This window comes from Eleutherodactylus coqui, chromosome 7, assembly GCF_035609145.1.
Source record: "Eleutherodactylus coqui strain aEleCoq1 chromosome 7, aEleCoq1.hap1, whole genome shotgun sequence".
NCBI classification, from domain to species: Eukaryota; Metazoa; Chordata; class Amphibia; order Anura; family Eleutherodactylidae; genus Eleutherodactylus; species Eleutherodactylus coqui.
Genome location: NC_089843.1, coordinates 56,213,290 through 56,501,647, shown reverse-complemented (window position 1 = coordinate 56,501,647; position 288,358 = coordinate 56,213,290). Strand labels below are relative to the sequence as shown.

Below are 288,358 nucleotides of genomic sequence, written 5' to 3'. Positions count from 1 at the left end.
TAGAAATACAGGGAGAAAAAATAACAAAATCCTGATAGGGTTTTTTTTTATAGGTCAACAGAAGAAACTGAAATCTTATTAAGACAGATAGAAGAGGTGTCAAACCGCAATGAAGTAATTATTATGGGGGACTTTAATTATCCGGATATAATATGGGAAAACGAAACCTACAAATCTCACAAGGGTGATAAGTAGAGTTGAGTGAATGTACTCTGTTGAGCTTGATGCTTGTTCGAGTATTAGCGTACTCAATGGTGCTCGATACTCGAATGAGCATCAAGCTGTGTTCGACCCTGCCCCAGTTTTTGGCTCCTCCCCACTGTGCCGCGCCTGTTTTGGCCCCTCCCCAGAGAGGAAGAGACGCACGCGAATCAAGGGGGGAAAAAAAGGCTCGGGACCCGGCGTCCCACATACAAAAATGCTCGAGTCTCCCATTGTAGCCAAATGGGGTTCGTTACTCGAGTGCAGATCTCGAATTTTATGAAAAGCTCGACTCGATTAAAGCGGACCCGAGCATTTGGGTGCGCGCTCATCTCTAGTGAGAAGTTCTTGAGAACAATTAAAGTTACCTACCTTACCCAACTTGTGTGGGAACCAACGAGAGGGAGGGCCACTCTGGACTTGCTGTTAACTAACAAACCAGACAGAACAATGGGGGTGCAGGTTGAGGGACACTTTGGTAATAGTGACCACAATATCGTTAATTTCCAGCTGTCATTTAACAAGAAGCCTTTTCATGGAGCGACAAAACAACTTAACTTTAGTAAAGCAAAATTTGATCAGCTGAGAACTGCTATTGGGATAATGTCCTCGTAAATAACAGTACAGACGTTAAAAACAACCTAACTACCTCATGTGAGTAGTTCATACCCTTTAAAAATAAAAAATAACACAAATAGAAGGAAACCAATGGGGCTCAACAAGACTGTAAGGGGGGCAATAAACGAAACAAAGAAGGCGTTTAAATTGTAAAAACAAGAAGGCAGCGAAGAAGCGCTAAAACCATACTGGGGGGCGGGGGACAAATCATGTAAAGAAAAGATCAAAATTGCTTAGGAGAAGGCAGAGAGACTGATTGCTGAAGAGAGCAAAAAGAATTTGTACTGAAAGCAGTGGCCCACTAACAGATAATGCAGGAGAAACCATAGCTGATACTGCTTACCTGTCCGGTTTCGTCTTTATCTGTACTGCGGGAGCGCCTGCGGTCGTAATGGCACGCATGTGCATTACAGATTATGCTGCGCCGTCGCTAGGCAATGACTCGGATCCCACGATTCTTCTGCAGTGCTCATTGCAGAAGGCCGTGGGACAGACTGCTTCCGTCGACTTCAATTGAAGCCATCCAGGCGGATATCTGCACAGAATGGAGCATGCTGCGATTCTTTTTTTTTTTTCCCCCCTGCCACGAGCGGAAATTTCTGCTCACGTGTAGGAAGCAGCAGTTCTCCATAGGCGGCTATGGGCAGTATTTACTGTGGAATGCAGGGGCAGGCCCCGGATTCCGCAAATCAAATCTGCCTGTGCACTTGGAATCCACAAATTTCCTTATTCCTTTAGGCCTCCTTCACATGACTGGGTCGGATCTGGCATACGGGATCTAACCCTGTGTCCGGCCGATGAGACCACTTCCTTTTCGGGATTCTTCTTTATCCATCCTGCGGAAACACTGGCTGGCGCGCAATGTGGAGTACAGATTATGCCGTGCCGTCGCTAGGCGATGACGCAGATCCCGCTACCTTTCCGCAATGATTGCAGAAGGGCCTCATAACGGACGGCTTCCATTGACTTCAGTGAAAGCTATCCAAATGAAAACCGCACAGAAATGGAGCATACTGCGATTTAAAGTTTTTTTTTTGTTTGTTTTTTTTATTTTTATTTTCCGCTTGTGTGCATGAAGCAGCGATTCTACATAGTAGACTATGGGCAGTATCTGCTGTGGAATCCGGGGGTAGCCGCTAGCTCTGAATTCTGCAAATCAAATCCCGTGTGCAGGAGTCCCAAAGAGGTTATCCAGTGAAATACTATTGATGACCTATCGGGATAGGGCATCAATAGTTGATTGGCCGGGGTCCGTCGCTTGGGACTCCGAGCGATCAGCTGAGCAGGTGCAAGCTGTGAACACCGCAATAACAGAGGTCGGAGTGAAAGCCTTGAAATCAATAGGAGCTATCCTGCAGATACAAGCGCCGGCCACTATAAGGCGGTTTGCGTGGAGGCTTTTGCTCTGACCTCTGTATTTGGAGCAGAAGCCTCCATGCCGACATTCTGTGTAGTGGTCGGCGCTTGTAACTGCAGGCACGGCTCTCATTGATTTCAACCGGCCACTGCACGGAGGTCGGCGCAGAGGCTTTCGCTCCAATCTCTAATTGCAGCGCTGATTGCCTGTGCCCCCCACAGCTGATTGGTCAAGGTCCAGAGCGATGGACCCCAACCGATCAACTGTTAATGACCTATCCTGATGATGGGTCGTCAATAGTATTTCCCTGGAAAGCCCCTTTAAGGGCATGGCTTAATTTGGTCTTAAAGGGGTTGTCCCGCGCCAAAACGGGGTTTTTTTTTTCAACCCCCCCCCGTTCGGCGCGAGACAACCCAGATGCAGGGGTTAAAAAAGAACACCGGAGAGTGCTTACCTGAATCCCCGCGCTCCGGTGACTTCTTACTTACCTGCTGAAGATGGCCGCCGGGATCTTCACCCTCGGTGGACCGCAGGGCTTCTGTGCGGTCCATTGCCGATTCCAGCCTCCTGATTGGCTGGAATCGGCACGTGACGGGGCGGAGCTACAAGGAGCCGGCATCCAGCACGAGCGGCCCCATTGAGAAAAGAAGACCCGGACTGCGCAAGCGCGTCTAATTTGGCCATTAGACGCCGAAAATTAGACGTCCTCCATGGAAACGAGGACGCCAGCAACGGAGCAGGTAAGTGAAAAACTTCTTATAACTTCTGTATGGCTCATAATTAATGCACAATGTACATTACAAAGTGCATTAATATGGCCATACAGAAGTGTATAGACCCACTTGCTGCTGCGGGACAACCCCTTTAAGGGTGTGTCTATGTTTGGGGCACTTTTATTCTCCACTTTTCAAAAGCCACAATTGGGAATTATTTTTTATTATTTTTGTATCGCTACGCTCAAAGTCCCATAACTTTTATTCTACACTTTTATTACTTTTTTTGGCAGGTGAAAATAACAAAAAAAGAAGCATTTTGACTTTTTTTTAATATATATTATTTTTCATATTGTTTGCCGTGCTGGGTAAAAAGTGTGTGTGTTTTGTTCTTTGTTTTTTTTTTAGCATGGGTTGTTACTGATGCAACAATACCACACGTTGGTTATGGGATAACCGCTTCCAAGTATTTGAGGACTTTGTAATGCAGCTCCTCACCCATCACAATGATGGGGTGTGTTAAACGCTGTTGGATGCTGTACAATGCATTCCAAAACGCCACTCAAAATCACTGGCAAATGCAGCGGTTTAGAAAGTGGTGTTTTGCTAACGCCTGTGTGAGAGCCGCCTAACTGTTCCAATGGGGGCTCACTATATATTTGTATGTTTTTGCACACCTGGCGCATATTCAAACTCCCTGCAGATGTGCCAAGACCCCGGTGCTACAAGGTGACAGTATGGCACAAACTGTATCCAAAACTACAGGCTGAGAAAGAGCTGGGAAGTTGCAGACTGGAGACTAGAAGTGATTCGGCCCCCACCCTATCCCCCATAGCTTTACTATTACACGATGGACTGGGGGGGGGGGGGGGTGGATTGGGGTCTGTACTGTATAGTGAAGGTGCAGTGTATGGTGGAGTACAGCGTGGGATGTGGGAGAACAGCTTCTGGGGGAGGACAGTGTAGAATGTGTTTGGTAGTGATGAGTGGGAGAACTGCAAGTATATTACCTGTTTACATGAAGTTCATTCTGTAAGCCATTAGTGGTGTCACGACTTAATCTGATTTTGGGCAATTTTGTTTTTGTACTTTGCAGAAGAAGCTTTCCTGATGCCCCTTCTTTCTGTTTCACTCTCCTCTACTGGTAAATCTGTATGCTTAAGGCCTGGCTCATATGACCGCAGGGTTTTACCTGGGTAGGCATGCGTTTTTGTGCGCATATGTACTGTGCAGGTTACGCGCGCAGATATGAATGCGAGGAATGATGTCGGACGTCGCCCAACCCCCTGGAAATGCCCTTCGAGCACAAGAGTGTCATTTTCTTGGTGAGAGCTGCTAGCGGCACTCTGAGAACCGTGTCTTCACTAGAGAATGACGCTCCCCTGGCTTGGATGTTTTTTTGCACTTCTGCGCAGCCACGTCAATTGCATCAGAGTAGTGAGTTTGCAAGTAGCCATGGTATGTATGTAATGGCCTCCAATATCCAGACAACAGGTGGATAGGTCAGTGGTCCCTGGAGGCTTCTGCGCCGTCTGCCTACAACTCCCTGTTTTCTCTAACGTTCCTGTGTGTGTGTGTGTGTGTGTGTGTGTGTGTGTGTGTTAAAAAAAATAAAAATTGCAAATACGAAAGTCCGTGTGCCCCCCACGTTGACATGTGTTTACATGTCCTATTTCTTTTCCATGATACGGGCAATAATGGGACATGTACATCGCCGCATAGGCTATAATGGGTGCTTGTACAGCCAGTTAAAGGGGTTGTCCCGTGCCGAAACGTTTTTTTTTTTTCATTAGCCCCCCCCCCCGTTCGGCGCGAGACAAACCCGATGCAGGGATAAAAAAAAACAAAACGGGTAGTACTTACCGAATCCCCGCGCTCCGGTGACTTCTTACTTACCTTGCGAAGATGGCCGCCGGGATCTTCACCCTCGGTGGACCGCAGGTCTTCTGGGCATTCCATTGCCGATTCCAGCCTCCTGATTAGCTGGAATTGGCACACGTGACGGGGCGGAGCTACATGGAGCCGCTCTCCAGCACGAGCGGCCCCATTCAACACAGAGAAGACTGGACTGCGCAAGCGCGTCTAATCGGGAGATTAGACGCTGAAAATTAGACGGCACCATGGAGACGGGGACGCTAGCAACGGAGCAGGTAAGTGAATAACTTCTGTATGGCTCATAATTAATGCACAATGTACATTACAAAGTGCATTAATATGGCCATACAGAAGTGTATACCCCAACTTTGTTTCGCGGGACAACCCCTTTAATTATCACGCTCCCAAATACACTTGGTTTTAGTGTCTCAAGCTTTCATCTGTGCTGAATTTTATAGCGATTTCTAGTGTCTATTTGTAAAATGCGTTTGACGTCCAGCTGAGAACAGTACTAGGAAAAATGCTGCATTGTGAAAAAGAAGAAAATCCACACCCAAAATTCCACGGACGCTGTAGGAAGCCTTTTCTCCTTCGCTGTAGAGTGTAAAGTAACACTTGGCTACAGTGTTTTGATCAAAAGGAGTTGTTAAATGTCACTGAAAATGCTGCAAAATGCTGTGAGTGACTCTTGCCTTCAGGGCGGCTTCACATAGACATAAGTGCGCAGTACGCAGAGAATAGGACCCCTTGATATTAATGGGTCCGTTCTCATTTCCCCCAATGCTCATACAATGCTTTGCTCAAAAAACAGCGTAAAACTGTGGGACATCATTAGGCCAAATAGCCTTAAAAATCATGGCAGGGGTATCCTGCGTCCATTTGAACAGGCCCTGCATGCGCAAAAAGTACAGTAAAATTGGACGATGCGCTCCCATTACACTGATTATGGTTCAGATTGCCGTGATCCAGTGAGTCTGGACTATGATTGGGCTGTGTAAAAGGGTCCTAACAGAATGATGGCTGTCAGTTGATCTCCTCGTGTCCACGGTGCTGCCAACAATATTAGTGTATATGTGGAGGGGAAAATTAACCATCTTTCATTGCCGCCCCTCCCGATTACTGGCCTGTGAAAGTGAATGGAGAACAGATATCTGCCCGCGTACAGGGACCCAAAGGGCCCTTTTTTCCCCCACATAGGTGGAATTTTCCTGCGTTCCGCTCTGCAAACTGCGCTAAACTCAGCATCAAAATCTGCACGGCTCTATGTAGAAAATATGTAATGTGAGTCCAATGTATAACGGCCATATACGGGAGCTTACACACGTGCTGGATGCACCTGAAGATGCAGAAAATTCTGCACCGAAATCTGCGTGTAGACGTGCGGGGGCTCTGGAGCAGGAGGAATCTGCGTGTAGACGTGCGGGGGCTCTGGAGCAGGAGGAATCTGCGTGTAGACGTGCGGGGGCTCTGGAGCAGGAGGAATCTGCGTGTAGACGTGCGGGGGCTCTGGAGCAGGAGGAATCTGCGTGTAGACGTGCGGGGGCTCTGGAGCAGGAGGAATCTGCGTGTAGACGTGCGGGGGCTCTGGAGCAGGAGGAATCTGCGTGTAGACGTGCGGGGGCTCTGGAGCAGCAGGAATATTCTGCATCGGTGAAGGGTGCTTTATCCCGCCATTATACTGGTCTTTGGAATGGGATCACAGTACATACTGTTATCATTCTTAAGCAAGTATTATGTAATTTGTGGTAATTCCAGCTAATAATTCATGCTGTACTTGTCACACTGTACACGTCACTCGTACATTCAACTGTATATTACATCAGTTGCTTCTCATGCCGGAGCATGAAGGGATTCCCCTGCCGCAGCTGTCACCACCACGGCAGAGAATCACGGAGTTCTCCCATTGCTTTCAGTGTTGGCCCTATTGAAAATAATGGCAATATTGCAGGAAGATGAACATGCCACGATTTGTTTTCTGCTTAGCATCTCGGTGCCATGCAGGAAAACCTCGCTCACATGTATGACCCTATTCAAATGATCTTGCAACACACATCTCACATGATTTTCTTGGCCGTGTGAAACCGGCCTAAGTATGCTAACACAGCAGAATTCACAGTTGAAAAGTTCCATATAAAATCCATGTCTTGATGCAGGTTTCCGCATGTGGAATTTTGATGCGGAAAATCTCATTGGCCTGTCATTTCTTGATGCCGAAACTTGAATTTTTCCCATTGACAGGAAGATTCCCGGCTGAATTCAGCCATGTGAACATAACCGAAGGGATTTTTAGGCAGGCCAGTTGACAGGTACTAACACTCCTCCGACAACCTGGCCATGTGAGGTTGTCTGCCCACAGGCGTTGCGTATTCATGCAAGCGGATTTCCACCACGGGAGAACACTTAGTCACCGTGATTTTCTGCGATGAACCTATCATTACAATAGGTTCATGGCGGAAAATCGCAGCGTGCGACTATCTTTGTACGCCCGTGTACATCGGCCTGCGCTTTCCAGAGTTGGTGCAAGAAAATCAGACCGATATTGTACTCATAAATCTGTGTTTTATTCTCCCCCCCCCCCCCCACCCCCAGTGATTCAGTGACTACATGCAATTTTTAACATTTATAAAAAAACACGTAAACAAAAAACCCAAAACATGTTTTTCCAGTAAGGCTGCCTTCACACGGGTGTGAACATCACATTAGATTTGTGCATTGCGAGACGCTCCAATATAAACCCCATTCTTTTGAATGGGTCGTACACATTAGCGATATTCTACATGGTACTGCGATGCGAGAAACAAATTGCAGCATGTTCTATCTAGCTGCGAGATCTGCATTTATTTTCAATAGGGGTGGGGGGGGGAGACAGCAGCAGCGGCCCCATTGAAATCAGTGGGCATATTAAGTATTCTGTGAAATATGCAGGGTTTCCTTGGACCGAAACTACGTTTTCTGTGCGTGCTTTTTTTTTTTTTTCTCCTTTGCATACTCATTGTGGTTTTTTTTACACGCACTAAAAAAAAAAATCAAGATGGCCCCATTGATTTCATACTTAAATATGTAGTGAATATGTATCATGGTCATGATAGGACATCCTGTAATGTTTTTCATGCACGTAAATAACGCATCTGAAGTCTATAACGCAGATCAATGGGGTTTCAGCTCTCCGTATTGCCCGTGTAATACGGAGCACACCTACGCCCGTGGGAATGAAGCTTAATGGAAAGATTATTGTACCGCATGGGTCCTTGGAGCTTTCTTCTACTTTTAGGCCATTTGAGGCTTATCCCATGTCAGTGCAGAGGCCCGTGTAGTGCCACTCGCTCTCTTGGTGATACTTTAGGTCAAACTATGACAAAACCCTCAAACGCGCTTCTTCAGGATTATTCCACTTGGGGCATATTTTGCCATGATTCCACGGTAAAATCCACAATGAATTCTCCACATAATCCACATGTTCCTACAGGGTGATTCAGAAAGAATGGTGCAAGAGGAAAGCTGACTTCTTCATACAAGAAGTGACCTACAACAGCCCGAAAGACATGAAGACATAGAAGAACTCTTCAAGTGTTAATGCGCCTTACAGACACATGGTGTGGGCGCCATTGGTGACATGGCAGAAAGCAAGTCAGTAGTCCAGTTCTGCCCATATGTGTGCCAGCATGTCTTCTGTTACACTGCAGCGGAGATGTGGTAGTCTAGGCCATCTAATGTCACCAATGGCGCCCACATCCAGCTTCTGTAAGACACATTAAAGACTTGAAGAGCTCCTCTATCTTTTGATGTCCTTCTGGCGGTTGTATGTCATTTCCTGTATGACAATCGGCTTCACTTTTGCGCCCTTCATTTTGAATAGCCCTGTATTACAGGCACGTTTTCCACAGATTTCATCTTCTGTATTGTAAAGGGTGGAACCGGAAGCTAAAATCTGCAATATAAATTGGCATTCTGCAGATTTGAAACCTATGTTCACATTTTAAAATTCAATGTGTGTGATGGAGCCCCAAATGTGCCATAACACTACTGATTAATGTGTCTGAGAGAAGTGCAGACGCTGGTTATAAATGGTGCTGGTATGGGTATGCACTAACAAGTGCTTCAATGGCTGAGGTCAGGCATTTCACATTTTTTTTATTAAATGGCCACTCCGGTAAAAACACATTTTCCATCCCTGCGCCTCTCACCTGATTGCTTGCCAAACTCTGGAGGTCGTTTCTGTATACTCCAACCACTTCCATGCCTGCTTGATGCACTTCAGCCACCATCTTAATAGTGAGGGTTTTTTTTTATTTTTTTATTTTTTTTTTATACCTCTCACTCAATCCCATGATGCATCAGCCCAGCTGTAGTTAATTTAAGGCCATACCATTTCTACCTGCTGTGGGGACAGTTTAATTATCTTCTATAGTCACCTAAATAAGCTACAGAGCATAAGTATGCAGTCAGGAGGATGAGCTGTGATCTCCTCTATTATAACTGTGTGACAGGAGCTGTGTGATCATCATCAGTTACTGTGATAGGAGTATCTGTGTCCCTTGCAGGCAGTTTCTGTGGTAGATCCATATAACCGCATCGCACACAATTAAATATTGAGTAGAAAATGCATCTACAACCTCAAGTAGATCTGAATCGGTCAGAACTGAGATCCAAGAGTTTGAGACTGAAAGGAATAACGACCCAAGGTAACCCTAGCTCACTTATATATGCTGCGGGATGGCACCAGGGGAACATCACCGGAGTGGCCCTTTAATATGTGTACGTTTTTATGTTCAAATGTTTTATTAGAAATGTCATTGTGGGGGAAATGACATCAGTGTTTAGCAGTGTAAACTGGGGTAAGATGTGACATATTAACAAGGGTGCATTATAATTTCCACCAGTTTCTGGCATGAGTTATAGTAACACGTACATGGCCACAGGAGACCCCACTTTTTTAGAAGTGGTGAGAGAAGTACACACGGTCACTAAGTATTGCACAGCTGCAGTGTGCACCATAATGTAAAGTTTTTTTGTTTTTTTTTCTATTTCTCATTTTTTTTAAAATGCCTCAGTTGGATAACAGCCTGTAATTACCTCTAAATAAACCCGCTTTTACGTTGCTTATGGCAGGTATTTGCTGCAGGAGGCAGACGCTAGCCCTGGATTCCGCAATGCAAATCCGGCCGTGTGCGTTCGGCGTCAACGCTGCAAAAATTTCCAAGGACAAACCTGTAAAATCGCAGCCCAGAAATGGTTCTACGGCTTGTTTCCTTGTGTCCAGCTAATGGTTCACTTATAAAAAGTACTTCTTCTTTGCCTGTTATTGTAAGGACCCCTCTGAGCTTATTCCTGCATGTTCTTACCTTTAGGCTGCAGGAAACCTATTGATAAACTCTGTCTGTGGGCGGTCACCGTGGCAGCAGAGTTTTATAGCCCGTGTAATGGGCCATGTACACGAGACTGTTATCGCTCAAGTCGTTCAAATGAACCCGTTTGAGCGATGATCGCGCCGTGTGAATGCACAAATTGCACACTCTTCGTTCGCTGGTTTCTAAAGTCAGTTTAAGGCTGGATTCACACAAACGTATATTGGCTCGGATTTCACGACGAGCCGATATACGTCGTCCTCCTCTGCAGGGAGGGGGGAGGATGGAAGAGCCAGGAGCAGGAACTGAGCTCCCACCCCCTCTCTGCCTCCTCTCCACCCCCTCTCCGCCCCTCTGCACTGTTTGCAATGAAAGGAGGTGGGATGGGGCGGAGCTAAGGTTGTCTTCTTAGAATTAGCCCTGCCCCCATCTCCGCCTCTCCCCATTGCAAATAGTGCAGAGGGGTGGAGAGGAGGCAGAGAGGGGGCGGGATCTCAGAGCACTGCTCCTGGCTCTTCCAGTGCCATATTACAACTTGGTGCTAGAAGCCTGTAGGGAGATTTAGTACAGCCATGGGCATGAGCTCTTAAATGGGAAAATCTCCATTTAACGGGTAACAACTTCTGACATGTCACAGTTTTTGATCTATGGGTTTCTGGGTGCTTAGACCCCCACTGATGGCTAAAAAGCACGGACAGAAGTGTTCATCTAAATGCTGTCCCCGTTCAGCTACTTCCGTCACTGCTTCCATAGAAATGTCAGTACATCCTCACAATGACTGCCGAATGGGCACAGTGCTCAGCTGATTGCTTCTGCCAACTTGCTTTAGTGATCAGCAGGGGGGACCCGGCATCCGGAACGGCACATACCAAAACTTCTGACAAGTCCCTATAACATGTCTGAAGATTATAAAAAGTTTAGTTCTGCCTTTAGGGCGCCTTCGCACGGGCAGAAATATTACACGTTGCAAAACACCGTTTCAACTGTCGCTGTGCAATTCTGCACTATCTGCAGGTAGCCCTGTGGATTTTAGTGTGGAATTAACCACGTGTTGCCGTGCATCTGGCAGGCTAACTGCACCTGTGTGAAGGCACCTTTTAAAGAGTTTTCTGAGACTCTTTCCCCCCCCCCCCCCCTCTTCTATTGATGACCTGTTCTTGGGATAGGTCGGCAATAGATGATCATTGGGAGTCCATCACTTGAATCCCTGCCGATCTGTTGAATACCTGTTCCACTGTCACTATGGAGAGCGCAGGTAGCGGATTGTGTTGACCTTAGTGCAGTAGCCCTTGTTGGTATTGCAGGTGCAGGTCTACAATACCAATCGATAATGTTTGAGGGGGGTTGCATCTGTTGGGATTCGGCGCCCAATTCCTCTGAAGATAAACCTCTGCCAGAGTTGTCTTGCTGCGGCTTACTCCTCTGTGCCCAGGTCCGTAGATCATTAACATATGGGGGCGCCCCAGTTGTAAGCTCATTCATTCACTGCCAGATCAGGCGTAGCAAGTTAGGCTCTGACACAGGTGTTGGTGGAAATGCAGCATTTTCAAACGCTGCATTTACTGCAGTTTTAGTAGCCCTGGCATGCATTTTGCCAGAGTTTTGAATGCGTTTTTAGCACAGCTGAAAACCTAGCCAAGGATGCTGAGGAAAAAAAAGAGAAATACTAGCCTAGCAGGTGCTGTCGGGGTCCCCGCCACTGCTCTCCGGAGCTCCGGGGAAGCAAGAGATTGCTGTGATTGGTTCAGGAGCGCCAACTTGGCCAATCTAAGCCGGCACTCGATGAACCAATCAATGATGTCATTCAAATGAATGGCTATGATTGGTGCATCGAGCGCTGGCTCTGATTAACTCCTGAACCAATCACAGCAATCTCTTGCTAGAGGCAGGGATTTAAATGCCTGTCACCAGCAATAGATGGTCTATCAGCGCTGACAAGTGCCCGGCAGCCTGCCCGGAGCTCCGGACAGCAACGACGGGGACCCCAGCGGCACGTGAAAGGCGAGGTTTTTTTTTTTTGTAGGTTGTGCAGCTAGTACTTTGCATTTTAGAACTGCCAAAAACGTGGTGCACAGTTGTGCCACGTTTACAGCAGCGCTGAAAATGCTGCCCTTTCATTTCAATGGACGATGCACAGCTGAAAACGATAGAACGTGCATCGCTGTCAAAGTGCAACATTTTGACGTTTGTGTGAACAGCCATTGAAATGAATGGGAGTGTTGTACAGCGTCCAGCGCAGTGCTGATAAGTATACGTATTTTTTTTTTGCAATGGAACTAAAGGCCCATTTACACGGGACAAGTGTCGGGCAAGTAAGACCCCATGATTTATTTTTTTTCTTGGTGTACGAAAAGTTTTTTTTTTTTTTTTTTGCAAACAGCTAAAGAAAAAGTTGCCTCAGGAGTGTTTGAACAGACTCCAAATGTGCACTGGGTTTTGTCATGTAAATGGTTCTGCAATGTTTTTATTCTGCACAGTGGTCACAAAGTAACAGGATGTTGTCTGGCATTTGCATTTTAAGTACTTTGTATTGTGCCCCATACTGTACGCTGTAAATCCTCTTATTGCCGGCCTCTGTAGTTTCACTGCAGGTTTGGAAACTGGTGAGATTACTTCAGGAGAGGATGTGGATGAGTGACTGCAGAACTTCCTTCCCATCACGGAAACTGCACTTCATTTCCACTATCAGTCATGTCACGGACTATATGATAGACTGGGTACCGTGGAGTTTGGAGTTGTTTTTGTCTCCTTCCCCAATTTAGCTACATTCTCTCATAGCAGAACAGTTTGTTTGTTTTTAAACTCCTTTACCATGGAATCTACGCCCATCCACAATGTCAATTGGGGATGGCTGCGGATCCTATGGCTTCCATTGACTTCAGTGGAAGCCGTCTGCACAGAATCCGCGCTAAAATGGAGCATGCTGCAATTTGTTTTCCGCATGCGGGATCTGGAAATGCATGTGTAAATTGAAGTGCGGACGCCCATGGGTCCTTAAGGGGTAAATGGGCGTTTCTCCATATGCTGAAGATTTACTACATTTAGTTCTGGTAAAGTAAATGTTTGGCGCTGTTGACACAGCAGGTTTCGCCTCAAACTTGACATGTGATCTGGTGCAAATCTGCATCATTTAAAGGGATTTTGGCAAGTTATTCACAGCACACGGATAACTTTATGATCGCTCCAGGCCGACCACTTGGACACCTACCGGTGGGGAGAATAGTAGGCCTGTAGGTTCCCACATGGATGTCTTTCACACGCACCACGTTTGTGTTTTTTTTTTTTTTTTTTGTTTGTTTTTTGTTTTTGTATGGGAATGCTCGAAATTGCAAAGTACAAGCGCTTGGCCGTTTCTGTTGCTACAACTGACTGTGTATGCATAAACTCCACTTCATTTATGTATGGATGTTCAGGACCCATCCTCCTGAGTCGCTGGGGGTCCCAGTAGTAGGACCCCGCACAGATTATAAAGTTATCCCCTATCTTGTAGATGGGGAATAACTTTCTATGTTGGCACAAACCACTTTTAAAGGGAATGTGTTATATTCTCAAAACACCATAAACTAGGTTGCGGTGCTGCTGGAGGATGAGACCGGGAGCTGAGTGAGGTGTGTATGATGCCCTGCGTTCCATCTAAAAATGTACATGGTTTTTTTTTTCTCCTGAGTTTATGCCAACTTGTAGAAAGTGGATATAATTGATGTGCACAACTAAGGGCTTGTTCACACGGGTGAATTTGCGCAGCGTATTAAGCTGTGCTGGAATTTCCTTTTCTTTACATTGGGGCATTCAGACGTGCAAATTTTTCACGCAACTTTTGGTTGTATAAAAAAAATAAATAAATAAAAATATTCTGTGGCCTGCTTTTGGTGCTTAAATGCCGCAATAAGCTATTCAAGTCAGTGGACTGTGTAGTTGCGCATCTAAACAATAGCCCGTTCTGCATTTTTTGGCGCACGTAAATGTGTTGTGTATTTACACTGTGTTCTTTTTACACAAAAAAACACGCAGACGGACCTAAATACGCAGGCAATATGCATATTTTCAGTTGCATGAAAACACAGCATAATATGTGACAAACACAAACGCCCATGTGAATGAGTTGTAGGAGGTTTCATGTGCTCACGTGTGATGGAGTTTAAGATACTGTCACCATGCTTTGTAGCCCTCTCTGAGAACACCATACGGTAGTGCCTGTCACACGGATTATAGTGATATGTATCTGTGCAGTAGTTTGGGAGAAACTAGCATTTAATTAGTAGCAACCAGACACAGAACTAGTCCTGCATCTTCATGAGCTGCAGCCTGGCCACACCCACCCCGCTCTTCAGCCAATGATTGGCAGCCCTCTCACTATGCACAATAATAGGCAGACAGCAGCCAATCAGTGGCTGTGGGGTGGGTGTGGCTAGCTTCAGCTCATGAATATCCAGAACTACTTCCTGTAGTCCTCTATACATTTGCTGCTACTGATAAAATGTAAGTTTCCCCCAAAGTATAGCACAGATCCACACAGCAGACATATCACTATTATCAGTGTGACCGTCGCTGCCATAAGCTGCCCTCAGAAGTGTGCAAAAAAGATGGTGACCGTCTTCTTCTTGTCCAACACGTTTGTTCATAGAGCTGCTTCCTGTAGCATTGCTTATAATCATGTTTGAGCCATGTTGGGCAGTACCGCACCCCATACATATCTCTAGGTTATATTAAACACAGGGGACTATTACCCTGTCATCTTCGCTGACACATGATGTATACTTTCCCTTCCATGCTGTTATTTCCTGCTTTTCACAGCTGTTACGTGGGAGGAGGACACAAGTGGTGCACCATGGCTTGCTCTGATGTACTGCGATACTAAAGGGACAATTTACCAAATGCTGGCCTGTGGACTGGTTTCTGAGGGTATGGACTAGGTAGATCGCTCCTCTTTAAAACTATGGAACACCCAAACCAGTTTTGCACTGTTTAAAGATGTGACTCGCTGGAACTCTGCCACCATAATCATCTCCCAAGAGATGCATGGTCTTCACCCTTGACATTTTTATTCCTCTGGGGAACCTCCCGATGTAACCTGCAGGCTCAGGTCGGGGCAGGCAAAGTTTATGCTATACAGTAAACAGGTGGCAGATCAGGCAAGACGTAGTAAGTAAACAGGGCTGAGGTCAGGACATGTAGAGTTCGAGAAAGCTGGATATTCAGATCGAGGGTCCGAGTAAGAATCAATCAGAATACAGAAAAACGCCTTCACTGGAATGGGAAGGTGCCTTAAATATCCCAGGAAGCACTGGGGGTTAGGAATGCTGGAAACACGTGCTGTCCCTTTCGAGGTGAATTAGATGTTCATCTGAGGGGTCCATGAAGTGGCTTTACTGATTATCGGGCAGCAGCCACACAACGGACAGGGATGCCAGCAGCAGAGGGGAGCTGCTGGTTGTGGCTTGTGGCCATGACTGTTCCCATGTGGTCTTGGAGGTCTTTCTCAGTTGTTAGCAGATGATCCTCAGCTGTTAACCAGCAGCCCTGGTGCCCATTCAGCACCAGCTGACCTGGTGCTGAATGGGCTCCAGGGCTGTGGTCAGCTTATTGGCGTGGATGTTGAAGAGCATCGGAGCTGAGCTAGACCGGTCTCCTTGGCTCAGTTGGAAATAATCCACTCTTCTCTTTTATACTCTTGCTGCATCTACTCAGATGACCTTTTCATGTGCTTGGAGTACTTTTATGTAGCGTTAGTTGACTCTTGTACCCTGTTATCTGCCCTGGCGATGCTCACTAGTGATTTACCACAGCCGCTATCTCACGTGCATCTAATAGATTCTTCTTCCAGTACGTATGTTGATAAAGTGCCCTTGTTAGGATTTCATCCAAAACTCCATATCGCTAGTCGGCAATGTGTTAAACTCGAGACACAATTACAACGTAAAGTATTTCTAGACTTGCATAAACCGCTCTACGTCAGGCATGCACAACCTTCTCTGTTGTGAGGCCCACATTGGGAGATTGCAACCCCTTTGGGGTGATTCAATGAAGCCTAAAGGATGTCTGACACAATTTGTTTGGACTACTAACCCAATATATTTTTACACGTGCAACATCATGAGGAATGATCTTTTTTTATCTTTTTTTCCAATCTGGCTCCCATCTCATGATATAGCCCCAGATATTTTTTGCTTGCCATATGCTAATTAGCAGTAGACCAGCCGGTGGGAGGTCCACCTCTGTCAGCAGTCCAGGCCCCCTCCCTGCCTGTTCTACTAAAAAAAACACTCCGTGAGGTCTCCAACTCCGCCCACTGGAGGCGTTATTCACCGCACCTTTAATGCGCTTGCGCCGCTCCCAATGATCGGTCATATGCGCTGTGACTACATCTTGGAGCAGACCGATGTCGGGCGCGTACAGCGTCGGTACGGCACAAGTGCATTGAAGGTCATGTGCATCATGTCTCCAGTGGGAGGAGCCAGAAATATCACTGAGCAAATAAGGGGGTGGCTTATAGTAGAATAGACAGGAAGAGAGTCCAGACTGAGACTGGCCATTAGACTGCCCACCACTAACTAGCATATGGAGTGTGAAGAACTTCTAGGGTTATAACTCAGGATGGGAGCCAGATTGAAAAAACATAAAGGTACCTCTGCATTCTTCATGGCATCGTTCATGTAAAGTTATGTTTTACAAAGCCAAAAAATATGGTGACGGACTTGCTTTAACCCTTTGAAACACTTTAGACTATAGGACAAATATGTCCTTGGTCTTCAACTTGGATTGAATCAGATTTGGCCCAGTGCCCCGTCCAGGAGTCTCCTTGCCTTCTCTCCGTTTTGTACTCTACAAAGGGAGCAATCCTGCATGCAGCTCTCTATTATCTGAGTAGTTGAAGCTGCTGAATGCTCCACTGACTCTGTAAACTACAGTCTAGATAGTCCGGCACATGCATGGACACCTCCCATCTACTCCTTTCTGCCACACAGGGAAGCAGGAGATCCCCATGCTGCTAGTAAATGGGGGGGGGGGGGGGGGGGGGGGCAGAGATGTCAACATTGCATTGCTAGTACTTGCCTGTTGTGATATGCCCCACTCCTCTCCGATGTGGAAAACACAGATGAGACTGCCTGTGCCCAGATGCTTGGGGGCCAACCAACCCTACATGCTAATATAGAGGGCTGCAGCATAGCTACGATGGAGAGGACATGCTTTGAAAGCTACACCATTACCTGTGCAATGTTTGAACATGGTTAATAAAGATGAACTGCTCACTAAAAGGAAGCATCAGACTGTCTGCTGGCTTGTGTTCACTCATGTACATCCCAATGAACTATTCATAACCTTCTGAATAAAATAAGTCTATGAATATTTCATTGCCTGCACCAGTTCTACAAAATAACAGAAAATGTTTAGTGAAGTTATCCGTCCCTTGTGTACTTGACATAGAGAACTTGGGCAGTGAGCCCCAATCAAGCCAAAAACAACCGCTGATTTGGATTTTGGATCCAGATCTCGCCCTTTTAAGCACAATTCAAATTAACCCTTTGCAATCCAATTTTGGATTTAGGGTTTCCTAGAGGGCTTTCTCTTTCTGCCATCTCACAATGGCGCCATCTGCTGGCTAGAGCCAGTACTGCAGCATGGGACATGCTGGAGAGGCCCCCGACAACAGAGCGGCCAGTATTATACAGTAAGAATTCCCTGACGGACGTCTTCCAACATTGGAGCTGTGCGGCCTTCAATGAGAATGTCTTCAGACATCAGACAGTGGATTGGAAAGGGTTAAAGAGGTAAAATCTGCTATCGCTTCGCACCAAAAGGTGTCGATTTGCTTCAGATTTATTCAGCTGCTAAAAATCAATTTAGTGCAGTTTTAACACGTCCGAGAGAAATCTTGCACAAGTATGAGCCCCATTTCCCCGCATTCTGCCCTGCTCAATTGCTGCATTGTGGCGTGTGAAAAGATAGCGACATGACCTGTTTAACGGGGCAGGTGCGATGCAAGTCTTACCCATGGAAGAGTGATGTGAGGTGGTTTTAGCACAAAAATGCCTCACATCTGCAGGGACATCACAGGTCGGCAAGCACGATATCTGGCCACGTTTCACGGCCTGATCTCGCACGTATGAAACTAGTCTAAAGTTATGTTCATGTGTGGTTAAAGAGGTGGAATCTGCACCAAAAATATTATGCTGTGAAAAATTAAATCTATCACGTGGGTAGGACTTATGAAACTTCATCAACCTTGCTGCTCCTGTAAATGCTGTGAGGGGTCTGTAAGGAGAATTTGTGTTTATCAAGGAGAAGACAATCCCAGATCTTGTGTAAAAGTCTGAGCCCAGGAGAAATACAAATCACTCCAGCCTTGCTGCGGTATCAAATGATTTCTAATTTATTCTAAGGTGTATGTGGTTTATATACCATAAATGACATCACAGGAAAAGTACATGCCTCCAGGATTAATAATAATAAATGATGGGGTACAACTTAAATGCTTAACATGAGTTTCACCTTTTAAGGTGTAACTAGAACATACAATGAAACCGTTATGAATTCGGTGAAAAGGAATGCAGGGGGGGGGGGGGGGGGTCTGGAGGGCTATCTTATCTTCTGTTGGTCTCTAGTACCATTCACTAGTATAGAATAAGTTTTGTTTAACCCCTTCAATACTTATACTAGCATCATGCTGTATCTTTCCAGTCTACAATCTAATAGAAAACCCATTAACTGATACATTGATCTACAATTTTCTTAACAGGGACTGCCTGGAAAATCTGCAGCAAATCTACCCCCTGAGGGTACTTTTGCGTGCTGAGCTCGGACTGCATTTTATGCTGCTTTCGTAAAATTGGTGCAAAAGGAAACCCCACAATTTTTTTTATTGCACTTTGTGAACTTGCCCTAAAGGTCAGACCTCCGTTAGGACTGGACTGGTACAGAGAGATGTTCTTGTACCGTCTGCGCATCTTGTTTTGTAATTTGGGTGAGAGGAAACCATTTTTCAAGATTTTCCTAATCAAGTCCAGTTGAACTTTCCACAAGTCGATCTCCCCTGACCCGGAAGATTGGATGAGTCCAGTAACAGAGTTGTCCTTCGTCTAGAACAACAAAGGCTGGTCTGTGTCTGATGGTTTACAGCTGCACGGAGTTGGAAGTAGGGCAAGGCGCAGAAGGCTTCAGTTTCTTAGGAGTCTAAATGACTTGTGGAACAATGTATTGTACAAAGTGATCTGCTGAAAACAGACTTCTGTCTGCCAGCCTTCAAAGAATAGCGGCCATAAAAAGCATTCCGATAAGTGGTTCCCAGCATTAGAACGGAGACATACCTTGTATGCAACAATTTAATGCTACGCCTCTAATGTTCTCGTTGCTGGCCTGGCACACTAATTTGCAGGCCTTTTCTTCTAACGGCACAATGTTATTCTTGTGTTCAGCGTATTCTTTCATAGTTGGGGATTGTCACCCACAAGGGCTCTTATTTTTATTTTTTTGGCGTTTGGGCTTTTAATGGGGGACATTTGGACAGCACTTTAGGTTGTAAGTTTGCAGATTGATCGCTTAGGTTTCATTTGGGATGTCAATGAAGAGCATTTCAGAGACTTGTGCACAGTGTTTATAGCCGTATAGGGTTACGTAAGGGCGTTGTGTTTGGCAAGTGAAGCAACTGATATTTGAGGTATATGAGAAGAATGAGTTGAGTGCCAGAGTTCACGATGGATTGGAGAAGTGCCCATCTGATCATTGGGCCACACAGAAGGGTATTGGGGTCATCTCGTCCCCATGAAGCCAACTTCGCCGATACCGGATACAAAGCTCTGCTGTAACCAGAGCAAACCTTACAGCAACAACACTATAGCTAGTTAATGATTAGACTGAAGACGCTGAAGTGGTTTGCAGCGCTCCGACTGGCATTTCTCTCTTATCTGAACCAAGTAGAGGGCCTCGGCATGTCTTTACTAGCCACATAACGAAAATAGATGAAATCCCTTGTCATGTGATCCAGGCTGCAGCTGTCACTGCATGGGGGATCCAGGAATGGCCAAGTAAGCCGGTACGTTATCCCAAGTCCCTGCTACCCCACTGCGACAGGAGCACTCCAGGAAATCGGGATCATGAAGAGCGGACAAGACTTTAGAAATCAGTAGAGCTGCTCTCCTTGGAGGACATTAGACAGCACGGGAAATGGGGTGATTGGTTCTTTTTGTTAGGTAGACATATACACTTATTTCCTACTTCTGTGGTTTTGCTTTTCCTTTTTATATCGCTCAAGTGCATTTCCCTTCGTCTGTCCCAGGTGATGGCATGTACTTTTGCAATATAATACTTTGACTTGTTTTATAAAGCTGCAGAGATATCGCTTTACCTGTCGCCTCTCCCCTCTGCCCCGCTTAGTTCTCCATTGGTATCCAATGCTTACGGCCTGTATGCTTCTGTTTTACTGGTCAGGCATGCTCAGTGCCTTCACATTCTTTAATGTTGATACAGTTGTAACTGGCAATGGAGCATTGTGAGGGATATAATGGTAGATTTAGAAGGGCCCCCTTGGTCATTTGGTCCAACCCTCTGTTCAATGCAGGATTTATTAAGGCCTCATGTCTATGGGCATAATTCATTTAGCAAATCCGCAAACCATTTTTCCCCATAGGGAATCATTGACCATCTGCAGCTAGTTTAACAGCCACGGATGTGTTTGATTGCGATCTGCGGGGGGAAAAAACGCAGCATGCTCCATTTTAACGCTGATGGGCCCCATTGATCTCTATAGGTGTGGGAGATCCGCAGTGCATCTGCAAATACACTGAAGGATAAATTAAATTGGGAAGGTGAAGAAAAGGCTGTGAGGTGGGATTGCAGTTTTTCAGACGTGGATGATCTGTAGTGCATCTGCGTACATCCGCGTGTGAAAAATCTGGGATCTCCCGCAAGCCAAAAAAATACAGTTCAAAGATCATGCGCTGCGGAAATCTGCATCAAATATCTGCACGGGATGTACTGTGCCTCATGTCCACGGGCACATATCGGTTTCCACCCGTGCCTGCAGCCATGAGGCCAAAAATGACATTTACTCACCTGTCCGGACGCTGCAGAGCTCTCCACCGCCGTGGCTGGATCTTCTTTCTTCTGTCCAGCGCATGCGTACGGCGTGCCGCGCATACGCCCTGCTTTTTCTTTTTTTTTTTCGGTGGCACAGCCATATTGACAGCTGTGGCTGTGCCGTGGATATAACTGCTTCCATTGACTTCAATAGAAGCTGTCCCTGCGGGATCCGCAGAAAAATGGAGATCTGCACGCTGAGAAAAAAATCACATCCCCATGCATTAAATTGCCCTGTGGGTGTTAATGTATCCTTATGGGCTACTAGATCTGGTGATCGCACGCAAGGGAGATGTGCAGATTTTATAATTAAAATCAGCCTGTGAACATTCGGGCCTAAATCATCCCAGACAGATGTCTGTCCAGCCTCTGAAAGGGAGGAGACACAAATTGGATATTAAAAGTCTTCAGTCTCATCCCATAGCTCCTAGTCTTTCCTTGTGCAAAGGAGAATAGGGCTGATACCTCAGCACTGTGACGGCCCTTCAGATATTTGTAGACCGCTATGAAGTCTCCTCTCAGCCTTCATTTTTGCAAGCAAAACATTTCCAGGTCCTTTAACTGTTTGTCATGGTAGCTCTTTTCTGAGCTTGCTCCAGTTTGTCTGTCTTTTTTGAAGTGGGGCACCCAGAACTGGACACAATATTCCGGATGAGGCCTGACTAAGAAAGAGTAGAGGGGGATAATTACGTCATGTGATCTAGACTCTATGCTTCTTTTAATACATCCCAGAATTGTTTACCTTTTTTTTTTGCTGCTGCATCACATTGTTGACTCATGTTCAGTCTGTGATCTGTTGGTATACCCAAGTCTTTATTAAATGTGCTGCTGCTCAGCTCAATTCCTCCCATTCTTTAGTCGCTGCCCACTGTTCAAAGTTTATTCAGATCTTTTTAAATCATGTCTTTCTCTTCCCTACTGTTAGCTATCCCTTCTAGCTTTGTGTCGTCGGCAAATTTGATCTGTTTCTCCTCAATTCCCTCCTGAGATAATTAATAAAACTGTTGAACAACACCAGGCCACGGACAGAGCCTTGTGGTTCCCCACTTGATACATTCTTCCATTTGGATGTGCAGCCATTTATGACCACTCTTTGAGTACGATCACTCAGCCAGTTGTGAATCCACCTAACAGTTGCCTTGTCAATCCCATATTTGGTCATTTTTTTTCAATAAGCATGGTATGAGATACTTTGTCAAATGCTTTACTAAGTAGTCCAGATATACTATATCCACCGCATTTTCCTGATCAACCCAGTGGGTGATTCTGTCACAGAAGGAAATTGGATTCATTTGGCATGACTTGTTTGTTACAAACCCATGCTGGCTCCGGTTAATTACTCCATTCTCATCCAGGTACTTGCATACATGCTGTTTAATAATATGTTCAAATGTATTGTTCATGTAGTTTTTGCACTTCACGGAGGCCATTTTTATATGGAAATCTGAAGCTGACTGGTGCAGGTCAGCAGAAAAGTTACTGGAGTTCAGTTTGCTTTAGGCTGCATTTTTGCATTGCGTTCCCCGTGGCGATAATCCGGCCGCAGGGAATGCAGTGCATGCTTTCCATAGGGTTGCTGGGGAAAGCGCAGCCCACTTGTCCACGAGTGGAGAATCATAGAGATTTTTCTGCTCTCGGCCGGTAAATCGTAGCATGCTGCGCGTATTGCCGCGATTCTCCACAGTGCGCCTATCTGTCAGATAGGCTCACCGCGCAGATCCGTCAGCTGGTTTCTGCTCCCCGGCAGCGGCTCCCGTGGCGGAGATCTGCCGTGGAATACTGCAACGCCCGTGGACAGGCAGCCTTAGATGGATGTTTTGAATAATGGTAATAAGTGGAAACTTTGGGGAAATTTTCTCCAGTCTCTGGAATACCCTCTTTAAGGGTCTGTCCACACTTGCATTTTCAAGTATTGTCTATGTATGCCAGAAAAGTGCATAAACGCATTTTAGGCATATATTCATATTTTAAAAATCATATGTGCTTTTATTTTTTTTGTCACTGTAAAGGTTTGTAGTTCAGCTCTTTCCCCGGCCCTCCATGGGTTACAAACAATCATGTTAAGTTTATGGGAACTTACATCCATGTTTTCCATTGACTGCAATGTAAACTTTTTTTTTTGTGGGACAGAAAAGCGTGGCAGGCTTCACTTTTGATCCCACAAAAAAACAAACTTTTGTCAGGCAAAGAGCAGTCAAACCTATGCAAAATGTGACCACATTGAACTCCATTATAATATATAGTTCTGTAAAATGCTATGTTTTAATCCGTTTTATTTGGACAAATAAGTGGGTTTCACAGATGAACGTGCCATTATGGCTGGCATCAGAGCTGTGCCCGCCGTGGAAGAAGGGGAGGATTTTTGCAAGTCCTAATTTGCACATAGATGATATTCCTAGATACCCTGCGGTGGAGATGAGGCTTGTTGACAGGGTAAGTCTGACTCTGCTCTCAGTATTTAGAGGGTCAGAGTTCAGGGCTTACTAGGCTGTTTACTATAGAAGGTAGTAAGTACACGAGAGGAGATTAGGGCGATGTCTGAACACTTGAACCAGCTGTCAGGTCATGGAGGTTTGACGTTGTGTGACTTATGTGAAGTGCGTACAGCACATTCAACCAAGTCAAAACTGGTTATATATTCCATTAAAGGAAAGTATGGCGGAAAAATACTTGCCATATAATAGGAGCTATGAAGTGATGTGTATGTGACGTGCGGGAAGAGGGTCTATCGGTCCTATAATAGGACTGGTACCTTCCACTGTAGTGGCATACACAAGTTCAGAACAGTTATCCTAACTGCACAAGAGAAACTTATTGTGTATATGTGACCCTTTCAATCGGTGATATTCAATTCATGATACACGGTGAATGGAGGCAATGACAGTCAGTGGAGTTTCATTCTTCCATGCACGCCTGTGTGTGGACACAGCATATCAGTACGCAAGAGAACTAATGCCCAATGTCCATGGGTGGGCCTGATTTGCGGGTCACCCACGTAGAAGATCTGCAAATCAAGCCGCCGATAGGGAAGCATAGGCGTCTGCACATGCAGAATTGTTTTTGTTTTCTGACCAAAACGTCCGTAAAACAAATCGCAGCATGTTCCATTTCAGTGCGGTTCCCGCCTGGACGGCTTCCATTGAAGTCAATGAAAGCTGTCCAGATTCGCAGCCCATCCGCAATTCAATTGCCACAGGAGTTAATAAAAACAAAAACTACTGGGCATGTGAGGTGGGCGGTGCTTCTGCACACATCTGCGGTGAAGAAAATAGAAAACCCATACAGGTATGCAGAAGACCCGGATGGGTAAGCAGGGTCCTCGGCCGCGGTCGGATTCCACTGCGGGCCCCCGCGTGCAGAATCCTAACCGCCTGTGGACATGAGGCCTAAATCGCAGCATGCTCTACTTGTTTGCCCTTCTGTGGACTCTGTATGATTTGCTGTCCAGATGCAATACATTGAACAGTGGGGAATTACAAAAAAAAAAATTACACTGAGTGTCCGTGACGTGTGATTCGCAGGCATGCGCAGTGTCTTACTCAGCCCATACGCAGTCAATGCCGGCAGAGCGTATGGGCTGCAAGGTATAAAACTCCACGGGAGACCTGCAGCGTTTTATGCATGAGCCCTTAGTCTTGCCGTTTCATGTTAACAGTAGCTGCTTGTTTTCTTTTGGGTTGTACTATTTTGCCTCGATACACAATTCTTGACTTCTTCACCTGTACTGGGAGGAATGATCTGTGTGCGGCCGAGCATCAGCCTGCTGGAAAATACCTCTTGGAAGCCGCCATGAGTAGAACACATGTGGCTGCAGGACGTCCTGAACATATCGCTGAGCTACTAGGGGTGACCAACTGTTGTATGAACCCCCCCAGACCATCCCTCCAGCAGTGGGGGCAGAGTGCCGCTCTATAGCAAAGGCAGGATTGAGGTGCTCACCTAGGTCTTCAGACATGAAGACCTACATCGTCGGTGCCGTTGAAGCTGCTGGTGCTTGTCGGATAATCAAACAATCCTCTCCACTAGTGATCTGTTAAGTTATCTATGCCCTATTGCCTAGTGTGCCCTCACACATCCACTGCTCGGCCAATGAATGCAGTGCTTGATGAGTCAATCACAGCCATCGCTTACTGGAGGTGGGATTTATGAATCCCGTAACCAGGAAGTGATCTTCTGTGGATGAATGAGGACTGTGGGGGACACTGCAGAGCTCCGGACAGCTGCAGGAGGACCCGTAACGAGCCTGCTAGGTAAGTAAGGGTTTTTTTTTTCTTTTCATGTAATGCAGCTTGGTCTTATTTTTAGAGTAAGGCCCCGTGTCCACATACGTGATTTCGCTGGCAGTAAATCGCCGGCGAATCACGCCGTCTGAAGCTTTCCATAGCGTTGCTATGGAAAGCGCCGGCCCCGTGTCCACGTTCGGAGAATCATTGCGATTCTCTGCTCGTAGCCGGCAATTCTCAGCTATCAGGCTGACCAGCGAAGATTCGTCTGCCGGCTCCTGCGCTCAGGCGGCGGCTCCTGCACTCAGGCGGCGGCTCCTGCGCTCAGGCGGCGGCTCCTGCGCTCAGGCGGCGGCTCCTGCGCTCAGGCGGCGGCTCCTGCGCTCAGGCGGCGGCTCCTGCGCTCAGGCGGCAGCTCCCGCAGCAGAGATTCGCTGTGGGATACTGCAACGCCCATGGACAGGGGGCCTAAGGCTTATATTTCAAGCCTCTCCGAAAAGCCAGAAAAATCAGGGTAGGTCTAATTTTCAGGGAAACTAGGGACTACTGATATGGACGAAACCTTCAGAAGTGTAATTCAAGATGCTTCCAAGAAGTTAAATCTTTACATTTGTGCTTATCTGGCCGCATTTTTAGGAATCCTCTGGACTTTTCACCACTGTGCCCAGAACATCTGGTTTCACTCTTCACTAATCACTTACACCTGTGGATTGTGTAATAACGAGAAAATTGCTAAGTGGTTGTAATTGCTTTTCAGAGGAATCCTCCATGAAAGCATTTAAGAAATGACATAATGTGGCTAAAAAAATATCATCTGCTTTATATGTGGCTTGTCTTCAGAAGACACAACCCTCCAGTAATATGGTGTTTTAATTCGTATACAGTAAATGCCGAGTAGTATGCTAATTGTAGACAGCACACTGTCAGACGGGGACCTACCGGTCATACGATGCCTTCAGTATTGTGCAAGGAGAGTTTCGTATTGGAGTACAGACTGTGTTGGGGAACCCTTCCCACTACGGATGTGAAGTCAATAAGCTAAACTCCACACCCCACGCCTTCATAGAAGCCTCATGTGTAACTTACTGTAACAAAGTGGTTACATCTGGGTTTTTGTAATATATACAGTTTAGTTTTTGCTATGAAGCATGCCTGCAGTTTCGGGACAAACCTCTGTAGGGTGGGGGTATATCACCTGCTGCTCTTCTCTGCCAATGTCCCTCTGATCCAGCTGATGGCAGCTGAAATGGCACACTGGGCACTGCTCTGATTGGCCAGCACTTCTGTGGACAGCTCTGGCCAATGAGAGAGCAGGCATAGTGCAGGTGTAGCACAACATTACCAATGCAGTGCTGGGATTAGGTAGTCTGAAGATTGCTCCAGCCGTCATTGATGGCTGAAAACGGGACCCAGAACCAGCCAATCCGGGAGGCCTTGGCACACAATAACAGCAGGTAGAATAACTCCCTCCTTCAGTCCCATGGCAACATTTTGTTCCAAAACTGGAGGGTCACTTTAAACCCTCATTAGTACATTTTTACTGACTGATTTCACGGCCCTGCTCTTCATGTGTATGGGTGGCTTTAGAGGCTGTCCGATTTGGAGAACTCTTTCTTGGAATGAAGCCCGTTCAAATGTAGCACAGGAAAGATGGCTGCCCCATAGTCATGTCCAGACAACAGAATGAAAAATGATCGAATCCTAAAATAAATTTTATTTTTTTTAAACATTTTTCTAATATATTTTTTATATCCTGGTTTTAATTGATAAAACAAACTGATATATTTCACATATATTTTACATGACCTTTTATTTTTTTGTAGTGGTTGTGCATTTTTCCTGGTAATTCCAGTAAAGTGTATTTTCTACATGAGGAAGCCCTTTAATTGCTTCAATTTCTATTTAATAAAATGCCCCTGTAATTGAGTACAATTATCTTGCTTCTCTTCTGTAATCCCTTGGAGTTGCTGTGGAGCGCCTGCTGGTACTCTTCACATACCGATATGTGGTAGGCGGAGGCGTAGAGGTTTTCGTTACTTTGTGCCTGATAAGTGAAAGAATCTTAATGCAAACAATTACTTTCACTTGTTCTGTTTACATCACATTCTGGTTTCTGCATTTGGCATACACATCGACCGTGTCCAGAGCGTGCCTTAATTGCTGGCAGGTACCTGATACAGGCTAGATTTTGTGTGCAAGCTACCAAGTTATATCATGTAGTTTTTCAAACTTTTTGCACAAATAATGCTTTCGCTTTGCTTTTCTCCAGGGCAAGATAAGCTTGTACTATGAATGGTGATTCCAGTGCAGGGGTGGTGACTTCACCACCCCCAACAAACGCTCCACATAAAGAGAAGTATTTTGATCGTGTGGACGAGAACAACCCAGAATATTTGAGAGAGAGAAACATGGCACCTGACCTCCGCCAGGACTTCAACATGATGGAGCAGAAAAAGAGAGTCTCCATGATACTCCAGAGTCCGGTGAGTAAGAGCTGTTCTCGCATCCAGTCCAAAAACTGAGCATGAGCCCGGGTTTAGACAGCCGTAATCTGTCAGGTGCTGCCTACAAGAGGCATGCAGCAAGTACGCAATGACCTTACGTACTTGCTGGGCGCCGCCGAACACCATGTACTATCTTGTGTATGTGCACGTAATAAGCGCCAAGAACAACATGCTGCAAGTTGTTTTTTTTTTCTTCTTCTTGCGCATTTTTCGCTCAAGTCATGTGAGCGGAAATATGGCCACCACGGAACACACTGTACCAACACGGTTGTGTGTGCCTGGCCTAATGTAAAAAGTCTGAATAAAATATAGATTAGACCGGGTCAGAGTCCACATGCGGGATACGGCTGTAACCCTGGCTGGTGACCCTACATACCTGAAAAATCTGCACTGTGGATGAGCACGGAGGCTCGCAGACTGTGCAATACAAAGGTGTGTGTTTTTATTTTTATTTTATTTATTTATTTTTTTTAAATATATTTTTGTATTTACCGTGCCGTTGCTAGGTGATGAAGCGGGTACCCGTGGCCTATCCGTCTGTAGCAAAATAGAGCGGGCTGCGATTTCTTTTTTTTTTTTCTTTTTTTTTTTTTTTCCTCCACTCGCGGAATAAAGTGAATGTACATACCTTTTTCACTGCGGGCGATTTGCTACAGATCGGCTACATGGATGCCGGTCGCGTGAGGCCGGCCTTACAAGCAGAGTTTGTGATGCTTGTACAGGCTTTATGAACTCCTATACAAGCAAATTTACACTTTGCAAACCACCTTGTGCGTATTTCACTGCATGAGACTGAACCCAGTGCTTAGACAAGTGCGCAGCTTCTTCCAGCACCAAGCAGTGCTGCAGTTTCTGGGCCAGTTCGTTCTTTGCCATAGGAGCTGAGAGTGCAGGAGGGACACACGGAAGTTGTCACAAACGTCCAGCAGAGCACAGGACGGCTGTGGGGCATAACATGAAACTGATTCGCTCTTCTGCCTTGGCCCAGGGGACAGCAGGTGCCTGCAATACTGTGTCGGCCGTATGAAGCAGATATATATTTATATTATGAGAGGTATCTATTGCAACCAATTTAGATTGCAGGTTGCAAGAGAAAATCTGTCATCTGCTACACTCTGTATTCCTTTTAGGCCTCAGTCAACTATCTGAAGTCCTGCGTCTTCGCGCGGCGTGACAGCCTTATGTTAGGTGTATGATGTGAAGTAAAGTTAGAATTCCTTAAAGGAAGTCATTAAAAGTTACAGGGATACTTCCTCATATAACTAGTGACCCCACATATAACACTTCATTTGGATTACTGCAGATTACATACTCAACAATGGAAGGATGCAGATCGCTACTCTGGAAATGTACTGTGGTGACAAGTGTAATGTACATTGGGATATTAGTTTTATACCATATGTTATATTAATGGGATTATCCAAATACTCTAGAAGGCTTGGGGGTGCAAGCCATAAGCTATACCTCAACCATTGCACACCATTAGTACACAGTCACATGAGGGAGGAAGTTATTTGACATTTAAGTTGCTTCTATTGGCGTGTTAAAATCTGGGCTGCAGGCGGCACACTGGTTATAGCTGGAAAGCAAATCTGCAATCCAAGGCATTTTAATTAAAGAGGTTGATGTCCTGCAGGTAGCAGCTGTAGTGTGACTTACCATTTCACCATTTAATGAGAGCCATTTAATGCAAAATATAAAGGTGGACACAATCTGTTCAGACCACAGAGAACAGGCTTCTAAGGCGAGGAATGAGCTCTCCTGGCTGACGTCTACGTGCTTAATAGACTGTGCACTAAGTATTCCAGGTTAATTGCAAATATCTTAAGGGTTCGGGCGTGCATAGCTGCCGAAAATCACCCCAACGTGTTTTTTTGTTTTTTAAACCTCTAATGATGCGATTCCTTACTTTTTTTTTTTTTTTTATGGCTGAGGGGTTTCACAGGTAAAATGCAGTTCAGGCTGTTTTTTCATGATATGTGTAAGCAGAGCTGGTTCTATCCTGGCTTGTCCCGTATTCAGAAAGGTTCTGGGGACAGAACCTGGACAGCACCGTAGGGGTGAATAAGTAAGATGGAAACCATCGTTTCTGCCCCTGTCATTCTTTTACACTGGAAAGACAAGCAGTAAGCCATTTTTCTGTGTAAATTCGGGTGTGTTTATACGGAAATGCTGCAGAATGTCTGCAGAAAATTTTGCAGCATTTCTACATCCAAAACATTCTAAATCCACACCATTGTTGTGGATTTTCATTCGAAATAGCCGACTACCCACAGAAGATACCGCTCTCAACTCTGAAGTCTTCGGCTCTCAGCGCACTCCAGCAGCGCTGCGCTCAGTACAGACCGCCGGGCTAAGGAGTGCACCAACAACTGAAGTCTTTGAAGGTGAGCACTGCGACATATGAAACCAGCTACGGTTACGCAGCAATATCGAGTAAAAATCTGCACCAACGGAGCGAACTTTGGATGCGGAATTTGTTGCGGGTGTTCCACAGGATTTACGCCCCGTGTAAACGCCCCCTTAAAGAGCAAAAGCTAAATGTTAAATCTTCTTCCTTATCCACTACAGGTTACCAGACTTAGTACAAAAAAATTTCTATATGAACCAAGGATGGACTGTTGTCTTCAGACTTTTCTTTGCTGCCAGCATCCTAGGCCACAGGAGCAATTCGCAGATGCTCTGTTCACATTAGTGCCATTGCTTTCACCCGGGGTATTTGTGTGTTTTTCATTCTTGCTGACTGACTTTCTTTCAGGCGTTCTGTGAAGAACTGGAAACAATGATTCAAGATCAGCTTAAAAAAGGCAAAAACCCAACTGGCTTGTTGGCACTACAACAGATAGCAGACTTCATGACCACAACTGTGCCAAGTGTTTACCCATCAGCTCCTCAAGGGGGAATGGCAGCATTAAATTTGAGTGAGTACGCATCATATGACTGTTATGCTAGTCATACATTTAAGATAGCTCTTTCGGACGACTCTACTCTTCGTCTCACCATGCATGTGTACACACTCAAGCCAAGCATGTACGTGTTCACAATTGCATATGGGAAGTAACCCGCTGCCAGGTGACTGGCAACGGCTTATCTCCACTAAGGGGGCTAAAAAAAGAATCGGGTGTGTTAAAATTAAACATGCGCAACTGGAACACCTCCATACCCCTTAGATGGCAGGCTGGTTCAGCGGGCATGCATCAGGACCTAATGATCTGAAACGAGCGTTCGTGTGAACTCTCTTTTGGCACATTATTGGCCTGTGTAAATAGATTTGCCTTTAATTAAATATGTATTAAATGGAAATGCCCCCTGTGACATTCAGTATGTAAATAGTTGACTTCAGATCACTTTAGTAATTGCTGCATGTCTCTCATGCCGCGCGGAGGAACTCTTTCACGGTCTTCTCTTATGAATATGCATTTAATTGTGTGATATTTTTGCAATGACATATTTGCGTTTAAGTCGCCAAGAAAACTCCACGTGACGGCTGAGGTTCCTTACGTAGATCCAACATGCTTTTATCAAGATGCAATTAGAGCAGGGTCAGAGGTTTTTTCCGACTTTCAGCTGGGTTTCCTGTGTCGCATATTTTTTCATTTCAGCAGCATTGACAGAAATCAATAAAACAAGGTCATATCATGAAATCCAGAACTGTGGGGAATGAGAGGCAGGTGGTATAAATTATGCAGCTCAGTCCATTCAGTAGAAGGAAACGTTGCAAGACAAGGTTACAAACCATTTCTAGACCCTGAAAGCTGCAGCTTTCTCTGTTAGCTGCTTTGATGCCTATGACTAAGCCTATGGACTCAAAAAGCTGACTCGTTGAGTCCGGAGATGTAAGTTTTTATACTTGCCGTTCCCTCACTGTCTGCTCCTAGAAGACTACTTGGTCGCGTTCATAGAATGGGAGGACTACTTGGCTTGCGCACCTTTTTAGTCCGCGTATGCATTGCAGCGGTGGGTTTGAGAGCTGACCGCAGGGAAACTTGGTGTATCCGCTACTTTGAGCCCATAAGCTCAGCCTGACAGTCTCTTTAGTGCTCGATTATTTTCTAGTCGGTACCATGTATAACCTTCATGTATTTGGTTTCAGGCTTAGGAATGGTAACTCCCGTTAACGATCTTCGAGGATCTGACTCGATTGCCTATGAAAAGGGGGAGAAATTGCATAGATGCAAGCTAGCGGCATTTTATCGATTGGCTGATTTGTTTGGCTGGTCGCAGCTGATCTACAATCACATTACTGTAAGTATCAGAATTGTAAGACACTTGTGGCTACTGACCGGCCGACGTCTCTCTTTGCAGACTTAGAATGTAAAGCGCACAAAGTGAAGAAAACGTATCTCTGCTATGAAAAAAGCCTTACAAAACTTTGTTCCCTTCCTTTGACCTTACAGCACCCTTTCATGAGGACAGATGCTTTAGTATTCAATAAGTGAATAAATTGATAGTAATGGGTATAAAAACGCCCATGTTATATAACATTGGAGCGCCGCCAACATCGCTTTTAAGTCTGTAAAGCACAGTCCTCCCTGCAGATCAAGGGAAAGTCAAATGGAATGAAAACATTGAATTCTTTGTGACGGTTTCGTTTAGTTCACTCAAGTCTTTAAAGGGAATATATCGCAATGAGATTAAATAAAGTGTGACTGGCATTTCATGTATCCAGTGGAGCAAATATTATCAAAGGGGTTTTGTGGGTGGGTGTGGATGGGGGCGAGGGGTCATTTCATGGCGGAGATAAAGGGTTAATTAAAAAAAAAAACACAAAAACCTACACTTGCCTTTCCAGTGGCCACTGCTGTAGTGTGAAGAGGCTGCAGCATTCACGTACCGCTCAGCCAGTTATTGGCCTCAGCAAGCATCCGTGCATGAATGGCACCTGACAGCTGAGGGCTGCTGATTAACTTGGTAATAAATGCCACCTGAACGCTGCAGTCTCTTCTAGGACCAGTGTGGCGGTGCTGCACCCGGTTATGAGGGTTAAAATTCTAAGTGCAACACCAATCCGCCCCACCCCACTTGCCCCGTTGCCGGCCGTAAGAAGAGACACCACACACAGGAGTCTGGTCTAGCTCCTCACACGGGAGAAAAAACTGCGCACTTTATTACAGATTACATGAGATCTTATACCCTCTGCCCTCTCACCACTAAGGGGTGATGGGCTTATAACCATATATGGGCAGTCCGGATTTCCGCCTTAGACAGTGAGGCGCCTCTGGCTTATACAGAAAATCACGTATTCAATTAACTCCAGTGCAAAGAATTACCCACACAATTCTAAGAAGTCCGGCCTAACATCCATATATGGGAAGTCCGGATTTCTGGCCTAAGACAGTCAAAATTATGTACATTTGAGCATCTTGATATCTTGTTCCAGCGCTTCTGGGAAATCGGCCAAGTACATGCGGCCTTGTGTCTGGTTCTTCTTCTCTGAATTTAAGATACATCTCTTGCAAAACCTTAGCATATCTGATGTAAGGCGAAGTATTAAAGTTTTTTCTCATTTGGAATTGAATAAAACTTGCATATAGGTATAAAAGTATAAAGAACATATGGCAATATATATATATACCCTCACACGGTAATTATCAGAAAGGTGAGTATAGTTTGTTTTAGCCAATATCTTCCCACTAAATGAGTTTTTGTTGTGTTTTTTTTTTTCTCTGCCCCCAATCCCCAATTTAAAAAAAAATCCCTTCAAAGCTTATATGTTTAGGCAGTTTTAAAGATGATAAATATGTTGGCAGCTTCTGGCCATGACCCTCCCTGCTTTACCACACCCACTTTTCGCATCACCTTTTAAAAGTGAGGAAAAGATAAAAAGTTGCACTTTTTGGCATACTCATGAATTTGACTTCCTTTTCTCTTATTGGCCAGGAAACTGGCGCAAAGCAGTCAATAAATTCCTTTCATTGTTTTCTATAGGAGAATGTTGTGAGCATGCTCTGTGACCTGTGAGAGGTCATTGTGCAGGGAGGGAGGGGGAGGTGAGCTGTGACCATCACGTATTGGGAATGGTGGATCCCGTGTTATTCGTATATAGGTGTCACCTTTCAATGTATTCCTGTCTGTGATGAGAATGAGATGAGTGCAGAAAATGATCTTCAGTACAAAGTGTCACTGTTATGGGGCTTGGTCATCAATGCGAAAATAATGTAAGTTTTTTTTGTTTTTTTTTGGGGGGGGGGGGGGGGGTGTTAATGGAGATGGCGACATGGGGGGAAAAAAGTCTTAAAGGAGTTGTACCAAGATTATCTTTATTTCTCCTACTGTTGGAGCATAACTTTATGATTGAGGGGCCAAACTGCTATGCCCCCCACTAGTCCCTAGAAAAGGGCACACAGCCATCCCTGTATGAGTGGAACAAAGGACACGTATGCACACTACCACTCCTTTTGTTTCCATGATAGCACTTGAATTTGGCAAGTAAAAGTGCTCGTCAATCTCCAGCACAGCCACTGAAATGAATGGAGTGGCGCACGTGTGTCCTCTACTCTATTAATGCGGGGACCATTGTGTCCCCTTTTCTTGGGATCGATGGGGGTCCTAGCAGTCGGACCCCCATGATCATTAAATTATTTCCTATCCTGTGGGATTAAATTTATTTCTTGGTACAAAAACTTTTAAATATGTTTAACACAAGACAGTGTGATTTCAGCAATGGGTCGCTTTTAGAGATGAGCGAGTCTACTCGCTAAGGCTAACTACTCGAGCGAGTAGTGCCTTAGCCGAGTAGCCTCCCGCTCATCTGTAAAGATACGGCTGCCGGCGCGGGTGACAGATGAGTTACGGTGAGGAAGAGGAGCCTGGCTGCTGCATTCAGGCTGGATTGGAGGGGGTAGAGTCTGGCCGATCAGCAGCTAGTTGCAATAATTAAGGCGAGAGTGGTTGAGGGCAACAGTGAGCGTCTTTAGCGTGTCTACAGTGCGAAAAAGGTGGATTCTTGTGATGTTCTTGAGATGCAGGTGTCCGGGCCAGAGATTGGATTTGGGGGGGGGGGGGGGGGGCGGAGGAAAGATCAGAGTCTAATATAACCCCAAGGCAGTGGGTATGCTGTCTGGGAGTTATGGTGCAGCCACACACTGAGATGGAGATGTCAGGATGAGGTCTGTTAGTAGAGGGCGGAAACAGGAGAAGATCAGTTTTTGAGAGGTTCAGTTTTAGGTAGAGAGGGGACATAGTGTTAGAGACAGCGGACAGGCAGTTGGTGGCGTTCTGGAGGAAAGCTGCAGAGATGTCACTGGAAGAGGTGTTGTCAGCGTAGAGGTGGTATTGGAGGCCAAATCTCCTGATGGTTTGTCCAATAGGGGCTGTGTAGATGGAGAAAAAGAGGGGGCTGAGGACTGAGCCCTGGGGGACCCCAACAGCAAGGGGAAGAGGGGAGGTAGAGCCAGCAAAGGAGACACTGAAGGAGCGGTTGAATGGGTAGGAGGAGAACCAGGAGAGAGCAGTGTCCTTTAGGCCGATCGAGCAAAGCATACTGAGAAGTTTGTGGTCAACAGTGTCAAATGCTGCGGAGAGATAGAGGAGGATCAATAGAGAGTAGTCACCCCTTGATTTGGCTGTCAGGAACTCGTTTCACACCTTTGTAAGGGCGGTTTCTGTTGAATGTTGGGGGGCGAAAGCCGAACTGTAGGCGGTCGAGAACCATTTTCTGATAAATGGCTTATAAGGCGGGATAAACCAGGCGTTCAACCCGAGACAACTTCCTTGCCCGTGGAGGAAAGAATCGCAGCATGTTCTATTTTTCTGTGAATGGCTACCATCCACAATACAGAGGCCAGGTACGTGCGGATGACTGCTGGGCACAGGGTTAGATTCCGCATGTGAAATCCGACTCGCCCGTGTGCAGCCAGCCTGATGCTGCCGCAAAAAATAATTGTTTTGTGCAGCACATCCCCCTCAAGTTATGTTTCCAGTATACACTTTCAATGGAAGCCTGCGATATATTTACTGTATTTATCTACAGCAAGATATGTTCCCATAAACACATTTTATGTAGCAGTTTTTTCACCTAAATGCATGTATTTTGGGCTGACAATCATTTTTTCAGTAGTCTTTCTAATTACAAGTAAGTTTTGCACAGTTTCTGCAGCTTCTACATATTACTGCATATAGAAACTGTAGTCTAAAGGCCTGAAAGATTTAGTGATTATTTTTGCATAAAGTCCTGATGTCCATTAACCCTTTTATCATCTTATTTTGGATGTAATAGGACCTGCAGGAGGAGTTTGCAGAACCCAGCTTGTATTTAAACACACACCCACATTACATTGTTCTCCTCCTGGCTATTGTAAACGTGCCTAGGTAGGGAGAACATCCTGCAGTCTGTTTGAAAGATGAGCGAAATACATACAAACGTTTTTCAGCGGCTATTTGATTGATTTTTAAGCGAACTAAAATCCGTCGATTCCAAACGAAAAGCACATGATGCCCGGGTTTGCATGTAACAATTATCGCTCTTTTTCAGGCTGTTTGGACGAATTTTGAACAATTGTGTGTGTGTGTGTGTGTGTGGGCACATTTAGACACAAGGATTATCGCTCAAATTTCGCTCAGAAGCCATCTTTTAAGTGATGATCGTTGCGTGTAAATGTGCCCATCTTTCAGTTTTCTGCTGAACGATGCATGTCAGTTTGGCTTGAAATATGTCATTCTGCAGAACAGCTGATAAGAAGGACCGCATGCTGTGTTCTGCCCCAGGGAGCTCTGATTACATTGTCTCAGCTGTCAGCCCCGCTGGCAGAAGAAAAGGACTTTATTCAGAGAACAGCGGGCAGTCCTCTGAATTAATTCAGCTCCCAGTGACTCACATGCTACTAATTGGTACTAATGGACATTAGTACCAATTAGTGGATTATGCAAAATGATTGCTCAAAAGCCATCTTCTGAGCGATCATCCTTGTGTGTAAATGCACCCTTAAAAGGCCTTAAGTCTCAGTAGGAGATCTGTCCGTGAGGCCGGACTGACTGTTTAGTTTAGAGCCTTTGTTTCTTCTCTCCTGCACTTTTTATAGCCTCATTTATGACCATAGCAAAGAAACTTTGTGGTCCTAAATTAGCTGATAAGAACATGCTGGAAAAGCTGTTCGGTAAGTACCGTAAGCTGTCAGTCCAGCCTCACTGACAGATCTCCCATAGAGACTAATCTAATGTAAATGGACACTGCAAAAGACAAACACTGCAAAACTTGTAATTAAACCCTATTGCAAAAAACTAATTCAAAATGCTCCGTTTAAGTTAAAAAATATGCCCCTTCCAAAGGTGTCCATAGCTTTTAACCCCTTAAGAACCTTTTTTCATTTTCAGTTTTTCCTCCCCACTTTCGAAAAATCAGAAGTCTTATTTCCGTTACTCATGGACATCGCTGTATGAGGGCTTGTCTTTGTGGGCAGAGTTGTATTTTTCAATGATATTTAATGTACCATATAATATACTGAAAAACGTTTTAAAGATTTCTGAGTAGAGCGAAATGGAGAAAAAACAAAAACCATTCAACCATACCGTGTAAATACTGCTGCAAAAATGACATCACTGTTCTGTGGGGCATTACGATTACTACGATACCAAATGTATTTATTTTATTTTGTTTTGCAGTACTAATTTAAAAAAAAAAAGCAATAAACTTTGGCAAAGAGTTAATTTCTGTCACCATCTTCTGACCGCCATAACTTTATTTTTCCTTTAACATAGTTTGTGTGAGAGCTCGTTTATCAGGACATCCTGTAGCTTCTATCGGTACCGTTTTGGAGTACATACAACTTTCTGATTTGCTCTTATATTAAAAAAAAATTCAGGAACACTAGGTTACCAAAGGAAAAAAAAATGCAGTTCTGTGGGGTTTTTTTTCCCCCTTCTACCTGACTGAATTCACTGTGCAAGACAATGCGTCACTTTGATAGATTGGACTTTAACGGACGCAGCTCTAAACTTTCTTAATTATCAGTATGGGAACTTTTTTTTTTTTTTTTATTTAAACCTTTTTTATTTTTAATGTTTGTTTTTCCTGCTTATTACATTTTTTAAATTTTTATTTATAGACCACAGTATTGCATTATACCGTGATCTAACAGGCAGTTAGCCATGGCACCGCTTGGGGGAGGTGATGGGGGGCCCATGGCAACCGACCGGCACTTCGCAATTGTATCGCTGTGGGCCGTTCATGACCCCCAAACTTTGATCAGGGGATTTAAATGGGGTTAATCAGCGGTCACACTGGATGTGGCTGGTGCAGATGGATGTCGGCTCTAAGAAAAAGGCAGCACCCAGATTGTGTGGAGCAAGATTGGCCCCTCCATACAAACCCCAAATGTGCAGGATATAACTGTATGTCCTGTGTCATTAAGGCGTTGAACCGTAAAGACCTGCTAAATGTAATTTTATTCTTTGACTTTCTTCTGCCTTTTTCGGAGAATGGTTAACCCTTTAAGGACCTGGCCTGTGTTGGTCTTAAGGACGTGACTATTTTTGGAGATCATTTTCAACACCCCCCCCCCCCCCTCCCCCCTTACCTTCAACATGGTCATATGAGGGTTTTCTTTGTGTGATGAGCTGTAGTATTTATTTGTACAATGAGTACATATAATGCACTGTATAGCTTTTTGTGACCCCCCCCCCCCCCTTTTTTTTTTAAAGGGGAAGGAGAGAAAAAAAAACACAATTGTGTGTGTGTGTGTGTGTGTGTGTGTGTGTGTGTGTGTGTGTGTGTGTGTGTGTGTGTGTATTTTAGTGTTGATCACGCAGCATCTGTACAAAGCATCGTATATGTACATATGAAAAATTGACTTAGCACCTCAGTACTTCCAGACGCCTTAAAGTAGTTGTACCAGGTCTAGCTGGTTTGTTGCAGGAAGTGGACAGCTCCGTGAACTGTGCACTGACTCAGTTTGATACTGCAGGCTGTCTTATTGAAGTGAATAGGACTCGGCCTGTAGTACCAATCTGAGCCACTGCAGAGTGTACGGAGCTGTCCGTTTCCTGCAGCAAAACGCCTAGAAGTGGGTACAACCCCTTTAAGGTGTCTGGAAGTGCTGAGATGCTTAATCAGTCTTACAAATTGATGCAGTTCTTCTGCATTCTGAGAATAGTGCAGGGCCTCACCTCTTGGACACCCGTAGATGTTCATTTCTGAGAAAAAGTTTAGTTACTTAAAAACAAGCTTTTCTGAACACATGATAAAGTGCCTTTAGATTCCTGCTGCTAACTAATACATGTGACCTGGTGTTGTGTGTCTAGGTCAGAGTCAGTTCAGAGCAAGAACACTTCCTGATTGTTCCCTTCGGACTCCTTTACAGTGAAGTTACTGCATCTAGTTTGGTAAGTTTTGTCTTTTGAACTCCATTGACTTCTTCCAAACCTCAGTGTTGCCATAAATACGTTCTTCATTTAGATTTACAATTGAAGCACAGTAGCTGGCTCTATATTTGTTGTACGATGGGGTGTAGAACCGGGTCAGGATGGGTATCGTTTCTCCTTAAGGAGAGCATCTAGAAGGCCTGCGAGGAGACTTTTATAAGGCCATCCATGCTCCTTTGCGAAATAAGCAAATGGGAAGATAGAAGAATACTCTGCAGCACCACCTATTAGAAGGCAGCATTCCTGCAAGTCAATGTTAGACATTTTAGACAAGTCTTGTAACAATTACTGGGAATGGTAAGCCAAAGCCAGAAACCATACACAGACAGCTGTTTCAGGGTGATTGCCCTCATAGGATGTAGAGATGTCACACTGTGTAAAAATTTTTTCACTTTTTCTTAAGTTTTTAAAAGTTTTCAGCTTTGAAGTGATTTGTATGCGTTATATGTTTTAGGTAAAAGTCAATCTTCAAGGTGAGATAGTGGACCGTGGCAGTACAAACCTAGGAGTGAACAAAGCTGGCTTCACGCTGCATTCTGCTATTTATGGAGCCCGACCTGATGTGAAGTGCATTGTCCATATCCATACCCCTGCTGGGGCTGCAGTGAGTATGGAAAGCACACTTTCCTCTACTATGTCTCAATTATCTTCTGTCTTGCTGTGTCTTAGGCTTGCTAAATATTTCTTAGCCTGCCTATTCCTGTGACTTCTTTTGAAACACTTCAGTTTTGAATTTCTTCTTGTATAGATGTTTCACTTAACCCCTTTGTGACCACAAGACTCCTTTTACTGATCTCACTAATGGGCTTGAAACCAGCACATACATCATTTTAAGGTGTTTGCTTGGCTGACTGCTGACAGCCAGGCTCCTGCTTTAACAGCCAGGAATGGAGAAACCTCAGATCCTGGCAGTTGAACCCCGTACACGCCACAATAAGTAGTAACTGCAACATGTGGGCAGATTACAGTGGAGGGGGACCTTTTCTGTCACCCATCAGCATGCTGCAGTGCAATCACAAGGTACCAGTGTGTTATCCGTGGCAGCCTGCCAAATGCACCTACGTCTGCCATGTAACTCAGCCTATCAGGCCCCACCTCCCATAGAGTCTAATAGGCTGCTGTCATAGGCTTGGTAGAATGCACTATATAAGTAAGGCAATATATTAGTAATTGAATGATCACGTCTTTTAAGTCCCTTTAACGGAATGAAAAATAGTGTCAAAAGTTCAATAAAGTTTAATTTTAAGAAAAAAAAAATTAAAAATGCAATTTTCCCCACAAAAACCCCTTCTGAATGGATAAAACGCTTAATATGTAATATCGCATTTGTAACTACCCAGACAATTCAAAATATTTTCTTTAGCTCACATGGTGAACACGGTAAAAGTAATCTTAGAAAGCAATGCCAAAATTGCTGCTATTCTTCCTTTATTTTTAGGCCAAAAAATAAATAAAAAGCAATCCAAAAGTCAATGTTCCTCCAAAATAGTACCAATAAAATCTATAACTTTTCCCATAAAAAAAACTGGACCTCACAGACCTCCATTGCCAAAAAAATAAAAATGTTACAGGTCTTGGGATGTGGCGATGCAGTTTCCATTGTTCTTTCAAAATGTGTTTTTGTCCAAAAGCAGCGATTGAGCGCTATTTTTCTCTGCCGTCCCTACAACCATCCACTGTGCAGAACAGCTCTGTTTTAAGTGAATGGGGCGGCTGCGTTTCCCTGCACAGGCAGTTGGCCAGGAGCGCTGCTGTGCAGGGAAAACCTAGCCCTAAATTAGTGCTGTGAGCCATTAATTCTAAGGGTTGGTGGAAGTCCCAGACTATGGGACTTCCACCAAAGTGACTGCATGCTCTAGTGACATGCCACTGCTGTATAAGATGGGATTGTAAGGCAATCACGCTGATTTTAAAATGTTTTTTTGTTTTTTTTTGTGCAAATTTAAAATTCTTGATCTAGACAGTTTTGGTCATTGAGAAACTGGAGCCATTTTTAATGGGTTCTCTGGGGCTTTTACTACACCTGTCAGGTTAGGTAATCAATAGTTGATAATTGGGTTAATCACTCAGGATCCCTATTGATTTTTAGATTTGCTGTCTGTGTGGACAGAGCTGGAAGCAGATGGCGTTGTCAACATTGCAGTGGCCTGTTTGGGGCTACAAGCACACATCCTGCTGAGTTCAGTGGAAGCTGTAGTTACAGTACCAATATGAACAGCACTATCTGCTTACAGTGCTATCTACATGGACAGCAGACCCATGGATCTCGAGTGGCAGAGCTATTGATAATTTACCCTGAGGATGGTCATCGGTAGTAGAAGTCCCGGTCAACCCCTCTTTTAACAGTAGAGGCTTGTAGTATGAATGTTATAGAAGTGTATCAGCCCTTACTCTACGTCTGTATGCCTCAGATTTAATTCTTTTAGTTCAAATTTGATAAAGTCAAAGCATTCCTCATCTGATCCCAAACTTATAATATTGAATGTATTTAATGTTTCCATGCCAAATATATGAAAACTGTTTTTTTTTTTTTTTTTTTTTTTACCTTTCTCTACAAGGTGTCTGCCATGAAATGCGGCTTACTGCCACTATCTCCAGAATCTCTGTGTCTAGGAGAGGTCACTTACCACGACTATCATGGCATACTGGTTGATGAAGAGGAGAAGATATTAATACAGAAAAACTTGGGTCCAAGGAGCAAAGTGAGTATCTTATTCTTACTCGATGTTAATGCATTTATCTTTGCCAAATTGAATGTTTGTAATATTTTCCTTTTTTTCCCCCCTCTGTAGGTTCTCATCCTCCGAAATCATGGACTTGTAACTATGGGAGAAACCGTTGAGGAGGCTTTTTATTATATCCACAATCTTGTGTCTGCCTGTGAGATTCAGGTGATTACATTAATGTTTATAGTTTCATATTTGGGAAACATTCTGTTGTATCTTAAATAAGTTGTACCAGAATTTCAAGTTCTCCAATATCCACAGGATAGGGTAAAATGTGCTGATCTGTTGGGGTCTTGCCACTGAGACCTTGGCTGATCTGAAGAACAGGAGTCCCTTGTCCCTTATGCTCCTCACTGCTGCGTTACTGCACCCACCAAGTGAGGAGGAGAATGAACGAACTCCAGTGCTCTATTCACTTTCAGTGGGACTGCTGAGATACCCAAGCGGCGCCCGCTCAGATGCTTCCGTCAGTCCCATTGAAATGAATAGAGTGGTGGCTGCTAATGTGTGGCCAACCCTCGTGGTGACAGGAGAGCAGTACGTGAGAGTCCCGTTCTCGAGAGTGACTTGGATTACAGCACTGAGACCCCCAACAATCAGCAAGTTATACCCTGTCTTGTGAATAGTGGAGAACTTGAATTTCTGGAACAACCTCTTTTAATTGTTTTATTTCAATGTTCTAAAGAAATTATCCTAATTTTATTTATACGAGAGTTGCTCCCTTCTCAGACTTTCATAAAAGTGTGATAGGTCTTCGCCCCAGGTATGGGTTTTGCACCCATCTTAAAAATAGCCAACGCCCTGTGCTATGCTGTTTTTTTGGAACTCTTATAGAAGTCAATGGGATTTACCCAAACAGTGTAGCACAGAAAGCTGCGCTGTTTCCATAACTCGGGAGCTGCAAAAACAGCAAAGCTCTCTGTGCTACCGTATATACCGGCGTATAAGACGACTTTTGAACCCCGAAAAATCTGCTCTGCAGTCGGGGGTCGTCTTATGCGCCGGTAATACAAAAAAAAAAAAAGTGTAAAAAAAAAAAATTTTATTACTCACCTCCCACGGCGTTCTGTCGCGCTCCGGCAGGATGTCGCTCGCTCCGGCAGGCTGTCGCTCGCTCCTCGTCCCCGCCGCAGCATAGCTTTCTGAATGCGGGGCTTGAAATCCCCGCTTCCAGAAAGCTAATACACACGCCGGCAGCCATGACAGCATTGAATGGCTGTGATTGGCTAAAGCACACGTGGCTTCAGCCAATCACACTATTCAATGACATCATTGAATGGCTGTGATTGGCTGAAGGCGCACGTGTTAGCAATCACACCCATTCAATGATGTCATTGAATAGTGTGATTGGCTGAAGCCACGTGTGCTTTAGCCAATCACAGCCATTCAATGATGTCATGGCTGCCGGCGTGTGTATTAGCTTTCTGGAAGCGGGGATTTCAAGCCCCACATTCAGAAAGCTATGCTGCGGCGGGGACGAGGAGCGAGCGACAGCCTGCCGGAGCGAGCGACATCCTGCCGGAGCGCGACAGAACGCCGTGGGAGGTGAGTAATAAAATTTTTTTTTTTTTCTCCACTGAATACCGGCGTATAAGGTGACAGTTGGGGGGTCGTCTTATACGCCCCGTCGCCTTATACGCCGGTATATACGGTACATGGTTTGTTTAACTCAACTCCCATTGACTTCTGTGTTGGCTGTTGAAACATGGTAGCTTGCCTGTTTCCATCATCCCGACCACCTCGCAATAAATATTTTTGCAATCTCGGCCATGTTTGATCGAGATGAGAACATCTCTTTATGTAAAATAGTGAAAATATAGAACCTTTTGTAGAGATTTAGCTTTTCTCTGTATATTGTCACCTCCTAACACAATGTTCTCTTACTTTAGGTACGCACCTTAGCAAGTGCAGGGGGACCAGACAATTTGGTACTATTAGATCCTGGCAAATACAAAAAGTCTCGTTCACCTGAGTCACCGTCTGGCGATGCAGTTACACATCCAAAGTGGCTTGTTGGGGAGCAAGAATTTGAAGCCCTCATGCGAATGCTGGATAACTTAGTAAGGAAAATCTTGTAAATGTAACTTTTATTACTTTGCTTAAACCAGTTTTAGGTCTGCTTTACATGGGACGACTTGTGTTATTTGAAGCTTATGAAAACCCATTAGAGGCCAAATTTTTTTTGTTCACATAAATGTATGTATTCTGGGCTGACAATCATTTTTGCAATCGGGTTTCTTTAAAAATGTTGCGCAGTTTGTCATCTGCAGCTTAAACATATCGCTGTATATAAACGTTGCAGACCAAACGACTGCGCGAGCGCTGACCTCACTGCTAAGGTTGTTGGCGCTTGTGCGGAGCATTTACACAGACAGATTTTGCCACTGGGCTCTCGCTAGCGCTTCACCTTCTACATGAAGCGGGGCGTATTAACGCGCAACAAGACGCCCCGCACAGAAAAGTCTCTCACCAGCCGCTGGCTCCGCTCTGCGCATGCGCCGGCACATGAAAGAGCCGGAGCTGCGGGAGCGGGTGAGTTCCGCGCTGCTCTCTGCAGGCCCTCTGGTCGGGTCCTGCTGCGAGAATTCTCGCAGCCGGATCTGACCCGGCTGTCTGCAGACGGCCTTAGACTGCAGTTCTTATACATAGTGATATATTGAAGCTGCAGAAGACAAACTGCAAAAGTTTTAATGGAACCCTATGTATCTTATCAATATGGTTCCATTAAAAAGTCACATAAGGACAGTAGGAAAATAGTTTTCATGCATCCCCCATTCCTGCATATGGGTAGCACAATTTTCTAAACTTTCTACTACATGTAGGTCACTTTATTTTTCATATCATTTGTTTTCTTTTGTCTCAATTCTTCCACAGGGATACAGAACTGGCTACCCCTATAGATGTCCTGCCCTGCGAGACAAGGCTAAAAAGTACAGTGACGTTGAGATCCCAGCCAGCGTCACTGGCTATTCCTTTGCCAGTGATGGTGACTCAGGCACATGTTCTCCTCTCAGACACAGTTTTCAGAAACAGCAACGTGAGAAGACAAAGTGGCTGAACTCTGGTAGAGCAGATGAAGCCTCAGATGAAGGGCAGAATGGAGGCAGCCCCAAGTCGAAGACTAAGGTGTGGACGAACATTACACACGATCACGTGAAACCCTTGCTGCAGTCTCTCTCGTCCGGTGTCTGCGTGCCAAGCTGTATAACCAACTGCTTGGTCTGTGCCTACCTTACTGTTCATAGTTGATATAGAGCAACCTGAGGTGACTGGCACTTGGAAGCTTTGGGAATACTTTTAGTGGGATTCCTTCTTACGTTGGGCATTTCTCTAACCTCATTAGCGCCTTGTAATTTTTCCTATGCTTACTTAGTCTGTAGAAAAATGTTTATTGTACTCTGCTTATAACTGCTTAAGACTATAGAGTCTCTTTATTTGGTGTTCGTTTAGTGCTAACAGAATCTAAAATCTTTCATATATAGCAGCAGTAACATCATTTCTACATCTTTTATAATTGATTAATTTCTTAAGCAGTTTGCTTTGCTAACCTGTTACTTTCCTCACTTTCCCTTCTCCCTGTCTGCTCTGTGCAGTTGCGTGGGTTTTCCCAAAGCTTTCAAGTCTCGATGCCAGCCACCTTTTGCATGAAACGTTGCATGTCAGTAGATGGCCGTAAATGACAACTGACAGTAGAAGTTGGGTGCGGCATAACTAAAGTGCAACTCCGACCCTCAGCCAGCAATTAATATAATACTGCTATAAGGAGAATTCCTATATAGGGCTTTAATGTTCTTGTGGATTATGAGAGCTACACAAGTTTCGGGTTCTTCACCACAGTGATGGCTCTTAACCATAGACTATGAGCAGTGAATTTAGCACAGTTGGTTAAGTGATTATTCACTTCCGTCTGTTTCGCTTGCGTGGTTAATATTGCATTAACTAGTGGCAGTTCCACCTTTAGCTGAAGACCTGACTTATTAGAGACTGACTAGTTGCTAGGGATGCACTGCAAAGCATCCCTGTTGTATACCCGGCCCCGGAGTCTGCAGCTGTTCTCTAGCTGTCACCCCTGGAGGCCAGCAATCTGTGCATGCATCGGACCCCTCTTCATTCAGTGCGCGGACACTGTTCTCTATGCGCTTGCATGCATGGATTGAAGAAATTTCGATGTGTGCGCCAGCTTCCTGGGTGGACACTGAGGCAATGGGGAAGTGGGTGAGTATTAAAAGCACATGAACTATGAAGCAGTGAAATTCCCTTTATAAGCAGGACCCCTTCTGCATTTAAACTACCACCCCATTCCGTGCCTAAAGAGCTGATCGCGATGGCAGAGCTCTGTACTTTACTGTCTCTGCTGGCCACACAGACAGTGAATGGAGCAATTCCAGTAGATGGAAGAAAAGCCTATTCATCAGTGGCTTTAATTTTGTCACTGTAGGTGAAGCGGTTACGAGCACCTTGATCTTATAGGCAGGATTTTCTATGCTCCTTGCAGTTCTTTCAGGACCAGTTCAGAGGTCAACAGCACCAGCAGCAGATCTTCGAGTGGTGGATGACAGCAGTGCAGAGAATAGGATCCCTGCAGTAGGAGTTTCTGATCAGGTTGAGATGCAGGATTTTATTGCGTTCATTTTCAGTTCTCCTGATATATTTTTGTGAAGTTAGTGTAATTTTTTTTTCTAGTATAAGCAATTCCAATGGTTACTTTGAGTTGAGAGTAAAACGCCACTTTAAACTGTTTTTACAACATTCTGCATTTTACATTTACATAAAATCCTAAGAATATTTGCAGGTACTTTGCTTTATTTGTCTTATACTAATTAATTGATTCATTTTCCATCTAGATAGAAAGCTACCTTCAAATTCTGCTCCTTTCCATGCTAAGTGCTGTAAAGCTCTCCTATTGATTTCAATGGCGCTTTGCAGGCTAGCGTTCGAACGTGGCATTTCTAAAGCCACTATTTTTGAGTGTCTCCTCCTATTTTTGTGCATTTTTAACGCACCTCATCCCCACACCCCACACACAATAATAACTCTATGCAAAATCGCGGTTGAACGCCGTGGTTTCAAGCGCAGCATTTTGCGAACGTACGTGCGAGAGTGGCCTTAAGGGGTTAAAACAGTGCAGGCGACATGAAGCCGTGCTTAGGGTGGTATTTGGTTTGACACGTTTGACGCTTTTTAGAAGGACATGAGAACCTGTACTGTTGGGGTCGGAATATACATCTTAGCTGTTGGTAAAGAATAGTTTTCCTATGGTGTCTCAGCTTTTACATGTCTTACCTAGAGCACTCGATGGAGCATTCTGCAGCACCACTGGGAATGTCTACGGCTCTGTTCAGAACCGTTTAGGAGTCCATTGCCAGCTCCACAGTCCCTTGCAATGTTTACAAGGCTTGGGCTCTGTCAATGCAGAGAGGAGTGAGCAAACAGCACAATAATATTTATTTGTATAGCGCCAACTTATTCCGCAGCGCTTATTGTGGTACCTTTACACGGGACGGTTGTCCCAAAGGCTGCCGTCCAACTATCGCTCCTGTGCTTGACACGAGCGATAGTCCTTCAACGAATGAAGGCAGAGCAGGCCGGGGTCGTTCCGGCGGCCCGCCCCATCCACAGTGAACGCGAGTCACTGAAACCTTGACGGCTCCTGTTTACATGGCTGAAAGTCGCTTGGTTTTTGATTCTGCTGAAAATCAAGCAGCTCTGACAGGTGAGCGATTTCTTGCTCCATAACCTGTTGGCGGCCACGGGACAATTATTGCCCGAATTCACTGTTTTCAGGTTGAATTCAGGCGATAATGGCCACATGTAAAGTTACCTATACACCATAATGCTGCAGACATCGCATCTCCCTGATCCAGCACTTCTTTATTTTGGCTGCAGCCCTATAGTCCGAGTCAGGAGACTTGCACAATTATGGTAGCACAAAAATAGGCACGCTGCAGTGGGTTCTGAAGAAAGAAGTGTTAGCAGTGGTGCAATTCTTAGTTAATACACTGTAATTTGTTTTTTCATGGTTCTGTAAAGTTAAAAATCCTATGTTTTCTGTTGCATGATCAAACCAAAGAGCTGAATTCTTGGAACGCAGGAGTTCCCTTCCTGGCATTTGTCATTGCTTAGACGCACTCTGTCCCAGAGTACATCTAATGGCTTCTCTTTCCCCGCTGTTTGTTCTTTATAACCTGAATATTTTGAGAAGGAATGAGACCCTTACTCTTCTGAATGTCACATGCTGCTGTTTTATCAGTCTTGCTGAGCTTCTGTCATATGTCCTGTCTATTTTAAAAGCTGCCTGTGTCAAAATTTTTGTCCATAAACTGCATTTTCTCTAATATAATCAATGAGGATGTCCATTCAAGGATCACACCTAAGCTTCCATGACTCTAGACTTGCAAATGATTCTGAGTACCCTCATCGAAATGTACTCCCGGCTGGCATGACTGTTCTTGAATACCAGAAGCAGTCACTGCCTATTGATGGTGAGGGTAGGGGTATACTTCGTTTAGGAGTCCATGCAAGATCTCTGCCCTTGATTCCACTTTCATACTGTAATGTGGGTGAATGTCAGCATTCATATTATGATCGCAACTTTCTAGCCACTTGTGGTTCAGCCTAATCTAAAGATCACCCTCGTATCGTCGGGTGGACTAGGTTTAGTTGAACTATGGAAGGTCTTGGAGTTGTAGCCATAACACTGATGCTAGAATGCACCAACGTTAAGACTGCTAGAAAGCAGAAAGTGGGTGTTATCATCTTAGACATTTATACCCTATCCACAGGCTAAGCAATAAATGTCTGATACGTGTGTGCACCACCTCTGAGACCCTCATCTAATAGACATTTTAAAGCGTAGCCTCTAGATGGGCCATAAATGTGTAAAATAGGAATACCACTTTTAAGGCTTTTTGTTATTTGGCTCCTTTTTTTCCCTGATGTCTATTAAGTAGGGAAATCTACTTATCTTGACCTTTTTGGGAAGTTTTCAGTTTTTCCCCTTTTCCTCGGGAATATAATACGGGTTCTTTTAAAATATTTATCTAAATACTAGTCTAAAAAAAAAAAGTTGCATACCCGATCCTTGAACAGGCATCTTCCAGTCTAGTTCTCATATTTGCATTGTGGGGCTGGTGTGTTCAGCAGGAGCTAGTGATCAGAATGTGCCATTTCTTTATCGGTTCATTTATGTGTTTACCATTTTATAAGAAAAAATAAGGCGCAGTAATGGTTTATGAAGATGTGGAAGTGAGTATGACCTGACTCCATTATTCATCATCCTTTTTTTTTTTTTTATTTTTTTTTTTTTTATCTGAAATTTTTGCAATTTTATTACCACTCCAACCCCATCCATTTTTTTTTCCTTCCCGTTTTCTTTGATTCTTGGACCAGTACATGGTTATAGACTTGTGCAAATAAACACTGCTTTAAATGCAGGAACTGGGTTTGTAATTAAAATAGGTGCCCCACACAGAGTCCCTAGGTCTATATAGTCTACAACGATGCTATTATAACGTGCATTCGATCAACGGATTTAAAATTTTAAGATTGAGCATGAGTGCAATGTGTCCTATTACTGGTATGCTTGATCTAAAGCAAATATTTCCTCTACGGCATCTGCAGAGAAAAGTGGCTCCTGCCTGGGAGCGCGTCTGTTTTTTTTTTTCATTAAAAAGAGTTTTCCATTAAAAGGGGAAAACAATCGACTACCTATCCTTTGATCTACTGTTGATGACCCAGCCTATAAGGATCGGTAGTTTTTCCCAGGAAAACCTCTTCTGGGTACATTCACAATTCCGCAGCGGAAAATCTGCACCATTTTGGCTGTGTGTGAGCGTACCCTTAATAGTACACAAAAATGCATAGTAACTGGTAACCTCTAAGCTCTTGACTCGGCTGTATTTTAGGAAATAACAGTTCTTCAGGGTTCTACTGTTCTGTTCTTCTTGGGAATGTGTGAATAAATACAGCTAGAAATTACACTTCTCTGGTCAAAGGGGTGTGTCCCTACCGACTGCTTATGTCAGCACTGATTGGATAGTATAAGAACACACCCCTTTTACAAAGGGATTGATAGTGCCCTGTTTGGAATTCATAAATATCCAGGAGAAACAACAGAACAGCAGCAAGACGGAGATCAAAGATGTGTTCTAATTAGTTTAATGGAAAATGCAAGTAAAATTCACTAAATTTAAAGGGGTTGTCCAGTTGCAAACTGTTTATAACCCATCCCGTTGATTGGCCATCAAAAGTAGATTGACAGGCGTCCATCGCCAGAGACTCCCAGCAATCAGCTGTTTGTGCACTTGACTGATTTCTTTAGGAAACAGACAGCTCCATTCTTGTTGCAGTGGCAAGGCTTGGTATTGCAGGCTCAGCTCGCATTGAAGTAAATGGGAAGTTGGCCTGTAATACCAATCCTGCCCCTTGCAGTGGGAACCAAGCTGTCTGATTCCTGCAGAAATCAGCGCATTATATGAATGCATCGACCCATCAAACAGCTGATCGGTGGGAGTCTTAGGTGGCAGAACACTGATCTAATACTAGTGGCTTATCGCGCTGATAGGCCATCCGTAACTTACAACTGGAAAACCCCTTTAAACATGTGGCTTTTGAATGCTATAGCTGATGTTTCCCAGGCTGGGCTACTGGTAATCTTGCACTGATGCCAAAATTCTATATAAAATAGACAAAACTTCTGTTATATTGTTTAAATCTAGTCCTCCATAAATGGAAAGAGCCCCTTCTCCAGTACTGTGTATGAGAGTAGTACGTCGCTGCACAGATCCCCCTGATCTCACTAGCTGCGCCCTCTTCCATGGACTGTTGATGCTTTTTTGTTTGTTTTTCTTTTGAAATCCTATTTTGTAAACTCATTCCTCCATCTGCTCCTATTTAATTTGTAAGCAGTAAAGCAGCTATCGTTAAACCTAGCTTTAAATGGTTTTTAGTTGGTCTGATTTGGCTGTTTTCCTGTGGAAAATAAAGTCCCCCCCACCCATCCTTCTCCACATTTTGCTGTTTTGTAGCTTTTTTTTTTTTCCTTTGTTCTCTATGCAAACTTTGGTGATGCCCACTCGCTAAACACAATCATAGTATATTTCCCCCTTTGCACCAAGTTAGTCCTATGAGATACTGGCTTCAGATATCTCTCAGGATAGTCTGTGCAAAAAGATTCAATCCGGTGAGTGACTTGTATTGTGTTCCGCAGTCTTTTTTTTCTTTCCTGCTTCCCACATTGCTTTAATGTTTTTGTAGGGGAACTGAATCAATGATGTGTTGATCATAGAATTAAACAAGAACCAATTTTCTCTTGCCATGCCATATTTAAAGGAAACCTGTTACCTCTGAACAGCACCATAAACTAAGTTATGATTCTGTTCAGTGAGGTGATAGAAAGTTGGGCGATGTGATTTTGTTTTGTTTTTTTGTGCTTATACCAGCCTGCTCTCATATTCCCACGCTGTCCCCCAGTGAAATCCATCCATGACTTGAAAGTCTAACTTTTTAGATTGCTGTATGTGCTCGTTCTCCCACAGAAGTCCATGGGAGAGCGTGTGCATGGCAGTCTGGAGAGAGTTAGATGTTCGCCACACACAATTTTTAATGGCTGACAGCATGGGAATGGACGAGTGGGTGAGTATTTCCAAAAAAAAAACATCCCCTAACTCCCCATCACCTCTCCGAACAGCATCATAACTTAGTTTCAGGTGCTGTTCAGAGGTGACGGGTTCCATTTAAAGTTTGCCAGGAAGGTGGGTAAAGGTTATTTATTGAATCACTGCTGTTAGGCCAGTTTCAGGGAAGTGTAAAATGCACGCCCCTATTATAGTGCTGTCCCCACCTCTCCACAGGTCTACTGACCCAAACTTGCAGCATCCTAGGAATCTATGTGCTACTGTGTATTTAAGTCAGTAGATCCGCTGTTGGTCTGAGACTATTCTCCATAATACCTTTGTCTGAAGTTGGCCTTAAAGGAAATGATCTTTGTCAAACACCCCTTCTTACATGCATGTGTGCAAATGTCATAATTGGTAAATCTAACTAATACCAGGGTCATTAATTATTTTACTATGGTCCCTCAAATGCAGATTTCCAAGGTGCTCTGTACTCTACAACTGGAAAACCCCCTTTGAAAGACTTATGCCCTATCCTGAGGATACTTTATCAATAATAGATGAGTGGGCTACGTTGCCAGGGACCCCTTCTAATCAGCTGTTCTCTAAATCTGTGCACTGAGTTGACTTATGCAGAAAGATACAGTTCCACTGAAATGAATAGGATTGTGCTCCTGCAATACAAAGCAAGGCCACTACAGTAGGAACAGAGCTGTCTTGTTCCTTCACACATGAGGTCAGTGCACGAATACTCCGGCATGGCCAACAGCTGATCCTTAAGGGTCCCGGGCGGCAGACCCCCCATCAATCTTCTGTTATCCTGAATATGGGCCATGAATATTTTACAACCCTTTTAACACTAACTGGAAAATTGTTGCATGTTACTGAGTTTTATTAGTAGAATTAGCCAAAATAATGCCCCTCATCTGCCATAAGTCTGCTACTATTGACTTTAATTCTGTGTCAGGCTTCTGCTCTGGACGTTCCCAAAAAACACAGCTGCAGCTTCCTCCTCTATCTGGACCAGAAAATGGCAAAACCACAGTTATACTAGTATTAGGCCTCCAGCACACTAGCGTGTTTGGGTCCATGTGCTGTCCTTATTAGTTCACCGGCAGCACATGGACTTTTTATAGCTTATGAGGCTATGCACGCTGCTGTTGGTCCGCAAGAAAACCTCACTGCATATCCTTTTCTTGACCGCATTGGGGAGGAGAATTGGGACATGCAAATGCATATCATTGTGCGGGTCCTCCTTGTATCAGACAGCACATGGATAGGCGTCCGTGTGGTGTCGATGCAAGTGGTGCCCGAACCTCTTGGTTACAACTCGCACGTAATGTTAGTGTTCACCCGGCCTTATGGAGTGCGAGGTGTAATCCTAGATTGGGTCAACTTTTGTACAGCCCAGTAATGTGCATCCACTTTGTAAACTAGAGGTTCTTACAATGTCAGGAGATAGCAAAGCATCTTGGATACTTGCATTTGAGGAGCCAAATATGATAAATGAATAGCCCTGGTACCTAGAAGGTCCATTTTACCGATGATGAATATTTGCCTGAAATTTCTGCGTTTCATTCAGGCACTTTAACTGTTTGCAAGTAGCTGATATTGAGAGAAATGTGTCCTGCAGCCGTTAAGCGGTTAAACCCAGACCTAATAGTACAATGTAAATATCTGTCCAAATTTATGTTGTCAAGTCCCCACCCAGGGCTCGGAGGTCACAATGTGAGCCCTCGCGGCAACCTTCACAGCTGCCCAATGTAAATAGCATCTCTCTCTCTGTTTCCTGTTGTGGTAGATCCCTGGCTATACAAGTTTCCAGTTGCAGCAGCATTATCATTGGTTCACTTTCCTATCTGACTTGTGAAATGCATGAGTAAACTCTGTACATGTCCGGAGGCGATTTAGTTCATCTGACCATGTAACTGTTCTTCATCTTGCAGTGGACTAAAGAGGAAGGGCTTAGAACTGCCACCTCTGCTGTCCCTAACCTGTTTGTCCCATTGAACACAAACCCCAAGGAAGTGCAAGAAATGAGAAACAAGGTAAATGTTTAAAATTCTTCTTCATTTTGAAGTCCTTCTGTAATTTCCTTCGTAAAACAGAACGTATTACAAAAAATTACTTATCCCTTAATTGTAGTTGTCACCGTGACAGAAAGGAAAACCCTGTGTGTCAACAAGCCTATCACCGAAGGATAGGCTCCCTTAATTGTAGCCTATATCTTTCACTTTAAATCACTGGTATACCTCTTTAACTATTTAAATGTCGCAGTCAGAACAGACTTCTTGACTAATCGGCCAGACGACGAAAGGGCTTCTCTAGCGCCCCATTGGGCCCTCCTAAGCACAGCTGGGGTATATTAATGTGCTAGCAGGGCAGCCTAGAGCCTAGTGAAAATTCCCAAGTAGAAGCATAAGGCCCCCTTGCACACGGGCGGAAATTCCGTTGCCGGATTTCCTGCAGAATTTCCACTTGTGCATGCCGCAATAGGATTGCATTAGATCATGCAATCCTATGCAGACAGCCACGACTTGACCACGTGAAAACTCGCGCGGTAAACGAACTGCAGCATGTCCTATTGCTGTGCGAGCCTCGCAGAGGCCCGCACAGAAGCATCAGCAGTGACGCACCAGCACTGTGCATGTGCAGCTGTGCGCCAGCCGGCACATCGCAGTGCGGAGAGAGAAGACGCCGGACGGTTGAGTATAAGCTCAATATCATGGGCACGGATCTCATCCCGCTGCAAGAATTCTCGCAGCGGGATCCGACCCGGCCGTGTGTAGCCGGCCTAAGGTAATTGTTAAAAAAATATGTAGTTAAAAAAAAAAAAAAGAAAGCTAATTTTCCCCACAAAAATCTAAACTGAAAAAAGCAAAACACATTTTTTAGTATTGCCATGTTTGTAAAGGTCTGAACTATTACAATAATGTTCTATTCATCCAACAAGGTGAACACCATAAAAATAAAGTACAGAATGCAAAATTGTGGGGTACTATTTTGGTTAGCAAAAAATTGAATAAAAAAACTACAGCTCACTCTGCAAAAAATAAGCCCTCACACAGCCCCAATCAAAGTGAAAAAAGTTATGGGTCTCTGAATATAGTAGTGGAAAGCAACTTTTCTTTAAAAAAATAAATTCTTTACACTTTAAAAGTAGTAAAACCTTTTTAAAAATAAAAACCCTTCTATATAAATTTGGCATTGCTCTACCCACACTGACCTACGGAATAAAGTTCACATGTTATTTTTACTGCCCCTTGAACGCCATAACTAAACCTCCCAAAAATATGGGGCAATAGATGTTTTTTTTTTTCCATTTCATCCCACTTTATAAATGTTTTTTAAATTGTTTCTCGGTAGATTATATGGTAAACTAAATGGTACCATTAATAAATAAACTTGTGCTCATACTGCCAGATCAACTTACAAATAACTTTATGGCTCTTGGAAGGCAGAGATGGAAAAAAATTAAATACTATAAAAGAAAAATTTCTGTTCTTGATGGTTTTAATACATGAGGCCCAAACGATCACCCGTTCGATTTCATGCACATGATCACAGTCCGTAGGGTTTTTTTTGATATAGAGTCACATGAAGTTAACGAGTCAGAGTGTGCCATCATTTCTTAACACTGTACCTCTGTCTGATTCATACACAGGCTGAGGCCCTGTAGTAGTTCTGTTACAGCTCTATGCACCGTACTGGCCTACAGAGTATCCAAGAGTCGGTCAAAGCTTAACCCCTTGAGTGGCACGCCCAGAAATTTTCCGGGACGAGCTCCACTGCTCATAGTGACATAGCCCGGAAGATTTCCAGGCTATGTATCACTATGGGAGCTGCAGAGCACAATGCCACAAGCTGTGACAGTGTGCTCTGCCTGCACAGTCCCAAAGAGAACAAAGCAAGGGCTTTGAAAAACCAGCAGAAGATATTGCCGATATGCCGGCAATCTCCTGCTTTGTTTACAGGTTGCCATAGAGACCATCGGCTTGTCAGAAGCAAGCCGATGGTCTCTGTGGCAGGGAGAGCTTGGTGCTTGGCTGTGAGAGGACAGCTATGTACCTGCTCTTACAGCAGAGATCAGAGAAAACCTCTGATCTCTGCTGTATTAACCCTTTACATGCGGCAGTCTATGTGACTGCAGCATGTAAAGGGCTGTCACTGCAGCATGTAAAGGGCTGTCACCATCGGACCCCCGGAATGTGATCAGGGGGTCCTGATGGGTCCCTGTGGAAGTCCCCTAAAGGGACAAAAAAAAAAAAAAAAAAATTATAAAAAAACAATAAAAACACTTGTTTCCCTTTACTTTGTAAAAAATCAAAAATACAATCACACATGTGGTATCCATGCGTCATAATGACCCAAAGAAGGAAGTTAATGCATTATTTAACCCCTTAATGACATGGCCCCTTTTTTTCTTTTTTCCCCATTTCTTTTTTTCCTCCCCCCTGTTTAAAAAATCACAACTTGTCCCGCAAAAAACAAGCCCTTATATGGCGATGTCAATGGAAAAATGAAAAAGTTATGGCTCTTGAGACGCAACTGCAAAATTAGTTGAAATTCAATGATTAGACCATTTTAAAAAACCTGCCCTGGTGGGCACGACAGGGTGGTAGGAAACCCGCCACTCAAGGGGTTAACGGATAGAATTTAAATTGCACAGCAAAACTGTAATGTTGGCCATGGGCGTTAGCCTTAACTTCTAGCATATATTCTATAAAGCTAAAAATGAGTTTTCCAGTTGTATACGTTCCTTGGTATAGGCACAAATGTGTGTTTGGTGATCACTTAAAAGGAGCTGAGCTATAGGATCAGACATGGCTTGAAGAAGCCATAGCCCCTTTGTTTTGCTGATCAATGGGTGTCCCAGGGGTGAAACCCTCACTGGTCACACATTGATGGTGTATCCATTCGTTTAGTTCAGCAATGTTATCACAGACAATCCCCTTTTACCTCCTTTTTACATGAAAATCAGAAGATGTCAACAAATATTTTGTGACCAATGGCAAATAAATTGCAAATGTCCTGTAGTTCTATTAATAAAAATATGCACTGTGTGTTCTCCTGTGTAGTGGGTGATAAAAAATGGCCTTTTTGGCTGAGAAGTGTGTTCCACAAAAACTTTTGAGTGCTACATTATAGATAATTATTGTCGTGATCAATATATTGATTATTACTCTTGTTTGTGTCTCAGATAAGAGAGCAGAATTTGCAAGACATTAAAACAGCCGGACCACAGTCCCAGGTTCTCTGTGGCGTCGTCGTGGACAGGAGTATAGCACAGGTCAGTGGCTACCCTTTGAGTATCTGTGATGTAACAAGTCTTTTCTTCCATCACTCTAATGGTTTTCTTTAATTAACAGAGACTATCTGTGTACAAGGTAAGTGCTAAAGGCAGCTTCTTTACTTTGCAAACCTGCGTAGTGTATAACGATAGACACAAGTGTGGTACAAGCATGGCCGTGACGGACGCTTCTGCCGCCATCGCTAAATGCCATGCATGATAGCTTTTTAATGACTTCCCCCAACTGGTGGCTAAGAAATGAGGTTAACTAATGTGACCCTAAATAGTAATGTCTGAAGAACCTCACAAGGAAGACCGCTCTTCTTCTAATGTTCAGAAAACTACAGTACACCAGTGAAGGAAAAGATGTTAAGAAGCAAAACACCTTTAAAGGAGAAATCTAGCCAATCTGACATGGCTGAAGATTACATTGAGCAAGTTTATCAATTTGGAGCACCTCTTCTGTGGTATTCTGTAGAAAAGTGTTTCTAAGCTCCAGGTCTGAAGTTTCCTAATTGGCCATGATTCTGAGGATATTCCATAGAGGGAAAATCTGACTATTAGAATGATAATTAAATTGTACCTCCATTAATCTAGGGAAACCATCCTAATTCAGGAGTGTGCACACTCCTTTTTTAAATAACTTGCATAGCAAATTCTGCTTCTAAATTGCGCAGACCAGCAGCGTCTCTATTACAAGACAGCATCAAAGGCACACAAAAGCAGTGTGTACGTAATGCGAATTGACACACCAGAAATAACATCAAATGGTTAAAATCTGTAGGACCGTATCAATAATTATTAGAAATGTCCAAACCAGGGCAATGTGCCGTTAAAAACATTTAGTAACCCTTAGGTTTCAGGATAAAAGTTTTGTCCTGGGAAAAGGAGGTAAGTTTATTACCTGCAGTTATTGTTCCCAGCTGCCACTCAAACTCACTGGTTCTAGACCCCTTTTTGGTCCGCCTTAGATGGCCGCAGCAATTTTCTAACTACCTATTGCACACTGTGCACTGCTCTGATTGGCCAGAGCTACTCATATGATCACCACTGGCCAATCAGAGAGCAGGTATAGTGCATTAGCAGTCTAACACTACCAATGCACTGTAGGAATTAGGTAGTCGGAATACTGCATCGACCATCTTGAACAGCTAAATACGGGACCAGTGGATCAAAGGCATGGCAGAAAAGAATAGCTGCAACTAGTCTTCCTCCTCTGGTTTTGGGACAAAATCTGGCCCAGAACCAAAGGTTCATTTTAAAAATGTCCATTGACACATAGTCCTTTATTGGGGTAGCAACCTATGTACTAACACTATACCTCTTCACTTCTGAAAAAGTAATTCTACTCTTCAATAGTATATTGCAATATGAATTACTTCAATCGAGACCAGACTATGCTGCTGAAAAATCACTCCGTAAATACAGATGAAGAAATAGTGCGGGTAACTGCAAGATTATAACAGATATGAGTAAATTATGAAGACTCCATGAAACGCCCAGAAGGTAAAAATTGCCACGAGAAGAGCTGTAGTCAAATCTCTTGTCCATCGAGCGATACAAGTTTTACTGGCCTGGTAGGGAAGGGATCATGGGAACCCCACATGTATCGTCACTATCTAGTGGCTGCTCAGGGCTGCCAACCGGCTCTATGACCTGGTTCCTTTACTTGAACGGTGGGTGCCAAAACGTTTCAGTGAGCCAGAAGTGGTTTTTTTAATGGGGATTTACGTTGTTGAGCGATTTCTCAGGCTTTTCTGTCCTGTAGTCTGACTCTGTAGAGTCCAGAGGAGGGCAGATTAGTGGACAGGTAGCCCATGCCAGTCCTTTACATAGTACAGTATATCAGTTGTACTATGAAGCAAAGGGAAGAGGGGGGGGGCTTGCCTGTCTGCTGTTCTGCCCTTCTCTCGACTCTTTGAAGAGCTGTTCAGGACCTGAGAAAGCTGGTTCTTTTTGGTGAGTTGAGCCACATGACCTGGGGCTGGACTTCCTATCACTAGTATTTACACATGCACTGCAAAAGTATAGCAATATTGAGTAAAGGCTAATGCACCACAGCTGTCAATGTAGAGTAAAATGGCACCTGTGTGGTCGGAGAGATTGGACCGTGAAAATACATTCAGGAGAACATTCGGCACTTAACGTCATTTCCTGCAAATCTTAAAGGGGTGTTCTCCTCTCTGGAATCCTATTTCAATGTATTCAAAATCGCAAAACAATGCACTCGCTCAGAAGATGTTGGCAAAATGCTCCGTTCTCAAGATATTGATGCCTCTGCCCTCTGGTTGTTTACTGCTCCTTGCCAGGGAAGCGGACCACATTGTTTCTTTTTTTAGAAAGAAATAGTGGAGCACACAGGTAGAAGGTGGCCGAGCCGAAAGCTAATGTGCATGTGCTCCTCAGATCCCGGTCATTAGATTTGGGCCCAATGTCCACGGGCGGCTCGGATTCCGCATGTGGGAGCCCGCAGTGGAACCTGACCCTGCCCGTGGCCAAGGACACTGCTTACCTATCCGGTTGTTCTGCTCATCTGTCCGGGTCTTCTATTTTCTTCACTGCAGATGTGTGAGGAAGTGCCGGCCACCGTACATGAGCAGTGGTGTTTTGGTTTTTTTTTCCTTCCTAAAACTCCTGCTTTCCTGCGGATTGGACGGCATCCATTGACTTCAATGGAAGCTGTTTGTGTGGGAATTACACTGAAATGGAGCATGCTGCAATTTGTTTTCCAGACCAAAAGGTTCACAAAACAAATTTTAATTCATGTGCGGACGCCCATGCGTCCCTATGGGTGGCTTGATTTGCGGATCTTCCTCTAATCAGATGTGCCCGTGGACATTGGGCCTCAGATGAAAGAGGCGTGCAAGTACCGGCCGCCTCTGTTATTTTATTTTTTTTCTCCATAGAAGAGGTTGATTGTTTCCCTGGCAACAAGCAGTAAACAACCAGAGGACAGAGTAATCAGTACCTGGAGAACGGAGCATTTTGGTAATATACCTCTTATGTGTGAGTGCATTGTTTTGCGATTTTCAAACACATGGAAATAGGATTCCCGAGATGGCAATTACCCCTTTTAAGCATGAATACTATAAATATAACTTCATCATACAAACCACAGACATGATGGAGCCTCCAACTGGTGAAATGATGTCGTTCAACCAGCACCATAGAAGTACGGTAGAGGATTTGAAAGCCATGTCAGTGCAGAAGACACTTGTGAAGCATCCTAAGATATAAGTTCTTGAAAAGGGGCTATTCTCAGCCGAAACGCCACACCTGCTTTTATGGAATAAAAAGAACACTTTTTTTTTTTTTTTGATCCCCACACTTTCCAAGCTGCTTCCTACATCTGATTCTGACTAAATGAAGCCGTTCAGTCTCCTGTATTCAGTATGGGAGCCAGCACTACAGTGTAATGTGACTTTGGATCCCGGTGCCTAAGATGCTCTGTACCCTAGTGCATAGATATGAACAGCGGCCAGTCTGCTGTGTTATATAGAAGCAGAATCTACTATGCGAACCAATGTTTATAAACTGGAGGCACTTGGAGCTGAGAAACACTGCTGTGGGGCACTGGAAGCCCTTTGAACCCCCAATGCAACAATTTTTAAGCAAAGCTCTATTTGTTCTACACTTTGTTTTAGAATGTTGTTGGCTTTCCAGGAACCTGGTTGATGTGCGCCAAACTCTCCAGTCTCCTTGCTTTGCAAATCAGTGTCAACTTGTGGATTCCCACCCAAAAGTGGTATTTTCAGATGATTGGCGATTTCCTCTTTTAAAGGATGTTTATATGTATGAAGATTTCTTTTAGCCTGGGTTCACACAGGGCAGATTTGCTGCGGTTTTGCCGCGGATTGCCGTTACATATCTGCACTGTGGCAAAACCGCTGCGTTTGCAGTGCAATGCAGCACAAATGAGATTTGCCAAAAAGCTGTTCTCACAGGACGGATTTTTTTCTGCACAGTCGCAGTGCGGAAATGCAACTGCGTCGCGGTTTTAAAAGATGCAGCATGTTCATTCTTTGGTCTTTTCTGCAGCGCTTTTTTGTCCATAGACCTCTACGGGCGCAGCCAAAACCGCACCAAATACACGACAAAAAGTAAAAAAGCGCTGCGGGAAAAAACGCGTGTGGATTTTTCCGCACGAAAATCCGCAAGCCCAAATTAACCTTTGAAGCGGTTTTGCCGCAGAAGCAGTACTTCGGCGGCAAAACCGCGGCAAATCTGCCCTGTGTGAACCCAGCCTTATAGATGCACCACTTTGATAGACCTCATACTTGTAAATGAACATGTTGCATATCTGCCTGCAGTTGTCTGTGGCCTACAATGTGTAGCATATACAGTATATCTCCTTGTGCTGTAAAGGCACAGACGGTGCTAGCAAATATGTAGATTAGAGATCGCTGCAAACCTGTACGTATCTTCTGTTCCATCACTTATTTCTGTAGGACATTGATCTTCCTTCTCTCTCCATTATATGTAAAGGTCATTGTGTGCAGAAGCTGTAATGACTGTAGTGAGATCACGGAAGCAAAAATAACATTTATTGCAGCTATAAAGATATTGGCAATAAAACGCCTGTCTGTCGGCTAGTTCAAAGTATGAGCACAGAACCAGGCCGCCTTGTAAGGTCGGGTCAGTCCAGTTCTCTCGCCCCATTCTTTCTTTCAGCCAGTCCCAAAACCTTTTGCAGTCATCATCGGTGTAGTTCCCATAATTTCTGTTGCTCTTCGCATGCTCCATCCTCCATTGCTGCCATGTCAGCTTGCATGTTGTCTCACTTGCGTGCCGTGTTATATGGTGTACATGAGGTCTGGTCTGCTGTGTTTTATCAATTTGCTGTTTCAGGATGCGCCTCTTTCAGACTGTTCGGAAACTATTGAAGGGTTCGATCTGTCAGAGCAGGCCTTTAGTCCAGCTAAAATCCACTCAGTTAGAAAGGTATATACAGCCCTGTTATTTTGGGAATCTGGTTAGCGGCCCCGCACCCCCCTTTATATCCTGTATGCTTACATGGTGGGGGTACCGAGGGTTTTCTCCGTCTTTGTTTCCATGCCTTTTCAGTAGTATTTAAATGATTTACTATACTTAGTCTCTCTCTAGATGTAATGCAGTCGGGTATTGCGGTTGTGACATAGCAGCAGCACTGGCATTACTGTACATTTTTGCAATGTTTTTGCAACCCCCATAAAATTGTTGAAGTGCATCTCAATCTAATTAGTAACGTATCACAGTTCCTGACCTGAAAATAATTTTTATTCTAGATTGTATGAAGAGTACGTAATATTAGAGCAATAGGACTACGCATAACAGATTATGGCACTGAGAGCACTTGATGTTTAACCCTTACCTGATGCAGTCTATAAATATTACACACTATACCCGTTACAAGGATCACACAAAGCAAGGACCCTAAGCCGTAAGAAATATTTAGAGACCACCCCATATCACCTAAAATAATGGGTAAATGGTATAAAGAATAGTTCAGATGTGTAATTTGGATCTCTATACTCCCTGTTCATTGCTGTGCACTCCAAATCATGCCAGCTAATACATAAGAGGGCGACTATTATCTGCGTGCGCAACGTAGTCCTCTGTGTAGTGAAGGGCTGGCTTGTAGGGAAAGAGGAGTAAGTATAATGGTGCAAATTATAGATTTCTACGATTAACACATTACCTCTATGGGGTTAGTGCAAGATGGTAGATTATCTTTTAAATACAGTTTCAGTTTGTTTGTTTTTTTTTTATTCCCCCATTGCCATTTTGTCTTTTAAAGGCCCACTCCAGCAAAAACATTTTTTTTCCATCTTGCACCCGTCACCTGATTTTTCCCTTCACACTCTGGAAGTCTCCTCTGTATATTCCGATCACTTCTGTGCAGTGCGGCCTCCTGTCTGGTGCTTATCAGGCACCATCTTGAAGCTGAGACCTCTCCCTGCTTTCACTTTCACTATTCTGTGCTATCAATCCATGATGCATCGGCACATCATTACATGAGCAGCTAGAACCAGTACCATGTCTGCTGCAGGGAAAATGTTACCAGTATTCACTTAAATAAGCTACAGACCATAGGTATATTGTCAGGAGGATGAGCTGTGATCTGCTCTATTATAACTGAGTGACAGCAGCTGTGTGATCATAATCTGTAACTGTGATCGGAGTGTCTGTGTCCTCCTTCGAAGAGCTTGTGTGGTCCACTCCATGTAATATAACACAGATATTATGCTGACTGAGAAACTAACTAGTTTGAGAACATATGGACACAAGTAAATCTGAGCTGGACAGAATTGAGATCACATGATCACCCAAGGAGAAATGGGTCAAGATTTTCAGATAGAAGGGAATAACTAACCAAGGTAACTAGTTGATTTATATGTGCTGTGGGAGTGTTACATAATTAACAAAGCAAACAAGAATTCTCTGGAGTGGCCCTTTAAAGCGGTTGGACAGAAATGCCACAAAACGGTCACCATTTCTGCTGATCTAGTTTACTAGACAATTTATGGCCTATCATTAAGATAAGCCATCCATAGTAGGTCAGTTGCGTCTTCTGTCTAGGATCCCCGCCATTCATGTGTTCCTGAGGCTAATGCTAGTGTGCATTGATCTGGTTTCTGCAGGAAGCAGACAGCTCCGTTCCCACTCCAGTGGTCAGGCTTGGTATTGCATGCAAAGTTCCTATTTACTTCAACGGAAACTTTGCACAAGACACTGGCATGAGGAAAAGCTGCCCAGCGGAGGTTCCAAGCAGCAGAACCCCCATGATACAAGCACATTGAATACTTAAAATGACACATCATCCTCTTTACATTCACCGTTGATCATTTGTTTCACTCCTGGAAGGCTTTTGGCAGTGTTGGAATCTGAAATGCAGTATGCTGTGTGGAATTGATCTTTACATGACGCTACCTCTTGGGGTTGCATGCATGTAGACATGCCCTGGTACAGAATAATGCTGATCTGCTGTTGCATGGCACGTGTGTCAGCCTTCTGTTCATCGACTTTTACTGTGAACCCCACTTTTATAATACAGTTTTGTTCGGGACATTACCAGCACATGTTGCATTCCCATATGGGTAGTGATGAAGTACAGTTCTGCTTTACCTGTATTCTAAGAGCCTAGTCTTGCTCTCGTTGCAGCTACCACCCAGAAGGTGGTCATCTTTGGTTTGTGAAAATGCTCTTCAGTTTATTAACTTCTGCGTTGGCATAAATCTATCAAATGAGTCCTCATGGTAATTGACCCACTTAAAAATGCAAGGATAGTTGTATTTTTACATGGGTTTTCCAGCTCTTAAAACTGATGACCTATTCACAGGATTGGTCTTCGGAAGGTGATCCACAGCATGTTCGGGACCCTAACCAATTAGAGCTGAGCTATTCTCACTATATAGAGCAGGAAGCAGACCGTAGTACTAGTGTAGTACTACTTTGTACCCTGTAACAACGGCCTGACAAACAGCTTATTGAGTGGTGGACCCTTGCCGATCAGCTGATGATGACCCATTCTGTAGAGAAGTCATAATTGTTTTTTTTCTGAACTGGAAAACCCCTCTTTGAGTTTATTTTACAGGATTATTTTCCTTTTTCACCAATTGTGAACTAAGAGACAGTAAAGAAATCTGAAGGGTTAGGCGGTTTCACATCTGCATTGGAACCTCCAGTTAGAGGTTCTGCCGCAGATCTGTCTCAAAGTACTGATAAAAAAAAATGCTGCGTGCAGCACTTTTTTCCTTCTGTCTAAAAGCCGGGCAGCTGAGCGGACCTAGTTATTGTCAATGGGGTCTATTCAAGACTGTTCGGTCCCGACCTGAGACAGAGCCATTCGACTACAGGAATTCCCCTTTCCTGCTCCCCAAACAGAGCAGGAGAGATCGGAACCCCCGACACAGGTGTGAAAACCACCCTTACACAGATCTTATGGAATGCTAAATGTCAAGGACCATAGACAGACCCACCATATGTGCAACATACGCAAGCCATACATAGGGCAGTGGTTACAGATGGGGGTTGTCTTGGTAGATTACATGTAAAGGAATGAACTAATAATTACAAGAATTTCTAGTGGAATTTGCTACAGCTTAGAGACCCTATCTGTTATGCCTCTAGCAAAAGGCCCATATATACTGCACATGCCAAAACTGCAAAGATTTATATAATGACTTCTGATGCTCTTCTGCTACAAAATCACACTGTCACATGCTCAATTGTATATTTTTATATGACCAGACTAGAGGTATAGAGCGGTCTCAGTTAGTTTAAAGTTTTGAACACCTTTTTGCATTCAAATATTTTTTGCTGCAAAATTAAGCAACTTTTTAAATTGTTTCTACCAGTTTGCTGCTGTTTTTGTAACCCCTTCACATAGCTGGCTGTACTGCTGAAAATGACCTACTGTAGATCTGACAGCACACTGCTTCTGACTGACTTGCTCCTTCCCCTCCCTTTTTTTGGTGTCGGGATGATTGTCGCGAAATAAGCGCCCAACAGTCCCAGCGATGAAAACTCCTGGGCTTTTCACACAGGAGAGATAATCGTTGAGCGAATGGAGTTGGAGCTGTTCTTCTTCATTCACAGTAAACAGGCAGTCCTACTTAGATGGACTGGCTATTTACACATGCAGAGCATCTTGAGTTTTTATTCCTGCCTCAACTGAATGATAAGCAAACTAATTGTTGTTCAGTTGCTGACAGCTTTTACGCTATTTATTCAGATTCACACGACCCAGCAATTATATGAACGATGATCGCTCAGTGTAAAAGGGTCCTTAGACATAGCATCAGGGAGGAGGAAGAGGGTTACACACAGATCAAAGGGAAGGGCAACATCCAGTTCTTCAAGAAGGGAAGATCACACGGCCTGTACTATCTCCGAGAATAGATGCAAAGCACTCACAATATAGTCTGCAGGGAGCTGAGACTCACACTGTATGAGTGTATAGAGAAGAGGGCACCCATGGCCGGAAATGATGCTGACGTATGCCGTGTCCCCCTTCCAGCGCAGTGCTGGTAAGCACGAGGGAGAAGAGCACCGGGGAGAATGGGAAATTGTTCCAGAAAAGGTGTTCTAGTCTATAAAAGCTAGTAAAGGCAGCAGCATCCTGGTCACACAGACCTCACATAATGGGTGCATAACTGGGAGGGTCAACCACGCTTGAGAAAAGTTTGAAACAAAGAGTAGGTTGCAGACTGTTTTTATCAGGGTCTGAAATTAAAAAATGATTATAGTGAAATACTAGTGCAACTTTTTAAATTCAAGGTAACCACTAACGTAAAAATCACTTCTTCATGTCAAAGGTGTCCATGGCCTTAAAGGGGTTGTCCCACTGACATTTACTACCTAGCCACAGAATAGGTGATAAATATGATTGTTGGGGATCCGACCATTAGAACCCCCACAGATGACAATAACCTGGGTTATGACATGAGATCACGTACACTACTGCTCCATTTACTGTCTATGGGAGTGACTGAGACGGCCGAGTACAGTGCTACGAAATCTGTCAGTCACATTCACAGTCTATGGGACAAACCTCTAGCTTCAGGAGTGGCACCACTCCACATTGTGCCTACCTCAACCTACAAAATGTTATCTTCTATCTTTTAATTTTGCCACTTGCTAGCCAAGATCTGTTTTGAGGTTTTCATTACTGACCTATTGGAATAGAAGTGTTTTTGTTAGGTGCGTGTTGTTTTTTGTGTTTGTTTTTTTTTTGTGTGGGGTTTTTTCCTCAAAAGTGAGTTAACAATTTCTGGTTAATTGAGCAGTCTGATCTTAAACATGTCCCTTTCTTAATACTTTTCCAGGGAGAGCTAATTACAGCTTCAAAAGCAATTATTGAGAAAGAGTACCAGCCAAAGGTCATAGTTAGCACAGCTGGGCCAAACCCCTTCAATAAACTGACCGACCGAGAGCTAGAAGAGTACCGGAAGGAAGTCGAGCGCAAGCAGAGGGATGCTGAAGGTTTGTTTCTGGATGAACTGTATGATTTACCGAAATGTCATGTAATGACACCGTTACTGCAAATGTGTGCAAAAGGAAAGGAAATGCACATTCAGGCTCTTCCTAAACTGCAGTTAATCTTCTTTCTAGTATGGTCTTCTCGCGCTGCCTGGATGCAAATGTCTACAACCAAAAAAATTCAGTTATCGTCCATATGACTTGGGGGCTTAAATGCAAGCTACGTGCAAGGTTCCCTGTTTTAAGCTGGCATGCCTTACCCTCTTCCTAGAATTGGACGTACCATTATCTCCCAAGCGTGATGATCTTACCAAAATAGGAGATATGTCCAGTGGATGGCACATGGCCAGCACCCATGTTATAAACAGTGGGTGCCAGCTGTAATATTCAGTCAACATCATGCTGCAATGGCCAGGATCAGGGTGTGTGGGTTCCTCCCCCATCCCCCTCCCCTATAACCCCTCCCCATTAGCACTGAGAGGTTTCCTTGGTAGCCACTTTTTCAGGCCCACAGGTGTGCTAAAGGTAAGGCCTAATGGTTTGCTCGTCGGTGTAAGGCCGTAACCAGATGACTGTAGGCTGGTTGCGCTATATAAACTTGGAAGCAACTTGCATCTCACTGCACACACCCCTGTCCCTGTGCTATCCAATATTCATGGACCCTACAAATTACATGTGGTTGTCCCATCTAAAAATAGGACATGTTGCCATTTTCACACAGATGAATGGCCCAGCGAACAGCCTAATTGGGTTTAGTGGTTCTGTGTGTTGTCCATGGAATACACGGCCAGCACACTGCTGACCCAAATATACAGCCAACTGAATGTGCCTTAAGATATAGGCAATACTGTATACTTCAAAGCGCTATGTAAGTGATCACAGATTCCAGTCCACGAGTGAGCCAATAAAATTTCCAGTTCCCACCCAAAAGATTAATTAAAAAATCCTTTAAAACAAAAAACGGTACAAGTAAAATCATAATGACCCTGAGAGGAAAAATACATTTATTTAAATTGCATGTGGTGTGAGGGGAAAAAAAATAAGAATTGCGCCGTGAAGGTTTAACAATAAGTTAAACGTATCCCAAAATGGTGCGCAAAAAAAAAAATTAACCCAGCTCACAAAAATGAGCTTGTCACACGGCTAGATCGACAGTTATGGCTCTTAACCCCTTAATAACGCGGGCCTTTTTTTTTCTTCTATTTTTGTTCTTTCCTCCCCCTTATTTAAAAGGGGTTAATAGCGCCGTAATAAACAGCCCGTGCGCGCGCTGTATAAAGAGAGGTCGCCCCACTATCTCTCTCCATACATACCCCGACCCCGCAGGATGTAACTGTATGTCCTATAGCGGGAAAGGGTTAAAGTGTGTTAACACAAATTTTTGTTTCTCATTATTCCACAAAAGTAGTACAACATAAACTTGTTATCACTGTTCATTTGCGATCACCGTTCCTGTACCGACTTGTAGAACAAAGTTGAAGGAGGTCCCTGGGTCTGAACTAATGACCATTGAATTCAGTGGAAGCCGACAATCCGCTGTTATCCGGCCTGTCGTCACTGTGGATGGAACAAGAAGCTGGCAACTCCATCCACATCGCAGCATTACCAACCTGGATGGTGGATGTAGCTGTCGGCTGCTGGTTCCAGCCTCAGCGACGACAGGCTGGATTACTGCCGATTGTCAGCGGTCCTGGGCAGTGAACCTTCCATCTACCAACTGTTGATGACGTAGCCTGAGGATAGGTCATCAATTCTTCAGACCCAGAAACCCCCATTAGCAGTTCTTTCCTCTTCTGCCCTAGTAATGGAATCAGAAAAAGGTATTGCTGAGCAAAATATTCCATATCCATTACTGTCCAGCGATTTATAGTAAATGGTCTTGATTTAGTGCATTGGATTTTCATTTGCTTTTATGCTATTTATTTACATCCTAGCTGCCTCCATCCCAAATAGTACAATTATGGAGGAGCAAACACTGTATACGGACTCGACAGGTCCCCAAACCAGGTCTACAGATGCCCACGTAGAGGTGGTCAAAGATCAAGAGCCACCAGATCAGGCCAAGGTTCTGCCAACCAATGTAACACAGGAAGTTACACATGTGATCAGAGAATGTGAGAACTTACCAGCGATTGAGGTGTCTACTGCAGAGACAGAGGAGGACGTGGACGGTTCTCTAGAAAGGACACCTCATACGGAGTTTCACACGGCTGTCATCCGAGCGCTTAACATCAACTCAAATCTCGTTCTTAGTCCTGCAGGTATATCCACCAAGACGCCGTGCTCTGCCAGTATTCCCTCATTGCCAATTACACCTCTGATGTGGGAAATCTCTTGGTGACATTAATGATAGTTCCTAAAATCTTTTACGTTCCCCTTGGAGCGAGAGCTGATTCTTTTCCTATGTGATCTACAACATTAATCTTGAAGTAACCCACACAAATTTAAATCTGTATGTTGATTCTGCTCAGCAGTATTTTTATCTTCTGAATGTCTTCTAATCCCGGTGATAGTTAATTAACTAATGTTGTGTTCCTTCTTGTCATGTTCTAGACCTAAAAATTTCCATGTGAAGAAAAAAAAATCCTGAGCTGCCGCAGCTTAGAGCGCAGGGGGCTCCGAATTTCTATTGGTGCATGGGAAAGTTTTCTGCTCACTTTAAAAGAATATATTTATGAACTTCTCTTTCAAAGTGTTTTAAAGTCCTACAAAAATAACAAAATAAATGGTGTAATTTTTTAAAATTGTCTACTAGATGTTACAGGTCTGAAGCCCGAAGTTCCTCTACTTCATGTCTTGACAAGACTTCCTGATTACACTTTTTTTTTTTTTTTTTTTTTTTAGCATAGTCATTGGGTGGCTCCAAATTGCCACTTGCATCCAAATTGGGTTTAACGGGCACCTGTCACTGGGTGGATGCTGCCTGAACCCTGGCCAGATGGACATTGCACTAGTGTATGTTTTTATTTTCAAAAACTGCGGCATTTCAGAGTAAACATATGTTACTGTTATGACTTGGGGCTCATGCCCACGACCGTATGCGTAAAGCGCTGCGGGTCTCTCCACAGCGGTTTACACGTTTCCAGCCATATGCGCTGCCCAGCAGAAACTGTGCTAGCCGCTAAATCACACGCTCACGGACATGCGCAGTGTGGTTATTTATATATTTTTTAATTTTCCGCTCTGTTGAGAGCGGGGATGTATATGAAAACGCTGCCCATAAGCAGATGTATTGCATATGGACAGCTTATCCTACGCAGCCTATATAAGTATATAAGGCTCCCACTGCGTACGTATGCAGAGAAATGGAGGAAATTGCAAATTATTGCTCTTTCGTATTGATATGCACTGTCTACACACCAGTGTGCATGAATCAATGAAAGTCCACTGACTTTCATTGACTCCATTCACCACATATCTTGCGGCTATAAAAATGCACGCATCATGTACGGTGAAAACACAGTCATGGATATGAGCCCTAAGGGTGGCTTCACACAAGCATGTTTTTGTGCGTGCATACGCTCACACAAAAAGACGCTTCTATTAGAAACAGTGCATTCCCTATGGTGTGTGCACATGTCCGTGTTTTACAGGTGCGTGCCTGCAAAGATAGGACATGCGTGCACCATAGCAAAAGCACGCATTTTCTTCAGTGGAGCCGCTGCTGCCGGCGGCTTCATTAAAGGCCATGGTCTGCCGGCACCACTGAATTGTTTTTCAGGGAAGGGCTTTACATATAAGCTCTTCCCTGAAAAGCAAGAATTTTAGTGTAAAAATCTGCCACTGCCATGTCCCCGCGGGGATGAAGAACACATCTGCTGCATGCGGCAGATGTTTCCTTCATCCCTGCGGGGAAAAAGAATTCTCTGCTGCACCTGCCACATCTGTGACAGATGCAGCAAAGGAATTCTTCATCCGTGCAGGGAATAAAGAATTCCCTACCACAGCTGTAACAGAGGACAGCTGCGGTGGAGGATCCTGCTGCCAGCATCCTGTAATTGTTTCTCAGGAAAGGGCTTTAAATATAAGCCCTTTTCTGAAAAATAAGACAAAATGGTGATAGAATAAAAAAAAAAATCTTTACTCCCCTTTCTACAGCTGCCGGGGCTCAGGCGCGTCCAGCTGGCTCTTGCTGTGAGGAGTATTCAACAGGTAGGAATTTAGACTAAAAACCAAGTGACTATTAGCCTGTTTAATCAAGCAGTTATTCACCGATGAACGACTGACAGTTTACTGTGAATGGAGGCGGGTGGCTGTAAGATCTCTGGCACGCTCTGCCTCCATTTACTGAACCACTATTGCTACTATGTGAAAGTATAGGAGCAATGGTCATTGGAACAACTGTCAGGCGCTTAAGCTACAGAGCTCCGAGTCATGGGGAGGAATACTGATGGCCTCTCCTGCCTGCATCATGCACTGACCGCTCGCTTTCTGTACACAGAAGAGGAGAGAGCTGTCACTGACTTGGAAGGGCTCTGCCCACATCATGTACAGACTTCAAAGCATGTTTGTACCGTGCCAGTGTATGTTTCATTCTGAAACTTCACGAAATTGCAAAGTAAAACCTACGTGTTCATACTACTCATGGTGACAGGTTCCCTTTAATACTTGCAGTTAGATGTAAATGTATGCAAGCTGATGTCTAAGAGGGTATGGACCTAGACAATGTCCCCATGACCAAGCCGCTGGAAGTAGTCTTAATCAGACATAAGCAAAGAGTAGTATAGGCAATTGGGCTTGTCTCTTCAAGCACTGACTAAACCAATAGCTGGGGGAAAAAACTTGCAGTTTTTTTTTTTTAAATCTTTTACACTAAGTTACCTTTTAGACAAGTTTTCCATATGCCACTGATCCCGCCTTTTTTATTTTTCCCCTCTGATGCCAGAATTGATCTTTTATACTTTTTTTTTTTTTTTTTATTGGACAGTTCAAGGCATCCGGCCAATCAGTTCTGATGCTGGATGCCTTCCTGCACCAGATAGAAAAGCGTTGCATGCAACCAGTGACTGCTGGACCAGTGCAAAAAATGCACCAAAAGGGCATCAGTTGTGTCAGATTGTGGTGTGAAAACGCTGGCCAGACACAATTGAGGAATGGAAGCCCGACCTTTTTGATACATTGTATTTTAGTACTTTGATACTATTTGCTTTTTTTTTCTCCTGGAGATTTTTGTGGTCTAGAAACCAGTAGTGATTGATCTTTTCTTCTGCAGATTTCTTTATTTTTCACATCTGGATTGGAGTATGTGTTTTGTGCTCTAAACCTTTATTATACCGTAATAATCTCCATTCTTGTGTCTTTAGGAGCCACAGAGGAGTTGACAGAACAGAAGGACACTCCTCCTGAGCATTCCTTAACCCGCACACCCCCCAGCACTCCCATTAAGCTAGAGGAAGGTACGTCTGCTGCGGCTAGCATAAGATCGGTCGCATTGCTCTCTTACAGAGGCCAAAACTGCTAATAGGATTACACAAAACGTGTCCCAGAATCGTAGAACTAATGTTATCAAGCGTGGACCTGTCAAACTTCAGGGCTTTGCGTGGTGATTCGGGGTTTTCGTAATATTTTATTACATCTGTCTTTTTGCAGCATTCCCTTTTTTCTTATATGATGTATAAAGTTATTTATCTAATCTTATGCTCTGCTGTGTATTCACATTGCTAGTTATCTCCTGCTGAAATGTCACCGGCAGCCTCATCTGCTCTCATTACTGTACACAGGGACGTAGATCTCTCCATAACCCAGACATGCAGGCTGTATAGAAAGCATGGGATGCGTAGGAGTCCAAATAAAGCATTGGCATGCCTCCACAGTACACGCTACAACATGGCTCCACAGGTTACTCCTATGCACTTCCCTAAATCATACCCACCCTTTCCCACTGCTCCGGCCTCATGAGATCAGACACAATCAGGTTATTACAGATTAAATTCCTGTTCAGGACTGTTGTGAGGTCCCCGACTATCCGCCTATTTCAGATTAAAGAGGTTGTCCGGGTGTTAGAACAACTTTTATACAGTGGATCCAACTTTAAAATAATAAAAGTAGTGGCATTTACCGATCCTCAGACTCGGCGCTCCGGCACTGTAGCCTCGCGGTCCTCCCTGTCTTTGTTGTGGAATGGCTGTCACCTGACCGCTGCAGCCAATCGGAGGCCACAGCAGTTAGGTGGCGTTCTCCTGGCATATTTGCTTACAGCATCTGGGTGGATATGTCAGAACAGCACTTGATCGCTATAGTAGCCTTCCACAACCAGGACTGGGAAGACCACGAGGCTGCAGCGCCGGACTGCAGAGTCTGAGGAAGGGCAAATACCACTGCTTTTGTTATAAAAATTCAAACGATTTAGAAATCGATCGAACTCTGTTAAAACACCCGGACAACCTCTTTAAACAACCCTCCAGGGACTGTTAGTGAGGAGTTATTACTTGGTCCTTTTTCTGTTTCCCTATGAGTCCACCTGTAGCTGGGGCTCCTCTTCATTCTTCCAAGATGGCCACAGCAATTGAGACTACCCGAGGAGCACTGGTGGTGCATTGGTAGTCTAAAACACCACAGTCGTGGCCACAAGTGTTGACAAGGACACAAATTTTGGTTCATGCTGATGCTTCAGATGTTTCTATTATAAGCATTTCAGAAGGTTTTTTAAACCTTTGACAAATGCATCACGTTTAGGCAAAGACTCAATATTTACATTGTTAATCCTTAATTTTCAAAACTTCAGTAATTCACCCCGGCATGCTGGATATCAGCTTCTGGGCCAAATCCTGACTGATGGCTACCCATTCTTGCCTAATCAGTGCTTGGAGTTTATCACAATTTCTGTGTTTTTGCTTGTCCATCTGCTTTTTGAGGATTGGCCACAGGTTCTTAATGAGACTAAGATCTGCAGAACTTCCTGCCACTGACCCAAAGAGTCAACGTTTTGTTCACAGAGCCACTTAGTTATCATTTGTGACATGTTGCTCCATCATGTGGAAATAGCATTGTTCATCCCCAATTGCTCCTGGATGGTCAGGAGAAGTTGCTCTCAGAGGAGGTTTATATACCCTTCTTTACTCTTGGCATCGATATTGGGCAAAACAGTAAGGGTGCCCGCTCTCTTGGATGAAAAGCGACCCCACGCTTTTGGGCGGTTGCTCTCGCCTTTTCTTGTCTGGACAATCACTTGACCAGATGTTCCAAACCGTCGTCAGAGAAAATAACTTTCCCCAGCCCTCTGACAATCTGCAGGAAGTGCAGGGATGGGACTGTAGTCTGTCCGGGATGTTTTTCTTGGCTTCTTTGCTGCCCTTCTTGACACTATGTAGTCTCCAAAAGCCTTCGCCTCACTGTGTGCCAATACATGGACACCGGCCTGCTGCCACTCCTGAGGAGTCGCTTTTAATCCCAGGGAGTGAGCTCACTTACAGTTTTGCCTAATATTACTGCTACGAAGAAAAAATGGTATCTAAACGATGAACAACAATGCTTTTTCTAGCATGATGGAGCACCATGTCACAAGTGATAACTAAGTAGCTCTGTGACAAAAATAGAAACTTTGGGTCCATGACACGAAGCTCCCTAGATCTCAATCCCATAGAGAGCTGGAGTCCAATCCTGAAAAAGATGGGTGGATAAACACAAGCGCGGAAATGGGTTATCATTTGGGATTTGGCCCGGAAGCTGATATACAACATGCCAGGGTGAAGAACAGGAGTCTTGAAGAAAAGGATCAACACTGTAAATATTGAGTCTTAGCCTAAACTTGATGTATTTGTCAAGTTTAAAAACTTATGAAATGCTCATGATTGAACTTCAGTAACCATAGAAACAGTGACGATAATGGCTAAAAACACTGAAGCAGCTAACTTTGTGAAACCAAAATTTGACAGTCTCAAAACTTTTGTTTACGACTGGTACACGCTACTCTGGCCAGCACTGCTTACGCGAGCAGCAGTGGCCAATCTAAAGGCGGCATGCACGGACTACCAATGCTCCGAGTTGTGGCAGGAGTGCTGCTGCCATCTTCAAAGATGGACATGTGACCCCAGGGACAGGCAGATCAATGACAGAATGTGGAGAAAGATGCGTACCAGGTAATATAACTTCCCCTCCCCGGTGGGCCCTGGACAGATTTTCCCACAGGCACTGGAGGGTAATCTTTTTATCTTCTGTGTTCCTATATTACATATTAGTTTACTGCATATCACTGAAGCGGGTTGTCCAACAGTTAAAGGAGAAGTTAAGGAAGAACATTAATCCCTATTTTACCTTGGAACACTTTCTACATTTTCCTTTCTGTAAACTCTGACACCCCTGTAGGCGTGGGTCTACACATAGCTGATTTGCTGCAGATTTCGTGCAGCTGAAAAACATCGCCGTCATTTGGTGCAGATTTTGTTGTATATTTTGGTTCAGATCTGCAGCAGATTTCACTTTTTCAATTGAATCCAATCAACGGGGGTGAAACCTGCTGCAGATCCGCACAATCATGCACACTGTGACTTGGTTTTTGGTGTAGATTTGTTGCAGATTTTTTTTCAGCTGTCAAATCTGCATGAAATCAGCTACATGCAAACGCACCCTAAGGTTAGTTTCATGCTATGCTTCGCCTATCCATTTAGATTGAGGTGTCCTCCCAAAGTACCTCCAGGCTGTCGTTATTAGCCACATGTGTACCAAGCTATTTATTTTTGCACCCAGTTTTAAAAAGTGTATAAATGCACAGTGTAATACAAGTCAATAGCAAAACAAACGTTATATCCAAAATGCAGAGTGAATTCAGGCTAACATAAGTGCAATGTATTTGTGACTTATGTGGAAGAAATGGAAGACCGTGACCCTCTTGGCCGCCCTTCTGTGTATATGTGCAGTCAGCACCGTTGTCTGTGCACCCCTGCCCCCCCCCAACCCCGCCTTCCTTCATATTGAGGTCATATGTCTGTGAGTTATCTGCATTCACCTCCGCACTTCTCGCCTATATCATCTCAAGGTTGTTGCCAGCTATTCATTTGACTATTAAACATCTTCAATGAATGCATCAGACTTTTTTTTTTCTACTTGTGCTTTTTTTTTTTTTTCTTGTGGCTGCCAAACAAACAGGAGATGGATATGCTAAAGAATACCTGTTACCATAGTAAGTATCATCTCATTCTTTCAATCCTGTTCCCGTTCTCCTTTTATCTCTTCCTCAAATCCTTGTGTGCTTTGCTTCATTCTATCGCATCTTTGTTTTAATTCGAATTAACTACCTAAACCAGGAATTTAGTTTTAGGATTTGTTTGCTTTTTTTTTTTTATATATTTGGAAAGTCCTTGGGTGTTGATCATTTAGACAACAGTTCTCTATGAAGAAAAAGGTTTTGTGATTTGTGAAATCACGGGAATGCCCACCTGTAAGCGAGTCATTGAGATTACGCGGCAGTACCCTAGAAAGAGGGCTACACAGGGGTTTGCACCAGGTTATGTGGTATTTCGTGACTTGGCTTTCACAGCAACAAGTAAATATTGTCATTTTCATGGACAATTTGTTTGAAAATACTTGAAAATCCTCTATTTAAATGGGATGTGCCAAGTTATAAAGTCAACTATAACCACGATCAATGGGGGTTCGACCGAGGATGGAGGTCCAGTTGGTCCCTCGGTGAATGGTGAAAGTTGCCCAGGTTTGTCGCTGCTCAATTCACTTCAGAGAAGGCCCCAGAGATTGCCAAAGCGCTTGAACTTGGTAATTTCTAGCGCTGTCATTGAAGTGAATGGAGCGGAGACGCACCTGTGTGGTCTCTACTTCATTTATTCAGGGACCGTTCAGATCCCCCCCTTATAAAGTTATCCCCTAACCTATGAATAGGGGATAACGTTATAAATTGGCACAACCCCTTTTAAACGGAACATATGTCATGTCCCAAGAGCAACATAAACTAACAGATGGTGCTTATAGGACATGGGGATGTGATCTGATGTGGTCACTGCTGAAAGTCAGCACTTGGTCAATTAGTTTGACTCTCCTTCAGTCACTGCACACGCACCCCCCCCCTGTCATTTATGACTGTAGAAGAGAGTCGTCAGACTGACTGACCAAGCAGCGACTTCTACCAGATACCGCATAGTAAAGGGGAGGCAGGTAAGTATAAAAAACACATCCCTGAACAACTTTCACCGTCCTATAAGCACCATGACTTTAGTTTATGGTGCTTGTTAGGATGTGACCGTTTCTCTTTTAAGGCGCTGTTGACATCCATGTTTGGGTTTCCATTCTTCTTTTCCATCATAGGAACTGAAAAACGGAAGCCTTGCATAAACTTGTCTATTCTGTGATGGAACCAATTGCCTATAATGAGGTCCATCTGGTGTCTGGCACTTCACCGGACAAAATGGCACTGTATGCTGCAGTATTTTGTCCGGCATTCCTGGATGGGTGGTTGCCGGAAGCCCTGAATGGAGCCTGTGATGCCGTTGTGAGCAGAGCCTCAGGTTTTTTCAGAACCCCCACTAGGGACCACAATGGGCCTTTCATTGTTGCACAGGCACATTGGCTCCTCTACATGGGTGGCCATGTATGGTAGTGCTGTCATGGTCCACCGCTGGGACGTGTTACATCTTGAGTTCAGTGACAGGCCAGTAAGTATGACATAAGTGGTGATAATGAAAACCCAGACCAGCAGGAGACCATCAAAGCATCAGCATTGGACAGTCGGGGATTGAAGAGGTCCTGCTTCTGTGCTGTCAGACTGTATTCCTCGAGGTACAATTCTACTAGACCTCTCTTCATACAATTGGCAGATTGGAGCAGAGTTTACCCTTGTCGGTAACAGTGCTGTAAATGTTTTACCTCTCCTGGGTGCTTTTGTGTGTACGACTCTTGGCCACATTTTCTGGCTTGTCTGATTCATTGTCCAGATTGATGTAAGTGAAGCTCAGTCATTGTTTTCTGTTAGCGGTTTTTTTTCTTTTTAATAAAACTTTGGGTCTCCCTTTCATTTTCAAGATCTCTGCTTTCTGTCAGTAAAAACACGTATTTGCATCTGATACTAAAAGCCTGTCTTAGCCAACTATCACATATACAGCGCTTGTTACTGTGTAACCAAACCTGCTCATTGAAGGAGTCTGTCCGCATATATCTGCCATATCAACGCACTATACTTTTTACATATGCAACTTAATGGGAAATCAAACGGTACCTTTATTTTTTCCAACTCAGGCTCCCATCCAGAGATATGGTGCCCCGAGGGACTACCGGTCCCATAGGCTAATTAGCCATGGACCACACGATGGGCAGTTCACATCTGCATGTGGTCCAGGCTTTCTTCCTCCCTCTTTCACGACATAACAGCCCCTTCTCCTCTTATTGACATCATTCAGGCACGCACTGAGGGGTGAGACGCATGCACCCTGCTCAGTGCAATACAAGCATGCTGTCGGTGGCATGCATGATGTCTCCAGCTGCCAGAACTGCAGACTTCAATCAGCAAAGGGATGTTTTGTAGTGGAAGAGGGAGGAGGCCCAATGATAAACCGCCCATCAGATGGTACTTGGCTAATTGTCATTCACATGGGAAGCCCTTGTAAGGCAATATCTCAGGATAATACCCAGAGTTGGAAAAAGGAAATATTGCTTTGTCAGACTTCCTTTAATGGGATTTTACGGGCCTGCACAAACAAAGATGGCCTACCACCACAGACTAAGGATGCATACTAGTCAAACATACTACCTGCTGCTTTGATTAGCTAGTGCTGCCCATTTGATTAACACTGTCCAGTTAGAGCAGCATGGAGTCACTTAGACCAGGGGTCCCCAACTCCAGTCCTCAGGGACCACCAACAGGTCATGTTTTCAGGATATCCTATAGTAAGACACCTGTGGCAATGTCTGAGGCACTGACAATAATTAGATCACCTGTGTAACACTGAGGAAATCCTGAAAACACGACCTGTTGGGGGTCCCTGAGGACTGGAGTTGGGGAACACTGACTTAGACTACCAATTCATACTAGTGCACAATGTGCATCAGGTTGTTGCAGTGGTGCTGGCCGTCTTTGTCCAGAATGGGAGGCCTGGACAAATAACCAGCTGCACACCCTTTTTATCATTGCACATCATAATCGGGACAGGCTTTCACCCTCTGGGTCTGGTCCTATGAAGCGCTTTCCATGTAGTTGGGTTGAGTCCACTGTGCTGCACAAAGCATTGGCCCCCAGTAGCTTGCTAATGACTTAAGTGGTTGCTGACTGCGAGGATAGTCTAAAAGAGCATGGCCAGTAACCGTGGACCGCTCACAGGATGGAACTTTTTCCTTAGCCATGTAGTAAATGCTTCATGGTACCAGAACCTCTGTAGAGCCCAAAGCTACACAGACGTCTTCCAACACAATCTGCTGCACAAGATTGCATACAGTTTGGTGTACTCTACTGGCCAGTTGCTCAATAGCACTACAAAGAGTCTATGTAGCCGTAGCCTTAATGTTCCTTTTTGTTGACAGCAAGCAGAGCTCTCGAAAATGGTGAGGAATTGACTCAAAGTATATTAGCAAGTTGCCTGACTTCCCATTATACAGTAAATATGCCTTATATACATAAAACCAGAAAGATCCCTTTAAAGGGTCACCTGTTTTGCACTATTATATATGGGGATCCCTTATTGGAGCCAGTCGTAGTAGCAGAACCTCCTGGAATCCTTTAGTGGGTTTGGTCTGTTAGTCCCAGAACCAGGCTTGTTGGAGCTTGTTTTTATGTCATGCTCCTGCAGTCTTGCATAGATCCTTGTGCATTGGGCTGCTCCGCTTGCAAGCATTACCAATGAGCTGCTTCCATCCTACTCGCATTGCTGAGTGCTTTAACGGCCTTGATTCTGTTTTCAGGTGTAAAGGGTTCCAAACCACAACATACAACCCATCCTATTATGTGCATATGCTATTAAAAAGCAGAGTTTGACTAAAAGTGGGACCCTCAGAAAAGTTGCGTGACATAAAATTGCATTGTGCAACTTGCTTTCATTGTCTGCAATTTGGTTGTTGCACAAGTCGCAGCCTCATGCCGCTTACATTTATTGTCCACGGTGGAAAATTTGCTTGCGACCTATATCCAAAATCAGCTGGATTTGGGACGGTCTTGCAGCAGGCCACAATGTGACTCATTGACAATCATTACTTATGACGTTGCATGCAGCATTGCAATTTTCATGTCTTCAAGTAATTGCAACTCTTCATGGGGATACATGTCTCTGTACAGTAGTAAGTACTTAAAGGGGTTGTACCACAATAGACGATTAGCTAAGTGATAAAAGTCTGATTGATGGAGGTCTCACCGCTGAGACCCCTACCAATCCTGAGAACGGGATCCCGTGTCCCCCCTGGCCTTCTCACTGTGGATTCAGGAGGAGGAGATTGAATGGAGCGATGGTCGTGCGGTGCCGCTGATGGAGATAGCTGAGCACAAGCACTTGGCCATTTTGGTAAGCCGCACTGAAATGAATGGAGTTGCCCAGCAGTGTTCAGCCTTGATAAGCGCTGTGGAATATGGTGGCGCTATATAAACAGAGATTATTATTATTTCTAATGCTCCCTAATAGGGGCAAAAAGACTAACCTATATAATCCTACATCAGTGATTCAGTCCTCTCATGTGTCCAATTATTAGTCATTTCTAACAAGTTTCTAATATCGAATTAGTAATCCAACAACGCGTCCAGATTATTAAATTATTTTCTTTCTGTATTTGACAACCTTTAACTGGCTTTTAACATACACTGAGGTGGGAGTTGTCGGCTTCTTCCTCCTTTATTTTGAAATCCGTTTAGTGAATGTATTACACACTTCCTGATAAATTTAGATAACGATAAACGTCCTTTTTTGTGCAGTTTATAAAGGAAAGAATATTGTTTTCTCCTGATGATGATTAACCCCTGGTAGTAATTCTATCATTGACTGGGTATATTTTTATGTACAAGTGTGTAATAACGTTCCAAAGCTTCCGCCCTATCCTACTAGGAATCTCCGAGAATGGCGGCCATGACTGACTGTGTACATCTCTGTGGTCTTTCTCCAGAATCTCCGCACGAGCCGACTTACAGAGATGACAGTGATGCCGCAACCCTTAAGCAGACTCTACCCGACCTCACCCCAGACGAGACCTCCGAATCCCTCTGCTTCCCAGCGTCTGCAAAACCAAATGAAGAAGCAAAGCCTCCTGTGGAAGACCTCCCGCAGGTCCACACAGAGACCACCGAAGAAGGAACTAAAGAACCGCAACCTCAGAACATTGAGCCTCCTCCGGCAGCGGAGGACACAGCGCAGGCCGACGCTGCCCAGGCGACGGCAGACACGGCACAGGCAGATGCGGGCAGCGACGAGTCTCCCGGAAAATCCCCCTCCAAAAAGAAGAAGAAATTTCGCACACCTTCCTTCCTGAAGAAGAACAAAAAGAAGAGCGAGTCCTAAAGAGCTGCAGGAACACTGTCATGTCTCTAAGAGTCCAGTAACCACTAGAATGTACCCAATCGTATTGTTTTATTTTTTTTTGTCTTTTCATTATATAAAGGAATGCAACAACCCGCGAATAACTGAACCTACTAGTTGTAGCTTGACTGTGAAAAGGTTAACCCAGGAGAAGCGTTTCCTTCCATGTAAGGTGCTAACCTGTGTGTTCAGCAGCTCGTCACTCCAAACCGTTCACTTCACCACGTGTAGATGTCCGTTCCCATTTTTTGTTCTATTATTTAGCTTGTATATTACTTATTGCACCCCCCCCCCCCCCTTTTCACCCCCATGATAGCTTCCCTTAGCATGTCTCCTTGTAAATAACAGGCTTCCGCTCTCGCTACGTGGGGGAATGACTAAACCACATCACAGCGCTTTCCCTTTAAAGTGACACGATCCTTCTTTTTTTTTTTTAATCATCCAGCAGCCCTACAGTCATCCCTTTCCTATGCACTGAGCTGCTTGCTAATTGCAAGTGTTACCAGTAACCCTTTCCTAGCTGGCCCGCTCACCTTTAACGGAGTCGATTCGGTTCTCGCTAATTATAGCTGATGATGGCCATTTGCTGGCATAATTGTCGTCTTTTTTATATCACTAGGAACTGCTGCTGCCTTAAAGACATGGAATGAATATCTAGACCACTTTTTGTTATTTCTCCCTGTCCATCTGTCTGCAGAGCTTTTTCCATTCCTTTCGCTATTCTGAAAGATGAACATGAAGGTGCATTCGCTTCATTCTGCACACATCATGGTGGACCTTGTTTTACAGTCCCCCAGTATATTTTATTATAATCGTACAGGTTTCCTTCTATGGTGGGGTCCTAAATTCTGCCATAAAATGGGGGGTACCCCTGTATATTGATGGAAAGGTTGCATCCCTGACAGTAGTTACAAGGCTTTTCAACTGCTTGTAGGTAGCCGCTCTTTCCTATTTGGGGCTCGGTAGTCTCTTCTGTAAGGATAGGCATGTCGCCCGCTTTCCTTGCACATATAGAAAATCATATACATTAATATATGTACATTCCTTTTGGAAGTAGAGCAGCTAAGATCACTGCAGGACATTGTCTTAACCAAAATCTGAATGCACCTTTTGGTCTGACATTTTTACACAATTCATAGTCATGTATTTACTATTGACCACTTTTAAATGGGTTGTCCAGTTGCAAACTATTGATGGTCTATCTGCAGGATAGGCCATCAATAGTAGATCAGCAGTAGGACCCATGGCGATCAGCTTTTCGCCATGCCTGTACACTAGTAAAAAGGAACTAATTCCCACTGTGGTGGCCAGGCTTGGTATTACGAGCAAAGGGCTCCATGACAAAAATGGCAACTTTGCGTGTAATACCAAGCCTGGCCACTACAGTAGGAACAGAGCTGCCTGCTTCCTGCATAAAACGTCTGTTACCCAGTGAAAAGTGCGGTTCCTGGGCTGCACAGGTCTACTATTGATGTACTATTCGAAGGATAGGCCATCAGTAGTTTACAACTGGACAAACCCTTTAAAACTTGTTCCTGTCACCTACATGTTCGGTGAAGGCAGCCATATTGTGGGCCAGACCACTCTTCCTGAGACTGTAGTCCATCATCCTGTGGTCATGTTGGCAGTTGCCTTTCAGCTGCTGTTAAACTACTATGGGTTGTTGACCACTGTGCTAGGGGCATCACCGGGCTCCTTTTCCAGAAGCTCCTAGCACATTGATAGGCTGCAGGAATTCTTCCTCTTCCCCTCCCCCACAGACCTGGATTACTTAAGCCATTTGTAGGCCACAGGTACACTTTTTTTTGGTGTAATCTTTGTTTCAGAGTGGAGTTGGAGGCTATAGTCCATGTAACTTGTTTTCTAGGTACTGGTTTCAACTTTTACATTTTTTTTCTTTTTGCTTTCAACAACCTGGAATGTTCTGTATTTTAGGTGAGATTCCCACAATGACGTTGGGTTCACGTAGCGGCACAAGTTTCTATCGTAGGGAGAGTACCGTGTATGCAACCAATGTGCCGCAACCGCCTTTGTAAGATCCCAAAGGTTTCCTACCCATACAGTGATCAAGTCTTCCATGCTGTAGAAGTAATTCATCTCGGTTTTAGTGGAAATCTCATGTCTCTTGAGCCTCATCTCTTACTGCACCTGAAATCTCAAAATTTAGTCCTAAAAAAAATGTGAATTAAAGTAACGCAACGATCCTGGAGAAACCTAGAGGCCTCGCTGTTTCTCTGACTACATGATGCACATCGTGCATGGGTAGTCAGGACCGGTGCGGCCATCTTGGTCTGTCTTTGTCCTGGGAGTGGAGGGTCGCTTTAGATGCCTTTCAGATGGCTGGAATCTGGAAAACTCTGCAACAAATCTACACGCTCCCATGTTTGTGTTTTTTTTTATGCAAAACTGAAAATGGCTTAATTCTGCGTCAAAGTCTGCAGTTAGATATGCAAGTTTTGGTGTAGATTCAGCTGCATGTTGCGACCAAATTCCAGACCCTGTGATGGGTCCCTAAAGCAAGTAATAGGGATTGCCAAGTTATAGGGCTTTGCATAGGAATTTATAAAGGTGCCCTCTAGCAATCTACCCAGAACCCTTATATTTAATGGGTTCTGTAATTATATAATAGCTGTTACAGTGAATTATTATCTATCTAGAATGAAAACTGCATTAAGCCTCATTATATTAAAAAGCTGAAAATGTTAACTGCAGATAAAGGGGTTGCCCTCGGGATAGATCATCAATTATAGATTGGCAGGGGTCTACTGCCTAGGATCCCTGAGTATCAGCTATTCACTGGGAATGTGCTCTTGTGCACTGAGCTAATTTCTGGAGGAAATAGACAGCTCTGTTTCCACTGTAGTGGCCAAGTTGGGTATTACAGGACAAAGATCCCATTGAAACGAATGCTTGTAATACCAAGCTTGGCCACTGCAGTGCGAACAGCGCTGTCTGCCTCCTGCAAAAATGTGCTTGGTGCACAGCGGCCTGGAAAATCATTGATTTGGCAGGCAACCAGTATGTTAGATCCCTGCTGATCTATGTACTATTGATCTTATGGATGGGCCAGCAATAGTTTACAACTGGACAACCCCTTTAAGGCCAGAGTCATGGGCCCATTATGGCTTAGGAGGCTACACACGTGAGCTATTTTTTAACAGACCTATGATGTGTAAAAACCCATGTCCATGTGCTTTCTGATGAGATGCACAGGTTTCTCTGTTGCAACTTGCATTATGGCCATATGCCAGAGGCCTAACAGTGCCCATTTTACATGACTCTCGGGTCAAGAAGCTTCAATATAGGGTGGAGATATTTGGTGGCACTAAAGAGCACTGTGCTGCTCTGTGACATAGATGGTACAATCTGGCCAAAAGTGGCTGCAGCCAAATCCGCTGTACCCACCTCACTGAGATATGAGGCGTTACTGTATGTTGTAGTGCTGATTTAGGAACAGCCCCATTTGGTCAGATTGTTCCATTCATGCCAGATTGGCACAGAGCCGGCCTGATAGGGATGTGCTCATCCGTACAGCTCCTCGTATCTCTGATTCCTGTGAGGCAGAGTTTTGAGGTAAAAGTTTTAAAACTTTTTAACACAATGTAATGAATATTTTAACTGGATGCTTCTAGCTGTATCAGAAGCCTACGTGAAGGATATTGCACTTTGATGAAATATTACTGCATAAACTCTTTACACATAAGACATCATACAAGATCACTTCCCCCAGATCCGGTCACCTGGTAGTTAAGCAACACACAACTCCCCACCTTCCGTCATCCATTATATGATGGGGGTCAGAATCATTATGACCCAATGAAATTCATTTCCGGTTTGAGAAACTAATCTTTAATTTCTTTTCCTTCTTTCTTTCCCCCCCTGATTAGAGCTCCAGGTCTTTGTATCTCAGTTTAGTATGGTAATGTATTGATACTTTTCAAAAGGGTCATGTATTATTTCTTCTTCTTTCCTTGTATTGTTTATTTTACTCACAAATAAATTTGTTTAAACTCCTGATTTCCTATCTGATGTGACACTGTTTTATTGATGATGGTGGACTGCACAGCAAACTTCTCAAATATTGAGTTGATATTAAAGGGGTTGTCCGGCCACACAGGGTAAAAATTTTTATAATGCTGCTGCTTTCCTTTCAGTAAGGATAGTAACAGACAGCATACAGGGGCTCAAACCGGCCGGCAGATCAGCTGCAATGTCAGTTTCTTACCTTAGAATCTGATCTTCACTGCAGCTTTCAAAGATGGCGCCTCTGTGCTGCCTTCCCACAATGCTCTGCGCTCTCCCTCTTCTGTGTGCGCGCTCTCGATGGTAGTAAGAGACATGAAAAGGCAGGATTTCCCTCAGCTCACGTCCAGGCCCCGCCCCCTGCTGCATACTATAATCAGAGGGGTTGTGGCCAGGGGAGACTGTTATACTCTCATGGTTCACGATAAAATCCTACCATGAGTGTAAACAGCAGCACAGTGTATAGTGAATGGAGAGGGGCAGGGGAGAGCCGAGAGAGAACTCTCCTGCAGCCCCCCACTGCAAAGCTACCTACTGCCCCCCCACCCTGCTAAAGTAAAGTAAAACAAAACCTTTCCCCACACACACATGCGCTCATAGTGCCCCTCCCACAGCGACCCCTCTCACAATGACCCCCCCCCCCCCCCCCCCGACTTCTGTCAGCCGGGTCCCTGCGCACGCACACACACATCACTGCACCCCCCCCCTTGCACACATCCATCCATCTCTCCCTCTCTCCCCCCCCCCCCCCCCCTTCCCCCAGGACTTCTGACAGCCGGGTCTCCAGACACCACTAGCACACTCACACATCACTGCACCCCCCTCCCCTGCACACCATCCATCCATCCATCCATCTCTTCCTCTCCACCCCCCCCCCCCCCCCCCCCCAGCGAGAGCCCGCCCCTCCACTCATTCTTACCTTGGAGATGAAGAGCCAGCAGCCACGCCTCCCCTGCAGGCAGAACTGAGCTTCCCAGCGGCTGAAGTTCTTCTGCACATGCGCAGAGCTGTGCTGGAGAAGCTTGTCCCCGTCATCCCGACAAGAAGAGGACAAGAGACTTGTCGGAACCCATGGCAACCGAGGAGCAACACGGGGGGGGGGGGGGGGGCAGTCCAAAAGGTAAGTGAATAACTTCTGTTTGCCTAATTTACAATGCACAATGTATATTACAAAGTGCATTGTATTGGGCAAACAGAAGTAATGAGACCTAATGTTTATGGCCGGACAACCCCTTTAACCTTTTGCAATCCAATTTTGGATTCAGGGTTTCCTAGGGGCCTTCTCTTTTTCTGCCACTTTACAATATCGCCATCTGCTGGCTAGAGCCAGTACTGCAGGACTTGACATGCCGGAGAGGCCCCTAACAGAGCGGCCAGTAATCTACAGTAAGAATACCCTGCCGGATGTCTTCTGACATCAGAGCTATACAGCCTTCAATCAGAATGTTGGAAGACGTCAGACGGGATTGGAAAAGGTTAAAGTTTAAATGTAGTTGTAGAACACTTTAGACGTTGTGACATGTCCACTTTCCATCGCTGGAGTCTCAGTAGCAGGACCCCAACGATTTTAAAACTTCTAGCAGTTGGCAAGTTTTCTAAAACGATGGCTCCATTGCAGGATCATACATGCTGCTGGCGGTTTGTTCATCATTTCTGGGTCTTTGTAGCGTTTTAGCCTATTCTGGAGCACTGCTGCCTAAAGGCTCTTTTAGTTGGAACGAATTATCGTTCAATGAGTGGAAGTGAATAATTGTTCACTTTTCATTTTTAGTTACCGTATATACCGGCGTATAAGGCGACGGGGCGTATAAGACGACCCCCCAACTGTCACCTTATACGCCGGTATTCAGTGGAGAAAAAAAAAAATCATTACTCACCTCCCCCGGCGTCCTGTCGCGCTCCGGCAGGATGTCGCTCGCTCCTCGTCCCCGGCGCAGCATTCCTTTCTGAATGCGGGGCTTGAAATCCCCGCTTCCAGAAAGCTAATACACACGCCGGCAGCCATGACATCATTGAATGGCTGTGATTGGCTAAAACACACGTGGCTTCAGCCAATCACACTATTCAATGACATCATTGAATGGGTGTGATTGCTAACACGTGCGCCTTCAGCCAATCACAGCCATTCAATGCTGTCATGGCTGCCGGCGTGTGTACTAGCTTTCTGGAAGCGGGGATTTCAAGCCCCGCATTCAGAAAGCAATGCTGCGCCGGGGACGAGGAGCGAGCGACATCCTGCCGGAGCGCGACAGAACGCCGGGGGAGGTGAGTAATGAATTTTTTTTTTTTACACTTTTTTTTTTTTTTGTATTACCGGCGCATAAGACGACCCCCGACTTCAGACCCGATTTTTCGGGGTTCAAAAGTCGTCTTATACGCCGGTATATACGGTATTTCATGCAGGCATAAAAATCCTAGTTGGGTCCTTCACTAATTCTTCAGCTTAGACAGCGCTCGTTCAGTCCTTCTCAGTCACTCGTACAGTGAATGTGAACGATTTCTTGTTTAAACGAGTCAATGATGTATCTGCTTGTATAAACCGTCTGCAAGAGAGTGAACAAGCTAGCGGTTCCGTCATACACTCATTCAAACAATCGTTTGGTGTAAATGGACCCCTTACAGTCGGACTATATCTATGGATAAAACTACCAAGAGGCGGAGAGGTTAACGTCTCCCATCTGTTAGAAGGGATGTAACAGGACCCTGCAGGCGGTCCTTGGGTGCATGTGCATACAGCAAGCTCATAAATGCTGCATCCTGTAGAAATGGGAGCTTTTCTGAATAGCAAGCAGGGTGAGTGCTTTGGCAGCATTTAGGGTGAACACCCACTGGCGTTTTTTTTTCTCCACTGCGCTGCGAGAGTAAAGGTAAAGTCTCGCAGTGCAGTGCAAGGAAAAAAACGTCATCACGCCGGGATATCGCCAGTCTTTCTAATGGGGCCAGCGGCAGCAGCGCTAGCCCCATTGAAAAGAGATGGAGAATGCCGCAGACTTCTGCCAGAGCTGTGGCAGGAGTTTTCTTCATCACCACGGGGATGAAGGAATCCTCTGCCACAGCTGTGGCAGAAGTCCGTGGCATTCTATCCCATTGCTTTCAATGCTGCAGCCGATCCCATTGAAAGCACTGCTTTCTGCCAAGCCCCGCAGTATGATTTATCGGGGAAGGGCTTGAAATATAAGCCCTTCCCTGATAATCATCAATATTTCAAGACCTTCCCCGATAATCATACTGTGGGGCTTGGCAGAAAGCGGTGCTTTCAATGGTTTCGGCAGCAGTGCCGATCCCATTGAAAGCAATGGGATAGAATGCCGCAGACTTCTGCCACAGCTGTGGCAGAGGATTTCTTCATCCCCGCGGTGATGAAGGAAACTCCTGCCACAGCTGTGGCAGAAGTCCGCGGCATTCTCCATCTCTTTTCAATGGGGCTAGCGCTGCTGCCGCTGGCCCCATTGAAAGCACTAGCGATATGCTGGTTCTATTCGGGCGTCTTTCTTGCGCTGCGAGGCGGGAGTTTTCTCGTGCTCTTGCAGCGCAAGAAAGAAAATATCGCCAGTGAGTGTCCACCCTTCGGGTGCTTTTTCACACCATAATATTCTGCTGTCAGAATTTGCACGTCTAAATGCAGATTATTGTGATTGTTCACAGCAAGAGAAACCAAGTAATCTTGTATTTTTGTCAGCCTTTAAAAGGTATCACATCTACATGATATAGTGAGCTTTTGAACCATGAGAGGTTTGAAAGCTTGCCATATCATGTATTTTTGTTAGCCATTAAAAGGTATCACATCTACAAGATTACTTGGTTTCTCTCGCTGGGAGCAATCACATTTTGCTCTACTGGCTAACACGGCATCATTATACCTAAATGCACGAGGAATTGTCAGAAGAATTAAGCCATGTTCAAATCCACGTCCCACATGAGAACTTTGGTGTGGATTGGTTGGAGTTGGACATATGGACTTGCCTATGGCCGCTGTCAACTTTGATTCTTACTTGAACGCTCAAGTAGGACGCTAGCAGCTAAGCAAGAGCTAGGGCGAGTGGTTGACCATCACTTGCATGCCCACCACCAACTGCCATCAGATCACTCGTGTGTTTTTTTTTTTTTTTTTTTTTGTTTTTTTAATTAATTTTTTTTGCATTGCAGTTTGAAAGAGAATTTTAGGGCTTTTTTTTGCATTGCAGTTTGAAAGAGGATTTCAGGGCTCCCGAGCAGCAGGGAAGGTATATAGCCCATGTCCCCCATGTCAATGTACCTGCTGGTTTAGTAACTTCAAGGATGCTGTGAGATTACCTTACATCAGTTATCTTTATGGTTTCAGTGCTATAATGTACAACATTAAGTTTAAACCAACCATTACATTCTTCAGTATAGAAACAAGTCACACATGGGTGAAACAAACATTTATTGGTAACTAAACCCAACTCATGACAAAAATGTAACCGCTGAAAATAGACCATATAAACTTGTATAAAAAGACTGTACAATATAGAATACAAAAGGCACTCGTAACAATACAGGATTTGTAGTGAACGCAGAATGTTCTGTAACTTTGTATGAATCAATAAGCCATTTAATAAATGGAACTATGGAATAAATATGTGAGTCTTAATTTTAAAGTGGTCTTGGGGGCCAAATACTACATATGACATCCTCAGGATAGGTCATCAATATAAGATCGCCTGGCCTGCTGTCAATGCAGCTGAGAGGAATGTTTAATAGACAGCTTCCCATACTTTAAAATCAATGAGAGCAAAGCCACCTCATAGACTTCCTGCTCCGACTCCAATGAGAACGTTCCACCTGGCTGCACGGAGAGTGAGCTTGTGGCGGAGCAGCTGATCGACAGGGATAAACTATTGGCCTGCAGATAAGTCATCCAACAGTATTTGCCCATAAAACCTGTTTAAAATGGTTCTTTGAATGATGTTTAAACAGTAACCCCTGCGTAGGCTCTGTAGAAGAAACAGCACTTGTCCTTCTCTGCTTCTTCTCTAGTGCCCTCCCAGTCATTACAGATGGGGAAGAAACCTTGATTTTGTATAAGAACCTAGAGTGAATGCTTACGTCTAGTGCTCCTTTAATTCTAATAGCACCTTTCCATCTACATACCCTGTTTCCCTGAAAATAAGACATACCCTGAAAATAAGACAGATTTTCCAGAATTTATGAGCATGCAAAATGATTTTTCAGGCTTTTTGAGGATGCTTGAAATATAAGCCCTGCTAACAGTTAATTAAAAGTCAATTTAAATAGTGTTCAGGCAGCTATACATGTAAAAACGTTAAACCTTTTTGAACAAAAATTAATATAAGACACTGTCTTAGTTTCGGGGAAACACGGTACATGAATAGCTTGGTTCGTCATCCTGCTTTAATGTGACCACTACAGCTTCTGCTGGTCTCTGAGCAACTGTGACCGAGGCTCCTGCGTTAGGTAGAGGGGAAACAATGTGATTTCTTTCTTTGCACACCATTCCAGGACTTGGCATGATCCACACAAGAAGGACAGCACAGCAACTCTAAAGATGAGCTTTTTATTAAAAACTAAGGCACCACAAAAGCAAACCAGATAATTTATCCTCCCGTCCCAACGCGCGTTTCGCCAAGCTTGATGGGAAGACTTGCTGTTACAAGTTTAGGATGGTGTTTATATGTAATAGGGTCTGGGGAACCTCTACATGAGATCTAATCTGTTAACACCTATATAGTTATGCAGTCTGGTGTGTTTTCTGTGGTGACTGACTTTTTTTATGGTGTTTTGTAAGAAATGATTATCTTTAGAGTTGCGCTCTGCTTTCTGTTTGGTGTACACGGATAATAGAGCATTACTCTTAAAATGAGTGTTTTATCTTAGGACTCTTACCCATTAGCGTTTTTTGTTCAAGTTTGCATTGCTGCGACTTTTGTGCAATGTGATTTTTAACATTAGAAAGTCCCATTGACATTTGGGGGGAAAAACGCAGCGAAAAAAACCGCTAATGGGTAAAAGCCCTTAGGTGTACTTGACCTGACTGGCAGGAGCGGCTGATTGCAATATCAGCTGCGAACAGCCAAAATTTTCCAGTAGCAGCAATTGTGTTTCTGGTAGACAGAAGTCAGCCATAGAAAACAATAGATTGCGTTATTGTTGTAGCCAGTGTTTGCCTGAAAAAAATCAATGATTTCAGACAACTTATCCCTCAAGTGGAGAGCAAGCTGTCACCAGTAGTTATGAATAGATATACCTACAGGGCCCTTGATACAAAAATGTATAATCCACCAGAGGTGGTTTTTAGAGGCCAACCCATCCGTATACAATGAAATACATTTTATAAACCAAAACCTGCTGTTTTCCTATCTCTCGCTGTCCTAGCCTGGCTCCACATAACGAGTGCAATAGTTGCTCCTTTATATTTGATCACTATTTTCCATTAGGCTGTCTCCTCTGATAATACAGCTGCTGCCTATGGAAACCTCAATCCCAGTTATTTTCCTAGTAGTCTATGGGTTTCCTACAGGAGTGTGTTATGGTGATTGGAGTCCGACGAGAACCTAGCAACTGCATGTAGAGAGATCAGAATAATTAGACTGGCCATTGAGGTCTACCTTCTGATAGTCATGGAGTCCAGGTGATGGTGCCCCTATTGGTGGCTGGGATGAAGGTTCTATGGCATGATCTACTGTATTGATAGTGTTGCTATGAAGATGCATGTCAACAGCCACTTCTGACATAGTTTAACAACATAAGAGGCATTCATTTCAGAGCGAACCTCCTATCCCACCAAGGTCCAACCCAAATAGTGGAAGCTATCATCCGTCATTCATTTTGTCCGCACAAGCTCTGTATATGGTTCAGGTCTGTGATGATCAACCCCTTATATCAGATCAGTAAGGTAGCTGTGATTTATTAATGTATGACTGCAAGCGTTGTACTGAAAGTGGCATCAGTTCTTTTAGTAATTATGTACGAGATGTTGAAGCATGATTACTCTGCAGCAAAGAAAAGCAAACTCCTTTCCCATCTGCAGTACTGTACATGACCACCAGGGGAGCTAATGCGCCTAAGCCCCAGGAAGCCAAAATGTTTATGGTCAAGGCACTCCTCTAAATTGGTAATCATCCATAGTTTAAAACTAGTAAAATGTTCCAGTACTGAGAAATGTAGAGATCACAGCCCTCAGTTTGTTAATACGAAGGGTCTTGAGCAGGGGACTCCATATTACCTCGACAACCCTATAAGGGCTTCAAAATAACCTTCACGCGTTTCACCAATAGTGCAACAATCTTCAGAGCGTTCTCCTTCCCTGGATCTTGTTATTCCTCCTTTCTAGTCGCTTTCAAGCGTCTGAAGTAAATGAGGGGGATCAGGAAAGAGACGGAACAAATGGTGAAGCAGGCTTCCGCTCCGATCAGCCAGTACACTGCCGGAAAAATGTATTATATGCACAATTAGCACAAGTAAATGATCTATGGTGACACTGATGGGACAACAAAAACCGTTTATGAGGAAACTCGGGGTCATGTCACTTTCATTTCCTCCACACGTTTTGCAGCTCATTGCGGTGGTGGAAATAAGTTATCACCTGTGTTTTATATATACTCCATTGGTCAAATAGATGTCACAGTGGAGGGAATTGTTCTGTTCTTGAGTACTCCCATGTTTACTGAAGCAAAGATCCAGAAAGTATGTGGGTCTTGCACCGGCAGATTTGCCCATATTTTACATGGTCACTATGTAATGCTATTTTTCTTCTATAGTGGCAGCTACAATGGAAGACTTTAGCCGGACCCATTTAGAAACCTTAAATTGGGGTTGTCATGATATGGTTAGTGCATAACCATGGGATTTAAAGGCTATAAACTGCACCTTTTTTTGTAATCAATATGTTTTGGGAAATTAAGACCTTTTGTAATTTGCTTTCATTAACTAGTTCTGATCGTTTGATTTCTATGCTTGTATTGTTTTCCAAGGCACTGCAGGCTGGAGGACGGAAATGTTTGCAAATTCTATCAGTCACAGTAAATTGACCGCTTCTGCCCTAGTCTGCTGCCCAGTTGTGAACGTACATACGCTTTCTTTCCACTGAGCTATTACAAAGAGCTGTATAACATTGCTGGGTGATGATAGAGAGGTCTTGACAGAGATCACGAAGGTGGTCAAAATGTTGCCTGTATTAGGTGGAGCAAATAAAGTTTTGTACTTTGGATGTGAAGATTCTTCTGCACCTATCGGCCCTTATTTCTGTTTGTGGATTCTTAGAGTTCAACCTACTGCAGAGCGAGCAAGACGACGTGTCTCCCTATATAGGGTTCATAGTTAGTGCTGCTGACATTACTGTTTTTTGTGAAGGAGGAGATTAGGACAGAGTAGCGCAGGGAAAGCTACTACTACAGAGGGCTGTATGACATTGGTTGGAGATGGTAGAGATTAAGAGGGCAGAGAACGCTACTATTACAGAGGGCTGCTCTTAGCAGCAGGGAGGGGGAACTGGACAAGCAGCTACTCAGAGAATGAGATAGAGGGAACTTAGCTGTGTAGTATTGAGTGGGCGTGGTTATGCTACACAGCCTCTGAAAGAGGAGAAGGGAGGAGGAACTGAAACTGTGTGTTAATGAGAAAAATGAATTGAACAGTGCTGGGAAAGCCCCTGAGCAAGAAACTTGACTGTAGGGAGAGCCTGCAAAGCAAGTATAAGGCTTTCTAAATGCATGAGAAGGAAACTAAGACATGTTTGTATTGTTTTTTTCATAGGCTTTAAAGAACCCTATAGACCAGAAGTATAGATATATGGGGTTTGGAGATAGCAGTTGGACTGTAATTGGTTGCTAAAGCTAGCAGAGTATCAGTGATTAGCTGTAGCCCATGGGGAATCCTGGCAGTAAGTGTGCAGTTTCCCTGTAGTGCCACCACAGTGCTTACTGAAATAAATGGATGTCAATGAAATGCCAAATCATCAAAGGAAACCCCACTGTATTAACTCAAAATACCCTTAGAGGCTATTTGACAAACCCAACATCCTTTAGTATAAGTGCTGCATAACATACAGCAGAGAGGCGAACAACAATGACCACTAAGGCTTCTTATTATCCATCATGGAAGGTGAATGTGGAACACATTGGGTGGAGTCGTGTATGTTGTCAAAACAGCCATTAACTTGTACTGGATGATTTATTCCTCTGGGTTAGTTGTAACTGTTCAGATTTGCGCTGACTGATAGTTTCCTGTTTTATATTCTCCGTAAATGCTCTAAAATCCTGGCTTCCCTCCAGAGTGGACACACCCAGCCCACCAGTATCATGAGAAGAGCAGAAGAGGTTTCTCCCAACACCACTACTATTCAGCCGGACATGAAAGTCTTATCTAATCATCCTGAGCCAAATATAGAGAGCGGACACTCACGTGTTGCTGATAAGATGGGCCCCACCGCTCGGGCGAGAGCCCCCAGACTCCGCAGGATTCCCATCACCGTTCCCTTCTGACTGGCTGAGCCTGGACGAAGCAAGAGATACATGATATCACACCACACGCAGTATCCTTCGCATTAACACTTACTCCCTTGGATAAAACATGTACAATTGAAGAGTATACATGGTATTTACCATTCATAGTTGCTGGAATGGAATTTCCAGACTATTAGGATCTCCAAAAAGGAATTATGCAAAAATAGAAAACATTTTGTCTCTCCATCTGTGTAATGTCAGACGTAGCCGGCCTTAGCTACATGCAACCCATGCAGTCGTACAGGGTGACGGCCACCAGTTTGTAGGAGTGAAGCCAGGCAGATGCAGGGGAAATTGCCCCCCCACCCTTAGATCTGCCTGGACAGAATAACGTTTTCCTTTGTGCAGCAGTGTCTTGTGGAACATGAATTGGCTCCTCCTGGCTCCGTCTCCAACCCTCTGATGTTCTAAAGTGTCGCCGTCATTGGCTCCCCCAGCAACACAATTACCAAATTGTACTAATTAGAGATGAGCGAACGTACTCGTGCAGGGCAATTTCGCAATCGAGCACCGCTTTTTTCGAGTAACTGACTACTTGGGCGAAAAGATTCAGTGGGGCGGGAGTGAGCGGGGGGGGGGGGGGGGGGGGTGGTTGGGGGAGAAGAGAGAGAGCTCCCCGCCGCTGCACCACACCTAATGTAATTATTGTTATTAACTTGGTTCTGTATTTACGTTATAAGGTTGGTTCTAGTGATAAACTTGGTTCTGTTGCTGTATTTATGTGTTGAACTTTGTTCTGGTGCTGTATTTATGCCATTCGCTTGGGGCCGTATTTGTGTACTTAGCTTGGTTCTGATGCTGTACTTATGTTATAAACTTGATTCTAGTCCAGTATTTGTTTACTGAGCCGTTCAGGTGTGGATATTCTGCTATCTTGCTGCTCTCTGCACAAGCAGAATACAGGTCCACTGCCCATCAGTGCAATATAAATCTTTGTTTTTCTTGGCGTCAAAAATTCTGCATCGGGTACCAGCTAACTTAAAGGCCCATTTACACGTAACGATTGTCACTCAAAATTCGTTCAAATGAATCTCAGCAATAATCGTTTAGCGCGAATGCAAAAGAAAAAAAAACTGCTCACTTGTCGTTCGCGATTGTTTAAGCTGACTAAAAAGTCAGCTTAAAAAAACCTCGTTAGTACTTGCTGGCTTCTCGTCCTGTGTAAACGCTCCCCACTTCCCATAAGAGTTGAAGCGCTGAGCAAGAAGCAGACGAGAATCCAGCGGCAAGACTTTCCTTAGCGCTGACGTCGGCGCTTGTGCAGTCGCTTAGCAGATTGTCTGTCCGTGTAAAACGGCTTCAAGGCCACCACTGATGTCAGCCAATTGGAGGTTTCAAATATTGGGGACAAGGCAATGGTTATTTTTAACGTTCACCCATAGACCACCCGGGATTTAAATAATTATGACAACATTAATATATTGCTACTGGGGCAATTGACTTATTACATGGCGTTCTTATTTAATGACTGTGTTGTGGCACTGTAGGGTACTGTTATCTAGTGTAGGGCTGTTACATTGTTATTCAATGAACGGTTTGTTGAGCTGCTCTCTAAAAAATGTTTTTGACTAATACTTGGTAATTAAGAACTTTATGGTACATTATTTGGCTATTCTAATGGTGGGGGCGCACAGGAACCATCCAAATGCAGGACGGCCTTGCAAGTTGCTAATTGAACTATGGTAGTTAAACACAGCAGCCTCACTGATGTCCTAAAGATGGAACACTTCATGCTGCCTTGCTGAGCTTGGTTTCCTTAACAGGACTGTATATTGCCTGTCATAGAGACTGCACTACCGCGATAGCAATCTCTGCACAGACACTGAACAATCGGGTCATGTAGTGGAAGATCGAAGCACTAGAACCAGCAGAATTATGAATGCAGCTCTGCTGTATAACTACCCTACAAAAAGTAATTGGGCAGCCTAAATCTTAGAGAAAAGTAATAATGTAAAGCTGGGTGGTATGTCTCAAAACAGGGGTAATTACAGAGGCTCGGTTGGGATGGGCACATGGGACAATAAAAGCGGGTATCCCTGCTGCAATTCCAACACTTTTTTGGGGGGTATTTCTTGACCTCAGTGGCAGGGACTGGGTGTAAAAAGTGGTGCTCTGTGAGGCTTCGTAAGCTTGCTGAGGTGCGGCGGTCTCGCACGGAAGGTGCTCAACAAGCTGCTCCTGGAACTGCAGGAAGGTGAGCGTTCCCGGGGCTTCTTGTAAATTACATAGGCATTACAAGTAGTGATCTGAATAAGGTAGATCAATACCTTTTTATACCATTGGTTAATGGCGATCACTGGACCAGGGAGCCCAGGAGCAAGGAGATTTTAAATTTCCTGGGCCCTCCCCGGCTTCTGCACATGAGTCTGCTACTTTGTTTCCCTGAAAATAAGACCTACCCCGATAATAAACCCTAGCATGATTTTTCAGGATTTTTGAGGATGGTTGAAGTATAAGCCCTATTCCAAAATTAAGCCCTAGTTACAGTTAATAAAAAAAAAAAAAGACAATATAAATAGTGTATCTTTACATGCAAAAATTACTATAAGACACTGTCTTATTTTGGGGGAAACAGGGTATTTTGTGGGTGTGTGCATGTGCAGAAGCTGAGGCAGGTCCGTGGAGGATGAGCGCGTCGGGGGAGAAATCCGGAGGCCTCCGGTAAAAAGTCTCATCTCTCCTCACTGATTGAATCTTTTTAACCTTTGTATTACATTTTTTATTTTCTCGTGATTGCCGTTATCCATTAGATAACAGCGATCACATGACAGGGGACTGTACATCACCCCCCCTGGTAGCCGATAGCAGGCAGCTGTCATACTCCCTAACCCCGCAGCTTTATTCTACAGAGCCAACGTGTTTTCACGACCCTGTAGAATGAAGCCCAGACACCCAGGGCGTGGTCATTAAGGGGTTAAATGTGAATTATATAAATAGCGGGTAAAGGCACAAATGCAAGGGGCAACCTAATAAATCAATCTGATATGTACGGCCGTGTAGTGACTCTGGGTACCCCCATATTGGGTTCATAGACACCAACGTTGTTACATGTACACTTACACCCGCCCTGTTAAATGGTGCCGGCACGAGACCCACCATCCCCTCAGTATGTGTAATGTGTATAATAATAGGATCACATCATGTTGGTGTCATAGTATATCATTATTCTATCCCACAATACAGTATTCACTACTGTACAATGTTGCATTATAAATGTAACGTTCCATTTATGCCGCTGATACAGTAACAGAGCGAATGGATGAGGCAGAGACCCGCAGCCCTCTGAATAGCTCAGTGTACACACTTAACCCTTTGCAGCGAAAGGCATTAAAGGAAACGTGTCACCAGAAAATGACTTATTGTACCTATACATCAAGTTTCTATGTTAAGCATATTATTTTTAGGAATTTTGGGTGATTTTGTTTTCTTTTTTCCAATTATATTTAATAACAATTCTAAATCCTGCCGTTTTCACACTTCGCACTGAGCCTAATAACAGTCTTATGCTTCCTGTTCTGTAGATGAAATGTCGCAGCAGTCATCTTACCACCACAGGCAGGATTACCATGCAAGGTAACACATATATGAAATATATAATACAGCTTACCTCCTCCCCCTCCCTGCAGAATGCCCTCTGCACAGGGCATGATGAAAACATAGAAGTCAATGGATGTCATTTATTAACAGCTATGTGTCCGTTTCCTGGCTTTAAAAAAAAGTTTAATTTTGTTCTACAAAAATATTGTTTTGTTTTTTTTACCCTTTTCATCACTTTTCAAAAGTATTAAGAAAAAATGGGAGTTAAGGAGGGATGGGTGTAGCCAGAAGCATACAACATATTTCTCATCTTTAGGACAGCCTAAAAATACATCTTTTGAAGGGATTTTCAGAGCTTAAAAAGAAAAAAAGTTAGGGGTTGAGAAACAAAACCATTACTCACCTTTCTCATGGCCTCAACCTGCAGTACCTCCACTCTGGTCCTGGAAATCACATGCTGTTCATACACAGATGCTTGCTCAGCCCAGTAATTGACTGCGTAGTCATGTGAGAAATGAACAGCATGTGAACACTGCATCGGATTGGACTGATGGTGATGATCACAGCTCACCTCCTCCAACTCTCTGCATAATTATCTCTGTACAGATCTCAGAGCACGCCTACAGCACTCTACCCTGCTGTGCTTTGTGCCTATGACCCATGAGTATTGCTGTAAAGCTTTCTTAAATGAAATGCTATTAAATCGAGCAAAAGGCAAGATGGCCGCCCCCATAGTTATGTACAGAAAATTGAATTAAAACAAAAAAATCTACAAATCAGGAAATGAAACATTTTCCATTTTTCTAATCTGTTTATTATCTGATTTCAATTAGTAAAAAAAACACACATTCCCTTTAATCCCAAATGTTGTTTTAGCCAGCAATTATCCCTTTCGATCTCACTTTCAGCGCACACATTAATCAGAGCCGCAGCGAGGTACAGGCAGGAGTAGGCGGCCGCCCAGGGTGCCGTTGACAGGCACAAGTATTAGATTTAAAGAGCGGGCAGAATAAAGCCATACAAACATAACAGCACATAATATGCATGTTACTGGGTGAACTAGGGCTTGTAATCCTGCTTCGGGAACCAAGACAGCTTGTCCAACCCGTGATGTTAGATTCAGGGGCGTAACTATAGGGGATGCGGTTGCACCCGGGCCCAGGAGCCTTAGCGGGCCCATAAGGCCTCTCTTCTCCATATAAGGAGCCCAGTGCTATGAATAAAGCATTATAGTTGGGGGCCCCATTACAGGTTTTGCATTGGGGCCCAGGAGCTTTAGTTACGCCTCTGGATTCTATGGAGGTGAGAAGAGAAGCGTCTTCAGAAACCCCTGACAACCTAACATTTAAAGTCTATATACCTTTTTTTTTTTTTTTTAACAAAAAAGGAGTGGAGAAAACCAGATAGCAGGATCAGACTACACAGTGCTTCTTGTAGTCTGTAACCATGACGACACATAGGTCTGCAGAGGAGCTGTAGACAGAGAACAGTAGGAGATCTTCAACTGTTTGCAATGATACTCCGTTACTGTTATTATAGATACATTGGGGCAATCAGAAAAGTTACAAATGCATGCAGTACACACCCTTTTAGGAGTCTCTAATTATTTTTTGCTATATAACACTTACCATATGTTGAGACCAAGGAGGATAAACATGGAACCACAATGGCTGCAGCTGGAACAGAAAAGAGATAAACGTTAAAGAGAAACTACACAAGATACAGAGTTTATAAATTGACCATATGTGAAAGGGAATCCGTCATCATTGAAAAAAAACATATATATATATTTTTTTCTGGTACACTTTTTGTGCTGCTTTAAAAGTAGCTCAACCGCCTCATACAGCCTTATACAACACTTATTGAAGTCAACAGATGAGCATATAAAATGCATATATGTGCGGAGTTCTCCAGAGCAAAATCCCCCTCTAGAATATCTATATGTTCTAAGAAGGCAAATGGGCAGGGTTTGTCCTGATGATACAACCCCTTTAAAGTTTATAGAACCCTTTGAGTGCATGAAAAGGCAAAACACATACCTTACAAAGTCCCTGCAGAATGAAAATGGTGCACTTATCTAACTTTTGCATTGAGTTTCCCTTACCATGCACTTAGAAAGCCGCATATTTGGTTTTCAGACTCTCCTACATTCAAGTATCTGACTCAGGGGTGTTCCCAACACTGATCAGCTGGGCTCTCTCATTAACACAAGCTCAGCTTCCCCTCTACTGTTTTAGAGAATTTGTAGCATGACCACACCCTCTCAATACTACACAGCTATCTCATCTTCTCTGAGTAGCTGCTTGTCCTGTTCCCCCTCACTGAGAAGAGCAGAAAATTTACCCTGAGTGAATAACAGCCCTCTGTAATAGTATCTTTCTTTGCTCTCTGTCCTCCTGATCTCTTCCAACATTCCCTGACACTGTCATACAGCCCTCTGTAGTAGCTCAGTGGAAAGGCAGTGAATGCACATTCACAACGGGGGAGCAGGCTGGGGGAGTAGTTGTCAGTTTACTCTGACTGACAGAATTTGCTACAATTTCCGTCCTCCAGCCTGCAGTGTCTTGAAAAACAATAGAAGCATAGAAATCAAACAATCAGAATTTTTTTATGAAAAACAATTACAAAAAGTCTTGATTTAAAAAAGCACATTGATTAAACAAAAAAAAAGTACAAAGGCGTACAAAGCTTTTAACCATTCATGTACGCCAGATGTAGGCTTGTAAGTTTCACTGTACTAGTCGGATATATCGCCTGTGTATAGCCCTTACTAAGTGCATTCTCCATCTCTCCACAGTTGCTATACTGGCCTCAGCTTTACGCAAGTAAAAGGTCATTAATTTGTGTGTATGGCAGAATCCGAGATGCTGTACGGGGCACTTTAAGCATTGCATAGAGATATATGAGGCACTGTATAGAGTAAGGGCCCTTTTACATGAGACAGTCTGTAAGGAGCAGATGACCAACAGGTCATCCCAGTGATCATCATTCCAGTGCTTTTACAAAGGAATAAGCATGGAGATGGAGCGGACTGGGAATCGTTTCGGCCCGTCCTCCTCCATTCACAGTGAATAGGCAGTGATTCATAAGTGAACGACTGCCTGTTTGCACGCGCCGATCTGTCGTTCAGTTTTCTGTATGCAGAAACCGAACGAGAAGCGATCGAATTCTTGTTCGTGGATCCAGTCAGTACATGCATTTACACTGAACGATAATCTTCCAGATTCCTGCTGGATGTGGGAATCTGAACGACTTATAGGCCCTTTAAGGGCCATAATCCACACGGCCATGAACATGCTGCTTTACGTTTTCTATTGTTACACTGTACACATTTAATTGCTTTCATATGAAGCGGGGTATGAAAAGGTTTGGAAAGCAATGGGCCAATCAATGTATGAAAACGGCTCTGGTTCAACTCTTTGGACAAAGACTTAACTAACAAGGGGGCATCTACTGCCGCTAGAAAGAAGGGTTCTAGTCAACAAAGAAGGGGGTTCTTTACTGTTAGAGCAGTGAAACTATGGAACTCTTGCTTCTTGGCCGAATTTTTAACTCATCTCTATTAGGACAGAGCTGTGATCTATGACTATAGTTTACCTACAGTGCCTGATCTGAAGTAGTCTGGGACACACCCCCTGTCTCATCATTGGTTCAGGCTGCAGAGGGTGTATCCCAGACTACTTTCGATTAGGCATTATAGCTAAACTATAGTCACAGATCATAGTTTTGTCCTAATAGAGAGGAGCTAAAAAGTAGTCAAGAAGAAAGCAATGAGGAAAAGTAAATAGCAGGTAATCATCCCCCAAAGCTACTGACCTACATATCAAAGTAGGAGATCCTGTATGGTTACTTTAAGAAATTTTTAAATATATTTACTTTATTAATTTTATGATATAATGAATAACCTGTATTTGTGCAAAATTTAATTCCGTTAGCAACCCATGTCTACGCCTCTGTTATTATAAGGATACAGATCCAATAAATACTGTATAGGATATAAATCTCAATGTGATGACCTATAATGACTTTAACAGGACTTCCTGCTCATAAAAAGACCATCAAAACAAAGAAGGATGGAAGAACAGGCACAGCTTACATCGCCCCCTACTGGCACTAAAGTGAAACTCCCCTGAAAATAGGAAAAGCAGTAGAAGTGAGATGGATGAATTAAGTACGATGCGGGAGAATTACTGGCCTCGTACTGTGTCGGGCTTGTTTGTTTGATGCCATAATAAATGGTTTCAGGGGAACAGCAGGAAGATTACTGCTATAAAACTAGCACAAAGACAGAGAAAGGCTCCCAGGGAACAGCTTTGTCATATGTTCCAAATTAGCAGAGTGGGGCGTATACAAGTGGCCCGCTTCCAAGTCCCAGTTACTGTGTCAGCTGAACAGATGCTATGTTAAGCGGGGCCCGGTATCGGGATCAGTTAATTATTGAGGGGGACACATTATACCTTTAAGGGAGCGGAGAACCAACATAATTACACCCCCGCCGAAATCTATTATACCAGGTGATTTGTAACTAAGGAACGCAGGTGAGAAAATGTATTTAGTTCTGTTTGACGTGACATTTGTATAAACAAGACGATAAAAGGGACTCCTACACTTATCAATAAAGAGCGAATAACTAAATGGAACTGAGTAAAGTCCGAAACTTCAACCGGGAAACTAACACAGCTGACGTAGGAGTGACAGAAAACCCCATACTTAGGCCAGACGTATTTACGCACACCATATGCAGAGAATAGAACGCATCGATTTCAATGGCTTCTTACATATTTTGCGCGGACGAAACATGTTCTATACTTCTGCGTATTTGCACACAGAAGCCCTCATAGATATCAATGGGAAGTGTGAAAATGCACGGGCAATACGCAAGGTAATGCGTGAAAAATAACACACCTGGATCTCAGGATATTAGCCTTTTCAACTTGTATGTGTTTGTGCCCCAGGGGCAAAAAAGTTCAGGAAAATACGCAATATGTGCGCAAAAAAAGCCTAGATCATAGTGCTACGGTGTGGACAATTGCGCTTAAACCATGTGAAGCCGAGCTTACTGGGGGAGGTACAAACACCAATACCCACAGTAAAATGCTATATAGGGGAAATGCATTGTAGGTGTGAGTAATAATAATAATAAATAATCTTAATTTGTATTGCGCCATCTTATTCTGCAGCGCTTGTTCATCTGTATTTTGTACCTGTCCCCCCCCCCCCCCATAGAACATTTTGCCCTTTCTGCATGCTGCTGGGAAGTGGTGTTTGTACAGTACTTGCTCTTATATCTTTTGATCAGTAAGTATGGCCGGCCTTTGTGATTTTTGACATAAGAGTGACCATCAGAACAGCACACCAGCAGTCAAAGGGGAAAATGACTAGAGAATGGCGATCGTCAGTGAAGCAGGAAAAGATGCACCAAATAGTGGGCACGCTCGTATTAATGTGTTCGGTGCATCTTTGGCTGTCCATGCAGCAGGTATACAAATCTACTCCAGATGGGAGAAGCTAAATATATGCGCTATAATGTACACCAGCTTCTGGGGAAAATCATGGTAAAACTGTCCGGCTAGGGGAGGCCATGTTCTCCTGCTTTTCTGGCGCTTTGAAAAAGTGTGGAGAGAAACACAAAAAAAGGGGGAAAAAAGGTAATAAATTTTTGCTCATGCACCATAATTTGCTAAGTTTTTACACGACAATTGTAGTGCAAAAAATCCCTCTAATGCCTCATTTAAAATGGTTGTAGAGTTTTATTAAAGTATGATGAAACTTTCTGCAACTGTGATATATTTTGTTTTTAAATGCCTCCGTTTCTAAGACTGCTATTGGGGAGTTAAAATGTTCTTGTGTGCAGTCACAGGGTGAAAAGCTGTCATGTCCCAGTCCTGTCCAGGCAGGTACAGTTACAGCAAATCATTATAGCTAGAGATGAGCGAGCGTATTCGGAAAAGCACTACTCGCTCGAGTAATTTGCTTTATCCGAGTATCGCTGTGCTCGTCCCTGAAGATTCGGGTGCCGGCACGGTGCGGGGAGCTGCAGGGGAGAGCGGGGAGGAACGGAGGGGAGATCTTTCTCTCCCTCTCTCCTGCCCGCTCTCCCCTGCTCCCCGCTGCGACTCACCTGTCAGCCGCAGCGGCACCCGAATCTTCAGGGACGAGCACAGCGATACTCGGATAAAGCACATTACTAGAGCAAGTAGTGCTTTTCCGAGTACGCTCGCTCATCTCTAATTATAGCCAATCATCTCTGAGCTGCACATAGTGGCTGCACAAGTATGCTTAGGCCCCGGACACACAATGTAGTTGCACAGATTCCTCGCCCAAGTCTGGCGAAATCCACGCTATTGTAGTATTCTATTGAATACTATGGAAAACTGCTCGGTAGTTTATACAGTACAGAAAAAAAAATCAACACGTCAATTCTTCTCGCAGTTTCCACATCAAGCGGCCACATGCTGTTTTACCCTACTGGAGCCAAATCCACATGCAGATCCACACGAAAGCCATTCACAAACTCAGAGCCTTAGCCTTGGAGATCTACCGTGGATTAAAGCGTCAGATCCATGGAAAAATCAGACATGGATCAGACACACACTTGACAATAAGAATGTTTTATTTTTTTAAATTTTTTTTTAAAGGCTGGGCAGCTGATAACAAAAATAATATAATCACCTGTCTTCAGCCCCCTGGGACTCAGCTGAGCCAATCCCACTGCCCTGTCCTCTTCCCCCATCCGCAGATGGCCACCGGAAGGTGATTGCGGTGGCCAATCGGGGGCCACAGCATCAATATAAAAACTCCTGGCATCAGTGCTTACATCCTGGCAGGCATGATGCCAGGAGTTTGCTGCGGCCTCTGTTTGTCTGCAGCAGTCACCAGACTTCTGACAGTGCAAGACGGAGATAAAGCACTGGGAGCTGGTTAGCACTGCCCTGGATGACCGAAGACATGAGAGTATGCTTCATTTTATTTATTTTTTCAACACATGTCTAGCCTTTAAAAAAAAAATAAAAAAATTATATTATATATAGATATACACACACACACACACACACACACATACATAGATAGATATATATAGAGATAGATATAGTCATATGACCCCTTTAACCAAGTGAACAAAGCTTTTAATAGCAAAAGTATATTTTGCAGTGTTTTAGAGAGACTATAATCAATTGAAGGCTGTTTATGTATTTGCACTCTTTGAAGAGTTTTCATAATTGGTTTTCAATAAACATTTCTTATTGTTTGATTTCTATACTTGCATTGCCTTCCAAGATACTGCAGACTGGAGGACTGAAATATTAGCAAATTCTGTCAGTCAGGGTAACCCAACTCCTCTCCTAGCCTGCTCCCCAGTAGTGAACATGCATTTACTGGCTTTCCACTGAGCTATTACAGAGGGCTGTATGACAGTGCCAGGGGATGCTGAGGGAGATCAGGAGGACAGAGACCATTGAAAGCTTCTATTACAGAAGACTGTAATTTACTCTGGGTTAATCTTCTGCTGTTATCAGCAGTGAGGGGGATGAAACCAGCAGCTTCTCAGAGAGAGGATAAAATAGCTGTGTAGTATTTTGTGGGTATGGTCATGCTACACAGCCTCTAAAACAAGAAAAGGGAGGGGGAGCTGAGCTTGTGCACGTTCATGAGAGAGACCAGCTGATCAGTGCTGAGAACAACATTCCCCAGCCAGAAACATAAATGTAGGACAACTTGCAGACCAAGTATGAGGTTTCTAAATGCATTAAAAAAAATAGAATGCAAAAAAATGCATAAGTGGATAATTTTTTATGCATGGATTTTTTAAGCATAAAGGTTTCCATGAAATCACTGGGAGAACATACAAACTCTTTGAATGGGCTGTTCTCTGTTCAGATATCATCCTAGGACCACTGCAAGGCAACAGCGGGGTGTTCAGACGTGCAGTTTTTATGCGTGTGGATAAAAAAAAGCAACGTGTCCTATTTTGGTCCATGTCACAAACCGAAATTGACGATTAAAGACTATTGAATTGCGTAAAAGTGTACAAAATCTGCAGTTGCATTCGTATTCACTGTGTTTTTATGCATGTTGACAGGGATCAGTGGGGGAAAAAACTGACATAAATTGAGCCTTCTTGCATTTTTTTTTGCACGTATGGAAAAAAGAAATGTATGCACACAAAATGCACATATATACACGCAGTAGAAACACTGCATATTTCACGGACTGAAATTGCATATCCATGTGTGAATGAGGCCTTTTTATTTTGGGGAACTTTTGAAGCAATCTGGGAGGTTCATATGGGGGAAATTTGAGAAGCAAAGAGATAGAGCCTAGATTCTTTCCCTGTATTAGTGGTCAAGGGATTATCTGTACCTGGATGATCGCAGAATACAGGAGAGACCCCATGTTCCAGTCCTCCACAGAGACTGTATGGGTCCCTTTTTAGAGGAAGGTTCCTTAGAACTAGGGGAGGCCTGTAGGGTGCCAGAAGCACCTCTTCTAGTAACTTCTCCGTCGGGAAGAACAGTGTTCCTGTGATGTCGTTGCTATCTCGTCTCTGTTCATGGGAATCTCTGTCCCCATCAAAACCCCCGAAGACCAAGAGGCAAAAAATCAGTGGTTTTCTAGGGGCACGCTTTTCTTTTAACCTGGTAATATCAAATTCTAAAGAAAATGATGATAATGCTTCGGATATTGAAAGCAGAATGTAGTCATCTCCATTGAATCATCCTCTTAGGCTGCAATTAACCCTTTCCAATCGAACTTGTATCCTGGTTTTCCTAGGGGGCTTACTCTTTTTTTGCCGTTCTACAATGGCGCTATTTCCTGGCTAAAGCCAGTACTGCATGAGGTGACCTGCTGGATAGGCTCTGACAGCAGAGAGGTTGGCAATATACAGTAAGAGAACCTCGACGGACATCTTCCAACATTGGAGCTGTACAGCCTTAAATCATAATGTCTTCAGACATCAGATAGTGGATTGGAAAGGGTTAAATGAGTCAATAATGTCCACTAAATATAGTATAATGAATACAGAGACCCCGCAAGAGTGCGGGACGGGACGCCTGACTTAGTGTCCGGTAAGTCAACGTGTCTCGCAGCAATTTTTTCCCTTCAGACTCCGCAGTGTTGGCAAACAGAGGAGTTACAGCTGCTAGGCCGCGACTAGCGCTGAACACCAGCCGTTTCCAGGCAGGCCTCCATGTTTCTCCAGGAGCAGTCACCGGCCCTGTAGGCGGTCCACACGGCTTCTCCGTTGTCCCAGGGGTTTAATCCCTAGGGAAAGGTGCCGGTATGCAAACTAGATTTTGTTTAACAGCGTAGCTGCTGGACCATGCGTTCGCTCGGCACTGCTGCCGGCCACGTCCCCCCCTTCCCGGAACCTAGAAGTGGCATGTGTACCCCATGACCATGTCTCCAGATGGCACTACCACTGCCCTCATGATTAGATAGATCAGGATATATGATCGTAGTGTTAGAAGCTACTTTAATGTCATTTATTTGAGAAGGTGGAACTGGCCTTGGAAACATTGAGAAACGCTGCTTGAGAGGATGCCGAAATCTTCTATCACTTCTGTTTTATAGGTCTGTGAAAAGCCAATAAATAAGAGTCTGGTCAGAACTTACCGAAGGAATAGAGTAGAAGCCCGCAGCCCAGCATGGTCAGGCTGTTTGCCCAGCCTATCAGCAGGAATGCTGGCATGAGAAGAACAATGGCCTGCAGAGCAGAGGAGAAATGGTGAATAAAAGGAGGGATATTAGTATACAAAACACAGAATAATTGCAATTAAACATCACAATCCTGCCTGCACCCGGGAGCAAGAAATAATACGTTTTGGTTTCTTTTTAAACTAAACCAAATCTGAAGTTTTATAGGCACCTTGTACCGAAGCCACTTAAAGGGTCTGTGCCATGATGCCCAATCACTTTGAGAATGCTGGGCTGCAGGCGATAAGCTGATTGCCCCGAGTCCGCCTGCAAACAGCTGATTCTGCAGGGAAACCCATCTGACATGTCTCCAGCAGGGGAAATATAGCATTCTAGGACATTCCTATGAATTGCCGTCCTGTAATAATAGGATGGGAGATCTTCTGGGTCAGGAGCTACTCTTATGGAGGGTCTCTGTGTTCTGGGGAAGGGTGGTCCTGAGTAAGGGCCCCTGCTCTGGGATGTTCATATATCCCAATATGAGTAGGTGATGCCATCTTGGCAAAACCCCTTTAAAGAGCAACTATAATAAAGCTAGTGACTTTATTAGATCTATCAAGCTAAAGGCGCAGAGTGTTAAGGCAGCAGACTGCAGTCCTAAGCTCTCATTCCTGACATGAAGGTTGTGGGTTAAATCCCTGCTTGGTTCAGGTAGCCGGCTGAAGGTCGACTCAGCCTTCCATCCTTCAGAGGTTGGTAACTAGGTGGGGGGTAATGAATTACCTGAAAGCGCTGCGGAATAAGTTGGCGCTTTACAAATAACTAGTCCCTTTCCCCTTCTACACGGAACTATTCTTTTTCAAACAACTGTTGGACCGTGTGAAACGGAGCAATAAACAGTGTAAACACGGCCAACGACTGAATAATAAATGAGAATTAGCTCACTTGTCATTCATTTTATGCCTAAAAAGTATCGTTCGGTCATTTGCAAGTCATTATGTGTAAAAAGCCATAGTTCAGGCATTCCCTAGCACAGTCCGCCGAAATATCAGGTAAACAAGCGAATGCCGAAAAAATGGAAACGTTATCTGCACTTGTAAACGGACGGCATTTTAAATCATGATTACTCGCTCCAGGTAAAAATATCCTAAGTAACAACCAGAAAAGGGTCACAACAGGTGAAGAGGCTGATGGGTGACAACTAGAGATGAGCGAGTATACTCGCTAAGGCACATTACTCAAGCGAGTAGTGCCTTAGCCGAGTATCCTCCCGCTCATCTCTAAAGATTCGGGGGGCGGGGGAGAGCGGGGAGGAACGGAGGGAGATCTCTCTCTCTCCCCGCTACCCCCTGCTCACCGCCGCAACTCACCTGTCACCCGTGCCGGGCCCGAATCTTTGCAGACGAGCGGGGAGATACTCGGCTAAGGTAGTACTCGCTCAAGTAGTTAGCCTTAGCGAGTATACTCGCTCACCTCTAGTGCCAACGCACGATCTCAGTGTTCATGTGGCATTACATACTGATGAAGGTCCCACATAAGACTTCACAGAGTCCCTACGGTCCAGAAGTACTCTGCGCGGTGCCTCTATATGGCATCATACTGCAAACCTTATTCTCTCCTACAAACAATGCTTGTAGGGGAGAATATAAGGTGTCTGATGGCCTTTTCCCCCTAGATCACACCCAAAAGGGTGCAGGAAGCTGACCTACGGGGACCTGTTTGATAGGGCCCTCACACTGTTCCATCCGAAGCCTCCATTGCAGATTTCCATTAAAATCCAGGAACGAAACACCATTATTTCATGCCGGAGGGCGCAACGGAATCCGGATGAACCCAGTTAGAGTTAATGAAATCCATCTGGTACCATATAGGTCTTTCAGTTTTACCATTGTTCGGCTTGTAGAAGAGAGCCGAACAATGGAACTACTTAGCGCCAGTGTGAATGAAACAGTTCTACAGTGTGAGGGGACCATCACACAGCCCATAATATCTCCGCTTCCAGTGAGCGTATGCCCAATAATCACTACTCTCATCATTTATCGCTTGGGATAAAAGTAATGGATTTATCTTTTTCAGTTGCTGCAAAGACTGACTATCTGAGATAAAAATTGCAGTTAATTGCAGCTTAGTCAGTGACTATTTGCAGTATGGTTCTTCCCCCTCCTCCTCCAGCCTTGAACTGCCCGTTATGGGTCACCTCTAGTACGGCACCTGGAGGATACTGGCATCATCACCCTCGCAGCATGACGTTATTGCATAGTTACCCGCTTGACAGCTTTCACTTCATTTCCTGGTTTGATTCTCCGAGCGTATCCGCCCTGGATCACAGCCATGGTAATTCCGATGAAGAAAAACATCTTCCCCTGCTGCATGCTGCCAGAGAAATCAGACGGTGCAGTTATGGGGGCTCCACAGCCGGGAACATTTACAGGGCGAGCCATAGTGTCAGCGCAGTGTTTATCCTCCATCTAATCTCTTCCAGATGTCCCCTGGACAACCCAAAGTTTAGATCATGGTTCAGGCCTGCATGATTCGCTTCCAGTGAGGCGATCACCCAACTTCCCCAGATTCCTGAATGGCAAATCTATCTGGATATGCAGCATTAGGTTCTATCGGGGGCGAGATGCAACTCCAACCTGTGCGCTCCCTACAGGTACCTCGCTGACTTCTTGTTAGAGCAGCAGTTTGTGGTGCTTTTCCTAACATTAATGGAGACAAGGAGCTGTAACCCCAAGCAGTGTCGGCCGTAGGTAAGGCAGCACCCTGTAAAGAATTTTTTTTTGTGATCACCCGGTCATAGAAATAAAAAGAATCCACACTCATTGTCCGTAACATCCCTGCCCTAGAAGTTGTCGGAACAGAATGAAACTTTCTCTGTGTGATTGTAATGTTGATATAAGTGATTACAAGATCAGAGCAAAAGGAGAATTTATAGTGGAGAACTGACCCCTTGTAGGGAGGCTCTAGTACCCTGTTGTACCGACTCTAGCCTGTATACAAGATGTGATACGGGCGAGCATGGAGGCTCTAGCTTGTATACAAGATGTGATACGGGCGGTCATGGAGGCTCTAGTACCCAGTTGTACCACCCCTAGCTTGGATACAAGATGTGATATGGGCGGGCATGGAGGCTCTAGTACCCTGTTGTACCGCCTCTAGCTTGGATACAAGATGTGATATGGGCGGGCATGGAGGCTCTAGTACCTGGTTGCACCGCCTCTAGCTTGGATACAAGATGTGATACGGGGGGGCATGGCGGCTCTAGTACCCTGTTGTACCACCACTAGCTTGGATACAAGATGTGATACAGGGGGAATGGAGGCTCTAGTACCCTGTTGTACTGCCTCTAGCTTGGATACAAGATGTGATATGGGGGCATGGAGGCTGTAGTACCCTGTTGTACCGCCTCTAGTGTGTATACAAGATGTGATATGGTGGGCATGGAGGCTCTAATACCCTGTTGTACTGCCCCTAGCTTGGATACAAGATGTGATATAGACGGGCATGGAGGCTCTAGTACCTGGTTGTACCACCCCTAGCTTGGATACAAGATGCGATATAGACGGGCATGGAGGCTCTATAACCCAGTTGTACCATCTGTAGCTTGGATGCAAGATGTGATATGGGTGGGCATGGCGGCTTTACTACCCTATTGTACCACCTCTAGTTTGGATACAAGATGGAATGCTGGATTCTCCTTTTCTTTGAACTCTGCATAAATACAGCACAAGAACTAAGCTGATACATTGAGCTTGGTTCTGGTGCTGTATATATGTTAGAACTAAGGTACCAGAAGCAGGCTCATAACATAAATACAGTATGAACCAACCACATGACATAGATACAATACCAAAACCAACCTCATAATATAAATACAGCAGCAGATCTAAGTGATTGTGCTGCAGTGGCACTAATAAGCTGAGAGCGGCTCCTCTGGAACATCAGAGGCAAGGAGACAGCCAGGCAGAGGAAGAAGATCATCTAGCTTGGTGAATCTAAGGAAGGCGATCGCTCCCAGCTTCATCTGCAATTTGTCCCACCCACAAGCCGGTGGCCTGTGCCCTATGTGAGTGGATGGGCCGTATGTAGCTGCGGCCATCCAGAATCCAAAGTAAACTATGTCCTCTTGCCACCCAGTCACTTGCTTGCATGCAAGTATACAGAGGCATTTATTTTCACTCTACATGGACTGCAAAACTTGTGTTTGTGTATGTCGCCCCCTCTGTAGGATGAATTACACAGTAGCGTTGTGTATGGAGATGCTAAGTCCTTGCAGCTCTGTACTGTGGACCTCCATGTGATTGTAAGATGTGCAATGCTTCTGGGGGCAATACCCCTGTAATACAAGGTCTGGGGAGCAGAGGTAGAGTAGGGCTCTATAGACTTTTAAAGGGTGTCATAATACAACTGTAATACGGTTGTAGGCATACACCATAAGCAGTGGTGCTTGTAGCCTATTTGCTACAAATTATGCTTCTCATGCGGTCTACAAGCCCAACTCCATAGAGAACCTATAAAGCAATGTGATGTTAATTTGTCTATACCAATATAATAGGACCACATCCCTTCCTACTGACCGCCGGTCCTACAGGAGCAGGGGTGACGAAGGGTTAATAGTGAGCCGGTGTGGATGGCACTGCGTCCTCGGCACATTTTGTGACATATAATCCGATCTCATTCATTTTAAATGGCATTTCAGGAATAAGCTGACAACAGAAGAGTTTCTGCTAATCGCGCACAAAACAGAGCAGCAAATTCATCCGAATCCAGACGAGCGCTCGGGGTGACATTCCAGGAATATTACAGCTCGTCTGCCGCAGAGCACGCTGGACGGGGAGAGACAAGCGGCGTCTGCATAACGAGGCTTTATCGCATATCTGGTTATGTGACTATTACAGAAAGAGGCTGGAAGTAAAGATAAACCGGATCGCATCCAACTGCTGCACAGGCGCCCCCGAGAGGTGAGACCCAAGTGACCTGCACCCCTTATTATAGTAGGGGGTGATCCCCTCCGCGGGTACCATTACCATACAACACACACAATCAAACAGCACAGTACCAGACCTAAAACACCCCCTATCATACAGTGTCTAAATAATGGTGCCATGCTGGGACTGATTACCTATACCGCTAAGTACCGTAATGCCAGCATATGTGCCCAACCGAGTCTTCAATAGTGTTGTTACACTGCATATATTGGCTCTGCTCTATTCGATGGGGTTCTGCACGGAGGACCTGTAAGAGTCTGTTTGGGGAGTTATTAGTATTGTTCTGAGTTGTATGGGATTTATTAACCACTGGTTTGCGGAAGGAGTATGAAGAGTGTGCCGTCACTTTAATTTCATGGCTTGGATTTCTGTGCCGGTGATGGCAAGTAACATAATTGAGCCGGAAGTGGATGGGCGATGCCACCGAAAAAGAGGCAACCGCAGGCTGGGGTCCCATTAAACTATATAAATTTGGTATTGTAGTAACAATACTGACCCATCAAGTTATCTTTTGCTGTAGGGTGTACATCGTAGAGTCAAGATCACCCCCCAAAAGATGGAGGAATTTCATTTTTTTTAATTTCACTCCACTTAAAAAGTTTTTCAGTACATTATATGGTACATTAAATAGTACCACTACAAAATACAAACAATAGATGGATAAGTAAAAAAGTTAGGATTTTTTTTAAAGTAGGGAAGAAAAAACAAAAATGTGAAAAGAAAAAAAAAAGGACTGCATCCTTAGGGAGTTAAAGCACCCTCCAGTCAGAAGCTCAAAAATGATATGTAAGTCAGTATCTACAGACGATGGTTCCTGTTTTTTAATTTTCCTTAGAGCTTTCTCCTCAGCTGCTTTTTATCCCATGTCTATTAGGACATTGCTGTGACCTGTGACTATAGTTAGGCTACTATGCCTAATCTGAAGTAGTCAAGGACACACCCCCTGGCTGCTTCCACTGCAGAGTGACCCAATGATGAGACAGGGGGTGTGTCCCAGACTATCTTAAGCTAGCCTCTATAACTAAAACGTGAGATTTTCGAGCAATACATGACTAAGGCCATCTGCTAGAACTTGGATTACCTGCTGAACTGGAAGCGCTGGTGGGTCAGGAAGCTGATGGTGTACTCCAGGCCAGAGAACAGGAAGAGGTACAAGAAGTAGACCAGGCCCAAGACACGGAGGTTCTGCAGACCTTCATATAGAAAAGAACGGATTTGATAAGAATAATTATATTATACCTGCTGTACTTGTAATAAGGGTAGCATATACAACTAGTATCTCAGAGCTTCCCCGGTTTATTACCTCCAGGGGCATGAGGAGCAGTGGCGTCCCCAATGCTGGTTCATGCCCTTGCACACCTGCGCCATCCCAGGCCAGCTCAGTTGTCCTACTCTTCTCCATTTTGTAGGAGTGAAAGCATCATCCTACTATGAGCATTACACTATTTCTTATCACCACATCTATTGATGAACTGACGTTAGATCGATGTACAGTAGAAGACGTTTTGGACGGTGTTGAACTTTTTGTAGAAAACAAAGATAATAATCTCTATGAGTGCATCCCCTGCTGGTGATCATAGGAACTACAACTCAGAATTGCTACCGTCCATAAGAAATGAATCCTGAGGTCATGATGACATGTAGCCCTCTACTAGTACTATATTACCCAATATACAGTACGGTGCAAAAGTTTTAGGCAGGTGTGGAAAATTGCTACAAAGTTAGAAAGCCTTCAAAAATAGAAGTGATAATAGTTTACTTAAAGGCAAAGTGAATGAACAAAAGAGAAATGTAAATCACATCAATATTTGGTGTGAGCGCCCTTTGTCTTCATAACAGCATCAGTTCTTCTACAAGTCAGGGACTTTGTAGGATTATAGTCAGGTGTAGGATTAGCCAATTATACCAAACAGGTGATAATGAGCGTCATTTTCATATGTAGGTTGAAACAGTCATTAGCTGAAACAGAAACAAAGCTTTTGCACAGTACAGTATGTAAAGAAAGAAGATACCCTCCTTATTCTGTACATTGATGTATATTGTGTGCCTGTGCTTGCATATTATTACCGGCGCTGCTGCGCCCCACAAGCATAGATCACTGCTTAAAGGGGTATTCCAGCCATACCTTAATTAAAGCAACTCTCCAGTTTCATGACAAAATACTGGACCAGACGGGAGGGATGGGGACAGGGGTGAGGGGGGTGTATATTTCTTGCAGTTGTTCCTCCCAATTCGCTGGTTCCAGGTTCCATTTTCGGCCTTCCAAAATTGCCAAGGCAATCTTCAGACTACTGAATCCCCACAGCGTACTGGTAGTCCTAGACTAGCAGTGCACTACATTTGCTCCTGGACTGGCACAGGTTAATGTGCATTAGGTATTTTAAAAATTGCTGCAGCGCATGGATGGCCAAAAACTGGGACTGGAAGAGGTGGATCTGAGGGCATGAGAAAAGAACAATTGCAGGTAATATTACAACCCCCCCCCCCATCCCAGTCCGAGGATAGAATTTTGTCCTGAAACTGGATGTCAGTTTAACTACCACATAAAAAATGTGTTTCAATGGAACTGCGGTCGGAAAGACATGTTAAACTTTCCAGGAATGCTAAAAACAGCAGAGCGCCCCCAGGTCTGCTCTTCTAGCAATTGTTGAGGTCCCAGCAGTCCAATGGATAGGCAATACATGTTTCTAGCTGGAATACCTCTTTGACTAGGCAGATTTATTACTCAAAGAGAGAGAAAGCTGTATGACAACCCCAAAGTCACCTGGCTTTTCCTACATATAACTGTAAGGGTGCAATCACTGCGCCACTAACTAATTTGGCTTTGGACTACTCCGGAAAGCTGCTCTAAGAGGACCCATGGTTTTGACCCTTCAACTCTTTTTTGAAGGATCTGGTCTTTGCTGCGGTAAACCCCTAGGTCATTTCCTGAAGAGTAGTCTCAGTGCAGTAACAGCTGACCCAAGTGGGCCAAAAGGCACCAAGCATAGTACCAGAAGAATAGGCAAGAGCATAGGCAGTAGAACAGGCTAAGGTTTGAGCAGGTAGAGTTCTGGCAAATCAAGCTGGTACTCTCCAGTGGAGGGGAGGTGCCTTAAAGGGGTTGTCCCGCAAAACAAAGTGGGGGTATACACTTCTGTATGGCCATATTAATGCACTTTGTAATGTACATTGTGCATTAATTATGAGCCATACAGAAGTTATTCACTTACCTGTTCCGTTGCTAGCGTCCCCGTCTCCATGGTGCCGTCTAATCTTCAGCGTCTAATCGCCCGATTAGACGCGCTTGCGCAGTCCGGTCTTCTCCCTTCTGAATGGGGCCGCTCGTGCCGGAGAGCGGCTCCTCGTAGCTCCGCCCCGTCACGTGTGCCGATTCCAGCCAATCAGGAGGCTGGAATCGGCAATGGACCGCACAGAAGACCTGCGGTCCACCGAGGGTGAAGATCCCGGCGGCCATCTTCACAAGGTAAGTCAGAAGTCGCCGGAGCGCGGGGATTCGGGTAAGTACTGGACGGTTTGTTTTTTTTATGCCTGCATCGGGGTTGTCTCGCGCCGAACGGGGGGGCTATTGAAAAAAAAAAAAACCCGTTTCGGTGCGGGACAACCCCTTTAAATAACTCAGGAATGACTAGGAGAGGCTGGGGCGCACACTGGCTCTTTAAGAGGCTGGCCAAACACAAGGGCCAGCTGGTGCATAGAACATGGAGACCCGCAGGATGCCATTGGTCACGAGGAGGTGAGAGAGAGCGCTGCCGCTGGCCATAACAGTAACTAGGGGCCAACTGAATAGAATTTTTAATAATGCGGCAGAAGTAAATTTTTCATTTACTGCAGATTTTTCACTTAATAGTTTCTCTTCTGGGAGAAAAAAGGAAAGACGGCGGAACCTCAACAATCGTGTGCAAAAGCTCCAAAGAAGTCAATAGAAAGCCCGACAGCATGATTTGGGGATATATCTGAGCTATGGTTCATGAAAAAGTGAGGCCACCCCTTTGTCAGGATGATCGGAGAACATATATTTGAAGATAAAATTGATGAAGATATATATATATATATATTAGTTTTAATACGTACTTTCCTGGGAAGGACGGTCCTTCCCTCTCGTTACGGCTGAGAAGTGGAATAAAGACACAGGGCTGAGCAGGTCTGAAACCCCTTGAAATCCAAAGATGATGGATGAAACCTAAAAAAATAGAAACAGCCTAAGTTAGAGCTTAACAAATGTAATATAAAAAAAAACAGAGCGGAGGCATGCTTGTACAGATGTAGCAAAGTTTAACTTGTCTGTGATAAAGTAGCTCACTGCTACAAGCAATGTTAGATTAAACCATTGGAAAGCTATTGTTCTCCTATCTCTTTATTTGAAAGGGCAAATAAACTGTGGCACAGAATGTTTTCTTAAAGGGGTTGCCCAGTTACCTGTCAACATTTCCCCTATATGTCCAACTGTGCTAAAATAACAGAGAGCTGTACTTACCCGTCCTCCGCTGCAGGGATTCAGCTTCCTCCCGGTGATTTTTGTGCAAGCTGATGTCAGCAGAAATGGCTTGTCCACTGCAGCATCACTACCAATTTTCCTGGTATCAGCGCTCACATCCTGGGCACCATTATGCCAGGATTTCGGAATGGTGATATTGCAGTTTCTGATTGGCTGCAATTGTCAGGTGATATCACCTTCTGCAACAAACTCCCGGTGGGGCTACAGTGCTGGGTCCCCGTTGCAGTGTAAGGATAAGTACAGCTCCTTTTATTATTTCAGTATAGTTGAACAGCTTTTCCACCCCAAGGCAATCTGGACAAGCTCCTGTCTATTTAAGGCACCTTCCCCCACTAGAGGGTGTCTGAGCAATTAGTCCAGTTTGGTTGGAAAGGTGTGCACTTGTTTTGAATGACTCCTAGTCTCACCCGTGCTTATTCTACCCAGCTTTCTCTTCTCCTCCACTCCTGACCTCAGCTCATGCTTTCTCTGTCTGCTGCCTGTCCTGACATTGGCTTTCTTCCACAACCATATCACTGTCTACTCATTCCGGTATTGCATTATAGTTACCCTGACCTGTTTGCATTAGCTGCTGCACTACCAAGACTGCTTTTGGGTTAACGGTTTGGGGAACCCCACAGAAAAGACCAGTGGTGGGGTAAAAGATGAATAGCAGGGGTCCAAAGGTGCTACTTCCGGAAGAAGCCCCAAGTCAAATTGGGTTTTAGCACAGTAGGTCCACACTCGCTGCACTGCATAACCATTTGTGCCTAGGCTTTTTCTCCACAGTATGTGGAGGAGATTTGTTAAAATCTCGTCCACATTTCTGCTACGGTAATAAGCTACGCATTTTCCACCTGCAAATCTGGACAGAAAATCCATAGTGTATTTGTTACAAGTGAACATACACTTAATGCAACCCTCCGGACCTGGAGAAACAAAGATGGCCGTACAGCTTCTCCGACTACCTGATGCATACTAATACGTAGTGTACATCATTAGTCTAAGATATTACACCTGCTTTGATTGACCAACACTGACCAGTCAGATCAGCATGTAGTGTCTTAGACTATCGATGCACAGTGGAAATCAAGTATCAGAGAAGCGCTGCGGCCATCTTTGTTTCTCCAGGTTTGGAGGATCACTTTAAGGGGTCTAACAAGGATTAAAAAGAAGTTCCTATGAATAATCACACACTAAGCTGGTATCCATAAATCATGTGATATGTGGTTCCTATACAGCAGTGTTTTCCAGTCCTCAAGTTCCCCCAACAGGTCAGGTTTCCAGGATTTCCTTAATGTTGCACAAGTGATGACATTATTGTCAGTGTCTCAGAAATTACCACAGGTGTTTTCTCTATAGGATATCCTTATATCATGACCTGTGATGGGAACTTGAAGACTAGAACGGAGAAAAAAACCTGCTTTAGAGAGGGTCAACATACCAAAAGGAAATACAGTGAAACAGAAAAAAAAACTATATTGAAAATGTTATTTGACCAACTTCAATAATTGTATGATGAAAAGTTCTAAAACTCTCTAATAAACTTTGTTTTTTAACTTCTCACTCTTTTGGGGGCAAGAGCTTGGCTTGCCGTCGGAAAATGCAAAGATCTTTTGTACGTCTAGAGCTGGGATCTCCCACATGTGGCTCCAGCCACTGCAAAACCACAATGTGCAACAAACTGGGGTTTGTAGTTTTGCAACAGTTGGATAGCCATAGACTGAAAATCATTAAAAGGAGTTTTCCGGGCAAAAATAGGATAGTTCATCAATAGTTAATCACTGAGGACCTACCGCTTGGGATCGTTGGCGATCAGCTGATCATCCGGCCCGGCTAAACGTGCTTCATAGGGGATGGGAGCAAAAGTGCCCTAGCTCAGTGTTCCCCAACTCCAGTTCTCAGGGACCGCCAACAGGTCATGTTTTCAGGATTTCCTCAGTGTTGCACAGGTGATGTAATTATTGTCGGTGCCTCAGACATTGCCACGGGTGTTCTTGCCATAGGAAATCCTGAAAACATGACCTGTTGGTGGTCCCTGAGGACTGGAGTTGGGGACCCCTGCCCTAGCTGGCTTTTCTTTCATTGAAATCAATGAGAGCTGAAGTGGCTATTACATTTCTGGAACTTCTGCCTCAGACACCGGGAGCGGGCGTGGAAGTGTAATACCCACTTCAGCTCCCATTGCTTTCAGTGGGAGTGAAGTCAGCTAGGCTACTGCTATTCCTGTCTGCTATAACCCATGTCTGGTCTGCTGCGCTTACAGCCGGGCAATCAGATGATCATCGGGGATCCAAGCAGCGGGTCTCCAGCAATTAACTATTGATAACCTATTCTGAGGATAGATTACCAATAGTTTTTGCCCAGGAGATTCCTTTAATCTAGAGGCAGGAAATACATACAGTCTTGATACTTCTCACAGCTGAACGTTTGCTACAACTGTATCCAAACTGGGCAATGCTCTGTGAGCTAAACAGCCTGGATTTGCAGCTGATACATTTTGCCTGCCCAATAAACTGCAGCAAACTATCAGGACAGCAACGAGATTTGCAACATTGATGCATTTGTAGCAAACATTCAGCTGTAAAAAGTATAAGGTCTTTAATAATAATAATAATCTTTATTTGTATAGTGCCATCATATTCCGCAGCACTTACATAGACAGGGGGAATACAGAAAGACAAAAGTACAAACATTACAGAACCACGGTTATATAGTAATCAATTGATGGAAACAATAGGGGTGCGGGTCCTGCTCCAACGAGCTTACATACTACAAGTAATGGGGTGACACAGAAGGTAAAGGGCTGGAGATGTGCACGGTATGGGGAGGTGGAGAGTGAGCGATGTTATACACATAGACAATGGTCAGACATTTAGCCGTGTGACAGCAGAAACAGTATGACTGCAGGAGTGGTTTATGGTGGCTAGCAGGGATTGCAGTCAGTAGGTCAGGGAGCATGTTATCAGGGGGGTACAGAGGGGTTTGTTTAGGGAATGCGGTATGCCTCCCTGAAGAGGTGCGTTTTTAGAGCACGCCTAAAGTTCTGCGAGTCCTGGATTGCTCGGGTAGCCTTTGGTAGTGCGTTCCAGAGGACCGGTGCTGCTCTGGAGAAGTCTTGGAGGCGGGAATGAGAAGTTCGAATTAAAGGGGCGCTCAGTCTGGTTTCGTTAGCAGAGCGGAGAGCCCGGGCTGGGTGATGGATTGAGATGAGGAAGGCGATATTGGGGGGCGCTGCACTGTGGAGGGCTTTATGGATGAAGGTAATGAGTTTAAATTGAATTCTGTATTTAACGGGCAGCCAGTGCAGTGACTGGCACAGGGTAGAGGCGTCTGAGTAGCGGCTGGACAGGAAGATGAGCCTGGCTGCCGCATTCAGGATGGATTGGAGAGGGTAGAGTCTGATGCAGGGGAGGCGATGTTCTTGAGGTGCAGCAAACATGTTCGGGCCAGAGATTGGATGTAGGGGGTAAAAGAGAGATCAGAGTCAAATATGACCCCAAGGCAGCGGGCATGTTGTCTAGGAGTTATGGTGGCACCACACACTGAGATGGAGATGTCAGGATGAGGTCGGTTAGTGGAGGGTGGAAATACCAGCAGGTCACTTTTAGAGAGGTTTAGTTTTAGGTAGAGAGAGGACATGGTGTTAGAGACAGCGGACAGACTGGTTACAGACTTTGATAATAGTTTTTCCATTCGCATACAGCAAGCAGAGATCTTACACATTGCGAGGAATTGACGCACAAATTATATTAGAAATTTGTACAATTTTCCATTTGTATGGGGTTTAGGATTTAATTTTGTAGAGCTAGAAAATTCCTTTAAATCTGTAGGAAGGGTTAAGTTATTTTACAGCCACACACCCAGGAAGGGGCCCTGATTTACAATCCTGTAGCCAAGGGACAAAAATGCAGTGGCCACAACACCCAGATTCCTGCTGCATGAGCTGCACAGTTTACATTGTATGACAAGGAACTAAGTTCTTTAAAAGGGCTTTTCCAGGGAAAATACTATTAATGATCTATCCCCAAGTTAGGTCATCAACTGTTGATTGACTGGGGTACGCCACTAGGGACTCCGGATGATCATCCGATTGGGAGCCCACTATCAATGCCGCAATATGGAGCAGAAGCTGCTGCTGCCACTCCTGTGCAGTGGCTGGCACTTGTAATTGCAGGCACAGCTGTCAATGATTTTAATGAGAGCTGCACCAGCCATTACAAGCGATGGCGACTACAGAGGAGTTGGAGAAGCTAAATGCTTCTGCTCCGACCAGTGTGTTGCGGCGCTGACAGCGGACACCAGATATGAGGTCCCCAGTCGATCAACTAGTAATGACCTATCCTGATGATAGGTCATCAATAGTACGTGTGCCCCTTTAAAAAAAATAGCATGTACAGCACCACAGTTGTGTAAAGCCAGTTTCACCTGGTGCCTATAATACAGACGAGTGCCCCAGTCCGACCGCAGATCTACTGACCCAAATTCAGAGCACCATAGAATCGTCATGCTGCGAGTTCAGGTCAGTAGATCTGTGGCTGGGCTGGGATACACATCCGTATTATGGCCGCATAAACGTGTCTCATGTGAAACTGGTCTAAGGAAAATTGGAGTGTTACACTTTACCCATTGAAATTAATGGACTATCTGTGTAATGTATGGAAGTGCTCTGTCCTGCAAAGCAAGAGATCCTATTATTGTCTGCACTCCACTAAGGCGAATAGTTGAGGGTCCGGAATACGGAACCCCCTCTATTAACTAAGAATTTCCTAATATAGTATTTGAAAATGGGTTTTCACACAGTGTTTGGGGTGACCATGTCTTACCCGGTTCTCCTTGGGAAGGGTCTCTGGAAGGAGAAGAAAGATGAATATCAGATCAATAACAGCGAGGAGGAGAGCGAGGAGCGCCGGCCTTATATAGAAGAGTTCTCCATTTGTCGTGTTCATTGCAAAGTAAGCTCCAACCATCGGTCCAATGGTAAAGCCCAACGAAAAAGCCACACCGATCATTGCCTGCAAAGAAATGGAACAGAATCTGGCTACAACGACACTGGATCATTAATTTGTATCACACATACTCGATGGTAATCAGCTACACCGGCATGTTAATTGCATCTCTTCACACCTTTCAGCAGATGCATGATGCTTCGGGGCCCCAATGCAATCCCTGTAAAATGGCCCTGGCCTATTGTGGCATGTGCACTATATAATACTGGTGGCTATATATGTAACAGAAGGGATTTCGGCTTCTCAGGCACAGGGTCTGGGGGCAATGGATATCTCTGCACCCCTTATGTCTATGCCTTTGGTTTTGGGTCTACAAATCGTTACAGCATTGGGGAACGGGGGTAAGTGATGTAGCACATTTTGTTGTCGCATGTACGCCAGCATGCAGTGTACTTACCATGCCCTTACTGCGGTTTTTAAGAGAGGGTAGGTCAGCAATAATAGCTGTGCACAGACTGACATTTCCTTTGCTCAATCCTCCAATGATGCGTGAAATCAGGAAAATGCCAAAGCTTCTTGACATGGCCCATAAAGCATAGGATACTATTAATCCAACCTGAAAGAATAGGTCAACATCATCATAAATGCACCCACTGAAGCGATGTTCTAACCCAGATTTCATGTGACTAATAAACATAGCAAGTATTTATGCATTAAAGGCTTCTATATGGCTTTGATCTTTGCACCAGTCATGGTAATGATTACTACATCCGTACTGTGAAAAACTTCTATATTGCAGTACCTTCTCTCTCTTCTTGTACATTACCAGCCATGACAGACCTGGAGGCTATTGTTAGGCATCCAGCTGCGACCCATTGGCCCTTCGCATCACGAGGGGCCGAGTGCGCTCTGTTAAACTCTTGGATGCTGCGGTCATCATTGACTGTGGCATCCAAGGGATTAAACAGCCAGAACTTCAATTATCTCTTATTCTGGCTGTGGCAGCAGGACCATGGCCGTCAGTTACAGCCAGGGTCCTGCGCAATCCTGCTGATACAGCTTCTGTGCTGGTATGATTACTATGGTGTATTATTGAGTTAATTTGTAGAAGGACTTAGGACATCTGGCATCTTGATCTTTTTGTGTTAATACAGGGTGTCTCAAAAGTATGGAAACACCCATATAGAATGAAAAATGGTTTGGCAGTTGGTGATCCAATTTTGCATACAAGCTGTGGAGAAAGGGGGAAACCCATTAGGCTATGTCACCAACATGGTGGCCATTTTGAATGCCCCCCCCAACAATATATAAAGACGTCAGCAGCACCACATATATAATACACCTAAGCCGGTGTGGGAGTACTCGTCATGCACGCCTTGATCTGGATCCGGACACCGTAGATCCCAAGAGACAGTCCAATATATGAATGGGAAAGTCAGCACTTTTGACAAAGGCCACGGTGCATGTGGCCGAAACGTCGCTGCTGAATATGCTACACTTTTATTGAATAAAAGTTTGGAGGTTTTTTATGACCTGAGTTCTGCCTGATTGAAAAAAAGAAAAAAAGATCCCAGCGTGCTGACTTTCCCATTTATATTTTGAATGCCCCCATCTTGGACTCCACTCTGATTTTTTTCCAATGGAAAGGTAGGTGTGTGATATATCAGCCTGGTAGAGAATTTCACCAGAAAGACAATGGTGTGCTTCGTTTTACTGTACCTTTATCAATTCTCCTGTTAACATAGGGATCTTTATTCCTTACAGACAATATGAATGATGGCGTTATTTCAAGCAGAACGTGTTGAGATCATCCTTATGTTAAGTGAAAAAAGCACACGTGTCATCACAGCAGATTTCAATCAACGTCACCCAACCAGACATCCCATTACCCACAGTGGGCACCTTACTTCACTCATTAGGAGACCTTTAACCCTTTCCAATCCACTGTCTGACGTCTAAAGACATTCCGATTGAAGGCTGTACAGCTCTGATGTCGGAAGACATCCGGCAGGGTATTCTTACTGTAGATTACTGGCCGCTCTGTTGTCGGGGGGCCTCTCCAGCATGTCTCACACCGCAGTACTGGCTCTAGCGCCATTGTATAATGGCTGAAAGAGAAAGCCCCTAGGAAACCCTTAATCCAAAATTGGATTGCAAAGGGTTAAACTAGAACACTGGGAAGGGAAGTGAATGGCCAGGTAAAAATATACAGCATATTAATACATTTGAGAACCTTGCTATTAGAAGTGGAAAGAAAGAACAAAGAAAAAAAATTCAGAAGAGAAGTAGAGGAGCAAGAGACATCGATCACAAACTAAAATGTTTATACAAATGCACAGAGCATGGGGAAACAAACAAGGAGAATTAGAGCTCCTAACACAGGAAGAGAAATATGATGTCATAGGCATCATGAAAACTTGGTGCAATGATACACATGATTGGAACACAAGGCTTGAAGAATACAACTTATATATAAGAAACAGACCTAATAAAAGGAGAGGAGGTACTGCATTGTATGTTAGGAAAACATTAATCTCCACCGAGATTCAAGCTTCAGAGCATGGTAGTTCTGTAGAAACTGTTTGGGTAAGAATACAAGGAGAGAACAGAAAGGACACCATTGTAGGCATTTACTATAGGCCAAGCTCTCCTAAAAGCATGACATAGTGATCATGGGAGATTTTAACCATCTAGCCATTTGTTGGGAATCTCTCTCAGGTAAAAGTAATGGATCCAACAAATTCTTATCCGCTCTTGCTGACAACTGTATCTTCCAAAAAGTAGAAGAGAAAACAAGGGGGTCTGCTATCTTGGACCTAATTCTTACCAACAGGGAGAGAATGGTTGAGGAAGTTTGGGTGGCTGGGACATTAGGAGGCAGTGATGATGCTATCCTTGAATTTTGGATAAAAAGGGGAGGAAGACCTGAGAAAACTCAGACCTCAAGGTTGGATTTCAGAAAGGCAGATTTTAATGAACTCAGAATGAGGATAGAAAGAATCCAATGGCTGGATGTTCTTAAGGACGGAAATGTGCAAGAAGGTTGGGAAATATTGCGAAATGAGATTCTCAAAGCACAATCGTTAACGATCCCTAAAAGAAGGAAGAATGGGAAGCATTTAAAGAGACCAGGATGAATAAACACCGAACTTGCACACATGTTAAAAACAAAGAAAAATATATTTACCAAATGGAAAGAGGGGGGAAATATCTCAAGAAGAATATAATGCAGTCTGTAGAAACTGTAGGACAAGTGTCAGAAAAGCTAACGCTAATAATGAATTGGGGCTTGCAACAGAGGCCAAAAGCAATAAAAAAGGATTTTTGGGGTATGTCAAAAGCAAAAGAAAAGTCAAAAGGTGCTATAGGATTTTTACAGGATGAAAATGGTGAATTGGTTAAGAATGATGTTGAGAAGGCTGAACTTTTAAATTCCTATATTGTATCTGTTTTCTCTCAAAAAGTTAATGGAACATCAACTGATCTTCCCTGTGCTATTGGGGGAATAAAAAAATGCAGCCTATCTATAGAGAGATGGTGAGGGAACACATAGCTAACTTAAATTAATTCAAGTCTCAAGGCCCACATGAATTACATCCCAGGATACTAAAGGAAGCAGTGGAGATAATTGCTGCACCACTCACCATAATCGTTGAAAATTCCTGAAGAACAGGAGAAGTCCCAGAAGATTGGAAAAGGGCAAATGTTGTCTCCATCTTCAAAAAAGGGAAGAAGGTGGATCCAGGAAACTATAGGCCTGTGAGCCTGACTTAGATACAGAGAAAGATCTTTGAACAAATTATTAAACAGCATGTATGCAAGTACTTGGATAAAAATGGAGTAATTAACCAGAGCCAGCATGGGTTTGTAACAAACAAGTCATGCCAGACTAATCTAATTTTCTTCTATGACAGAATTACCGACTAGGTTGATCAGGGAAATGCGGTGATTTAATATATCTTGACTTTAGTAAAGCATTTGACAAAGTATCTCATACCATACTTATTGAAAAAAAATGACCAAATATGGGATTGACAAGGCAGCTGTTAGGTGGATTCAGAACTGGCTGAGTGATCTTACTCAAAGAGTGGTCATAAATGGCTGCACATCCAAGTGGAAGAATTTATCAAGTGAGGTCTCTGTTGTTAACATGTTGTTAACATTTTTATAATTGATCTGATGAAGGTAATTGATGGGAAACTGATCAAATTTGCAGACACAAAGCTAGGAGGCATAGCTAACACTAGGGAGGAGAGGGAGAGTATTCAAAAAGATCTAGAAAAGTTTGAACAGTGGGTGGTGACTAACAGAGTGGGCAAGAAAAATGAAAAAAAGCACATACAGAATGGGAGGAATTGGGCTAAGCAGCAGCACATGTGAAAAAGACTTGGGTATACTAATAGATCACAGACTGAACATGAGTCAACAATGTGATGCAGCAGTCAAAAGGGCAAACTCAATTCTGGGATGTATTAAGAGAATCATAGAGCCAGTGTGATACACTTCTCTACCAGTGTCATACATCACACACCTATCTTCCCAGTGGAAAATTTTGAGTTGAATTCCAAGATGGCAACATTCAAAATGGCTGTCACGATGGGGATATGGCCTAAGATTTTTCCCCCATATGTAAAATTGGATCACTATTTGTCAAACCATTTTCATTCTATATGAGTGTTTCCACACTTTTGAGACACCCAGTATATACATTTTATGAGGGTAAAAGACAGACTACGCAATCTTACCCAATCAGAGAGAGAGGGAGCTTGAGAGCTAGTCAAAGTTTAGAAATCACAGTTTTGGCATTGAACAGCTTGTTTATAATTAAAGACCAGTAAGCATATTTTGCATTGTCAAGAATGGATACTTTCATATTGTCATTGAAAAATCGGTTGCCAGTCTTTGAACAATTGCAGGGGAGATAAAAAAAATAAAGGTTTCATTTGCCTTTAAACATTTGGGGCAAATATCCTGGTACTTGGGGCGGAACGTGATGAGTAGTATAATAAGTTTTATTTGGCATATTAAGACGATGCCAATTTGGGCGTCTCGAGGGCCAGGCTCACCTGTAAACAAGCCTACCTCCTGCTCTCTCCAGGCTCTAACAGGGAGAACCTCTTTTTTGTGCCCGTATGACAATAAATCATTATATAGTATAGATATTGTCCTCCTGCCAGGTGCTGTTAGCTGAAATTTAGAAAGATAATAGGCTAGTCAGTGTTAACGAATGCAACGCTGATGAATCATGTTTGGATAGCATGATGTCATTGTAGATACAACAGAAGGTGGTTGTTCGGTCCCGTCTTCTCATCCTTTAATTGCTGGAATGATTTAAGAGTGCAGCCAAATACAATGACACCCAGGACAAATATTCCTATATCTTTCCATTTAGAAGTACATGGAAGGTTTAGGTGGTCTTCCAGGCATTTTTTTGATTTTAATAAAAGATCTGGGGGTGGGGTGAACTTGAGCGGGATGGAGATGCAGTACTATCCTGGTCCACTGCACAGTGTACAGAGCTGTGCTAGTTCCGGCATGCAGTGGCTCTAGGAAGCAGCCGATTTACATACAGGGCTTCTGGTGTAGCGATAGCCTCTATGTTTGGGGACTAATCGTCCGCGCCGGGTAGGTTACCTGATATTTTATATATCTATTTTTTGTTGGCACACGGCGCTATCCCATTATATATACTATTTTGAGGTTAGGTTGTCAATTTATAAAGCCTGCAAAGCCTCTTTAAGGTGTTCTGGGAGGGAAGGGTTGCAGGAAAGTGAGGTTTATGCATTAAAACCTGCACTATAGCAGATCTATGCTGCAGACTATACTATACCAGAGAGACAGGGAAGTGCAAACCGTATTTATCATCAGGACTCTCCGTCTTCCTGCATAATCTGAGGCTGCTCCATTGAGAGGTGAACAGATAAACTGCAGTAAGGAGAAAAGTGACCCAATAAGACCTGAAAAAGAGTGAACATTATATTATCAGAGTGCACATATAACTTTGTACAATTACTAGTTAAAATTTTTAGGATGATAGATATTAGGATATGTAGAAATAGAAAGCACTAGAGATGAGCGAGCATACTCGCTAAGGACAATTACTCGAGCGAGCACTGTCCTTAGCGAGTACCTGCCCGCTCGGAAGAAAAGATTCAGGTGCCAGCTGGGGGCAGGGAGTGGCGGGGGAGAGCAGGGGGGAATGGAGGGGAGATCTCTCTCTCCCTCGCTACCCCCCGCTCACTCCCGCAACTCACCGCTCACCCGCGCCGGCAGGTACTCGCTAAGGACAATGCTCGCTCGAGCAATTGTCCTTAGCGAGTATGCTCGCTCATCTCTAGAAAGCACTAAACTACTGGACATCCAGGGACTAGCGTGTAGAAATTGCTGTCATACCAAAGTTCATACACAGTCACTGAAGATATGCAAGGGGTTAAATACGCATGCAAATATATCTATATTATTGTTGTACTTTATATACAGGGGGTGGACAAAAAAAAATGGAAACACCATACAAAATGCATGCCTTAAAATACAAATGATTATAGATCATTTTTCAATAAGACCGGTAGATCCTGATTTTAAGTGGAGGTAATATGACTCAGATGTTGCCAGGCAGAAATGAACATCTCCCGAGCAACAAGCTTCCATTGGTCAGTGGTTTGAGCCACTCTGCTGCTGTAACCAGCTGGCTCCCAAAACCACCCAGAGCAGGGCAAGAGGTGAAGTAAACACAAATTTGGTGTGAAAGCTCTAAGCCAAGCAGGGGTCAAAAGGGCAGCTCATTGCTAATTATTTAAATCCCACGTATTTCGTATGGAGTTTCCAGATTTTTTTCCACCCCCTGTATGTTCCTGCTAGAACCTTCAAAGAGGTCACATAACTGTGTTTTTTTTCTTCTCTAAGGCCGGGCTCACACAGGGATGTGGTAAAACGCTGTGTGTATATTGCAGTGTTTTACCGCTGTGCGAGTCGGTGTATGACAGTGATTTTTGACTGCGCATGACAGCATATCTCACACATGCTGTCATGTACAATCTTTCTTGTTCATTTTTTTTCTTTAATTCCCTGCCCTGTCGCTTACGTATAAATGCCACACATACACAATGTAACTGCGTATGTACAGCGTTTTGTACATACCCATAGAGAACAGGACGGCTCCATCGTGCGTAATACACAGTAAATAGAACATGCTGTGTGCACATGTATTATACGCAAGTGTAAAAGGATCAATGAAAATCAATGTACTTTCACTGACTCCACCCACTATGTACTATGCGCACGTATATTGCGTGTGTAAAGTGCAATGAAATTACACTCGTGTGAGCCAGGCCTAACTTTGCTGCTGTGGAATAACAGAATGTAAGCTGGCCATTAATTGGCTGCTGAGCTGGGTATAAAAGGGAGATGTTGTTCCTGGACTAGGCAATGAATTAGCAGTTTTTGCAGAGAGCCTTGTGAGGAGTGAGCTGCCCCAGTGCTACTGGAGACTGGGTTTGCTGTACCAGAGAAAGTGCGCAACTTGGATTCCTCAAGTAGTGCTACCCATTGTTGCAACATAACTGCCAGAAGGAGGTCTGAAAATCGTCCAAGGAAACGTCAGCTGCAATTACCGACTACAATGCTAACCCACTGGCACCAGTTATCAGTGTAGGGGCAGCTGATGGGGTACTGGAGGGTCTCCCTGGTGCTCTGGTTGTCTGCTTAGATGTGTGTTTAGCTTTGACAGAAGCATCTAAATTAGCAGCCACGATCTAAGCTAATTCCGATAGCGGCAGTTGCTGGAGGCTGTCAGAAACAGCTGATCGCAGCCACCAAGTATGGAGCAGACTCAGCTCTGGGGCCTACGCTATACACCCTACGTGACTGCGAAACATATATTCAGATGCACGGCTTTGCATCTGTCCCCTAATTCTTGCAAAGTACAGTATGTTAGAAAGAAACGGGGAGAGACAGAAAGGATTGCAGGATCAGACTGCGGATTGTTTGTAGAGTGTAACCATGGAAACACATAGGTCTACAATAGGAGCTGCATACACAAGACTTTAGCCTGCAATCTGTGGCACTCCACCTGTCTTGATACTACAAGTTCCAGCATTCCATTAAAGCTTTAGATTGTCATAGCCTGCTGGATATTGTGGTATCATAATGGCCGGAGGGCCGTTAGTTGCAGCCAATAACTTTAGGCCGGTTTCACACGAGTGTATTTGTGTGTGCAATATGCAGAGAATAGAATGGGTTCATTCACATCTCTGTATTTTGTGCGCACATTTAAGTGTCGCAAACAAAAAAAAAACATGCTCTGTTTTTCTGCGTATTTGCGCACCAAAGGTCCCCATAGAAGTCACTGCAGGGTGGTGGATGTGCAAATGCCAGCGCGATACGCAAGGAGATGTGTGAAACACTGCGTAATGGCACTGGAGAATGAACACCTCTGGAAATAATTTGCCATTTTAATCGGTACGACTTTGTTTGCCGCACGCAAATGAACATGACTTGCAGGTACAAGAAGTACAGTAAAATACGCCGATGCGTGTGCAAATAGCATTGTTCATTCTGTGCTTACGCCCACATGAAGCCAGCCCTAGGGCTCCTTCACACGGGTGCGTTTGTGCGCGTTGTTTGTACGCAGAGTTGAGAACCCATTGATGTCCGTGGGCTCGTACACATTTCTGTATTTTGTGCACGCATGCTCTACTTTTGCAAATGTGCACGCAATACGCAAGGGGATGCATGAAACACTGTGCAATTCCACTGGGAAAAGAACACATCTGTAGCTCAGTAGCCTACATAGACATTTAAATTGTGGCGTGGTTGTGTCCCACACGCAAAAGAATGCCTTGCGCATGGAAAAGGTACAGTAAAATACATTGAGCCGTGCACAAAAAGACTTGTTCATGGCGGAAAAGTGCATACGCTCGCATGAAGCCTCCCTTAATGCAACAGTGCCACGTATGATTGAACTGAGTCCACCCAGCATGGGGAAGGGAGGGGTGAGCTATAAAAGTGCTGTTAAAGTCAGCCAACCATTGCATCCTGTTCATGAAGCATTATATAACAAAGGGTTAACGGAGGGCACACCGCCTTCTACCCCCACGAGGATTTCATCCCTGTACAAGAGCATACACTGTCATGGGGAGTTTATAGATACATGTAGCGGATCACACAGCTCACCTCCAAACAGAACACTGTTGTACCTCCTCTCCTGGGGAACCCCGACTGCCCCAGCAAACCAGTCCACCGTGTGCTGCAACGTCTGGTAAAGCCCATCCTGCATAAGGGAAGACACAGGTAGATTTTTGAAAGAGCTATAATACACAGAATCTGTACTGCAGTGTATATTAGGGACATACATACCAATTATTAGAATTACTATAGGGCAAACTAATCAATATCTGTACAAAAGTCGCTACATTTTTGCACATGTCCAACTTTAGCAAAAATTCTGCGGCTTTTGGAGTTTTGCACCCCGCACAACACAAAGTGGGAGGAGCTTAATTGGGCGGGTCCTTACAGTCCCACCAGATTTATTATAGTTTATGCCTGAAACTGGCCCAAATTATAGCTGAAATCTACACTAGGTCTGGTATATGGACCAGGTCAGCTCTACTTATATTACTCATGTGTTGTGCTGTTCCTTTGTTATTCCTCCGGGAAATGTAGGAATGCATTGACAACTGGACTTTATCATTCTAACTCCAAAGTAGTGTGCCCCTACACCAGTGTTTCCCAACTCCAGTCCTCAGCGCCCTCCCAACAGGTCATGTTTTCAGGATATCCTATAGTAAGAACACGTGGCAATGTCTGAGGCATTCACAATAATTACATCACCTGTGCAACACTGAGGAAATCCTGAAAACATGACCTGTTGGGGGTCCCTGAGGACCGGAGTTGGGAAACACTGCCCTACAGAGTTTGACACTGTCAGAGTATATAAAGACATATCCCACTGATAAATGGAATGGTAACACCCAGTTGTCAGTTTTTTCATACAATTCCAAGAGGAATAACAGAGGAACAGAACAATGAAGAATCATCAGAATAGATGCTCCAGAATAGTTTTTTTGTAAATGAGAAATGCAAGAATTTACTAAAACAGACATGTTAGGGATAATGAAAGGATCTACTTAAAGGGGTGCGTGAGCTGTGTGTCCATGCCATGTATTCATGGCCTATGCAGTCACACATTTACCTTGCTCTCCGTGTCTGGGGACCCCCATAGGAATCACAGTTTTATGGCAGCATTAACCCTTTCCAATTCACTGTCTGACCTCTGAAGACATTATGATTTAAGGCTGTATAGCTCCGATGCTGGAAGACATCTGTCGGGGTTCTCTTACTGTATATTGCCAGCCTCTCTGCTGTTGGAGCCTATCCAACGTGTCACCTCATGCAGTACTGGCTTTAGCCAGCAGATAGCACCATTGTATAACGGCAGAAAAAGAGTAAGCCCCCTAGGAAAACCAGGATACAAATTGGATTGGAAAGGGTTAAACCCAAAAGAGTCAGATATTGCTGCGTTCATGACTGATATATTAAATATGACTTTGCATAAGGGTGCATTCACGTGGGTGACTGCAAGTTGTGCGCGACATTCTCAGGCGAGACTCACATTGCACGAACGCCCCATCTGTGTGGGAGACCGCACATCTGCATGTTGTATTCTTATGCGAGACTCGCATGAAAATAGGGCGTGCTACAAGAGAAAAATCACTCATTGACTCATTGAAAATAATGGGTTGTATTATCGTGCGTCTCGCAACCTGCCATATTTGCACAATTTTCTCACTCATGTGAATACAACCAGAGGATTTTATGCTTTTAATTAACATCACTTTAAATATCTTAAACATTACTTTAAGTAACATTAAGGTATCCTCTAATCACAGGATAAGGAATAACGAGCCAATTGGTGAAGTCCAATCGCTAAAACCCACACCGATCGCCGGAACGCGGGTCCAATGTTCCCTAACAGACTGGCAAAATGAATGGAGCAGAAGCATGCATGCTCACGGCTTAGATTATGCTTAAATTTGCCATAAAACTCTTTTCATTTCAATGGGAGTGCCGAAAATAACAGAGTTTAAGCGCTCAGCAATCTCCAGCGCTCTCATTGTACTGAATGGAGCATGTGCACCGCTACTTTATTCTTTTTACCAGTTTCTTCGCCTGTTTTGGCAATCGGTGGGGATCCCACCACCAATCACCTAGTTATTCCCTATTCTGCGGATTGGGGATATCTTAATTTTACTGGAATACCCTTTTAATCTCAATTTATATAGCATGCAGTACATACGAGATAAAATGTCCCCCTATTATGGTGTTGGGTTTTTGTCACCTCTTCCATACCCTTTCCATAATCTTTGGGCCAATTCCCCAACCTTGTTTGCCAACAGTGCAGTTCCTCAGTAGTGGTGCCCAGTAGCAAAGAAGAAGATTAGGACTGGCATCCCCTCTCTCATTCCCCAAGGGTCCCGTTGCCGCTGCCTGTAAGGTACATACACCTTTGGTGGCACATTTACATCAATACTTACGTTAGATTTGCTGTAATGATCCAATATGGAAGGCAAAAGCGGCAAGATAAGTGTAAAGCCCAAAAGGTCAATGAGCAGGGCCAAGAAGACAACTGTTATGACTCTGTGGGAACCTTCTTTAGGCTCTTGCTGGGTCTTTTCTGTCCGCTCATTCATCCTTCCAGGTTGTGTGGAGCTCAGACACCTGCACCCTGTAAAAGAAGAAGTAGAATCCTGAGAACTGCCACTTCCTTCAAGGTTTTACCTCCCGGGACGGGGGCGGTAGTGCTGACTCACAGAAGTATACTTTATGGGTTAAGCTGACATTTCTAGTGCTCAAGCGAAGCTCTCAACCCTACAGTTATTCTTTTGTAACACTCAGAAGTTGTTACAGTACTTCCCAAGCAGGAAGCAATGTGTGATACAGTAAGAGGAAGCTATGCCCTGTAAATGAATATGTTACATATGCTGCAATTATGCAAAGCAACTTGTATTTTAATGGTCTTGCAAAAATATTCATTGTTAAAGATGCAAAAAATCCACATATTGGCTGTTTTAAGCAGTAAGTTTTGCAAAAGTTTATTTCCCAATATGTACATTAACCCATATAATAATTATCTTCCCAGCTACAAGTGTATGTATAGTAAGGCCGCCCTACATTTTAGATTAGTTTTTGGCCAAAAAAGCCATCTCACCTGACACCCCCATGCAGAGGCGTAACTTGAAGCTCCTGGGCCCCAATGTAAAACCTGTAACGGGGCCCCCAACTATAATGCTTTATTCATAGTACTGGGCTTCCTATATGGAGAAGAGAGGCCTTATGGGCCCCCTAAGGCTCCTGGGCCTGGGTGCAACTGCATCCCCTGCATGCCCTATAGTTACGCCCATGGTCCTATGTGCATGCATGCTCGGCTCAGCCAAGTGTGGATGTATGATGGTGTTAGAAAGGACAGAATGCTGCTGTAAGACTCCTATTTTCAACGAACAAAATGATTGGGCATTAAAATCCAATTAACCGATCCTTTTCTCCATTTGCGGTTGGCGGAGAATCAGGACGCCGCCATACACATTAGAGGATCTTCAGGAAACCGGTAAGAGTGCAGCCTAATCTATATGTATTGGGGATGGCCAACCCAACTACAGCATCATCTCTCAATGCCTCAACTATAAACTCATAATTGTCTACTCTCCAAGCGCATCTGGATCGTATTTAAAATAGTCTCACCTCTCCTCATTCCTGATGTCCTCTTCTCTCCTGGGTTCCATTGTAGAAAATGTCTGACACAAAGGCCGGTATAAGCAAATTGTCTGTGGTCTGCACTCAGGAGTGAAGAGGAGTGCAGAAATGGAGAGAGGTGAGGATCAGCATGTCTGGCCTTAGATCTGTATAAAGAATGGTCTGATCTCGGGTCTGTAATTGGGGTATGATAAAGGGGATCATTTGCACTATTTGTTGGGTTTTTTTTGGGGGGGGGCATTGAGTATTTTTTTATTGCTTTTTCAAAAACAAAAAACACCCCTTTTGCCCACCCCAACAGTTTTTATTCTACCTCATCGCCTTCATCAATACACAATACACATACAGTATCTTCCATCTGCGCGGCTGTGCCTCATGACTTGGACTCAAACAAGGTTTTAGCAATAATATAAAGCAGGGGTCCCCAACTCCAGTCCTCAGGGACCACCAACAGGTCATGTTTTCAGGATATCACATAGTACAAACCCCTGTGGCAATGTCTGAGGCACTGACATCACCTGTGCAACGCTAAGGAAATCCAGAAAACATGACCTGTTGGCGATCCCTGAGGACTGGAGTTGGGGAACACTGATATAGAGTATAAGTTAGCACATTACAGGGGGTATACTTCTCAACCTAGTCCTATTCTATATCCTGCATGGTGAGCCATTTATCCCACAACTTTTTATATTTACGAGTAGCATTCCTCTTGCGATATACACCTTTTTCCAAAATAAGAATTACATTAACTCTACTAATAAATTCTCTCAACATTGGTGATACTTCATTCAACCAGTACTGGGCTATCAATTTCCTGGCAATGCAAAGCAGTCGAGCCACCACTAATTTTCTCCTTCTTCGATAGGAATATCCATTACATAGCCCAATATACAGACCAGTGGAGAAGTCTCCAACTAAACCTGGTACACTATTTCTATCAAAGCCAAGACCTCCTTCCAGTAATGTTCTAATTTAGGACAACGCCATAACATGTGAAGAAGGCCTGCAGGATGAACTTTAACCCGGTGACACAATGGGGTGTCCTGCAATCCAATATTGTACAAAAATTCAGGTGTTCTATATACCTTATGTATCATATAGGGTAGGAGAGTCTGTGTTTCATTTAGTGATAGTTTCGAAATATATTGAAGATACCCACCCAGTGTCCCTACTCAGTGGGACCTATATGCCTTTTCCATTTTTCCTTCAGAGGAGAAGGTAACAACTCCATTAGTTTGCCTAGAAAAATAATATATAACGCTGAAATCATTCTAGCTGTTGAAGTAGTATTACCAGTAAGCTCTGCTGGGTGTAGTGGTGTGACCTGGAAGTTGGAAATCAACATTTCTGCACGAAACGCATGCACTAGTTGCAGGTATTTGTAGAATTGAGGCGGCTAAAATTCCATTTCAAGCTGGGCAAATGGATGAATACCCTCTGTGGTCGCTAATTGTATAATATGGCGTATTATACAAATTGCCATATTAACCGTCTGGAGGGATTTCGCCCTCTACTATCAACCAAAACCCTCCTGACGGTTAAGCTCAGCCAAGCTTGGCACTCCATAGATAGGAGTAATTGGAGAGCAGTCCTTCACCCTCATTAGCTTCCTTACCTTCTACCAAATGGTATGCATAAGAAGTAGAGTATGTAAACTACGCGGGGTGCACTTAAACTTATCCGTCACTAATGCTTTCAAATAGGTGCATATTATCAAAATAATATTTAAGAAGGCAAAAGGTACTGTTCTTCGTAATCTTCGGACCCCAGCCCTTAAAATGAGAGGCCAGATAATATAAAGGTGGATTGGGCGCTGCCAGACCCCCTTCATCTTCAAAGTTTTTCTAAATTTATTCGAGATAGAATACTGCCCCGGATAAGCTCCCAGAATAGTTTATTCGCCTTATAGGAGGTCTGTTGTTGTATGCAAATTGGGCAATTATGTAACAAATATAACAGCTATGGCATCCATGTTATTTTTATGAGATTCACTCTCCTCACTACTGATAAAGGCAACTAATGCCATATTTCACGTTTCTGCTGAAATTGTAGGAAGAGTAGCACAATGTTTAAAGTTTCATAATCTTGCAAACGGATAGACGCCTGTACTCCCCGGTACTTAAAGGAGGAAGATACAAGTAGAGGGGCTGGTGTGGTAGCTAGAATTTGTATAGGGAAGAGTTAACGCAAGTAAGATGATGGGTGTGGTAAAATGGAGGGCAGAAGTATGCCTATTTAAGGGCAATTGAATGAGACAGCAGCTTGTATGAAGAAGAGTATACTGTGTCTGTGTAATACTGTAGTGAAATGTAACAAATCAGTTGTTTTTGGATAATAAAGGAATGTCTTTGTGTAGATTGTATAGGAGAGAATGTTTCCTTTTGTTGTTGGTTCAGTCTTTTGGAAACGATATCAACTGAACACATATATGTATCGGTACAATAAAGGGTCTATGCTTTCTGAAGAAATAGTCTGGGTATCATTGGACCCTACAACACCAGAATAGACGTATCAACTGTTATAACTATGGATTTGTCCCAGTTTATTGTAAGTCTGTAGAAGGACCCAAAGTCTGCTATAACTGAAATAACTTTTTCTAATGTCCTTACAGAGTCTGCCTATAAGCCAATTTTCTCCTCCAAAAGTACCCCACTATACCCTCATTAGATCTTATTTGAATCGCCAATGGTTCTATCGCCAAAGCAAATAATAATGGTGAGATCAAGCAGCCTTGCCTTGTACACCTACACAGTCGCAATTAAGGCAACAGCTGCCCATTGACCTAGGCACAGGTTGTGGGTTTGGTATACAAAAACTGAACCCAGGCAAGATATTGCGACCCAAACCCCATGGCCTTCGACAGTGCCCAGAAATATGCCAATTCCATACTATTAAACACTTTAGCAGTGTCAAGGGACCACAAAATATCTCCCAGATTATCTACTGGGATTTGTAAATTAAGATAAACCCTACAAATATTAAATGCTGTGGACCTCTCCGGAATAAAACTAGTCTGGTTCGGATGAACCAAGCATGATATGACGCCTGAGAGCCTAGTGGCTAAAACTATAGCCAAAATCTTTACATCCATTGGTGATAATGATATAGGGTGATGCGACTCTGGTAACAATGGGTACTTCTCGGGTTTAAGGAGAACAATTATAACAGCCTGTGCCATGGAGACATCATGCTGCCCCTGTTCCACAGCATCTAGGACTACTTCCAGGAGCTGCGGCAACATTACCTCCCCAAATTCCTTAAAGACTTCAGCTGGTATACCATCCATACCCGGTCATTTGTTATTAGATTAGGAAGCTGCTGCTTCCTGGACTTCATCTCAAATCAGGGGGAATCCAAGAAACATCTGAAAATGTAGACAGGGGTGTGGATGTCACCTTCCTCAAATATTGACTTTTTCAGAATCTTTAGCCGAGTCCATAGTATATTGATCCAGGGCTCTCTGTACCTATGGCTAATTAATTATTATCAGTAGCATTGTGATTCTGAATAAACAGAGACTCCATCTCTAGTAGTTCCTGCCCCAATGGGCGACGCTTTCGCTTCACATAGTTAATTGCCTGAATAAAAGTTCCTTATACAAAGGCCTTCATAGCGTCCCACTCTACTCCCAGTCTGAACCCCATCTCAAGTCCGATCTATGATGGCGTTAAATTCCCCTATTATGAACAGCGGTGTGTTGGGTATGGCAACTGCAAATTGTAAAATCTGTTTCAACACTCTACTATCGTAAGGGGGTGGGATGTAAACTGCAGCGAGTATATATACAAACTTATGTAATTTACAATGCAGGCATGTATACCGACCATCGGGGTCTATGGTTTTAGTGTAGCACTGGTAAGGTATCATTCCATGCACTAGGACGCTAACCCTGCGGAAGTAACTAGTATGGTATGCCTGATAACTACTGTTTGGTATCCCCAAGATGTGTCTCTTGAAGTCAGAGAATTAACCCAGGGCCATACTGTGCTAGCTGTTGAGAAGTTGCACTGCGTTTTTTAGGGTCTTCCAATCCCCTTACATTCCAGGACACTCTACCGCAGTAATAGAGCTAGCCATATTCTAATAGTGCAAAACATCATGGAAGGATATGGGACACCCATCACAGCCACGCAGCAATAAAAGACATCCGGGAGACTCTCCCACGCCCAGCTGTCGACCATATTGGAGACGAAAGCTCCAGCTTGTAAAAAGAAAATACTTTTGTAGGTAGAACAATAGCGCAAGAACATGAACAAACAATTGTAAAGTACAACTCTCCAAACCTGTCTCACCAGAAACAGGACGGGGTACCAGCATATCAAATTGGCTTCTACCTCATTGGGGTTTTTTGCCTACCTCTGGATCTAAATTTTTGGGGGGTAATAGGCTGAGCTGAATGGACGTGTGTTTTTCGGCATTGTTTGGTAATGTTTTTTTTAACTGAATTCAGCAAAGGAACTTCCAAACCTCCATTGCAGATATGAAGAGGCCCCATCTAGCGGTTTGATTGTAAGGGACTAGAGATGAGCAAACGTACTCGTTTCGAGTAATTACTCGATCGAGTACCGCGATTTTCGAGTACTTCCGTACTCGGGTGAAAAGATTCGGGGGGGCGCCGGGGGCGGGGGGAAGCGTGGCGGAGCGGGGGGTAGCAGTGGGGAACAGGGGGGAGCACTCTCTCTCTCCCTCTCCCCCTCACTCCCTGCTGCAACCCCCCACTCACCCACGGCGCCCCCCGAATCTTTTCGCCCGAGTACGGAAATACTCGAAAATCGTGGCGTTTGGGCGAAAAAGGGCCGTGGCCGAGTAGGTTCGCTCATCTCTATAAGGGACCTTTCACACTGGACGGAATAGACCATACAACGTACCACAAGCCACAATAAAATCCGCAGGTCTGATCCTTCTTTCCCCGACATCATTGCATCACGCAATAAAAATTGCGCAGCCTACAATATTAGCCTATTGGTGGCTGATGTCACTATCACTCTGACTGGGACTCCCACTGTTATGGGGGCACTGCGACTATCCCTTATGGGCGCTGTAGTGTTATTGCTCTAATCTGTAAAACATTTTTTATCCATCTTCCGACAGCTCTGAGTTAGATAAGGAAACTGATCACTGAGACAGTAGGTTTCCGACTCAACTAAATCAATCACTGTAGAAAACCTAATAAAATTTATACTGAGGGGGCGTGGCCAGCTAATGGAGGAGTGAGACGTGCCTCAGCTCGGCTCCCGCATCCAGCCCCATCTAGCCGACACGTGGAGGACCCAGACCCGGCAATCCGCAACGATGGCGAAGGGGAAGAAGAGAGGAGTCACACCAACCTCCTCAGACGACTCCAGGAGAAGCATCGCGACCCTGCTGCGAAGAACAGCGGGAGCAGAGTCCCGGGAGCGCGCACCCAAGATGGCGCCCGCTCCACTTCCGGAGCGGCAACACAGCCCTGCATCGGACAGCAATCAGCCGGCTGGAGCCCGGGGAGAATCCCGAAGCCTGGGCGGCCCAGCGGGAGACCCCGATCACCACCACATACCGCAGAGAGGAGGTGACGGCACGACACTACCGGCGGACGGCGGACCGCCGGTACCCGCCGGCAGCAGCAGCTCAACGGAGGGGGGAGGAGGAGCAGCAAGCGCTGAGGGCGCTACAGCAGAGGAGGAGGTGAGAGCGGCAGGGGGGATTAATGAGCCAGCCCCAGGGATAAGGGGAGACTCCACCAGCTCAGAAACAGAGCCACCTGCGGCCCAGATAGCCCCCCCACAGGCAGACCTACAGCACCCAGCAGGGGAAAAGGGGCCAGGAATAGCAGCCCAGGAAAAGGGGAGAGCCCGTCAACCACCCCCAGCAGAAGAGCCCCCAGTGGAGCAGGGGAAAAGGGCAACGACCCACACAGGCAACAAGCCCAGCAAGGGGGTACAGCCAAATGAAAGGGACGTACAGCACCCAGTGAGGCAGGACGAGTCCCCCCAGCAAGATGCAGGACAGGCTGGCAAGCACCCCCCACAGGAAATCAGCCTCTCAAGGCAGAACAGCTCCCCACCAACATCCAGCTCCCCAGAGCCGCCCTCCCGGCAAGGAGACACCCCTAAGGGCCTTACGCACAGCCCGCACATAAACATGCCGGACACAGACACAAGTCAGCCAAGACCGAGCTCTCCTTGGCAACAAAAAAGAGCATCACAAGGAAAGACCAGGCTGGCCGACGAGCAGGCCACAACAACAACTAAGCTATCACAGAGGCCAAGCGTGCAGAACGAGTCCAGTAACCGGGCCAAGAATGCATCAACACCCCCTGTGCCGCAACCGGATCGGGCTCTCCCGCGGTCCAGCCTCCCTCTGACACACGGCTCGCCAGAGCAACTTCTAGGACCCAGAGCCCCTTCCAAAGAACCCACAGATGACCACCAGCCCGAGACAGAGACTGGCCCACCAGTACAACCATATCACAGCGCCCCGCTACCACAAAGAAGCGCGGGACAGAGAAGATACACACAGACCGATGTGCAAAGCGCAGCCAAACCCAAGACTACCGAGCCGCAAGCCAGCAAACAGAATATGGGGACAGGCAGCGCAGACAACGCCGGTAACAGAACAGGACGATCAAACTTCAGATACCTAGCCCAGAGCGAACCCAACAACCAAACCCTTGAATCAGAAGTGGGTGAGGACTGGGACTGGAAAAGCCATCTAAGGGCCCTACCGACGCAGAATCACATTGATACCCTTTTCCAGCAACTCGAGGCCGCACGTAAGAAGGACATAGCGTCTCTCCAGCAGGAGATCCGACAAATAGGCCAGAGAGTAGAGGCAGTAGAGGAGACCCAGGAGAAGGTCACAGAAACGCTTGAGGCGCATGATCAAGAGCTACACCTACACTCCCAGCAGATCCTAGATCTCTACACGCACCTCGATGACCTAGAAAACCGGCATCGGAGAAATAACTTACGGATAAGAGGCCTTACGGAAGAAGTTGAACCACCACTACTTAAAAGCTGGGTCCAGTCATTCTTCAATAATATATTAAAGCGACCGAAGTCCGCCCTACTGGAAATAGATAGAATTCACAGGTCACTCGGCCCGAAATCCTCAGACCCTAGCAGACCCAGAGATGTGATCTGCCGAATACATTTCTACAAAGATAAGGACTTAATCCTACAAAAAATACGAGCCATCAAAGATTTGTCCTTCAAGGGTACCCAGATCCTGATTCTTCCGGACCTTTCGCGCCGAACTCTGCAGCTGCGCAGAGCATTGAAACCGCTGCTGACCATCCTCCAGGATAGGGGGATTACCTATCGCTAGGGTTTCCCCTTCCAACTACATGCTTCTAAGAATGGCAAGGCAGCAACATTCCGAGGACTGGGAGACTTACCACATTTCTTGGGAACTCTGGAATTACCCCCAGTCCGACTACCAGATTGGCCAACATCGTGCTCCCTTCCGGTGCCACCCCCAAGAAACACGTGGATACCGGTACCCCCGAGATCCAGACGACGACGCAGAGACCAACGCCAGGGGGGAAATGAAGACGCCAGAAGCGGAGCGGCAGAGTGACCGGGACGCAGCCACTTCTATTCTATAATCTCATACTGTCCTGTTTCTCCTCTTTTCACGCATATACTTCTACTATACCTATAACTCCTTTCCCCCCCTCCCCCAAATGCGCCTGTACAGGATGAACATGCCACAAGACCTTACTAGCAGGGGGGACGAATTTGACGTAGCCGGGTCTGGGAACGCCCACTCATATGTTTAACGATCCCGGTTCCTACACCCGGGATACACTCTCGACGGGGTTGAGAGGCGGGAGGGAGCCCACCCTTCCTTGGCCTCCACACTCCCACATAGGGCTGACAGCTAATTTAAGCTGTTGTTTTCTGCTTTGTATAGGCGGACCACTAGTTCTGAGGGACCGCTAGCGGCCCTCTACCAGATGTTGTTTGTTCTTAAGTTACGTGTCTATTCCCTATTTGGTTTTTCCCGATGTGTCGCTCCCTTTTGTGTCACCCCTCTCTACCTTCCCCCGCCCCTAACCCACCTGAGGAGAGATGGGAGATACGCACCCACCCCGGTCTCCAGGCTTAAATGGCGAATTTAACGTTTTGCACCCACAATACCAAGGGGCTAAACAGCCCACAGAAGAGACGACAGCTCCTATATCACCTCCACAGAAAAAGAGTAATGGTAGCTATGATACAGGAGACGCATTTCAGGGAGGGGAGCGTGCCAACATGCTCCTCATCGTACTACCCCAAGTGGCTCCATAGTCCCGACCCTCTGAGAAAGGCGGGAGGGGTTTCCATTGCTCTACATAGGACGCTTCAATACCAGCCAGTTGATTCCTTTATTGACCCAGGGGGCAGATATATTTTTCTCAAGGTTGAAATAATGGGTACAGTGACCACCTTTGCTAATATCTATCTCCCCAACCAGAACCAAGTTCCTGCGGCGATGAGAGTGCTGACCGCCCTAGCCAAATTCGCGGACGGATCGAGAATAATCCTAGGCGGAGACCTTAACGTGGCAATGGACCCCGCGGTGGACACTTCATCGGGTAAGTCCTCCGTCTCCCGGGCAGCAATCAGGGCACTCAAAAAAAAGCTAGATGCATTACACTTAATAGATCTCTGGAGAACACTGCATCCAGACACCCGGGATTACACGTTCCACTCAGCGGCTCACAACTCCTACAGTAGGATAGATTACCTTATGATCTCACACAGCCTCTTAGATAGTTCCCCTTCATGTTCACATGGGGACCTGCTGTGGTCGGACCATGCCCCGGTCTTTGGGGGTTTAGCGGGATGGGGATCCACACCTAGATGTCAGTCCTGGAGACTCAACGACAACCTCCTAAAAGACCCCTTATGCGTATCAATACTCAGAAAAGAAATTGAAACTTTTAAGGAGACCCACCAAGCAGACCAGACCCCGGCACCAATAAAATGGGAAGCCCTCAAGTGTTTACTAAAGGGGCGTGCTGATTTCCCAGGAAACCAGGATTAAAAAAGAGAGAGCAGCCACTTTGACAGGGCTACTGGCTACCCTGAGGGCCAAAGAGAACACTAACAAAAGACAGCAAAACGAAACACTGCGGGCGGAAATCTCGCTGGTCCGCCAACAGATCTTAGAGATACTGGACCAGCGCTCCCTGGCCCTCAGGGACAAAATCAGAAAAGGGTCCTTTGAATACGGGGACAAATGTGGTGCGCACCTGGCTAGGACCCTTCATCCCAGGTCCCCCCAAACATATATCCCTAAAATTCAATCCGCCAGAGGCCAAGTAGTACACAACACCAAGGATATACTGGAGGAATTTAAATCCTTCTACGATAAACTCTACAACATCCCGATAGAGACACATACTCCACATCAGACCCTCAAAAACGAGATTGATACCTACCTCTCTGAATATGCACCTAAGAGCCTGGCACCAACAGAGGCCGAGGCCCTGGAGCAGGACTTCACACCCCCAGAACTGACTGATATAATCCAAAATCTGAAAGTAAATAAGAGCCCGGGCCCAGATGGATATACAGCCAGATTCTATAAATTATTTGCGGAAGAACTTGTCCCAATAGTTTTAGACGCATTTAATGCGGTAAACAAAGGCCACCCGTTCCCCAAGCAGGCTCTGCAGGCCCACATCACAGTTATACTTAAACCGGGTAAGGACCCCTCGGCCTGCGGGAGTTACAGGCCAATCTCGCTGATAAACGTCGATCTCAAGATGTTTGCTAAATTAATAGCAATCAGACTACAAAACCAAATCCCTAAGCTGATTCACTTGGAGCAGGTTGGATTTGTCCCTGGCAGAGAGGCAAGGGACAACACTATCAAAACAATGTCCCTAATAGCTAGGGCCAAATCGACTAACACCCCACTATGCCTCCTGTCGATTGATGCAGAGAAGGCTTTTGACAGGGTGAGTTGGACCTTCCTCTCTGCCACACTAGAGAAAATCGGACTGGGCCCACGGATGCTCCAGTGGATCATGGCACTTTACCAGGACCCGACCGCGAGAATCAGGGTGAACGGGACGTTGTCCGGCACGCTCAGAGTGAGCAACGGGACGAGACAGGGGTGCCCCCTCTCCCCCTTTCTCTATATTCTTACTATGGAGACCCTAGCGAACGCTATCCGCAGCAACGACTCAATAAAGGGCTTCAGGGTTAGCACCTCAGAACATAAAATGGCATTATTCGCCGATGATCTGCTGCTATACCTGTCTAACCCCCGAATCGGCATGCCTGTGCTCTTAAAGGAATTCGAGAAATTCGGGAGAATTAATAACTACAAAATCAATGCACAGAAATCAGAGGCCCTGAACATAACACTCCCGCAGGCCGAGGTCTCGCATCTGAAGTCAGTACTCCCCTTTCGGTGGGTCGACTCGCACTTAAAATATCTAGGAATAAATATTTCAGCAGAGCCTACGGCAGCCTATAAATTAAACTTCATCCCATTCGTCGAGGGCCTGGAGAAGGATTTGGGTAAATGGAACCCCCTCTACATCTCATGGAATGGGCGAATTAATGCGGTAAAAATGGACGTGCTACCCAGATTTCTATACATTTGCCAAACCATTCCAATAGGCCTCCCAAGAGTATTTTTCAAAAAAATTAGATCCCTGATCATTAACTTTGTATGGAAGGGGTGCAAACCACGACTGCGCCACTCCATACTGACGAGGGAAAAAGAAAAGGGAGGCCTGGGCCTACCAGACTTCTCGTTATACCATAAAGCCAACATAGCAAACTGTGCCCTTGACATTATTAAAAACAGGAGTTCAAGGCTATGGGTGGAAATAGAGCACGCAGGGGAGACGGATGGCCTATACGGAGCCCCCTGGATACCAACCAGGTGGATAAAATATATTCCTAATATTTCCCCCTTCAGTCTCCAATTGTTTACGACATGGGCGGGCTTCGCGTCTCGCACCGGCCTGGTCACGGTTCCCGGGCCGTTAACACCGCTTACTGCAAATCCCTTATTTGAAACCACCAAAAATAGGACGGGTCTCCTGTCCCTCCCGGCTACACCAACCCCCAGACTAAGAGACGTAGTGACAGAGTCAGGATTGAAATCTTTGACAGAGATTCTAGACCAGGCTCCACCACAGCCAGGTTTTTGGCTGCAATACCTACAGTTAAGGGGTTTTGTGAGCTCGCTGACGCCGAAAGTGAATTTAACAGCGTCCCTTACGGAGTTCGAACAAATATGTCTTTCAGGCACAACCCAAAGGCACATGATTTCTAAGCTATACAAGATGCTGCTGGGTCGGGAGACAGGGGACGAGGCCCTGAGGTATAGGGAGTCCTGGGAGCGGGAGTTGGGGGACAACCTCACAGAGGAGGACTGGGGAAGGATCTGGAATCTGACCCATAAGGTCTCCACGGCAGGTAGAATTCAAGACCTTAACTATAAGATAGTTTCAAGGTGGTACAGAACCCCTGACCAACTGCAGAGGATCTTCCCCCAGGTTTCCTCGGAATGCTGGAGATGCAGCGGGAGCAGAGGCAACATGATACATATTTGGTGGGAATGTCAGCCAGTAGCCGAGCTCTGGAAAGAAGTGACAACCCTGTACAACCAAGTCAATCACTCGGACATTACGATGACAAACAAGCTTGCCCTGCTCTCACTGTTCCCGGGCTCCGTGAGGGAGGCGAAAGCAAGTCTATTAAAACATTTTATAATAGCAATGAGAAGACTCATTCCAAGACTGTGGCGCTCAGCCGCCGCCCCAACCAGGGGCATGTGGGTGGAAGAATTACATACCCTCATGAGATTCGACGAGCTGGGGGCAGACGAGCCCAAACTATGGGAAGCCTACTACAAGCTTTGGCAGCCGTGGGTTGCGTTCAGGGGAACGGACAATCTCAGAAAATGGATAGAGCAAGGCTCTACAGACCAGTGAGATCGTAAGAAAGACCCCCTGGGCGTAACACACGCGGCCATACCTACCTTTAACTCCACACACCTCTCCTCTCCCCCCCCCCCCGGTCCCCTTCTTTCCTCCTCCCTCCTTCCCTACCCTACTCCCCCCCCCCCCCCCCCCCCACTGTGTGTCATAGAATAAGTAAAACTAATGTCGACAGCAAAAGAAAGGTCCAAATCAGAAATACAGGACGAGACGAGACTGGAGACTGTCCCAGTCCTGCAACATAGACCAAGACAGAGAAGGGAGAAGGGGAAAATACTCAACAAGGAGTTAATGCAAACCAGATGTCTTAGGATTACTGGGGGAAGCGCAACGTTAATCCCCCATGATACTCTGTTTTCTGTCCCCTCGTCTCTGCTAACCTTCTGCTCGATAATAAGTCTCTGAAGCAGACATATCTAATGGTGTACCAAGTTTATTTCACTGCTTGTCTTGATAAGGTTGAAGTGATTTACAAGTGAGACCAAGCTGTCGATGTGCAATAAAATTTATTTGAACATAAAATTTATACTGATTATGAATAGAGATGAGTAATGTGCTTTATCCGAGTACCGCTGTACTCGTCCTGAAAGATTCGGGACGCGCTGCGGAGAGGGGAGCTGCAGGGGAGAGCGGGGAGGAACGGAGGGGAGATCTTTCTCTCCTTCTCTCCCGCCCGCTCTGCCCCGCTCCCCGCTGCGACTCACCTGTCAGCAGCGGAGCGTCCCGAATCTTTCAGGACGAGTACAGCGGTACTCGGATAAAGCACATTACTCGGACGAGTAGTGCTTATCCGAGTACGTTCGCTCATCTCTAATTATGAAGCTTAAAACGTAGCTTTTATTATTCTTAATGATAAAAAAAATCTTTTACGTACACTCACAAAAGCATAAACTCAACAAACAAGTGAAATACCCTTTTACCTCTATGTCTAAGTTGGGATTGAGGTTTTTCGATATTGTGTATATACCCGCAAAAATATACGAATACCCCTTTAGAGATTATCAACAATACATGCACCCGCAATTGCTCAAATGTGTGCGGATTTTTTTTGAAAGGGTTAATAGTAGGTCACTAAGTCCAGGGAGTGGCAGTACTTAGACTGCTAATGAAGCTACTTCTCTCCTCACTTATCTGGCCTGATATGCGGATATGTGTACCACTAATTTGTGATTACACCCTATTTCAATTGTCCACCAAAACAATCCAAATGTACTCAAATTTAAAGGTATAGAAGTAATGAGGCCCACGGGCAGAAGAGGCAATGTGGATCGCATACTTATGCAAAAGGAAACGGCCTGGATTGATCGGCTTAAAAGCATTGCACCGGAAGGTCTGAATGAAGCACTATCTTTCGCAGCCTTCATCTAAAACCTCCACTAATAAAAAAGACCTTTTAAAAAATACTGCATCAAGAGTATAACAGCCTCTAAGAGCGAAATATACATGCAGATAAGCAGTTGAGGTCTAACGCATAATCATCACAATGAGTTAAACACAGACTGGTCTAACACTCAGCCTCTCAAAAACTTAAAGGGGTTGTCCCACGATGACAAGTTAAGTTAAGCACTTCTGTATGGCCATATACATGCACTTTGTAATATACATCGTGCATGAAATATGTGCCTTAGGCAGCCTGCACACGGGCGGAAATCCCGTAGCGGGATTTCCCGTGGGATTTCCGCCACTGAAAGCCTGCATAGGAGTGCATTACAATACGCACTCCTATGCAGACGGCCGCGGTTTCGCGCGGCAAACAAGCCGCGGCATGTCTTATTTTTGTGCGGGGCTCGCAGAGCCCCCCCCACAGAAACGTCACTCGCCCGGCCGCCGGCTCTGGTCTGCGCATGCGCCGGCTGCCCGGCAGCCGGCACACGAAAGAGCCGGGGCCGCCAGGCGCGGGTGAGTACGCGCTCGTCTCTGCAGGCGCTCGGGTCGGGTCCCGTGGCGAGAATTCTCGCCGCCGGATCCGACCCGCTCGTCTGCAGGCGGCCATACAGAAGTTATATACTCACCTTCCCTGCGCTGGCGTCCCCGTATCCATGGTGCCGTCTAATTTCAGCGTCTAATCGCCCGATTAGACGTGCTTGCGCAGAAGGGTCTTCTCCCTTCTGGTCGGTCCGGGCACGAGCGGCGTTCTGGCTCCGCCCCTTCTACGCGTCATCGCGTAGCTCCGCCCCATCACGTGTGCCGATTCCAGCCAATCAGGAGGCTGGAATCGGCAATGGACCGCACAGAGCCCACGGTGCACCATGGGAGAAGACCCACGGTGCATCGTGGGTGAAGATCCCGGTGGCCATCTTGGAGGAAAAGAAGGAAGAAGTTGCAGAGAGGGGATTCGGGTAAGTAAAAATTTTTTTTTTAATTTCAACACATCCCTTGGGTTTGTCCTGCGCTGAACGGGGGCCTATACAAAAAAAACAAAAAACGTTTCGGCGCGGGACAACCCCTTTAATATATTGGTGACTTTTCAGATTGATATCTCCTCAACAAATTAGACTATACGTCTAATGAACAATAAAGAGATACAGCAATGAATGTCCTTATAATCATCAAATATGACATATTAACTCAGCATTCTTTATATAACATGCTGGGCTGCATGATCTGATTAATATATAACCCCCCCTCCGCCCCCTTACTTACCCTCCTTACCTGTCCTTGGGCCGAATCCCTACATGTAATAAATCATCTTAAATAATCAACATGTAAAGACTTGGGATGCTGGTCACATGGTCCTTTATTATCATCAACATACATATGTGAGTGTTACTTCCAACATCATAGAAGAACGCTGGGATAAATCTCAGCATCTTTGGAGGTTACAATAAAGCTCTCCCTCTCTGTATTCGCGCAAGCGCTAAAGTATAATAGCGTTCACAAACATTACAGCACGACTAGAAGGAAGGATAGTCTCATGGAGAGACTAAGTCCCGCTTTAGCGCTACTGCGCATGCGCGATGACGTCAGAGCACTGCATGGCATCGCGAGACTGGAAAACAGAGGGCTCGTCTGTCAAAAAAACTATCAGTGCCTGATAGTGCTTATACTGGGAACGAGTGCCAGCATAATAGTAAAGTTGTATAAAAAATTTAAAAAAATAAACTCCCGATTGGAGAAGGGGGAGGAGAGAGCTTGACAGCTTAGGGGAGGGGTTATCCCTTTATAAGTGGTGGGGCAGGCGTCTCATACCAGGACTGTCTGAGCTGACACAAGCACATGCTGTGTCCAGCTCCAAGCACCATAGCTAGTTAATGCAAATGTAGGCAGACACCACGAATAACTGCTCTAGTGATGGCTGGCAAATAAGCATCAGAATGTTAGAAAGTGGGACTACAAGCAATATAGCATGCTAGCGACTTTAACAGGGAATGTGCTGGAATCAAAATTTTCAGTACGCTGTATCTAAAGCCCTGGGGTGCTTCTGAGCGGGTTCTGAAAATTATGGTCTGACTCCCATGTGATATATAATTTATTGGTGTACACATGGCAGTAAGCCCATCTGCTTTTGGCTCCCACGGCTAAACAGGCTGCACGGACTCTCAGTGCCTGATACTGGGAACGAGTGCCAGCATAATAGTAAAGCTGTATAGCCAAAGATCTATTGTTCTAATAATATTCACCCCCGCATATACTACAAAGGCAAGTCCATGCCTCAATTACCCTTAATAGGACATATTCTTGTATTGACATAAATACGTCTTTAATCTAGTTGAAACAGATGTCATCTTTCCACTATAAGCAAGCTATGGATGCTGATGAATTAACCTAAAAATCAGGCTAAGGAAACGCGTTGATCCGTATATAAGATCTGTACAATAGATCCGCTTAAAAAAGCTAGAAAAACTATCTGAGCTGTGCATTAGACTAAGAATTAGATCATCTAGGGACATCAACCCAGGATCGCAATACGACTCTGGGCCCTACATGATAACTACAAGACAGAGTGGTCTTAAGATTAAGACGTAACGGGTCGGTGGATACACCTGATGGACCCCTTATATTATGGGGTTATTTTCAACCGCTGACTGATCTACCTAAGTGTGAATATCTATTGGGCCAACACCCTGAGACTGATAAGTCCGATCTGAAAAACCAATTACCCTATGCCTTTTTTGTGGAAGTACTTACAATTGAAATAGGGTGTAATCACAAATTAGTGGTACACATATCCGCATATCAGGCCAGATAAGTGAGGAGAGAAGTAGCTTCATTAGCAGTCTAAGTACTGCCGCTCCCTGGATTTAGTGACCTACTATTAACCCTTTCAAAAAAAATCCGCACACATTTGAGCAATTGCGGGTGCAGGTATTGTTGATAATCTCTAAAGGGGTTGTAAGGAGAATTTATGTGTTTATCAAAGAGAAGACGATCCCAGATCTCGTGCAGAAGTCTGGACCCAGGAGAAATACAAATCACACCAGCCTGTGTGGTATCAGATGATTTCTAATTTATTCTAAGGTGGTCAAAGATTATATACCATAAATGACATCACAGCAAAAGTATATACCTCCAAGATTAATAAGAATACATAATAGGCTAAAACAAAAAATGATTAACATAAGTTATACCTCCTAAGGTGTATCTATTACATACAATAAAACCGTTATGAGTTGAGGAAAAAGGAATGCATGGGAGGCTTATAGTCTACTGCGTTTCCTGTATACATTGTCTATAAACATACATACATGGGTGGTCTAGCAGACTGTCTAATCTCGTCTGTCTGTCTACCTCAGAAGATATGCAAGCCTATAGAAAGGTTTCGTTTAACCCCTTCACTACTTACACTAGTACCATGCTATATATTTCTAGCCTACAATGCAATAAAAGAACAATTAACTGATACATTGATCTACAATTTTCTTAACAGGGGTATTCGTATATTTTTGCGGGTATATACACAATATCGAAAACCTCAATCCCAACTTAGACATAGAGGTAAAAGGGTATTTCACTTGTTTGTTGAGTTTATGGTTTTGTGAGTGTACATATAAGATTTTTTTAATCATTAAGAATAATAAAAGCTACGTTTTAAGCTTCATAATCAGTATAAATTTTATTAGGTTTTCTACAGTGATTGAGATAAGGAAACTGAAAGTGGTAGCTGGAGTTTTATAAAACTGTCTACAACAAAAGTTCTTTGTTGTCCATAGCAACCAATCACAGAAAAGCTTTCATTTCATATTCTGCGCTTGAATAATGAAAGCTGTTCTGTGATTGGTTGCCATGGGCAACAGCAATGTCAGGAATCCGATTGTCTGGGAATGGCCTGCATGGTATGGTCTGTACTGTCAGGGCGGACAACCTGCATTCTTCTCCTTTTTTAACGGACACATTACAAAACCAGAATAAATGATAAACATTATAAGCGATGCAAATTTATAGGTCAGAAACGGATAGGAACTTATCACCAGCAACTACTGGGAGCTGGAAAATTATGGGAATTACAGATACACTCGTTATCAAAAACAATCCCTCCCCTATAAGGAGTTGTCGGAATGGAATGTACGAATATAATGCTGATAAATACGTAAGTGATTACAATATCAGAGAAAGGAGAGTTTATGTGGAGAACTGATGCCTGAAGGGAGGCTCTAGTACCCTGTTGTACCAACTCGAGCTTGGATACAAGATGTGATACGGGCAGGCATGGAGAATCTAGTATTCTGCTGTACCGGCTCTAGCTTGGATAGAAAAAGTGATATGGGGCGGGCACGGAGGCTCTAGTACCCAGTTATACCACCTCTAGCTTGGATACAAGATGTGATATGGTGGACATGGAGGCTCTAGTATCCTGTTGTACCGCCTCTAGCTTGGATACAAGATGTGATATGGGCGAGCATGGAGGCTCTAGTACCCTGTTGTACCGCCTCTAGCTTGGATACAAGATGTGATACAGGTGGGCATGGAGGCTCTAGTACCCTGTTGTACCGCCTCTAGCTTGGATACGAGATGTGATACAGGTGGGCATGGAGGCACTACTATCCTGTTGGGCCGCGTCTGTTATGGAAGCAAGATGTGATCCAGGCAGGCATGGATGCTCTAGTACCCTGTTGTACTGCCTCTAGCTTGGATAGAAGAGGTGATATGGGCAGGCATGGATGCTGTAGTACCCCTTTGGGTCATCTCTAGCTTCGATGCAAGATGTGGTATGGGCGGGCATGGAGGCTCTAGTACCCTGTTGTACCACCTCTAGCTTGGATACAAGATGTGATAAAGGTGGGCATGGAGGCTGCAGTACCCTGTAAGGCTGCCTTAAGCACCCTGTTGGGCCATCTCTAGCTTGGATACAAGATGTGATATGGGCAGGCATCAAAGCTCTAGTGCCCTATTGGGCTATCTCAAGCTTAGATACAAGATGCCATACGGGCGAGCATAAAGGCTCTAGCACCCTGCTGGGCTATCTCTAGCTTGGATGCAAGATCTGATACAGGTGGGCATAAAGGATCTAATACCCAGTTGGGCGACATCTAGCTTGGATGCAAGATGTCATATGGGCGGGCATCGAGGTTATGTATGGTATCCTGTGGCATATTGGTCCACATTTGCTGTAACTGAGCCTCTAGATCATGCAATCTCATAGGCTGTCAAAGTTGGCATCCCAGACAGTTCCATACTTGTTCTATTGGCAATAAATCTGGCAACCGGGCAGCCACGGAAGTGTGACAATATTATGGAGACATTCTTGTGACCCCCCCCCGTGTGTGCGGCCAAGCATTATCCTGTTGGAAAATGCCTCTTGGAAGCCGCCATGAGAGGAACACATGTGGCTGCAGGATATCCTGAACATATCGTTGAGCTGTCATTCTCTATCGCAACACTACTAGGAGTGACCGACTGTCATATGCGATGGCCTTTGCAGTGGAGCGGCACCATGCCCATCACAGTAGCAGTGGAGGCAGTGTGCTGCTCCACTGCAAAGGCAAAATTGAAGTGCTCACCCCTAGGTCTCCAGACATGAACACACCCATTGTCAGTGTCCAAACTGAACCAGGATTCGTCACTGAAGACAAACTGGTTCCACTCCATAGCAGTCCAATTTTGTCGTTCACTACACCACTACAAATGGAGGTGATGGTGGGTGTCAAAGGCAGTGCACGTAGTGGGCGCCATGAGGCTAAACCTCCTTCAGCCAAGTGCCTGGAAACAGACACAGAGGCCTGAAACGATGGATCGATAGTGGACAACGAAACAATTGGAGCTGCTCAAGGAGCTGCTGAAGATCCTCTTTACTGGTGGTCTTTCAAGGGCGCCCTGAGCCCGGTCACCTTGTGTGCTCTCACCCATCCACTAGCCCCAACACCTCCTAACAGTCTGGTCAGAACGGCCCGGTGGGGGACATTTAGTCGATATGACCATCCAGCTTATAACATCCCAATAATGCGCCCCTCTCAGACTCTGGTAATGGGGTAACACAAGTTGAAGAAGAGGTCACTACACACAAGGGGTCACTGAGAGTCTTTTTTGTAGGTCAAAGGTAGAAACACTTTCAGGGCCTCCGGTGACAAGGCCGTTCATCTAGTTCCACCACAACTCTAATCATTTACATATCTGTCTGAGATGGAACTGCATGACGAGTTTTGCAGCAAAATGACGACTTCTTCTAGAGGTGGAATGTTTTTTGTATAAAGACTGTATAATAACCTGCTCACGTGCCTAAAAAAAATAAGAAAAACACTGGATTTAAGCAACCTATTTTTATGGATTGTCCATGAATTTTTGGACACTTGACAACCCTGCTCAAACAGGGGTGCCCAAGACTTGTGGGGCACGATAAAAAATAAGGTTAATATAATAGATAAAAATACGTACAAGTTTCCAATCTGCTTCCTCCCTGAGGTAATTTCTTAAGGGTCGGTGATCCAGGGATTATTCCGTTTGCCAGGATTGGAGTCAGGAAGGAATTTCTTCCATTAAATGGGGAAAGTTGGTTTCTACTAGAGATGAGTGAGCGTACTCGGATAAGCACTACTCGCTCAAGTAATTGGCTTTATCCGAGTATCGCTGTGCTCGGGGCTAAAGATTCGGGTGCCGGCACGGAGCGGGGAGCTGCAGGGGAGAGCGGGGAGGAACGGAGGTAAGATCTTTCTCTCCCTCTCTCCCGCCCGCTCTCCCCTGCTCCCCGCTGCGACTCACCTGTCAGCCGCAGCGGCACCCGAATCTTTAGACCCGAGCACAGCGATACTCAGATAAAGCAAATTACTCGAGCGAGTAGTGCTTATCCGAGTACGCTCGCTCATCTCTAGTTTCTACCTCACTGAGCTTTTTCTGGATCAACATTGGGGGAGGTAATAGGCTGAACAGGATGGACATACATCTTTTTTCAGCCTTACATACTATGTTACTATGAACAGCCATACAAGGCTAATGCAAAAACAGAAAACGGACAGAAGACGATGCTAAGATCTGATCATTCAGTCTTTTACCTTCTTGTGTGGGCTGTTGTTTAATTTGCTTAATCTAAATTGTATAAAATGGTATTAAAGCGCAAAACAACCCGACAGGGAGCATCCCCTCATGTACACATGGAACGTATCCATAAAAAAGTGTTTTTTCCGCATACACTCTGCAGAAGGTGACATTGTTAGGACATATATACAGTGAAAAGCCTTTAATTTGGCATCTGGTGATCTGGAAAGTCTGGTAATTTGGTACTTCTTTCTACACAAAGTATTCAAACGGCCGTATGCAAGTTGTGTCCAAGAAACTCGAGAGCAGCTTGCATCAGACAGGACAAGGACACCCATCCCTGTGCCGTTCGATGTCCGCAGACCCTGCACATGTCACGGACGAGAGTAGTGCATGCAAACAGAAAGAATTGGAAATGCAGCAACTTCTTTAACACGAACCATCGGTCTACTCGAAAAAAAGCGTCCGTGGGAATATTCTAATTGGCTATAATTGGTACTGGGATGTACAGTCAGCGCAGGGCCCTAGTGTGCAGCCGTCTAAACAGGCCCTAAGGGCTAATTCACACAACCGGATTTTCAGTCCATAGCCACAACAGACTAGACTCTGACAGCGCACAAACCCCATAGTAGTCCATGTAGCAATGCGCATCATCAGTTCTCTCAAAGAAAAAAAAAAACCCATGCATTATGCTGATCTGATTTGCGGACAAGATTGGCCCGTTCAAGTCAAAGTGGATGCAAAAAAAACTAGACAAGACACGGAAGTCATCCATGTGCGGTCTGTATCCAGAGATCTGTCTGTTGCTTTCACCGCGTGTGCATACGCGTGTTGCATGCATTTTTGTTGTGTGCGTATATTATGTTCGTATGGCCGCCTGCAGACGGGCGTAAATTCCGCGTCGGGATTTCCGCCGCTGGAAGCTGCCATAGGATTGCGTTAACAAACGCAGCCGGATCCGACCCGGCTGTCTGCAGGTGGCCTAAGTCATCCGTTTTTTCACGCGTGCTAAAAAAAGTAATAAAACCCAGTTGATGTTATTTATGTGGCAACATGTATAATAAACAGCGCACACACACATGTAAGGCTGCTTTCACATTTGCTGCAGAGGCTCCGTTTTTCTGCTTCCTTCGGGGAGAATCCCTTGGCTGAACGGATTCGTCATATGATGGATAGCGAATAGCGCCGAAGCACCCCATTGACTATAATGGGGTCCATTCTGTTTCCGCTCAGCTGTCTGGCTTTTTACAAGATGAAAAAGTCCTGCATGCAGCATCGTTCCTTCCGGTATTTTGTGTCGGATCTGTGATGGAACCTCCAGCACAGAGGTGAACCCGGCCTAATATCCGTGTTTGCTGCGTTTTTTAATGTCCTCATAGACTTGCATGGGCAGTTTAGGCCTATGAAAAATACAGACAGCGCACAGACAGAAAATACACCCGTGGAAATGAGCGCTGCTCTGTAGGCATAGCAATTACTAACAAACATTAGTGGAAGGTTCCTCTTTAGGTTTTGGTTGCCTCCACATCTCATTATGTGATTGGTGTATCTGATCGCTAATGTTACTCCAGTCATGCATATCAGGACTCGTGCGAGAAAATATCCGTATCCGCCCTCAGCGACACCGCCAGCTCTCTAGCCTGTTGAACACTGAATGTGATGTTAAGACCGGCTTCATAAGGGCGTCTGCGTAATTCTGCACGCATGAGCCTAGCGTTTTTGCAGAATGAATAATGCTTTTTCCCGTGCATTGGCGCATTTTACCGCACTTTTTGCGGCCGCAAGGCATTTCATTAGCGCATTCGCAAACAATCATACACTGATTGAAACGGCTAATGAATTCCAGATGTGTTCTTTGTCCTGTGCGATTACGCAGGGCTTCACGCATCTCCTTGCGTATTGCAAGCACAGTTGCGCCTTCAATAGCAACCTTTGCTGCGCAAATACGCAGAAAAATAGAACGTGTTCAATTTTTTTTTCCGCAACCGAAATACACGCGCAAAAATATGGAAACATGAACAAAACCATTGAAAGCAATTAACTCTATTCTCTACGTATCGCTCGTGTGAAGTCGGGGTAAGGCCCTTTTTCTAGATGGAGCAATTATAGTTTAAAAAAAAATGAAAGTGAACGATAACGTTTAGTGTAAACACGCGCCAACGACGAAATGATGAAGATAGTCGTTAACTTTCGTCTACTTTATGAACATAAAAACTATCGGCTCGTTCACTTATTGTTTAAATTGCGCGCGTTCTGTCATTTACCTATACCGTAAATGAAAAAGACCGAACGGTTTCTTGTTTGAATGCGCCAATGATGTATCTGCCTGTATAAACAGACTGCACAAGAGCGAACTTCGACGTCATTCACTTGTGTAAACGGACTCTTACTCCACGCAGAAGCAAAAAGTTTTCATTGCACTTCCTGCCAAGCAGCCCCCAAGTTGTCCTGCAGCAGCGCTGCCTGGGGTCCGCTGCGCATCAGCTCTTTACATTCCAGCCATTCCCCTATTACCTCCTCTACCTGTAGCTGGCTCCTCCATCATCCCCAGCAGCCACCCTCCTCTAGTATGCCTGACCCCCACCCTGCAGCAGATATACAGTACTTTGCAGTAATAGTGACGCGCCACCCTGTCCAGCAGATACACTTTTCTGCGCTCCCTTTAGACTGCTTACCCTTGTCTTCCTGTAGTCTCAGCGTGTTGCACCGTGCACTCCTTCCTCTCTGACCCCTCCTGCTGCCGGCACTGACCCTCCCTTCTTCTCTTCCTCCTCCTCCTTCTCCAGCATCACATTTCTCTGCTGCAAGCCGGCTCTCCAAGCTTTAAGAAATGTTAAATATTCGACGTTTCGTCTTTTCCAGCGCGCAATTCTAAATGCATGCAATTTGTAAGCTAAAATAGTCGTGCGACCGATGCAACAGCGAGCCAAACACAGTTTCTGTCGTGCAACTTGGAAGCAACTTGACGTTGCGTGACCAAAACTGCACTCTAGCTCCAGTGAAAGAAGTGAGACATAGGCCTCCTGCACACTGCAGAGCCGGATTCCCATGCATACTATGGACGCTATTGCTGCGGATGCCCGCCGCGGGTTCCGCAGCATATATACTGTTTCCCTGAAAATAAGACATAGCATGATTTTCCAGAATTTTTGAGGCTGCAAAATGATTTTTCAGGCTTTTTGAGGATGCTTGAAATATAAGCCCTACTCCAAAATTAAGCCCTGCTAACAGTTAATTAAAAAAGTCAATTTAAATAGTGTCCAGGCAGCTATACATGTAAAAAAGTTCTTTTTGAACAAAAATTAATATAAGACACTGTCTTATTTTCGGGGAAACACGGTATTGTTCTTTGGGCAGGAGCCTATATTCTGCAGTGCTGAACAAAGGGTGGTTTCATACCTGCGGGGGGCAGGAAAGGGTGATCCCCACGGCCGAATGGATCCGTCTCAGGGTGGAACCAAACAGCGCCGAACAGACCCCGTTGACTATGATGGGGTCAATTTCCGCTCAGCTGCATTTTCCCTTCCGGTATTTTGTGCCTGAGGTTCCAATGCAGACGACCATATTGGTGCTTGTCCCCACAAATCCAAGGCTAGGCTCACACGTCCATAAGGGAAAACCGCTGAAAGCCCGGCCGCGGTCCTGCGTATGGCTGAGTATGGCAGCTAAATTGTACTGCACATGACCATGTACTCACACAGGCGGTCCTGCGCAGTACACCTTTTTTTTGCTTATATTTTCCGCGCCATTGCTTAGCGCTGACACGTATACCCGCAGCCCATACAGAATATAATTGCGTACGGGCTCCCGGTATATACGCGACTATAGAGAGCAATGGCTCTATCTCACGTATATGCGCGATAAAATAGAACATGCTGCGTTCTATTTTCCATTTGCGGATTACGCAATTCCTACACGCTAATGTGAGTGGAACTGCAGAAGGCAATGCAATTGATTGCCTGCAAGCCATTGTGTATCACACGGGAGGCCAGAGTCCGCGGAATCCGCAATTCGGCCATAATGTTTTTGGTTGGTAAAAGAAAATTCACGTACAAACTCCATCTAGATGGTAACCGGTATGAGGCGTCTAGGGGTTATGATTAGGGGGCTCCTGCATGCATTATATTTGCTTTAAGGCCCTTTTACACGGAACAATTATCATTTGAAAAATCGTTTTAACGAGCAGAAATGAACGTTAATCTTCAATGTAAACATGGCGGACAATGAACGACATTCCTTCGCTCTTCTTCGTTTTCTGCAGGCGGAAAAAGTATCATTCAGAGTTTAAATTCCGATCCGTTTACACGGCCATCGCCCAGTCATTCTCAAACTCAATGAGAGGGGTGATTGTCTGTCAGGGCGCAGTTTCATGCGCATCAAAATGCTCTGCGATAGGCTGCTGGCAGAACAAAAGCGTGCTTTTAATGCTCCCCCAAAGTGCTCTACTATTGGCTGTTAAATCATTGAATAATGGGAAATAAGTCATGACGTACGCCACAGGAACTGCTTAAAAGCCTCGCCATTACGATCGCATGTAAAGTGCCGCTTGACGCTACCATTTCTTTTCTTTATTTCGAGTGATACTGCTCATCGCAGCGAGGATTACTTCATTTGGTCGCAGAACTGACCACTTCTACTGTGTTTTCCAAGACCTACCCCTAAAATAAGCCCTACCTTAATTTTTGACTATTTTTGGGGAGGCTTAAAATAGAAGTCCTAACGCAAAAAAAGCCCTAGCTAGACTATATTTAAAAAAAAAATAATAATTTCTAGTAGCCGTGGTCAGGGTCTCTTCTGCTGGTCTGCGTGGTTCCATAGCTCCGCCACGCATTCTGCATTCCTCGGCCGCCGACAGGACATCACTTGCTGGTCACGGGATATATAAATCCTGTTTCCAGGAAGCGGTGGCTCTGATTGGTTCAGCGAGCACGGCTTTCAGCCAATCAATGCAGCACTCATTGAACCAATCAGAGCCATCGCTTCCTGGAGGTGGGATTTAGGAATCCCACAACCAGCAAGTGATTTGTGTTGGCTGCTGAGGATTGCAGGACACGCAGCGGAGCTACGGAACATCAGAGACCAGGGGAAGGTACCCGGATCGCGTTGGGTAGGCAAGTAAAATAAGCTATTCCCCGAAAGTAAGACCTAGTGCCTCTTTTGGGGCAAGCTTTACATAAGACAGGGTCATATTTTCAGGGAAACACAGTAGCTCCAAAGGTAAGTTTGCTCGCTTGTATGTTCTGTTACTCCATCCCCATGTAGCCTCCAGTAGTGTCCTGTATACTGTTACTTTACTTCCCTGTTGCAGGAAAAAAATATGTCTACAAAGAAAGTGTAGTATCCCTTGAAGTAGCGAACAACAATGTCTGGCAGGCGACAATGCTACATGTCTCTATCAAGACGCTCATAATGGCCAGTGAAGAGCCTCGTGGGACTCCTGTCTACGAGACATTTAGTTTAATATGTCAAGGGATATTAGGCTGCCTGGAAGTTCTGCTTTCATGAGGGAATATTTGCAGAAGTGAATGCTTCCAGTGCATGTACCCCCACAAAGTAAAAGTGCATTGTTTTACCCCATTCAGTAATAATGCCTCCTTCTGTACCCACTGAGTGGTAAGGCCCATTTAGACAAAGTGATGATTGCTCAAAAATCGCGACAGCTTTGAGCGATCATTTTGCTTAAACTATTAAGTAGCTACTCAGCTACTTAATAGCTTGTTAGTGTGCAAATGAAGCCTTTAGCTGAAAGCAGTTAATACCCCGAGGGCTCTTATCTGCTTTTAGCTCCTTTGTTCTTTGACAGGAAACAATGCTATCAGCACTACCTGTGGAGAACTCATAAGACCTCAGGACGATTTTTAGGTTGGCCTGATTTTAACCAGCTAGCAGGGCACGAAAAGTGCCCGATGGCCACGCGTTTAGACGCAACGATTATCGCTTGAACGATCGTTTTTTAGCGATTTTTGAGCGATCATCGCTCCGTGTAAATGGGCCTTTAGTCATAATGCGTCCTGTATTAATGCACATTACTGAGTCTTTATTATTTAAAGGAACCGTGAAACTAAAAGTAGGAAATATATTTATTTAATGGCTTTACATCAATTAGTTCTTTAGGTACCATTTGGCTTCTTTACCAAACATAATGTGGAATAGTACACAACTTTGGTTGGCCTGAGGGCCCCATTGCTATACTGAACCACTTCCAAGGGTCATAAGGGTATTTCCATCTAAGACATTTTTGTTATATCCTAAGTATATGCCACAGTAAATAATAATGTCCTTGTAGTAGTATCCATGATGTTCCATGTAATAGTAGCAATAATGTCCACTGTAGTAGCCATACTGTTCCCCTGTAAGAGTAGCTATAATGCATCCTGTAGTATCCATAATATACTCTGTAGTAGTAGCCATAATGTTTTCTGCAGCAGCCATAATGTCCTAAGTAGTAGTCATAATCTCCCCTGTAGCAGCCATATTGTCCCCATAGTAAAATAAAGTCAATCACCTCCCCACATGGTCCCACGGAGCCTTCTGTCCATTTCCTGGACTCTTCCCTCTGATGTCCAGTGGGAAGACGCAGGATGGCAGAGCAGGGAGCCCAGCGGAGCTTCCCGCACCGGAGCTGCAACTGTTAATTGTATCCATGTATTAACTTCGAATTGAGCCAGAGGATCATCCGACCGCCCCCTGATCTCAGGCAGCAGTATGGATCACCAGGAATATGCCAAGTTGGGCAGATTTCCAGTATGGTCCTGCATGCAGGAAGTGGAATTGCTTCCCCCCGCATTTGGAAAGGGGCGCTATCTGAGGCAGAGTGTTCAGAAATCTGCGCGGGCCTGATTTTCCCTGTGAACATGAGGCCTTAGAGGGCGATGTAATGGCATCTATAGTTTAATCTACTTGTCTATACTTGTCATTTACTTTTGGTCTGGCTCTGTGCCGTCTTTGGCCGGCTGCACACGATCGGATCGGATTTTGCATGTGGGAGCACGCAGCGGAATCCGACCCTGTTCCCAGCTGGCATCTGCGCATACCTGACATTTCTTCTACTTTTATGTACTGCGGGTGGTCTCACCATCGGACATGCATAGTACAGATTTTTTTAAAGCCCTGCTTTTTCCGCGTCTTCGCCTAGCAATGACATGGAATCCGTGACCTTTCCGCAATGTCAATGGAAGCCGTCCGTGCGGAATCTGCACTAAAATAGAACATGCTGTGATTTTTCCTCCGCAAGCAGGAAAATCACAATTGATTTCCGCTCGTGTGCAGGAAAAAGGGCTTTTCCATAGCCTGTTATGGAAGGTGTTTGCTATGAAACCCGGAGGTGGACGCTGCGCCAGATTCCGCAATGTATATCTAGCCGTGTGCAGCGGCCTTTCTTGGAGTTTGTTCTTAATGATAATTGTTTACGACTCAAATTCACATCGGAAACCCATGAATCCACAATTACTTTTCTTGATCTTTTGCTTAGGAGGGGTGTGGATGGGGCCCTTGAGACTACAGTTTTTCTGGAAGCCAATGGCTACAAATACTCTCCTTAGATGGCATAGATTTCACCCGTCCCTCCCAAAAGACGGATCCCCCAAAGGTCAATTCCTTAGATTAAGGAGGAAATGCACTGATGATGAGAGTTTCAAGAGGGAATTGATACATATAAAGAATAGATTTTTATGCCGTGGTTATCCAGAGAGAGTTGTATCGGAAGCCATTAATTATGCTTTTGGCGCCACTTTCACGCTCCAACATTGACCACAAGATATGAATTATCAGTATGTTTGATGCGAGGGCTAGTGATACAGATGGTCCCCTACTTGTGAACAGGTTCTGATCCAGGAACCTGTTCGCAAGTACATTTGTTCGCAAGTCCGAACAAATGTTTGTATGGAGCGGGATCGCGGGTGGATCCCGCTCCATACAACGTCGGGTGCAGGCTGTTCTTACAGCGGATACCCAGCGGCAGCAGTTCCGACGAGCCACGCCGCTCGTCGGAACTGTTAACACTTTACATACCGCTTTGACAGCAGTATTTGAAGTGTTAATATAAGCCCTACCCCAAAAATAAGCCTTGGCTGCATAAAAAAAAGAATACATCACCTAACAGCCGCTATCAACTCCCTGCATGTCTTCCCTGAAGCTGTGGCAGACCTGCTTGAAGTTCTCCGACTGAGCTTCCTGGTTTGCAGATTCAAAATCCCCACCTCCAGGAAATTCTGCCTCTGATTGGTTCTCGAGCGTTGTGGCTCAGCCAATCAGAGCTAGCGGTCGATGAACCAATCACAGCCATTCACTCAATGGCTGTGATTGGTTTGAGCGTTGGCTCTAATTGGCTGAGCCACGGGCTTTTGAATCAATCAGAGGCAGAGCTTCCCAGAGGCAGGGATTTTCAAACTCCTGACCAGGAAGGTCTGCCGAAGAACTTCAAGCAAGTGCTGGGAAGTTCGGGAGACGTGCAGCAAAGCTGGACAGCGCCCCTTAGGTGATATATTTTTTTATGTAGCTAGGGCTTATTTTAGGGTTTTTACTTGCAATGCAAAAGAAGGCTCCATAGGGAAACATGGTCTACAAAAAAATCGAAAATCGCGGTTGTATGGAGCATGCCACAATTTTGTATTCTAGCAATGCTGCAGGCTACAAAACATCGCTCATGTGAAAGAACCCATATTGGCAATATTCAGCGAAATGAGGAAACACCTCTGGCATCCCATATGAGAATACACCACCAAGGGGATGTTAATTGTTGGGGTCCCGGGGGACTGAGCAGGTGCGCTGTAATGTGATAGCAATCATCTTTCCAGTGTGTCTGCCTAATTCTATTCGGACCCATGGCTATTCATTTGACAATCTTGTCAATCTGGATGCTGTGATTTGCTCTTCTCCTTCAATCAAAACCTATTTGATACTACCGCCACTAGGGGCAGAAGTTTTAAACCTTTTGCTCTCTTCAGTTCTACAGTCTTTCGCCTCGATGCGTGGGGGTTCTTTGGTTCAGCACAGCTTTGTTTTGGTGCATGCGCTGTGAGATGCCTTTAAAGTGATGATCCAGAACTGAAATACAGGGGAAACTTGATGAGCTATTTTACTGAGTTATTTCCCCTTTAAGCCGAGTTGTATAGCTTGAGGTTATCTAGAATTATTCAACTTCAGCTACCTTAAGGCCCATTTACGCTGAAAGATGATCGCTCAAACGGCAGTCTGAGTGACAGTTTTTGAGTGATCACTTTGCATAAATTCTTAAGTAGCTAATTAGCTACTTAAGAGTTCATTAGCACGTAAATGAAGGTTCCTGCTGTATGCAGATGACAGCAGGAGCGCTGTTATCTGCAAATAGATGCTTTGCTCTCAAAGCTCTCTGCGGTATTCCGCTGATAACTCTGAGCCAGATACCAGCTAAAAGAATACTATCAGCGGTGTCCTGCTGAAACTCTGATAAGGCTCATCTTTGACTTTAAGCTTACTTAAAGTCAGCGATGAACGAATAGTGCACGTAAAATGCACGATGGGCGCACATTTACACACAATGATTATCGCTCAAAAGATGGCTTTTAAGCAAATTTTGAGCGATAATCGTTGTATCTAAACAGGCCATTACTCTAGCCTGAACCGTCTTAATGTAGATTACCTAGATATATTACATGCAAGGCTATCTAGTTTTTTCCATCCTTGAGCTATATAACTTCAAAGCCAGAGGCTATCTAGTTACGTTTCATCACCAGGGGAGTCCTGCCCCTTTAAGGTAGCTCTAGTTTATAGGTACTTTATTCTTATGCTCTGCGTTCTGTTTGGTAGATATAGGAACATAATCATTTATCAGGATTTGCAGATTCCTTTTAGTGTTAGTTTTAGTTTTTCCTGTTAGTACTCTGGGCTTGCGCATTTCGCTATACCGACCCACTATTTTAATAATATCTCTGGCTTTCTGTGTCGGATCAATATGGTCTCCCATTTCTCAGGGACCAATTGGTGTAGGACTGCATGTTTAGTGGCAGCTCACAGGCGGTTATGTACAGTATAGTTTGATTTTGTGTATTTATATTTCCCGTTCCGTCGTTTAGCAGTGACGCGGGTACACACTACCCATATGCTATGTTAATTGCGTATGGGCTGCAGGACGAATAGCTTCCATTGATATTAATGAAGGCCGTCCGCATGGATTCTGCTGTAAAATTGAGCATGTTGTGATTTTTCTTCTGCTCGCGGAATACGCAATCCCTATCCGCGAGTGTGAACGAAAAAGCAAACATGCATGCCTTTCAATGCCTGTGTTCTACCGCAGATCTCCAGTGCGGACGGCAATTGTGGAATCCACAATACAAATCTGCCCGTATGAGCCAGGCCTTTTTTTTTATTCTTATTTTTTTCTTCATTTTCCTCTTGTTTTTCATCATGCTTCCTTTTTCTTGAAAAGAAAAATAATTTCCTGACCCTGCACTATTTTTTATCTCCACTAGATGTCTCTAGAAAACCATAATTCATTGGACTGGAAACTCCCTACAGCCTGGTTCACAAACTGCTGGCAACAACTGCAGCAAAATCTAATGATTTCATCCACACACATATACAAATTCTGAAGTCTGCAGCCTTTACACAGAAAAATCTGCTTGGCGATGTGGGGATTTTTAATACAGTAGCATTGTTTCAAAAATCACATTACATTTTTACGGAAAATGTGAAAAAAATCTGCAGCTTCTGAGCTTCCGACCTCATTTACACGTGAAATAGTGCTACTAAAACTAATCCAATAGTGTACTCCTGATATTATATGTAGGCGCGCCAAAGATTATTCACACGCATTATACGTGAATCCATGCTAAAAAAAATCACATGTCTTATTACTACTGTGCTTCCCCGAAAATAAGACAGTGTCTTATATTAATTTTTGTTCAAAAAGGTTTAACTTTTTTACATGTATAGCTGCCTGGACACTATTTAAATTGACTTTTTAAATTAACTGTTAGCAGGACTTAATTTTGGAGTAGGGCTTATATTTCAAGCATCCTTAAAAAGCCTGAAAAATCATTTTGCATTCTCAAAAATTCTGGAAAATCATGCTATGTCTTATTTTCAGGGTATGTCTTATTTTCAGGGAAACAGGGTAAGTTATTAAAGGTAATATGAATCAGTTTGGGACTCTTTGTGCCGCCATAAGGGTCTGTGCACTTGGCATCGCCATCGTAATGAAAACTAAGGGGAAGATTTATCAAGCTGAAAATGGTTTACAAAAAGTTGCAATCTTTGGCACAATTTGCAACTTTGCTACCTATGCCAGGTGATGCCATGTAAAAAAAAAAAGAGGGTGGGGGGTTGTGGTTTGTTGGGAGGGGGTATGGCCGCCCCGGCCTGACACATTTATACCAAAAATTGATGTACATTATATCAGAAATCTACTCCAACTCATGGCTGACAAAGATTTCTGTGTAGGAACCTGGAGGTGCCCAGATGCACCTAATGTATAAAGTGGTATGCGCCTCTTCCTACATTAGATGCATCGTACGGTCACCATATTAAGACCAGCATTTTTGGCGCTGGTTGTAATAAATTCCCTCCAAGAGTTTGTTTTCTTCTATGTATGTATGCTTCTGACTCTGCCTCCCCACTAAATGCATACAGCTATCAGTAATTATGCTGAATTTCCCTTTTAAGACTGTTTCATGCCAGCCTGTAATGGCCTTTTGCAGTGAATCACTTGACAAGTCATATGCTATTGTACGCGCAATCCTCATGTGGTTTTAGGCTCCTAGCCGCAGGCTGTCTGGACATGCTGGGTGTCTCTAGCTCCAGGTTCCTTTTGGCATGGACGTGTGATAGCTGTAGCCAATAGTTGTGTCATTTTTTATGTGTGTGCAAAATAAAGGCATAAGTTAGCACCAAAAGTATTTTTCACCATTTGCACTATTTTGTCAACTTTGGCGCAATCCGAATTAAATGGTTACTGTACGCTGAACAGACGTATATGATAGCCAACATGATAACTAGGAAAAGTGCAAATCACGTTTGCTAATTCTATTGCAGCCTTACAATTGGTTGAATTTTAGAGCACAATGGGAAAACGGTTTTCTTTTCTTGCAAGGTTACCCTTTTCAGGGCGAGTACTCCACTATCTCAGTGAGGACCTTTTTAGAGAGCGCTTTGAGGCTTTATTCACATGAGCGTATATTGGCCGCGTTTTCACACCCGTCCCATATATTCGACCATCTGAGGCATTGGTTTTCAATGGATTCCTTCACACCGGTGAATTTACGGTGCATAAAAACGTTGCACCGTAAAAAATGGAACATACGCAACTGAAATACGGGCCCGGCGATTATACAGTGGGTAGAAAGATAGTTCTGGTTCTATCTTTCGACCGATATATGGTGGCGGCTCCCATAGACTCCTATGGGAGGTGGAAAAAGAGGGATGGGGAAGGCATTTTAGCAGCATCCAACGCTGCGAAAAGCTTACAGGTGCCTCAATGAAGGCATTGGAAGTCATTCCGAGGATTTATGTTGAGCGAGTGCTTTCCGCGGTGCGATGTTTTTTTGCTAAAAACTTTGCACCCGATCATGTGAATGGACGAGAAAATGCTAATTAAGCACGGGACTTGATTGCGGAAAATCGCTCATTCATGTGATTTTACTGTGTGGCTGAGAAAACATAAAAAGCATTCACTTGTGTGAAAGAGCCCCATGGCTGTAAATTTGCCTCCTCCCTACAGCTGCTAATTTGGATTGAACTCCCCATGATGGGGAGCAACTGAATTGATTCCCACAATTATTGAAGAATTTACCACACACAGGTGAGTCACAAGTTGCTATATTCCTCTGTATTACCGTACTTAGTTTACTGATCAGTTTGCCCTTGTCACTATACTTTAGGCTATGTTTGAATTTGGGGTTTTTATTGTTCTTGTCTACCATTTTGACAGCATTATAATTATATTATTAAAAGTTATGTATTAATTGGCCCAGTTCTGGGAATTGCTTTGCCTTGTCAGTTCAATACTTTTGGCATTTTTATCTGGATTACAATTTCCCAGTGACCAGGGTTTGGAAATGCTGACAGAGTCTTATCTGTGTAAATAGTGATGCTATCCTCTGTTATATAGGCTTCAAGAAGTACAATAAAGCTGTCATTAGTTCTTTTACCCACTAATGAGGAGATGACTCTGCATGTCCAGTTCCAGTCTATGCGGCAAAGCTCAAAATTGAGCTACAGAAACCAGGAGGTGTCAGCCTATTGTGACTGTTTTTGGCAGGTATATCCTTATCAAATGTTGGTGAACATCGGACAATGGTCATTATTCTACATGGATGTCTCTTGTACCCTCTTTATGTATGTGGCGTAAACCACCATTTTTATGCACTCCGCATAAGAAAACACAGAAAATAGTTCCATATGAATAAACCATATGGACCATCTTTTAAATAACTCCAAGACGGCAAAGATTAACAAGTGTAATATTATTTAAAATTAAAAATAGCAGAAACTTATAATTTACATAAAACATATCAACACGGGTCATCTTTCTGTAGTGTACAATCTACCTTAGTAATACAACTCCAGCAAAATTAACCTTCAAATAGCGGAACCTGCCTGTAGCTGTTACAAATGTGGGTAACGATCGACAGTAAAAGGGAACAAAAAAGTAAAAGTAAAAAATGGCTGGATCAATAAGAAGTGCCGCTAGCACGTGATGCTGTATGGACATGCTGGACATCCCATTGCCTTTCATTACTCAGATTTTGTAATACATTGTTGTACTATCAAATCCTTCATTGCCTGTAGCACATGTACAAAAAAACATCTAAGGCCTTGTTAACACGAGCGTGGTTTACACGCTGCTACAGCAGCATGTAAACCACACTGCTGACATGCAAGAATTCTGCGGTGAACAAGCTGCTCCGTGCTCCATTGAGCAGCCCATTCATATGTCCGTGCTGCAAACACCATGGACAGCGCCACAGCAAGGTAAAAAAGATTCTGCGCCAGTAAGAAAGCTCCATGTAAGCACTTACATAGCTATAGATTGCATAGCGCTTCCATAACTATGCATATTGGTTGCTATAGAAGCGTTGTTTACATGCTGCTATAGCAGCGTGTAAACCCCGCTCGTGTGAACGAGGCTTTAGATGCTTTCACATCTTTAGATGCTTTTCACATCAAACAGTCCTTTTGTATATACAGCTCCTATGTCAGCCTATGTGCCCCCTTGGTTATAGACTGCAAAATACCACGTCAGTGCCGCACACTATACACCTGGTCCACAGATGACTCCATTGCTGAAAATGTGCATCACTCCAACCATGCAGATGTATAACTAGGAATTAGACAACCATTGACTAGTCCTATAGTTAATTATACAGCGGACTAGCCGCCTACAGTGACTTATTCCCTGATGAAGGAGACCGTGACTTACGAAACGTGTTGGCAGCAATGCTGTGTAGCCACCGTATCAGACTCAGTGATGTCACTGGAACCTTCGGACAGTTGGCAGAAGTCAGTCACTACCGGGTGAAGTGTGTCATGATTCACATCTTACAGGTTCTCTACCTGCTACTTTTGGCTATACATCTGATAAGACAGCAAGGATACCCCTTAAACCTTCATATTGCCATCCACATGAGCGGCCATCGATCACCCCTTTTAAGTCCGCCCAGCCAGATTATCTTCTTCCTCTGTCTCCTTCCCTCTGATTTTCTGAGGCGCAGCTGTCAGCTCATTGTTGCCCCTGCAACACAATAGCTTAGTTCTACTATTTGTTAAAAGCTTAGTTCTGGTGCTTTATTTCTATATTCTGAGCTTGGTATTTATTTACAGAGCTTGGTTATGGTACTGTATTTATCCACATAGCTGTTCTGGTGTGAGAATGCTGCTATCTTGTGGCTTTTTTCACAAGCAGAATATAGGCAGACTGCCTATTAGTGCAATATATAGTTTTTTTTTCTTATAACCGGGGGAACTGGCCAAAATTCCATACAGGGAGCTATCTAACCTACAGTCGGCTCTGTATAGAGGCAGATTAAAATTTTTAGCCCCGGTATCACGATTTAATAGCACTTAAATTTCTTGCTTTTTGGCTGCCTCAAAGCCTGTATATAATCTGATCCAGTGACAATGTGTTACTCCACACATGAAAAAGATGACTAACATGGCTGCCCCATGAGGACACATAGGCCTGTATAGAAGTTGTACACAAATATGGTAGGATTTTTAAAAGTCATAATTGCTAACATAATTTAATTTAGACAGAGCAATAAAAAAAACTATTGTGAAATGTAATGTAGAGGAAACATTTCCTACACCTAGCATTTCCTGCAGCAGGCGTAGTAAGATATCCCCGGCGCACTATGCGCTGACTACATGAGGAGGCGCAGCCTCTTCGTGCATTCAGTAAATCCCCGTCACCTCTGTGCACTAAGACAGAAATGTACGCCTGGTCCCGATCAGATGTACATTTTTAGTATAATTTATGCCAGTTTCTGGTGTAAATTCTCCATAAATCTGTCGATCCGGTGTGGCCATGCCCCTCCTGGCAACCCCACCCACTACTGGGAAACTGGTGGGCCAGCCCAGGAGGAACAGCAAAGCACAGACTTTCTATACAAGCAAGGCTTGTGCAAAAATGTGCGACCTTTCTATGCCGGAATTGTGGAATAGCCCCCTTAATGAATGTCCCCCATAGTCTTCAACATTTGCAGCTGTGTAACTCTTTTAAAATATTTGTACTTTAAGTTCCAAAAGTATCCTCACAAGTTTTGGGATGGTTTGTACTGAACCAATATATCAGAATTGACTATTCCAAGTATTCACCGTGAAGCCTGCTTTCTTCTTGCTCACTAGCAAAGAGATATGCAGAATACGGGTTGACACAATATCTATAGGCTATTTCATTTATCGATTCTCCATGTTTTCGGAGGGGACGTCATCTCTCCGGATTCGGTTTTCACCGATTCTCCCATAACATGTGCCTCTGTCTTTGATTTCCATTGGAAAGAAGTAACACACAACAAGGAAGCAGTCACAGCTGGAGCCGGCTATTTGTAGCAAAGTTCTGAGGAACATACGTTCACAGTTACATTGTTGATCACATGTACTTCTTGAAGCTTGACAAGGGACCCTGCTGGTAGACATTCGCTATGAGGTGTTCTCCATGTGTCTTATCGAACCCCAAAGCATGTCAATATTCATAGATTTTAATGTCATCATGGTGCATCCAAGGGAAAGTCTAGCTTCTCCATCATCTTGTCACGTTGGGTTATATGGGCTTCCAAAGGCATATCTGAGAACTAGTCTGTCATGACTGGGTAATGGGTTCCCATAGTAGTGTTCAACCAAAGTAGCGAGGTCTGGAAATAACCTCTCGGCCTCAAGGTAAAAGCTGGTGTCCTATAGTGAGAAAATATGAATTAGAATGGCCCATTTTTATCAGTAATTAGGTTAAAAAACATTATGTAGCAGTTTTTTCATGTCCCTCATAGACCTGATTGTTTGAAAAGATAAAATAGCGTAAAGTGATTTTTGGGCACTTAATGGGGATGTCTGGCTTTTTATTTTTGATCACTACTTTTCAGGATAGGTAATCAATAGTTGATTGATGGGTATCTGTCGCTCAAGGTCTCCGCCAATCGGCTAATCCTCAGGCGCACCATTGTGCGGATAGCTCTAGAAGCAGATAGCGCTATCTATATTGCAGTGGTCCGATTTAGTACTGCAGACACAGCTCCCATTTAATTCAATACCATGTTGACAGTGCTATCTGTTTCCAGTACCCGTCCACACTGATAAAGGGCCTTCGATCAGCTGATCAGTGGGGATCCCGAGTGGCAGACCACCACCAATCAACTATTGATGACCTATCCTGAAGAGAGGTTATAAATAGTAAAACGCCGAATACCCCCTTTAAGAAAAATTTCCGTGGCCGTAGAACCATCTAAATTAAATAGATAAGCAATAGTTGGTTCCTTCAGTGGTTCCCTGGATCGCTCCGAACCCGGAGGCAGCCGGCCGTGGTCAACGTGTTGTTCATTGAGCATGTGACTGCTCAGCCAATCCCTGGCCTCAGCTGTCACATGCGTTCATGGCGGAATAACTGATGAAGTCTGTGATTAGCTTATTTCTTTATCTTATGTGGTTCTACGGTCATAGAATTATTTTATGACCCAGAAACCCCCTTTAATAGAAATAAAAGTATAAAAACACATCTTCTATAGAAATAAGTTGAGGAAATCTAAAAAAAAAAAAATCAACAAACCTTCTCAAAAACTCTGTAGTTTCTTAATTTTGCTTCCATTTTATCCCAAACAACAAGGACCTTTAAAAAAATGAGAAATGTTCATTAGTTATTAAGCAACATTACATGCATCAATATAAATGAATCGCAGGCAAATAAACCCAAAGCTTATAAAACTCATCTTTAAAGGCCCGATACTTTTTTCATTAAAGGGATTGAATGATTTGAGCATGTAGAAGTATGGCATGAGACCCACCAACTGGGATCCTGTTCTGTTAGCCAGCAAGAACTGCAAAAAGCAGAACTTACTCTGCAGCGTCAGCGGTTTACACAAACGCCTATTGACCTCAGATGGTTAACAGTTTTTTTTCTTTTTTAACTTGCAAGTTTTATTACACTTTTAAACTTTTGCAGGAAGGAAATTCAAGAACTAGGTGCAATTTATATAAACGGGCTGAAAGAGCAGCAAAGAAATATTAGTAAATTAAACAGCAATTTGAATATGGGCAAAGCGCCATATGCAGGCACGAGACCAATGATTCATATGAAAATATAATGCGTGCCTCGCCTGGACAACATGAAACAAAAGGAAGAAGTTAAAAGGGTTGTCTAAATTTTTTTTAAAAAGCATGTTCCCTATGCCACAACATAACAAACTCACTTTTTCCTGCTGTGCCCAGCGGTGCCACACAGGGTCTTCCACATGACATAATGTTTACAGGCTGCAGCAGCCTGTTTACAGGATGTTACAGGCTGCTGCAGCCAATGACAGAGCTCAGTGCTCGATCATTAAAGGAGATGTCTCGAGGAAGCAGTCAATTTTTTTTTTTGCCCAGTCCCCCTAATTAAACATACATTACTAATTACCCCTGTAAATTACTTTCCTAGCTGGTTTCTACTTACCGTTCCAGCGTTTCAGCAACTTATAAAACTTTTTCCCAAGATGGCCGCCAGCTCTTTTCGCATCGCTTGCTGTAGCCCGACGTGCGCGCTCCCGAGACGCTACCAGCTGTGTCTCCATGGCAACCAGACGCCCCTCAGCCGCCGACCGGACCCCTGGAGTGAACACGGCCGACCTGTCACCCACCGCCAGGCAGAAGGTAACCGGCGCAGCGCCCCCCCCCCCCCCCCATCACAGCGGCAGCCCCCCCGGCCTAGCGCTAGTTCCCCCATCACAGCGGCAGCCCCCCCGGCACAGCGGCAGCCCCCCCCGGCCCAGCGCTAGTTCCCCCGGCGCAGCGACAGCCCCCCCCATCACAGCGACAGCCCCCCCGGCCTAGCGCTAGTTCCCCCGGCGCAGCGACAGCCCCCCCCGGCGCAGCCCGGCGGAGCGGCAGCCCCCCCGGCCCATCACTTACCAGGACAGCTAGACGGCGGGACAGCTGGGCGGCTTCTCCGGACAGCTCGGCAGCTCGGCACCTTCCTCTAACAGAGGAAGGTACAGAATGGCCGCTCCAGCGCGCTCCCGAGCAGTGACAGCTCGTCTGCGCATGCGCAGAAGAGCTGTAGCGGGGAGCACACTGAAGCGGCTCGTGCTGAATGGAGAATGGCGAATTTAGACGGAACCATGGAGACGGGGACGCTAGCAACGGAGCAGGTAAGTGGAATAACTTCTGTATGGCTCATATTTAATGCACGATGTATATTACAAAGTGCATTAATATGGCCATACGGAAGTGTATAACCCCACTTTGTTTCGCGAGACCACCCCTTTAAGCTCTATCATAGGCTGCAGCAGTCTGTGACATCGGGCACGGAGGACCGAGCAGTGTTGCGGGAGATGCAAGGAGTCAAGAGAGGTGAATACATGATTGTTTGTTACTTTTTGGCAGGGAGAACACGTTTAAAAAGAAAATACAAAAATACACATCTTGGACAACCCTTTTAGAAAAAGGAAACTGGTGTAAAAAGTAAAGTGCGGATCACTTAGAGGATCAATATATAGTGCCGCACAGCCTATAACATGCAGGGGTGGGCAAACAGTATAGAGGTGAGACAATTATAATTATTAACTAGCAATGTGGGGGTCAGCTGAGACAGCAAGTAAAAACACATGAAAGGTAAAAAGGAAGAAGAGGAAGAAAACAATGAAGGGAAGGAGGTCAACAACAAGAACCTACTGACCAAACGAACAGAAAGGCAACAGTGCTCACAAAGGAGGGCGAAGAGCAGGTCAGGTTAATAAAAGATCATGGGGACCAAATCAGTTGGAACCTGTCTTTAGCTGGTTAACTTTTAGTTACATTTTAATCTTGGCTGTTACTAAACACACAGGAGATACTATATTATCAGTAAGGTCTACTAGGTTACCCCAATGAAATAGACCCTAATGGCAAGTGAAGGGCTCCAAAGACACTTCCAAAAGATGTTAACCCCTTCCCGACACAAATACAGCTATATATGTCCTAACTGCACATACCCCCAGCAGTTAGAACATACAAAACAGTCCACAGCATATGCTTTATATATGAAGCAAGCTTGGGAGGCGAGTCCGATACATATACGGTGGGTGTCGGTTATCTTTGACACTTGCCTGCAAAGCTGCGAAATAAGATCAGAGTGCAGGGTGCTTTCACACAGGCGAGAAAAATCACACTATTTTTGCGTGATGCGAGAGTCAGTAAAAAAGCAGATTACGAAACCGCTGATTTTCAATGGTTTCCTTCACATCTGCAATGTTTTCACTGATGTGATGTTGAGAGAACAAAACATTGCGGCATGCTCTACCTGCGATGTGCTCCCATGTTTCCCGATGGAGCCTGCTATTGTCAGAGCCTGGGCTCACTGGCAGCTCCTGATCTGGTGGATGGCTGCATGAGCATTTGTTATCTCTTCACATGTTTCCTGTATGCTTGTATACAGTATTAGGCCTCGGTCAGACGACCGTTTTTTGCCGCGATTTGCGGATCGCATGACGGATGCGCATCTGCAAATCGCGTGACCGGGTCCGACGATTCGCCGAAAAATCTGCAGCTAGCAGCGTTTTCGGCGAAACGGGCCCGATCAAAGGAGCACTGTCTGCCCATTGAAATTCAATGGAGGCGGCAATACAGCCGGCTCCATTGAAAGCAATGGGCTGCCGGCGAGCGCAGGATAAATTTTCGGGAAGGGCTTAAACATATAAGCCCTTCCCTGAAAACCATCCAAAAATGTGTAAAAAAAATAAAAAATATATATATATATACTCACCTTGTCCCTGCAACTGGAGTTCAGCCGCGGCCGGCCAGTAGTTCTCCTGAACTGCTCTGTGTAGTATTCAGCAGGCGGGGATTTAAAATCCCCGCCTGCTGAATTGGCTGCCTCTGATTGGTCACAGCCCTCACCAATCAGAGGGAGCTCTCACTCACCCATTCATGAATTCATGAATGGGTGAGTGCTGCGTCTGATTGGCTGAGTGCAGGGACCAATCAGGGGCAGCTCTCAGCTGTCATTCAATAGCTGAGAGTTGCCCCTGATTGGTCCTTGCGCTGAGCCAATCAGAAGCAGCACTCACTCACCCATTCATGAATTCATGAATGGGTGAGTGAGAGCTGCCTCTGATTGGTGAGGGCTGTGACCAATCAGAGGCAGCCCATTCAGCAGGCGGGGATTTTAAATCCCCGCCTGCTGAATACTACACAGAGCAGTTCAGGAGAACTGCTGGACGGCTGCGGCTGAACTCCGGCTGCAGGAACAAGGTGAGTATATATATTTTTTTATTTTTACACATTTTTGGATGGTTTTCAGGCAAGGGCTTATATTTTTAAGCCCTTCCCGAAAATTCATGCCGCACTCGCCGGCAGCCCATTGCTTTCAATGGACCCGGCTGTATTGCCGGCTCTATTGAATTCAATGGGCAAACATCGTTCTTCTCTGCCACAGCTGTTACAGCTGTGGCAGAGGATAATGATCTTTATAGTATATGTTCTCAATGGGGTCGGTGCTGCTGCCGCCGGCCCCGTTGAGCGCATATATAGAACACAAGGAATCGCAGAACGCAGATAGGCGCGATCTGCGATTCGTCGTGTCCCATAATTTATCGCATATCCGCATAAAAAGCAGACGTGACCGATTCCATTGCGAAGCAATGGTTCTATATATGCGCAGATCGCATGCGCATCCACAAATCGCGGCAAAAAACGGTCGTCTGACCGACGCCTTAGAGCTGCATACAGAGACCGCAAAGACAAGTTTGCTAAAGTGGAGAAAATTTCTACAAATGTATCAAAAGTAGCCAGGCATGACTTATCTCTTATGCCACCTTATATACCAGTAATAGTAACAATAGCCATGCTCCTTTTTTTGGTACTTTGATGGCTCAAGATAAGTGAAAAAAGTGTCTAATAAAGTTGGCGCACACCAGGTTCCACTCTATTTTTATGACTGCTCAGTAAATCTCCATTTGATCCAGGTAGACTATATGAACAACCTTGCAAGGAAGGCAACTAAACAAACCCTCCATACAGGGGCGTAACTATAGAGGATGCAAAGGATGCGGTTGCACCCGGGCCCAGGAGCCTTAGGGGGCACATAAGGCCTCTCTTCTCCATATAGGGAGCCCAGTACTATGAATAAAGCATTATAGTTGGGGGCCCTGTTACAGGTTTTACATTGGGGCCCAGGAGCTTCAAGTTACGCCTCTGTCTCCATACATACTATATATTAAAAATGATAGTTTTACCTGGAACCCCATTAGTTAGACTGTACATAGGGTCTGGATTAGAGATGAGCGAACGTACTCGGATAGGCACTACTCGTCCGAGTAATGTGCCTTATCCGAGTACCGCTCTACTCGTGCTGAAAGATTCGGGGCGCTCCGCTGCTGACAGGTGAGTTGCGGCGGGGAGCGGGGCAGAGCGGGCGGGAGAGAAGGAGAGAAAGATCTCCCCTCCGTTCCTCCCCGCTCTCCCCTGCAGCTCCCCGCTCCGCAGCGCGTCCCGAATCTTTCAGCACGAGCGGGGAGGTACTCGGATAAGGCACATTACTCGGACGAGTAGTGCCTATCCGAGTACGTTCGCTCATCTCTAGTCTGGATATATTAGGCCTTTGAACAACCTTCAAATTTTATGGAGCCGTAATATGGCATCCATAGTTTTCTAAGGGACCCTACTATAACCTCGGTGTGCCTCTGATGTTCCAGTCAATGGAACATACCCACATTTCTATTTCTGCTGAATGCATACAGAAGAACCATCTCAAAAATAAAGAGGTTGTGCCACAACCCCTTCCCGAATGTGGGTTCAGCTGATCACCCCGGCTCCCACTCTCGGCACCCCTGGAAATCACATGAATAGTTTTCCTTTAATACCAGGACGGCAGGAGGTCCACAAAAATGGAAACCCCTCTTACTGAGCAGCTCATCATTCTGGATCTGAGGTGTCCCGAGTAGGGAAGCCTACTCTATGGGGAATCCCCAGCGGCTCCATCATGAACAGTCTTTCAGTTTTCCAAACTAATTTTGCCGACCATCAGGAAACAGGAAATTGCTGTGAAAATAATATGCAGAAATCGAAAGCTAAACTAAACTGCTGATTTTGCATTCAGCTCCAGGGTTACCTTTCCGGCCTTTGCAGAGTTTCTGATGCAGAAGAGTCCATTGAGGGGGCTTCCTCTGGCATCCGTAGCTTTGAACATCCTGAAATAACAATACTCTCATTTATCTCCAGCGTAAAGGGATGAGGCCATCACTACATGTGCTTGCTGTGCAAAAATATTTTCAGCACCACAGCAGGAGTGAACTTTGCTTTGCTGATATACATTAGGGTGAGATCTTTCATCAGAGGCAAGAATTGTCAACTTTTCTATGTAACCCACTGCTTTATCATATATAATGTAGAGGAAAACAAAGCCTCACACAATCCCTTACTCATGTACTAGCAGATGAAACCTACTGTCAATGTTATTGAAGTTTTTGAAGTTTCTTAAGTAACATGATCCAGTCCAGATGTGATCCTCCTCTTCATCTCTGACCTATCAGCACTTCTATTCTGCACAAACTACTTCTATATTCATAACTTCCCCCATTATAAAAATATTCATATACAGTAAATGTGTTTCTGCTACGTTCCTCTAAGCCAGAGCTTCTCAACCTTTTCTTTTTGCGACCCCACCGGCCAGAACATGGTGATGCCTGGGCCTCATCATTGGTTAAAGTCTATGCCATAAATGTATCTCAATTTCCCCATTTGCTTGCCCAATGAACCCGATAAGGGGGTATTCATACTGTTGGTTTCCGTCTCAAATGCCGAAAATGACATTGAAGCAGAACCATGGACGGAACCATAGACTTTAATGTGTGAAACTGAGAACACTTTGGTCTCCATTTCACAAGGTAGCCGTTCATTTCTGGTAGTGTAGGAAGATATAAAACTGTGGTTCACTATGCTCTCCTGTCCTAAAATCCCAGGAATGAACGGAAATCTTGTGAACAAAAATGGCCCAAGAGGGCGCTACACACAAGATGCCCTCTCAATCTGACAGATATGGAGAGCTTTTGCAAGGAAGAGTGGGCAAAGATTGCCAAGACAAGATTCCTGCCTCAATTGAATAGCTCTGATTGGTCCATCGAGCGCTGGCTCTGATTGCCTGAGTGCCGTGGCACTCAGCCAGTCAGAGGCAGAGCTTCCTGGAGGCAGGGATTTGCAAATTCCTGACCAGGGAGAAATGCCTGAAGATAGCTGCGGGGAACTGGTAAGAAGACGCAACGGAGCAGACAGCACTTCTTAGGTGATGTGTTTGTTTCGGTTTTTTTATGCAGCTAGGGCGGGGTACTGCTACGATTTTCTCGTGTCCATATAGTGTCGCCCATGCCGCTTTTTACTATAGTGCAAGATTAAAGCCCAGGACCAAGCGCCATATATTTACTACACTTGATCCTTAAGGGTTTAAGTTGTTAATTTCTGTAAAAACTGTCTCTCCAGCTGCCCCTCACCAACAGATGACAGACAAATGTATATGATGTATATGTTGAAACTAAGAACCACCTCTACATAATATATAGCATTCTATACAGAGGACAAGGGCCTTATTGCAAGATCAAAATGGCACCTTCAACTGATACAAGTTCATGCCGCCTTGCCATTTGTTCCCTTTGCCTGGAAAGAGGGAGTCCTTGTGACCGGTGCCTGCTTCTGCTGTCCCTAGTTTTTTAACATGGTGTTCACAGTAGACAGGAAGAGCTTAAAAAGGGTTGGCGCCAACCTCGTCAAGTTTAGAAAAGGTTGGGGTCAACCTAAGTTGAGGCCTTCCCTCCATGAACCTTATACAAGTTGCACGGGCTGCATTGTATGTAAACCCTTGATTCTACACATTCTACAGTACTGATGCTTTTTAATATAATGGTATAAATACAGAAAATATAATAAAATTACCTTTCTACGTCAAAAGAATCACAGGTATCAACAAAAACAGAAGCCGGCAAAGGAACCTGAAACAAAACAGAATGATTATATGATAACACAATATACAATAAATGGGCTTACTGCACATGTGGCAGCCTCAAGGCCCACGGGCCGAATCTGGTCCACCACGTCATTTTATGTGGCCCGCGACGAGGTCCAGACACAGAAGGACTGGCAAAAAACACAAGGTCCCATAGATTTCACATGCTTTTCTGTATGAAGATGCAGTGAATATTCATTGCACATTTGGGCGATCCCATTGACTTTACTGGCCAATTTCAGTCTGTAATTCGGAGCAAAATAGGACATGCTGCAATGTTTTTTATAAACATGAATAACACGGGTGAAAAACGCATGTTTGAACACCGCAGTGCAAATAAATAGGGATGAGACTGTCTGTAATATGGAGTGCAAATACACCCATGTGAATTAGCCTTATAAACGGCCCTTTGAAGGCAACTATGATGCTGATGTGGCCCTTGGTGAAAAGGAGTTTTCCGCCTCGGGTAGTAGTCTACGATGTTTTCTACTATATGCTTGCTATGCTGTGAAAAATGGCTTGCTGGATTGCAAAATACACCTTTTAGTTATTACTGGACATTACCTTTTCATAGTCATCCTCGTTATCGCTTTTGTCATCATCCATACTCTTCTTTGGTTTTGGTGGACGGATTGGTAATTCCATTGTGATATCTCTGAAACTCTGTCCATCAGGGGGTGATCTCCTAGAGCAAGTCAGAAAATATACTATTTGCGAACTGTAAATTAGGCACCAATGAGTTTACACCAAGTGGGCTATTAGGGTAAAGGTGACTGAAGGTTAGTTCCAAAGGAAAGGTAAGATATGCAGCCATCTTGCACTTCCAACACTGCTTATTGTTTCTAAAATAATAGGAAATCCTACCTACGCCACCCTTCCAGAAATATAGGAGTATGTAGTATAGCAGAACACAGGGGAAGGGGTTTGAAAAGAAGAAAAGCCAAAAAAAAAATTCCCCGTCTTCTGGTGCCACCCATGGGAAGGAGCCGTTCCAGGCACTGGCGCCAGTGCCTAGTGCCTAATACAGGCCTGCCTGTTAAGGCCTGATTTACTGTGAATGGAGACATCAGAAAAAAATATGGCCAAACATGGATTTTCCCAGTGCTAATGGCTGAGTTGGAAGCTAAAGAAGCCACAATCCCTTTGATACATTGAATCAAAATTGATAATGTATACTTACAATTTTGACGAGAATCCAGGTCTGTCACTTTCTGTTGCCCGTACTTGTAGCCTAGGCAATGTAGGAGGTTTTGATATGGTAGGTGGCTTGCTAAGAATGGGTTTCAGCATATTGGGTGAAGACTGCTCAGGTGATATTAAAGAGTCACTTAATGATTTCGGTTTTCTTGGAATCGGTGGCACATAATTGTTCATTGTGCTTTGCTTAATGGCTGGTGGCACAGTTGGTTTTGTGGGTACTACTGGAGTCATGACATGGTTAATCTTGTGATTTGGCTTCTCGGGTACGGGAGGAGCTGTGTTGTGGAGCCTATTAGCGAGTTCATCCTTAAATTTTATATTATTTCCCACTATATACGATGGCTTGTTCACAAACATTGTTTCCTTAGATTGACTGCTTGCAATGTCTCTTTTTGGTTGGGAGGACAACGGTTCTGCCCAATGACCTGGTGTTGGTTGCGGTAATAGAGGTGGTTTTTTACCATTGTTATTAGAAATGCGCAGATAATCTTTCTTGGGATCTTTTTCAGCTTTGTCAGTTGATCTATTTATTGGATCATTAGCTTTATGAGCAGGCGGGAATCCAGGGAGTGGAGGTCTTCCAGCGGACTCTTGTACATTGTAACTGTCAATACTGCCCCTTGGATTCATTGGATATGTGATAGTTCCAGTCCTTTGTGACCAAGCAGGAGGAAAAGGGGGTTTTGTTACTCCTGGAATTCTAGATGTTGATGGCCGGTTTGCAAGAACTTCATTTTCTTGAACTACTGGAACTGGCGGTGGTGGATAGCTTGGTGCACTGTCTGCTAGAGAAATAGCAGGCAATTAACCCATTTAATGTAAAAATTCAACTTATTCCCATTGCTTTATTCAGGAACATTGATCACATTGAATTACCCATAATTTACGTTTTGCACAAATAAATGCTTACTTCTTGATTATCATATCAGTTTATTGCAAAAGTCAAAACCAGTGAGGAAAAAAAGAAAGGGACTCTCAACCAGGGTATCTGAGATGAACGAGGGGGAAAACTCACTTGGCGAGACTAAAAAGATTGGTAAAGATAAGAATCTACAAAGTAGGATCTCTTACATAGTAGAGCAGGCCAACCAACGAAATAGGTATCTCTTTTGCCATTGCTGGACAATCTGTCCAGTGACCCCATACTTCATCAAACTTATCCGGGCACCCTCAAGCCAGATATTTGAGTTTATACACCACACGATTGACTACCTGGATCTAGGCAGCTCTAGTTGGCCGCTTGGATGTTTCCAATGCAGTAAAATTACCTTTTTAGTATAAAAGAACAGGCATTTATACATGCTAAGGGTGGCCACATCCACAGGTATATCTACCACCATTCCAAACAGGACCTTAGTATATATAATTCTTGCAGTCGCTAGATGAGACTCCATGAATTCAAGTACATATCTCTAATAATCTTGGAAAGCACTGCACTCCCAAAATATGTGCAGGACTGTGCCTACAGTGGTCAAACATTGGGGGTAATTCGCTGAGGCAAATAGACCCATGACATGTAGACGAGAGGGGGTATAATAAATTCAGTGTATAAATTTGACTTGAATCAAATTAATCATGAGCAATGACCAGGAGAGGGCCAGAGCTAGCCAATATGTGGCCACCATCCTCAGAGTCCATATCAGCAGAAGTGGAGTGCATTGATAGCACTTTGTTATATCTATGTTTTTTCTTACTACACACATTGTGGCATATTGTTAGGATATGTGTGATTGTTGACTTTTCCATCTATGTGAACTCCAATGGTTACTAGAACAAAATGGCAAGGGCAACAGAACAACTTTAGCTCTTGATGCCTTGCTTTACATTTTCAAAGGGTGCATGGTCACTCCTTGACCTTAATGGTCCAACCATGTGGCCTCCAAAAGTAGCCTAGAAGAGACAAGTTGCATACAGATATAGCAAAGTTCAACTTGAGAATTAAAGTGTTAACATAGCTTTCTGTGCCACAGTTTATTTGCCTTTTAATAGCTTTACAGTGGCCTTTGTTTTGTTAAGATTACAATGGCTTTTTAATGGCTTAACATAATTTATGGCACAAAGTTACCACACTCAAGTTACACTTTGTTATATCTGTAAACTTTTGTAACGCTGCTCCCACTTTGTTCTAGTGTTTTCCAAAAATCCCACAAGCTGGACCCCCAACAAGCAGACATGGATGGCACATCAATAGCAATATGTTGTAAATGTCTTCTGTATGATAACTTCTTTAATATCCATTGAACACACTCTTGTCAGACAGCTTACCATCCATTATATCTGGTTGTTCATAGTCTTCTTCATCATCATCTTCATCCTGCCAGCTATCTGTAAATGTATAGTGAAAGCTCAGTCTGTCATCAGCTAATTCATATATGTAGAGTACATCTTTATTCTGGGCAAGTATCAAAAACAAAGCTACTATACAGATATTAAATGAAACGAATCAGTACGGAATGTAGGAACTAAAATCCACAGGATGTTAAAGGGAATCTGAACCACAGGAGGCATGAGCCTAGGACAGGTATGCTTATTGCCCCCATGTATGTGTTATTCTGAAACATTGCAGTGTGCCATTAGTGACCCCAATATGACTTTTTACTGACCTCACTAATGGGCTTTAAACATGCACATTACTTTTTTTTAAGGTGGTGGCTTTGATGACTACTGTCAGCCAGGCTCCTGTTCTAAAAGCCTGTAGCAGAGAAACCTGTAATTTTTTGTAAACTTATTTTTGTAACCCCATGACGTCACACGTTTTCACTGTAGCTGGGGCATCCATAGGAGCCGCATCCATAGGAGCCGCAGTTACTGGGGAAAATATTCCCCGGTAGTGAAAATAGTCACCAACAGAGCTGATCAGGGTCTGTGCTGCTTGACATATCGGTGTACAACTGGCTTGCTTCTGACCACCTCTCTGCTTAATTCTCTGTACTGCTGTAACATCCCATGTACCAACCCTGGCTTACCCGACCTCGCTACCCGTACTTGTTGGCTGTGCCCAGGATTGCAATCTAGTGCTGGAAACGTTACATAGAGGCTTTAATCCCACTCCGTATCCCTACTATCAGCGGGGATTAAAACCCAGGACCAAGCGCCGTAAATGTACCGCGTTTGGTCCTTAAGGGGTTAAAAGCTGGATATTTAGTAGTGCTGTCCATAATATGGTTTTTATAATAAATCTGTCATACCAGTGAAGTTTTATCATAGAAAATGTATGAAATTGAGATGAAACGTTACCATCAGCGGGATTATGTGTGTATTTTATATCCACAGGACGCTCCACGGAGCCATAGAAACTGTCTGAGTCCGAAGCACTATCACTGTGAAGGAAACAATCAGCAAGTTGTCATATGTACCATAAATATGCAAAGCTATGAAATGTGGAGATATCCTTCAATGTTTTCTGATTAATTTCATCATTTATATTTGCATATACCATATTTCATATATCTCCGTGTTATTTGACCTCGTTCACCTATTGACTGGGGCTAAATCCATCTGCATGAAAATCCATGGAACGAATCTGATGCTCAGCTTTGGATTTGTGCTGTAACACGGATTTGACACTAACAGTGCTGTGTGAACGAGGCCTTACTGTATTTTTATGACATTTAAAGCAGTTGTGCGGCTCTGAAAGATTGATGCAGTATATTGAGTACATTGAGAACTATTTAGGAACAATAAAGCTGGCCTGAGTCTCTCTCTTAATGCTAGCCTCAGAATAAGTCATCAATAGCTGATCGTCCACCACCCGATCAGCTGTTCGCTAGATCACTGTGTACAGAGCAGGCAGCAGACAGCTCCGTACACTTTGCAGTGGCCTGGCATTGTATTGCAGGCACAACTCCCATTCACCTCAACTAAAACTAAGGGTCTTTTTACATTGATAGATCTGGTCCCAATGACGAGTGTCGACCAAAATTAGCACTCATCATCCAGGCCTTCACATAGGCTGATTCACAATATTTAATTGACATACGATTGTCACATATGATCATTCGTCTGCCATACTGTTTCATTATTGCCAGCAGCATATTCCATGTTCATGGGAAATGAACATGGAAAATGCTGGGAAAATGTGCTGCAAACCACTGGCGTAACTATAGAGGATATAGGGGTTGCAGTTGCACCTGGGCCCTGAAGCCTTAGAGGGCCTATAAGGCATCTCTTCTCCATATAGGGAGCCCAGTACTATGAATAAAACATTATAGTTGGGGATCCTGTTACAGGTTTTGCATTGGGGCCCAGGAGCTTCAAGTTACACCTCTGCATTAAGGGGTTAAGAGAAGTTGGGGGACCCCAAGATAAATTTTTGCACCCAGGCCCAGGAGCCTTTAGCTGCTGCCAACAAAGATGATTTTCTTGGCTGTACAAAAGATGCAATCAGCCAAGAAATGAGTGTTTGCTTGTCCGTCAACTCATCTGGTGCACAATGCCCGATGATCTGGCAAATGAACAATCCTACGAATGTTCTCGTCCAATCATTGGGCCATGTAAAAAAGCCCTTAAGAGGTGGAGAAATGAAAGAATGATACCTTAGGTCTGTGATTGTCTCTTTCTTCTCATGGTAGCGGTCAATCTCTTTCCTCAAAGCCAGCATCCATTTCTAAAAGAGAAATGTTGACCATTAGAAAGGATATTCTAGACGTGAATATAACCCATTGTCTTGAAAATTTTCCACATGTCTAATTAGCACAGCAAGGAATAGACATACAAGACAGGTGGTTGGACCATAATCAGGCCCTCCTTAAAGCTGTAATGCACCTCAAAGGGTATCTTCTGACAAGTTATATAGGCACAGTTTAAAGATAAAATTGGTTTTGACTGCCACCAACTTGACAAAGAGGCCTCTGTATAATATCTAAACTCCTACAGAGGTCTTCAGAGATTTACATCCCTGACACAGGGGTGAATGTCAGCTTTTAACTTCTACAGAGAAAATAATTATTCTGTGCCTCCCACCAACAGTACCTTCCGCTCTTCTTCAGATGCTGCTGAAAAGTACCAAGTACGATGCTTCTTGCTGATATGGACCATCTTGAAGGGGAACACATTACTAGACGTCGTCTCTTCTGCTGCCCTCATTACCCTAATGAAGACAAAAAGTGGTTAGTGATTAGTTCTTATAATCCATGTCCAACCATGTTATTCAAGTGGACATCTATAACTTGGAAGCCACCTTGAAGGTGTATGCCCATTTCAACTAAACATGGCTGATATGGGAATACCAGCCTGTCCGCTGTAAAGGTGGCCGGGATTATTGAAACAGTTGAACTTGGCTGCTCTACACAGTTTCCGTAACCCCATAGCAGTGAATGCTGTTCTTGTGATCTCAGCCACCAGTAGCTACGGTGGTGGGGCGGGGTCAGGAGACCGAAATTCTGGTGATCAGTTTGGGTCCAAGAGGTGGGACCCCATTGATTAGACATTTATGCCATACTTTGTCTGAGATGGGAATACTCCTTTAAAGTTATAAGGAACGTACCAAAGAGACACTATGTGTTTCTATGGTGGCAGACTACAAACAAACTCTGGGTAGTCAAGAGTCCATCTGTCTCCTTTTCTGCCACCTGTATGTTTGTAAAAAGTGGAGGCAGAGGTATTGGAGTAATATATGATGGCAGAATTAGACTATGCTGTGTCTGTTCAATCGGAAGCACTTAGTCTGCAGAGAAGCTGTACACAAAAAACGGTAAGCTAGTTTTAATGTGAATGTCGTTAAGGAGAGCACCTAGAAGGTGTGTGAGGAGACTTACAAGGACATCTATGCTCCTCTGGAAATTTGCAGATGGGAAGATGGAACAATATTCCGCAGTGCCAGCTATTATGGGCATATGGATGTCATGGGCGAGTGTCATAGATGGAAGTAATGTAACAATGACTGGGAATTGTAAGCGAAAGCCAAAAACCATACACAGACAGATGTTTTGAGGTGATTGCCACTTATCAGTGTGCAGTAGGTTTTTGGCATGGCTAGTGAGAATCCTTTAGATGTGGGTCAGAAAGGGTATAGTTTGTCCTTAGAGAGAGCAACTAGAAGGTAAGTGAGGAGACTTATAAGGCCATCCATGCTCCTCTTGGAAATATGCAAATGGAAAGATCAAACAATACCCAGTCATACAAGACTTGTTTAAAGAGTCAAACATTGACTTTGAGGAATGCTGCCTTCCAATAGGTGGCGCTGCAGTGGTATTGTTCCATTTGCCATTTGCATATTTCCCAGAGAAGCATGGATGTCCTTATAAGTCTCTTCACACACCTTCTAGTTGCTCTCCTTAAGGAGAAACAATATCCTTCCTGACCAACATTTGATGTGGCATACATTATGCTGATGTACAAAGTTATTACATTGAATGAGCCAAATGATAGTAAATAGTTTGCTACTGACCTGTTGTACCCGTTTAGCGAGAAAGTGCCTTGGGAGGTGGCTGAGGTGCTCGTTTTGAAGTAGTAAACACACCCCTTATGTATGATCACATATCTCAGGGGCCCTGAAAAGATAAGGATGACATTAAATTTGTAGCAGTTCAAAGAGCAGAGGAACTGATCATGACAACAACAGCACCACTCTTGTCCACGGACTGCATCTGGTATTACAGCTCAGCCCTTTTTCTAGGCCATGTTCAAGGTCATGTACTGCTTTAAACTATATGCCACTCTCTATTGATAATGACCCTCCAATTAAAGTGTTTAAAAAAGTCACAGTCTGTATCCTAGTCCTGGGCTGTACTCACAATTCTGCAGGCTTCGGAGCTGAAATCTCAATGAATGGACAGAGCTTACCAAGGTTGATTTACATTCTCTGAAGCATTATCTTTTCTACAGGCACTACAGAGTAAGCTAATGTAGGAGAAACTACAAGCCTGTACAGGAGCTCAGCTAAACTGACAAGTTTGTTGAGTTTATCAACTGTTTCCAGTAATGAGCAGACTTGTGATTACTACTCTGAAGGATAATACAGATTGTAACCCAGTATAAGTAATGTAATATATTTCTAATAATTCTTGTGAATTTCAGCAATTGATCTTACGCGGAAAACAGAAATGAAATGGAAAGCATCTGTGTAAGCTTTCTGCTTACATCCATGAAGAATGTGGCTCAGTGGTTAGCACTGTTGCCTTGCTGTGCTGGAGTTGTAGGTTCAAGTCTAACCAAGGGTGATGGCTATATGGAGTTTTTTATAGTTAATGTTGCCCTTGATGAGATTTGAATTTAGAACCCCAGCATTGCAAGGCAACAGTGCCAACCGCTGAGCCACAATCATTGAAGAACCACCACTACCCCCGTCTTCAAGTTTCATCCGCCTCTCAATGAGTACAATGCATAAAAAAAAAGTACCTATCTGTATTCTGTTTCTGAAACTGGAAAGCAAAGCGCAGCAGTCTGTACTTTTAATCCTGTTTAAAAAAACAGATTGAAACTGAAGACCTTCCCCTTCAATACATTTCTACGGGCTTGAAAGCGGAAACATTTGCTTTCCATTTTGCTGTTCCCACGATGGATCAGCGAAACGCTAGTGTGAAAAGTCCCTTAAAGTTTTCATATTTTTAACCATAGCTGACTGGTGTTCTTTAAGCTATGTAATATTTTTTAGAAAATGTATTAAAAAGTGACAGGTCAAACACATCCGCTACTTCATGGGCATTACCAGACAGGGGACTTCCACCCTGACAGCAGCTTATCAGATTGCTGCAAAGTGACCGACTGCCACTTCTATGATGCAAATTCCTGGTAAAGGCAGAGGCGTTATACAAATTTCCATCTAGCGGGTTTGCAGCAACCTTTCAGTGGAAAGGCTGTACAGTGGGAGATGCATGTCACTGGGCTGAACTCCAGATAGTTTCTGCATTTTCTCAACTTTAACTGTGTCTTAAGGCCCATTTAGACACAACGATTATTGCTCAAAAGACTTTTGAGCATGTCTTTTGAGCAATAATCATTGTGTCATTTACAGCGCAAGATGATCGCTCAAGATGAGCGATCACCTTGCGCTGTGCTTGTCTTCTGCTGTTCCCCGCTCCGAGCACCCGGCTGTTATACAGTGGAGCGCTCCGAGCAGGAAATGCAGAAGACAAGCAGGGTGTCCCCACTTGTCTTCTGCATCCAGATGTTTTCTGCACAGAGCGCCCGGCTGTTAGACAGCCGAGCGCTCTGTGCGGGGTATGGAGAACAGAGCTGGACCGCTCTGTTCTTCATACCCAGCCTGTGTTCAGGAAGCGGGATGCAGCTGAAACAATAGTATCAGCTGTATCCCGCTAAGAATCATTGATAAGGCTGATCGTTGTCTTTCAGCACGCTGAAAGACAACGATCAGCGACGGCTTAACTAAAACTGCACGATGTCAGTGCAGATAGACACAACGATTATCGCTCAAAAGATGGCTTTTGAGCGAATTTTGAGCGATAATCGTTGTGTCTAAATGGGCCTTTAGTGACATTCCTGAAGAATTAATATCCATATATGCTCATTATTGATTTGTAGACTAAGACTGTTTCTGTTTAACTTCCTAATATTTATTTTTAGCAATTGGAGCTCTTTTTTTCTCATACAGAATTCCAAATCTCCTTCATAGACAGGGCTAAATAATAAAAGTCTAGCTGCTTGCATACACTACAAAAAGGAATTTTGGAGCTCAGTGCATAGTGCATTAGGTTCAATACGTACACAGTATGCAGTAAGCACATAAGCCCCCTCTAGTGGTGGCCACAGGCAGCAAGAATTTTATTAATTAATTCTATATCTTTGCAGGGGATTTGGAGCTCTGTATCACTTCTGACTGCTATAAAGATATATTAAAACTATAATCAGCCAAGAATATTGGACCTGGTAAAAAAAATCTGGATATTCATTATAGATCCTTTCAGAATTCCTTAAACTACCCAATTTTACTGCTCTATGTATAAATACTTGACATTTCCATTGGAATACAGCTGTAATGGATAAAGATAGAGTTAATCAGTTCTAATATTCCAAGCCAAATGCTGCTACAAGGTAACAATGCAAATTAACACTTTTAGGCCGATTTAGTACTTGTAAGAACCTAACAAACAAATGAGATAAGCTATAGGTGAAATGTAGATGCAAAATGAGCTGATGCAGGGACTGAAAGCGTCTGCCTGTTGTGAGTTTTAGCAAATGATGACCACATAGATATGTGGTTTATCAATGAATGTCACAAGACATCCTGACCGGCAGTACAAAGCCGCAGCTTGGTAAGTGTACATTCCCTTTTAACTATGAAAGCAGTCTAAAGGTATAATGGTAAAATGAAGCACAATCAGTCATTTAGTACCCCCTCTAACCCTAAATATGTATTACGGTACATATATCTCAATACGGTCTGATCTCAGAGCACCACTGATATCCAGAATCAAAGGGCTATGAAACCCACTTGGCACTATGAGAGCTAAGTCCTCTTTTAATTGTCAGAGTACAGCCCCCATCCCTGATACCGGGACATTGCAGACAAACTACATACCGGGCCTTTTATGAGTATACAGTGTTGCTTTCCAGCATTATCTAGGTCTTCATCAGTACATGGGAGCTGTCATCAGCCATTAACCCTCCCCTCTAATAATAATGTGATGTCTCTGCTCACTCTGTTCCAGTCTATACAGCAAAGCTGACAAATGAGCTGCAGTGAACAGGAAATGTCAGTATTTTTGTGTGCTCTAGTGGCCAGTGTGAGAACTGCAATATTTCTAGATTTTATTATAAGGCCAAAACAGCACTATCCATCTCCCTATGTTTGTAATACATGCCTGACTGAAATAATGAAAAGAAAAGAAAGGAAATGTATGACCTACAATAAATATAGCAATACATACTGATCTTTATTAAGATATCCAGACCCAATAAAGGTGTTAGAGGCTCTTTGTTCTATAAAAATGTCAAAAATATCTATTTTTCACTTATATTCAACCCCCCCCCCCCCCAAACCCCCCCCCCCAGGGTTTTCTTCCATTCAGTACTTCAAATACACCTGAATGGCGTGTCTAAGTCAAATAGCTGAGTCTTTTTAACTAGCTTTCATTGGACAGTCAAGTGTTTGAAAAGTGAATATGAATCACGACTTGTAAAACTAAAGAAAGCAATACAAAGATCATCATGTATTTGCACAGGGTGAACCTGGATTATAAAACAAAGGGAACTATGCAAATGATAATTTCTGGAAGGTGTCCCTGATACTGGACAAATATTTAGAATATTAAAAGGGTTTTTCCAGGTTAAAAGGGATCTTGTCACAAGGGTCATGAAATTTGCCTCAGAGCTGAACTCTGAGTCATGGAGGTGGGCCGCACTGGCCTCTCCCTGCCTGCATCATGTAGCTAGAGTGACAGCTCTCTCCCTATATACTAAAGGGGAGAGAGCTGTCAGTGTGCATGATGCTGGCGGGGAGACGCCAGCGTGACCAGCCTTCGTGACTTCGAGCTGAGCTCAGGATCAAAATTCATGAACTTGGTGACAGATCCCTTTAAGGGGTTTCCCTGGAAACAGCGCCACTTCTGTCCATGGACTGTGTTTCGTAATACTGAGTACCCTCATTTAGTTGAAAATTGCAATAGCCAACGCAGCCAACGTAAAAGTGACGCCATTTCTAAAAACAAAATCCTCTTTTCTACAAGTGAGCTTACCGTACACCTGATGAAGGGTGCTTTATAACTAGCAGTATATTTCCGCAAGGTGCTGAAAGTTCTGCACCAAAATCTGCAGCCTCTCTGGATTTTGATGCAGAATTGAAAATGGCTTAATTCTGACGCCAACTCCCCATCAAATTCCGCATGTAGGCATGGGGGTTTTGAAGCGGAATTCCACAGCAGCAGATTAAGGAGTGTCTGCTTGGGTGAAAGAGTCCTACGACTTTATAATCAGCAGTTGCAAAAACTCTTGAAGGAGTTTTCACACTAATGACATTTATCGCTTACCCACAGGTTAGGGGTTAAATGTCGAATTGCGGGGGTCAGACCACTGGGACTTCCAGTGATTCCAAAATCTGTGTACCTCAAATACCCCTTGTTAATGGAGTGGTTGTCTGCATGTATGACCACCACTGCACTCATCTCTATAAGATGGAGGGTGCAGCCTTGCCAACCTGATTTTTATTTTTTTTTGGTTGACTTATTCAAAAATCACAGGCAGCCATTTTTTTTTTCCTGACAATAAACCATGAAGACTATAAGTGATACGTGTTTACAAAGGCATATATTGATATGAACACACTAGTAGCCCTCACAGACGTCTAAAACTAAATTTTAATGATAATTGACATACAACTCACGTCAAAATAAAGTGAATTGGAAATAGACGCGAGAGTAAAAGACACCACAGAACACGAAACGATAGTTTCCTGGGACCCCACAAGGGGTATCCAGTGGAGGACTCTATTCAGGAGTGACTTGATAGTTGGTTGTTGGTCACGGCAGCTATAGCCCCTGGGAGAATATTTTAGATAGGATTTCCTACAGTACAAATTGATGCATATTTGTACCCGGAAGGCCCGAGGGGAATGTTTTTATTTAAATTGTGGTATAATAACCCCACTCGCACTCATTATTACCTCAATATCAGTTCTTCACTATTGATTTTATTTCCGATTTAGTATTTAATCAATTAATCGGTTCGGTCGGTTCTACGCGTTTCTCTGCATATAATGCAGTACATCAGGAATAGAGATGAGTGAACCTACTCGGCCACGCCCCTTTTTCGCCCAAGTATGGCGATTTTCGAGTACTTCCGTACTCGGGCGAAAAGATTCGGGGAGCGCCGTGGGTGAGTGGGGGGTTGCAGTGGGGAGCGGGGGGGGGGGGGGGGGAGGGAGAGAGAGAGGGCTTGAACCTCAACATACACACATATATCCCCTATCCTGTGGATAAATAGGGGATAAATGTCCTTAGTTGGAAAACCCCTTTAATTCCCTTACCTTATTTCCTGAATGCACAGTGCATGACGAACATGTTGATAAAAGCCTCACATGAATGAATAAAGGAGTTTCCCTTGTTTATTGACCTTCTTGCATGGCAGTCAAACTAGGTTGACCCCTTGTCCCAGGTGAGAACCCGGCAGCAGATAAGAATCGTAAAAAGAAAATTATTGCCCTGGAGTTAAAACTACTAAGATACGCTTCTGTTTGGATTCCTGGTGATCAGTTATTATGGTTCAGAGAGGGGTCTGGAAGGAGCTTTAATACAGAATCAATGGGTGGGCTTCCATCCTCATGGATCCAAAATAGGGTGTAGCAATCGTGGTGTAGAGGTAGCAGATGCAGCTGTTTAACTCTTACATACCACAGTCAATATTACCATGGCATGTAAAAGTCTTACAGAGGGAGGTGCTCCCTCTGTCACCCATGAGCCCCCATGATGTGGTTGCGGAATCCTGATGGATTGCTTGGGCACCCAGAGGCTTAAAGATGTCTTCCGGGTCTTTCATCTACGGTGGACTATGAGGCTCAGCCCCTGACTGAGCTTTATATGCAATATATAATAACGCAATACTGAAGTATTGCAGTGTATTATATAAACAACCAAAAGTTGTCAACTTCAAGTCCCCTATTGGGATAAAAGCTAAAAGTAAAAAATAAAATGTGTAAGAAAAAAAGGGTAAAAAATACAAAAAAAAAAGTCAAAGCCCCAATTTTCTCCCATAGGGTACATCCACGTGGGCTTTTTTCTGTCCAATTTTTGGACCGTAAAATTGTTCAGAAAATTGCCTGAAAATAGCACCTCTTCAATTGAATGGATGCACGCACACAGGCTTTGTTTTAGTCAGACTGACAGTGCAAGTGAAAAAAAAATCCCAGCATGTCCCATTCTTGTCCAATTTTTGGATACGAATAGCACATGTTAATTTGTAGTGTTCAGCACATCAGAAAAGAAGTTCGAATGCTGTCCGATGCAAGTTGTGCCCAAGAATCTCGAGCGCAACTTTACACATATCCTTAGTATGTAAAAAAACAAACAAACAAAAAAAATCACCACAAATATGGTATTGCCTTGTTTGTAATGACCCACAGGAAAAAAATTGTACATTATTTAACCCATATGGTGCAAGCCTTGAAATTGTTTTTTAAAACATTGCAAAAATAGCTTATCTTGCATATCTCCCCTTACAAAAAAAAAAACTGAGTAGAAAGCGATTAAAATGTCATACAGAACAGCAAATGGTAATATTAAAAAGTACAATTTGTACCACAAAAAAACTCACATAGCACCGTTGATGTAAAAAATGTTAATGTTCTTTGAACGCGGCAATAAATCTTTTTTTTTTAATGTGAAAAAATCTGCAAAAAAAACTATATAGGTTTGGTATTGATATAATCGTGCTAAACCATAGAATTATATTAGCACATTATTGATGGCACATAGTAAAAGCCATAAAAAAAACTTTTAAAAAAATTCCAGAATGCATATTTTGTTCAAATGGAATAAAAAGTGATCAAAATCTAATATGCTCCCAAAAAAGGGATAAATGAAGGCTAGAGCTCAACATGCAAAAAGTATCCGTTAGAGATGAGCGAGTATACTCGCTAAAGGCAAATGCTCGAGCGAGCATTGCCCTTAGCGAGTACCTGCCCGCTCGAGACGGAAGGTTCAGGTACCGGCGCGGGGGAGTGTTGAGTAGCGGCAGTCATCAGGAGGGAGAGGGGGAGAGGGGGAGAGAGAGATCTCCCCTCCGTTCTGCCCCGTTCTCCCCCGCAGCTCCCTGCCCGCCGCTGGCACCCGAACCTTTTGTCTCGAGCGGGCAGGTACTCGCTAAGGGCAATGCTCGCTTGAGCAATTGCCTTTAGCGAGTATACTCGCTCATCACTAGTATCCATCATAAAACTCTGTTGATGGAAAAGTAACAATGTTATGGCTCTTGGAATGCGATGACACAAAAGCATGAACCTTAAAAAAATGCGTTTTTAAAGGGATTCTGGCCCCAGGTTCATGCTGCCCAAACCATGGACAGCATGAACCCGAGACAGGTCTACCCAGTACCTCCAGCCTCTCCCGCTCACATCATTCAGAGTGACAGCTCTGTCCTATACAGCTGTCAGTCTTCATGATGCGGGTAGGGAGCTGCCGTAATGGCCCCCCTCCGTGACTCAAAGCTCAAATCTGAGTCAAACTTCAAAGTAGGTTTATTCTGAACCACTGCAACATTTCAGTATAATACATAGTATAAAGAATACAAATTGTTCTGTAAAAAACAAGCCCTCATACGGCTACATTGACGAAAAAGTTAAAAAAGTTATGGCCCTAGGAATTCCTCAATAGAAAAAAACTAAAAAAGGAGTTGCTCATTAAGGCACAAACTGGTTTCGGTTGTAACGGTTCAAACAGGATAAAAACACCAACAAATACACATTTTTACTGTAGTTATATATTTCAGTAACTTACATTTAAACAGCTGTAACTGTTTCCCTCCTCTCTTGTGTAGGTATCCTGCGATTGTGACTCCTCCTGGCATCGTCAGTAGGTTCTGCGCACCGATGGCCCTCATGGGAATGGGCCAGCTGACTTCTCCTGATGCCATATTTCTGTAAGACAAGGAGTGAATGAATTCAGGTCCTAAACCTTACAGCTCTACGTAGTGCAGTCAGGTTGTTTCCAGACTTACTCAACTGCAAATATTAGATTTTTGTTTCCATTCCAAATACCTGCCGTACCTTTATCCACAGGATTACATGACCAAAAGTCAGCTTAGCATGAATGTTAGAATAACCTTCACCCTTCACTATGGCATATCGCCAATGCAAAACATCTTGTAGCAGGGCATTTAATATCTGCAGAGATACATTCCTGACCGTAGTTTCCCTGTAGGAGAACCAGGAAATCATTTTCTAAAACCAATCTGTTACGTAAATCCTACCCTGAACACCTGCTGTTATCCATTAACTGCTATTTTGTTTAGAACACAGGAATGTTACAAATATTCACTTTTATGTAACACATTTAAAGGGGTTTTCTGGTAATACAGAGGGGGGTCTGCCGCTTGGAATCCCCACCAATCATCTGATTGAGGTAATAGCGGTACTTGAGTCATTTCAGTCCATACCAAGTACACTGCCATATATTAGATAGTGGCTGTGCAGGGTATTGCAGCTCAGTCCCATTCACTTGAATGGGAATGAGATACTCTCAGACTATGTGACCAATGAATGTGACATTATAGGTATGAGAAGAGGCTGATCAGCAGGGATCCTGAATGGCAGACTCCCACCTATTAACTATTGAGGATCAGTTATCAATAGTGTAGTCCTAGAAAGCCTCTTTAAAGACCTTTTAGAAAACACTGAAATGTCCAAAGTTCTTCTTCTGTTAAAGGGGTCATGCCAAGTTTGACACTTATAAAAGGGCCCGAAACAGAATAAGACATGCACACAGCATCAGCCGGAGTAAGGAGAGATGAAGCAGTCTAAAGACTGTGCATGAACAGTCCATGGTCAGGCATGAACTCCTCCCTTGGATAGAAGCAGTCCTATAAGAAAGATCTGCAACATAATTGGGCATTTTAAGCAAAACTAGAACAAAGGAAACATGGAAGAGTTTTCATCATCAACATAGTAAATAGTGTGTTAGGCTAAAATAAGACATATCTATCCAGTTCAGCCTATTACCCCCAATGTTGATCCAGAAGAAGGCAAAAAAAACTCAACGAGGTGAAGCTAATTTTCCTCCTTTTAGGAAAAAAATCCTTTCTGTCTGCAAATCTGGCAATCAGACTAATCCCTGCATCAACAAAACTTCTGAAATAGTGACTATAGCTTGAAATAGGGCTGTACTCAAGAAAGCTGTCTGGGCCCCTCTTGAACTCTTATCAAATTTGCCATCACTGTGTCCTCAGGCAGAGAGTTCCATAGTCTTACTGCTCTTACTGTAAAGAACCCACTTCTATAATAGTGTAGAAACCTTCTTTCCTCTAGATGACAAGGATGCCCCCTTAAACAGTTTTCTGCTTTACTTTTCCAAAAGACCTTTGATTCATGTGAGATAAGATTAGATTGGCCGTTATGGAAACTGCTCCGCTTTTTACTTGCACCAGCTATGATAAATCTCCTCCTTTATAGAACAGTGAGTTGTTTTTTTTTCCCTTTACAATTGCCTTCTAGAAAACTTTATTTACTAGTCAAACCTTGTAACTGATTCTTTGTATCTCCGAGTTCAAGACCCATAATTACATTTAACGATGAACTTTGCCTGAACTTCTGACTTGAACTTACTACAATGCTGGATTATCATAAGGAGTATGAATAGACTGCAGTATGAAGGGCAGATTGTAACTGCACTGAGCGGCCATTATCTCTGTCAATCGGTTCCCTGTCCAATTACTTTTACATATCAATGAAAGAAGATTCTGTAAAGAATCTAGGAAAGACTTGCTAAGAAGCATTAGTTTCCACTTAATATTTATTCCCATGATTCCTTAGAGGGACTCTAACATGAATGAAAAGTAAGGTTCAGGCCATTGCTATAAAAAGACTCTTAATAGCCGTCAGCCAAATGTTCGCTCGGCCAACAGCTATTCCTCCCCAATTCACATGAATACTTGGTTTGGCTGAGCATTCATGTGTTTTCCATGGATATAGGAGTCAATGAAATTTGGCATGCCTGATCCTTCTTTTTCCCGACATCATCTGTTGGGGAAGAGTCAGAAGAATACACATACAAATTGGTTGCTTTGTACAACTTTATTCCTAATATCAGAAGCGTAACTTGAAGCTCCTGGGCCCCAATGCAAAACCTGTAACAGGGCCCCCAATTATAATGCTTTATTCATATTACTAGGCTCCCTATATGGAGAAGGGAGGCCTCATGGGCCCCCTAGGGCTCCTGGGCCCGGGTGCAATTGCATCCCCTGCATCCTCTATAGTTACGCCAGTGCCTAATATGCATGGGGTAAAACCTTAGACTTCAGTCTGTGGAGGGGTCTATAGTCTCTTCAGAATGGATGTATGTGAGCAGGAGAATAACCCTGGAAGGTACGGAGGAAGTGGGTCGTTTTTGTATTCTGTTTATGCATGTTTAAGGCTGCGTTCACACAGGGCGGATTTGCCGTGGAAATTCTGTCCGGAACTTCACTGCGGCAAATCCGCCTGTGGCCGCTAATCCAGGGATTAGCCGGCCATGTGGACAAGATTTCTCAGAAGTGCCTGGGGTTTTGAAGCAGGGCTTTCCTGGCGAAAATCTTGTATTTTTTCGCTGCAGCCAAACCGAGAGATTTCCGGCGGGAATACGCCCTGTGTGAACCCAGCCTAAACGTTTTCAATAAAAACTTTTTAAAAAGTTGCTGGACTTTTCATTAGACAATGAATTATCCTATCTTACAAAAAAATATCCTTTATGCAATTCCCAGATGTTGCATATTACTGTTAAGGGGCATGTCCATAGGGGGTGGGTTGCACATGTGTCCTAGAGCCAAGGTGGTCCAAAAAGTCAGTGTTTTCTATATAAGTACTACTAATTAGAGATGAGCGAACGTACTCGGTAAGGCCGATTTCGCAAACGAGCACTGCGATTTTCGAGTACTTCACTACTCGGGTGAAAAGATTCGGGGTCGCCGGGGGGCGGGGCATGGCGTGGTGGAGCGGGGGGTAGCAGCGCGGAACAGGGGGCAGCTCTCTCTCTCTCCCTCTCCCCCCCACTCCCCTCTGCAACCCCCCGCTCCCCCACAGCGCCCCCCGAATCTTTTCACCCGAGTAGTGAAGTACTCGAAAATCGCGGTGCTTGATTGCGAAATCGGCCTTACCGAGTACGTTCGCTCATCTCTACTACTAATAGCTCATGGTGGGTGGAAGTTTTGTTACAGATTTTGTATTGAATCCCAGGATTTTAGGAATCCTATAAATTATGACAAAGTTGTTTACTTGAGTTCTGCCTTGAAAAGGACCTTGCTGACTAACGAAGAAGGAAGGAAAACCATGGCCAGTGGAGATAACTTGCTGTGTGATGTAACAACAGAACTGTACGTGACAGTCGTTTGTGTGGCCTCTTTTCTAGTATAGACAATGGTTTAAAGGTTACTTTGTGAGACGTGACTTATCACTGAATGACGAAATGTGGCAAGACTCATGAAACTGGAAATGGTTCTTATCTGAATCTCAAATCGTCAAGCAGCAGAATAAGTAAAAGGCCCTGATGTTCTACTGTAGCTCAGGATGGACTACACGACCTTGCAATTTTCTATACAGCAATTCCCTAATATACTTCTATTGTTGGAACTGGAATGATAAAATAACTAAGTATGGGCAGGAAATCTAATTGTGCACCATTTCCCAGGGACTTTTTCAGCAGGATACAGACCTATGGACTAGTATATATAGAAGATCATACAAAAGGAAATTGACTTGCTGTTTTCCTGCTATACTCTCGAAATGCATATACAATCATTGCATTATTAAAAGGGTTTTCTGGGCAAAACTTATTGCTGATGACCTATCCTTAGGCTAGGTCATCAATAGTTGATTGCCAGGAAACCACTGCTTGGGATCCCTGGCAATCAGCTGATCCCCCAGCCCACTGTCAGTGCAGCGGGGCTGAACACCGTCATTGGGTTTGGAGATGGAAGTATCATGGAGACCTCAGTGATGACATCTGCCCCCACTGCACTGCCAGCAGGCCGGATGATCAGCTGATCGCTGGGGATCCTGTGTGGCGGGTCCCCAACGATTAACTATTGATGTCCTACACTAAGGATAGTTCATCAAAAGCATTTGCCCAGAAAACCTCGTTCATGCAAGGTTTTCTGTCTTATGGGGGTTTCCTTGCCTTAAAGGGATATTTAACTTCATTTGGATTACCCTGATAGAACAGAGTATTGTTACTACAATATAGGAGTCATTGGTTCATGTGTGGCCAAGATAATATCAGTACTGCATTTGCATGTTCTTGTGTTCTCGTACTTATTTTACACCTCATATATAAAAATGATACACTGTGTTATGCCTAGTGAAAGTCCTGAAGGGGCGGAGCATGAGAGTGATTCAAAGATGCTCCACCCCCTCTGGCCCTGAACCAGGCATAACATGCCTGCGATGTTCCTTTAACTAGAACCCTATTAAGAATGGGTATACTGTGTGTGCTTGAGATAGCAATTAGATAGTAAACTCATGGCAACAGGAACTGATGTAAGTTTCTTCTTTTCAGACTATGTTTGCTCTCCATAAGTAGCATCTGTACAGCCTGCTGTGCTATATCTATAGAGGTCAAATATATATAATAATCATATAGCTCTTTTTAGCTGCCATCCTGTCTTTTCAATGACTACGAATAATATATATTATATTAATCATACTTCAAATACTATTTTTCTAGGCATGTGTAATCTGTGAAAAACTAACTTTGGACCATACCATTTCGTTACAGGGGTTTCCTTAGAATAGGCTGATCACAGGGTATTCTGCTGCTCGACCCTCCAGCAATCAGCTGTAATCTCAGGAGAAACCGGACATCTAGTCTTTAGTTCCCCTACAGCGCCACCACAGGGGAAATTGAGTATGACATTAAATCAATGGGTTGTTCTCATACTACATGTATAGGCTGGGTCCTCCAGAATGAAAGAGAGAGAGAGATGCCCTTATTAGAAGAGGTCTCAAGTGAGGAACTCCCTTCCATTAATTTAGACTTCCCTAATAGGGTTTTTAAAACCATATATATATATATTATTGGATTTTTATAGAGGTTTATGGCTTATCCACTTGGATGTGACCTGAAATCTACCTTTCATTCAGAGAAGCTGAGTAGTTTTTGTAACAGTTACAGTACATCTCTCAGTTTTCACGTTACACAGGAAACGGCAAACTTATCTCTTGGGACTTTCATTATGAGCTGCAGATTATCAAATATACAACCACTGATCTCTGTGGGAGTGCTAGAGTAGAGGATGTGGCCTCCTGGCAGGATCCGACTCAGGTTCTCCTTTGATGAATGTTGCTTGCACTGCATTATAAGCCAACAATTCTATAATATCCCTCTTTTTCTAAATTGCTAATAGGCGAGAGCCGAAATCAAAGCGGACCAGTAATGTCCTCAGGTTAGCAGGGCCGGCTGCATAGCTCCGCAGTAACAACCCCACTGACCCTATTACAACATTTATTTTCTCTCTGTTCTTCTCCATTCCCCCATACCAAGTGCAACTTGATTCAGCTCCATGTGCTTTAAATTTGTCAAGTAGGCAATCTCCACCACTCACTGTTAATGGATAATGTCAGATTTGATTGACAGTGAGTAATGAAGATCGCCAATTGACAGATTTAAAGTGTCGGGGGCAGGGGCGTAGCTAAAGGCTCATGGACCGCGTGCAAAAGTTTATCTTAGGGCCCCCCAACTTCTCTTAACCACTTAGGGCCTCACTTAATGGGACTGGTAACAGTGGAGTAGAAAGAAAAGCTGCAAGAGAGTCAGTGAGGCAGCAGTTGTAAAGCTATGCAGCTAGCCCTGCTGAACCAAGGATATAAACAGTCCTCTTTAAATTGGAAGGGACGGAAATGGAGATTGAGCTGCTTATGACTCTTGTCAGCAGAATACAGGCACCATTTACAGTGCCTGCATTCCGTAAAAGGAGCTGGTGTCTAGCAGAGGTAGAAGTTGTACTTGGTCCCTGGTGCCTTTGAGGGGGCCCAGAGAATCTGATGCAAAATATGAAGACACCCATATTCTAAATAGACAAAACAAGAAGCATAGTTGGTGGTACAAGTCTAATTGACCATGGCATGGTGCAAAGCCCCAACGTTGCACCGCCATAACTTCACAATCCGACAAAAATCAAAAACTCAGCACTGCACAAAATTTTTCAATTTGCAAGAAGAATTAGTAGATACTTTATTATGATGGTTCCAGATGCTGACAATATGTTCACAATGCAATGTTAACATTTTGGGCATTTAGCTCCTCGCCAAGCAAAAAAAAACAAAAACTAATGGTCCGGAAATGGTGTATAATAAATTTAAATTTTTACACTCCTGAAAAATCCCTTTAAGAGTAAAACGTGTTAGCCCCTTGCATGCATGAGATCTCATTATATAAACCATAAATTAGCCACACTAATATATCCCCTAAACATTAGAGTGTCTAAATAAGTTCAAAGTGTCTTTTACATAGAGCACTGTTTATAAGTTGCCGGCGCAGGTGACAGGTGAGTTGCGGCAGTGAGAGGGGGGGGGGGAGAGGGAAAGAGAGATCTCCCCTCCGTTCCTCCCCGCTCTCCCCCGCCGCTCCCTGCCCGCCGCCGGCAGCCGAACCTTTTCTCTCGAGCGGGCAGGTACTCGCTGAGGGCAATGCTCGCTCGAGTAATTGCCCTTAGCGAGTATGCTCATCACTATTTATAACCAATAAGTTCCACCAATATGTAATGCCTCATGCACACTAGTATATTATAGGGCGTATGCAACCTTCAAAATGCAACCCGTAATACTGCGCCCATGAACATCTCCAGGCGGGGGCCCTACTGTACTTATTCTAACGGATGCAAGCTACGTGATGTATACATATAATAAGGTTTCACATGTACTTCCCACTCAGGTTTTGCAGCTAAATTTAGAAGAAGAAGAAGTAGTGTGGGCAGCAATCACAGTATAGTATAAGAAATAATGAAAAATCCCCTTAAAAAGGGGGGGGGGGGGGGCGTTTCTAACACTCTAAACATAGATGGGGAAGGAAGTACCCCATGTTATGAGTGGTAAGTAGCCACCAGCGCAGTAATACTGTAAATAAAAAAACAAACTAAGAAGTCGCCAAATTAGGTCCTTACTATTAATGACAAGGGCACTGCTCCAGGTGATATCTGTGTGATGTTCTGCTGCTTTCAAAAAACTATTACCGCATCAGATGCTAAAATTTGTTTGTTGTTCATCTATTTAAATTAAATAAATCTTGTTATTTGCATAGGGCCAACTTATTCCACAGCGCTTTAAGACAATTTATTCATTACCCCCCCACCAAGCTGGGTAATCATTTTACCGACCTCGGAAGGATGGAAGGCTGAGTCAACCGTGAGCAGTCAACCTGACCCAAGCGGGGATTGAACTTGCAACCTTCAGGTCATGAGCGAGAGCTTAGGACTGCATTTCCGCTGCCCTAATACTCTGCGCTGGGTAATAAGCAATATGGACGTCATACCACACCTAGAGGTGATCGTATCACTTGGCTGTCCCAGACTCCTCAAAGTCAAATCTGCTGAGTTACGAGGTTAGTGAATGCGTAAAGTTGAGCTGCCATTTTGGATTTATTGTGAGCCCCATAGCTAACTCTATACCTATATCCCTATTCAGGTCGGCCAAATGGCCAGACAAATCCGTAAGCACGGATCTTTTAGGACCGATAGGGAAGAGGGGGACTGTTTGACCTCTGTCTCCCCAAATGACATGCATAGGGTGACAGACTGCCAATTATTACTGATATATGGATGGCAGATCCTGCCAATACTAGTGAGATCCACTAAATATAATTATCTAAGGTCAGTTTTAACCTCTAAAAGCGTAGTTTGGCCCTAAAGGGGGCAATGACCTTTTGGGATTTTCATCCCCACTTTTCAAAACCCATAATTTGTTTATTTTTTCTTTGACACAGCCATATTAGCCCTTGTTTTTTGCACGGGGAGCTGTAGTTTTTATTGGTACCATTTTAGGGTACATATAATGTATTGCACAATTATGCTGGGCAGGGCACATTACCAGGATGGAGAATTACCGCCTGCCCAAGATTATGCAGTATGGCAAATTCAGCACTGGCCACGGAAACAGAGGGGCACCAAAGAAGAGGTATAAGGATTCTCTGAAAAAGCCCCTTGAAGCCTGCCATATTGATTGCAATGAGCGGTCTACTCTAGCCTCCAATCGCAGAATTTGAAAGACTCCCGGTGGACTATATGGCCAGTCTGCCCCCCATTGTGAGCCACTTTCACATATGACAGAGGTTGTTGTGCCACAATGAATTGTAAAAATAAAGAATCATATTAGATATATAGCTTAGTATTAACTGCCAGTAATATGATTTTGACCCTGGTACCCGTAATGTAATCATAACCCTGATGCTACTAGTGTACAAAAAGTTTCTAGACCTTTCGACAGTTGGAGAGTCACATGTAGCTTCCAAGCCACTGGTTGAAGGCCACTGCTCCAATTTATTTCTCTGGCCACAGATTTAATTTTATGTATGTCTGGGAACCTGGGCATCGGCATAGTTACAAACACAGCGGTTGGCTATAGTGCCGAGAAGCTGAGTGAGGCTCAGTCCGGTGTACTGTGGATGGTGCCTGTGAGAACTTTGTTTTATTTAACTATGAAAGGGGATATGATACACAATAATACAAGCTTGATTCTGGTATTGTATCTATGCAGTAAGCTCAGTTAGGGTACCATATCCACGTAGAAAGCTTAAGGTAGATTCTGCTACCATAATGTGTGTATGCATGAGGTCTAAAAGTAAAGTCATATTTGGATGTAACTATATGGATGGTCCTCGGAGTCTTCTATTGGTGGACGCTAGGTACTCCAGTCCGACACTGTATAGAAGACCATGCAAAGAGTAGATGCAGCAGCATGAGTTGTGTAGTTTTAAAAGCCTCTTTTTAGTCCTCCAAACAATGAAATATACAAGGTTTCGACTTCTGTAAGTCTTTTTCACGCATGCTGTTATGCTGTTGCATCTACTCTTTGCATGGCACGCTATTGGGGCTTTTTTTGGATCAGGCCCGTTTTTGTGACTCTGCATGGTGACTGTCAGGCTATACTTAGCATGAAGATTGTGCTGCTGGCATCTTCTTTCTACTACACTATATACTAATGCCGGCTGCACACGGCAGAGCTGGATTCCGCATGCTGGTTCGCGCAGCGGAAACCGGCTCTGATCCCGTCCGACGACCCCACATACCTGCTTCTGCTGTACTGAGGATGACCGTGGATGCTCACCGTCGGTCATGCGCAGTGCAGATTTATTTTTTGAAATATTTGTTTTTCCCACACTGTCGCTAGGCGATAACACGGGTGCCTGCAGCCTATCCGCAGTGACAATTGCAGATGGGCTGCGGGTCAGATGGCTTCCATTGACTTCAATGGAAACTGTCTGCGCAAAGTCAGCAGCAGGATAGAGCAAGCTGCGATTTTTCCTCCACTCGTGGAAATCGCAATTCGTTGGAGGAAAAAGTGAGTTTACAGAGCATGCTTTGAAAGGTACTTCACTAAGGATCCTGCATGCGAACGCCGCAGCAAAAATCCGGTCATGTGCAGCCGGCCTTCAGCGTAAAACCTATTTGTAAATTACGCTGAGCGCAATCAGAAATTACATTCAATGAAAAAACGTCGTAAAGAAAATCGCAGTATGCCTCGGTACTGTTGTGGTCCACTTTCTTAGATAACAATTAGAGATGAGCGAGCCTACTCGGCCACGCCCCTTTTTCACCCGAGCACCGGGATTTTCGAGTACTTCCGTACTCGGGCGAAAAGATTCGGGGGGCGCCGTGGGTGAGTGGGGGGTTGCAGCGGGGAGTGGGGGGGGGAGAGGGAGAGAGAGAGGGCTCCCCCCTGTTCCTCGCTGCTACCCCCTGCTCCGCCACGCCTCCCCCCGCCCCCCGGCGCCCCCTTGAATCTTTTCACCCGAGTACTGAAGTACTCGAAAATCGCGGTGCTCGATTGAGTAATTACTCGAAACGAGTACGTTCGCTCATCTCTAATAACAATCATCCATTCATGTCAGGGAAAAAACATATGGCCGTATGCGCAACTACGCTCGCCGCTAGGGAGCGTAGTTGCGCATGAACAGGTTCTTTTTCTTTTTCTCTGAGCATTCACACTCTGCACTCTAGTGCACGCGCGTTTGAATAAAACAGCGGAAGATAGTGGGGTCTCACCACAAGTACCATAGTATTAATGGGTGAGAATCCCGCTAATGAAAATGAAAGCATTGAAATCACAGATATCACGTTATGCGTATAACAGGACTAAATCACACCCATCTGTAAAGCCATCAATGTGTGGCCCCCCCCAAAAATGGCGCTCTCATAGCAGATCTGTAGGTAGGTTTTTGTGCTATACAGAGTTTGCACCTTGCATTACATTGCACTTACTTTGCATTTACACGCGGATGCATGGCGCTTTTATGTCAAAACACCTCTCATCACTTCAGTACAGTTGTGGTCCTCGCAGAATCGGCAAGTATCTCCTATTGTTTTCAATGGGAAGCATCAGACTCGCGTGCGCATTGCACGCCGTGCCATTTATTTACCCGCCCATTGAAACGCACAAAGATAGGACATGCAACGATTTTTTTCCTGCACTACATTACAGTGCGGGAAACAAAAAAGTGCTCATGTGTATGACCCCATTCAATAAAATGGGGTTAATATTCGTGCGTGATTTCTCACAACGCACAAATCTCGTGCAATTTTCTCGGCCATATGAAAGCAGTCTTAGATTTCATTCATACAGCTGATTGTCATGGCCATGTGCTGTGTGTGTTTGCAGTTGACTACACAAGGACAGCACACTGACTCATTACAGTCAATGGGGCCATCCAGACATAGGTTCTTTAAAGGGACCAATGGTCCGTCTGAAGAAAAAAACAAAACGATTTCTTGAACAACTGTCACCCATACAGACGACATCTTCGATCCTTGTGCGCATTATTTTTCTGCATCACTGCTAGGCAATGCAAGAGAAAAAGTGGGTCTCCTTTCGTATTTTTTGGCACATGAGAAAAAAACGGAAGAGAAATGGAAGTAAAAAAACGGTCACATGGAACGCGAACAAAACACACAGATTTAGTTAAGACGGCCCATCTAAATAAGCCCTGAACGGAGTCAGAGAAAAACAGATACACCCTCAAAGTAAAGTACCGACAAGAGTAAAACTATGGCTGGTGCAGAAGTTGTAGCCTATTTCTGGAGCCTGAGGCAACACAAAAGGTTCCCGTCTCCGACAGGAAGGCATCAGTACAATAATGACATGTTGGGCGCTCTCTTAAAAAAATGTAACTTTTTTGGAATATTATTCTAAATACACATTTGTTCCAAAAATAAACAAAAAAGTCCTAAACAAAATAACTCTAAAAATAAGCTACTTTTCATGCTCCTATCTCGATACAATGATGCCACCAACCTGACGGTGTCCAGGCGACACATGTTTCTTCTTTCTACCAACTGTGCCCGAGACTTGGATCTTTTTATAGATGTCGCCATCAGATTACCACCATGATTCCGTAGATAATTCGCATGCTCTGATGGCAGAAAGCGTTGAGGACGGAGCGGTGATGTACCACCCTTGGCTTCAACATGCAACTATGAGGGTCTGCACAAGTCAGGCACACAAAACTGGCCGTGACAGATTTCCTTTGGTGATACAGAACTTCCTCTTTCCGGCCTTCGCCAGGCCATACCATATTTGTTACGTTTCCTGCTCTGACAACTTCACAGCAGTAACCTGAAACTTAGAATATACTTTGGAAGAAGATAAATAGGAAATTCCGTGCCAATGCTTTACTTGTAAGGTTTGCAACTTCCTCATTCACGAAAAGAGGAACAAGCTGAACTCGTTTGCGCTCTCTCTGCACTTACAAGTCATTCGGCATTAGATTTAATTGCACATCATTGATTTACATAGATTGCTGCTAGTCCCATTTCATATCTGCTGTAGGCGCAGAGGTCTACATATCCATAGAGTGTGTATGTTCCCCCCGAGTCAACAGAAGTTCCCCTTCATCCATATTGACAGCGTGTATGCATTTTGCGCATGCCTATTTTACTGCACTTTTTGCGCATGCAGGGCATGTTCATTTGCGGGTGGCAGACGAACACATCCTAATTTAAATGTCTATTTAAGGCAGTTTCAGATGCGCACAATGTGCAGAGAATGGAAGCCATTGATGTCAGTGGGTTTATTCTCATGACCTGCTCTATTTTCCTGCATATTTGTGCACCAAGGGCTCCATTGAAATTTATAGGGGGTGCACAAATGCACACTCAATACCCCTGGAACTGAGCAGTACGATACACAATTGCGATGAAAAAAGATCACATCTGGACTTCATTAGGAAAAGTGGTCTTTTAAATCACAGAAGGGGTGTGTCGCGTACAGATGTGCACTGGTCCTGCGTGCCCAAAAAGTATAGTACTATGCGCCGATACAGGTGCAAATCTACCTTTCCAAACCTCCTTCAGTGTGCAAATATGTTGCACTAATGTGTGCGCAATTGCACGTTTAGTCATTCAAAACCGCACTTAGGGCAAAAACAGTTGGGCGCATGCGGAAATACGTTCGCCACTACGAAGCATATTAGAGCATAAACCTGTTTTTTTTTCTCTTCAGCCTATTAAAACTCCAACGCTAGTGCGCGTAAGTTTGAAAAAAAAAAATAGAAGATAGGTCCTGCCTTGTCTTTTCTCATGTGTACTATTAATGTGCAGAATCCTAATAGTGGAAACGAAAACCATTGCAATCAATGGATACGTTTTGTCCAATTATGCGGCCGTGATTTGCAAGCACATTTGCGCACCTTCCACAGACTTCTATAGGGGCCTTTGCTTCAATGGCTATCTTTTCTCATCTGTACTATTAACAGGTGAGAATACCGCTAATGAAAGTGAAACTAATGATTTTGTTTTGTCCCGTTATGCGGCCGTGATCATCACAGCCACATAAGGGGACTAAATCACGTCCATCTGAAGAAGCCCTTAAGGCCCATTTACACGCAAAGACAATCTTTCAAACAATTGTAAGATTGACAGTTTTAGCGATCGTTTTTATCAGCTCCATTTGCATGTAAAAGGGCTTGTGGGAGCTGTGTGCAGAGCCCAGCATGTGGTCTGAGCTCTGCACACAGCTGCATTGTTCTCGTACGGGCTGTCGGCAAAATATAATGTAATCTCCGACTCCTGTGCAGAACACAGCATGTGGTCCCTCTTATCTCTCTCAGGCTAAACGATGGGTTTTAAGCTCAACCTAAAAGTAAACGATGGTAGCGTTTACATGCAACGATTATTGCTCATATGCCATTGTTTGAGCGATAATCATTGCGTGTAAATGTGCCTTAAAACAGTAATATCAGTTATAGTATAAAAACACTCCATTATCATCAAGTTTCCCCTTCCTGGCTAGATGATTGTGTATGTAAAATAGGCCGGTCTCACACGACCGGATTTGAACCGCAGAATCCGCGATCTTCACCCACGTGGGTGATCCGCGGTATTCCACATTCATTTAAAAAAAAAGAACATTCGGCTCACATAAGCGGACAGCAGTTGCAATTTCCATTCACAGAAATTAAATCGCAGCATTTCTATTTTCTTGCGGATTAACATTGCCGATAGGCCGTGGATACCAACGTCATCACTTAGTGGTGGCATAGGAAAACTAGTGATTTGAAAAACAATCTGTACCGCACATGCCTGACGACGAACCGCCAGGTTCATCCGCAATACAGATTTAAACAGTTATGCGTGGACGCCGACCAGGGATGAATTCCGCTGCGGGCTCCCTCATGTGGAATACTACCTGTCCATGGTGATGGTTTCTGCAAGCAATTCAGTCCTCCAGCTTGTAGTGTTCAGCCGTACACTACAAGTGTAAGATGAAAACGATTGAACATGTTTAATTAATGTCTCCCTAACAGATGTTCCTCTACAAGGGTTTAATATTCCATTCTTATGAAAGTTTTGTTTTTAACTCCTTCCCCACAAAAAATACCCTTGCATCTTAATTGAAAATTCCCTAGATCTTTAAATAAGGATCAGAAAGAAGATCACAGAACCGCATAATGCAGATTTTCCTCATTCCAATCTGTCTCTGATCTTTAACCTGTTAAATGGATACAACTTTCCATTTTTGTTGAACACTTTAGAGTCCTTCAGGTCTTCTCAAAGCGGTTGTCTAGTTTAGAAAACCCATTTTCATTTGCCTTATTAGGGAATTCCGACTTTATAGATCCTCATGATCCTTATCTCTTGACTAGAATAAAGCTTGGTAGAAAGTACATCTCTTACACTAAGGGTGAACACCCATTGGCGTTTTTTTCTCGTACTGCGCTGCGAGAGTAAAGGTAAAGTCTCACAGCGCAGTGCGAGAAAAAACCGGCATCACGCCGGGATATCGCCAGTCTTTTCAATGGGGCCAGCGGCAGCAGCGCTAGCCCCATTGAAAAGAGATGGAGAATGCCGAGGACTTCTGCCACAGCTGTGACAGCTGTGACAGCTGTGGCAGGAGCTTCCTTCATCCCCGCGGGGACCGCGGGGATGAGGGAATCCTCTGTCACAGCTGTGGCAGAAGTCCGCGGCATTCTATCCCATTGCTTTCAATGTGATTGGCACTGCTGCCAATCCCATTGAAAGCACTGCTTTCTGCCAAGCCCCGCAGTATGATTATCGGGGAAGGGCTTGAAATATAAGCCCTTCCCCGATAATCATCAATAAGTGTTAAAAAAAAAGTTTAAAAAATTACCTCTCCGGCGCTCAGACACTCCCCTGCACTGCTGTTAAGCTCTTTCAGCAGGCGGGGATTTAAAAATCCCTGCCTCCTGAAAGGGCTGTGCTGATTGGCTGAGGGCTCAGCCAATAGCAGCTAGTGCTTAGCTATTGGCTGAGCGCTCAGCCAATGACACATAGCCCTTAGCTATTCATTCATGAATAGCTAAGATATTGCTATTAATGAATGAATAGCTAAGGGCTATGTGTCATTGGCTGAGTGCTCAGCCAATAGCTACTTTTTTTTATGCACCCAAAAATCACTTATCTGAATAAATATATTGGAATTGATTTTTGGGCGATTTTTTTTTTTGATGCAGCTAAATAGCTGCATATATACGGTTCTGTGAATAAGGCCTTACTGCTAGATTTTGCCACGTATAACACCTGATTGCTTTCAATCCCACACCTGATTATGGTCAAGAAACCCTTGTTTTTTAGTTCTGTATTTAATGCACTTTTACAATAATGGCAAAAGGATATAAACAGCAAAAGTAACAGATCATTCAATAATGGAAAAAAGACCGTAATGGCATAAAAATAAAAAAGCCTACCCAAAAGGTGAGGAGCGAGCTTCCTGTAGGAAGAACCTCACTGAAGAGATAAATACGTTTATATCAGCTGTGGAAGTCTTAGGTATTCCCTCAGGAGGGAGATCTCAGATATACATTCCGTTCTATAGTATCTGAGGTCACCACAAACCAGGCAACTGAACTTGGGAGATAAACAAACAGAGAGAAGAGGAACATAAAGTCTTGAGAAAGACAGAATAGACAAAGGAAAAAGCAAGACAAGTGGGAAGAAGAGGAGTGGAAAAAAAGGAGGGGGGTATTTGTCAGAGGTGCCAAAAGGGACCCACCCGGATGATATGGAGAGCTTAGGGTAGCCAGCTAGCTGGAGCCCATAATCACTCAATATATCTTTATGAGAACTAACCCAGGAGCCCATGCTGTATACCAGGAGTCATACATATCATGGAGTGGGCAGAACGTTCCTCTATACACTGAAGGTCCTTTACCTTGTGTATCCAGTGAGCCAGGAAAGTTGGTTTCTGATGAGCCAAGATACAGGCTCAAGCCACATTGATGAGATACTTAAGATTTGTCTTGGTAGGTAGGTGGTAGATATGTAGCGGAAGATCAGACATGTAGGAGGAATAGTCAATACAAGAAGAAAAAAAGGAGTATGAAGCTAAACAGTACATTTATTAGAAAAACACATAAAATACATGTGAATGGAGCTTTCTGATTCGTGTACAAATCAGCTCTGTGCATGAGCGCAGTAGCCCAGCGAAAAGCTGATCGTCTGGAGTCCTGAGCCATGGACCTCCGCCAACTTATTATTGATGGCCTATTCTGATGATGGGCCATAAACAGTTTAAAGCTGAAAAGGTTTTCCTCATGACAAGCCTTATCATTCCTTTTCTGAAACCAATTTATTGGTAATTTTGACTTGAGCTGGAGATCTGAATAACTTGAGGCAGACTAGTTACTATGCGTGCTGCCTAACAATGCTATATAAGCCGATCACGCCCTATCATGGCTTCTAGTCATTTTACCTTTGTCTGCTGTGGTGTGCATGCAGCTTTGCCTGAGTGAGTCGGTCTAGGTCTGGGTCCTGTCCTGTCTGTTTGTATGGATCCAGTTTGCCTGTCATGTTGATGAGTGCATGCTGTGTTTCGCCAGTTTGTTTGTCTGTCTGTTAGTTCATCTGGTTGCTTACTCATCAGTCAATTTGTTTGTATGCCTGATCCACCATCCAATTGGTAGTCAGATGCCCAGTCCATGTTGGTTTGTCCTACCCTTCCACTGCTGAGCGGACACCCGAGCCTCATCCCATTTGTTCCTGTTCGTCCATTGGTAGGCAGACACTAGGGCCTTTTCTTGTCCATCCATAGGTATGTGAATGCCCAAATCCCCTCTGTCTGTATGTAGTGGCATAGAGTTTGGAGTCCCCTCCAGCACCTCAAAATACATGTCATATGTTTGTCTGGTATTACTGTCTTAAATGTAGAATGCATCAGATTTACGTGCAGTTTAAAGGCATGAAAGGGTTAATGTCGGGAAAATGTATCTAACTGTCTAGCTGTTGACGGGTCTGTGTCCATGTGATGTGCTGAGTTGATTGAGAGGTGTCTAAAGTAAGTGGAGAGTGGAGAAGAGTTTGAGAGAGTTGGTCATTGGAAGTTGGAGAGGAGAGATGGAGGAAGCGGAAAGATGGTCTGCTGCTCATGCTAGACTCCAGCCATACCAGGAGCCCTCCTTCTAAAAGCTGGCCTTAGGGGGTATGAAAGCCCGGACATGGTGGAAATGCGTGGGAGAATATCGTACAAAAACCGCATGTACTCAGAGGAAGAGAGAGACCGCAAGTGTGCAAGAAAAAGTGAGTGTTTGGCAGTAGAGAGAGAGTTTAACTGGGAGGAAAAATCCTACAGATAACTAGGACTGTGGATACAAAATACCCCAGGAACCCTCACTACTTCAACACTATGCAAATTGTTGTGCGCAAGAACTCTTTATTGTTACTACCCGAATAGTTTAAGTAAACAGAAAGGACTGTATGTTCCTGGTTCTCGTTTACCAAATACTCTGTGTGTGAACTACTTTATTCTATCGGAGTGAGCCACCGCAGAAGATGGAACGTTGGTGTCATGGTGACAACACAGGAGTTAAGGTAACCCGGGTTACTAATTGTTGGTCTCCCCCTGTGGTAATGAGGTTGAGTTCCTAGCCACCCATAGTGAGGAGATGTTAGAGCCCCATGATGAGGTTATTTTTCTACGCCGCTGTCTCCTCAACTGAGGGCCTGCTCCTCGGACGCTGCATGAAGGTGTGCGGACACCCGAATCCGTGTCTTGTTTTGACTTTGGGATGGCAGTGTTCCCTGTCTTATCAGGACGATCGCCCTGCTTTCAGGCCGGGGCCACCAATGTCCTGGTTTGTTTGAGGAAAGTATTCTCAGGTTTGAATCCATCCAGTTTGTTCAGTTTAGTCCATCTTCATCTTGTTTACTTCTGTTTTAGTCCTGTCTGGGGACGCCCATGCAGAGCTTTGTTGTTTTTCTCTGCACGGACACGTGACTCTATGGCAGTGTATTCCTAGTAAGCAATTAGTCAAAATAGTGTTTATTGTCAATTTTTCTATTGTATTTGGTAACTATGACTACATAATTGATTTTAGTAAGATCAATAACACATTATTTTACATAATTGCTTCTATTGTACTGGTTTGAATCAGTCTGTCTCCAGAAATTCCCATTACATAGTGTAAGCTGTGAGTTTATGGTGTTGCAGTTTTGTCTATGAATTTGCTCATGTAAATATATTGCAGCTAGCGCTTCCTCTTTTCCCATCAAAAGGCATTCTTGCAAAATCTTGATAAGTACAAGAAAAAAACCAAGACATGTTTTGTTTTTCTGTCATAATCCTACTGCTGAGTAGTGTAAAGCCAGGTTCTCATATGTCGGAAGGAAACATATAGCAGAACTGATCCCACAGTTTTCTATGGAACAGTTCATGGCATCAGTTTTGATGCTGGATGCTTAACTGCGCCAGACAGAAAACAGTTGTATTCCCTATCTAGTTGTGTCTGTTTGTATGGATCCAGTTTGCCTGTCATGTTGATGAGTGCATGCTGTGTTTCGCCAGTTTGTTTGTCTGTCTGTTAGTTTATCTGGTTGCTTACTCATCAGTCAATTTGTTTGTATGCCTGATCCACCATCCAATTGGTTCCCTATCTAGCTATATCTGCCTATGGATGCCAGACTGCTGGAAAATAGATACATCACAATGGCATAATTTATGTCTGGCGTGATAACATTGGCTGGACAAATGATAGATGGGAACCTGGTCTAAGAGCTCAGTCACTGGACTGAGGACCAATAAACAGCTCGGGCTGTCACGGGTGATAGTATTGCAATGCTGGTTCAGGATACGATGCAGCAGAAAGAATTACATAATGATACAATATTTATTTGTTTACAAACAAAGAAATGAAAATAAGTAATGTTATAATAACTGGCTGTTGCGGCGGTTCTGAGATTGCTGCCATGCTGATAGTCTGGTGCAGGTTTTGCAGGTGGTTCTCCATCTTCTGGCCCTGGTGGATATGGTATTAGGTGAGACATGCTTAGCCTCACCTGACTATTTAGTCTGGCTGCGACTGGACTGAATTGCCGTTGAATCTTCAGTCTAGCTCTGATTGTGGCCTTGCTCAGAGCTTGCTCCTGGATCGTACATTTACCTGCTGCATCAAAAATAAGTTTGTGTTTATTTTGTATTTGTTTGTTTCCCCTGTCCCACGTAGGGTTAACTAAGGGCCAAGGTACGAGGTCAGGTGCGCCCTTTGCAGGGTGAATTGCCTGTGTTTTGGCAGGTCCCAGTCCCTGAGGTTATTTTGATGGGGAAAGAGTTCCCATATTTCGTTTTGTTTTTACACATTTGTGTGAGATCTGTGGGTTGCGGATGCAGCGCATCCTGGGTGGACGTGACACAGGCAAGCAGTTTAACTTTTACTGTAAATTTACCTGTCTCTAGCTACGGCTAACTGAATCCTACAATAAATAGTTTATGCACAATGAGAATCAACAATACTTTGTACGCAGTATCAAAAATGCCAGCAAGACAGTATCACTAATGCTATAACCAGATCAGTCCCGTTAATTCACCGAACGAACATACAGTTCATCTATAAAGGTTCAAAACTTTGCTTCCCACAATACAACAAAATAGTAGCGCAATTGAGTTGAAACTCCGGTATCAGTGTCTTTGGGATTTTAGGCTCAATCCGTATTAATATAACTATTTCAGTTAACACCTACTAAGTACTCGAGTCTAAAAATTGTAACAACTGTACAGATGCCCGCTAATCATAGAATTTGGAGCTTTTAGGCCTCATGTCCACGGGCAAATTTGGATTTTAAATCCGCAGTGTTTTTCCTGCATGCAGATTCACGCCCCATAGGGATGCATTAGACACCTGCAGGTAGTTAAATACCTGCGGATGTCATTTTTCCCTGCAGGCGCGGGTCCCGCGTGCAGGAAAAAATCCGGACATGCTCCATTCAGGTGCAGGTCTCCTGCGGGGACGGCTCCCGCAGGCTTCTATTGAAGCCTATGGAAGCTGTCCAGATCCGCAGGAGACCCGCGCCTGAATTAAACTCACCTGCTCCGGGCGATGCAAGTCTTCCTTCCTTCGCGGCCGGAAACTTCTTTCTTCGGACCGGCGGATGTGCCCGGCGCATGTGCGCGGCATGCAGCCAATGTGGTGAGCAAATCCGCCGGGCCGAAGAAAGAAGATCCGGCCACGACGGAAGGAAGACACGCACGGACCGCTGCAGGTGAGTTTATTCTTATTTTTAGCATCATGTCCACGGGGCAGGAGGGACCCGCTACGGATTCTTCATGGAGAATCCGTAGCTGGCCTGATTTTCCCTGTGGACATGAGGCCTAAGAGTTTAAGTCCCCTACAGGGACATAAAACATAAGTAAAAAAAAAGATAAAAAAATATATATTTTGCTCACTTTCCCCTGTTTGTATAGAAAAAAAGTTACAAATTCCGCATATTTGTTATGATCGTATCCATAACAATCTGTATATTAAGTTGAGCATACTATTTATCCTGCATGACAAAAACCTTAATAAAAAAAAACCCTAAAAAATGGTGGCAGCATGTTTATTTTGTTAATTTTGTCTTTCCCCAAAAAACACAATAAGGGTGCCTACCCACTTGTGATTTTTTTTCCTGCGATGTTTTGCGTTTTTTCTCAAGAGCAATTAGTATAGAATGTGTTCTTGTCCATCTGTGTTTCTTTTTCCATTTCGTGGGGTTTTTTCACATAGGAACTGTCAGTTGCATATGTCTCCTTTTTTTTCTCTTAATGCACCCATGATTGTCAATGGAGGGCTGCAAAAAACGCTGCGGAAAACGCCACGAAAATGACGTGGAAAACACGCAAAAACGCTGTGTTTTTCACGCGCGAAAATCGGCAACGCAAGTGGGTAGGCACCCTAAAAGTGATGAAAAAAGCCACATGTATGCCAAAATGGTACCAATAAAATCTACAGGAATCAGTCCATGGGAAAATAATAACGTTATAAGTGCTTTGCATGCAACGATGTAAAAAGAAAAAAATTCCCCAAAGTTTTTTTTTATTGTGAAAAAGTCGAAAAATCTAAAAAAAAAAATTGGTATTGTCATAATCGTACCAGCCTGCAGGAAAAAACTGTCATTCAGGGCTTATTCACACCGGCCGATATACGGCGTCCCTCTCTGCAGGGGGAGGAGGCTAGAAGAGCCAGGAGCAGAGCTCTGAGCTCCCGCCCCCTCTCCACCAACTCCCCACCCCCTTTCCGCCCCTCTGCACTATTTGCAATGAGGGGGCGGGATAGAGGCGCAGGTAATTCCCGGAACGTGGCCCCACCCCTGTTCCGCCTCCTCTCATTGCAAATAGTGCAGAGGGGAGGAGAGGAGGTGGAGCCTCCTCCCCCTGCAGAGAGAGACGCCGTATATCGGCCGGCGAGAATACCCGGCCGATATACAGTCCTCTGAATGCACCCTTAGGCCTTAGTCACACGGGCGTTTATTGCCGCGATTTGCGCATGCGCATGCGTCCGGCGATTTTTTAAAACCATTGCTTTGCAATGGTATCGGACACATAAGCGCTTTTTATGCGCTCGTCCGATAAATTATGGAACAGAAATCGCAGATCGCACCTATCTGCGATTCCTGTTCTCTTCTCTATATGCGCTCAACGGGGCCGGCGGCAGCAGCGCCGACCCCATTGGGAACATATAGAAGACAAATCATTCTTCTCTTCCACAGCTGTAACAGCTGTGACAGAGAAGAACGATGTTTGCCCATTGAATTCAATGGAGTCGGCAATTCAGCCGACTCCATTGAAAGCAATGGGCTGCCGGCGTGCGCGGGATGAATTGTCGGGAAGGGGTTAAATATATAACCCCTTCCCTGCAATGCATCCTTAAATGTGAAAAAATAAAAAAAATGTATGTACTCACCGGCTCCCGGCAGCTGGAGATCCCGGCGGCCGGCCTGCAGTAGGTGTGAAGGGGTGTGACTCAGACTGGCCCCTGATTGGCTCAGCCTGAGCCAATCAGAGGCAGATCTCAGTCACACCCATCCATGAATTCATGAATGGGTGTGACTGAGACTTGCCTCTGATTGGCTCAGCGCTGAGCCAATCAGGGGCAAGTCTGAGTCACACCTCCTTCACACCCACTGCAGGCCGGCCGCCGGGATCTCCAGCTGCAGGGAGCAGGTGAGTACATACATTTTTTTTACTTTTTCACATTTAAGGATGCATTGCAGGGAAGGGGTTATATATTTAACCCCTTCCCGACAATTCATCCCACACTCGCCCGCAGTGCTTGCATTCAATGGAGACGGCTGTATTGCCGGCTCCATTGAATGCAATGCGCTGGACAGCTCCGGCCCGTTTCTAATGAAACGCAGCTAGGAGCAGATTTTCGGGCGATTTTTGGGCCGATTTTTCGGCGTCGGTCACGCGATTTGCGCATGTGCATCCGTCATGCGATGCGCAAATCGCTTGAAAAAACGCCCGTGTGACTAAGCCCTAATGCTGTAAAAAAAATGGCAGAATTGATGTTTTCTTTTCCTGCCCTCTAAAAAAAATGTCTAAAAGATTTATAATCCATTAAATGCAACCAGAAATGGTACAAAAAAAACCCAGCTACAGTTTGCCACTCAAAAAACAAGCTCTCATATGGCTATGCTGATAGAAAAATAAAAAAGGTATGGCTTTTGAAAGTGGAAATTAAAATCCCCCCCAAATTGTTGCATCCCGATTGCCAAAATAGGCCGTGGTCCTTGAAGGGTTAAAAAAAAATGATACGCCCCTTATGTACTATCTCTCAGAAACTGAGCATAAAGGCAACACAATGTTTTACATAATCAGATGAGGTGGTAAAGAAGGGGTTAACCGGCTATTACCTCTAGGGTTGGAAACAGTCTGCTCTATCCTTTGTTTTTGAGATCATTCTGGCTGAAAAACCAGAAATTATGCCCGGAGCAGTCAGTGAGAAGGCTGAGGAATTTTCTGCAAACAATAAGCTATTATAATGCAGCACATCTTGAAGACAAAGGACAGGTGAGTCACGATATATCATGCCTTTAACTTGCCTCCATATCTATGCCTGCCAGGCTTAAAGGGGTTATGCCAGCAAGGCACCCTGTTCATCTACCCAACTGGTAGAGAGCCCGCTACCACACTCTTATGAAAGCTGTCGGAAAAAAATCTGGCTTTGTTGCCCATAGTAACATGATATTAAACCTCATCAGGGTAAGATGTATATATATATATATATATATATATTATTATATATATATATATATACATCATAGAGCAATCTGTGAGCAGCACTGCAGAATATGTACGTGCTACATAAATTAGTAAAAGAAATAAAAAATAGAGCGGGGTCCCCTGCTCTGGACCCTCTTTTAAGGCCTTAACGGGTAGACCATGTGCCGCCCTTGTATTACAGGGTGGCCATTCATGTCAATAACATCCTATAATACTACATTTCCCCTAAAATAGGTACTGCAGAGGAAATACATCACTGACCACGGCTTCCCTTAGCAAAGTCAGCTGTTCGCCCCAGGCCCGGCATTCTGAAAGGGGTTGGGCATTGGAAGAAGGTCTACGGCAGGCCTGGGAGCTTCCAGTAGGCTGTTGGGTAGGGTATCCGATTGGCACTTCTATCAGGCATAGATGTGGTTAAACGTCTGGATCGGAGTTGCTGGGAATCAGTAGTAAAAGACAGTCGGCTCCTGAGTATACTCCATGTAATGACACCCAACATCTGCCACAGAGGCGTAACTTGAAGATTTAGGGCCCCAATGCAAAATCTGTAACAGGGCCCCCCAACTATAATGCTTTACTCATACTACTAGGCTCCCTATATGGAGAAGATGGGCCTTATGGGCCCCCTAAGGGTCCTGGGCCCGGGTGCAACCGCATCCCCTGCACCCCCTATAGTTATGCCCTAACTAATTAGGGGGCTAATACACGGATGTAGCAATTCTTAATGTGACTGGTACATGGTGGTAACGCCATTTACAGCATTGTAGTACACGGGGTTTTCTGATATAATCTAGTGGGGGTGACTCAGATATAAAAAAAAACTTGCCTCTCCACCGCCATGCAGCTCCCCTGGTCAGTATTTACACTTTGTCTGCAGTGGTCATGTGGTTATTTACAGCCAATGGGAGGCCCGACAGAACCACATTAGTGACATCCTGTAAACAGGCAGCGGCTTCTACAATAAAGGCCACACGTGACATATTTATGGGACATCACCGGGTCAGAAGACCCAGTAACGTCACCTGACACATGCCATGGTGCTCCAACATTACGATAAGTATATTGATGAAGCATAGTCACAAATATACAATGTGCGAATAACCCCTTTAAGTTATCATAATGCGTTAATATTTACTACATCTGTGCTCTACGAGAGTCTTTCCTACAGCTCCAGCCTTCTTCTACCACCTAACGTACCTTTTTATAGTGTCTCAAAACACATTTCCACTTTCAGTTTTATTCATTGTCTTACCATGGCAAAAACCACCTCATTTCATCTTTCAGAAGCATTGTTAGGGTCTCTAGATAAACGGAAGTCTAACAATATATAGCTCTGCGGTGCATAGCGTGCAACACGTAACACAGAATTTGCACGTCGCTCCATGCAATGTTGTAAATCCGATGTGTGAGGCTCGTGGTCGATGAAGGTGGTGGTGTGTCCTTCAAAGAATGGTACTCCTTCCGGGCCTAGGGTGAAGTTTCAATCTCTCTCGCAATTATCTCTCTAAGGCAACTATGGCCTATAGGACAGCTTGGGTCCAGATGCACATACCTCCGGGTATAAGCGTCTCTCCATATAATCAAAATCGGAATGCGCCAGTTCTGTGCTTATATTTGTAAAACAGTCAGCAAAGTAGAGTTTCAGAGATTCCCAGGGTGCAGCAGTGGAACTAGTTGCAAACATTACAAACAAACTGTAGATTGATAACGTCCCTTAGCAGGGTTACCCTTGTTTAGCAAAGGTTAGCAAAGTCCCACTCAGTCTTTACCTCCGATATGGGCTGCCATGGTCACTATAGGTAATCTAACGTTCTTCAATAGCAGCTGAAGTACAAGGTTGGAGGAACCAACTCCAGGAATACACATACTGGTGGGCTCAAGGACAGCATACCACTCCCGTAGCTCGGTGAGTATAAGGCGGCGACACACCAAGGTCTAGTCCCGCGTAGGAGGAACGAGAATACATGTCTTGTCTTTATGAAGGACCCCTCTGAGGACAGGAAGCACATGACCATCCCCTTTGCGCCTACAGTTACCGACCCTTCTTTAAAGTGACCTCGCTCAGAAAATGGAGAGTCATTGCTGATTTCTGGTACAGCTCATCTTCAAGCAAACTGCACTAGTGAGACTTAAACATTATTTCTTACCCTAGATCACCAGGGATCTATCCAGTAAGTCCTTTACTAATCTAGATCTCCAATTAATAATTTTGGCACCATTATTTATTGAGGGGGTCTAAAGGCATTATTCTGTCTAGAGGTTTTCATCTAGGGCTGTTTATAGGGGCACTCTGCAGGCTATGTTGGCTAGGATGATGCCATTAATGATGGCAATTTAGTTGTTATATAATCTTGTTCTTTGAGTATGTTTGTGACATTAGTTCAGTGCAAAGCATGACAGCATCGTCTACAGTACATGCCTTGTGTGATGATGGCCAACTAGGGATGTGGACCCATTGAGTCACTAAGGGATGAAATTTAGGACTAGACATGAGTGAACTTTTGTAAAGTTCCATTGATTCACCAAATTTTGATTCAAATTGAACCTTCAGTGGTGCTGATTGCTCTTCTGTGGCTCAGTGGTTAGCACTGTTGCCTTGCAGCACTGGTGTCCTACGTTCCAATATGACAACATCTGCATGGAGTTTGTACGTGTTCCCTGTGTTTCATAATCACCTTTATTTAACTTCATGCAGATATTGTCCTTGGTCAGATCTGAACCTAGGACCCAAGGCAACAGTGTTATCTGCTTAGCCACAGGAAAAGAATTGCCACTGCCGCCATCATCACTGTCATTTTCTGGCAGGGATCATTATTGGTGAAGGTTTGGGATCACTGCTAGAGATGAGCGAGTATACTCGCTAAAGGCAATTGCTCGAGCGAGCATTGCCCTTAGCGAGTATCTCCCCGCTCGAGATGGAAGATTCGGGTGCCGGCGCAGGGGAGAGGTGAGTAGTGGCAGTCAGCTGGAGGGAGCGGGGGGAGAGAGGGAGAGAGATATCTCCCCTCCGTTCCGCCCCGCTCCCCCCCGCAGCTCCATGCCTGCTGCCGGCACCCGAACCTTCCGTCTCGAGCAGGCAAGTACTCGCTAAAGGCAATGCTCGCTTGAGCAATTGCCTTTAGCGAGTATACTCGCTCATCTCTAGTCACTGCATATCAAACCTTTAGCAAGGGTCAACTTGAAACAGGGTTCAACTGGTTTGGATTGCGCAATACTACTTGGGATTAAACCAGGGATCAAAAACTAAGCGATTGTGTGTTGTGCACCCTGAAACCTTGCAATAGGGTGCAGGACCCTTATGAAGTTTGGGGCATTTGGGTATTTATTGAAGTCAAAGGTGATTAGCCAGCACTCACCTCTTAAGAGACTGGTAGCAAGCCCATTTGCAAGACCAATGGGCAGAAGGTTGCAAGCCAGGAGTAGAGTGCCAGATAACCACAGGAGTGACACCCTGTATGATGGCATTATACAGGGTAATTCAAAAAGTGTGGGCCACTCAGAGCATCTTCTGAATGAGATACAAGAAGGAAACTTTGTAGAACACTTAGATGGGTGTGTCGAAACTCTTTGACATAATGTTAGCCATCTTGGATTCAGTTCAAGAAACTTCAATGGCAAGGTGGTCATGGGGTACATCATTTAAAGGTATACTTTAATCAGGAATTGATAAGTGCAGTCTGTTTTTCAATACCTGCACCCATTTTTGACAAATGGATGATATTGTGTTGAATTATGTGGAATGGAACACACAAATCACATGTCTGTTTAGGCACCAGAAGATGCCAAGATCATGCTGATGGTTGGTAACAGAAGTTCATGTGAGGTGGCCGAGACTTTCAATCTAGAATACCCAGTTAGACAGACAGAAATACCCAGTGTGTGCAGGAACTGTCAGGAAACTGATTCAGAAGTTCAGGGGAAACTAGTAGTGTCCAGGACAAACCAAGAACTGGCCGTTTGTATGGATGACGTTTGTGTGTATTGAGGATCCTTGAAACAGTTGGTTGACTCACACCATGCTCCAATGCCAGTCTGCTGGTGCTTTTTTGTGAACTCTTTGTAAAAATAGCAAGCAGAGCCGTCAACACCTGGGGATTGGAAACACTGCTCAGAACATCAGTTCTTGGTTTGTCCTGGACACATAGAATCATAGAATAAATATATGCACTTGAGTGCAAAAATAAAAAAATCAGCGCTTCTTTAGAAAATGATGGCTCCAAAGAACTGATAAGTTCAAGAATAGAAAAAGATTTCTTTATTCGGACACAAAGTCCTGAGTGCAACGCGTTTCGTCTAGCAAGACTTTATCAAGCACAAAAATGACATAAAATATACATAACATCACCTTATATATATATATATGCCTTTAGAATACATGTACCTGCCCACACTGCTGTATGGCGGCCGCCATGATGGAAAGGTCACATGGGTGAATGACAGCGTGATGAATCACGTGGTTGCGACAGAGTGATCGGAGAGAGGGCGGGGTTACTGTATTATGCCGCCGAATGGTAACAGGGCGTACTTCGTGTGCCCTATGGGACTACGCCTATCATGCGTCTAAGTAAAGATGCAATGTAAATGCCTATACATGATCTGAGGGATAGCGTGGAAGCCCATGATCACGATGATGTAATCGTCACGTGATCGAGATGGGGGCGTGGCTGGTTGGAAGTGCCGTCACATGATCAAGATGGGGGCGTGGCTGATTAGAAGCGCCGTCAATGCAGGGTGGCCTGACGTGCAAAGGCACGTGTTACGGGGCGTGTAGATGATAAATCACAAGACCCAATGTATTAGCATATAGGTCACATGACTGGAGTAATCTGTGGGACATTTGACTCCCCTGGCATCTTATAAAGTATTAACATATTGAGACGCCGCCAATTTAAGACGGCCTGACGTGCTGAAGCACGTGTTGAGAGACGTATCCATAATGAATCACAAGACCAAATAGATTAACATATGGGTCACATGACTGGAGTGATGTCCTGAGACACCATATGTTAATATATAGAGAATAAATATATGCAGAAATAACATATAGGTGGAATATATAAATAGAAGTGGGCATAAATGGTATGAAAATACATACGAATACTAAAGAGAAATAAATGATCTATGTAAACATGTGACATGAATCCTGTATAGTAAAAGGCATAAATGCAAATTTGCTAAAAAGAACAATTAATAAATTAATAAAACAAGGTGATGTACTAATGCGTAATATAATAAAATGATATCAATGATAAAAATATATACACAATGATGCGATTGCGCCATAGCCCCTTAGCACAAACGCACATATGAGGAATATTAATAAATGTAATAAGCTTTCAATAGTAAAATGTCATACATATGTGTAAAAAGAGAATAAGAATACACATAGATATATAAACTCTAAACATATGTATAAATCATATATAAATAACATCTATGTATATACACACAAGATCGGTGTGAAATTATATATATATATATATAAAACATACAATATCAACCATAGAACCATAAATACATAAGAACAATGTGAAGACCATAATACAATCCTGGTATAATAATAATAAATAATAAAACCAGATAGAAGATGAAAGATAGCAGCTAATAATCATAATAATAATAATCATGGCGCAATAACTTATGTGAAGGGATTAGACAAGAACACCAACATCTGTATGGAGGATAACGAAAAATATATACAGGAATGCAGCTTCATCATTTTTCCAGTACTTCGTTGAGGCCATTGGGTATTAAAGTGTTTATTCTAAAGATATAGTACATTTCTTTTTCCCCAAGTTGTTCAATAGATCTGGAATAGATGTATTCTAATAAGAGATGAACGAGTATACTCGCTAAAGGCAATTGCTCGAGCGAGCATTGCCTTTAGCGAGTATCTCCCCACTCGAGACGGAAGGTTCGGGTGCCGATGCAGGGGAGCGGTGAGTAGCGGCGGGAGCGGGGGGGAGTGGGGGGGGGGGGGGGAGAGGGAGAGAGAGATCTCCCCTCCGTTCTGCCCCGCTCTCCCCCGCAGCTCCGTGCCCGCTGCCAGCACCTGAACCTTCCGTCTCGAGCGGGCAGGTACTCGCTAAGGGCAATGCTCGCTCGAGCAATTGCCTTTAGCGAGTATACTCGCTCATCTATAATTCTAATGGAGTGACTTTAAGGTCCTTACTACTTTTATTGTGATGTGTAGAAGAGTGTCTTGATACACTATGTTTTCCATAACCTCTTTTAATGTTGCTCCTATAGTTGTTGATACGTTCCCTAAGGGTGTTAATGGTTCTACTAGCGTATCTCAAACCGCATGTACATTCAAGCATATATATAACACATCTCGTCTCACATGTTAGATGTTGTTTAATATTCAGGATTTCTCCATTGTGGAGTACCACCTCCTTCCTACCCTTAGATATATTGAAGCAGCACTTACATTTGTTCCTACCACACTTGTATACCCCTATCTCTCTATCCGTTTTTTAAAAACAAAATTATACTCATTAAGCATTAAAACTGAGATAAATGTTAAAAGCTCATCTTGGTTCCCGTCCCAAATTATGAGAAGATCGTCGATGTATCTTTTATATAGGATCATTTTAGGGTGCTGGAACCTGTATTGTTCAAAGGCACCCATGACCAAATTAGCAAAGCTAGGGGCACACTTGGTGCCCATGGCGGTCCCACCTCGTTGTCGGTAATATGCGCCATTATATGTAAACACGTTGTTCTTAAGAATGAACGATATACTTTTCAATAGAAATTCTCTCTGATGAATTGGCATAAGGGGATCTCCACGTAAAATTTCACCAACAGATTCAATTCCTATCTTGTGTTCGATGTTTGAATACAAAGACTCAACATCGAGCGTGCACCATAAATAGCTGTCTTTCCACTCTACCTCTTTTATTATGTTGAGAATGTGGCCAGAATCTTTAACGTACGATGGAAGGTTAATCACATATTTTTGAAGCTGCTGGTCTATGTACTCAGAGAGACGATTCGTGATAGCAGTCATACCAGCAACTATTGGACGACCGGGTGGATTTCTTATGTCCTTATGGATCTTTGGAATGTGGTAAAAATACGCCATGCCAATAGGGGTTTCCTTAATATATTTAAATTCCAATTTTGATAAGCTATTTTCTTCAACTGCATGCTGGAGAAGATTGTATAAATCTTGCTTCATCTCCTCAGTAGGATCTTTTTTGAGGAGTTCATAATAGTCTCGATTACCCAATATTCTAAGGGACTCTTGGTGGTATTGCGTGTAATCTAAAATGACAATACCACCCCCCTTATCAGCCCCCCTAATGACTATGGAATCTTCTTTCATGAGGTTCCTGAGAGTGGTTCTTTGAACCTTGGTAAGATTATCTTTACCTATGGATTGTTTTTTTCCCACACATATCTCCAAATTCTTTAAGAACCCTTTGATAGAATAGTTCGATGTATTGCCCCTTGGCTTCTATAGGATAAAATTTACTATTAGGCCTAAGATCTGTGATGATAGGATCGTCTAGATCTAATTCTCTTTCATAGATGCCAGAAATACTAATGTCCGCTCCTTTAAGAGACTGGATATTATAATATCTATTTAAAGTTAATTTTCTCATAAATTTATTCAGATCCACGTATAAATCGAATGAATTTGACGAGATGGCTGGACTAAAAGATAGTCCCTTAGATAGGACTTCTATTTCCTTTCTTTTTAACAGGTATTGGGAAAAGATTGAATATTCCTATCGTTTTAGCATCTTCCAGATTTATCACTTCTTCGCCTGAGAGTCGCCTCTTGGTCTTGTTTTTGCCTGACAGTCGTCCACCTCTCTTACCCCTCCTTTTTCTTTTATGGTTTGTACCTTGTTCCTTGTTTCCAGGGAACGTACTGGAGGGTAAAACTGAGAAATCTTTGAGCGAACTGTTGGGGTAGAGTTCCTTTTCTCGGGGCCCGAAGGGGGGGAGGGGGGGGAAGGGGATGGGGGGATTGTTGGATAATCTTCCTCTGTTGAAGTGTTGACCGTTTATGGTGGCATTTGGTGGAGCCACCCCCCTAAAAAAGACTGTTCTTTCCCATTATTTACACTGGTAATTTGATTTTCTGGTTGTTTTTCAGTTCTAGATGTACTCAGATCCAGAATGCAAATAAGGGGAGTTGGCCATGGATGAATTTTGGAGTTGGGTTTCTAGTTCTTGTGCTGTTATGGTTGGTGTGGATAAAGAACTAGAAACCCAACTCCTAAATTCATCCAAGGTAAAGATAATCTTACCAAGGTTCAAAGAACCACTCTCAGGAACCTCATGAAAGAAGATTCCATAGTCATTAGGGGGGCTGATAAGGGGGGTGGTATTGTCATTTTAGATTACACGCAATACCACCAAGAGTCCCTTAGAATATTGGGTAATCGAGACTATTATGAACTCCTCAAAAAAGATCCTACTGAGGAGATGAAGCAAGATTTATACAATCTTCTCCAGCATGCAGTTGAAGAAAATAGCTTATCAAAATTGGAATTTAAATATATTAAGGAAACCCCTATTGGCATGGCGTATTTTTACCACATTCCAAAGATCCATAAGGACATAAGAAATCCACCCGGTCGTCCAATAGTTGCTGGTATGACTGCTATCACGAATCGTCTCTCTGAGTACATAGACCAGCAGCTTCAAAAATATGTGATTAACCTTCCATCGTACGTTAAAGATTCTGGCCACATTCTCAACATAATAAAAGAGGTAGAGTGGAAAGACAGCTATTTATGGTGCACGCTCGATGTTGAGTCTTTGTATTCAAACATCGAACACAAGATAGGAATTGAATCTGTTGGTGAAATTTTACGTGGAGATCCCCTTATGCCAATTCATCAGAGAGAATTTCTATTGAAAAGTATATTGTTCATTCTTAAGAACAACGTGTTTACATATAATGGCGCATATTACCAACAACGAGTTGGGACCGCTATGGGCACCAAGTGTGCCCCTAGCTTCGCTAATTTGGTCATGGGTGCCTTTGAACAATACAGGTTCCAGCACCCTAAAATTATCCTATATAAAAGATACATCGACGGTCTTCTCATAATTTGGGACGGGAACCAAGATGAGCTTTTAACATTTATCTTAGATTTAATGCTTAATGAGTATAATTTTGTTTTTAAAAAACGGATAGAGAGATAGGGGTATACAAGTGTGGTAGGAACAAATGTAAGTGCTGCTTCAATATATCTAAGGGTAGGAAAGAGGTGGTACTCCACAATGGAGAAATCCTGAATATTAAACAACATCTAACATGTGAGACGAGATGTGTTATATATATGCTTGAATGTACGTGCGGTTTAAGATACGTTGGTAGAACCATTAACACCCTTAGGGAACGTATCAACAACCATAGGAGCAACATTAAAAGAGGTTATGGAAAACATAGTGTATCAAGACACTTTTCTACACATCACAATAAAAGTAGTAAGGACCTTAAAGTCACTCCATTAGAATACATCTATTCCAGATCTATTGAACAACTTAGGAAAAAAGAAATGTACTATATCTTTAGAATAAACACTTTAATACCCAATGGCCTCAACGAAGTACTGGAAAAATTACAAAGCTGCATTCCTATGTATATTTTTCGTTATCCTCCATACAGATGTTGGTGTTCTTGTCTAATCCCTTCACATAAGTTATTGCGCCATGATTATTATTATTATGATTATTAGCTGCTATCTTTCATCTTCTATCTGGTTTTATTATTTATTATTATTATACCAGGATTGTATTATGGTCTTCACCTCGTTCTTAATTATTTATGGTTCCAGTAGTTTTAAACGCATTTTTTGATATTGTATGTTTTATATATATATATCATTTTTCACCGATCTTGTGTGTATATACATAGATGTTATTTGTATATGATTTATACATATGTTTAGAGTTTATATATCTATGTGTATTCTTATTCTCTTTTTACACATATGTATGACATTTTACTATTGAAAGCTTATTACATTTATTAATATTCCACATATGTGCGTTTGTGCTAAGGGGCTATGGTGCAATCGCATCATTGTGTATATATTTTTATCATTGATATCATTTTATTATATTACGCATTAGTACATCACCTTGTTTTATTAATTTATTAATTGTTCTTTTTAGCAAATTAGCATTTATGCCTTTTACTATACAGGATTCATGTCACATGTTTACATAGATCATTTATTTCTCTTTAGTATTCGTATGTATTTTCATACCATTTATGCCCCCTTCTATTTATATATTCCACCTATATGTTATTTCTGCATATATTTATTCTCTATATATTAACATATAGTGTCTCAGGACATCACTCCAGTCATGTGACCCATATGTTAATCTATTTGGTCTTGTGATTCATTATGGATACGTCTCTCAACACGTGCTTCAGCACGTCAGGCCGTCTTAAATTGGCGGCGTCTCAATATGTTAATACTTTATAAGATGCCAGGGGAGTCAAATGTCCCACGGATTACTCCGGTCATGTGACCTATATGCTAATACATTGCGTCTTGTGATTTATCATCTACACGCCCCGTAACACGTGCCTTTGCACGTCAGGCCACCCTGCATTGACGGCGCTTCTAATCAGCCGCGCCCCCATCTTGATCATGTGACGGCGCTTCCAACCAGCCACGCCCCCATCTCGATCACGTGACGATTACGTCATCGTGATCACGGGCTTCCACGCTATCCCTCGGATCATGTATAGGCATTTACATTGCATATTTACTTAGACGCATGATAGGCGTAGTCCCATAGGGCCCACGAAGTACGCCCTGTTACCATTCGGCGGCATAATACAGTAACCCCGCCCTCTCTCCGATGACGCGTTAACCCGCCACTACGTCGCAACCACGTGATTCATCACGCTGTCATTCACCCATGTGACCTTTCCATCAAGGCGGCCGCCATACAGCAGTGTGGGCAGGTACATGTATTCTAAAGGCATATATATATATATATATAAGGTGATGTTGCTATGTATATTTTATGTCATTTCTGTGCTTGATAAAGTCTTGCTAGACGAAACGCGTTGCACTCAGGACTTTGTGTCCGAATAAAGAAATCTTTTTCTATTCTTGAACTTATCAGTTCTTTGGAGCCATCATTTTCTAAAGAAGCGCTGATTTTTTTTTTCTTTTTGCACTTACGTGCATATATTTATTCTATCTTCTACAGTGGGTCCTATCTTGGAGTAGGACCCACAATATCAGCAGCTCTCTGGATTTAGCCCCTCTGGATTAGTGAAGACCTCTTGCAATTCCTGCATATATATATATATATATATGTATATATATATATACTTTTTACAAGCCTACTTGGATGTGGAGGTGATAGTGGGGTCCTTCTAGGCCTCGCTATTCACCGGGTAAGTCCAACCCACTCTTTACTCCGGCATTAGTGTTGTGTATTTGATTCCGTCAGGAGCGCCCTCCTAACACTTCACTTTTACATAGAATCATAGAATGGTAGAGTTGGAAGTGACCTCCAGGGTCATCGGGTCCAACCCCCTGCTCAGTGCAGGATTCACTAAATCATCCCACCCAGACAGATATTTTCCAGCCTTTGTTTGAACACTTCCATTGAACAAGAACTCACCACCCCCGTGGTAACCTGTTCCACTCATTGATCAACCTCACAGTCAGAAAGTTTTTTCTAATATCTAATTTGTGTCTCCTCACTACCAGTTTCCCTGAACTTCTGAATTAGTTTCCTGACAGTTCAAGGATTCACCGGCATGAACCACAGTGCCAAAAGGTTTTTCCCCATCCGTCTACTATCATGTTCTACAAAGTTTCCTACTTGTATCTTTTTCATTAGGAAAATATTCCAGGTGTAGCAGTTTCAAGCACTGGGTTGGAGCCTCAGGTGTAGTGGCCGCAGGTCTGGAGAGTAATCAGGGAAGAGCCAGGAGTCAGCAATGGGAGGTCTCGTCTGAATACAAATGGGGGAGGCGGGTAGCATAGTCAGAAAGGAAGTCAGTATCAGAAGGTCTTGTGTCGCCATACAAATGGAGGAGGCAGGGTAGCGTTGTCAGAAAGAAAGCCAGAGGTTGGTATCAGGAGGTCTCATGTCGCTGTACAAATGGAAGAGGCTGATAGCAGTGTCAGAAAGGAAGCCAGAAGTCGGTATCAGGAGTTCTCAGTTTGATAGCAGAGGAGCAGGCAGAAGTGGAGCTTGATCAAGGCTTGTGGAGCACAATAATTATGCAAGGAGTAAGGACCAGGGCCAGGCTTTTATAGTTTGCTTAGGGGGGAGAAGAACAGGGCAGAGCCAAGACAGGGAACTGGATCAGGGATACGGGAACCAGGCTAGGGTCCAGCAAAGGAACAGTCTGGAAGGTTGGACAGCTCAACAGGTAGAGCTGCTGACTGGAGCACAGGAGGTCCTGATTACTCTCCACACCTGCAGCCACTGAGGCTCCAACCCAGTGATCCCTGACTCCCCTTGTATATTCACTTTATAATTATGACACTGTATCTTAAGTGCATCTATTTGTACGTGTATGTATCTTATATGCTATACCATACCAAGAACCACTGACCAAATTGATCATACCTCCCACCTCTATATATTTGATAGTGCCACTTTATAAGCTGAAAAGCACTATAACAGCTGCCATCCTGCCATTATAAATTTCCACATAGTAAGAGCTCCTCTACATGACAGCGTTGTTACAGCATATTCCATGCACTGGTTTTGTGTGCAAAATACGCTGTACCAATCTACCATAGGCTTCAATGTTGCCGATCCCACATTATGTTCATGTACAGCCAACCTAACCATGATGAACTGATAACATTCAGTTTGTACAACACCTGGAAAGGGTTTTCATCAGGATTCTCTCTACTGACCTCTAGTGGCTAATATGAAAACTGCAATACTTTGTAATGGTAATGTCCCTTTAATACAGTGGCATTGTTAGTCCTGTTAAGGGATGTAAACAACTTCCTGCCATGCAGCTTTTTTAACCTACATTAGAGAGTGAAACTACGGTGACATTGTTTTTATAAATAAGAGCCCTGCTTCTTCGAAATCACTTTTTTTTTCCTGCCATTAAACTTTCCTCTGACACATGCCAGTGGTTTTAAGGTTTCTCCTACTCCCCAATCATGTTCTCATTTCCTATAATTAATGCTATTGTTCCGGTAATGTTTCTTGGTCGCCATTCATAAAAAGGTTAGAAGACATTATACTAACTTCTGTATGGCACTAATCTCTATACTGCCCTGGACTCCAGACTGATAGCTCTTAAAGGGGTTTTCCCACTTTCAGCTGTTTTGCTACAGGAAGCAGACAGCTTTGTACACTGCACAGTGGCCCAGGTTGGTACTGCAGGCTGCGTCCTATTGAAATGAATGCAATACCAACCCTGGCCACTGCACAATGTACAGAGCTGTCTGCTTCCTGCAGCAAAATAGCTAGAAGTGGGATAAACTTTTAACTACACTGATACACTGGATTAAAAATAGCAGTGGTGAAAACAGGACTAGGTCAAGTAGTCTTTTTTTAAGCCATCAACAAGAATATTTTGGATTGTTCATGGGGTTGTGCCAAGATGCACAACCCCTTTGGGAATACAGGGCTCTGGGTGAAGTTCCACTCTTTGCACCCTGCCAAACACTGATTTTGTTAAGGGAAGCCACCAGCAGCCTGATAGTATGTGGCTGCTGCAGAGGAAATGTATTACAGGGTGTCCATTTACATGAATGCAGTAATAGAAGATCGACCAGAGTTTCTCTTATGAGTGGCTCTCCATTCTGGGTCACAGAGGGGCTCCTGAAAAGGGAACCACACTCCTAAACTATTCATATACCTTAATAGAGCATATGAACATTGGATGCCATCTTGGCACAAACACTTTAGCACTAATTGTAACATCTATAATGGCTTTCATTGAACTCATTGTCTGCATTTGTCACATGCATCATTCTCAATTTAAAGGGGTTGTCCAGGACTAGAAAATAAGGATCTGAAGGATTGTGACTCCTAGCTATGGGCTGAATTTGGTAGTACAGAGCATACCAATCAAATGAATTGAAGAAAGCTGCAATACCAGACACAGCCTACTGACAAAGTGGCGCTCTTTCTGAAATTGAAAAGAAAAAACAGAGATCCTTGTTTCTAATGTTGAAAAACTGCTTTAACAGGTCAGTACATATAAATGCATATGAAATATAGCTACTTATTGCATGAATACACATACATGTAAATATTTCAGTAGCTTATCAGACCTAGAGATTGCGGCGTTCAACCGTTATCTTGTAGGCAGACATTTTTCTAGACTCTCAGTCTGCCCTGAACATGACATGAACAATGCAGTACATGCAAATAAAATGTCAGCTATCTCTAGGTATGTAAATGATTGTTTGTGATTGTAGTGGCTGCTCCATAGTAACCTCCAATAATCCTGATATAATGTTCTAATATACTTTCTGAAGAAAAAATGTTGAGTACAGAGGTCAGAGATCTCCGACAGTCTCAAAAAGATGAATAGAGTGGCAGCGTGTAACCGCAACCTCCATCCATATGGGGGCACGCCTGTTCTCGTCATCAGGGGGTTCCACTGGTTGGATCAGACACGTATCCACTATTTTGTCTATCGGATATAAGTTTAAATCTTCACACCACCCCTTTAAGGACCTAAAATCATTTTTTTGCTTATCGGTGTTAGAACGTTTTACATTTTAGGACAATTTGCATATATTTCCCAGAGGAGCATGGGTGGTCTTATAAGTCTCCTCACTCACCTTCTAGGCGCTCTCCTTAAGGAGTGATGATACCCCTCTTGACTCACATTTTAGGCCGACCTGCTTATATCCAGCTTTGTGTTTCAATTGTCCTCTCTTTTAGTACAATTTTCCAATGAAATGATTTTTTTCCCATTTATGTTTTTTACATCATTCACTAGTAATTCTAAATGTAATACACCTATAGAGTAGGTTGTTACAATTATGGTGATACCCAATAAGCGTATGTGAGCCCTCAAGTTACAACGGCCTTGGGATACAGTATTGTTAACATACATGGTCTTTCCTAGAACGTAATGTGAAACCAGATGCAACATACAAGGTCACAGACAATCCAGATCTGCGGCATATAAACGTTGCTGGAAAATCCAGCCAATTGGCATGGGCATCTCACTGGCAAATGCCTGTATTACTAAAGGGCATACAGTGATTGGCTGTCTAGTAGCGCCTCTCTACAGTAGAGTGGTGTTACTACATGTCCTGTACTGCTTTTTCCTGTTCCAGGATGAGCGGACACCAGGTGAAGGCGCCCCCTATAATGTTTCTGGTACACTCCCGTAATGTACAAGACTCTGGAGAAGCTGCTGTCCTCACCCTGGGAAGTGATTTACAGCTTCCAGAAGCTCTTACTGTCTATAATATATAAGAACTTACTTTGTCTCTATTAGGGTTCATTCACACAGGCGTATGACGTTTTCGGCCTCTGAATATGCAGCGCTTTCACGGACCGAAACACTGCGTATTCTCCGAGTATCCGGCCCCGCTTGCACTTTTTTGCAAGCATATTAACAGCATTTTTCACGCATGCAAAAAACCTACAAGCAGGTCTATTGTTTTCATGCATGAATACACATGTATCATGTATAGTCACTGCATATTTATGCAATCACATTGACTTATGGGGGTTAAATGATGGCGACAGAAAGCGTTAAACAATATAATTGTGGTATCGCTGTACTCATACTGACAATAGAACGACAACGTGTCATTTTTATTGCACCATGAATGCCGTGAAAATACCCCGCAAATGGTGCAATTGTGGGGTTTTCCCCCGTCGCTCCACTTGGAAAGTCTTTTAATACATTATATGGTACATTAAATCGTACAATTGAAAAATACAACTTTTCCCACAAAAAATACAAGCCCTCACGTAGAAGTGTCACCTGAAAAATGAAAAATGTTATGATTTTTTAATATCAGTATACCAGAACTGCAGAATACGATCAGGACACAACGCATCAATGACCCTTAGTCATGAAAGGGTTAAAAGGATTTGCCCACAACTTAAAATCTCTACACAACCACTCTGCCCTTTCTGGTTGCTGCTAATTTGGACATGTGACTGTTTTAGCCAATCATTGGCTATAGAAGGCCTCTGCTGTGGCCAGTGATTGGCTGCAGCAGTCACATGTCGTGATCAGCAGCAACCAGGTAGGACAGAGGGGTTGTGAAGCAATTTTAAGTCTCTGGAATACCCCTTTAAGACACTTTAGAGAAATATGAAAAAAGAGAAAGTTTGCATAGCTTGCACAGCCGTCCCAACATTGCAACATATAAACATCATATTATGTAGTACTTGAAACCAGAAACAGTAGTCTAGAATATTTAGATTCTTATCAGACCAACCTCTTGTATGTTAAAAAAGCTGCAGCCTTCTATTAAGGGAGTAGAGGTAAAATATTTCCCTTTTACCTACTTTCAAGAGAGGTTTGTGCATAGCATCAAAATATAAACAAAAAACTATGTAAGGACAGCGCTCACAGAAGGGTTCAATCAATCAAGGCTCTCAGGCCAAAAAAGAGAGTAAGATATACACTTACCCGGTGTTAAGTAGGCCCTATGCAGGGACCTACTAACACCCCATATCCATGTTAGCTTTCAATAAATCCTCCTCCAGAGATCCTTTGTATCCCGTCAGGCTAGAGACCAGGAGAGCCAGCAGATACTATAAGCCGAATCCTCGCAAGGATCCGTGCACAGGGTATGTATAAGGTAAACAAAAGGAAAAAAAGGGATCTGCGCTCCTTAAGGAAAATCTCCTCTGGTGATTTATAGGCCAAAGGAAATGTAGAAATAACCAATTATGCCTCACTGTCCGGGGTAGAACAATGTACTTATCCCCTTCCATGAGTAGGTTTTCCTGTAACAACTGACCATTTCAGGTCCCCCCACAGAAGCTCCAGGGCTGCCATCAGAGCAATAGGAGTAGTACTTCTATAAGGGCTGAGACAAAAAGGGGTCCAAGCTCTTCTGTACGCTACCATCCATCCACTGCCTAATGTAGTGGCATGGTAGATAGTTGAGAGAAGTGTTACTCCCACTATTAAATAGCAAACAAAGGACAAACCTAGTTCCCAATATGGTGCCCTTCTTTTAACATAAGTATAAGTGTATTGGCCACAATTAATGTTCTGTCCCCATCTGCATGGATATGACATGTACTTGACAGGCTGCATGAAGATCATACTATTCTCCTTCAATGCAAAATTAGTGGATCGCTGAACTTAAGCAGAAGTATAACTATCTCTAGATGTCCACCAAATGTGTGCAATAGGGTACAATATGTACATTGATGGACATAAGAAGGAATTCAACAACCTTAACTGTCAGAGCTCAAACCCACGACCTCCAGTAAGTGTCTCTCCCCAGTAAGCTATCCAGCTTGCTAGACAAGCTCCCCCATATAACCTTGTTCTTGTCCCTAGCTCCTGCTTCTGGTTCTTAATTGGCCCCTCCCTGTTCCTTGATTGCACTTCCTATAAAAGCCTGGCCCTGCCACTCTCTCAATGCATGATTTTTCTGCTCCCCAGCATTGATTAATCAGGCTCCACTTCTGCCTGCTCCTCTGCTATTGTTACAAGACCTCCTGATACCGACTTCTGGCTTTCCATCTGACTACGTTACCCGCCTCATCCATCTGTACTGCAAACTGAGACCTCCCATTGCTGACTCCTGGCTTTTCCATCTGATTATGTTACCTGCCTCATTCATTTGTAATGCAAACTGAGACTTCCCATTGCTGACTCCTGGCTCATCCCTGATTACCCTCTAGACCTGCAGCTATTACACCTGAGGCTCCACCTTAGTGCCTGAATTCGCTACACTAGCCATCTGACTGTAGGGGGCTCAGATATTTTTGTGATTGTTTTGAGCAGCTCTATTATATTCATGTCAGATCTTTGACTTTTAAGTTAGGTCCATTTTTTTTATTTGGAAATGTGAGATGTCACTGTTTGATGTCAGTGGTTCCCTTTGGCTATACTCCCATGAATCTTATTTTTGCACTCTCTTTTGTTATTGTTGGATCATGGACACTGAGCTTAGCTGAGGGTCTGGAGTTCTTTGGGGGGCTCTTCAGGGATATTATATGCTTTACACTGTTACAAGACATTTGTGAATAATGACTCTCACTGCAGTTTGATGGATTTCTAACCCTTCAGAATATAGTGAGGTGTATATTTTAACATAGTTGGCGTTATGAATATTTGGTCAATGGGGTTTCTATTTTTGTAAATAAGGGGCAGTTCATTCTTCATTTAAGTGATATGGCCACTGAATAACTAAAAAAACCTCTTATGTATTTACTCTTATTCCCTGTATCTAATATTATATTTTGTTTACACCCTTAGCCCATCTTATTTCCTATAGCTAATCCTCACATGTGCGGACACACTAATATTGTACTGCACAGCCCCGTCACTATGGGCATTTTATATAAATAGGTTGCTCACGAGTAGTGAGAGTGAAAGGTTGAGAGTTATACTTTTCATTAAGATGTACTACCCCATGGACAAGTAGCTCACCGAATAGTGCGGCACCACCCTACACAGGGTAAACTGGGGCTACGAAAAGAGCTTTGTGACTGTGGAAGAATTGGGTACAATGTGAGACATGGCACTCAAAATTGTGACTGGTGAGAGATCATAAAGCATCAGAACTGGTAAGTCAAGGACCACTACCAAGAGAGTCGATGGATGACCTACACAAGATGCCTTGTATGTGTGACCTGAGTTGTGTTAATCAGCCAGTTTGCTGTCTTGGGTACACGTGTAGGGAGTCTATTGAGACCTGCTGGTGTGCCATGAAACGATCTGAAGACAATAGGTAAAATGGCGTTCTGCTAAGTAGAAAATCACCTAACACATCCATGATGCCGAAAGACTGTGCAATGTGATAAAACTGCACCAGAGTGGGAGCAATAAACTGAGCAGTAGACTTATTACTGCAGTTACAGACTGGTAGGAGTAGACGAATAGAGTCTATGTTAATGAAAACAATAACTACCATTCTATTTGTCTCTGTAAAGAAATGTAACCACTAAGCCTGTTGACCATCACAACTATTGCTTCAGAATGAGTAAACACCCATATTGCTGTGTCTGTTTCATTTTTTTGTGCCATCCTTGCATGGGGTCCTGGTTACTCACTATGGCCTAAAACCTGTAAGGATTGACTCACTTACAATTTCCTTCAGGGTCAGTGCCTTTTGGCAACCACCAGAGGAAGTGATTTTTGGTTCCAACCTCCATCTCTACAGAACATGTACCTGTGCGTGTCCACTCTTCAGTTCCAATGGAATCTTTGTAGTTTTCATAATCAATACCGGACATCTTATCATTAATCAAAAGAAATGATCCTAGTGGCAAGTGAGTAGCTCCAAATGTGCTTGTATTTTGATAGCTCTTTCGGTCTAACTTTCTGTCGAAGTCTGAGCCCACTGGAAGATCTGTTGGTACTATGGTGGGCCTTACCGACCTAGGTCTCCGCTGCACATCAAATACATGGTTTTATCTTTGGGTGGTGTCTAGTTTTCCCGTGGGGTTCATTTGCAATACTAAATACAGACACTGAACAAAAAGAACTCTATATCTGGGGAAAAAGTCAAAAAGTTTCAAAGATAATAACTCACTTCTTCTCCTTCATGTTTTCCCTTTGCATATAAATGCAGCTGCCAAAGGTAACTTCTGTGCTAATCTTCGGTGGGTCACATATATGTAATAATGCCTACACTCCATGTCTCCTGGTGCTTACAGATCCTCTTCTGCAGGCGCAGCATGGTCTCTATCCTTTGCTGCTGGCAATTAAAAAGAACGTGCATGCGCAGTTCAAAGGGGTAGCATTAGAGATCTGTGGAATAGCGCCATCATGTTGGCGCAACGCACAGGCAGATTTTATGGTTCCCGGTTTATCACAGTAACTTTCATCACTTAAAAAAAACTGTTAATGGGGAAGAGTTCTATAAATCAGAATTGCACTAGTTTTGCTGAAACTCCCTGGTAATATATAACATAATTCGTCACCTCTTCCTCATTCAATCTTTCGAACCCTTAAGAAAAAAAACCCCCAGCAAAATCCAATTCCTTTTTTAAATCGATATTTACAACCCCGACCTACCAACCAGTGGCAAGAAGTAAGATTATCTAGATCTGAAAGCGAATTTTATGACAGAAATTTGCATGTTGCAATTTACATGTATTTGCATCTAGTTTGTCACATATATATATTGCACATTCACTGTGAATCTTAGAGCAGTAGATCCTGTATAGGAGTCAATGAAACCTGAAATGCTATAGAATGGTCCCGTATTACAAGATTTGCAAATCATTGAAACATTTTTTTAAAGATTTTTCTTATTTCTAGTGTTTTTATTCTTTTTTTTTATGTTAAAGGGGTTTTCTGAGACCCAAATATTGATGAGCTATCTTAAAGATAGGTCAGCAATATCAGATTAGTGGCGTTCTGACTCCCAGATCCCCTGCCAGTCACAGTTGTTTTAAGGGGGCACTGCAGAAAAGGAGCACTGCGGCCTTTTCATTGGCTGGTGACATTATGGCCACCTGTCACATGGCCTTTCTGCCCCATTCAAGTGATGGGATTGAACTGCAATGCCAGGCACTATGCAATGTATGGTGCAGTGCCTGGCATACAAAGAAGAGGCCACAGCAATAGTCACGCAACCCCTTCAAAGAACTGATCAACAGGAGTGCCTGGAGTCAATCGCCCACTGAACTGATAATGATGACTTATCCTAAAGATGAGTTTTCTTTAAAAACAGTTTTAAAGTAACCTTTGGAGAAAAACTGAAAACCAAGCTTTTGCCTAGAGTGGAGGCGACGGATGCACCCCAAATTCTCAACTATGTGGCTTCCACAGCTTGGGGGTTGAAGATAAAGATTCTAGCAAGCTGCCCCTGCAGTTTGCCTGTACAGAGGGGCAGAGGTTGTAATGACCTGGTTAGGAACCTACATACGAAGCAAATCACACATTTACTAATACTGTCCAATATGCAGACGGTGCAAACTAGTCTAAATTTGCACTAAGTATTAGTAGATCTGCCCATTGTTTCTTATCTAAGTGCTTAGGCAGGTCATAAAGTCTTCAAATTCTCCAGAATTATCACAGTAAGGGCGAGCACCCACTGGCGTTTTTTTACCTGCGTCTTGCGTTTTGCGTTTTTCCTGCACAGGCATAGAGATAAAGTGTGCTCATGTCCACTGGCGTTTTTAAAATCGCCCCGCCCCGCAAAATCGCATCGCAGCTGTCCTTACACTCTGGCTCCTTTTTTTAATCTAACTTCTCCCATGGTTTTCAATGCTCCCGGAAAAAACGCAACGCAACGCAATTCGCACGCGCCGCGTGGCGTTTTTGCAGACAACATTACTGAAGACTGTGGAAGGGCGGGCATTCTTCACAGGTGCTGTAGGGTGTGTTGGTATAGAAACGCTATGCAACGTTTTAGGATGAGACATTCTCCGCGTTTTGCGTAAAAAAAACGCAGCGAAAAACGCAAACGCGTAGATGCGAAATCGCTGCGTTTTTCACGCACTAACAACGCAAACGCCAGTGGGTGGGCGCCCTTATTCTGCTGAATTATAAATCTGTCATAGTTATACCTTCGAGTTTAACATTACACCCCTATTAGTTTATGCCAACAACTCGTAAAAATTCTCCAAGTGTCTTAAAACACACGATAAATGTGGTGCAAACTATGTAAGACAGTTACTGGTATATTTTCAATAGTAAACCTGCCCCAGTGACTGTAATCTCTGAACGTTCACATGCAGTGAGTTGTTGCGTATCCGCATTCCTAGACGGGTCGTGACAGCCGCTGCTCAGAACCTGATGTAGCAGGCAGGCTGTAGCAGTGGTCTACCAGGAGTCACGTGTGGAGTGTCTGATACATGTAGCCTATGTTGGGGAGAGTGGGGCACCTCCATGAAAACTGAAGAGGGGGTGCCTGAATGGTACAGTAGATGATGTCCCCTTAGGTTCACTAGATAAGGGCTTAATGTTGGCCTGCCTTCTTTCTGCAGTGCCCCGGACAGGCACAGCCAAGGATAATGGGATCTTCCCTGCCTCCCAATGTGATGGTTCTGGGACTTGAACCTGGTGCTTAGCTAGGGGGCCATAGGCTTGATGGTGCGCCCAAGTGCAACCCTGCATAGTCAGAGACAAGAGCTTGTGCCAAAATATCATTGCAGTCCAACATGTGCTGTTCAGAGCGATTTATTCGATACAACTCATGTCCGTAATCATTGCAAACTGGAATAATAAAGTCCTGAATATGATATGACACACATCTTCGTTTGAAAGCGGATTTCACATAGAACCATTACTTCACTGTATATTTATGAATTGAACAGTCCACTCACGATAACCCTCCTTGTAGCAGATTCATACGGTGAGTACTAGTGGCAGCGAGGTGGCACGCAGAAGGTGGAGTCCTGTTCCTTCCAGAAGTATCCGCGGGCCTTTTGCACTATCCATCAGAACACCCTTATTCTTAAGCACACCAAGATAAGAAGACCTCAGGCACATCTTTTTATGTCGTAGGTGCAGCGTCCGAGGAGCGGGACACGACTTAGGAGACAGCGGGGTAGAGTTTGGGCCTTGTGACGGTGGCTTTACCATCTCCCACCTGGAGGGTAAATGGTGATACGTCCATTGGCCGAGGGCAGCAGGGGTATTCCTGGATGGCGGAGTAAACTCACCCTCACGCGACCTCCTTTACTTGAAGTAACTTGACTACAACTTGGAAATGCACACCAGCAGGAAAACAGTGTAAAACATCAAAGTGGTGAGACAGGGAGGACTCACAGGTGAACAGGACAAACCACGGTCTTGTTATCTGTAGGTCCTGATCCTGACAACACGTTCTCTTCTCTCCACTACTCTACCAGTCAACACTCACATTTGATAAAACCGGCTACGCTCACTCTCTCTCACTCCTAGCATGGGAAGAGTCCTTCCATATCTCCTAGGTATGGCAGTCCAAGGGCAGACAGTAGACTCCTTTCTGTCTCTTCCATTCTGGGCCGCACAGGCTGAAGGTGCCTGCGTGGCCCTCTTGCAGAACTCTTCTCCTCTCTCGTGCAAGCCCAGAACAATACAAACCCCTGCACACCTTGCAATCACATATATCACACAAGGGCACATGACAAAACAAACAGATACATTTTCCAGTCAGCTCACATACCAGACACTTAACCCTTTCAATGCTGCAGCTATGCAATACACATCATTCATGCAACACAGAAGACACTGACATTGACGAATGCATGCATACAGTTATGGAGGGGCCCTGTTGTACCGGGCCACTACATAGGTGACCCAGATGTCTCCACATGCAGTCCAGTGGCCAATTAGCATCTCCCCTATACAGGTAATATTATCCTATAGCAATGTTTATAATCAAAAGTAACCAGAGGAGCTCATACCTGACTAAGAACAACATTACACTAGGTGCACATACATAAGATAACTTAACAGCCCACTCAATGTTACCCCAAACCAATTAGTTTTCCTGCAAGAGAATATTCAAGTCTATTGTAATGTTCAAGAACGGAAATGGGGTGAAATGTGAAAACTATAATTGAGGGTAATTTTCATGACAAACCCATGAGCCTACTAAAAGGATTATCCTCTTTTGAGAGTGCCCATTTATTAGAAGGGTCTTCGGACAATAAGCTGATCCATAAAAAGTCATCCTGTTGGACTCTCAAGCGTTCAGCTGTAACATGTGGAGGAACCTGGCAGAAAGTGTTCAATATCCCTGCAGCACCCTCACAGGTGAAATTAAGTACTACACATTTCTCATAGAAATCAGTGAGCTGTCAATGTAATGTAAGAACATGCCCGGTCCTCCAGAGTGAGAGACCCTGTAGCTTCTTCTGGCCTGGATACTTGGTCAGAGTCCTTAGTGGGGTAGTTAGCTTCTATTAACTATTAGTTGATTTGCAAATGTTTTTTCTAACCTCTTTAATAAAAGCTATGTTAGCAGCTATTCAATGTATTCAACTGGAATCTGTTTTCCTAATAAGGTAGACCATAGCTACCATAGTAGCTGCTAAAAGTCTAAAATTAGGAAGTTCTCTACAATTCAGGAAATCACCGTAAAAGTCAACATCTCACTTCATGCCTCTTCATCCCTCCTTCGGTTGTTCCTACACACAAGGCTTTTTCTCATATGCATTTTAGAAGCATAACCGGAGGTTATTGATTCATGGCAGTACCACAAGTCCCTGCATGTCCTCCCATTTATTTCTAGCCCTGCTATACAGTTAAAGAAGTTCTACGACTAATGACATTTATCCACATCCACAGTGTAGGGAATAACTGTCTGAATGCTGGCACCCTCAGTAATCCCGATACTTGTGCATCCCAAGTTCCCCATGTGGTTGGAGCTGTGGTGCGAGTATGTGACCACCAGGTGCTGCTTGTCAAATTTTAGCATGGGGGGGCAAGCGCACAGAGTAACAGCCCATTAAGTGAGTTCACGGATTTTTGGCAGTGGAAAAGCCATGTCAAAATCTGTATCTAATTCCCCATTAAAATCAGATTTTGACGCTGATAAGCAGCACATTTCACCCTTTCAGTTGAAGGAGGTGTAGTCTGCTGTGGATCCGTCAACCCATGGTGTGGATTTTGAATTGGAATTTGAAGTGGATTTTTGCCCAGCCCACCCCTGGTGACCACCTTCCACTTCTATGAGAAGGAGGGAGTGCGATGCACTTGGCAATAAAACTCCTTTAATTGATCTATCTGCCATCACCACTAGGGGGACTTATAAGTTTATTGAACGCAGACTTTGTTATTAAAGGGGTTGTACCAGGATCATACATTATCCCCTATCTACAGGATAAAAGATGCGTAACTTGTTTATCAGTGCAGGTCTCACCATTGAGACCCTAACCGATACCGGGAATGGGGTTCCTGTGTCCTTCTTACTGTATCCCCCACAGTAAGGAATAGACTGAATCGAGCACTGGTTGCACAAGAACGCTGACTTTCCATTCACTTTCAGTGTGACCGCCGATAGGCAAGTGTTCAGTATTTCCATCAGCCCCATTGAAATGATCATAGTGCCGACTCTACATGTTCAGCCAAGAACTCCATTCATCCTGATGTCACTGTGGTGGGAGAAGCGACCCCACAATGACAGGCAGAGAGGGACATAAGACCCCTGTTCTCGAGATCAGTAGGGGTCTCACCGGTGAGACCCCCACCGATCAGCACGTTATCCCTTATCCTGTGGAAGGGAGATAACTTGTGATCTTGGTACAACCCCTTTAACATTGAGTGGGAGCATTACTGTCTATACTGCAGTGGAGCCCCTTTGCTGATTTTGGGGGTACTTGGAGTCCATACACACCAATCACACATTAATGTCGTATTCTCAGAACAAGCAAACCTGCTTAAAGGTGCGTTCACTAATAACTGATTTTCTGCAGCTCAAAAAGCCAGCGGCAAATCTGCACTAAAATCTGCACCAAACTGTCTAAATTTTGCTGTGGGTTAGTAGCACATTTTTTAGCTACATGCGAACGCACCCTCAGAAGCGAGCCGCCATCAATTACCAATAGACATTCAATGGCCCACAAGCCGGATCTGAAATAGTTCAATGTTGCTGACTCCTTTAATGACCTCATTGTAGATTAGGATTTCCCTAACATATCTCTGAGCTACAACATAACCTTCATCCGTTCCCTGTAATTACCATCCAGTAATTGTTGCCTCCAGGCCACTTCATCAGGATTGTTACGTAAGACCAGTCAATAATTATATAGGACACTCCACATTCCACTACCCAGAAAGTTTATTGAAAACTTTCACTATCTTTTAAGCTTACTACTACTAATTTAACTTTGGCTGAATCCCATTTTGTGCAAACTGATGTTTTTGTTACTGCCCCCCCATTTATTTCCTATGGGGGGATGACAATGATTGTAACCTATGATCTTACTACGGTAAGGCCAAATGTTGTCCTGGAGCCTCAGGGTGGATTCACACAGAAGACCATGACTTGTTCTGAGAGACTCGGGACGATATTTCAATATCAATGGATGGCACTCGTGTGAAAATCACCTGTGTGAATCCAGCCTGAATCAAGACCGTATTAGCGTGCAGAATGCGCAGTGAATAGAAACCATTGGTTTCAATGGGTTTGTTCACAAATACGTATTTTCCCTGCTCATTACAGGCACATCAAAAAACATTCAGCATACTCTACTTTTCCTATGCATTTCCGCACCAAATGTCCCTACAAAAGTCAGTTACAATGCTCAAGCAATACGCTAAGAAATGAGTGAAATGCTGTGTAAGGGCGCCCACCCACTGGCGTTTTTTTACCTGCGTTTTGCGTTTTTCCTGCACAGGCATAGAGATAACATGTGTTCCTGTCCACTGGCGTTTTTTTTGCGTTGCGTTTGCGTTTTTAACATAGGAACTGTCAGTTGCATATGTGTCCTTATTTTTCTCCTAATGCACCCATGAAAGTCAATGGAAATTTATGGAAAAGCCGCGAAAACGCCGCGAAAAACGCGCGGAAAAATCGCGGTAAACGCGGCGAAAACGCGGAAAACGCAAACGCCAGTGGGTGGGCGCCCTAATTGTGCAAGAAAAAGAACTACCGTAGGTTAATTATGACTGGGAGCATCAGTGCACATTTTTTGCGCGCACTTGTGCACAATTTGCGAGCACAAACAGTTCAGTAAATTATGCAGCTGCTCAAGCAAAAAAGCAACGTCCGTTCCGCAAAAACGCTGCGCCCATGCAAATACACATATGCTTGTGTGAACGTGGCCTAAGGGGGCATTTACAAGGGTGATTTTTTTTTCCAGAGCAAGTTTTGTGTATTGCGAGATGCACAAAACTCACATAGAAATAGAAATAGAACCCATTGGGGGGGGGGGGGGGGCAAAGATTGCAGCGTGCCTTATTTTTGGGGTGATTCTATTCCAGAATTGTCTATTCTTTCCTATGGGAGGGAAAAAAATGTGCATCGTGCTTGCATGTTTTTGTGAGTTATATTTGAGGATGATTTGATTCTCTGTTTTAACTATTGGAATAACATGCAAGAAAAAAAATCACTTGCATAAAATAAATTGCAAGTTTGCAAATGTAATATTGGTCCAAGTTTCTTGCACGGATATTGCACTTACCTGTGTAAATGCACCTGCAAAAGGGGTTTTCTGAGCTGTTTTCTTGTAAACAGTAGACAATGGAAAAATAATGAAAGAACATATACTCTTGGGCCCTGGAGGGCTGCTGGGTATATATAAAAAACAAATAAAAACCCCCCACTATTCTTGGAATACTCCTTGAATCAGAGCCAAGAAACCAGGACAGTAGCGACTTCCAGAACAGGAATTTCAACACTTAGGTAAATACATAGAGCCTGAATAACTGTAATGAGTATAACTGATTGGCTCCCAGGACAATGGAGTCATTGTAAAGCAAAACGTTTCCTGTTTCAAGCTATGTGTATCATATAACACATTAAATGTCCATTGCCAAAGTCTATCCACTCATCAACGACTATAGTTACACCTGATACTGCAGCTAGAGCGATTCCCCAAAAAGTGCACCAAACAATTATGAGTAATATAGTTTATAATTATCAAGGAATGTCCCAAAAAAGTCAACTTGGCTAATGAAGAGTTGTCAAAGCTCAGCTTTGCTACATCTGCTATCTCTGGGACATAATGTAGACACAGTACTAGTCATGCTCAGTTCTTCTAAGGTGCTATTCCTGGTTTAGTCATTGACTGACATGTCAGAAGATGCTGGAGTCCATATCATGGGATCCTCATCAGTTTTCAGCTAATGCACAGTAATGCAACACATTCCCTGTTGAGCTTTTTCATATTAGTCATTGATTTCCATGGCGCTGGGAAGAAAGGCATCATAGAAATGACTGCTGTATTAGAGATTCTAAGGCCTTCTTCCCACGAACGGATTTACGCCGCGTAAATTCGCGGCAAAAATCCGCTGCGTGGCCCCCTGCTATTAGGTTCTATTGAACCTAATAGCACAATGCTCACGATGCGTAATTCCACCGCGGAATTACGCACCGCGATTTCTCCCGTCCTCACCCGCAGCATGCTCTATTTGCTGCGGGTGAGGACGGGCTGTACGCGCTGACGGCTTCCATTGCAGTCAATGGAAGCCGTCCGTTCACGCTATCTCCCGCTGTAACTAGCGGGAGATAGCGTGAAAAAACACTTCCCCACCTATCGCCGCAGCGTCATTTGACGCGGCCGGCGCGTCACGTGACACTGCCGGCCGCGTCACGTGACGCAGTGGGCGTGGCACACGACGCGACGGCGGTGGGCGGGGAAGCGTTTTCATGCTATCTCCCGCAGGTAAGTATAGGGGCTCTGGGGTGCGCCGTGACGGGCTTCACTGCGTAATATTACGCGGCGGAGCCCATCACGCTCGTGGGAAGGAGGCCTAAAGGTGGGCATACCCTTTAGATAATTGTCGCCTGAACCAACCGCTGTAAATAATACATTACTTTGATAGATTGGACTCTCAGATCACTCTCACACACGGCGTTGTTTTGCCACAATTTAAATTGTCGTTTTCGAATACAGGTTACTGCGTTTGACAGCGCTTTTTAATGCACCCCATTATTGTGATGAGATGTGTTAAAAAGCGCAAAAATGTGCTTGAAAATCTGGGCATTAGAAAACGCTGCGTTCGAGCGCAGGTCTGCGAGGCTTCATTGAAATCAAAAGGAGCGTTGTACCGCGATTACCGTGGCTTTCCAAAGGCCACGGTAAAAAGCGCATGTGCGTGAGTGGCCTCATGGACGCAGGGATACCAGATATGTTTTAGGTTTTTTTATTTAGATTTTTAAAATTATAAATATGAGAAAAGGGGGTTTAAACTTTTTAAAAAATAATTACTAAAACTTTTTAAAACTTAGTTTTACACCATTTGTTTAGTCCCCATAGAGGACAACAACTTGCGGTAGTTTGTTTGCTCCTGCAGTATGATGTAATACTATAGTATCAACAGGCAATAAAGCCACTCCACAAGCATGGCTTAATAGGTAATTTTGCAATGGCAGCTCTGGGAACTTTCAGATCTTATTTTGGAGGGGTCATTCAGGACCCCCGAACTCCAATCGGAGCATTTAAAGTACCTCTATCAGAATTCACGGCAGCATCTAAAGAGTTAACAGCTGGATTATTGACTGTTGTGGGTGGGTGTTAAAGGGATTATTGCATCATATAGGCCATTTTCTAGACCGCAGTCGATACTGGGACTGGGGGTCTGACACATTCTGAAGTGTAAGCAGCTGGGGTCGCACACTTGCACTGCTGCTCCAGTCATTTCAATGGCAGTGTCAGTACACCAGAGTAACAAATGAAGAAAGGTTTTTGCTTTTTCTAGTCCCAGGCAATCCCTATATGCTGAACTAAAGGACCAAGATTGCAGCTGGCGAACATTTCCTTATATATATCTTGTACATAAGGCTAATCTAGATATCTACAGTATATGCTCATCTTGTCCATAGAGTGGCTATATGGATGAGTCATATACAGACTAACCCAGTAGTTGTGGTCTCTGAGATCATTATATATTAGGAAGTAACATCGTGCAACGTGCTTTCTTCCTTATTAACCAGAAACTCTTAAGCCCCTTAATTAAACTCTTAATCCAAATTTTGTATCATGGTAAAAAACATTATGTCGCAAGGGTGTTTAATGCTTAGACACATCTCAGATCTCAGGCATGATTTGAAACTCCTGGGAACAAATCTAGAGCTGTCTGCAGTTTTCAGAAGTCAATATTACTGACTGACTCCCTTTAACAGAGTATAACAATGTAACAAATATACATACATTGTAAAAACTCCCCCCCCCCCCACTCATAGAAGGAGTTGTCGGAATGGAATTCAACTTTCTCAGCTTGATTGTAAATTTGATATAAATCATAAGGGATTACAATATCAGAGCAGAAAGATAATTTATTGTGGAAAACTGAACCCTCGAATGAAGGCAAGATGTGATACGGGTGGCATGGAGGTTCTAGTACCCTGTTGTACCGCCTCTAGCTTGGATACAAGATGTCATACGAGCAGGCATGGAGGCTCTAGTACCCTGTTGTACCACCTCTAGCTTGGATACAAGATGTGATACGGGCAGTCATGAAGGTTCTAGTACCCTGTTGTATCGTCTCTAGCTTGGATACAAGATGTGATACGGGCAGGCATAGAGGCTCTAGTATCCTGTTGAGCTGCCTCTAGCTTGGATATAAGATGTGATACGGGCAGGCATAGAGGCTCTAGTATCCTGTTGAGCTGCCTCTAGCTTGGATGTGATACGGGTGGGCATGGAGACTTTAGTACGCTGTTGGGCTGCCTATAGCTTGGATACAAGATGTGATATGGTCGGGCATGGAGGCTTTAGTACCCTGTTGAGCTGCCTATAACTTGGATACAAGATGTGATATGGGCAAGCATGATTGGCTCTAGTACCCTCTTGGGCTGCCTCTAGCTTGGATACAAGATGGGATATGAGTGGGCATGGAGACATACAGGCTCTGTATGGTATCTTGCGGCATATTGCTCCACATTTGGTGTAACTGAGACTCTAGAACATACAAACCCATAGGCTGTCAAAGGTGGCGTCTCAGATGGTCCCATACATGTTCTATTAGCAATAAATCTGATGACCTGGCCAGTATGACAATGTTGTGGAGACATCCCTGTGACCCCCTTGTGTGAGCGGCCGAGCATTATCTTGCTGGGTAATGCCTCTTGGAAGCCGCCATGAAAGGAACACATGTGGCTGCAGGATGTCCTGAACATATCGCTGAGTTGCCATTGCCCCTCTTACCACTACTTAGGGATCAACTGTCGTATGTGATGCCCCCCCCCAGATCATCACAGCAGCAGGGGGCAGTGTGCTACTCCACAACCAATGCATGATTGAGGCACTCACCCCGAGGCATCCAGACACAAACACGCCCATCGTTAGTGCCAAATAAACCTCGATTCACTGCTGAAGATTACCCGGTTCCATTTTGTAGCAGTCCAGTTTCATTGTTCACAAAACCAGTGCAAACAGAGGCGACAGTGGATGGGTGTCAAAGATAGTACATGTAATTGGTGCTATGAGATCAAATGTCCTCCAGCCAAGCGCCTGGAAATCATTACGAGAGACACAGATGTCTGTGTATCTGGATGGGGGACAACAAAACAGTTGGAGCTGTTTGTGCTTGTTGGACAATCTTCACTACTGGTAGTCTGTCGTGGGCGTCCTGAGCCCGGTCGCCTTGTGTCCCCTCACCCATCCACTGGTCCCAACACCTCCTAATAGTCTGGTCAGAATGGCTCAGGTGGCGGCAATTCATTGATACAACCAACCAGCTTTTCGCAATCCAATAATGCTCCCCCTCTCAAACTCTATTAACTGGGTGAAATCTCTTCTCTGCGTCGTAGAGACGTCTAGTGGTCAACAAGCTCTACACAAGCGGAAGAAGAGGTCACTACACACAAGGAGCTTCTGAGAGCCTTTTATAGGCCAAGGGGGGAACCAATTTAGGGCCTCAAGTGGCAAGACTGTTCATCTAATCAGACTACATGCTTTCCATGTCTCTATGGGACCACTACTATGACCGAAGTAAGAAAAGCGTACATGAAGTAGCTTCCTTCTGCTATGATAGGGGCCGATCATCCAGGAAGTCATTCATGGCCGTCTCCAGGAGATTCAACTACTGATCTGTGTTTGGCCTCCTTCAAGTACGCTTTTGCATAGGCTGTAGTACCAGAACCTAAATTTTCTTACTTCAGTCATAGCAGCGGTCCCACAGGATATAGAGAGTAAAACCCAAATGCAAAATCTCTTTATCTCTTACAGAGGCCACAACACAAACTTGAAATCCATATTCTGGTGCCCATAGAGGCCCATACACCATACCATCATGAAGCACATCCATGGCTTCCTATTCAAGTATGCTACTGTTATTTTAGTATAGGACACAAATACAGAGATATAGTGCTGGATCAGTCATTTTGACTACACCTTGCATATATAATGTGTGTAAAACACCCTTAACTCTGATATACGGTACATCAGGCATACTGACAGTAATCCACATGGGTCTACCAACATTCTTAAGTCCCTGTGCAGTGATACACCCTATATATATATTATTGTTTAGTATACCTGATGTACATATGCAGAGTAAGTCACTACACAGGGCCTCAGAGTTTTGGTAGTCCCATGTGGATTACTGTTCGTATACCTGATGTACACAGGAGATAAATGGCTGGCATCTGCATATGGGTGATGAGGCAAGAACCATGCTTAAGGTGGCACCTTTAAGGTCATGGCATGGTCTTAGACCATTGGTCATAGCACAGTATCATGTATAGCATACACTTAGCCAGATAAGACAAAAATTGCTATGGAGCACAACATGGTTGCAAGAGAAACCAAAGAACCCAGGACAAAACCAAAAGAGAAGGTGCCATAAAGACCTAAGGACACATTGGACACAAGGACTCCAAATGTCTTAATACAGATACCCTCTGAGGACTCTAAGGGACTAACCACACTGTCTTGTGTTTCATCCGTTTCACGTATGGACTTCTGAAGTATGTCCCAGCCTAACTATGGGTCTCTGGACCTGAACTTGGAGCTTTATATGTGCATATGATGCTCCGAATTCAGGTTCAGAGACCCGCTATCAGGCCAGGATACATTTCGGAAGTCCGTACGTGAAACAGATGCAACACAAGACAGTGTGGTTAGTCCCTTGGCGAAATATTGCTTTCAACAGAAAAGAAGGTACTGCAAAGCAAAGTCTATAAATAGAGCTCAGGGCTTCCCCTTTGAGCGCTGCACCGTATACGAGGCTCTGCATTATATACAGTCAGTATGGCAGCCGCTGCTAGTACTGACTTGTATGTTCAGTTTTTTCACATTGATACAATAAGTTTCTTTTCAACACATTGTATAAGAATGATCGAAATAGTTTGTAACACTGAAAAAAAAGTCATATGTCCTTCTAGTTCAGCCTATTACTCCCTAGTGTTGATCCAGAAGAAGGCAAAAAAAACCCAATGAGGTAGAAGCCAATTTTTCTAATTTTAGGGGGGAAAAAATTCCTTTACCTGTCTCAGCACTTCCTACAGTGGAGGGAAATTTCTCCTACCTTGCACCATAAATAGCATGTAAGTGTGAAAGAAGACCTTAAGGAGCGTGAGAAAGACATAACTATAGCAAGAGCAGAGATTGTGGTTGTACCTCGGTCCTGGCCATAGGAGGGGACCAGTATTATAAATGACCTTAGGGCTCAGTCACACGGGCGCCGATCTGCCCGTGTTTCAGGACGGTAAAACGGACGCACCCGCTCCATTGCCAGCCATATGTTCTTTTTCCAGCAGGTGCGGAGATTCGTCCGCACCTGCAGTGCGGCCGTTTTCCTATCCTGTGACATGGGCCGATCAGCGCCTGTGTGACTGAGCCCTTAGACTTAGTTGAGGGTTCTGTTATAGATTTTGCACTGGAGTGCAGGAATATTTGTTACCCCTTTGCTGTGCATCATGGATGCTGTTCCCTCTATGTGGTTATTTACATAGGTGAGACATTGGTACTACTCGTATATCGCACAATAGTTAGTACAATAAGACTTATATCCATCAAGTACAACTAGGCTGCCTAAGTCTTTCCTGCCTAAGAGCTTAGCAGGAGAGGCTTTGGACATTGCACAGTGCCTTGTTGGCTGTAGGACCCAACTTTCCAGCTCTAACTACCACCGTTAGGTGTGTACTTCTAGTAGAAGAGAAGAACGCCAGCAGCATTGGGTATACCCTTTATAGAAGACCCATCAGCATTTTTTTTCATGCGGAAGTGTATAGGTCCTCCGAACAATCTTAGAGGTTACCTCCTCTTAGAAATTTGTAAGGAGGATGAGAAAAGTTAACCCATGGAGTAAAATGATGGTGGCGCAGTGCATTGGCAACTAGCTTATATAGGAGGCACCAGGCTGGTGTAAGCTGAGGGCATTCGCCTCCCTTAGGTCCGTCTGGCCAGATGATCTTCTTCCTCTATGCAGCAGCATCTTGTGGAGCTACATGAATCATCTTCCTTCTGACTCTGTCTCCTTCCCTCTGATGTCCTGAAGTGACGCTGTCAAACCATCAGGCATCCACAAAGCAATTGCCTACTTCTGCTACAAAATTTTTGTATTTATGTGATGAGCTTGGTTCGGGTATTGCATCTATGTACTGTTGTTGGTTCTGGAGCTGTATTTATGTTATGAGCTTAGTTTTGATACAATGTATATGTTATGAGCTTGGTTCTGGTGCTGAATTAATGTACTGATCTTGGTTCTGGTACAGTACTTATTCAATGAACTGTTGTAGTGTGGGTATGCTGCTATTTTACTGCTCTTCACAAGCAGAATACAGATGGACTGGCTATCAGTGCAATATATATTGTTTTTTTATGATGGGGAGGGGTAAATAATTCTGCACAGTGTGTCATCTAATCTAAGGCTGGCACTGATGTAATGTTTAGTAACAGAATACAGGCTTAGCATAGGGAATACTATACTGTTTATTGCATAACTACAGAGGTATGGGGTATTGTAAATGTGTATCATGCAAGTGGGTGAGATAGATCCTGACCAGTATTGGGAAAATATGAAGATGACTGATGGTTACTATATAAGAGAAGATGATGGTTGTGCATGACCGTACAGTTAGGAGAGTCTGATGGTCTCTGTTATGGCCTATGTGGACATTGTGTTATTGGTCCCAATCCCAGTCATGGTTGCCGTGTTTTTAGTATGCATCACTAGCTACTAGGATGGGCGGGAAATGTGCATTAGTAGGACGAATAGTTTAGCAATTCTGGTACAACCCCCTTTCAAGAGACTGACAATATAAAGAAACTACCAGTATATAGAGATTGCAAGTATTAAGAGTTAGTAAATAATAAGCTACTGTGTTGAATTCTGCAAGAGCAATGAAGCTGAGAGTGTGTCGCAAGTACCAAAGATAGTACTGATATACAAGAAGAGACTGTGTTGGTACGAAGAGGTTGCTGTGTAGTAAAAAGACTGTACTAGATTCTGCAAAAACTGGAAAGGTGACAGTGTTGCAGAGATTCCAGAGTCTGTATTGTCGATTGTTACTGATTGTATTGAGAGAGGTATTCAAAACTGTTACAATGTTCTGAAACTGTGTACCAAATTAAAGTACCTGCATTGCTGATCCAGGTTAAAGTGACCGTACCACTAATTCAACTGCCAAATAAATACTGTTATTTACCACAACGGCTGCTTCATCCCTCATATAACCCTGCACGGGGGCCACCCCCATACATTACTCCATATTAGAGATTGGAACCTGAAAATCTTTCCTGCTGCCAATGAAAATTATGCTATAGACAGAGAGGTGGGAGGGAGGAATTATATGAACACACTAACGGTGTGAGCCCATGTGCCATCCGCAAAATCGAAACAAGAAAAATCGGATAGCACAAGAACGCTGTGCCTGTGCTATCCACTTTTCAGAAAACCTTTAACATTGCATGGGCTGTGAAAACAGACAGGTATTTAACACACTTGTTTTTTTTTTTACACGGACTGATGGTCTGTATGAAAATTGAAGTATGTGAATAGTAAATTAGCTATTATCGATCTGTATGTTGTATGCTGCACACAGAAAAAGCACACGGGCAAGAATTACACCCATGCGAATAAGCCCAAAGTAAGAATAAAATCACATCGGTGCATGAGGAATGCATGCATGTATTAACCCATACTTACTGTCAGCATGAAATACAACACCAATACTACAGTATGTCTAACTTATCCTACATACGATGCAATATCTAGTACCGTATACTATGCCATAGCCCTCACCTCCCGTTTCCAAACTCTAGTAGTACAACACATACTCCTGTTCTTGCAGTACCTGTTCTTTATAGAATCTGTAGCAGAACTGAGAATATCATATATAGCAAAGCGGAGTAATTTTGCAACTGTAGGAAAGCCTACTGGTTCGACTGCATTCAGAACATAAATTAAATGCATGCATTATGAACCCTGCGCGATGAATTAAACGCTTGCACGCTGCCACTCTCTGTTTCTCTTCGGCAGTCCTATAGAGCTGAATGGAGTGCCAGCATGGATGCTTTAATTATTCAATCTCCTTCTAACTAAATCTATATGACCCAATTATTTATAGTACGTACTGCGAATTTACGCCAATCATTACCTCCATTGAGTAACGTTAAAGATTGCGACCCTTATGGCCAACCTAGATAATAGGGTGGTCCTGCAGGTGCATATCCCCCCTCCATCTCCCACCTGAGTGCAGTACCTGTTCAGGAGATGCGATGGTGATGTCAGGACTCAGCGAGTAGCTCCAGGGTCCTCCCTCAGTCTGTCGCCTCCGTCCACATCTTTCAGACTAGGGCAGCAGGAAACAAACACTCATAGCCAGGCTGACAAGAAAGTGCAGGGTTCAGTTCTAGCGCCTCCTTCTAGCAGCCTGTGCCATCCCTCCCTTCCTGATCCTCCCAGCCACAGTGTCCATGTAGCCACCTATTCCCGGTATCTACCTGTATGTGCTTGCCTCCTCCTGTCGTACCATGAGCAACCTGTCAATGGCTTACAGTATTATTATCAGCTGCACTTTCCACCCATGTTTCCTTCCTGCCTTTTGTTCCTTTCTTCTCTGTGCTGCTCGGCTCTTCCCCTTACAAGTGAGAGTACGTCTCTGCATTGCTTGTCTTTAGTTTCAGTCATGGTGCGAGTTAATGTAAATTAAAACTTATCGCCTTGACTAGTACTGTTACATTATGGAGGCCATGCATGGTGATGGGTTTACAGTCTGAGTCTCGAAAAGGGTTTCACATGTTTAAACCTCTAACCCACCCCACTTCCTCACAGACACTGTATACAGTAATGCAAAAAATACTGTACATTGCCAAACCACTCTTTAGGTGAAAAATTTTGTTAATGTACCTGATGAAGGGGCTTCTGCGATCTAAAAGCTCGAAAACATACTTTGTCTTGGTTTGATAAAATGTATATATATATATATATATATATATATATATATATAGCAGAATTGCTGTGGAAGGTATGTAAGGGGGCTGCATGCTTTGATGCAAAAGCACAGGCAAAGATTTGTGTGCACATGTAAAATTTTAGTTGCATATATGAAGGTTTGGGTGCTCTAAGTGCTAGGTGGAACCCCTATCGACTGGAACTTTCGGGAAAGTTCTCGGCATCTCAGGCATCTAGTATTAAAGGCTGTGAACTGCGTCACAGCCCGATCCAGATCAGCAAAAGTGCCAGCAGCCACTGACGGCAGAAAATGGCATGAGCAGTGCAGCAGAGATGAGTGACTGCAAGGGGGCCTGATGACCAGGGGGCAAATACAGAAGACCATTTAAAGGGCTCTGAGAACCAGGTGCCAAATAACAGTGGTTACCTGGAGTTATACAGAGGTATGATTAGCTGCAGGAGAGAGAGACAGTGCTGAGTAGGATGTCATTGGATTGTTGGTGAAAGTGGTTGCGGAACACTGCCAATTCAGGATTAGCCAAGACAGTAACGCAACGGACATAGGTGAGGCCATTCTCATTAAAAGTTGATTAGTATGCACACTGTGAAAGGACTTGTTAGGTGGTCAGCAGGCCAGCTATCAGGGGTAATTTCAATGGGACTCTGAATGGGATATATATAAATAAGTATAGTTAACTAAACAGTTGCAGGATACTAAGAGATGAACTCGGTGAATTCTGCGTGGAAGTCTTGTTCCATTTACCTATGTTAAAGTTTTAGGAGCCTTGCTAACATTGTATGAAGCCTGCATGATGTGCTATGCGGATGATGGATGTAGGGGTGAGCTAAGCCACCTGACCTCAAGAAAGACATTGACGTCTATGACGTGACATTGTGCGTTTCGGGAGAAAATACGCAACCCCTATGAGGTGGAAAAGGTCCAGTTATAGGTAGCTGAGTTGTTAATGACCAGATGGGTAATCAGGTGACTTGTTGAGTATTGCAAATGCTACATATCTTGAGGATGGGTCATCAATAGCTGATCAGCGGGGGTCCGCCACTCAACTGTGGTCTCTTCTCAGGCATGTGATGTCATGTTCATCAGTCATATGTCCTGAGAGCAGCTAAGTCCCATTGAAGTGAATGAGATTGCACTGCAATACCAGGCACAGTCACTATACAATGCACGGCGCTGTGCCTGGTATGGACTGAAGTGATAGTAGTGCTCACCCCCAGGCCACATGACCAATAAGTATGATATCACATGACTGAGATGAGGCTACAGTGCTCACCCGACAACTGCAGTCTCTTTAATCAGCTGATTGGTGGGGATTCTGAGTGGCAGAGGATAGGTCATCAACACTGTAGTCCCAGAAAACCCCTTTTAAACCTATGATTCTGTCCAGCCTTCTGTGTGAATGCTATTTGGAATTCAATCATTCATTTGGAACCCCGTGATGAAAAAGCAGGACATACACTGAAATGCAATGTGAACCCTGCCTTAAATTGTCTTTACACTCTGCAGCATAGTTGTATTTCAGTGTCTGTTATGGTCCTAACACCCAGACAGGGCTGGCCTTATACCTTGGGTGATGTTCTGTGCAGTACCTACTGCTGATGCCTTCCCCATATGGTGTACAGACATACAGTACACAAAGAAGGGTGGCTTCACATCTGCACTGGAACTTCCAGTCGGAGGTTTCGTTGTAGATCCGGCACAAAATACCGGAAGAAGTAATGCTGCATGCAGCACTTTTTCTTCTTGCTAAACACCAGACAGCTGGGGGAAAACAAATAGACTCCATTATAGTCAATGGGGTCCGTTCGGTGCTGTTTGGTTCCGTCCTATGATGGAGCCATTTGGCCATGGGGATTCCTCTTCCCTGCTTCCCGAATGAAGCATGAAGACAGGACTCCTGGTGTGAAAGCACCCTAACACTACCATGTAGCGCCTAATTATAAGCAGCATACAATATGTTGCTCAAACAAAATTAGTCTAAAATAACCCTTTTATACAGCTGCCTAAATGCCAAGGCTATACCTATCCTGCAATACCATATACTGCCAAAATAATATCCAACGTTTGTATTTATGTGATGAGCTTGGTTCTGGTATTGCATCTATGTACTGAGGTTGGGTCTGGAGCTGTATTTATGCTATGAGCTTGGTTCTGATACAATGTTTATGATATGAGCTTGAGTCTGGTGCTTTATTAATGCACTAATCTTGGTTCTGGTACAGTATTTATTCAATGAGCTGTTTTAGTAGCACACAGTGCCTAACTAAATACCGTCATATAGTGCTCAAATAATGCCAATATACAATGATCAAATAACAGTTCCATACATAAAGCTTCCTAATAAGACTGCCGTACAATATCTAAATACTGTAATACTGCTATTAACCCTTTGCAATCCAATTTTGGATTCAGGGTTTCCTAGGGGTCTTTCTCTTTCTGCCATTATACAATGGCGCCATCTGCTGGCTAGAGCCAGTACTGCGGTATGTGACATGCTGGAGAGACCCCCCGACAGCATAGCAGCTAGTAATCTACAGTAAGAATACCCTGCCGTACGTCTTCCGAAATTGGAACTGTACAGCCTTCAGTCAGAATGTCTTTAGACGTCAGACAGTGGATTGGAAAGGGTTAAGACATCAATTTTAATTATGGAGAGTAAAATGCAGTCATAGTATGACAGTGTAAAAACAGTTGCATGGTGCCAAAATACTAATTTCAATGCCATGGTACACTTCTACTGGTGTTGTCTCTGTTGGAAGATGGAATTCCCCTTTAATGACTCAGTCTGATGTATATTTGATGATACTTATCTCTGTACTTACCACTTCAAAAACATGCCATGGTTCATTGAGAAGTTGTGTTGCGTGTGCAGTCTTGTCTCTGCATTGAGAGGCAGGAATGACATAGTCTTTAGCTGAGGCTCTCCAGGCTGTTCAGCTCAGACGATTGTCTAGATCGTATACAATTGTTTCCATTCATTGATAGAAAGCAGAGATCATGAAAATGATGAGGAAATTAAACACAAAGTACAATATATGAGTTACAATACTTTTAATTATCCAGTGCTTAAAACTGGAAAACTCATATTTGTAATGTTTTCCAGCTAGATACTAAACTATACATTGTGCTTTTAGTGATGCTAAGCTGAATGTACATGTATATGGGACTGTCAGGTGAGATAGCCGTTGGCGGAATGAGTGTTTGGCTGACAGCTATCTAACGTGCATGGCCAGCCTTTCTCTCTGCAGTTGCTCACTCTTTTATCTCTCCCCTCTATAGACCTCTGTGGGTAGCACGTAACTTGATTTCTCAGTGAGCTGTTAATCTGTCCCGTTTCTCAAGACAAATTTTAGCAGTGGATTGAGAGTTCATGATCAGTTCAAGAGAGGAGTCTCATAAGTAGAGAAAGAGGACTTTTAGACAAACCGATTTATCATTTGAACACATGAACGTCTTGTTTGCTTTCAAACTATGACTTTCTACACGTAACAATAATCGCTTAGATTCCTCGCCGTTTCGATTGTTTGCTTACTCATTTGGTACTGTTTAAAATTAAAGATAAATGAACGGAGACTGAACAATTATTTGCTCAGGTGGGCGTGGATAAGTGCGAAGAAAGCCGCTAGTATTGTGTGTCAAAGTATGTGATTGGCAGTTGGAAGAACAAAAGCGAATCATCCAATTTAGTGAGTTACGATTGGCTGTTACGCCATAAAGAGTGGCATAAAAGCCCTGGAAAATCATTGGCTATTCCGATCGCCTGACAGTGCCACATTTCTTTGTGCTACTTTGAAAGATTCTTCGGCTTCTGCTGAACAACTGAATGAGTTAAACCGAACGATAAGTGGACGAGCCAACGATGATCTTTATGCCTGTCGAAACAGAAGAACAAACGAGAACCGAATGATCCTCATTCGACATTCAGTCATTTAGAATGAATGATTATCACCAGGGGCGTAACTAAAGGCTCAGGGGCCCTGATGCAAAAGGTGAGCTGGGGCCCCCCCTCTATCTGTATCTGTACCCGTACCCATACCTAAAGCATGCTGCACAGAACATAACTTGAAGCTTCTGGGCCCCAATGTAAAACCTGTAACAGGGCCCCCAACTATAATGCTTTATTCATAGTACTGGGCTCCCTATATGGAGAAGAGAGGTCTTATGGGTCCCCTAAGGCTCCTGGGCCCGGGTGCAACCGCATCCCCTGCACCCACTATAGTTACGCCCCTGATTATCATTATCACTTTTTCTCATTTGAAAATTTTTTTGACCCATAATTGTTCCGTCTAAACGCAGCATTACAGTATGTTGGAAAGTTGCTTAAAGCCTGCTTACATCTGCAATGAAGGCTCCGTTTAAAGCCTCCGGTGCAGATCTACAATAAACTTCCAGACAAAATAGCATAGAATGCTACACTATTGCATCTGAGAAAATGCCAGAGAGCTTAGAGATGCCAGACAGACCCCATTATATTCAATGGGTCCATCCAACACATGTTCGGGTCTGGCATGTACCGAATCTGGTGCTTCTACCTTTCCCTTTATTTGGCTCCTATGATAGCTCAGGTATGAAAGTGGCCTTATGTTTGCACACATTTAAACTAAAGAGTGTTGAAAACTTCCGACAAAAGGAAAGTTCTTTTCTTAATAGTTGTGGTATCCTTGATTGTGCGTGCAGCAGAGTAATTGTTCGAGGATTAATTATCTGCCCTTGGCTAATGGTCAAAAGCAACATAAGTCCCTAAATTCCTATGTTCTTATGAATAGCGATCCAGCTCCCGGTGAGCGTGTTGCTTCTTGCCTTCTGTTGTTACAGTAAGTACAGCACAGTATATAGCACATAGTTGGAAATAAAGTATCATGAATAAGAAGGCTGGATACCTTCCACCTACTATATGCCTAGGCTTTATGAAGAAATACATTTAAAGGTACCTAAGGCATTATTATAGTAAGCAGCTCCATAAAAAGATCATGCTCGAGGGCTTATGTGACACAGAGTGCTAAGGCAGGAGAAATGCAGTCCTAAATTCTGAAGGTTGTGAGTTCAATCCCGCATGGTTCAGATAGCCAACTCAAGGTTGACTGACTCAGCCATCCATCCTCCTGAGGTCGTAGAATAAGCAGAGGTTGCAGTCACACCTAAACCCCAAGGCTTGAGATGGGCAGAATACCACTCTGCAACATAAGAAGGCATCAGTATTATAAATAGCACATGGTTTACTTGAAGGGTTTTGATTAGAGATGAGCGAACGTGTTCGTCCGAGCTTGATATTTGTGCGAATATTAGGGTGTTCGGGATGTTCGTTATTCGTAACGAACACCATGCGGTATTCGGGTTACTTTCACTTCCTTCCCTGAGACGTTAGCGCGCTTTTCTGGCCAATTGAAAGACAGGGAAGGCATTACAACTTCCCCCTGTGTTGTTCCAGCCCTATACCACCCCCCTGCAGTGAGTGGCTGGGGTGATCAGGTGTCCGCCGAATATAAAAGTCGGCCCCTCCCGCGGCTCGCCTCAGATGCCGTGTGAGTTAGATGAGGGACAGTGCTGCTGGTGCCGGAGCTGCTGTAGGGAAAGAATTGGTAGTTAGTGTAGGCTTCAAGACCCCCCAAAGGTCCTTATTAGGGCCACTGATAGCTGTGTGTTGGCTGCTGTTAGCAGTGGCAATTATTTTTTTTCTCAAAATCGCCTCTGCAGAGCGTTGCACCCGGCATTAGGGACCGAAGTGCTGCATAGGCAGGGAGAGTGTTAGGAGTGAGTGTAGCCTTCAAGAACCTCAACGGTCCTTTCTAGGGCCATATTTATCCGTGTGCAGTACTGTGCTGGCTGCTGTTAGCTGTGCTGCATTTTTTTTTTCTTCTCAAAATCGCCTCTGCAGAGCATTGCACCCTCCATTGATACTGCAGGGAAAGAATTGTGTAGGCAGGACCACAACACAGTTATTATTCATTGAATATACGCAGTGCTGCCTTTTGGTGGAAAAAAACTGAAAATAATTGTATTTGTCCTGCCTCTGTCCGTCCTAAGGGCGGTGGACACGTGTCGGCTGCATGTGCAACGTTTAAAAATCAGACGCACCCAGCTACGTTTTACTCCTGGCTTCGCCATTTGCTTTCCTTAATTGGGAAAAAAAATACCTGCTCTGCCAGAGTTAATAACTCTGCTACCCTCACGTTCTGTGACACATTAGCAGGGACACAGCACAGTTATTAAACTTCTCATGTTCATTGAATATACGCAGTGCTGCCTTTTGGTGGAAAAAAACTGAAAATAATTCTATTTGTCCTGCCTCTGTCCGTCCTAAGGGCGGTGGACACGTGTCGGCTGCGTGTGCAACGTTTAAAAATCAGACGCACCCAGCTACGGTTTACTCCTGGCTTCGCCATTTGCTTTCCTTAATTGGGAAAAAAAATACCTGCTCTGCCAGAGTTAATAACTCTGCTACCCTCACGTTCTGTGACACATTAGCAGGAACACAGCACAGTTATTAAACTTAGATTATTCATTCACTAGAGGCAATGGGGCCTTTCGTTTTCAAAAAACGGAAAAAATTATATTTGGCTGCAGTCTTGCGCCAATTTATTTCCTGCCTGTGAAATCAAATCACTGGTAATACAGCATGCTGAGGGGTAGGGGTAGGCCTAGAGGACGTGGACGCGGCCGAGGACGCGGAGGGCCAAGTCAGGGTGTGGGCACAGGCCGAGCTCCTGATCCAGGTGTGTCGCAGCCGACTGCTGCGCGATTAGGAGAGAGGCACGTTTCTGGCGTCCCCACATTCATCGCCCAATTAATGGGTCCACGCGGGAGACGGTTATTAGAAAATGAGCAGTGTGAGCAGGTCCTGTCCTGGATGGCAGAAAGTGCTTCGAGCAACCTATCGTCAACACGCAGTTCTGCGCCGTCCACTGCTGCAAATCCGAATCCTCTGTCTGCTGCTCCTCCTTCCTCCCAGCCTCCTCACTCCACTACAATGACACCTGCTCAGGAGCGGGAACACTCCCAGGAACTGTTCTCGGGCCCCTGCTTAGATTGGGCAGCAGCGGTTCCTCTCCCACCAGAGGAGTTTATCGTCACTGATGCCCAACCATTCGAAAGTTCCCGGGGTCCGAGGGAAGAAGCTGGGGACTTCCGCCAACTGTCTCAACAACTTTCTGTGGGTGAGGAGGACGATGACGATCAGACACAGTTGTCTTGCAGTGAGGTAGTAGTAAGGGCAGTAAGTCCGAGGGAGCAGCGCACAGAGGATTCGGAGGAAGAGCAGCAGGACGATGAGGTGACTGACCCCACCTGGTGTGCAACGCTTACTCAGGAGGACAGGTCTTCAGAGAGGGAGTCAAGGGCATCAGCAGGGCAGGTTGCAAGAGGCAGTGCGGTGGCCAGGGGTAGAGGCAGGGCCAGACCGAATAATCCACCAAGTGTTTCCCAAAGCGCCCCCTCGCGCCATGCCACCCTGCAGAGGCCGAGGTGCTCTAAGGTCTGGCAGTTTTTCACAGAGACGCCTGACGACCGACGAACAGTGGTGTGCAACCTTTGTCGCGCAAAGCTCAGCCGGGGAGCCAACACCAACAGCCTCACCACCACCACCATGCGCAGACATATGATGGCCAAGCACCCCACAAGGTGGGACGAAGGCCGTTCAGCGCCTCCGGTTTGCACCCCTGCCTCTCCCCCTGTGCCCCAACCTGCCACTGAGATGCAACCCCCCTCTCAGGACACAGGCACTACCGCCTCATGGCCTGCACCCACACCCTCATCTCCGCTGTCCTCGGCCCCATCCAGCAGTGTAGTTCAGCGCACCGTCCAGCCGTCGCTTGCGCAACTGTTGGAGCGCAAGCGCAAGTACGCCGCCACGCACCCGCACGCTCAAACGTTAACCGTCCGCATAGCAAAATTCATCAGCCTTGAGATGCTGCCGTATAGGGTTGTGGAAACGGAGTCCTTCAAAAGTATCATGGAGGCGGCGGCCCCGCGCTACTCAGTTCCCAGTCGCCACTACTTTTCCCGATGTGCCGTCCCAGCCCTGCACGACCACGTCTCCCGCAACATTGTACGCGCCCTCACCAACGCGGTTACTGCCACGGTCCACTTAACAACGGACACGTGGACAAGCACAGGCGGGCAGGGCCACTACATCTCCCTGACGGCACATTGGGTGAATTTAGTGGAGGCTGGGACAGAGTCAGAGCCTGGGACCGCTCACGTCCTACCCACCCCCAGAATTGCGGGCCCCAGCTCGGTGGTGGTATCTGCGGAGGTGTATGCTTCCTCCACTAAAGCACCCTCCTCCTCCTCCTCCTCTGTCTCGCAATCAAGATGTGTTAGCAGCAGCATGTCGCCAGCAGTCGGTGTTGCGCGGTGTGGCAGCACAGCGGTGGGCAAGCGTCAGCAGGCCGTGCTGAAACTACTCAGCTTAGGCGATAAGAGGCACACGGCCCACGAACTGCTGCAGGGTCTGACACAGCAGACCGACCGCTGGCTTGCGCCGCTGAGCCTCCAACCGGGCATGGTCGTGTGTGACAACGGCCGTAACCTGGTGGCGGCTCTGCAGCTCGGCAGCCTCACGCACGTGCCATGCCTGGCCCATGTCTTTAATTTGGTGGTTCAGCGCTTTCTGAAAAGCTACCCACGCTTGTCAGACCTGCTCGTAAAGGCGCGCCGGCTCTGCGCACATTTCCGCAAGTCCCACACGGACGCTGCCACCCTGCGCACCCTGCAACATCACTTTAAGCTGCCAGTGCACCGACTGCTGTGCGACGTGCCCACACGGTGGAACTCTACGCTCCACATGTTGGCCAGGCTCTATGAACAACGTAGAGCTATAGTCGAATACCAACTCCAACATGGGCGGCGCAGTGGGAGTCAGCCACCTCAATTCCTTTCAGAAGAGTGGGCCTGGTTGGCAGACATCTGCCATGTCCTTGGTAATTTTGAGGAGTCTACCCAGGTGGTGAGCGGCGATGCTACAATCATTAGCGTCACCATTCCTCTGCTATGCATCTTGAGAAATTCCCTGCAAACCATAAAGGCAGCTGCTTTGCGCTCAGAAACGGGGGCGGGGGAAGACAGTATGCCGCTGGATAGTCAGGGCACCCTCCTGTCTATTTCTCAGCGCGTACAGGAGGAGGAGGAGGAGCATGAGGAGGAGGAGGGGGAAGAGACAGCTTGGCCCGCTGCTGACGGTACACCGGCTGATTGCCTGTCATCCTTTCAGCGTGTATGGCCTGAGGAGGAGGATCCTGAAAGTGATCTTCCTAGTGAAGACAGCCATGTGTTGCGTACAGGTACCCTGACACACATGGCTGACTTCATGTTAGGATGCCTTTCTCGTGACCCTCGCGTTGCACGCATTCTGGCCACGACGGATTACTGGGTGTACACACTGCTCGACCCACGCTATAAGGAGAACCTGCCCACTCTCATTCCCGAAGAGGAAAGGGGTTCGAGAGTGTTGCTATACCACAGGACCCTTGCGGACAAGCTGATGGTAAAATTCCCAGCCGACAGCGCTAGTGGCAGAAGGCGCAGTACCGAGGGCAAGGTAGCAGGGGAGGTGCGGAGATCGAGCAGCATGTACATCCCAGGCAGTGCAACAGTCTTTAAGGGCCTGGCCAGCTTTATGGCTCCCCACCAAGACTGTGTCACCGCTCCCCAGTCAAGGCTGAGTCGGCGGGAGCACTGTAAAAGGATGGTGAGGGAGTACGTAGCCGATCGCACGACCATCCTCGGTGACGCCTCTGCCCCCTACAACTACTGGGTGTCGAAGCTGGACACGTGGCCTGAACTAGCGCTGTATGCCCTGGAGGTGCTTGCTTGTCCTGCGGCTAGCGTCTTGTCAGAGAGGGTGTTTAGTGCGGCTGGGGGAATCATCACAGATAAGCGTAGCCGCTTGTCAACCGACAGTGCCGACAGGCTTACACTCATCAAGATGAACAAAGGCTGGATTTCCCCAGACTTCTGTTCTCCACCAGCGGACAGCAGCGATACGTAAGCAATACGTAGGCTGCACCCGCGGATGGAAGCTACGTTCTCTCTCACCATCCAAAACGGGGACATTTCTGCTTCATCAATCTGTGTCTAATATTCCTCCTCCTCCTCCGGCTCCTCCTCCTGAAACCTCACATAATCACGCTGAACGGGCAATTTTTCTTAGGGCCACAAGGCTCACTCAAATAATTTTTCTGAACAATTTTTATAAGTTTCAATGCGCTTAAAAGCGTTGGAACTGTAACTTGAACCAATTTTTCGTTACACTGGGCTGCCTCCAGGCCTAGTTACCACTTAAGCCACATTAACCAAAGCGATTAATGGGTTTCACCTGCCCTCTTGGCTGGCCATGGCCAATTTTTGGGATGTACATTAGTACTGTTGATACAGCAATTTTTGTGGGCCCTCGCCTACAGTGTAATCAAATTAATTTTTAGCCCACCTGCATTCCAGCTGACGTTACCTCAGCTGTGTTGGGCAATGCAATGGGATATTTCTATGTACCGCCGGTGGCTTCCTGGCACCCACCCAGGCAGTGGGTCCACAGGGAGTTTAACCTACATGTGTCCACTTCTAAAGAACCCCAGTCAGACTGGGGCATGCAGTGTGGGCCGAAGCCCACCTGTATTACGCACGACATTACTACCTCAGCTGTGTTGGGCAATGCAATGGGATATTTCTATGTACCGCCGGTGGCTTCCTGGCACCCACCCAGGCAGTGGGTCCACAGGGAATTATAAATGCATCTGTTTCCACTTGTAAAGAACCCCAGTTAGACTGGGGCATGCAGTGTGGGCCGAAGCCCACCTGTATTACGCACGACATTACTACCTCAGCTGTGTTGGGCAATGCAATGGGATATTTTTGTGTACCGCCGGTGGGTTCCAGGGAGCCACCCATGCTGTAGGTGCACACGAAGTGTAACCTACATGTGTCCACTTGTAAAGAACCCCAGTCTGACTGGGGCATGCAGTGTGGGCCGAAGCCCACCTGTATTACGCACGACATTACTACCTCAGCTGTGTTGGGCAATGCAATGGGATATTTTTGTGTACCGCCGGTGGGTTCCAGGGAGCCACCCATGCTGTCGGTCGACAGGGACTTCACAATAGGGAGTTGTACCTGCCTGTGTCTATGAATTAAAAAGCCCGGTCTGACTGGGGCATGCAGACACCTTGACAGAATGAATAGTGTGTGGCACATAGGTTCCCCATTGCTATGCCCACGTGTGCAGCTCCTGATGGCGGTGGCACAGGATTCTATTTCTCATTGCTTCTGTACAGCATTGTGGGCTATCGCCCCGCCCCTTTTAAAGAGGGTCGCTGCCTAGCCGTGCCAACCCTGTGCAGTGTGTGCCTGCGGTCCCTCATCATGGCAGACGCACTTCTAAATAGACATGAGGGTGGTGTGGCATGAGGGCAGCTGAAGGCTGCGCAGGGACACTTTGGTGTGCGCTGTGGGGGGGAGGGGGGGGGCGGTTGGGCAGCATGTAACCCAGTAGAAGTGGCAGTGGAGTGTCATGCAGGCGGTGATTGTGCTTTGTTGGAGGTAGTGTGGTGCTTAGCTAAGGTATGCCATGCTAATGAGGGCTTTTCAGAAGTAAAAGTTGTTGGGAGGGGGGGCCCACTCTTGCCGGTATTCTGGCTTAATAGTAGGACCTGTGAACTTGAGATGCAGCCCAACATGTAGCCCCTCGCCTGCCCTATCCGTTGCTGTGTCGTTCCCATCACTTTCTTGAATTGCCCAGATTTTCACACATGAAAACCTTAGCGAGCATCGGCGAAATACAAAAATGCTCTGGTCGCCCATTGACTTCAATGGGGTTCGTTATTTGAAACGAACCCTCGAACATCGCGGGAAGTTCGTTTCGAATAACGAACACCCGAACATTTTGGTGTTCGCTCATCTCTAGTTTTGATTAAAGAATTGATTCCACAAAATTAGGTCCAAGAGCTTGGCTATCTCTGGCAGTCCCACTGCAATGAATGGAGGGGTGGTGCACATGCGTTAGCATTGCACCATTCATTCAGTGATACTCCGGACCTATTTTCCTGATCAGATATTTATTATCTTCAAGTGCTAGTTTGTTTTTACCATGTGAGTCTGCTGCACACAAATCCACCTTCTAATTTTGGTGTATTGACAACGCACAGAAATGGCAGGAAAAGGAAGTAGAATCCTCACATCCCCTTACTCAGCACATCAGTTACTACCCTGTTTCCCAGAAAATAAGACATACCCTGAAAATAAGCCCTACCCTGATTTTTTTTTTTCAGGTAGGCTTGAAATTTTCTCCTGCTGCTTTCTAGAGTTCCAGCACACTTGCTGCAGTCCTCCCTCGGCCGCCCACAGAAGATCGCTTCTTGGTTAGGGGATTCATAAATCAAACCTCCAGGAAGTGATGGCTGTGACTGGTTCTCAAGCGCTGCTCAGTTAATCAATGCAGCGCTCGATGAATCAATGCAATGGCTGTGATTGGTTCATCGAGCGCTGCCAATCAATGCAGTGCTCGAGAACCAATCACAGCCATCGCGTTGTGGAGGCGAGATTTGGTCAATCAGTGCTACAGCTCACCCAATTTATAAATCCCACCTCCACAACGGGATGACTGTGATTAGTTCACCGAGTGCTGCATTGATTGGCTGAGCAGGGCTTGAGAACCAATCAGAAACATTGCTTTCTGGAGAGAGAAAAGTGCAGTTACCAGCAGCATTACTCCTTTACGCATTATTGCTTTCTGGAGACAGATTTATTAATCCTGTAACCAGGAATCTATCTTCTATGGGCAGCTGAGGACTGTAGGAAGCACGCTGGAGCTCTGGAGACCAGTAGGAGGACCCAGACCAAGCCTGCTAGGTAAGTATAAGACACCCCCCAAAAATAAGACCTATTGCCTTTTTGGGGGGGCAAAAATTAATATAAAACAGGGTCTTATTTTCAGGGAAACATGGATGAGCCAATAAGTTAGGCTCATAAAAGCTGACAGATTCCCTTTAGAGAAAGAGTTTCCTATTTACAAATTAGCGTAAGCAGTCCTGTCTATTTGCCGTGGCATAGACTCCACTAAAAGTTGAAATTGTTCTGCAGGAATAGTGGCCCTTGCAGGCTAGAAACGTCTTGTAGCTGCTGCAAACTAGATGGAGGTGCTGACATGCTCTGAAAAGCTGACAGGAATGGTTCATCAATTCATGCTGCTTTTGCCAAATTCTGCTCCTTTCATCATCAAGGTGCAACAGAAATCTGGATTTATCTGACCAGGCGATGTTTCTTCACTGCTCATGGATACAATTTTTCTGCTCTTATGCCCAGTGGAGTCTCGTCTTTCTGTTCTAGCAATGGCGTTGGAACTGATCGTCTGATGTTACAGTCCATTCGTGCTAGGGAATGATGAGTTGTGTGCTCAGACACATTAGTTGGTGCACCAGTGTTGTATTGAGCTGCGACTTGCTTGACTGTGCAGTGCCTGTCCATAATGTCCACAGGACCCCCTTTCGCTGGATGTTTTTCTCTACACCATTGAAGGAGAAAACCCCACGCGGTTGACAGTGAAATTCCGGCCTCGGTAAGTCTAGCACTGATGACCAGGCCTCATTGGAGGATACTTATATGGATTCAAACTGAGTCGGAAAACTTGTCACATGATTTTATGCTGCACTCCGGGGTCACGGGTCTGATTTCCAGGCAGGGAAGCGTCAATAGTGAAAGAGCTTCTGGATTGTTTACTAGCAGCTACAGTATGACTGTTCTCTAGCCTGAGTGCCTCCACCAGCCTGAGATGCTGTGGTGTAGTCATCTACTTCTGCTTTTACAGTTTTTGTTTAAATTACAATTTCCTAAAGTAACCATTATATTTGATCAAATGGTCACATGAAAGTAACTAAACAAATAGAGCTAGCCATCCCATATCATGTATCCCTCAGGATAGGTCATCAATTGTTGATCGGTGGGAGTATGCCGTTTGGGATCCCTGCCGATCAGTATGAACAGCACTGGAAGCAGATAGCGCTGTCAACATTGCAGTGGCCTGGGTTGGTAGTGCAGGCACAGCTTCCATTGAATTAATTGGGAACTGTGCCTTTAGTAACAATCCAGGCTTCTGCGGTATGAGTGCTATCAGCTTCCAGCACTGTCTGCACTGATAGCTGGTCCGGTGAACAGCTAATTGGTGGGGAACCCGAGTGGCAGACCCCACCAATCAACTATTGATAACCTATCCTGAGGATAGGCTATCAATTGTAAAAGACAACCACTTTAATACAAATGTTAAAACGTTCCTCAGAGATAAAAATAAGTACAACAATAATACATTGAAGACTTTATCTTAATACTGATATCTTCACAAAATCAAATAATATCCCCTGACCAACAGTTTTAGTGCAATATAAAATAGTCTTACAGCCACATTTTCGCACCTTGTCTTTCTGTCATGTGAAACTGTTTTTTTCTTTTTGCTATTTGTATCTCCTGAGGTTATAAATGCGGTATCAACATATGTAGGCAGTAACCTACAGTTCCGACAGTTGATGGTTCAGGGTTCCAGGAGTTGAGAACCTGATAGATGTCGGAAAATGCTTTCAAGGGAAAACCCCTCTGCTATGACTTTTGTGTCTTTTAGAGACATTTCTTGTAGTGGGTATTAGTTACTTTTTATAGTGTAATGGGAAAGTCAAAACCAAAAATGGAACCTGCAGAGAAAAAATATAATGGAAAGATCTGTCCCTTTACCGTGTTTTGGACCTACTCCTGGATTTGGCTACAAAATACAGGACCAAAATACTGTTGCGTGAAAGTGACAAAAGGGGAATTTCCATAATTAAAGTTACTGGCATGTCAATTAAGACTGGGAGTTCGAGCATTGGGAACTCTACTGACCCTGATAATGGAAGGGTCACATTCTTGGCCAATGTGATCACTGTCAGAACCAGCGAACCTGTACCCGCTGTGCCACACACTGGTTTGGCTTTGGGCCAAATCTAGAAGCAACACCTGAAGAAGCCCGGTCTTCGCCCTTTTATCCCATCAGTCAGGATCTTGGCTTCACTGCAAGGTTCTCAGGCCTGAAGAAGCCTGGTCTTCACCCTTTCAGCCCATCAGTCGTGATTTGAGCTTTGCTGCAAGGTACTCAAGCCATTACACTAGAAGTGATCCCAGTTATGTGGCTGCTGATGCAACTACAGACTAAAGTTCAGTATCTGAATGTGTAAATAGAGATGTAGTCAGAGGAGTCTGGGATGGAAGCAGGTGATCTATACTTCAACACAAGAGACAGTCCAGAGGTCAGGACCCACAGGGCAGGTTCAGCAATGTACAAACAGGCCAGGAGTCAGGGCAAGCAGCAGACAGGAGAATAACAATCTGAGGTTAGAAGTGGAGAATGCAGAGTAGTCAGGTATAGCTAGAATCAGAAACCAGTAAATCAGCACAAAGGAGAAGCAACTTCAATTGGACCAAAAGCTTAGGCACTGTTCTTAGGACAAAGGTGCCTGATATAACCAGGTTTGCTCCAGGATTGGTGGCGGGCCGAATTACAACACGCGCACTGAATTTTAAGACTGCGGGCATGTGAGTACTAGGGTCCTTTAGACAATAGAGCAAGACTGACAGGAGGCCAGTGCACTGCATCTGCTGTAGACAGGAGGAGACCATGTACCGTGGCCGTCTGTGGGACAGGGGAGGCAAGATGGCCATGAATCGTAACAATCACTCTCTATTAAAATAAATAGAAACTTTATTTGAAGCCAAATCACGGCAAAAGCTTTTTAAATGGGTTATCCGTCTGATTATTTTCATATTAAAAGTCCCGAAAGACTGTTAATAGCTGTTTAAAGGTTATTTGCAGTGTTTCTATCATAAAAACAATACATTTTTCATAATATCCAGCTTCCATGTGTTGGAGTAAACCTTTAAATCTAGATTTGGTAAAAAGGTTACCGGGATCTGAGTTCTCTAATGTGTCCAAATTAATTAATGATGATCATCAGAGAAAGAAAGAGACATCAACTGTGTGAAGTAATCACTATGCTCTTTCTAAAGAGCCCAGCCCAGTTTTAACTTTATTTATAGTGCAAGCAGACAAAGAGAGTATAGGGGCCTATCATGAAGGACCACCTTTCCAAACTTAACAAAACATGACAAAGTTTAATGAATAATTTCGTCTGGAGGAAACGCTGCTTCTACTGGCTTCAACAACAGCTCAGTGAGACTAAATAGTAACTCTTAAATAACAAGTGTAAAACAGGTCATCTTAATACTTTCACACCCTTGCTGTCTCCCTTGCTGCTGGTGGCAGTTTCTGGACAGAATATGTCTCCTTCTCCTTTAGGCAGCTGATAATATAGTCCTTTTCTACTTCCTCTGTAGAAGGAATATCCTTAGCTGTACTGCTATGTACTGCAGAGCCTCTGCTCCTTCCTGACAAGCAGGCAGAAAGCTATTTCTGTTAGGTGCCCTGCAGTGAACAGATCGCTATGCAGAGTCCTGACTGCGGGGAGAATGACTGATAATAAATAGAGATGAGCGAGCATACTCAGAAAAGCACTACTCGCTCGAGTAATGTGCTTTATCCGAGTATCGCTGTGCTCGGGTCTGAAGATTCGGGTGCCGCTGCGGCTGACAGGTGAGTCGCAGCGGGGAGCAGGGGAGAGCGGGCGGGAGACAGGGAGAGAAAGATCTTACCTCCGTTCCTCCCCGCTCTCCCCTGCAGCTCCCCGCTCCGTGCCGGCACCCGAATCTTCAGGGACGAGCACAGCGATACTCGGATAAAGCAAATTACTCGAGCGAGTAGTGCTTTTCCGAGTACGCTCACTCATCTCTAATAATAAATAATAATAATCTTTGTATAGCACCAACTTATTCAGCAGCACTTTTGAGGCATATGGGAAACAAACAATATGAAAATTACAAAAGTTACATGTGGCATTCAATTATTTGGAAACAAAGGGGACGGGGGTGATAACACAAGGTACAAGAGTAGGCAGTGGAGCAAGGGGGAACATAGCAATGCGACAATAACATGTGATATGCAATTTTTAGGACACAAACAGGGTTGGGGTAGTACCGGAGGTATGGGGCAGGAAGGGTACATGATAGGCAAAAGTGGAAAGGCATAGGGAGGAGCAGGGGGCATATTGTGGGGGTGGGGAACTAGATCAGGAGGTTTGGTATGCTTCTTTGGTATGCTCCTTCTATTGGAGGCCAAATCTGTGGATGGTTTGTCCGATTGGGGCTGTGTAGATAGAGAAACTATGGCGGCCAAGGACCGAGCCTTGGGGACCCCAACAGCGAGGGGGAGCGGAGAGGAGATAGATCTAGCAAAGGAGACGCTAAAAGAGCGATCAGAGAGGTAGGACGAGAACCAGGAGAGAGCAGTGTCCTTTAGGCCAATGCATAGCAAGGAGGAGGTCATGGTTGACAGTGTCAAAAGCGGAGAGGTCAAGAAGGATTAGTAGGGAGTAGTCCCTCGATTTGGCTGTCATCAGGTTGTTCGATACTTTTGTGAGGGTGGCGGCGCGGGGGTAGCAGCGGGGAACCCCCCACTCACCCACAGTGCCCCCCGAATCTTTTCGCCTGAGTATGGAAGTACTCGAAAATCGCGGTGCTTGGGCGAAAAAGGGGTGTGGCCGAGTAGGTTCGCTCATCTCTAATCATCACCTTTCTGCACTGTATTTTCTCTGTGTCTCTGTTACTAGAGACAGACTTCAATTCAAAAGAGGTAATGGACAGCAAAATCGAAGGGAGAAAGACCCCCTAGGGGCCAATACTTTAGAGTGATTTTCTGCACTTAAAAGTGATTTTTTTTTACTTTTGCTTGTTGTCACATTGGCTATCATTAGCACATGTTATTTCAAAGTGCAGTAACCATTTAGATGATAAAATTCTGGCTTTCTGCAGTGGAGGAATTTAGAAGCTTAGGAGCTTACTGCATACTGTTACAGATTGACCTCAATAATAACACATTTCTTGAAATAAAAGAACATTGTACCAACCTGCACAACACCCTCTGAGAATGTGAGATCAGGGGCAATCGGCTAACTGTCCGGATGCCACTCCTGGCACACCAGGATGCTACAGAAAAAATACAGTATTACAGGAAGCCATTCACATGAATGACCATCCTGTATAGAAAGATGGCACAAGGTCTGCCAGAACAGGAGTTGCACTTACTGAGCAGCTCTCCATTCTGGGTTGCAGAAGTCCTGAGTGAGGAGTCGCTCTGTGACATTAATATGCCTTAACAAGGCATATGAATGATAGTTGTGCCTTTGGCTTACCCCACTTAACTCTTATGAAAATGTATAGAATTTTGTTCTGAAAGTTGATTCAGTCTGATTACCACTTAGGAGTTTTTTTCAAGCATTTTTTGCCTTTTGGGACAGATTATCTTATGCTTTATAGATGAAAGAGAGCTCTAGAGTTTGCCCGTGCCGCTTTCCGTCACCCCTATATGTTCTCATTAGTGATGAGCGAGCATACTCGCTAAGGGCAATTGCTCGAGCGAGCATTGCCCTTAGCGAGTACCTGCCCGCTCGAGCGAAAAGGTTCGGCTGCCAGCGGCGGGCAGGGGAGAGCGGGGAGGAACGGTGGGGAGATCTCTCTCTCCCCCCCCCCCCCCCCCGCTCCCTTTGCTCACTGCCGCAACTCACCTGTCACCCACGCCGGCACCCGGACCTTTTCTCTCGAGCGGGCAGGTACTCGCTAAGGGCAATGCTCGATCGAGTAATTACCCTTAGCGAGTATGCTCGCTCATCACTAGTTCTCATCCCTTGGTTGAACTTGATGGACATATATGTTTCTTTGACTATATAACTACAATACGGTATGTAGGAGTGGGCTTTGAACAGCTTGGAAATGAGTTTCTGCATATTCGGAAACTCTCCCTAGATTTGCCCGTGTATATCAAAAATATCTCAGCATTTGGAAAAGGAAATAAAAACACAGTTAAGATGACAAGCCGAAGTAAGAGACCTCATTGTATTCATGTAAAAATCAAAAATAGTAGGGTATCTTAAAATCCAATTTTTGGCAGGCAGAGTGTTAAAGGGGTTGTCCCGCGCCGAAACGGGTTTTTTTTTTTTTTTAAACCCCCCCCCCGTTCGGCGCGAGACAACCCCGATGCAGGGGTTAAAAAAACCACCCGCACAGCGCTTACCTGAATCCCGGCGGTCCGGCGTCTTCATACTCACCTGCTGAAGATGGCCGCCGGGATCCTCTGTCTTCATGGACCGCAGGGCTTCTGTGCGGTCCATTGCCGATTCCAGCCTCCTGATTGGCTGGAATCGGCACGTGACGGGGCGGAGCTACATGGAGCCCCATTCAGAAAAGAAGAAGACCCGGACTGCGCAAGCGCGGCTAATTTGGCCATCGGAGGGCGAAAATTAGTCGGCACCATGGAGACGAGGACGCCAGCAACGGAGCAGGTAAGTATAAAACTTTTTATAACTTCTGTATGGCTCATAATTAATGCACAATGTACATTACAAAGTGCATTATTATGGCCATGCAGAAGTGTATAGACCCACTTGCTGCCTCGGGACAACCCCTTTAAGTCTTCAATATGTTTTTCTTTTTACTTTATTAAAATATATCGCCATAATGGGGAACCAATATTTTGTAGAGTCAGGATATTGATAACATATAAGGAAGTGCATGCAAAACCTTTTGCATAGCAATGCTTATTAAATCTACATGACTATATGGTATCATAGGTTTAGTTATTTTTTGCCAGAATTTAGTTTCGCAATACCCTCAAAAAGTTAGAGCAATTTAACCTTAGTTACAGACACTGAATATACAGACACTCCAACAACCCTCCGAACAGCAACATAAGTAAGTAATGTAGAATAAAATGTAACAATTTAGATATCTTTTAAATCCCGCCCTTCATTGATGAAGTGGTTATTGGTCCTTTATTTCTAAGTCTCTCACCATGGCACACTCTCAAGCTGTGTCTTGGGCTGCAGTTTTAGGACCTAGTAGTCATTGCAGAATGGTAGTGGTAAATATGGCTAGGGCCAAAAGTATGGCTAGTGCCATATGTAATGTAATGTAAGGAGCTGCAAAACCTGCTCACATGTACGGACCACGGACAGGATATAAATCCCCAACACACAACGAGACTATAAGATCCCAGGTACATTCACATGTTCCACATCTGATGTTGTGTACCTGACCCTGTGCAGTAAATGTCCTGTTGAGGGCCTTTACGCTGGAGAAACAGGACAAATAGAGGGCCAAATTCTTCATGAGGATTCACACGTAAATAGGAAGTATAAGAAATCTATAGCACAGATGCTATGCTGGCCTGGTGACCCTCCCCAATACTAAAAGCCTGTTTACACGGGCCGAATGTTAGGCAAACGATCCCGATACTCGTTCCTGTGTGTACTCACTCCCGTGCTGCTGCACAGGAGCGATTATCGCTGCCTCACTCAGCAGGGGGAGGCTGGAGATTCTACTCCTCACTCTCACTTGTCGCTCTCCATTCACTTAACACAGCGGCCATTCAGTACTGAACAGCCGCTGTTTACACTGAACGATCAGCATTCAGGATTTTGCGCAGCCTAAAATGCTGAGTTAAGTGAATGGAGAGGGGCAGGGCGGAGTGGGGAATGAAATCTCCTCCAGCCGTCCCAGCCTCCCTGCTGTGTGAGCCAGCGGTACTCACTCCTGTGCAGCAGCACGGAAGCGAGTGCACAAAGGGATGAGTGTCGGGCATTGTTTGCTCGACATTCATCCTGTGTAAGTGGGCCTTAATTCATGGACCATCAAAACATTCACTGTTGTGGTATTCTTTTAAGTGCAAATTACTCACATCCACGTCTGTGCCTTGTCATAAGTATTTGTGTATAAATATGCATACCTCTTCGGATCTATTTCATTTTAGCCTGAAGCAGAACACTGCGTTGGTTCGAAAGCTCACATTAACATCATGTATTTTTGTTACCCATTAAAAGGTATCATATCTACAAGATTATGTGTTTTCTCTTGCTGAGAAAAATCACAAAGGAACCTATCACCTGCCTCAGACACCATAAACTAACTTATGGTGCTGTTAGCGCAGGTGACAGTGAGCCAGGGGATGTATTTTTCATACGTGTGCATTTTCCTATACAATTCTATGGGAGGACATGTACAGGGAACTCTGAAAAGAGATGGATTTTCAGCTGGCGCCCAGACTTCATGCGGAACATGGACTCCATACCTTGTTTCATCTGTTTTTTGGCTTGAAAAAGACCTTTACAGGTCGAAACGTCGCCTATTTTTAAACTATGAAACAATAAAGCATGTTCCTTTAGACAAGGAGTTTTTTGTGCATCACTATATGCTGCCACCTTTTCTGCTATACAGACTTCATGGGAAGGCATGGCAGTAGTCAGGATGTTGGTGAGTCTAAAAAATACATCACCCTGCTTCCTGTCACCACACCTACCAGCACCATGAGTTACGTTATGGTACTTTAGGCAGGTGACAAGTTCCTTTTTGCTCCTAGTGTGCACACTCTAACACTGACTGAGAGACTGGTCTCAACTGATAGTTGCAAGTTTTCACCCATCCATTCGAAGGGTGAAAACTGATAGATCAGTGGGGGTCCAAATGCTGAGACCCCCACCAATCCCAAGAATGGGAGGACCCATATTCCCCCTATTTCATAATGCAGGATCTCTTCTTCCATTTCCGTAGTGTAGTTACAGATGGGTCGTTGGTCACTCATGCGCGGCCATGGCTCCGTACATCTCAATGACACAGATAGATAGCTGTTCATCAGCTACATTGAAAGGAGTGGAGTGGTGCCATTCCATTCATTACAATGGTACTGATAGAAATAGCCGAGCGCTGTGCATGGCTATCTCTGCTTGGCCCATTGAAATGAATGGAGCTGTGGCTGCGCATGCGCCTTGTCTTTCAATTAATTTCAGTGGGGCAGACAGAAGTAGCCAAGCACAGCGCTCAACTATTTCTGTCAGTCCCATTGTAATGAATGTAGCGCTTGGCAATCTGTCTTCGCTATTAAGATGAATGGAGCTGCTGCTGCACATGTGCAACCAGCGGCCCATAGGCAACTACACTACAGAAATGGGAGAAGGGATCCTGTACTGTGAAATAAGGGGACATGGGTCCCCCATTCTCTGGATCAGTGGTGGTTCCAGTGGTTGGACCCCAACAATCATTTAGCTTTTACACATCCAGTGGATAGGTGAAAACTTGTAGTTTTATCCACTGACCGTAATACTCCTTTAATGAGCCTTCAGTTGCTGATCTTCATACAGGGCTCTGACACTGCTTATAATGTGGCTGCTTCCTTTTTTAGAGGTGGTTCCCAGCCATGCATGCTCAGCTGTCTTCTCCTATGATAACAGCTCCTTGTACAGTCCCAGTTACTTGCACCTTCTTTGCGGCACTGTGGTTCCAAAACAGAGGAAAGCTCTGAGAACTCATACTCAATCCTCCTTGCACAGAGCTTACTGCGCTACTATGTACCCACGCTGCCTCACACACTCAATCTGAGGAAGTTGCAGGACCTTAATCACGTAACCTGAAACCAGCCAATTTGAGAATATGCCGTAGGAGGGAATACCTTGATGTAATTACACAAGCTGGCCACTTGTGTTCATTATGACATCGTGTTTTACATTGGCCTTTATACATTTGAAAACTACAAGTATTATCTGTGCATTTTCCATACGTCCCAACAGGGTAGTCCCTCTACATCCCCTTTTCCAAGTCTGTGCACTGTGCATGGTCACATGGTATGTGGGTGTCCTATGCGTTGCACAGACTGGAGGGGTCCTGTACAAACCTGAGTGCTGCTGCAATGTTCATGTGAAGCAATGGTACCCATTAATCCATTGTGCGAGTGCAGAAGTGGCAGTTTTCTGTGCGATTTTAATGTGGTCCTCATGGTAACATTCAGTAAAAACACATAAGACAGGGCATGCAAATTACAAATCATCTGAGTGGGATGCATTTTCTTTACCCCCCATAGAAAATGATGGGAAAATTAGAACATGCATTGATTTTTCTAATTTGGACTATTGGTCTAAGAGGAAATTGGTTCTTTTTCTGTGCCAGTTCTGCTCATCTTGGAATGGGATGGAACTCTTACGGGAAATCACTTGTGAGAATACACCTTTATTACAATACTTTATGCAAGGAGTTGCATATTGATGTTATTTGAGATTTACATGTGGGCATTTACTTAGGTATTGTGTGGCTCTGCTACTTCCAGTATTGTGCAAAGTTGTAGGAAGGTGTGAAAAAACTTTTGTAAGCCTCCTACACAGCTGTTTCTGTTTCAGTTAATGACTGTATTTCAACCTACATATAAAAATGATGATCATTATCACCTTTTTGGTATAATGGGTTAATCATACACCTGACTATAATCCTGACTTTGTACAAGTGTACCTAGAAGATTTGATGTAGTTTTGAAAGGGCGGTCGTACCATAGGGCACCATTAATCATAAGACTGGCCCTGTCTGTGAATCAGCGCTATAACTAGTAATATGTCAATGAAGGGCAGACATCCAAAAAAGTCAGGATGTAAAACTATTTTTGACATCAGATAGCCAGATTAAGGTTGATCAAGATATCACCATTACCCTTATATATGAATCATTGTACACTAGTCTGCATGTTTTAATGTTCCTGTAGCTGTAGGTATATTGTATTTATAGACTACTAGCTTACCCGTCACACGTTGCTGCAAAGACAGACAGACATGCATTCATTTTTATATATGTAAATAACAACCAATCACAGTGCAGCTTTCATGTTACCTCAGCGGTAAAATATATAACAACCAATCACAGCGCAGCTTTCATGTAATCTCAGAAGTATAAGATATAACAACCAATCACAGTGCAACTTTCATGTTAACTTAGCAGTATAAGCAATAGCAATCAATCAAAGCACAGCTTTCATGTTACCTCATTAGTATAGGAAGTAGCAACCAATCACAGCGCAGCTTTCATGTTACCTCAGCAGTATAAGAAAGAGCAACCAATCACAGCACAGCTTTTATGTTCCCTTAGCAGTATAATATATAACAACCAATCACAGCGCAGCTTTCATGTTAACGTAGCAGTATAAGAAATAGCAACCAATCAAAGCACAGCTTTCATGTAACCTCATTAGTATAGGAAGTAGCAACCAATCAAATCGCAGCTTTCATGTTACCTCAGCAGTATAACATATAACAACCAATCACAGCGCAGCTTTCATGTTACCTCAGCAATATAACATATAACAACCAATCACAGCACAGCTTTCATGTTACCTCAGCAGTATAATATATAACAACAACCAATCACAGCACAGCAGCTTTCATGTTACCTCAGCAGTATAACATATAACAACCAATCACAGCGCAGCTTTCATGTTACCTCAGCAGTATAATATATAACAACCAATCACAGCGCAGCTTTCATGTTGCCTCAGCAGTATAATATGTAACAACCAATCACAGCGCAGCTTTCATGTTATCTCAGCAGTATAGGAAATAGCAACCAATCACAGCACAGCTTTCATGTTACCTCGGCATTCTCAATATCCAGCAATTGTCTTGCGAAACGTTCGGCGGATGCATCATTTTGTAGTTGAACACTCATCCCGTTGCTCGTAATGCCTTTTTCTTTCGTGCTTGAGATGGAAATCGAACGATCTACGTCTGGGGGGGCATAACTGTCGACGACGCTCGCACGCGTGCCACCTATCGTAGGATAGTTGTACTATGCAGTAATCTTCCCAGGAGTGTACTCAGCAACTTCCCAAAGTTTCATGGCGATCGGATGAATGGTGTAGTAATGCATAAAGGACAGACAGACAGACATATATATATATACAGTATCTATATATATATATATATATATATATATATATATATATATATATATATATACATATATATAGATATATAGATAAACAGGGACTATTATTGTACTCACTTGTGGTCTACATTATCCGTTCCAGCAAAGTGCATTGTTTGTCTGTACCAAAGTTAATATTCGGTGCACAACCTATACTAAACTGCATCCAATAATATCATCATTTACTCAATGGCACAAAACCTGGAGGAAAAGGATATCAACTTGTAATCTGGTAGTCAGGCATATAGCGTCTACTACAAATGTTGACATCAGAGTAAAATGGCAAAAAATTGCCATGACACTTCTATTCCTGATGGCTCCATATTCCACACAAGAGAACCCAAGAGTGTTATGGACTACTGGAGTAAAATATGTATCAGCTGCCATGAGGCCCAAAACCTGAGAAGCCCAATAGTGTCATTTACAGTACTAGCCAAATGAATAGTCCAGGTCTGTCCATAAAATCAAGGTGGTAAAACGCTATTATGCTTGCAGAAGGTTTGCCGTGTTGCGGCTTGTCTGGTAAGCTGCGGAACAACATTGTTGGCGCTTTTGCAAAAATGGATAGAAATTGTGATATTTCAGAAAAATTGAAGTGTCGCTTCAAAATACTTTAGTGACCCCATCCAAAATAGATAGGAAATTATATCAATTGGCGATATCCCAGATAAAAAAGTGACTGAATTTGGGTCAGAACTTGTCAGCGAACAGAAAGAGGTGCTATGGAGTGAAACAAGTCACCAGCCCTAGGGATGACCAATTGCCTTAAAACTGTGCTGGAAAAACTGAAAAGCATGCGCAAAATCTTTGAAGCTGCAAGTGGAACAAAGTTGCGTCATGTTAAAGGGGTTTTCCCGGGAAATACTATTGATGACCTATCATCAATAGTTGATCTGCTAGGGTCCATCGCTTGGGACCCTGACTGACCAGCTAAGCGGGCGAATGCTGTCAGCGCCTCAATAACACAGAGGTCGGAGCGGAAGCCTCCGCACCAACCTCCGTGTATATATACTTGGTGCTTGTAACTGCAGGCACGGTTCTCATTGAAATCAACACAAGCTGTGCCTGCTGTTACAAGTGCTGGCCACTACACAGAGGTCGGCACAGAGACTTCCACTGCTTTAGCCCTGACCTCTTTGTATTTGCGGCACTGACAGCATGCGCGTGATCAATCGGGATCCCGTGCGATGGTCCCCAGCTGATCAACTATTAATGACCTATCCTGAGGATAGTTCATCAGTGGTATTTCCCTGGAATTTCCCTTTTAAGCTGTAGTACTGTGAGGAGGAGGCTGTGTGATTCTGTTATGGGCTGGAGGAGTCTAAGGCTAGAGGGTCTGTCTTGGCTGCATAGGTCATGGTATCTTTATCTTCCTACACAGGCAAGGGGACAATTAGTGATTCATGGCTGGGCTTCAGCCAGACCAGTTCCAATGAGGGTTCTGTGTGAAAATAGGCCCGGTTGCTGGGAGAACAATGTAGGGTACATGGAACCTGCAAACATAGCCATCTCGGCTTAATGGTAACTGTCTTTATTTCAACAGCAAAGAATAAACCTGTGCCTCACGAGGAGGAGGAATAATGGACCTGGTCTGATAAACTGCACTTTTAACTTTAATCCAATAACACTGGAGGAGTAGGAGCACCATTTGCATGGTCTTGCTTCACAAACTTGTTCTTGGGAGGGTCACATTCCAAAGGACTACAGCTGATTGCACACAGCTTTTTCAGGAGTTCCTCCTGTGACTACACCCGCCTCTTGTTGCGCTCGTCAATGACCACTTCCGGTCTCCTGCTACAACTTGTTCCTTCGCTCCACCCCCTCTTAAAGATACAGCAACAGGACAACATTTAGCATTAAATGACAGTGCCATCGGCCCCTTTAAAAGCTTATCGATCCAGGGAGAAGCAGGTTTTTGCAACATGAGTGAAGGCTACATGCCTTATTTGGGCGAAGCAGTTTAGCCATAGGAGTTCCGAAGATTTACTGATGAGTCAACAAGTGTAATGATAGACAATCATTACTTGTATGTAAGGAGTAAGCCGTACAAAAGTTAAACATTTGGACAATCATAGACTGGTAGAGTTGGAAGAGACCTCCAGGGTATTCGCGTCCAACCCCCTGCTCAGTGCAGGATTCACTAAATCATCCCAGACAGATGACAAACCCCAGCCTTTGTTTGAACACTTCCATTGAAGGAGAACTCAACACCTCCCGTGGTAACCTGTTCCACTCATTGATCCCCCTCACTGTCTAATATCTAATTTGTGTCTCCTCCCTTTCAGTTTCATCCCATTGCTTCTAGTCTTTCCTTGTACAGATGAGAATAGGGCTGATCCCTCTGCACTGTGACAGCCCTTCAGATATTTGTAGATAGCTATTAAGTCTCCTCTCAGCCTTCTTTTTTGCAAGCTAAACATTCCCAGATCCTTTACCCGTTCCTCATAGGACATGATTTCCAGACCACTCACCATCTGTCAGGTTGTGCTGCTGGGATCTGTTGTACTAAAGGGTTCCAGGAACACACCTTCACAGTTGTGGGATAATTGAGCTGGCTGAGTGTGGAGTTCCTCCTGCCGGCCAATCCCCACGGGTCTGCTGCATATATATTCACAATCCCCTCTGCTGAAATAGCTTGTATTCCTTCTCTCTAGAGTTTGTAGTCTTGCATGCCTGTATATGTGTTAGGTGTGTGAACAGTGTCTTGTCCATTGTCTGTGCTGGTGGCCAGACATCAGGTGTGGACAGTCCTGTTCAGTGCTCATTCTGTCTCTGTTTGTGGTGTGAACAGGTTCTATGTGTGATAGCTGCAAGAAAGGTTGGTGCCGCTGGACTTCTGGTTAGTGTAGGGACTAGCGGTATAGCCAGGAGCTGTGAAGTGGCCCGCTAGCTTCCATATTTTGATCAAAATGTCAACTAATACCTGGCATTTATAGCGTTAACATCTGCTACTAGCATTTGCATTTTGGCTGCTGTATGGTGTGATTCCGGCTCTGTGTGTCAGCTTATTCTGTCCAGTTGCCCCTGTCATGGTGGCATGTTTATGTGTCCTATCCTGGGTGCGTGGTTCCTAGAAGCATCAAGGGCCCAGATCCGAAGACAGCTGGGCCACCCTTTATAGGGGCGATGTCCCTGCTCTGGTAGGTCCTTTGTCACTAAACCTAGTAGTAGACAGGCAGAGGTGTATATCTGTGGTAGTTCCTTGTGTTTCCCTAAACCCGTCCATTTGGGTCACGTTCGTGTGGCCCAGGTGCTAAGTTGCCCAAACAAACATAACACCATCTTGGTAACTCTTCTCTGATCATGCTCCAGTTTGTCTGTCTTTTTTAAAGTGGGGTGCCCAGAACTGGACGCAGTATTCCAGATGAGGTCTGACTAAGGAAGTGTAGAGGGGGATAGTGACCTCACGTCATCTAGACTCTATGCTTTTCTTAATACATCCCAGAATAGTGTTTGCCTTTTTGGCTGCTGCATCACATTGTTGGCTCATGTTCAGTTTATGATCTATTAGTATACTCAAGTCTTTTTCACATGTGCTGCTGCTTAGCCCAATTCCTCCCATTCTGTATTTGATTTTTTATATTTTGCTTGCCCAGATGTAGGACTTTGCATTTCTCCTTGTTAAATACCATTCTGTTAGTCACCGCCCACTGGGTCCAGGTTGGGTCCAGCTTGCGTTAATGCAGTTAAAGGAATGATAGATCAGTTCCAGTATCAAAATGTGATGGAGAATCCTCTGTTTAATCAGCTCAATGAGAGGTTTCCAAACCAGAAATGTATTTTTATGCAGGATGAAGTTCTTTGCCACATAGCAAAAAGCGCAATGCATGTATTTACCAAATCCAGATTCAAGGTGCTTCCATAGCCTTGCACTAGCCCAGACATAAACTCAATAGAGAACATTTGGTCAAGCCTTAAAAACAAAATGAATGCAGAAGGGGCCTGTAATCAAAAAAGTTAAACTATTTGAGAGGCTATTGAAAGTCTGGATCCATGACCCCGATATAAAGGGCATGATCAGAAAAACCAAGCAAGAAATGGCAGACAGGGGTGAAAGTGCTATTAAAAGCTAGAGGGGGCACACATAGTATTAAAATAGGTTTCGTTTTGCTTGTATGCAGTATTATGCTAATTAAACTGTTTCTTTTTTCTATAACTTGTTTCTGACTAAATTGTAAAAACATTATTGCAAGAATGCACTCCTGCTACTAAATTGGCCAGTAATGTAAAGTGATTTACTTTAGTCTGAGGCCCTATAGAGGTCTGGTGGCTCATGATCACATGTCATGTCTTGTTGGCCTCTTACCAAGTGATAGCCAAACAGGCATTTTCAGTAAACAGTGTTCTCGGATGTGTAATTGTCATTTCAACCACAGTGTCTAACATTTGCATCTACACATTTTATTTTTAGTGTTTTTTTGCCCATGTGTAGGCTTGGGTGCACAATTATTTATAAAGTGACTAAACTGCAGAGGAAGTTTCAGATGTGATATATGTATGTTTTTAAATTGTCCTAAGAAGAACTTTGCATGAGATTAGAAAAAAGGGCAGAAACTGCACCCTTCATGTCCATGGGCTATTACTGGTATTGTAGCTCAGATCAAATAAACTCTTTTTGCACCATGACATAATGTCATGGGCGGTTGGGACCTAGCTCGCTGTGCTTTGCACAATTGGCAACAGCTATTTGCTAAGTATTACAGCTGACACTCTTCTGCAATGGCCAATATCAGAGATAACTCTGCTCCCAGCTGTTCAACCCCTTAGATACCATGGTCAACAGTAACCGCACCATCTAAGGGGTTTGAAAGACACAATGTCACACGCATCAGCACCCTGCAATAGCAGGATAATGATGGTTCTCATTGTCTAATGAAGGCCCCCACAACAACCATCTTTGCACATCCATTTGATCCTGCCAGAGGCAGGGTCTAATAGGATGCCTGTCAGTGTCAGGCTGACAGGCATAATAATACACTTTAATACAGCAATATTGTAATTAATTTTATTAGGGATCAAGCCCCCTAGTGGTGATGTTCCATAGTCTGACTTAAATGTAAAAAAGAAATTAAATAAAATGTTTAAAAATATAAAAAAAAGAAAAACATAAAAATACCGTTTCCATTTTAAAAAGCGCTTCGCTGTGTAAAAAATGAAAAACAATACAAAGACACATACTTGTTACTGCTGTGTCCGCAACGAACTATAGTATACAATTTACGTATTCTTTATCTTGCATGGTGAATTAAATAAATTGCTGAATTGCAGTTTTTTGGTCACTTGCTTCCAAAAAAATGGAATAAACAGTGATCAAAAAAGTCATACATTTCGATAAAAACTAAAGCCCGGTCAACAGAATAAGAATTTAAAAAAAGTTAGGGCTGATTCATAAAGAGTTGATAACAGCTGATCAGTAAGTGATGATGGCAGTGAAAAATACAATTGCTGCAAAAAACTAGCAATTATATGGCAGGGGGGATTGGTCATTAAATCCCCTGGGAAAATTCCCAATGGGCCCATCGGGTCCTGGGGTCGGTGAAGGGGCGTTTTTGTTTTTTTTTAACTGCTGAATTGCACTAAAACAAAAATGTAAAAAAATGTTGAGCCACCGGGGCCACTCCTTCCACTCCCGTCCGCTGAATTCCGCACAGTACTCTGTCACCCGCAGATTTCCAGGTACACAGTGACCATATGGCAAATGTTTTGGTATAGTCAGTATAACAAACAATTATTCCCCATTAGTCTAAAACTATCAACCATCAGGCTGTGCAAGAGGTTCATCCTTATAGTCCTACAGCTGTAGCATGCCTGGGGGTCTTTCCTAGACCTCTGGCTGCCAAGGGAACCCATCAGCATCAAATAATTGCATCTGCATGGGGCTCATTTGGACAGAGGAATCCCCCTCCCTATGTCTAACCACTTAGATGCTGTGGTCGATGTAGACTGCAGCATCTAGGAAGTTAAATGACAGAGATAAGAGTTTACTTACTGATCCTGGCCATTACAATGAAAGCTCAGATGTCAGTCAATACAGGGCTCTCACAGTGATCATGCAGGTGCAGAACCCATGGCATCAATGTGCATCATTAGAGGTTTAAGACAGTCACGTCATTTAGGCTTAACGGGTAAAAAATAGGTGGCACCTTAATATATACCTCCAGTTCTAACATGTTCTGTGCACTGTAGAAAATTTGCTGTTGCAAGGTCTGCACACTGCATAGGTGTCTTCCCTCCTACCACTAACCTGGCTTTGACTGGCGTTTTGTTGACCCCTGCCAACTTGTGTTCATTTCAGAAGGGCGTCAACTAGGCATTTCCAGGAGGGATGTGATTATCCGCTGGTTGGAATTCAAAGGTATGATGTGGGGGAGGGTCCTGTGTTGGCCTTGGGATAGATGGCACCCTGTACAAAATGTTTTTTTGAAACTCCATCATTATAAATAAAAAAGCTATATAAATTGCACTGTGTAGAAAGCAGCAAGATGGCAGCATACCCACACCAGAACAGTTCAATGAAAAATAAATATTGTACTAAAACCTACTTCATAGCATCAATATAGCACCAGAACCAAAAACTCAATATATAGATGCAGCACCAGAATCAAACTCATATCATAAATACATTACCAGAACCAAGCTTATAAAATAAATACAGCACTAGAACCAACCTCCGTACAAAGATACAATATCGGAATCAAGCTCACAATGTAAATACAGCTTCAGAACCAAACTTATAACATGAATACAGCATGAACCAACCTCAGTATATAGATACAATACCAGAACCAAGCTCATAACATAAATACAGTAGCAGAACTAAGCAACTGTCTTCCGAGGGTGCCTATGTGCTCATAGGAACATTTAATGGGCAGAAACAGACTCAGGTCCACCTGGCCACCCTCCTCCTAACAGGAGCAATTTCCTGTGAGATCTAGTTCCCCATTTGTAAACCATTATTAGGTAAAAGGTGGAACCGGAAGCTCTCTTATCCTGTGCTTTATTGGAGAAAGTCCTGACAACTCAAATCCCACAGTGGTTTGCTGTGTGAACCAAAAGTCAGTCTCTCTATGCAATCCTATGAGATTCCAAGTTGTGGGGGGGTGTCTCATGGCCAAAATGCAGTTGGGAATAGAGCAGATCATTCTGCAGTAAGAGAGAAGAGAGTTCATTCACTACCTTTTACCTGTTTTTGGAAAATAAAACGGGGGCCTAGATAAAAACACTTGTCAGACCGCGTGTGACATATATAGTGTACTGTATATGAAAAGTAGATGTTTGGGGTGCAGAGTGAGCTCTTAGTTGGTTTGCCCATACATGTCACGCACTGTTGTATATAAGGCATGG

General features: G+C 44.2%; 3 protein-coding genes across 17 annotated transcripts in view; 1 reads left to right on the top strand and 2 right to left on the bottom strand.

Annotated features, from left to right (window-relative positions):
* ADD1 (adducin 1) overlaps positions 1-85,306 on the top strand; it is a 92,639-nt gene extending 7,333 nt beyond the window's left edge. Inside the window, exons 2-18 of one of the 11 annotated variants that reach the window (XM_066573058.1) lie at positions 27,675-27,888; positions 30,668-30,830; positions 32,003-32,154; positions 39,148-39,228; positions 39,722-39,871; positions 41,826-41,969; positions 42,060-42,158; positions 43,883-44,053; positions 44,868-45,212; positions 53,554-53,655; positions 56,808-56,897; positions 56,977-56,994; positions 66,704-66,860; positions 68,792-69,118; positions 72,161-72,253; positions 75,942-75,975; positions 80,880-81,006. In XM_066573058.1, the coding sequence (XP_066429155.1) occupies positions 27,694-27,888; positions 30,668-30,830; positions 32,003-32,154; positions 39,148-39,228; positions 39,722-39,871; positions 41,826-41,969; positions 42,060-42,158; positions 43,883-44,053; positions 44,868-45,212; positions 53,554-53,655; positions 56,808-56,897; positions 56,977-56,994; positions 66,704-66,860; positions 68,792-69,118; positions 72,161-72,253; positions 75,942-75,975; position 80,880 (2,322 nt within the window). In that variant the 5' untranslated portion in view covers positions 27,675-27,693 and the 3' untranslated portion in view covers positions 80,881-81,006. Of the gene's footprint in view, positions 1-27,674; positions 27,889-30,667; positions 30,831-32,002; positions 32,155-39,147; positions 39,229-39,721; positions 39,872-41,825; positions 41,970-42,059; positions 42,159-43,882; positions 44,054-44,867; positions 45,213-53,553; positions 53,656-56,807; positions 56,898-56,976; positions 56,995-66,703; positions 66,861-68,791; positions 69,119-72,160; positions 72,254-75,941; positions 75,977-80,879 lie in introns of those variants that run through there. The other 10 variants (XM_066573051.1, XM_066573053.1, XM_066573060.1 and 7 more) reach the window with 10 other exon arrangements.
* Positions 85,307-89,700: 4,394 nt separating this feature from the next.
* On the bottom strand, positions 89,701-158,208 carry MFSD10 (major facilitator superfamily domain containing 10). 2 transcript variants are annotated; one of them, XM_066573049.1, is made up of 13 exons: positions 158,139-158,208; positions 133,913-134,103; positions 131,553-131,649; positions 128,235-128,338; positions 122,839-122,997; positions 122,259-122,447; positions 117,030-117,138; positions 114,037-114,148; positions 110,232-110,340; positions 107,947-108,037; positions 99,960-100,007; positions 94,694-94,783; positions 89,701-92,714 (listed from the first exon to the last, which is right to left on the bottom strand). In XM_066573049.1, exons 2-13 carry the CDS (start codon positions 134,066-134,068, stop codon positions 92,608-92,610), a joined length of 1,371 nt encoding a protein of 456 aa, XP_066429146.1. In that variant the 5' UTR covers positions 134,069-134,103; positions 158,139-158,208; the 3' UTR covers positions 89,701-92,607. The 2 variants fall into 2 exon arrangements, with proteins under 2 accessions (XP_066429146.1, XP_066429147.1); XM_066573050.1 differs by lacking the exon at positions 158,139-158,208 and adding an exon at positions 134,189-134,260.
* A 10,674-nt stretch (positions 158,209-168,882) lies between these two features.
* SH3BP2 (SH3 domain binding protein 2) lies at positions 168,883-255,608 on the bottom strand. 4 transcript variants are annotated; one of them, XM_066573048.1, is made up of 13 exons: positions 255,458-255,608; positions 195,673-195,812; positions 187,680-187,782; positions 186,263-186,380; positions 185,827-185,897; positions 184,529-184,611; positions 183,557-183,616; positions 181,272-182,076; positions 180,656-180,776; positions 180,022-180,077; positions 178,208-178,286; positions 172,694-172,753; positions 168,883-171,828 (listed from the first exon to the last, which is right to left on the bottom strand). In XM_066573048.1, the coding sequence occupies exons 2-13, from the start codon at positions 195,806-195,808 to the stop codon at positions 171,688-171,690; spliced, it is 1,833 nt and encodes a 610-aa protein (XP_066429145.1). In that variant the 5' UTR covers positions 195,809-195,812; positions 255,458-255,608; the 3' UTR covers positions 168,883-171,687. The 4 variants fall into 4 exon arrangements, with proteins under 4 accessions (XP_066429145.1, XP_066429144.1, XP_066429141.1 ...); XM_066573047.1 differs by lacking the exon at positions 255,458-255,608 and adding an exon at positions 207,363-207,589 and having other exon boundaries at positions 180,656-180,773; XM_066573044.1 differs by lacking the exon at positions 255,458-255,608 and adding an exon at positions 207,363-207,588.
* Positions 255,609-288,358: the final 32,750 nt, after the last annotated feature.

Excerpts from the sequence above, each read along its gene's own strand:
- SH3BP2 (XM_066573044.1), bottom strand. The coding sequence starts at position 207,442 with ATGGCGACATCTATAAAAAGATCCAAGTCTCGGGCACAGTTGGTAGAA. Across the intron at positions 180,777-181,271 it reads CCTGGATTCTCGTCAAAATT|GAGATCACCCCCTGATGGAC; the intron begins GTAAGTATACAT and ends GACTTGCTCTAG. Across the intron at positions 180,078-180,655 it reads ACGAGGATGACTATGAAAAG|GTTCCTTTGCCGGCTTCTGT; the intron begins GTAATGTCCAGT and ends GTTTTGTTTCAG.
- MFSD10 (XM_066573049.1), bottom strand. The coding sequence starts at position 134,068 with ATGAATGAGCGGACAGAAAAGACCCAGCAAGAGCCTAAAGAAGGTTCC. Across the intron at positions 131,650-133,912 it reads ATCATTACAGCAAATCTAAC|GATGGGCTTTACCAGACGTT; the intron begins GTAAGTATTGAT and ends TCCCTTATGCAG. Across the intron at positions 122,448-122,838 it reads AAAACCGCAGTAAGGGCATG|GCAATGATCGGTGTGGCTTT; the intron begins GTAAGTACACTG and ends ATTTCTTTGCAG.